Here is a 261,923-nt window from a genome sequence, read left to right on the forward strand (position 1 = left end):
CCACAGAGTTTACACCAAGAGGAGTGTCGCTGCTCATTTGGCAGCCCATAAAGAGTGACCAATCAGCTTAAATTCAATATTTTTTTTCATACTGCAAATACATATTGCACCATGCACAAATATGTGTACGTTGTGTCTCCATAAAAGGAGTGTCCATTTGACTACGTCCAATATGAATGGGCTAATTAACAATGGGATTGAAAGGGTTTTCTAAAGTTGATTATTATAATTATAATGTTATTTATAATATTGTTATTACTGTTTTATTAATAGTATAATTCAAAATCATGTTTTATTTGTATTACTGTTGTTACCTTGATAACTATCTAGTAATCATCACTTTTAATGCTGTTAAAATATTGTCAATAGTATAATATTATTGGTGTTATAAAGGCGATTCACTTTATTCCTGTTTTCATATTGTTAAACTGCTAATATTTCCTCATACATTTGTACGAATTCCTACTCTTTGTATTCTTCTTTGCATGACTTTTACTTTGAAGGAAAATCGCTGAGTTCATGGCCTTATTCTTGCTCGGTCTTGTTAATTCCTGCCTGCGGAACAGAGGTCTTCACAGACGTATTTTTTGTTATCTGTGACGTTATCCTGATCAATTTCCAGGCAGGCTTTTTAGTGCAAAAGTAAGTATTCTATCATCCTTTCTATTTTAAAATATGAGTTGCTATTCAGTGTCGCATCATATTCGGTGAAGAAACCCCACTCGTTACACCCATGCTATTGAAATTGCCTACGCATAATAATATTATTGCCAGGTCTCTTGCCATAACTCAAATGAATGTACATTTTAAAGCTAGATTATGGTTCCATTTTATTTTATACAACGATATCACGATGTTTTGATGCACTCTTGCGTAATAGCCGCCTATTTGTCTATTCTTGAATGGTTTAAATGGTTGTGGAATGTGCACATAAATAGCACACCAGCTCCCAAGATCAGGGCCATAATCTGTTAAATCCCCCCCAAAATCAATTCAAAAAGGTACTTTAATAAAGGTCAACGAGCCTGATACAACCTACCAGCCCATCCTATTTTTGTCTCAGTAGCTTGGTTTCCATCAATGATTTGTATATACACTAGATGACTGATAGGGGGCGCTGTGTTGAAGCCACCACGCCTCCATCTTGGCACTCTTTGGAAGCAATAAAAATGCATTTACATTTACATTTAAGTCATTTAGCAGACGCTCTTATCCAGAGCGACTTACAAATTTATTAATGTCTTCATTCGTTTTTGCCACATGTATTATATTACAGACACCTTAATGCATACTTCTAAATTATGTTATGTGTTGCTAAACATACACAACAATATATAAAGATATTTTCCTTAAAGTCTATATATTTGAGATGACTAATGGTATATGTCATTTTGTCCTTAAAACATTTAATTTAAATAATGTAGAATTCTGTTAATTCCTATGGAGGACTTTTCCTACTGGGGAGTGCCAATATGGCTGACTAACTGGTGGCTTCAAAGCCTCAGTAGTCCTTTGTAGCTCAGTTGGTAGAGAATGGCACCTGTAAAGCCAGGGTAAGGGGTTTAATTCCCAGCACCACCCATACATAAAATGTATGGACGCATGACTGCAAGTTGCTTTTGATAAAAGCGTCTGCTAAATGGCATATATTATTATTATTATATTAATGTCCAATACATAGCACAGTATCCATCTGATTGGAGATACAATTTCATACAAATATTCTAAAATCTGCATAGAGAAAATAGTCTTGACACAACTGTGGGAAGCATTAGAGTCAACATGGGTCAGCATCCCTGTGGAATGCTTTTGACACCTTGTAGAGTTTATGCGCCAATGAATTGAGGTTGTTCTGAGGAAAAAGAGTGCAACTCAATATTAGGAAGTTTTTCCTCATTTTTTGTATGGAGGTTGGAATAATACTGTCAAATTGTGAAAATGGATAATGTCCTTTAAGTGTAAGAGACATTTATTTTACGGCCTGCCTGGTGACATCAGCAGGTGATAAATTTAGTTAATAGACGAATAAGAAAGAGTTCCAAATCTCTCTGCCAATAACAGCTAGTTTTCTGTTTTCCCTTCCCCACTCAGACCACTCTCAGACATTCCTAGCAAAATTCATAATTGAGAAAATCCTCTTTGCAAAGAATAATTTTTTAAAATATATTTTTTTTTACCATTTTAATTTAAAAGAATCACAGTAAGGTACTTAATTGTTACTCGGAAGTGACTGGATATTCTTTAAAAAAGGCTGCATTGGACCTTGTCGGGAAGAGTGAGGTGTGCCCAACTACAGAAGTGGGAGTGCACGCTCTGGCAGTCTCCCTAACTGCTCCACTTGAGCGAGGTCCAGCCTGCAGTCTTGTGTCAGTCAGTTGATTAGGGAATGCCTTGCAGGTGTGCTGATTTAGTGATCCAGCACAGGTGTGTTGGGTGAGCATAGCTGTGGCGCAGTCTTTGGCTGGCCTGGTGCTGAAGATAGTTTAGCAATGTGGAAGGCTGCACTGAATGACACTGTTCACTGTGCTGCAGCCAGTGCCGCTGTCCATAGTGATGCACTGGGAGTCCTTCAGCCACGCCCATGCCCATGTATTTCACAGTGCCACAGACCTTTGAAGAAAAATGAAGGATTTCAGCACACAAAGAAAATAATGCAGTTAAACAGGACAGACTTAGGTACAAGGTACGCATTAAAAAAGTATCAACTGATACGAAAGTGAACTCCATTGAGATTTATGAAGTGGAGTTTACTCAGCTACTCTGGACACTGACAGTTTTTTAGAGCTGAGTTTGAAACGGGCCTCACTGACAGCTTGACCTTACGGAATCCATCGTTCAGACTGGAAATAACGGAACCGAGAAAAGTAACGGAGGAGACATTAGTGACCTTATTTTGTGGAATATGAACACCTTATTTTTTATGTGAAGGCAAAAAACACGACAGGACAGGGCGATTTTTATTAACAGAACACTTTAGGGCTGTAATGAATTTCGGACCACAGAATGATGCGCAACTAGGATCCCATACTATACACAGGATCCTAGTTGCGGTCCCAAAGCTACTGTAGCACTGTCTGTATTGCCCATCAAATGTATCATTTGTAATATGTAGGTACTTTACTGTCCTAATAACATATTGTAATTTTAATAGCCTATCTAATAGCCTAGTACATAATTACATAAATATTAAAAAGATAGTGGACCCCAAAATCAAAAATGTTCAGATAATTTTAGACCATTTGTTTTGTATGAAAATGTCAGGCAACCTTTGATTTTGGAGGGTACTATACCTTTAACGCTAGACTAATTAAATGATTATGTGTTAGTGTTGAACTTAACTTGCTGAGGACACTTTGCTTAAAACATGTATATTTTGTTTCCATTGCGAGCTGAGAAAAGCGGAGGAAGAACCATGACGTCCAGACTCCTCCCCCTCCTGGCGTGCATCCCACTCCTCGCCATGCCACTTTTGGCACAGGAGCCCAGCGCTGGGGAAATCCAGGACCTGAGCGCCAGAAATGCTGACTTTGCCGCCCGGCTGTACCGTGCCATTGCTAGCACCACTGATGACAACGTCCTTCTCTCCCCATTCACCGTATCTCTGGGTTTAGCTGCATTGATGAGTGGCGCCAACGGCTCTACACGCGAGCAACTCCTTCAGGGCCTGAGTCTGAATGCTCTCGACCACCTAAGGATCCCAGGTATTTAGCCCTAGAGAATAGAGATGCAGACCAGTAAGTGGGAGGGTGGTGGTGGGTTCAAATCCCAGGCTAGAGGAGGAAACAAACCAGTAACCGAAGAGTTCCTGGTATCAGATTATTTTGCCGTTGTGCCCTTGAGCAAGGCACTTCACCTCAAAAAAGTTACATTGCTCTGCGGCTGACCCTGTATTGTTTCCATAATTGTTCTGTTTGTTTGTGTTTGTCTGAAATAAAAAAATAAAAAAATACAAATGTACATTTTCAATTGTTTTCTATACCAGAACTGTTCCAGAGTGTCCGGGATAGCATGGCCCAGAGTGGGTTTGTGAACCAGGGTATCGGTATCCTTCCCCGCCAGCAGTTCAAAGTGGACTCGACCTACCGAGACGTTGTGCAGACCAAGTATGGAGGAAATGTCCAGGGGCTGGACTATAGCGACGGGGCTGTCAAGGACACCATCAACCAGTTTTTCTACACCTACACCAGGGAGCAGGTGAAGGAGGTGGTCAGCGCCATCGACCCTCAGACCCAGATGATGCTAATCACTGCCATTTTCTTTCAAGGTGAGGAGTAGGCACAGGGGTTCAGTAGAATGGTGCTTGCAACTCCAGGGTAATGTGTTCAATTACCTGGAACACCCATACGCAAAAAAGTTGTTTTGGATAAAAGCGTCTGCTAAATGGCAAATGTTATTATTGTTGTTATTATTATATTATACAGTATTTTACACCTGTATTTTATGACCTTTTGTAAACATAACCATGCCCCCAGGCTGAAGTGTCTGAGAATGAGATTATTGTAAGCACAGTCTGTTTATAAACATATCTTTCCAGGTGACATTTACTGCCATGGTGCATATAACAAGGCACCTCGCATCTACAAATGCTCTGTTTGCACTGCTTTTTGTGGGTGATGCTGTGCTGCTCCCAGCCTTGTTCGTGTGTAAGTGAGGTTGGATATTGTGACATCAACACGTATATCAGTTGTGACAGCAACATGATGTTTGATTCCCTTTTCTGTTTCTCTCACCAGGCCAGTTTGCCCTCACCTTCAATACCAGCTTCACCCAGGACGAGCGCTTCTACGTGAACAAGTACAAAATTGCCATGGTTCCCATGATGTTCCGCTCCGACAAGTACCACCTGGCGTACGACCGCTCTCTCAAGCTGGGTGTCCTGAAGCTGCCCATGACGGGCGGCGCCGCCATGCTGGTGCTTCTGCCCGACGAGGACGTGGACTACACGTCCATCGACGAGGAGATCACGGGAGAACGCTTCCAAGGCTGGCTCAAACAACTCAAGAGGACGTAGGTTGAATTGGACTACAACATTGGAATGGGTTGCTTATATGAGGTTCATGGGTCGTTCAACCTAACAATGCATCAGATTGTGCTGACACCGTTTCTGTAGTTAAAAATAAGATTAGTATTCCTGAAACATTATTTTGTTGAAATTTAATTTGATCTGAGAAATTAAGCTAATTGATTGCACCCAATTTTGCCATTTTCATTTCTAGGATTCAAATAATTTGGACCAAAATTCTTCCTAACAATGGTAGAATTCTATTTTCGTCTGGTGTTAAGTCAGCGCAATTTTCAAAGGCACGCTAGTTTGTGATTTTGACCTGATAAAGCCAGCGCTCTGCAATTTTCAAACCCTAGTGCCAGGATTGGTAATTTACCTGTCTTATACAAGCGCGCTGATGTGGAGGGGTGGCAATATCTGTGGTGTATCCTTAAAAACGTGCTCCAAAGTACCAATTTCAGTATGCGCTGGTGGGGATGTTTAAGTCCAACCGAAAGCAGGTCTTAGCGGCAACGTGGTTAGTTATGCCATGGATTTTGACTACAGAAGCTCCACCTATCCAGCTGTGATACACAGTGCCCATATGCACATGGAACAAGAAAGATGTGCTTTTTGTGTCCGTAAACCTCGTATTTAGAAACAGAAAACACAAACAATGTTTTTTGTTGTTATGCCCAATGCATTCACCAAGTAGTCACTATCAATATGTGAGACCGCTTTAAAATTCCTCTTAATCACCAAAGCTTTAATAAAATACATAGATTGTCAGCAGAAAAAGTGTGATTAGACATCCTCCTTTCTATCTATGGAGGTTATTTAGCCAGGTCTTGTTATTATTTTGGATGTGCGTAAAAACCCCTCCATGTAGGCTATACAGTGCATTCGGAAAGTATTTAGACTTTTTCCACATTTTGTTGCGTTACAGCCTTATTCTAAAATGGATGATATTTTTTTTTGTCCTCAATCTACACACAATACCCCATAATGATGAAGCAAAACAGATTATAAAACCCCCCTGAAATATCACATTTACATACGTATTCAGACCCTTTACTCAGTACTTTGTTGAAGCACCTTTGGCAGAGATTACAGCCTCAAGTCTACTTCGTTATGAAGCTTGGCACACTGGTATTTGGGGAGTTTCTCCAATTCTTCACGGCAGATCCTCAAGCTCTGTCAGGTTGGATGGGGAGCGTCGCTAGCACAGGTATTTTTCAATCGGGTTCAAATCCGGGCACTGGCTGGGCCAGTCAAGGACATTCAGAGACATGTTCTGAAGCCACTTCTACGTTATCTTGGCTGTGTGCTTAGGGTCATTGTCCTGTTGGAAGGTGAACCTTCACCCCAGTCGGAGGTCCTGAGCGCTCTAGAGCAGGTTTTGCTTTGGATTTTTGTTTTAGATTTCGTCTCTCACAGTTGAAATGTACCTATGATAAAAATTACAGACATCTACATGCTTTGTAAGTAGGAAAACCTGCAAAATCAGCAGTGTATCAAATTCTTGTTCTCCCCACTGTAGACAGGTATGTATCTTTACAAATCAATGTCCAATCAATTGAATTTGCCACAGGGGGACTCCAATCAAGTTGTTGAAACATCTCAAGGGTGATCAATGGAAACAGGATGCACCTGAGCTCAATTTCGAGTCTCGCAGCAAAGGGTCTGAATTATTATGTAAATAAGGTATTTTTTAAAAGTATTTTTATACATTTGCAAACATTTCGAAAAACCTATTTTCGCCATTATGGGATATTGTGTGTAGATTAGACATTTTTATTTAATGAAATTTAGAATAAGGCTGTAACGTAACAAAATGTGGAAAAAACAAGCCGTAGTAGGCCATCCTTACCCTACGATAACGAAAGTGGTTCAACACTAAAGCACCTGGTGTCTTTCTTATCCTGGCGATGCATTAGCTAAGTGGCCTATCCATAAAAGGTTTCTAAATGGTCTACTCATGCATACTCCATTTGGCTTGTATCCGTCACCATTTCCAGAGTGCCACTTGTCCGGTTACCAGAGGAATGCTCCTTCAAGCACAGGCTATTCAGATAATTTCAGTCCTATAACGCCTTATCAACGGTAGGCCTAGGCTATATTTTGCTTATTGAGAACGTGCCTCACACATACAATACAATTTACGGGAGCTTATAGTATTTTTCTATTTGAGAAGTGCAATGCGTAAAGGCCTATACTCGTTGAAGCCAAATGGGTTTTGTTACTGTAGTTTATGCTATTTAGTAAACTGTAGTATGAATCAACAATGGACTCGGATGAGAATATTCTGTGCCGCCAGCTGAATTGGAGTTGATGAAAAAGTTAGGCATAAATATCACCCCAACAAAAATGCTAACCTCCCGTTATTGGTAATGGTGCGAGGTTAGCATGTTTTGGGGGCATGAAAATACCCTCAAATAAAAGGTGTCAGTCGCCTCCATATGAAACATTTGATCTCAAATCCAAAATGCTGGAGAATAGAGCCAATGGTGATACAGCAAATGCTGGAGTATATATTATATAACTTCAAACACTCAACCATTGGCCATATGACCCATTCCTAATGATTATGATGTCACTTCCTGTGCTTTGCAGAAGGCTGGAGGTGCAGCTGCCTAGATTTATACTGGAGCAGTCATACTCCCTGCAGAAGGTCCTGCCAGGCCTCGGGATCAGCGAGGTCTTCCAGGACAGCACTGACTTCTCTGGCATCGGTGGGGAAACGGGCCTGAAGCTCTCTGAGGTCAGTGTGTGTGTGTGTGAGCTAGTGTTTCTCCATTAGTGTGTGTGTGCATCTGTCATTGAGTGTGCATATCTGTGTGTTGTTCATCAGTCTGTATGTGTTTCTCCCTCATGTACGTGTCTGTCAGTGTGTCTCCATAAGTGCGTGCACCACTGTGTGTTTGTATGTCACTTGACGGCCTCTTGCTCAAGTGTTAGACTGAGATAATGGAGGAGTGATCGATACCCACTGTGTGGTGGGTGGGGGACTAAAAATAATTTGAGATGCATCCCACTTCCTGCGGTGTTTTGAATGTCTACCTGTGGTTACTTTACACTGCTTGGGTTAATTGTCTCTGTGAAAGGGAAGACAGGAATAGGCATCTTGCTGAAGGCCTGCATTTCGTGGTGTCCTTATTGTCTAAGCAAGGTCTCTTGGTAACTTGTGACCACTGAGAACGACTTTTTGCTAACAGAAAATTAAAATCTTCATAATATTCCCAAAGCAATATGTCTCATCAGAGCCCCAAGTGAATACAAGTGAGTTGCTACAAAATCATCATAAAGTAATTAAAATACAAATATATTATGTGATAATGTATATCAGTGCTTTCCCAAAGTTAAATTGGCAAACCGATTTCTTTGGTAACATTATTCTCAGAATGTCATGCATTCATTCACAGAAAAGACGAAGCCTTCCAGAGTAAGTCAGGTCAAGATTAGTACATTTAAAAAGGTTAGTATGTTTTAAAAAGGTTAGTACATTTTTAAAAGAACATTTAAAAAGGTTTAAAAAGGTTAGTACATTTCAAAAGGTTAGTGCATTCACATCCGGTAAGCGTTTGAACATCCGGTATGACACGAGGGAGAGCTCGGTTTGTTGTATTGAACATTTTGAAAGTCTAAAAAAGATGTGATTACTAGCTACCTTTTTGAATTTGAATCCTGTGATGCGGTTAGCCGTAGTTAAAGTATTTACTCCTCTAGACTTTTTCCACATTTTGTGGGGTTAAAATTGATTTAATTGTCTTTTTTTGTCAACAATCTACACAAAATAGTCTATAGTCAAAGTGAAAGTAAAAATATCATTGATTTTACAAACTATAGAAACACCTTTGGCAGCAATTATTTTCTTTTTGAGTGAGTCTCACCTGGATTGTGCAATATTTGCCCATTATTATTCTTACAATCCTTCAAGTTCTATCAAGTTGGTTGTTGATCATCGCTAGACAGCCATTTAAATCTTGCCATAGATGTTCAAATAGATTTAAGTAAAAACTTTAATGAGGCCACTCAAGAACATTCAATGTCTTCTTGGTAAGCAACTCTAGTGTAGATTTGGCTGTGTGTTTTAGGGTTATTGTCCTACTGAAAGGTGAAATAGTCTCTGTGTCTGTTGGAAATCTGACTAAACCAGGTTTTCCTCTAGGATTTTGCCTGTGCTTAGCTACATTCCGTTTCTTGTCATCCTGAAAAACTCCCCAGTTCTTGCCGATGGCAAGCTTACCCATAACATGATGCAGCCACCACCATGCTTTAAATTATGGAGAGTGGTACACAGTGATGTGTTGTGCTGGATTTGCTCCAAATATAACACTTTGTATTTAGGACAAAAAGTACATTCCTTTGCCACATTTTTTACAGTATTACTTTAGTGCCCTGTTGCCAACAGGATGTGTCTTTTGTGATATTTAAGTTTGTCATTAAGGTTAGTGTTTTGTAGTAACTATAATATTGTTGTCCCATCCTCAGTTTTCTCCTATCACAAACATTAACTATTTAAAAATCACCATTGGCCTCATGGTGAAATCCCTGAGTGGTTGTCTTTTTCTCCGGCCTCTCAGTTCGGAAGGAGGTCTGTATCTTTGTAGTGACTGTTGAATATCCACTTGTATTGATCATATCTTCACTAATGCTGAAGAGCTTTGCTCCAAAGCAATATCAGTTTCCATTCCCGGCTGTAGTGACCATAAAATTGTGGATTTAATAAGGAAATCCAAAGTGCCAAATGTTGGGCCTAAAGTCATTTATAAGAGATAATACAAAATGTTTCCTCAGGATTTGTTTGTGGAAGACAATGTATGTTGGTTTGATGTGTATGAGGAAGTGAATCCAGATGCAGCACTGCAAGTATTTGTAAAAGTATTAATGCCAATTGTTTATAAGCATGCACCTGTTAAGTAACTAACTTTGAGAAATGTTATAGCCCCCGGGATTGATGATGAATTGCAAAATTGTATGGTTCAAAGAAATTATGCAAAAGAAGTGGCGAACACGTCGGGCTGCTCAGCTGATTGGTTGACATACTTTAAATTGAGAAATGTGACTAAACTTAACAAAAAGAAGAATACATTATATTACTAAACACAGATAAATGACATAAAACACAATGGAAAAAACTTTGATATACCTTAAATAATATCATGGGTGGAAAACCCAATTCATCTTCATTGAAGTTGATGGTTCATTTATAACAAAACCTTTCGATATTGCCAGTAATTTCAATGACTATTTACAGACTCCACACTGACTGAGGAGTAGTATTAAGGATCTTCCTTCTCTCAAGCGACACGCATCTTTTTATTGCTGAATTACTGAATTACTATTTCACTAGTGAAACTCAGTAGTGAAATGACAACATTGAGCCATCCATCATACAGTATTTATGTACAAAATATCTAATGAAAGAGAAAGATTGCTGTTTTGAATTTGGTCAAGATAGTGTGGGAGAGGTGGAAAAACTATTGTTATCAATAATGATAAGCCACCATGTATAGATAACCTTGATGGGAAACTATTGTTATCAATAATGATAAGCCACCAGGTATAGATAACCTTGATGGGAAACTATTGTTATCAATAATGATAAGCCACCAGGTATAGACAACCTTGATGGGAAACTATTGTTATCAATAGTTATCAATGGGGTGGCAGGGTAGCCTAGTGGTTAGAGCATTGGACTAGTAACCGAAAGGTTGCAAGTTCAAATCCCCGGCTGACAAGGTACAAATCTGTCGTTAAGCCCCTGAACAGGCATAAAGGTGTGTGTTTAACTATACTTGTGGGGACCAGAAGACCCCACAAGTATAGTAAACCAAATTCAAATTGACCAACGGGACATTTTTGTTAGTCCCCTCAAGGTCATATGCTATTTCTAGGAGGTTAAGGTTCGAATTACTGTTAGGTATAGAATTAGGTTTTGGGGTTAACGTTAGGGTAAGGGAAAATAGGATTTTGAATGGGACTGAATTGTGTGTCCCCACAAGGTTAGTTATACAAGACTGTGTATGTGTCCACAGGTGTGGAAGGAAGCTAAAGTAATTCCACTGCCTAAAAAATAGTAAAGCACCCTTTGCTGGTTCTAACAGCCCCCCAATCAGTTTTCTATCTGTTCTTAGTAAAATGATGGCAAGGATTGTGTTTTGCCAAATACAATGCTATTTTTACATCAACACATAGCCTTCAATTCATTACAGTTTCATCTCTTAACAAAAGGAAAAGAAACCAATGAATACATTTACTCAATAAATGTATGTCAAATGCAGTTTCCCCGACCCTGACTTTGAATACCAGTGCTTGAAGACCTAAACCAACTGGAGTTGTACCTAAAGGGTGGGACCATTGAGCAAGTTGAGGAAGCTGAACTCCTAGGTATAACATTGGATGGTCAAGTCATACTGACAAAGTTGTTGTGAAGATTGGGAGGGGTATGTCTGTTAGAAAAAGATGTCATGCATTTTTTTACACAAACCAACTGTAGTAGTTGTTCTGGTCTTGTCCCATCTTGATTACTGTCCTGTAATATGGTCAAGTACAGCGAAGAAAGACCTAGCAAAGCTGCAGCTGGCTTAAAACAGAGCTTTAGGTGCCTTTTGGCAAACTCCAAGAGGGCTGTCATGCGCCTTTTTACTGAGGAGTGCCTTCTTAACTCATGGCTTGGTTTTTTGCTCTGACATGCACTGTCAACTGTGGGACCTTATATAGACAGGTGTGTGCTTTCTAAATCATGTCCAATCAATTGAATGTACCACAGGTGGACTCTAATCAAGTTGTATAAACATCATGGATGATCAATGGAAACAGGATGCACCTGAGCTCAATTTTGAGTCTCATAGCAAAGGGTCTGAATACTTATGTAAATAAGGTATTTCTAATACATTTGCCAACATTTCTAAAAACCTGTTTTCGCTTTGTCATTATGGAGTATTGTGTGTAGATTGACGAAAAAAACAAAAACTTTGTTGTAAATTGTCAATTTTAAAATAAGGCTGTAACGTAACAAAATGTGGAAAAAGTCAAGGGGTCTGAATACTTTCCAAATGCACTGTATGTTGTTGTGTTTTACATTTGTGTGACTTTCCTTGTCTATCAGTGTTTTGTTACTTGTTATGTTTTTTGTGGACCCAAAAGCTAATGGGGGGGGGTCTAAATAAACAAGGGAGCTGCATTTTCTAAAGGCCATCATTAGGCTTCCATCAGCCAGTTGTCTATTAGCGCTATCATGCCAACTCCTTGCCAATGTCATGACAATGGCAATTGGCTTGACCAGGATACTGGACAGCAATGGAGTAGGCAAGAGCACAAACAGATCTGGGGCCAGTTAGCAGCATTATTCACTTTCCTGACATCTTAACCATACAATCCTTTCTTAGCTTTATTCTGTGGTTTCAGGTTGTGCACAAGGCGGCCATCACCGTGGACGAGACCAGCAGCACCGGGAATGTTCATGCCCCGAACATCTTCGCTAGTCTACCTCCTCGGCTCACCGTCAACCGGCCTTTCCTCTTCCTCATTTACCACCAGGCCACCAGCAGCATTCTCTTCATGGGCAGGGTGATCGACCCCACCAAGAAGTAACTGCAACCATAACCATTGTGTCATAGGTGTTTGTGGTTGAGTAATAACACTGTAACTAATGGTCTTGTCTGCCTGTATTGTCCTCTAATAAACACTCAAGTTGCAGGACACCATAGGAGTCTGTGTAGATAATATTAATGCATCCATTTGGTGAACTATAGGTCATATTCAGATATAGTGACACTTGAGGTCAGATTGCAATTGGACAAAATGTCTAGTTTTCAGTATTTGCATACCAATATGCTGAGCAGTTATGTAATTGCCTTCATCTTAAGTACTACTCTCCTTCTCTGTTTTGCTCCCTCCCTTTATGAGGCTTAATTTGTCATTTTAAAAGGCGCTGAACATGTTTTGCCTGCTGTACTCTAAAATTATAACATTTGCACTATGTAACCTAAAGGGACCAATTGTGTTTAAAACAGAACAAAGGACTAACAAACACTGTGGTGTTTTCCGGGACACAGATTAAGCCTAGTCCTGCCTGGACTGAAAATTACTTTAGGAGATTCACCATTGAACATGCTTTTTAGTCCAGGACTAGGTTTAATCTGTGTCAGAGAGAATCTGCCCCAAAAAGTCATTCACTGACTTATACTTTATATTAGAATAAGAAAGTAAGTAAATTGAGCTCATTATCATGTCACATATTCAACACAGGTTTATTGATTGGGTGGTGAGGGTTGGCATGGGTGGATCACTCAGGCGCTTCAGAGGCACCAGGCACAATCTCATTGGTGGGATGGAGAAATTCCGGTACCAATCACAAGTGTTGGATCATATATTCATAAAAACTGCTTTGTTTTCTTCAATAGCCATTTGGGAAAATATAAAACATAAGAGAAGAGACTTTTCAAAGCATGCTATAATACAGAAAAAAATTGCCAATAAATAAAGGTACAAATAAAATGCATACTGTTACATATTTTGTTTGTAATTACTAATTGTTTATGAAATGGAACGAGTTACGAGTATTTGTGGAATAAGGCAGAGATGGGTTCGATGTCAGTTCTGTTTCCCATTGGTGTAATTAAGACTCCGGACGTCTTTCCCCCGCAAGCCAATGTTGAAGTGTTTATTAGGGTTTGTTTGTCATTTGGAACCTGAAGCAGGGGGAGGGCAGATGCACACTTTTGACAACTTGAGATAGATGAAGGAGGATGACCATCAGAGCAGGGGTGTAGTGATCGTGGCCACCCGGTTCTTCACAATGCCTTGACCTCAAGGTCATCGCCGGGGACTAAGGGGTCTGTTATCGCCCCCATATAGCCAGCTTCACTCCCTCCCCGACTGCATACCGAAAGAGTTGGACTTCCTTTGTCTGGAAAACAGAGAACAGAATACAGGAGGTGCAGGTAAGCATTGGGTAAACAAGTTAATGTGTAGTAAACAAGGAGTGACCTATGCCAAATCGACACCTAGCTCCCGCCCCTACATATGAGTTGGGCAATTTCTCCTGGCAAAGGCTGGTATGAGTGCAGGTTCTGATTATTTGAATCGGGGGTGTTAAAGCTGAGAGGATGAGGTGTATGCAATATGGTACAAATTCCACCTGGCTAATCTCATCCCAAAATCATGGGCATTGTTATGGAGTTGGTCCACCCTTTGCTATAACAGACTCCACACTTCTGGGAAGGCTTTCCACTAGAATTTGGAACATTGCTATGGGGACTTGCTTCCATTCAGCCACAAGCACTAGTAACGTTGGGCACTGATGTTGAGTGATTAAGCCTGGCTCACGGTCGGCGCTCCAATTCATTCCAACAGTGTTTGATGCGGTTGAGGTCAGGGCTCTGTGCATAACACTCAAGTTCTTCCACACCATATACAGTCGTGGCCAAAAGTTTTGAGAATGACACACATAAATTTTTGTCAGATGTTACTATGGAATACTGAAGTATAATTACAAGTATTTCATAAGTGTCAAAGGCTTTTATTGACAATTACATGAAGTTGACAGAAATAGTCAATATTTGCAGTGTTGACACTTCTTTTTCAAGACCTCTGCAATCCGCCCTGGCATGCTATCAATTAACTTCTGGCCCACATCCTGACTGATGGCAGCCCATTCTTGCATAATCAATGCTTGAAGTTTGTCAGAATTTGTTGCTTTTTGTTTGTCCACCCGCCTCTTGAGGATTGACCACAATTTCTCAATGGGATTACGGTCTGGGGAGTTTCCTGGCCATGGACCGAAAATATTGATGTTTTGTTCCCCGAACCAATTAGTTATCACTTTTGCCTTATGGCAACGTGCTCCATCATGCTGGAAAAGGCATTGTTCATCACCAAACTGTTCCTGGATGGTTGGGAGAAGTTGCTCTCGGAGGATGTGTTGGTACCATTCTTTATTCATGGCTGAGTTCTTAGGCAAAATTGTGAGTGAGCCCACTCCCTTGGCTGAAAAGCAACCCCACACATGAATGGTCTCTGGATGCTTTACTGTTGGCATGACACAGTACTGATGGTAGCGCTCACCTTGTCTTCTCTGAAACAAGCTTTTTTCAAGATGCCCCAAACAATTGGAAAGGGGATTCATCAGAGAAAATGACTTTACCCCAGTACTCAGCAGTCAAATCCCTGTACCTTTTGCAGACTATCAGTCTGTCCCTGATGTTTTTCCTGGAGAGAAGTGGTTCTTTGCTGCCCTTCTTGACACCAGGCCATCCTCCAAAGGTCTTCGCTTAACTATGCGTGCAGATGCACTCACACCTGCCTGCTGCCATTCCTGAGCAAGCTCTGTACTGGTGGTGCCCCGATCCCGCAGCTGAATCAACTTTAGGTGACGGTCCTGGCGCTTGCTGGACTTTCTTGGGCGCCACGAACCTTCTTCATAACAACTGAACCACTCTCCTTGAAGTCCTTGATGATCCGATAAATGGTTGATTTAGGTGCAATCTTACTGGCAGCAATATCTTTGCCTGTGAAGCCCTTTTTGTGCAAAGCAATGATGACAGCACGTGTGTCCTTGCATGTAACCATGGTTGACAGATGAAGAACAATGATTCCAAGCACCACCCTCCTTTTGAAGCTTCCAGTCTGTTATTCAAACTCAATCAGCATGACGGAGTGATCTCCAGCCTTGTCCTCGTCAATACTCACACCTGTGTTAACAAGCGAATCACTGACATGATGTCAGCTGGTCCTTTTGTGGCAGGGCTGAAATGCAGTGGAAATGTTTTTTGGGGATTCAGTTAATTTGCATGGCAAAGAGGGACTTTGAAATTAATTGCAATTCATCATCTTCATAACATTCTGGAGTATATGCAAATTGCCATACAAACTGAGGCAGCAGACTTTGTGAAAATGTATATCTGTGTCATTCTCACGACTGTAGATTGCAAAATAGTTGGGAAGAGATTTTTAATGATTCCATGGCACATGTTTTATGAACTTATACACAAAATGCTGCCGGATTCAAAACTTAAGAATTTCTCAATTTAAATTATACCAAATTCTTGCAACCAATTGTTTTGGTACTGTCCATATGTAGCTTGTTTTTGGTCACAGGTTCAGGAATGGCTGACGAATTTCAACATTTACCTGGAGCTAACTCTGGAAATAACACTGCTCTGTGATTTGAAAAACACTTTTAGCAAAAAATGTCTCTTTAATTTACAATCTGTAGGAACTATGAGAATAGAAAGGTTCAGAATTGTTGTGAAATATCAGCAACATTGAAAAATATATGGCAACTAGAAATCTAAACTGGATGGTGTTCAGAGATAGATGGGTGGGGTTGAGTGGAGAATGTGTTTTCACTGCACCAGAATTCAATGGCGGTGAGCTTTACACCCCTCCAACTGATGCTTGGCATTGTGGTGATTTTAGGCTTGTGTGTGCGGCTGTTTGGCTATGGAAACTCATTTAATGAAGCTGCTCGACAAACAGTTTTTGTGCTGATGTTGCTTCCAGAGGCACTTTAGTACTCACTAGTGAGTGTTGCAACTGAGGACAGATGATTCTTACGTGCTTCAGCACTTGCCGGTTCCGTTCTGTGAGCTTGTGTGGCCTACCACATCGCGGCTGAGCTGTTGTTGCTCCTAGATATTTCCACTTCACAATGACAGCACTTACAGTTGACCAAGGTAGCTCTAGTAGGGCAGAAATTTGACGAACTGACTTCTTGGAAAGGTGGCATCCTATGACGCTGCTACTTTGAAAGTCACTGAGCTCTTCATTTTAAGGCCATTCTACTGACAATGTTTGTCTATGGAGATTGCATGTCTGTGTGCTCGATTTTATACACCTGTCAGCAACGGATGTGGCTGAAATAGCCGAATTCACTAATTTGAAGGGCTGTCCACATATATTATAAACTCAGCAAAAAAGGAAACACCCCTTTATCAGGATCCTGTCTTTCAAAGATAATTCGTAAAAATCCAAATAACTTCACAGATCTTCATTGTAAACAGTTTTGTGTATAATATAACACTGTTTCCCATGCTTGTTCAATGAACCATAAACAATTAATGAACATGCACCCGTGGAACGTTCGTTAAGACACTAACAGCTTAAAAACGGTAGGCAATTAAGGTCACAGTTATAAAAACTTAGGACACTAAAGAGGCCTTTCTACTGACTCTGAAAAACACCAAAAGAAAGATGCCCAGGGTCCCTGGTCATCTGCGGAAACGTGCCTTAGGCAATCTGCAAGGAGACAGATGTGGCCAGGGCAATAAATTGCAATGTACGTACTGTGAGACGCCTAAGACAGCACTACAGGGAGACAGGACGGACAGCTGATCGTCCTCGCAGTGGCAGACCACGTGTAACAACACCTGCACAGGATCGGTACATCTGAACATCACACCTACAGGACAGGTACAGGATCGAAACAACAACTGCCCGAGTTACACCAGGGACGCACAATCCCTTCATCAGTGCTCAGACTGTCCACAATAGGCTGAGAGAGGCTAGACTGAGGGAGGTCCTCACCAGACATCACCGGCAACAACGTCGTCTATGGGCACAAACCCACCGTCGCTGGACCGGACGGGACTGGCAAAAATTGCTCAGCACTGACGAGTCATGGTTTTGTCTTACCAGGGGTGAAGGTCAGATTCGCGTTTATCGACGAAGTAATGAGCGTTACACAGAGGCGTGTACTCTGGAGCGGGATCGATTTGGAGGTGGAGGGTCCGTCATGTCCACCGAAAAGCCAAGATCTCAATCCCATTGAGCACGTCTGGGACCTGTTGGATCGGAGGGTGAGGGCTAGGGCCATTCCCCCCAGAAATGTCCAGGAACTCGCAGGTGCCTTGGTGGAAGAGTGGGGTAACATCTCACAGCAAGAAATGGCAAATCTGGTGCAGTCCATGAAGAGGAGATGCACTGCAGTACTTAATGCAGCTGGTGGCCACACCAGATACTGACTGTTACTTTTGATTTTGACCCCGCCTTTGTTCAGGGACACATTATTCAATTTCTGTTAGTCACATGTCTGTGGAACTTGTTCAGTTGTTAAATCTGGTTATGTTCATACAAATATTTACACATGTTAAGTTTGCTGAAAATACACGCAGTTGACCGTGAGAGGACATTTCTTTTTTTGCTGAGTTTATATACAAAAGTATCTACACAAGTACTGATGGTACTGGGCATGGGTCGATTTGGGATTGGAAAGTTCGCTTCACTGGAGTTCCTAAAAGTCAATAAGACTGATATCAAAGGTCACGTTGAAAGATGTGCCGTTGAAGATTGTTTGGATAGTTTAAATGCATTTCCAAAAAGTCACTGACAATTTGTGTACTCATCATAAGTTAAATAATGCATGTGTCAGATGGAGTCTATTGCAATTTCCAAAATGCATTTACCATTTTGGTTTAGATTTGGTATTTGTGTGGATAGACTCACAAAGTGTATTATAAAGTGTATAACATAAAGAAGCCAACAAACTATAGGTGCGAGTGCAGATATCTGATATATTGACAGAATCGTGGGGATTGTGTAATTATCCAAAAAGACAACAGTTCAACAGAGTCATGTTCATTAGGGCACGCATGGGAAATCTTTCAAAAATGTTTTTCAACATAAACAAAAAGTCCAAATAAACCATCCCTGTTTCAGTCTGATTTTCCCCCAATTTGGTGCCTAATGAACACAACCCTGGTAATAACTGACTAACTGCAATAAGGCAGGACATTCTTTTTGGCCACACTTTACATGACATAGGCTTTAGACCAGAGGAACTACAGTACAAGTGGAATAACCCATATATTTATCCTGCCTTCTAAGAACATGCTGATGTGCAGTACTTACCACATTTGCCCTCACTTGTTTGTCTTTGCGCTCACATTTTGCCTTGTAAAACAGAATTGGGGGTGGTAAGTGCTGTTACCTGCCTGTACTTCTAATCACATAAGTTAAAGTTATTCCTAATAAACTTATACTACTAAACCTGAAATAATGCCCATGTAATGTAATGGTTTGTGTTGCCTTGTTTTATGATGCATCTGTATAGTGGACTTGGTGGAAGATGATCGTCAATGCTTAGCCCCCTCCCTACCCTTTCATGTATATCTAAATTGATAAATTGGGTGTTAGCATTAGCAATATGAAAACAGATTAATCTTGCCCTGTGACTGACTAGGTTGAAATGATCGCCATATTTCTTACACCTATCCCATCCTTTCAGATCTACACAAGCGCCAAGGGGCAGTGGTCACCAACCATGGTCCTGGAGCGTTAAAGGGTCCAGCACAGCACTGGCATACCTGATTCTACTAACCAACTGCTTATCCAAGGTAAATCAGGCGTATCAGTGCCGGAACAAAAGCCTGTCCACCTTGTTGCTCTCTAGGGCAGTGCTCTCCTATGCTGGTCCTGGGGACCAACAGTGTACTTCGTAGGCTTTTTCTCCAGCACCTACATACCTGCTTTTACTTATCTCCAAAATCAAATCAAATGTATTTATATAGCCCTTCGTACATCAGCTGATATCTCAAAGTGCTGTACAGAAACCCAGCCTAAAACCCCAACCAGCAAGCAATGCAGGTGTAGAAGCACCACTTGATTAGGCAAATCAGGTTTGTTAGTGTTGGGCGAGAACAAAAGCCTCTAATCCATATGGGTCTCTCCTTGGACCAGGCTTAGTGACCACTGGCCTAGAGGGTTGACTAGACCAGAGGCTGTAGGGGGTGGACTTTGAGTAACCCTATTTCACTGTTACATCACTATGTAAACAACGACTGTATAAGCGGGGGGGTAAACAGTTGCAAGTTACATTTTTAGCATCATAAAATACTAAAAGTGAACTGGTTTGCCCCAACTCTGTTGCTCTAAAATGCATTCATTTAATGTTTTATCTCTTTCCTCAGAGTTAAGTTAAGTTCACAGGAATGTCTCGCTTGCTAAATAGTAACAACTCGCTACTGGGGCGGCAGCGTAGCCTAGTGGTTAGAGTGTTGGACTAGTAACCGGAAGGTTGTGAGTTCAAACCCCCGAGCTGACAAGGTACAAATCTGTCGTTCTGCCCCTGAACAGGCAGTTAACTGTTCCCAGGCCGTCATTGAAAATAAGAATATGTTCTTAACTGACTTGCCTGGTTAAATAAAGTTAAAATAAATAAAATAAAAACTCTTTGGAACTTGGGGTGTATTTGCTTCACTGCAGTTCCAAAAAGTCACATAAGACTAATATCAAAGAAGTCACGCTGAAAGATATGCCGTTCAAGTTGGTTTTGATTGTGTCAATGCAAAAAAAATCACTGACATAATTTGTGTACTCAGAGGTAAAATAATGCATTGGTTTGGGATGGTGTCTATTGCAATTTCCAAAATCCATTTACTTTGGTTTGGATTTGGTATTGTTGTGGATTCACTCATAGTGTAAATCATGAAGGAGCCAACAAGCTATAGGTGTGAGTGCAGATATCTAAACTTGATGAACTAATGTCTCCTATTGAATCTGGGGTGTATGCATTAGTTCACACCGTAGAAAAACGTTTTTCAACGAAAACCAGAGTTTCATATTGGACAAGTTCAGGTAGCACCCTCCCCGTTCCGGTCTGTTTGGTTCCTAGTGAACACATCCCTGGCGAGCACACGGTTTTTCAAACGGTGATGCCATAGTAAAATAGGGTTATTGGAATTGGACGGAGGACGATGAGTGCTGAGAGAGGACCTACATGGAGAGTTTTCTGGACTGGGTGTCCTTGCTCCCGTTGGTGGAGCGGTGGTCCAGGGTGCTGCTGCGGTGCTGGTGTTGGTGCGGGTGGTCCACCAAGGTGTTGGTGGTGTTGCTGCGGATCAGGACGGGCATGGAGGAAGCAGAGGGAGTTGGAGACAGCACCGACGACGCTGCTGCCACGCTGAAGTGGTGCGACCGCAGAGCCTCGTCCGCTGCAACACACACAGGAAGTGATGAGGTGACTGATGATGTGACAGACTAAGTGATGAGGTGACCACAGGAAGTGACACAGTGGAAATTTGGATTTAAAATAATTGTTTATTTATTCATGCTAATTTAGTTGACAGGGAGAGAGCACATGCTCCAGGGCTCTCCAAATCAGGGGTTTGGAAGGTCACCTGAGTCTGTATGTATTTAGGGAATAGTTCACTCCAAAAATTAGATAGGGCTGATCTTTTCTATAATTTGGCATTGACATCTGTACATTTCTCCTCATGTTTATAATCTGATGGGCTGGAATGTAGACACCATACCGATTGAGGTTTACAAATGGTTATCAAGAAATTGTGTTCATATTTCTGTATTTATTTATTTAATATCGGCACTAAAATCAGATGAGTTGCACTTACAAGAATGACCCAGCTTTTTGGGGTGTTGCATTACTTTAAAGAAGGATCGCACATGGTTACATTTAATTTAATTTGTTGTAATATTCTAGGAAGGTTCTCCGAATGATTTGACATTGGGAATGTTCTCAAAAAGTTCAAAGAACTTTAAGAAACAATGTTCTTCTGAGGGAATGTTTCAGTACATTCAGGATAACGTTTCCAACATGGTTCTTTTTGAAGTCATGTTCTCAAATTGTTCAGAGAACTTTAAGAAACAACATTCTTCTGTGGGAATTTCAGTACTACCACAGAACATTTCACTAAAAGTTCCCATGTTTAATGTAATATTTTTTACTACATTCGGGGAACATTCCAAAAAATTGTGTGACTTAAGCGATGTTCTCAGAACGTTCAGAGAATGTATATTTCATGTCAGTTCTTACCAATATTCTGGGAATGTTCTAAAATATGATATTCTACACATTGACGTCAAACTTTAAAGGTCCAATGCAGCTGTTTTTATCTGAATATAAAATAGTTTTGGGGTAAACTTACTGTGATTGTTTTCAATTGAAATGGTAAAAAATAACATTTTGCTAGGACTGTCTGGGAGTGGTCTTAGATGGGAGGGGAAAACTGAAAACTAAGTGTTATTGGAAGAGGTTTGGAATTCTCTCTTCCTGGTGATATCACTAGGCAGGCCAAAACACCATCCCACCAAAACAGCCTGAAATATCAGGCAGTCTTTTCAAACAGCTCTTACACTAAAAGGGCATTATTAATTTAAACAATTTCACAGTACTATTCTAACCTCATATTGTAGAAATATATATAAAAACACAGGAAATCACATTATTGACTGCATTGGGCCTTTAGATTTTGTTCTCACAACATCAAAACTTTCCATAAAAACCACAAGAAAACGTTTGTAACTTTCACAGTGTTAATAGAATGTTATTTAAAAACAATACCATTCCCTTTCTCAGCTTCAACAAAACTCTCTCCTACAGTATATCTTGTTAAGTGTGTTCAGGTGCTTTGGTCGTGCCCACTAATTGGCCACACCTGAACTTAATGAGTGAATAAACAAAACTGAACAGCTTTGTATGCGTAACACAACATGGCACGCTGGTGCCAACCTGGTGGCGAAGGGGACTAATTCCATGGATAGAGAAGATAAGATCATAGAATCAAATCTCACTGATGCTGTGCAGTGGTGTAAAGTACTTAAGTAAAAATAATATAAACTACTACTTAAATAGTTTTTTTTAGGGTATCTGTACTTTACTATTTATATTTTCACTTCACTACATTCCTAAAGAAAATTATGTACTTTTTACTCCTTACATTTTCCCCGACACCCAAAAGTAATCGTTACATTTTGAAGAGAACATCCCTGATCATCTCTACTACCTCTGACCTGGCGGACTCACTAAACACAAATGCTTTGTTTCTGAATGATGTCTGAGGGTTGGAGTGTGCCCCTGGCAATCTACAAATGAGAAAAACACGAACAATTGTGCCATCTTGTTTTCTTAATATATGGAATTTGAAATTATTTATACTTTTACTTTTGATACTAAAGTACATTTTTGCAATTACATTTACTTTTGATACTGTAGTATATTTAAAACCAAATACTTTTAGAACTAAAACTAAATACTTTTACTCAAGTAGTATTTTACTGGGTGACTTTTACTTGAGTCATTTCCTATTAAGGTATCTTTACTTTGACTCAAGTATAATTATTGGGTACTTTTCCCACCACTGATGAAAAATGTATGTGTTTGAATGATTAATGCCAAAGAAAATAAATGTATGTGTGTTTAGAGTTTAAAAACGTTGACACAAAATAAATATTTTTTAGTGAAAGTTTAATTAAAGTTAAAAAAAAAAAAAAACTTTAAATTTCGTTCTTAGTGTTAAGAAAATGTTCAATAATAACCATACAACTTTTATAACATGTAGAGAACGTTCTCAGAATGTTATTTCAAATAACCTACAATTTCCATTCTCAGAGCCTCAATAAAACCTCCCAGGAAAAACTTTCAAGTAACTAGAGTAAAACATTCTCAGAACCTCCCTGCAAACTAAAAACAAACTGTTGTTTTTAGGTCGCTTTTGTTGTCAGAATGTACTTTTTTGTGTTTTGTTTTACCGGTTAAGAAATTTAGTGCTTTGTTCCCGGAACCAATCTGAAACCAACAACAAAGGTTGGTTCCCACAACTTCCAAGGAACTAGCTGGGAAAAATAGGATGATTTGCACTAAAATAGGATGAGCAATGCACTAAAATAGGAATACTTGATTACCATTCATAGGAAGCAAGTTCTTCCCTTTTCCAGGACAGCTTCCTGAATCCTTGACCTTTCTGGGGAGGAAAACCAAGAAGGAAGAACGTGTCAAGACAATAACAAGTGGCTAAAACATATACGTGGTTCCATAAATATAAATGTTACTGGAATGTGTGTGTGCGTGCGAGATTTATTTTCTTAAAATAACAATCAAAAAGCATAGCTGTTCCTATAAAGAGTATTTCTTTAAAATATATCCATAAATTTATGTTTGATTAAATATATTATATCCAAATATATTTCAGCAAAATTATATAGTGACGTTTTGGGTTAGTGATATGGTTGGACAGGGTACTACTTACAGAGTTTTGTCTGGATTAGCCATCTTGGGTGTAGTAGGGTGGCTGCTAAGCGACCGACTCCGTGCCAGTTTGGCCTTCCTCAACTCTTTACCTGTAGATTCATCATCACCATGATCAAACACTATCTCCACCAAGTTGAACAGGATAGCTTATTGGCTCATATGTTTTTTGTCTTGATTCACTGAGTTGAAAGCGCTTTGTCGTGTGCAACAATCTGCTACTGTTGCTGTGGGAACAGAGTTATCAAAACCCTTACAGTTATGCTAGAATGGCATACATTTCTATCCATGGTCAAGGAAGTGCTTTGGTAACACTTTACAATAAATTAAATCTTCAAAAATGTGTGTTTACAAATAATAAAATACAAATGTATTAATTGTTCATAGAGTTAATGAATGCTTATAAGGTGTTGCCAGTCTTTCTCTCTCCCACGTTGACAAATTTCCCAATTGGAAAAATAAAGATATTGATTGATTCCCAGTCTTACCGGAGGAGGTGGACAAAGTGGCCCCGGACGTGGATCCAGACAGGCCCTTGGTCCCTGACAACCCTGTCTTACTGTCCCTCCCTGCCAACACAGCCACCCACACAGTCACAACATGTCACAGGGCACCATGTCTCAATGAATTTGAGATCTGTGTATTATCTATAATACAGTTGAAATCAGAAGTTAAAATACACCTTAGCCAAATACATTTAAACTCAAGTTTCGAAATTCCTGATATTTAATCATGTCTTAGGTCAGTTAGGATCACCACTTTATTTTAAGAATGTGAAATGTCAAAATAATAGTAGAGAATGATTTATTTCAGTTTTTATTTATTTCATCACATTCCCAGTGGGTCAGAAGTTTACATACATTCAGTTAGTATTTGGTAGCATTGCCTTGCAATTGTTAAACTTGGGTCAAACGTTTCGGTAGCCTTCCATAAGCTTCCCACAATAAGTTGGGTGAATTTTGGCCCGTTCCTCCTGACAGAGCTGGTGTAACTGAGTCAGGTTTGTAGGTCTCCTTGCTCGCACACACTTTTTCAGTTCTGCCCACACATTTTCTATAGGATTTAGAGCTTTGTGATGGCCACTCCAATACATTGGCTCTGATGTCCTTAAACCATTTTGCCACAACTTTGGAAGTATGCTTGGGGTCATTATCCATTTGGAAGACCCATTTGCGACCAAGCTTTAACTTCCTGACTGATGTCTTGAGATGTTGCTTCAATATATCCACATCATTTTTCAGACTCATGATGCCATCTATTTTGTGAAGTGCACCAGTCCCTCCTTCAGCAAAGCACCCCCACAACATGATGCTGCCACCTGCGTGCTTCACGGTTGGGATGGTGTTCTTCGGCTTGCAAGCCTCCCCCTTTTTCCTCCAAACATAACAATGGTTATTATGGATAAACAGTTCTATTTTTGTTTCATCAGACCAGAGGACATTTCTCCAAAAAGTACGATCTTTGTCCCCATGTGTAGTTACAAACCGTAGTCTGGCTTTTTTATGTCGGTTTTGGAGTAGTTGCTTCTTCCTTGCTGAGCGGCCTTTCAGGTCATGTCGATATAGGACTAGTTTTACTGTGGATATAGATACTTTTGTACCTGTTTCCTCCAGCATCTTCACAACGTCCTTTGCCGTTGTTCTGGGATTGATTTGCACCTTTCACACCAAAGTACATATTTCTAGGAGACAGAACGCGTCTCCTTCCTGAGCAGTATGGCGGCTGAGTGGTCCCATGTTGTTTATACTTGCGTACTATTGCGTACTACAGATGAACGTGGAACCTTCAGGCGTTTGGAAATTGTTCCCAAGGATGAACCAGACTTGTGGAGGTCTACAATTTTATTTCTGAGGTCTTGGCTGATTACTTTTGATTTTCCCATGATGTCAAGCAAAAGCACTGAGTTTGAAGGTAGGCCTTGAAATACATCCACAGGTACACCTTCAATTGACTCAAATTATGTCAATTAGCCTATTAGAAGCTTCTAATGCCATCATTTTATGGAATTTTCCAAGCTGTTTAAAGGCACAGTCAACTTAGTGTATGTAAACTTCTTGACACACTGGATTTGTGATACAGTGAATTATAAGTGAAATAATCTGTCTGTAAACAATTGTTGGAAAAATGTACGTGTGTCATGCACAAAATAGATGTCCTAACTGACTTGCCAAAACTATAGTTTGTTAACAAGAAATTTGTGGAGTGTTTGAAAAAAACTAGTTTTAATGACTCCAACCTAAGTGTATGTAAACTTCCGACTTCAACTGTATATTAGTAAGAATCTCAAAGCAGATGTGTGATGTGTGTGGGAACGTACGTTTCTTTTCTGTGTGTTTTTCACTGGTGAGCTTGGCTTCGCTCTGCTGTCGCTCTAGCTGTTCCTGTGGTGGACGAGAGTACACACACACACACACACACACACACACACACACACACACACACACACACACACACACACACACACACACACACACACACACACACACACACACACACACACACACACACACACACACACACACACACACACACACACACACACACACACACACACACACACACACACACACACACACACACACACACACACACCTCTGTGAGAGGGTCACCTCTGAAAATGTTTGAATACCACTGGACTAGAGCAGGGTGCTAGAGGAATTGAATAATAGGACATCAATCCATCTCTTTATAAATAAAGAGAGTCAAAAAAGCTTTCTGAAGAAAGGAATGAAAATAGAATCTTTGAAAAGGTTAATTCATGCACGGGTATGGATGTTAAAAATACCAATATTGTTCTGATCAAAGACGAATGTTTGCTTGTTTTATATTCCACTAATAATAAACTGACAGTGCTGTACGCATAAAAGGGGGCTTATAAAATATTAGTTCTACAAATAACAAGAACAAGGCGATGTTTGGTGACATAGTGCTACATATTGACAGGATGGTGTAAAATCCCTCACCATCTTTAGAAGAGGGTTAATAGTACATACACTAACAAGCTTAACTTGTGTGTGTGTGTGGTGCTATGAGTTACTGCCTCAAAATCTACATTGTATAAAAATAAGTTGTTTTTATACAAGTCCCTCACCATCTCCAGCAGTAGAGTCTCTTCCTTCTCCTTCTTCTGGTCTAGTAGATCTCTCTCGTGTCTCTTATGGTACTAACATGGAAAAGTACATATTATACTGTATTCAAATCAGACCTGTGGTAGCACTTCCATGTTGTAACAATAGAAAGCAACCTTTCGGGATAATAGAGCTGTACTCGAACCCCTCGACTTTTTTCACATTACAGCCTTATTTTAAAATAGAGTAAAAAAATGTTTTATCTTCAGCAATCTACAGACAATACCTCATAATGACAAAGTGAAAACAGGTTTTCTGCAGCATTGAAAGTCCCCAAGAGCACAGTGGACTCCATCATTCAGGCCAAAGAGTTCAATCTTGGTTTCATCAGACCAGAGAATCTTATTTCTCATGGTCTGAAGGAGTCTTTTTGTGCCTTTTGGCAAACAGTCATGTGCATTTTACTGAGGAGTGGCTTCAGTCTGGCCACTCTACAATAAAGGCCTGATTGGTAGAGTGCTGGGGTTGTCCTTCTGGAGGATAGACTTATGGTCATATTTGCCAAATGGAGGGCGAGGGAGCGCGTTGTATGCATCTCTGTGTGTGGAGTAAACGTGGTCTAGAGTTGTTTTCCTCTGGTTGCTTCAAGTGACATGCTGGTTGAAATTAGGTAAAACAGGATTTAAGTTTGCCTGCATTAACTAGGAGCGCCGCTGCTGATCACTAGGAGCGGCGCTTCTGGATGAGCATTTTCTTGTTTTCTTATGGCCATATCCAGCTGGTTGAGTGCGGTCTTAGTCCTAGCATCGGTTTGTGGTGGTAAATAGATGGCCTTGAATAATTTAGATGAACTTTCTTGGTAGCTAGTGTGGTCTACAGCTTATCATAAGCTACTCTACCTCAGGCGAGCAATACCAGACGTAGCTTCCCTTCTCTGTCCTGTCGATGCATGGAAAATCCCGCCAGCTCTATATTATCCGTGTCGTCGTTCAGCCACAACTCGGTGAAACATAAGATATTTAGTTTTTAATGTTCCGTTGGTAGAATAGTCTTGATTGTATAGCATCCCTTTTGTTTTCCAGTGATTGCAAGTTGGCCAATAGAAAGGATGGTAGTGGAGGATTATGCACTTGCCTATGAAATTCTCAGAAGGCAGCCACGACCCCCGCCCCCTCTTTCTCCGTCTTTTCTTCACTCAAATGACAGGGATACTCGTTAAAGAAAAAGTCTTCGTCCAGTTGAAGGTGAGTAATCGCTGTTCTGATGTCCAGAAACACATTTCTGTCATATGAGACAGTAGCAGCAACATTATGTACAAAATAAGTTTTTAAAAATAAGTTACAAACAACATGAAAAAAACTAACAAATAGCCATAAAACGGCAGCCATCCCCTCCGGTGTCAATCATGTCAAATCAATTGAATTTACCACCCGTGGACTCCAATCAAGTTGAAGAAACATCTGAAGGATGATCAATGGAAACAGAATTCACCCGAGGTAAATTTCTCATAGCAAAGGTTTTGAATACTGGTTTTGAATTTTTATTACATTTGCAAACATTTCTAAAAACCTGTTTTCGCTTTGTCATTGTGTATTGTGTGTTGACTTTAGATTTTATTTATTTAATCAATTTTAGAATAAGTCTGTAAAATAACAAAATGTGGATAAAGGGAAGGTGTCTGAATACTTTCCAAATGAGCCTGGAGTAAATAAGGGTTAAATGCCTTGCTCAAAGGCATGTTGACAGATTTTTCACCGTGTGGGCTTGGGTATTCGAACCAGCAACCTTTCAGTTACTGCCCAATGCGCTAACTGGTAGGGTCTAACCGCCAGTCTACCTGCTGCCCACCATATCAATACAATAAATTTAAATGTAAATACAACTAGCGACACCTCGTCATTTTTGGAGAGAGGTTTTTGAAACGACAGAATTATGGTAGCTTGCAAAAGAGTGTAGAAACGGTTGCTAACTAACTGTAAGCAACTTTAGCTGACATGCTTATAGGACATTGCTATCTGCTACATAACCATTCTTCCAAGTATTCTAAAAAGAGTGAAGAAAGTAAGGGATTACTTACAGGTTCTGTGATGTCCATTTTGTCCAATTCCAGCACTGTCTAAAAAAAAATTATAATAATAATGTTTACATATATATATATATATATATATATACATATGTGTGTGTGTATATATATATATATATATATATACAGTGGGGCAAAAAAGTATTTAGTCAGCCACCAATTGTGCAAGTTCTCCCACTTAAAAAGATGAGAGAGGCCTGTAATTTTCATCATAGGTATACTTCAACTATGACAGATAAAATGAGAATCCAGAAAATCACATTGTAGGATTTTTTATGAATTTATTTGCAAATTATGGTGGAAAATAAGTATTTGGTCAATAACAAAAGTTTATCTCAATACTTTGTTAAATACCCTTTGTTGGCAATGACAGAGGTCAAACGTTTTCTGTAAGTCTTCACAAGGTTTTCACACACTGTTGCTGGTATTTTGGCCCATTCCTCCATGCAGATCTCCTCTAGAGCAATGATGTTTTGGGGCTATTGCTGGGCAACACAGACTTTCAACCCCCTCCAAAGATTTTCTATGGGGTTGAGATCTGGAGACTGGTTAGGCCACTCCAGGACCTTGAAATGCTTCATACGAAGCCACTCCTTCGTTGCTCGGGCGGTGTGTTTGGGATCATTGTCATGCTGAAAGACCCAGCCAAGTTTAATCTTCAATGCCCTTGCAAATGGAAGGAGGTTTTCACTCAAAATCTGACGATACATGGCCCCATTCATTCTTTCCTTTATATGGATCAGTCGTCCTGGTCCCTTTGCAGAAAAACAGCCCCAAAGCATGATGTTTCCACCCCCATGCTTCACAGTAGGTATGGTGTTCTTTGGATTCAACTCAGCATTCTCTGTCCTCCAAACACGTCGAGTTGAGTTTTTACAAAAAGTTCTATTTTGGTTTAATCTGACCATATGACATTCTCCCAATCTTCTTCTGGATCATCCAAATGCTCTCTAGCAAACTTCAGACGGGCCTGGACATATACTGGCTTAAGCAGGGGGACACGTCTGGCACTGCAGGATTTGAGTCCCTGGTGGCATAGTGTGTTACTGATGGTAGGCTTTGTTACTTTGGTCCCAGCTCTCTGCAGGTCATACACTAGGTCACCCCGTGTGGTTCTGGGATTTTTGCTCACCGTTCTTGTGATCATTTTGACCCCACAGGGTGAGATCTTGTGTGGAGCCCCAGATCGAGGGAGATTATCAGTGGTCTTGTATGTCTTCCATTTCCTAATAATTGCTCCCACAGTTGATTTATTCAAACCAAGCTGCTTACCTATTGCAGATTCAGTCTTCCCAGCCTGGTACAGGTCTACAATTTTGTTTCTGGTGTCCTTTGACAGCTATTTGGTCTTGGCCATAGTGGAGTTTGGAGTGTGACTGTTTGAGGTTGTGGACAGGTGTCTTTTATACTGATAACAAGTTAAAACAGGTGCCATTAATACAGGTAACAAGTGGAGGACAGAGGAGCCTCTTAAAGAGGAAGTTACAGGTCTGTGAGAGCGAGAAATCTTGCTTGTTTGTAGGTGACCAAATACTTATTTTCCACCATAATTTGCAAATAAATTCATGAACAATCCTACAATGTGATTTTCTGGATTTTTTTTTCTCCATTTTGTCTGTCAGAGTTGAAGTGTACCTATGATGAAAATTACAGGCCTCTCTCATATTTGTAAAGGGAAGAACTTGCACAATTGGTGGCTGACTAAATACTTTTTTGCCCCACTGTATTCCATAAATAAATCTGCCGTTTCCAGCTACAATGGTAATTTACAACATTAACAATGTCTACACTGTATTTCTGATCAATTTGATGTTATTTTAATGGACAAAAAATGTGTTTCTCTTTAAAAAACAAGGACATTTCTAAGTGACCCAAATTGAAATAGTACTATAGTAATATCATCCACCCCTCCCTCCCTCACCTTGCGGACGGTGGCCACCACATCCTTGTCCTTCTCCCGACAGAGTAGCTTGCGGACGCAGAACTCCAGCTGTTGCAGGAGGTGTTTGTCTGCAGGCAGCCTGATGGTGGACCTCAGCTGGGGCAGCATGTGGCACAGCTTATACCTGGGTCATGTTTATTCGGCACAAAACAGTAAAAACAATTCTAACAGGGAGGGCACAACCTGAGTGTGTCCAATAAGAATGTAGATTTTCATTTTCTGTTGCAAAACATTTGGCAAGGGAGTGCTTACTGAACATGACCATGGCCAATATACATGGCATACTCAGAGGATGGATTTCTCTAAAGCTCCATAGTACTAAGATCATCTTTCAACCATTGCCTACAACAGCACGCAACGTTAGATGTCCCACCACGAGAGCAAATGTACAAGCGGATGTGTGGTGAGCTTGTACAAGAGATGGCTGCCAATAAATGGATGCCATTGATTATGGATGAGGTGTCTCCGTATGAAGTAAAGCATCTAGAAAAGCACTCAAAAAATCAAATTAAGGAATTAAAGGAACAATCTGGGATTGGTTTAGACTTTTAAATGAATTATATGTAGCCATTTACTCTTGAAGAATATACAGTAACTTATAAATTACTCATGGGCTTAGTTCAACTGTCGTACCCCAACGGAACCCAAAATATAAGCATGTTTCACTCCATTATTTGTGAACAATTTAATTCTAAACAAATCCGGTATAGCCTCAAAACATGGTTAAATGGATGACGTACATGAATCCATAACTCCGTACAGGAATTTGAGATTATTACATTTCTCCATGCCCATTCTTCAGATGTTCACCAAAAAAAGTGGTGGGAACATACGTTTGTCGTTTGAATCCCTGCTTGTCCTTTTAAGTAACTTATTAATTACTGAATCCAGTACCTGACGTTGGCTACAGGGTCATTGACCAGCTCCAGAGCCTGGATGAGGAAGTGTTTGCAGAAGTAGGCCTTTGAGAAGAGCTCCATGGCAATCTCACACAGGTCCAGGTAGCGAAGCCTGTTCCAGTAACTTCTGCCCTGAGCAAGCTCTGCAAACGAGGGGGAGGGAAGGGGGAGAAGGCAGGATATACATTACATTACAAAAGTCACACAAACTAACACGTTTGCGCAAAACATTAGGAGTCATTTCTTTTGTTCTAGGTAACACCGTTGGGGAATTGGGAGCCATTTGCTTAGAAAATCTATCATGGCACAGGTTGTACCTGTGTCAACACTTTTTCCGTATAGACGTCTGCATTGTATTGTTTATTTTTGTCAACCTTGTCGGCAAACAAAATAGATAGCTGTATAGACAGACAGACTTATTGAAAGACAGACAGACACAGACCTTGCAGCACTTTGCCGATGATCTCTTGCCGCTGCTCCTGCTTGCGGTTGTAGCGTAGGAACATACACAGCGTCCTGGCCGCCTCTCTCTGGACTGGGAGAACGTTCTGGCAACAACACGGAGTAGACACACTTAGTGAGCAGAGACAAAGTGTTTGTCCCAAATTGCAGCCGATTCCTTTGATAGTGCAGTGCACTATGAAGGGAATAGGGTGCCACTTGAGATATATCCTCAGCCTGCTGTTAACACAATGTAGGATTTCCATTTTATAGTTTCTATCTTTTCTATCTCTTGTGGAATAGTTGAATAATAAAGTTCCATCCTACACCAACTCATCTAATACCAGAGATGAACACATCGTTTAACAATGAAACAGTGTGTTTTTCATTGGGAATTGATGTCAGAATAGAATGTACCCGGGTCGTACACTGTACAATGCAAGAATGTGTAAGGTCGTTGAGCTGAAGATTAGGCATTGGCTCAGGGAGCTAACACAAGTCTTAGGCAAGGTTACTCAGGTCTCAGGCTAGTTCATCAATGTATGTGTGTAGCTACAATATGTATAAAATATGTGACTGGCATGGCAGCCATAACTCTAACCCTAACCCTGAGCTTAAACCAAACCCTAACTATAATCAATTACGTAATTCAAAGTGAGTTTGTCCATTTAGATTCTCCCTATGTATACTAGTCTCACGTTGGTGGTGACGATGGCGAACATCCTCTGTAGGAAGCGGAAGTAGATCTGGTCGGCGGAAACAACACGGGGCAGGCAGGCATAGCGTTGCAGCAGTCTCTCATGCACCCGCCAGCGGAGCGACAAGGCAGCCTTCTGCTCGGCCGCTGCCAGCGCCGGGACCAGCTCGGGGACAATCAGCTGCTGGACCCACCATCGGGAGGGAGGGGAGACCGGTGGGAGAGGGAAATGAAGAAGGGCATGGAGGAAGGGGGAGGCACAAAGTGTACAAGAAAGAGGGGTGAGGTTGAGAGGGGAAAGAGAGAAAAAAGGCATAGAGGAGGTGGGGTAGATAAAGAGAGAAGGAGGGAGAGAAAGAGATGGAAGTGTGTAGATAAGAGTTAAAAAATAATATGGTGAGAGAGGTACAGACAGAGACAGAGGGTGGAGAAATACAATAATGAGTAGAGAGAGGGCGGGGGAAGAGAGGGGGGAAGGGGCAGGGGGAGAGAGAGGGAGCACAGAGATAAGAAAAAACGAAGATGACAAAGAGAGGAAAGATGACAAAGAGAGGAAAGGGGGAGAGAGAGGGAGCACAGAGATAAGAAAAAACGAAGATGACAAAGAGAGGAAAGATGACAAAGAGAGGAAAGATAAAACGAACGAAACAACACAGAGTGAAACATTAGAGAGAGTATGAGAGGTGGGACATAGGTTATTATTATTTTATGAGATAAACAGTTGTGTACGCACAACTAGTAGGTTCAGGGTTTTAAAAAGTCTGAAACATAGATACCCACACACATGTTGAATAAGACTGGGAGCATTCAATCGTGTGCATGTATATATCTTTATATATGATAGCTGCACCACACAGAATCAACCAGCAGAGGGGGTTAGCTCATTCACAAAGACTACTAGACCTGGGTAAGTATCCACAAAGCTGCTCAGAGTAGGAGAGCTGATCTAGGATCAGTTTAAATCATGATAAGATTATATGGACAGATCCAAGATCACCATTCCTACTCTGAGATATTTTGTGGATACAGGCCCAGAGCAGTAGACCATAGACGGGGGTACGTACCTTGCTCTCAGGTCCTGGCCCTTCTCCTCTCGATGTGGCCAACTCCAGAGTCTCCTGAAGGTGGCTTAGCAATGCATCTAATACCTGCACAGAATAAAAACATCATCATCACTATCATGATTGTTGTTGTCATCTTCATAATCAACGTCATCGTTATCAGCATCATCATCATTAACATCATGGTCTTCATAATTGTCTTAATCAAATACCGACCTTATTACCTTCCAAGATAATTATCTTCGGTTATAGTCACAGCCATGTATATTCCCCCTCAAGCCAATTCCATGACTGAACTACACTGGACTTTGTGGTGCAAACTGGAAACCATACACCCTGAGGCGGCATTTATTGTAGCTGGGGGTTTAAACGAAGCAAATGCTACCGAAGTTCTTTCAACCCATTGACTGTAGTACCCGCGCTGCAAAAACACTGGACCACTGTTACTCCCCCTTTGAGAGGCTAGTTAAGGATCATATCACCTTTACTTTACTTGACACCCTAGACCCAATTAAATTTGCATATTGCACCAATAGATCCACTGCCATCCTGAAGGCGTGATCAGTACAGGTGCATCAAAGCTGAGACCGAGAGACTGAAAAACAGCTTCTTCTCAAGGCCATCAGACTGTTAAACGGCCATCACTAGCTGGCTACCACCCTGTTATTCAACCCTGCACCTCAAAGGCTGCTGCCCTATGTACAGTTGAAGTTGGAAGTTTACATACACTTAGGTTGGAGTCATTAAAGCTCGTTTTTCAACCACTCCACAAATTTCTTGTTAACAAACGGCAGTTTTGGCAAGTCGGTTAGGACATCTACTTTGTGCATGACTTGTAATTTTTCCAACAATTGTTTACAGACAGATTATTTCACTTATAATTCACTGTATCACAATTCCAGTGTGTCAGAAGTTTACATCCACTAAGTTGACTGTGCCTTGAAACAGATTAGAAAATTCCAGAAAATTATGTCATGGCTTTAGAAGCTTCTGATAGGCTAATTGACATCATTAGAGTCAATTGGAGGTGTACCTGTGGATGTATTTCAAGGCCTACCTTCAAACTCAGTGCCTCTTTGCTTGACATCATGGGAAAATCAAAAGAAATCAGCCAAGACCTCAGAATTTCTTTTAGACCTCCACAACTTTGGTTCATCCTTGGGAGAAATTTCCAAATGCCTGAAAGTACCATGATCTGTACAAACAATAGTACGCAAGTATAAACACTACGCAGCCATCATACCACTCAGGAAGGAGACGCGTTGTGTCTCCTAGAGATGAACGACCTTTGGTGCAAAAAGTGCGAATCAATCCCAGAACAACGACAAAGGACCCTGTGAAGATGGAGGAAACAGGTACAAAAGTATCCATATCCACAGTAAAACGAGTCCTATATCGACGTAACCTGAAAGGATGTTCAGCAAGGAAGAAGCCACTGCTCCAAAAGTGACATAAAAAGCCAGACTACGGTTTGCAACTGCACATGGGGACAAAGATCATACTTTTTTGAAAAATGTCCTCTGGAACTGTTTGGCCATAATGACCATCGTTATATTTGGAGGAAAAAGAGGTAGGCTTGAAATCTGAAGAACACCATCCCAACCGTGAAGTATTGGGGTGGCAGCATCATGTTGTGGGGGTGCTTTGCTGCTGGAGGGACTTGTGCATTTCACAAAATAGTCGGCATCATGAGGAAGGTCAATTATGTGGATATATTGATGCAACATCTCAAGACGTCAGTCAGGAAGTTAAAGTTTGGCAGCAAATGGGTCTTCCAAATGGACAATGACCCCAAGCATACTTCCAAAGTTGTGGAAAAATGACTTACGGACAACAAAGTCAAGGTGTTGGAGTGGCCACCACAAAGCCCTGACCTCAATCCTATTGAAAATTTGTGGGCAGAACTGGAGGCCTACAAACCTGACCCAGTTACACCAGCTCTGTCAGGAGGAATGGGCCAAAATTCACCCAACTTATTGTGGGAAGCTTGTGGAAGGCTACCCAAAACGTTTGACCCAAGTTAAACAATTGAAAGGCAATTTTACCAAATACTAATTGAGTGTAGGTGAACTTCTGACCTACTAGAAATGTGATGAAAGAAATAAAAGCTTTAATAAATCATTCTCTACTATTATTCTGACATTTCACATTTTTTAAATAAAGTGGTGATCCTAACTGACCTAAGACAGGGAATTTTTACTAGGATTAAATGTTAGGAATTGTGAAAAACTGAGTTTAAATGTATTTGGCTAAGGTGTATGAAACTTCTGACTTCAACTGTACATAGACATGGGATCACTAGTCAGTTTAATTATGAAACACTAGTCACTTTAATAATGTTTACATACTGCGTTACTAATTTCATATTTATATGCTGTATTCTATTCTACTGTATTTTAGTCAATGCCAGTCCGACATTGCTTGTCTTAATAGTTATATATTTCTTTATTCCATTATTTTACTTTCAGATTTGTGTGTATTGTTGTGAATTGTTAGATACTACTGCACTGTTGGAGCTAGGAACATAAGAATTTTGCTACGCCCGCAATAAGATCTGCTAAATATGTGTTTGTGACCAATAAAATTAGATTTGATTTGATATGGGTTTTAAATGTGCATAATTAACATCGGTTCAATTAACATGTTCAAAATACTGCTTTCTAACCATTTAAGATAGAAACACCAAACTAACTTCAGGATGATATAAACACTTTAAAGATTCATAACTATTAACTTAAAGTGATATTTAGGTTTGCATATATTTGCATAAATTAACTTGGGTTCCAATTACTTTCAATGGGGTTCTAGACACTTTGAGCTACAAACATGGAACCGACTTCAAATCCACTCTAGTGTAGCCTCCATAGCTTTATTTTTTTTATTTCACCTTTATTTGACCAGATAGGCCAGTTGAGAACAAGTTCTCATTTCCAACTGCAACCTGGCCAAGATAAAGCAAAAGCAGTGCCACATAAACAACCCAGAGTTACACATGGGATAAAAAAACGTACAGTCAATAACACAATAGAAAAATCTGTATATAGTTTGTGCAAATGAAGTAAGGAGGCAATAAATAGGCCATAGTGGCAAAGTAATTACAATTTAGAAATTAACACTGGAGACGTGCAGATGAGGATGTGCAAGTAGAAATACTGGTGTGCCAAACAAAAACAAATATGGAATGAGGTAGGTAGTAGGTTGGACGGGCTATTTACAGATGGGTTGTGTGCAGCTGCAGCGATCGGTAAGCTGCTTTGATAGCTGATGCTTAAAGTTAGTGAGGGAGATTTAAGTCTCCAACTTCAGTGATTTTTGAAATTCGGCCCAGTTATTGGCAGCAGAGAACTGGAAGGAAAGGCGGCCAAAGGGGGTGTTGTGAAATATACCTGCTGGAGCACGTGCTACGGGTGGGTGTTGCTATGGTGACCAGTGAGCTGAGATAAGCCGGAGCTTTACCTAGCAAATACTTATAGATGACCTGGAGCCAGTGGGTTTGGCGACAAATATGAAGCGAGGACCAGCCAACAAGAGCATACAGGTCGCAGTGGTGGGTAGTATATGGGGCTTTGGTGACAAAACGGATGGCACTGTGATAGACTGCATCCAATTTGTTGGGTAGAGTGTTGGAGGATATTTTGTAAATGACATCGCCGAAGTCAAGGATCGGTAGGATAGTCAGTTTTACGAGGCTGCACAGTACTGTCTTTATCGATGGCGGTTACGATAGGACCTTGAGTGTGGCTGAAGTGCACCCATGACCAGCTAGGAAACCGGATTGCATAGCGAGAAGGTACAGTGAGATTCGAAATGGTTGGTGATCGGTTTGTTAACTTGGTTTTCCAAGACTTTAGAAAGGCAGGGCAGGATGGATATAGGTCTGTAACAGTTTGGGTATAGAGTGTCTCCCCCTTTGAAGAGGGAGATGACCGCGGCCGCTTTCCAATCTTTAGCAATCTCAAACGATACGAAAGAGAGGTTGAACAGACTAGTAATAAGGGTTGCAACAAGGCGGAGGATAATTTAAGAAGAGAGGGTCCAGATTGTATAGCCCAACTGATTTGTAGGGATCCAGATTTTGCAGCTCTATCAGAACATCAGCTGTCTGGATTTGGGTGAAGGAGAAGCGGGGGGAGCTTGGGCGAGTTGCTCCCGGGGTTGGGGTAGCCAGGTGGAAAGCATAGCTGGCCTTAGAGAAATGCTTATTGAAATTCTCGATTATCGTGGATTTATCGGTGGTGACAGTGTTTCCTAGCCTCAGTACAGTGGGCAGCTGGGAGGAGGTGCTCTTATTCTCCATGGACTTTACAGTGTCTCAAAACTTTTGGGATTTAGAGCTACAGGATGAAAATTTCTGTTTGAAAAAGCTATCCTTTGCTTTCCTAACTGCCTGTGTATATTGGTTCCTGACTTCCCTAAGAATGTGCATATCGCGGGGACTATTCGATGCTAGTGCAGTAATGCGCAGTTGTCTAAGGCACGGCATCACAGTGCTAGCTGTGCCACTAGAGATCCTGGATCGAGTCCAGGCTCTGTCGCAGCCGGCCCCGACCGGGAGACCTATTGGGCGGCGCACAATTGGCCCAGCGTCGTCCGGGTTAGGGGAGGGTTTGGCCGGCAGGGATGTTCTTGTTCCATCACGCACTAGCAAATCCTGTGGCAGGCCTGACGCAATGCACGCTGACACGGTCGCCAGATGTACTGTGTTTCCTCTGACAATGCTTCCGGGTTAAACGGCATTGTCTCAACAAGCAGCGCGGCTTGGCTGGGTTGTGTTTCGGGGGATGCATGGCTCTCAACCTTTGCCTCTCCCGAGTCCGTACGGGTGTTGCAGCAATGGGACAAGACTGTAAACTACCAATTGGATACCACGAAATTGGGGAGAAAAAGGGGTAAACATTTTTTATACAAAATAATATTAAATAACACATTTTAAAAATGCATATATATATAAAAACCCCTCTAGTGTAAATGAGATAGCTCCGTTCAGATTATTTGTTTGATCATAAATGAACATATAATAACCCACCAACAATAACAAGTATCTCTTGAACCGTTCAATCTAGACAGAAAATCAAATTTCACATGTCCTTGTTATCCTATCCATCGTTCTATCAATCAATCTGTCCATGTACCTACTTTTTACACTATAACCAGTCACTACCATTACTACTGAAGTCCCTACCAATACCATAACCTATTTCACAACCATAAATACCTTAAGACAAGCTAGCCAGCACTTTTCTAGTTTACTACATATTTCAAACATACTTTAAACAAAATGAGATTCTGCGTGTCTCACCTCAAGTGAGTCGTCCTGCAGTAACACAACCAGCTCCTTGTGAATGAAGTGGACATTGGGGCCCAACAGCTTGACAATCTGAGCGATCATAGGGAAGAAGAGGGGAGAAGAGAAATTGTGACGTTATGTGTTGGCATACACAACCAGATTTTGAGGTCAAATCCATTTCTATTTCAGGGAATTAGACTAATCGATTCAGACTACATCAAATTGGAATTCAGGCTGTCAAACTCCATCGGGTTCTGTCAGTGTGATCTATCACATTTAGGACTTACATAATATTTGTAGCTAATATAACTCAAGAAACATGCTATCAAATTTGGTATGTTTGTTCAGCCGCAAGGCATTGGGGGGTCTTTTTGTCCTTGCCATGGATTGGCTAAGACACAAAGGCTTAAAAAAAAAAAAATTCACTGCATTGACCATCTTATAGTCAAATCATGCAGGTGAGCTGGTCCTACTCTTTTTGTCCATTTTCAGGTATTTTATGTTGAAAAACTGAGAACATTGAGCGTAACACGTCAACCCTGTTACCCATTGACACAGTGGGGCAAAAAAGTATTTAGTGAGCCGCCAATTGTGCAAGTTCTCCCACTTAAAAAGATGAGAGGCCTGTAATTTTCATCATAGGTACACTTCAACTATGACAGACAAAATGAGGAAAACAAATCCAGAAAATCACATTGTAGGAATTTTTATGAATTTATTTGCAAATTATGGTGGAAAATAAGTATTTGGTCAATAACAAAAGTTTCTCAATACTTTGTTATATACCCTTTGTTGGCAATGACAGAGGTCAAACGTTTTCTGTAAGTCTTCACAAGGTTTTCACACACTGTTGCTGGTATTTTGGCCCATTCCTCCATGCAGATCTCCTCTAGAGCAGTGATGTTTTGGGGCTGTTGCTGGGCAACACGGACTTTCAACTCCCTCCAAAGATTTTCTATGGGGTTGAGATCTGGAGACTGGCTAGGCCACTCCAGGACCTTGAAATGCTTCTTACGAAGCCACTCCTTCGTTGCCCGGGTGGTGTGTTTGGGATCATTGTCATGCTGAAAAACCCAGGCACGTTTAAACTTAAATGCCCTTGCTGATGGAAGGAGGTTTTCACTCAAAATCTCACGATACATGGCCCCATTCATTCTTTCCTTTACACGGATCAGTCATCCTGGTCCCTTTGCAGAAAAACAGCCCCAAAGCATGATGTTTCCACCCCCATGCTTCACAGTAGGTATGGTGTTCTTTGGATGCAACTCAGCATTCTTTGTCCTCCAAACACGACGAGTTGAGTTTTTACCAAAAGGTTCCATTTTGGTTTCATCTGACCATATGACATTCTCCCAATCTTCTTCTGGATCATCCAAATGCTCTCTAGCAAACTTCAGACGGGCCTGGACATGTACTGGCTTAAGCAGGGGGACACGTCTGGCACTGAAGGATTTGAGTCCCTGGCGGCGTAGTGTGTTACTGATGGTAGGCTTTGTTACTTTGGTCCCAGCTCTCTGCAGGTCATTCACTAGGTCCCCCCGTGTGATTCTGGGATTTTTGCTCACCGTTCTTGTGATCATTTTGACCCCACGGGGTGAGATCTTGCGTGGAGCCCCAGATCGAGGGAGATTATCAGTGGTCTTGTATGTCTTCCATTTCCTAATAATTGCTCCCACAGTTGATTTCTTCAAACCAAGCTGCTTACCTATTGCAGATTCAGTCTTACAGGTAACGAGTGGAGGACAGAGGAGCCTCTTAAAGAAGAAGTTACAGGTGTGTGAGAGACAGAAATCTTGCTTTTTTGTAGGTGACCAAATACTTATTGTCCACCATAATTTGCAAATAAATACATTAAAAATCCTACAATGTGATTTTCTGGATTTTTTTTCTCTCATTTTGTCTGTCATAGTTGAAGTGTACATATGATGAAAATTACAGGCCTCTCATCTTTTTAAGTGGGAGAACTTGCACAATTGGTGGCTGACTAAATACTTTTTTTGCCCCACTGTATATAGGGTAGAAGTTATTTAATTTTTTTAAGCTTACAGTGGGCATTATACGTATTCATCCCCCTTGGATTTTTTCACATTTTATTGTGTTACAAAGTGGTATTAAAATTGATTAAAACATTTTTTTTTCAGCAATCTACAGACAATATTTTGTAATGTCAAAGTGAAAGAAAGATATTTTTTTTACAGACTAATATTAAAGAAAACACTGCTATACAGTACCTTGTTTAGATAAGTATTCACCACGCTGAGTCAATACATGTTAGAAACACCTTTTGCAGCGATTACAGCTGTGAGTCTTATTAGGTAAGAGCTTTGCACACATGGATTGTGCCCACATTTACCTATTAGTCTTTTGAGAATTCTTCAAGCTTTGTCAAGTTGTTGGGGATCATCGATAGACAGCAATTTTCAAGTCATGCCATAGATTTTCAATCTGATTTAAGTCAAAACTGTAACTTAGCCACTCTTGTCTCTGTCTTCTTGGTAAGCAACTCCAGCATAGATTTGGCCTTGTTTTGTAGGTTATTGTCCTGCTGAAAGGTGAATTCCTCTCCCAGTGTCTGGTATAAAGCATACTGAAGCTGTTTTTCTTCTTTTATTTTGCCTGTGCTTAGCTCCATCCTGTTCATTTTTATCCAATGTCAAGCATATCCATACTATGATGCAGCCACCACCATGCTTGAGAATAAGGAGGCAGTTAACTCAGTGATGTGTTATGTTGGATTTGCCCCAAACATAGAGTAAAGTTTGGACAGACCTAAAAAAAAGTTTGGACAGACCTAAATTGTAGAAAACTTTTAACAAGGAACACCTGTTAATTGAAATGCATTCCAGGTGACTACCTGATGAAGCTGGTTGAGAGAATGCCAAGAGTACGCAAAGCTGGGCAAAGGGTGGAAGAAGAATCTTACATATAAAATATATTTAGATTTGTTTTAACACTTTTTTGGTTACAACATGATTCCATATGAGTTATGTCATAGTTTTGATGTTTTCACTATTATTCTACAATGTAGAAAATAGTAAAAATAAAGAAAAACCCTGGAATTAGTAGGTGTGTCCAAACTTTTGACTGGTACTACAAGGCTTTGACTTCAGGCCAAAAAGTTTATTGCTTTGATGTTGTCAGACCCTGATCTGTTTCACCTGTCTTGTGGTTGTCTCCAACCCCCACCAGGTGTTTCCCATTATCTCATGTGTATTTATACCTGCCTTTTCTGTTTGTCTGTTCGTCTTGTTGCCAGTCCTACCAGCGTGTTCCCGTGCTCTAGTTTTTGCTTTTTCTAGTCTTCCCAGTTCTGACCGTTCTGCCTGTCCTGACCCTGATCCGGCCTGCCGTCCTATACTAAGGTGGCGCCGGAGGAGATGGCTGTCGTTTTACGGTCTCCTAACCAATTGTGCTATTATGTGTTTTTTTCCCCGCGATATTTGTAAATTATTTTGTACATAATGTTTCTGCAACCGTATCTTACAGCAGAAAAGAGCTTCTGGATATCAAGACAGCGATCACTCACCTCGGATTAGACTAAGATTTTTTCAACAATAAACAGGATTCACACGATATTCTCTAAACACCCCACAGGGCAGACGCAACCAGCCTACAGACCCGTAGCACTCACATCCATAGCCATGAAGTGCTTTGAAAGGCTGGTCATGCCTCACATCAACACCATTATCCCAGAAACCCTAGACCCACTCCAATTTGCATACCGCCTAAACAGATCCACAGATGATGAAATCTCAATCCCACTCCACACTACCCTTTCCCACCTGGACAAAAGGTACACCTATGTGAGGATGCTATTCATTGACTACAGCTCAGCGTTCAACACCATTTTACCCTCAATGCTGATCACCAAGCTAAGAATCCTGTGACTAAACACCTCCCTCTGCAACTGGATCCTGGACTTCCTGACGGACCATCCCCAGGTGGTGAGGGTAGGTAGCAACACATGCTCAGTCCCCTCCTGAACTCCCTGTTCACCCACGACTGCATGGTCAGGCACGACTCAAACACCATAATTAAGATTGTAGACGACACAACAGTGGTAGGCCTGATCACCGACAACGACGAGAGAGCCTATAGGGAGGAGGTCACAGACATGGCCGGGTGGTGCCAGAATAACAACCTATCCCTCAACGTAACCAAGACTAAGGAGATGGTTGTGGACTACAGGAAAAGGAGCACCGAGCACGCCCCCATTCTCATCGACGGGGCTGTAGTGGAGCAGGTTGAGAGCTTCAAGTTCCTTTGTGTCCACATCAACAACAAACTAGAATGGTCCAAACATACCAAGACAGTCGTGAAGAGGGCACGACAAAGCCTATTCCCTCTCAGGAAACTAAAAGGATTTGGCATGGGTCCTGAGATCCTCAAAAGGTTCTACAGCGGCAACAGCGAGAGCATCCTGACCAGTTGCATCACTGCCTGGTACGGCAATTGCTCGGCCTCCGACCGCAAGTCACTTCAGAGGGTAGTGCGTACGGCCCAGTACATCACTGGGGCAAAGCTGTCTGCCATCCAGGACCTCTACACCAGGCGGTGCCAGAGGAAGGCCCTAAAAATTGTCAATGACCCAAGCCACCCCAGTCATAGACTGTTCTCTCTACTACTGCATGGCAAGCGGTACCGGAGTGCCAAGTCTAGGACAAAAAGGCTTCTCAATAGTTTTTACCCCCAAGCCATAAGACTCCTGAACAGGTAACCAAATGGTTACCCGGACTATTTGCATTGTGTGCTCTCCCAACCCCTCTTTTACACTGCTGCTACTCTCTGTTTATCTTATATGCATACTCACTTTAATTATACTTACATACTACCTCAATTGCCCCGACCAACCAGTGCTCCCGCACATTGGCTAACCGGTCTATCTGCATTGTGTCCCACCACCTGCCAACCCATCTTTTTATGCTACTGCTACTCTCTGTTCATCATATATGCAGTCACTTTAACCATACCTACATGTACATACTACCTCAATAAGCCTGACTAACCGGTGTCTGTATATAGCCTTGCTACTCTTATTTTCAAATGTCTTTTTACTGTTTTATTTCTTTACACACACACACACACACACACACACACACACACACACACACACACACACACACACACACACACACACACACACACACACACACACGCACCTTTTTTTCGCACTATTGGTTAGAGCCTGTAAGTAAGCATTTCACTGTAAGGTCCACACCTGTACTATTCGGCGCACGTGACAAATAAACTTTGATTTGATATACCTGCCTGACTCTGATTTGGATAACGACTCTTTGCCTGTCATGACCTACCGATTGCCTGCCCCTTGTACTGAAATACACTCAGAGACTCGTACTATCCATCTCCTGTGTCTGCATCTGGGTCTTAGCCTGAGCCGTGATAATACGAACTGGCCGTTAGACTGGGGATGAAAACCAGAAGACAGGCTGGCCGACGACCCAATGAGGATGCAGAACACCTTCCAGAACCGAGATGAGAACTGAGGACAGCGATCGGAGACCATGACAACCGGAAGTCAATGGATCCGGAAGACGTGCTGCACCATGAGCTGGACCGTCTCCTTAGCTGAGGGCAATTTAGGAAGGGGGATAAAATGGCAGGCTTTGGAAAACCTACCCATCACCGTAAGGATGGTGGTGTTGCCCTCTGATACAGGGAGACCCAGTCCAAGGATATATGGGACCAGGTTCCGGTGAGGAACAAGGAGTGGTTGAAGGAGGCCAGCAGGAGCTTGCCGCGGAGTCTTGTTCTGGGCGCACACAGTGCAGGCGGTAATGAAAGCGGAGACGTCAGGAACCATGGTGGGCCACCAAAAACGTTGTTGGAGCGAGCCAATCAGGACCTGAAGACGACTCTTCGTTGCCTCATCTCCCCCAATCCCAACACCTGGAGCCAGGAATTTATGTGGATGGATTATGCCCGCAACACCCTTTCCTGTTCTGCTACTGGTCTCTCACCTTTTGAGTGTTCCCTGGGATATCAGCCCCTGGTTTTCCCGGAGGAAGAGGTCAGCATACCTTCTGCCAAGATGTTTGTCCGTCTCTGTCGCCGTACCTGAAAGAGAGCCCAGGCCGCCTTTCTCAAGATCACCTCCAGGTATCGATGACAGGCGGACCGCAATCAGAACCCTGCTCCCCGCTACTGTCTTGGGCAGAAGGTATGGCTTTCCAATCGGGATCTGCCCCTCCGGATGGAGTACCACAAACTTTCCCCCCTGTTCTATCGGCCCTTTCCCCATCTAAGGTCCTTAGCCCCTCTACTGTTCGCCTTCTGTTGCCCCGCACCCTCCGAATACATCCCACTTTCCATGTATCTAGAATTAAACCCCTATCTCACAGTCCTTTGTCTCCTGTTTCCAAACCCGTCTCACAGCCCTTTGTCTCCTGTTTGTTTGTTGCTAGTTTGTCTTGTCCCGTCAAGTCCTACCAGCGTACTCCTGTGTTTCCCGAGCTCTAGTTTTTGCTTTTTTTAGTCTTCCCGGTTCTGACCTTTTCTGCCTGTCCTTACCCTGAACCTGCCTGCTGTCCTATACCTGCCTGACTCTTTTTTGGATTATAACTCTTTGCCTGCCTTGGCATCCGATTGCCTGCCCTCTTTACTGAAATAAATTCTGAGACTCGTACTATTCACCTCCTGTGTCTGCATCTGGATCTGAGCAGTGCTGTGTTTTTTTTTGCACTATTACTTTAGTGCTTTGTTGCATGTTTTAGAATATTTTATCCCATATATTTGTATTCTTTTCACGGTCATTTAGGTAATTCCGGTGCATTCGGGAAAGTATTCAGACCGTTGAGATTTTACACATTTTGTTACATTACAGCCTTATTTAATACCCAATAATGACAAAGCAAAAACAGGTTTGCTAATTTAATTAAACTAAAATATTACATTTACCTAAGTATTCAGACCCTTTACTAAGTAATTTGTTGCGATTCTTCTTGGGTATGACGCTACAAGCTTTGCATACCTGTACTGGAGGAGTGTCTCCCATTATTCTCTGTAGATACTCTCAAGCTCTGTCAAGTTGGATGGTAGCGTCACTTCACAGCTATTTTCAGGTCTCTTCAGAGATGTTCGGGCTCAAGTCCGGACTCTGGCTGGGCCACTCAAGGACATTCAGAAACCTGTCCCGAAGCCACTCCTGCGTTGTCTTGGCTGTGTACTTAGGGTCGTTGTCCTGTTGGAAAGGGGAACCTTCGTCACAGTCTGAGGTCCTGAGCACTCTGGAGCCTGTTTTCATCAAGGATCTCTCTGTACTTTAATCCGTTCATCTTTCCCTCGATCCTGACTAGTCTTCCAGTCTCTGGCTCTAAAATAACATCCACACAGCATGATGCTGCCACCACTGCTTCACCGTAGAGATAGTGCCAGGTTTCCTCCAGACGTGGCGCTTGGCATTCAGTCAAGGTGTTCAATCTGGGTTTCATCAGACCAGAGAATCTTGTTTCTTAAGGTCTGAGAGTCCTTTAGTTGCCTTTTGGCAAACTCCAAGCGCGCTGTCATTTGCCTTTTACTGAGGTGTGGCCATAGAGTAGCCAGATTGGTGGAGTGTTGCAGAGACGGTTGTCTTTCTTGAAGGTTCTCCACAGAATAATTCTAGAGCTCTGTCGGTTCTTGGTCACCTCCCTGGCCAAGGCCTTTCTCCCCACGATTGTTCAGTTTGGCCGGGCGGCCAGCTGTGTTCTTGGGGACCTTCAATGGTGCAGAATTGTTTTTGGTACCCTTCCCCAGATCTGTGCCTCGACACAATCCTGTCTTGGAGCTCAACGGACAATTCCTTCAACCTCATGGCTTAGTTTTTGCTCTGAGATGCACTGTCAACCATGGGACCCTGAGCAGTTTCCTTCCTATCCAGCAGCTCAGTTTAGAAGGTCAACTGTATCTTTGTGTCTTAACTTAACCATGCTTAAAGAGATATTCAATGTCTGATTTGTTATGGTTCCCAATCTACTAATCACTGCACTTCTTAATTAGGGTTTTGATAAGCTACCTGGTCTTTGTAGTTGAAACGGTGCTTGAAATTCAATACTTGACTGAGGGACCTTACTGATGGTGTAAGTATGGTGGGGGGGGGGGGGGGGGCAGAGGAAGAGTTAGTCATTCAAAAATAATGTCAATCCCTATTATTTCACACAGAGTGAGTCCATGTAACTTACTGTGCGATTTGTTAAACCTAAAGAAAAGGGTTGGATACTTAATTGACATCTATATTTTAGTTATTAAATTGTTAGTAATTAGATTATTTTGTGTAGATCAATGACAAAAAAAAATCACAATTCAATCTATTTCAATCCCACTTTGTAACAAGAAATTCTGAAAAAAATCCAAGGGGGGGGGGACACTTATGATACCCACTGTACATTCAATAGCCACTCTCTGTCCATCTCTGTTGCACACAACACACACACTTCCATTCCCCCTGTCACAAGGGGAGTTTTTTTTACACTAAGTTAAACTAAGTAATGACACAAATCACATTGGCAGTCTATCAGAGTTATGGACATTCTTTATGTATTTTATTGACAGAACAGAATAAGCCAGTGTCCAAACAGCAGCCACCTTACCTCGTGGAAGCCCTCGGCCATTGTGCGTCGCACCGTGATCTCAGGGTCATGACACAGACTGGAGAAGGTGGGGTAAAGCTCCGTCAGGAAGTGGTTGGGGTCAGCGAATAACACCATGGCCTGAAGAAAAAGTGATGTCACAGGTAGTGATAACACAATGAATCCCTATGCCCTATGCACTTGTGGAAATCTGAGATACATTTTTTGCCATAATCAAAATGGAATCTTCTACTCCCCAAGGCTAGTATAACCACATAATGCAAGCATCCTTTTATTTACTAAGATTCAGTAGAAACTTTGTAGAACATACACAATAATGCAATTGGCTGGAGTTTCTATTTTGAATATAAAGTTCTTATCTACAAGTACTAGGAGCAGTAAGTCTTGTATAGTGTGTGTGAACAACACTCTTTTGAATTAAAACAATTCCATACAAAAATGGTGAACAGACACAAATGCAATTAACTTTGTGACAGTTTCCCTGATGCTTGCCTTCTCTTTTGAGACAGTTGGCAAGGTTCAACTCTGCAGACAGCTGGGTCGAGTTCATTGGCCACCAAACGGAAGGAAACGGGAAGGTATTTACACATTTTTACCCCCTTTTTCTCCCCAGTTTCGTGATAACGATCTTGTCTCATCGCTGCAACTCCCCAACAGACGAGGTGGAGAGGAGAGGTGATGGTCGAGTCATGCGTCCTCCAAAACATGACCCGCCAAACCACGCTTCTTAACATCCGCTCGCTTAACTAATGTGTCGGAGGAAACACTGTTCAACTGACGACCGAACTCAGGCTGCAAGCACCCGGCCCACCAAAATGAGTCGCTAGAGCGCGATGAGCCCCCGGTCACGACCAGTAATGATACTGCCTGGGATCGAAACCCAGACTGTAGTGATGCAGTGCCTTAGACCGCTGCGCCACTCGGGAGGCCTTCGTTTTCATATTCTGTTGCAAAACGTTTTGCTGCAGTGTGCCCGAATCACCACGACCTTGAATTGCCACCACAGTTAGTCCCAAATGATACATTATTGAGGGCTTGAGCGAAGCGGGCACACCTAGGCTGCATACCAATTGGCACCCTATGCCCTACATAGTGCACTACTTTTGACCAGAGCTATAGGCCCTGGTCAATAGAGTGCTATTTGTGATGCACAGACAACTAGCTGGACCAGGGGAGGAGAACCTCCCTGCCTGTGGGAACAAAAGAGCTGTGGACAAGGCCTCTCATCAGGCCTATTGTTACAGGCGTCTCCTCTACCCTCCTGACCCCATTACATGGGCTGTGCGTGTGTGTATGAGTGTATGATGATATGCGTGTGTGTGTGTAACTCTAAAGTCCCATGACTATGGGACAACAATTTTTACTTCCACGTGCTGACAGAATATGACAGACACACACTATATTCAGCAGGTCAGGAGGGGGATCCATGTGCTAAAAATACACACGTGCCTGACTCGTGAAAACACATGCAGGTATAGTGCATTCGGAAAATATTCAGGCCCCTTGACTTTTTCCACATATTGTTATGTTGCAGCCTTATTGTAAAATGGGTTAAATAAAAAATCCTCATTAATCTACACACCCCATAATGACAAAGCGAAACAGGTTTTTAGAAATGTTTGCTATGAGATTTGAAATTGAGCTCCACTGCATCCTGTTTCCATTGAACATCTTTCAGATGTTTCTACAACTTGATTGGAGTCCACCTGTGTTAAATTCAATTGATTGGACATGATTTGGAAAGGCATACACTTTTTCTTTATAAGGTCGCATAGTTGGCAGTGCATGTCAGAGCAAAAACCAAGCCATGAGGTCGAAGGAATTGCCTGTAGAGCTTCGAGACAGGATTGTGTCGAGACACAGCTCTGGGGAAGGGTACCAAAACATTTCTGCACCATTGAAGGTCCCTAAGAACAAAGTGGCCTCCATCATTCTTACAATGGAAGTTTGGAACCGCCCAGCCAAACTGAGCAATCGGGGGAGAAGGGCCTTGGTCAGGGAGGTGCCCAAGAACCTGATGGTCACTCTGTCAGAGCTACAGAGTTCTCCTGTGGAGGTGAGAGAAACTTCCAGAAAAACAACCATCTCTGCAGCACTCTACCAATCAGGCCTTTATGGTAGAGTGGTAGAGTGGCCAAACAGAAGCCTCTCCTTAGTAAAAGGCACATGTCTCCCAGTCCCTGCAGCTTGGAGTTTGCCAAAAGGCACCTAAAGACTCTCAGACCACGACAAACAAGATTCTCTGGTCTGAGGAAACCAAGATTGCCAAGCATCATGTCTGGAGGAAACCTGGCACCATCCCTACAGTGAAGCATGGTGGTGGCAGGATCCTGCTGTGGGGATGTTTTTCAGCGGCAAGGACTGGGAGACTAGTCAGGATCAAGGGAAAGATGACCGGAGCAAAGTTTTTCTAAATTTATTTTACTAGGCAAGTCAGTTAAGAACAAATTCTTATTTTCAATGACGGCCTAGGAACAGTGGGTTAACTGTCTGTTCAGGGGCAGAACGACAGATTTGTACCATGTCAGCTCAGGGATTCGAACTTGCTACCTTTCGGTTACTAGTCCAACGCTCTAACCACTAGGCTAGAGATCCTTGATGAAAACCTGCTCCAGAGTGCTCAGCACCTCAGACTGGGGCGAAGGTTCACCTTCCAACAGGCCAATGATCCTAAGCACACAGCCAAGACAATGCAGGAGTGGCTTTGGAATGTCTGAATACTTAAGTAAATGTGATATTTCAGTTTTTATTTTTTCATACATTTGCAAAAATGTTAACCTGTTTTTGATTCGTAATTATGGGGTATTGTGTGTAGATTGATGGGGGAAAAAGATTGAAACCATTTCAGAATAAGGCTGTAACGTAACAAAATGAGGAAAAAGTTGTGGGTTCTGAATACTTTCCGAATGCACTGTATACAGTACTGTACACTAGGGCTGTGACGATACCAGTTTCGCTATATTTTTTTCATGGCAAAAATGAAAACACGAAGCGGACCAAACTCTTTGGTCCTGTAAAAACCTGCTATTTGTAAAATGTTGTGTGCTTTAACTTGGGAAATAAATACATTTGACTCTGGATGACAACATAATGATGTTTGTTTCCAACATTAGGGCTGTTTTTCTAAAGAAGTTAATTATGCTTCATGTTTTCTTTCCTTGCCACGATACAAACGAGTATTGCGATACTGTTTTGTTTTCCGACCCTACTATACACTCTTTACAAAGTCCACAACACACACACACTATTGGCAAGACTATTTCAGCTCTACAATAGCGTATGGTGAGTTAAATAACTGGCTATAAGGCACACTATTCCCCTCTATAGACTCAAAAAGTTCATGCTTTATAAAGCTTTTCAAACTTGTAAGGTGTTTGCAACATGTAGCCGCACCACTTAAGACATTTTTATAAAAAACTAAGCCACCAATATGGCAACAATCACCAAGAGTTGACCAGAAGCATTTTCAAACAGAGGCAGAAAGACAGATGGTACAGTTACAGACTTGATTCCTTCAAACCTACTGCTAGACTTCAGAGACTGTTCAAGAGTGGGAGGGAGGGTTGGTAGGAAACTCGTGTGTGTGTTTGCATGCGTATATGTGTGTGTGTGTGTTGGTCAGCAGTCACTCACGGGGAAGTTGTAGGCGCAATTGCGTCGCACCAGGGCGTACTTGCTCTCCAGCTCCAGCGGATAGACCTGGTTGTCCGAGTGTCCGTTTTCATGCTGCAGGCCCAGTACACACAGCTTCTTATAGAACTCCAGGAACCACAGGTGCTGCTCCTCTGTGAAAGACGCTGCAGGAGAGAAGAATTAGGACCATATAGGAACAACTCTAGCAGACAAGAATCAGAATCACACAAAGGGACCTGTGTGTGTTTATGTAGCCTGACCTCCCGGTCATGGGTCTCCCGGTTGCGGTCGACTGCGACACAGCCTGGGATCAAACCCGGGTCTGTAGTGAAGCCTCTAGCACTGCGATGAAGTGCCTTAGACAGCTGCATCACTACTATTTATATTGTTGACAACTTTTACTTTTACTTCACTACATTCAGAAAGAAAATAATGTACTTTTTACTCCATACATTTTCCATGACACCCAATAGGACTTATTACATTTTGAAAGCTTAGCAAGACAGGAAAATGATTCAATTCACACACTTAAGAGAACATTCCTGGTCATTCCTACTGCCTCTTATCTGGCGGACTCACTGAACACAAATTCTTCATTTGTAAATGATGTCTGAGTATTGGACTGTGCCCCAAGGTATCCATAAACAAAAAATGAAAAATACAATTGTGCTGTCTGGTTTGATTAATATAAGGAATTTTAAATTATTTATGTTTGTACTTTGACTTTTGATACTTAAGAATGTTTAAAACCAAATACGTTATACTTTTACTCAAGTAGTATTTTACTGGGTGACTTTCACTTTAACTTGAGTAATTTTCTATTAAGGTATCTTTACTTTTAATCAAGTAAAACGGACTTGATGGAAAGGTTGCGGCCTATGACGGTGCCAGGTTGAAAGTCACTGAGCTCTTCAGTAAAGCCATTCTACTGCCAATGTTTGTCTATAGAGATTGCATGGCTGTGTGCTTGATTTTACACACCTGTCAGCAACGGGTGTGGCTGAAATAGCCAAATCCACTAATTTGAAGGGTGTCCATATACTTTTGTATTACCCATTTGCAAAATTTAGTACAAAAAGGACTGTATTTAATTTTTGAAAGTATTGTATTTATGTCTATATTCAAGTGGTTCAAAATTCAAAAGGCACTCGAACATCTGAGCTATCTTTTTTTCTCTGCGCATGGTAACAGTTGAATAACATGGGAAAAAATAAGAAGCCCGCACACTGCTCTTGATAGTTTCACCGCTCTTTAAAAAGATTTATCGGCCTCAAGGCCTTGGTCAGAGCTTTGTGATTATTATTATTTATTTTTTATGTAGACATAGCTCCACCCACATCCATTCCAAATCAAATCAAACTTTATTGGTCACATACACATGGTTAGCAGATGTTAATGCGAGTGTAGCGAAATTCTTGTGCTTCTAGTTTGCAGTAATATCTAACAAGTAAACTAACAATTTCACAACAACTACCGCATACACACAATTGTAAAGGAATGAATAAGAATATGTACATACACATATATGGATGAGCGATGGCCGTGCGGTATAGGCAAGATGCAGTAGATGGTATAGAGTACAGTATATACAGTTGAAGTCGGAAATTTACATACACTTAGGTTGGAGTCATTAAAACTTGTTTTTCAACCACTCCACAAATTTCTTGTTAACAAACTAAAGTTTTGGCAAGTTGGTTAGGACATCTACTTTGTGCATGACACAAGTATTTTTTCCAACAATTGTTTACAGACAGATTATTTAACTTATATTGCTGTATCACAACTCCAGTGGGTCAGAAGTTTACATACACTAAGTTGACTATGCCTTTAAACAGCTTGGAAAATTCCAGAGAATGATGTCATGGCTTTAGAAGTTTCTGATAGGCTAATTGACATAATTGGAGTCAATTGGAGGTGTACCTGTGGATGTATTTCAAGGCCTACCTTCAAACTCAGTGTCTCTATGCTTGACATCATGGGAAAATCAAAAGAAATCAGCAAAGACAAGTCTGGTTCATCCTTGGGAGCAATTTCCAAACGCCTGAAGGTACCATGTTCATCTGTACAAACAATAGCACGCAAGTATAAACACCATGGGACCATGCAGTTGTCATACCGTTCAGGAAGGAGATGCGATCTGTCTCCTAGAGATGAATGTACTTTGGTGCGATAAGTGCAAATCAATCCCAGAACAACAGCAAAGGACCTTGTGAAGATGCTGGAGGAAACAGGTACAAAATAATCTATATCCACAGTAAAACGAGTCATATATCGACATGACCTGAAAGGCCGCTCAGCAAGAAAGAAGCCACTGCTCCAAAACCGCCATAAAAAAGCCAGACTACTGCTTGCAACTGCACATGGGGACAAAGATCGTACTTTTTGTAGAAATGTCCTCTGGTCTGATGAAACAATAATAGAACTGTTTGGCCATAATAACCATCATTATGTTTGGAGGAAAAAGGGGGCTACTTGCAATCCGAAGAACACCATCCCAACAATGAAGCACGGGGGTGGCAGCATCATGTTCAAGATTTCAGTCAGGAAGTTAAAGCTTGGTCATAAATGGGTCTTCCAAATGGACAATGACCCCAAGCATACTTCCAAAGTTGTGGCAAAATGGCTTAAGGACAACAAAGTCAAGGTATTGGAGTGGCCATCACAAAGCCCTGACCTCAATAACATAGAAAAATGGATGGCAGAATTGAAAAGGCGTGTGCGAGCAAGGAGGCCTACAAACCTGACTCACTTACACCAGCTCTGTCAAGAGGAATGGGCCAAAATTCACCCAACTTATTATGGAAAGCTTGTGGAAGGCCTCCCAAAACTTCAACTGTACATATGAGATGAGTAATGTAGGGTATGTAAACATTATATAACGTGGCATTGTTTAAAGTGACTAGTGATACACTTGTTACATCCAATTTTGAATTGCTAAAGTGGCTAGAGATTGAGTCAGTATGTTGGCAGCAGCCACTCAATGTTAGTGATGACTGTTTAACAGTCTGATGTCCTTGAGAGAAGCTTTTTTTCAGCCTCTCGTTCCCAGCTTTGATGCACCTGTACTGACCACGCCTTCTGGATGAGAGCGGGGTGAACAGGCAGTGGCTCGGGGGTTGTTGTCCTTGATGATCTTTTTGGCCTTCCTGTGACATCGGGTGGTGTTGGGGGGCAGGTAGTTTGCCCCTGGTGATGCGTTGTGCAGACATCACTACCCTCTGGAGAGACTTATGGTTCTGGGCGGAGCAGTTGCCGTACCAGGCGTTGATACAGCCTGACAGGATGCTCTCGATTGTGCACCTGTAAAAGTGTGTCAGTGTTTTCGGTGACAAGCCAAATTTCTTCAGCCTCCTGAAGTTGAAGAGGCACTGTTGCGGAACTTAAAACTATGCCGAGGAACTTACAACTTTTCACCTTCTCCACTACTGTCCCGTCGATGTGGATAGGGGGGGGTGCTCCCTCTGCTATTTCCTGAAGTCCACGATCATCTCCGAGTTATGTTGAGGATGAGTGTGAGGTTATTTTCTTGACACCACACTCCGAGGGCCCTCACCTCCTCTCTGTAGGCCGTCTCGTCGTTGTTGGTAATCAAGCCTACCACCGTAGTGTCGTCTGCAAACTTGATGATTGAGTTGTAGGCGTGCATAGCCACTGAGTCAAGGGTGAACAGGGAGTACAGGAGAGGGCTGAGAACGCACCCTTGTGCGGCCCGAGTGTTGAGGATCAGCAAGGCGGAGATGTTGTTTCCTACCCTCACCACCTGGGGGCGGCTCGTCAGAAAGTTCAGGACCCAGTTGCACAGGGCGGGGTCGAGACCCTGGGTCACAAGCTTAATGACGAGTTTGGAGAGTACTATGGTGTTAAATGCTGAGCTGTAATCGATGAACAGCTTTCTTACATAGGTATTCCTCTTGTCCAGATGGGTTAGGGCAGTGTGCAGTGTGATTGCGATTGGACCTATTGGGGCGGTAAGCAAATTGGAGTGGGTCAGGGGTGTCGGGTATGGTGGAGGTGAGATGATCCTTAACTAGTCTCTCAAAGCACTTCATGATGACAGAAGTGAGTGTTAGCTCAGTTACCTTAGCTTTCTTGGGAACAGGAACAATGGTGGCCATCTTGAAGCATGTGGGAACAGAAGACTGGAATAGGGATTGATTGAATATGTCCGTAAACACACCAGCCAGCTGGTCTGTTCATGCTCTGAGGATGCGGCTAGGGATGCCGAGTAAATGTTTTACTCACGTTGGCCGCAGTGAACGAGAGACTGCAGGTTCTGGTAGTGGGCTGTGTCAGTGGAGCTGAATTGTCCTCAAAGCGAACAAAGAAGTTGTTTAATTTGTCTGGGAGCAAGACTCTTTTTGTAATCCATGATTGACTGTAGACCCTGCCACATACAGTGGGGAGAACAAGTATTTGATACACTGCCGATTTTGCAGGTTTCCCTACTTACAAAGCATGTAGAGGTCTGTAATTTTTATCATAGGTACACTTCAACTGTGAGAGACAGAATCTAAAACAAAAATCCAGAAAATCACATTGTATGATTTTGAAGTAATTCATTTGCATTTTATTGTATGACATAAGTATTTGATACATCAGAAAAGCAGAACTTCATATTTGGTACAGAACCTTTGTTTGCAATTACAGAGATCATGCGTTTTCCTGTAGTTCTTGACCAGGTTTGCACACACTGCAGCAGGGATTTTGGCCCACTCCTCCATATAGACCTTCTCCAGATCCTTCAGGTTTCGGGGCTGTTGTTGGGCAATACAGACTTTCAGCTCCCTCCAAAGATGTTCTATTGGGTTCAGGTATGGACACTGGCTAGGCCACCCCAGGGCCTTGAGATGCTTCTTACGGAGCCACTCCTTACTTGCCCTGGCTGTGTTTCGGGTCGTTGTCATGCTGGAAGACCCAGCCACGACCCATCTTCAATGCTCTTACTGAGGGAAGGAGGTTGTTGGCCAAGATCTCGCGATACATGGCCCCATCCATCCTCCTATCAATACGGTGCAGTCGTCCTGTCCCCTATGCAGAAAAGCATCCTCAAAGAATTATGTTTCCACCTCCATGCTTCACGGTTGGGATGGTGTTCTTGTGGTTGTACTCCTTCTTCTTCCTCCAAACACGGCGAGTGGTGTTTAGACCAAAAAATTAGACCACATGAAGTTCTTCCATTCTTCCTCTGGATCATCCAGATGGTCATGGGCAAACTTCAGACAGGCCTGGACATGCGCTGGCTTGAGCAGGGGGACCTTGCGTGCGCTGCAGGATTTTAATGCATGACGGCGTAGTGTGTTACTAATGGTTTTCTTTGAGACTGTGGTTCCAGCTCTCTTCAGGTCAATGACCAGGTCCTGCCGTGTAGTTCTGGGCTGATCCCTCACCTTCCTCATGATCATTGATGCCCCACGAGGTGAGATATTGCATGGAGCCCCAGACCGAGGGTGATTGACTGTTATCTTGAACTTCTTCCATTTTCTAATAATTGCGTTGTTGCCTTTTCACTAAGCTGCTTGCCTATTGTTCTGTAGTCCATCCCAGCCTTGTGCAGGTTTACATTTTATCCCTGATATCCTTACACAGTTCTCTCTTCTTGGCCATTGTGGGGAGGTTGGAGTCTGTTTGTTTGAGTGTGTGGAAAGGTGTCTTTTATACAGGTAACGAGTTCAAACAGGTGCAGTTAATACAGGTCTGTGAGAGCCGGAAATCTTTATTTTTTATTTTTTATTTTACCCCTTTTTCTCCCCAATTTCGTGGTATCCAATTGTTGTAGTAGCTACTATCTTGTCTCATCGCTACAACTCCCGTACGGGCTCGGGAGAGACGAAGGTTGAAAGTCATGCGTCCTCCGATACACAACCCAGCCAGCCGTACTGCTTCTTAACACAGCGCGCATCCAACCCGGAAGCCAGCCACACCAATGTGTCGGAGGCTACACCGCACACCTGGCAACCGCCTCAGGAGTCGGGCCGGGCGCAGAGAATCTTGAAGTGTGGAATCCGATTGGTCGGACCAGTATTGAACAGACCTGAAAATGGGCGTTTCCTGTTTTAGTTTCTGTCTATAGGCTGGGAGCAACAAAATGGAGTCGTGGTCAGATTTGCCGAAAGTAGGGCGAGGGAGGGCTTTGTATGTGTGCGGAAGTTAGAGAAGCAATGATCCAGAATGCTGCCAGCCCGGGTCGCGCATTCAATATGCTGATCAAATTTAGGGAGCCTCGTTTTCAAATTAGCTTTGAAGTTCTTTCAGGGCCGTCGAGGTGTCTCTGGGGGGGATATACACGGCTGTGATTATAATCTAAGAGAATTCTCTTGGTAGATAATGCGGTCGGCATTTGATTGTAAGGAATTCTAGGTCAGGTGAACAAAAGGACTTGAGTTTCTGTATGTTGTTATGATCACACCACTACTCATTAATCATAAGGCATACACGCGCGCCCCTCTTCTTACCAGAGCGATGTTTGTTTCTGTTGGCGCGATGCATGAAGAAACCGGTTGGCTGTACCGACTCTGATAACATACCCTAAGTGAGCCATGTTTCCGTGAAACAGAGAATGTTACAATCTCTGATGTCTCTCTGGAAGGCAACCTTTGCTCAAATTTCATCTACCTTGTTGTCAAGAGACTGGACATTGGCGAGTAGTATACTCGGGAGCGGTGAGCGACGTGCCCGTCTACGGAGCATGACCAGAAGACCGCTCAGTCTACCCCTCCTGCGGTGCCGTTGTTTAGGGTCGCCTACTGGGATCCGATCCATTGTCCTGGGTGGTGGTCCAAACAGAGGATCCGCTTTGGGAAAGTCATATTTCTGGTCGTAATGTTGGTAAGTTGACATTGCTCTTATATCCAATAGTTATTCCAGGCTGTATGTAATAAGACTTAAGATTTCCTGGGGTAACAATGTAAGAAATAATACATAAAAATTGTTTAAAAAAATACTGCATAGTTTCCTAAGAACGCGAAGCGAGGCGACCATCTCTGTCGGCAACATCATACGTAGCGTCCATGCATCGAATGGGGTTGGAGTTGAGGGAAAAGAAAAGTGTTACCAAATATAACAATGTGCATTTCATAAATATTCAAAAAAAGTGTGTACATAAAACGTAATGAACACGTCTATAAAACCACATTGATGACATCGACCCATTCAAGTGGTAAAAGTTAATTGTGACATGAATATGGAGAAAAGATACCCTACTAGGGTGTGGTGCCTGGCCTTAAGAGGTCTGAAACCCACCTGAGAGTCCGTGACAGAGCTTGCCATACTGAAATGACAGCGAAGCCAGCACCGCCTCATCAGCTTTAAAGCACTTTTCACAGAACGTCTTCACCAGCGGAAAGATAACACGCGTCCTGTCGTCTAAAAAGTGAGGGGGAGAGAAGAGAGAAAGACAGTTTGACATGACGGGGCTGCCTCCCAATGCAACGGGCATCTGGCAGAGCGAGGACAATCGGAATTGTCAGCCCTCGTACACACAGTGCCCGCATTCCATTCCAAAACAAAGCAATTATTTTCAACTCAATATGACGTTATCACTCATCATGCGGCCATGGAGTGTTTTCTCTGCCCTGTCAACTTGCCTGGGCAGATCTGAAAGGATCTAGAAAGATGAACATAATAGGTCCGGGACTCCACGTAGCAAATTGAATGGTTAGGTGGAAACGAATCTGATTGATTATACACTAATCAGTCCATTTTGGATCTGCAATGGTGAGTCGTCTAGTATTAAGGGGAAGGTAGCAAGTTTTCAAAATGGAATACGGCCCATGTCCTTGATGGCCCGACACGCGTGCAAAAGCCTTGTGAAGAGATAGAAGACTGACAGCTTAGTTGGAGCCAGTTTGCCAACTACTGTAACGAGTATAGTATTTGCATATCAAAGAAACTCTGCGGGTGCAGGGGTGTCTTGGAAGAGTGTCGCTAAGCCAGACAAGTAAGTGTTTTCGCACAGACAATGTAGAGACAAGGTTGTGAAGTGCATTGGTTTTAATGAGCCAGGTTCATGTCTGTAATAGACTCTGGTTCTTGGGAATCCCAAGGGTTGCATATTGTTTTTGCAGAGCACAAGCACAACATATACAGCTAATCAAGGGTTTGAGTATTAGTTGAGTAGTGAAATCAGATGTGCTTGTGCAGAGCTAGAACAAAAAATATGCAACCCTAAGATAGATGTTAGGTAAAACAAATTGGATCAATAGGAATATCAAAACCATTGAATAGGAACATTATAACCATATTTTCTGTAAATGCTTTTATAAAGCTTTTCCAGTCAAAATACTGCTTTGGCTTAAAGACTTTTCCGGAACAATATGAACGTGTGGGCGTCTGTCCTCTCTTGGAACATCAATGAGTAGAAAATTGCCAGCGAACAAGAGCCGCCAGATCGGGAGTAGTGTGGGCTGCTTGCGAGGCACGCTATAGTAAGAAGACAGAAGTGTAAGTTGAATGTGAGAGCAACATGGCCACAGAGATGGCTATGTAGGCTGTACGAGGGTGTAGCACGGCCTGCCACGCAGACAGAAGTATGTGGGCTGAATGACGTTACCGTACCAGCAGTGTAAAAGCCATGTGGGCCGGCTGTGTGAGGGAGCAGGGTAATCACATAGAGTTTGTATGACGTTTGTATGAGGTGGTGAGATTGTAGAAGGTTTTTTTGTGTGAGAGGTGAGAATGATTGAGGTGATAAGATTGTAAGAGTTTTATATGAGGCGATGAGGGTGCATGACATAGGTGATGTCGTGTCATTGTATGAGGTTTCTCACCACTGTCGAACATTTCCAGCAGGTTAATGATGGTGTCGAAGGCGGCCAGGCGCACCGTGCTCCCCTCGTCCCGGGCCAACTCTACGAGCTCAGGCAGCACTGCCGCCTTGGTGTGGTCCAGTCTGAGACACCAGAGGAGAAAGAGGAGACACAATTATATAACAAACACACATTCCCATTAAAGGGATCGTTTGAGTTTCCCCCAAATCAAAGTTCAATCATTTCATTCCTCAGAATGCATGGAAAATGGACTTGTGTGGCAAGAAAAAAAATGGAGGTATGAGTAAGATGGCAACAGAGTTCTGTTCACCAACCTCCCTTTGTTTGACCAAACTTTAGGCAAACTTCCGCTTCTACAAGCTAGAAACTTGGAACATGGCTTCTAAAATAACACTATCAAAAATAGACAACAGACTGCTGAGAAACAACCAGGAAGTCACAGCCGGTGATTGTCAAGCAAATAACTGTCGGTCTCACAGTAATTGACCGCTAATTAACATAAACACATTTTGCATTTCCTGGCTTCCACACATAGCCTCAGTCTAATAAAAGTCTAATAAATCCATGTAATATAGCCTACACCTTCCCAATAAATCCATAATTTATTTTAGACAGTTCTAAAGAAGCATATTTCAGAAGAACAGAATAGCATACGCTGAGTTGTCCTTATGTTAGGCCCTGATCTGGCTATGCCAAATGGCTGTGGGCTACACTAGTTCATTTAGCAGACAAGGTTTGCTTATAAATCCATGCCATTATTTTATAGTATGAAGAATACAATTGAACAAAGCTGAATAAAATATAAATATTTTCTCCAAATGATTTGAGGGAGTGCGCACACGGCTATTATGTGTTGAGCGGTTAACAAAGAAATAGGTATTCCTATATGCTTAATTTAGAGTTAATAACATAACTTGAGTTGTTCTACGAACAATACATTGTAAGGCTGCATGATGAGACTCTAATGAAGATTGAGCTTTGCTACATTTTTTTGCGCAGGCGGTACACACTCTGTACACACTCACACAGCTCTCCATCACGTGATCGGGTCTTCCTCACAGAATACAAGTTAAGACAGACACATCCAAGGTGAATATTGAAGATATTGGAAGAACTGTCCACATTCACTTTTCGTCAGCCAACAAGATGAGTAGGTTTAACAAACAGGAAAAGCACTAGCCTATGTCAATCTACTATGCACCTATTATATTCTGTGAGAGAAATAAATATTCCAAACAGTTGTGGGATGCGCTAGATCCCAAATAAATTTTAAAAAATAGCATCATAAAAAATGTTCCTCTGTCCAGTGTCTGTGTTATTTTGCCCATCTTAATATTGTCTTTTTATTGGCCAGTCTGAGATTTGACTTTTTCTTTGCAACTCGGGGTCGGCTCTTCACTGTTGATGTTGAGACTGGTGTTTTGTGGGTAACATTTAATGAAGCTGCCAGTTGAGGACTTGTGAGGCATCTGTTTCTCAAACTAGACACTCTAATGTACTTGTCCTTGCTCAGTTGTGCACCGGGGCCTCCCACTCCACTTTCTAATCTAGTTAAGAGTCAGTTTGCACAGTTCTGTGAAGGGAGTAGTACACACTGTTGTATGAGATCTTCAGTTTCTTGCCAATTTCTCGCATGGACTAGCCTTCATTTTTCAGAACAAGAATAGACAGACAAGTTTCAGAAGAAAGTTATTTGTTCCTGGCCATTTTGAGTCTGTAGTCGAACCCATAAATGCTGATGCTCCAGATACTCAACTAGTCTAAAGAAGGCTAGTTTTATTGCTTCTTTAATCAGAACAAATGTTTTCAGCTGTGCTAACATAATTGCAAAAGGGTTTTCTAATGATCAATTAGCCTTTTAAAATTATAAACTTGGATTAGCTAACACAACGTGCCATTGGAACACAGGAGTGATGGTTGCTTATAATGGGCCTCTGTATGCCTATGTAGATATTCCATTAAAAACCAGCCGCTTCCAGCTACAATGGTCATTTACAACATTAACAATGTCTAACACTGTATTTCTGATCAATGTGATGTTATTTTAATGGACAGAATTAGCTTTTCTTTCTAAAACAAGGATATTTCTAAGTGACCCCAAACTTTTGAACGGTAGTGTATATAGGGAAGCAGCCTCTAATGTGCTAGTGATGGCTATATAACAGTCTGATGGCCTTGAGATAGAAGCTGTTTTTCAGCCTCTCGGTCCCAGCTTTGATGCACCTGTACTGACCACGCCTTCTGGATGATAACGGGGTGAACAGACAGTGGCTCGGGTGGTTGTTGTCTTTGATAATCTTTTTGGTCTTCCTGTGACATCTGGTGCTGTAAGTGTCCTGGAGGGCAGGTAGTTGCCATTGATGATACGTTGGGCACACCGCACCACCCTCTGGAGAGCCCTGCAGTTGCAGGTGGTGCAGTTGCCGTACCAGGCGGTGATACAACCTGACAGGACGCTCTCAATTGTGCATCTGTAAAAGTTTGAGTGTTTTAGGAGACACACCAAATTACTTCAGCCTCCTGAGGTTGAAGAGGCACTGTTGCGCCTTATTCACCACACTGTCTGTGTGGGTGGACCATTTCAGTTTGTCAGTGATGTGTACGCTGGGGAAGATTTTCCACCTTCTCTACTGCAGTCCAGTCGATGTGGATAGGGGGGCGCTCCCTCTGCTGTTTCCTGAAGTCCACAATCAGCTCCTTTGTTTTGTTGACATTGGGTGAGAGGTTACTTTCCTGGCACCACACTCCCAGGTCCCTCACCTCCTCCCTGTAGTCTGTCTCATCATTGTTGGTAATCAATGACGAGACATTGATTACCAATGTAATCAAAGGGCGCGCCCGTCAGGGAGTCCAGGACCCAGTTGCACAGAGTGGGGTTCAGACCCAGGGCCTCGAACTTAATGATGAGCTTGGAGGGTACTGTGGTGTTGAATGCTGAATTCTATAGTCAATGAACAGCATTCTTACATAGTTATTCCTCTTGTCCAGATGGGATAGGGCAGTGTTCAGTGCGATGTGGATCATCGTCTGTGGATCATATATCAGACTATTCTTGATTTAAACTTGTCTTTACATATACTAAATAATATATATACATATATACGTGACATTTGTTTTGATTTAGAATGGACCATTATCATGCACCTGTATCGAAATAGGGGCAGAGGGAAAAAATACATGTCATCTATGCACTTAAATAGAGAATGGAGGACGCTTTTCCCCGTGGTTTATTTTTATGCCAGCCAGGTAGGCTATACTCCTGTTGTAAAAATAAACAATGTGTTTAATATTAGGAAAGCTGAGAAATAAATATAGTAGGCCTAGACTATAGAAAGCTGATGGGCTCCTCCTCTCTTTATTAGTGGCCATCACTCTGTTTTCTCCTGCAATTGCATAGAAATGTTGAGCAACAAGAGCTTATGGGCTCTCATGAAGCGCTCGATTAGATTTCAAATACATTTGCAATGTCAGAGTGATTAGAGGGACAATAGAGTGCTGAGTACCAGGAAAGATAGCAAGTTTGGTAGGCTACTAATGACCAGCAGCAGCATGAGAGCTTGGAGAAGCCTAATTACCGTGACTAAACGGTCATGTGGAATTTGACTGCCTTCATGAGGCGGTAATACGGTCGCCGCAACAGCCCTAGTCATGGCTGATCCACATGAGATCTCTCAACCAAAAGGGGTATCCATCGAAGCAAGCTATATCTACTCAGGGTTTTCTAAATCTAAACGGTTTCAAATTCCAGCTCAGGCTTAATCGTACTTCAACGGTGGATATCGGTCGACCGCCTGCGCTTAACTGCATAATGGCTAGTCAAACGCCAAACTCTTCATTGAGACAATGGTGAAAAATAAATCCATAGGCGAGTCAGTGTCACATTTTCATTTCAGCTGAAACCAAAAGGATTTTTTTTTAATGATCTAGCCAATTCAACAGGATATTGTGTGAAACAGGCTTTTAATTCACTAGGGTAGGGGGCAGCATTCGGAATTTTGGATGAAAAGCGTGCCCAAATTAAACTGCCTGCTACTTAGGCCGAGAAGCTAGGATATGCATAGAATTATTAGATTTGGATAGAAAGCACTCTAAAGTTTCCAAAACTGTTAAAATAATGTCTGTGAGTATAACAGAACTGATATGGCATGCAAGAACCTGAGGAAAATCCAACCAGGAAGTACTATTATTTTGAAAGGCTGTTTATCTATTGAAAGCCTATCCACCATACAAATACTTCGGACCCAGTTCATGATATCTATGGCTTCCTCTACACGTGGCCAGTCTTTACGCATGGTTTCAGGCGTTTACTCTGAAAAATTAGGGAGATACAGCACTTTCAATGAGAGGCCAGTGGAAATGTCCAGCCATGAGTCCTGTTTCTCCTTTTCTATTGACGAAGCTTTTGTCCGGTTGAAATATTATTTATTATTTATAACAAAAACAACCTGAGGATTGATTTTAAACATCGTTTGACATGTTTCTACTAACTTTTATTGTACTTTTGACTTTTCGTCTTGATGTTGAGAGCGCGCATTGTGCCTTTGGATTTCTTAACTAAATGCACGAACAAACAAAGTGGGACATAAATAGGGACATTATCGGAAAAAAACGAACATTTATTGTCTAACATGGAGACCTGGGGGTGCCACCAGATGAAGATCATCAAAGGTAAGTGATTCATTTTAATGCTATGTTTGACTTTTGTGAGCCCTCTCCTTGGTTGTAAAATGGCTGTATGGTTTTTGTGGCAAGGCGCAGACCTAACATAATCGCGTCGTGTGCTTTCGCCGTAAAGCCTTTTTGAAATCTGACACAGCGGTTGCATTAAGGAGAAGTTTATCTTTAAATGTATGTTAACTTGTATCTGTAGATCAATGTTTATGATGAGTAATTCTGTAATTTGATGTGGCTCTCTGCACTTTCACCGGATATTTGTTTGAGACAATGCATTTCTGAACATAACGCACCAATGTAAACTAAGATTTTTGGATATAAATATGAACTTTATCGAACAAAACATACATATTTACATTTACATTTAAGTCATTTAGCAGACGCTCTTATCCAGAGCGACTTACAAATTGGTGCATTCACCTTATGACATCCAGTGGAACAGCCACTTTACAATAGTGCATCAAAATATTTTAAGGGGGGTGAGAAGGATTACTTTATCCTATCCTAAGTATTCCTTAAAGAGGTGGGGTTTCAGGTGTCTCCGGAAGGTGGTGATTGACTCCGCTGTCCTGGCGTCGTGAGGGAGTTTGTTCCACCATTGGGGAGCCAGAGCAGCGAACAGTTTTGACTGGGCTGAGCGGGAACTGTACTTCCTCAGTGGTAGGGAGGCGAGCAGGCCAGAGGTGGATGAACGCAGTGCCCTTATTTGGGTGTAGGGCCTGATCAGAGCCTGGAGGTACTGAGGTGCCGTTCCCCTCACAGCTCCGTAGGCAAGCACCATGGTCTTGTAGCGGATGCGAGCTTCAACTGGAAGCCAGTGGAGAGAGCGGAGGAGCGGGGTGACGTGAGAGAACTTGGGAAGGTTGAACACTAGACGGGCTGCGGCGTTCTGGATGAGTTGTAGGGGTTTAATGGCACAGGCAGGGAGCCCAGCCAACAGAGAGTTGCAGTAATCCAGACGGGAGATGACAAGTGCCTGGATTAGGACCTGCGCCGCTTCCTGTGTGAGGCAGTATACATTACATGTATTGTGTAACATGAAGTCCTATGAGTGACATCTGATGAAGATCATCAAAGGTTAGTGATGAATTTAATCGCTATTTCTGACTTTTGTGAGCCCTCTCTTTGGCTGGAAAATGGCTGTATGGTTTTCTGTGACTAGGCTCTGACCTAACATAATCGCATGGTGTGCTTTCTCCGTAAAGCCTTTTTGAAATCGGACACTGGTTGGATTTACAAGAAGCTTATCTTTAAAATGGTGTATAATACTTGTATGTTTGAAGAATTTTAATTATGGGATATCTGTTGTTTTGAATTTGGTGCCTTGCAATTTCACTGGCTGTTGTCGAGGTGGGACGCTTGTGCATCAAGTTTAAAATGCATTCAGTCATTCTTACTAGAGTTGAAGTCGGAAGTTTACATACACTTAGGTTGGAGTCATTAAAACTCATTTTTCAACCACTCCACAAATTTCTTGTCAATAAACTATAGTTTTGGCAAGTCTGTTAGGACATCTACTTTGTCCATGGACACCAGTCATTTTTCCAACAATTGTTTACAGACGGATAATGTCACTTGTAATTCACTGGATCACAATTCCAGTGGGTCAGAAGTTTACATACACTAAGTTGACTGTGCCTTTAAACAGCTTGGAAAATTACAGAAAATGATGTCATGGCTTTAGAAGCTTCTGATATCTGACATAATTTGAGTCAATTGGAAGTGTACCTGTGGATGTATTTCAAGGCCTACCTTCAAACTCAGTGCCTCTTTGCTTGACATCATTGGAAAATCAAAAGAATTCAGCCAAGACCTCAGAGAAAAAAATTGTAGACCCCCACAAGTCTGGTTCATCCTTGGGAGCAATTTCCAAACAGCTGAAGGTACCACGTTCATCTGTAGAAACAATAGTACGCAAGTATAAACACCATGGGACCACGCAGCCGTCATACCGCTCTGGAAGGAGACGCGTTCTGTCTCCTAGAGATGAACGTACTTTGGTGTGAAAACTACAAACCAATCCCAGAACTACAGCAAAGAACCATGTGAAGATGCTGAGGAAACCGGTACAAAAGTATCTATATCCACAGTAAAACGAGTCATATATCGACATAACCTGAATGACCACTCAGCAACGAAGAAGCCACTGCTCAAAAACCGCCATAAAAAAGCTAGAATACGGTTTGCAACTGCACATGGGGACAAAGATCGTACTTATTGGAGAAATGTTCTCTGGACCGAAGAAACAAAAATATAACTGTTTGGGCATAATGACCATCGTTATGTTTGGAGGAAAAAGGGGGAGGCTTGTAAGCCGAAGAACAACATCCCAACCGTGAAGCACGGGGGTGGCAGCATCATGTTGTGGGTGGGCTTTGCTGCAGGAGGGACTGGGTCACTTCAGAAAATAGATGACATCATGATGAAGGACAATTATGTGGATATATTGAAGCAACATCTCAACACATCAGTCAGGAAGCTTGGTTGCAAACGGGTCTTCCATATGGACAATGACTCCAAGCATTCTTTCAAAGTTGTGACAAAATGGCTTAAGGACAACAAAGTCAAGGTATTGGAGCGGCCATCACAAAACCCTGACCTCAATCCCATAAAACATTTGTGGGCAGAACTGAAAAAGCGTGTGCGAGCAAAGAGGCCTACAAATCTGACTCAGTTACACCAGCTTTGTCAGGAGGAATGGGCCAAAATTGACCCAACTTATTGTGGGAAGCTTGTGGAAGGCTACCTGAAACGTTTGACCCAAGCTAAACAATTGCAAGGCAATGCTAACAAATACTAATTGAGTGTATGTAAACTTCTGACCCACTGGGCATGTGATGAAAGAAATAAAAGCTGAAATAAATCATTCTCTCTACTATTATTCTAAAATTTCACATTCTTAAAATAAAGTGGTGATCCTAACTGACCTAAGACAGGGTATTCTTACAAGAATTACATGTCAGGAATTGTGAAAAACAGAGTTTTTAAATGTATTTAGCTAAGGTGTATGTAAACTTCCGACTTCAACTGTATATGTCATATATTTTAACATTATAATTTTCTAAAATAAAAAAACATTTGATCAATTGTCTTCGTCAAATGAAGGGGATGATGACGCAATCTTTGCAAGAGGGAGGGAATATTATTTCATTGGTCCTCAACATATTGGCTCAGTCATTTCAGTGGAGTTACCTGTGAGTTAGCCTCCCCCAGAGCAGGTTAGTTCTGAATAATTCATTGCCATAGAAAGTTACCTGGCTAAAAGGTGAGCCACTTTCGTATGACCGGTTATGCCGAGTTGAACTCAGAGTTGACCAAAGTTACCTCGCCAACTCCTCACACCTGCTTTGTAGTATACCCCTCTGAGTAATCCAACAAGCCTGGGGCAGGTTACACCATTTTGTCATGAAAAAAAGTACAATGCTCCTTGTAGCACCACCTGATGGGCACTGGAAGAAAATGCACTCCCTAATCTCAAAACGTATCTGGACGAACAATGAAACAAGAATTAAACTCTCCATATTACAGAGACAAAAGCCTCCCGAACTTCCAATGGTACTCTTGGTCATTTTCTCTGCATTCTCGCTACTTGGCTAAATCCAGAAACTTGCTTGTCATGGCATCCAATAGAATAAAGATGTGTTCACCAACACAGATAACAAAACCTTATCTATTCCAACATAGCTCTGAAACAATCTAAATTAAGAATCGGCTCTATTATTTCTCACTTCATTTCTGTTTGGCGTACATTCTCTGTGCATTCCAAGATATACAAAAGTACAACCTGCCTGGCACCTCATTACTTTTCTACTTACAATTACATTTTGCTATGCACGCTCATGGGGTATCTTGGAAAACAAAGCCTCACCTTCATCCCTTTCATAAAATACTGCTTGGAAAAGGAGGTCTCGTCTCTGCAATGAATTCCCGTCTAGTAAAGTCCTCATCCAAGCCGCTTTCAATTGACAAATTGTGGAAAAAAGATCTAAAAACATCCAACAATGTTCTTAATTGGCAAACAATATGGCACAATATATCTCTATCTTCCAGAAATCCAAATCACCAAATGATTCACTTTAATTTTGTTCCCAGAATGTACTTTACTCCCCGGAAATTCTATGACCTTAAAGCCAAACCATCACCCAATTGTACTCTATGCTCTAATGACACCCAAGATACCTTAATCCATATGATGTGGGAAAGCCCGGGGGTAAAATCATTCTGGAAGATGATCTTCCCTGTGCTCTCAATTTAATGTAACCTCATTCTTGAATTATTATTTTTCTCCCCCTTTTTTCATATTAATATACTTGACTGTCAATGGATAATAAATGTATATAAAAAATAAGGTTGACACAAATACAACTACAAATACAAGCATGCTGATGCCATTCACATCGAGATGCCGAGTCAGAGCTGCCAATTTCATTTATTTTAGGGTGCAAAGCTGATGTCATTTTTTGCTGTATCTCTTTTGTAAAAACAATACTGTCATTATGAATTCCCTCGAACATGAGTCACTGCCTATTTGCTGTGTTTATTTTGCCTGTTATCCAACAAGTGTCAAGAAAAGGAAATGGACTTGACTTTAGTTTAAGACCACTGCTGATGTATGGAAACATGATACTATTTTATTGTGAACTAGGCTATCCCTAAGTGTATGAGCTAAGAAGAATAGAATCTCCCTCCCCCAACATTGGCAATGTAAAACAGCACATTTCATTAACTGCATCCAAAAGATCAATGAAGGATGACAAGAGAATCAAGTTACAGAACATGTCATGTCAAGGTTACAGGGTTGTGTTGGTGACTGACACATAATACACCTTCTCCTTATTAGTCAATCACCCTCAGACAAAATACATATTCTGATAACTCACTGTTGCAGTTGGTGGCCTGCGATACTCCAATACCAATATTCACCGGTGGGTTTGACAGTAACTAACGCTAGCACATACTGTATTAATGTAGCACTGTTAAAGGGATAGTTCACAAAATAAAACTATTTTAGTATTGTTTTAAAGTTTGATGGACTAATGAACAAAACACGAAAAGATCCATTCAAAGAATCAGGTAATTTGTTTCTGTGCACCAATTAGTGTTGGTGTTTCAATTCATTGCACCTGTCAGTAGCGCAAATATTTTCTATTCAACTAATGGATCAATATCTATATATGTTATCGAAGGAGAACATCTCTATGAGGATGGGGATAAGAAATAAGACATAATAAAATATCAGGAAAGGGGAGACTATAGGACAAATGATAATGAGATGCACTCTAGGGGCTGGTTTCCTGGACATCAGATTAAGCATAGTCCTGGACTTAAAAGTATGCTCAATGAAGATTCTCCATTGAAATTGTTTTTTGTCCAGGACTGGGCTTAATCTGTGTCTGAGAAACTAGCCCAAAGAATATACTGCACACTTAGGATGCCCAGTAGTGTGCCGTCCTGTGAGTTTCTCTATTTGGTCAATATGTATCCATTAGTTGTAGTGCCACTAAGCATTAATACCAAAGTAAGCACTACCTTCCCCCTGCCACTTTCCTGATTGCAAAATAAAGCATTTGCTACACAGGTAACTGGGCAGCATTTTATAAATCGTTTTTCTTGACTGGGCCGGTTGTTCCCAGGGGGCTGCTGCAGTCTATCAGGGTTGATAGTGTGTGGTTGTCAAATGACACCCTATTCCCTATAGTGGGGGCCCATAGTGCTCTGCTCAAAAGTAGTGCGCTATATAGGGAATAGGGTGCCATTTGGGACACAGTGTTTCTGCTGCGTTCCATGGAGAGAGGCAAACTGAATCTGCGGGAGCTCTGGGAAACTGGACCATGTTTATTAAGCACCAAACAGAAGAAAACTGAATGAAACATGGAGGGACAATCTGGTTTTGTCCAATAAGAAACGTTCATATTTGTTTTCTGTTGAGTGCCCTAATTAACACGACCCTGACTGATCCTCTACCACAGAGAGAAATGGATTGCAGACCCTCTGCAGTGTGCCTGCTATCGGGGGAGGGGGGGGGGGGGAGTCTGTTGGAGGCTCATGATAGGAAAAAAGAACCCCCCCACCCAACACATAAGCTTCAACTGAAAGCAAAGCTTCTAAGAATTGTTTTCGTATTCAAACAAAAGTTCAGGAGTATTTAGTCTCACATCCTCAGGTCAACAAGGTGTGTTTAGCCTTTTCAAAGACACTGTTCAATTTAACCGTTATGCCTTTCGGTTTGAATAATGTGACTGTTTCTACCAGTGGAGTCTTGTGGGTGGAAAAATCAGAGGAGGGGCTCAATGTAATGGCTGGAATGGAATAAATGGAAAGGTATCAAACACATAAAACACATGGAAACCATTCCATTTATTTCATTCCAGCCATTACAATGAGCCCCTCCTCTGATTTTAATGTGACACCATACAAAGCTGTTTTCTAGATTATTTGAAAGGATTATTCTCCTCTTTTTATCTTCTCTGTTCGTTTCTTTTACCCGATTCCTCTGGCGATGTTCTCCAGCTGGCGACACATGCAGGAGCGCACCTCGTACTCCACGTCCTGGCACAGGGACCTCACCAGGGGCAGGAGGTCCTTCTTCACTCTGCCAAAAGGGGTTCATACAATTTTGGGGCATATCAAGAGAAATCAAATTATTATTGATTATTGGAAAGCTGTCCCAAAGGGCACAATATAGATTTTTTTTAAAGGCTAATTTAATTGAAACTAATTTAGATGAGCTGTGAAATTATTGTAACTAATTTAGCCTAGAAGCTATGGGTCCTACATCTATTGTCTGGGCCAGGGGTGGGCTCGCCAGCCAATTAAATGCGGCCTATGGGGATATTTTTATTGTTGTTTGGAGAAATTATTATTTTGGGTTGGAAAAACAACACTCCAGGCCACACTTGAAAGTCTAAAAGTAGATAGAAAGTATGTAGACATATATTTTCAAATAATGGCCCCTTTTCTGGCCAGCAAATTGATTTTGACAAACAAATGTGTCGCCCATGGTTGAATTTTTAAATCCTGATGTGGCCCTAGAGCCAAAAAGTTTGCCCACCCCTGGTCTAGACTTTCTATCATTAAATAATTAATCCTACCGTAGCATCTATGGTCCCTACATCTATTTAACTAATTGAATCAAGACATTTTCTTACAGAAAAATAAGCATTTAATCATGACATTCCCTTGTAGAAAAACAAGCATCAGACCTTCTGTTTGGCGATTGAGCAAGATACAAACTCACATGGGAGACTCAAACTTGCAGGCCACCTTCCCCAGGATACGACAGCTGGCTAAACGGGCCTGCAGGGACTGAGACAGCTGAGCTTTGGACACAAGCGGGCTGAGGATCTGCAAGATCAACCAATGGGTACAGGCTATTAGGGTGTTACGGAAGGAACAGCCTGTTTAAGGACACCATGGGTTGTATCCCAAATTACATCCTATTCCATTTATAGTGCACTTTTTTACCAGGGCTCCATAGGGACCATGCTAAATTATGTTGTCAAGTTTAGTTTCCTAACTAACCACAGTTCTTGGCTGACTTGAGTTGTCAGGCACAGTATTGTCATACTGAGAAATGATAGCCAACTTAGTTTCTTCCAATGGCACTGAAGCCATCTTAATTCCCCATATAAGATATACTAATGGTTATACAAACAATTGCCTCAAACTGGATGTATCTGCATCGTCAGGGGCTTATTTCAGAAATGTATTTCATAATATGGGTTATTGTTAAATGACTGCTAATGAACATGGTGCTTGGCATCTCCCTGTGAGAGAGTTTGTCATATTTACAAATGGACCTTGGCACAGCAAGGCATTTTAAAAAAGTACGGTTTTAATGCCCAGAAATATGCCCAGAAATTCCTTAGAAGCCTGGCATAATTCTCAGGTAAGATACTATGGGACGGTTTCCCAGACACTGAGTAAGCCTTGTTTTGGACTAAAAAGCAAGCTGAATGGAGAATTACAGTAACACATACAAGAAACACATTTAAATTAATCAAATGAGATGCAACAAAATACAAAATAATCTAAATGACAGGGAGTTGAGGAAAAATGGAGGTGGTCAGTTGACCAACTGAATGCAAATTGGCCCTATATGTGCCATATAAGAGTCTTTCTATAAATAATGGGTCCAATGTGTGACATTAGGATCAAAATGGGAAAATGGTTTGAAAGTACAAAAAATAATTGCACAGTAATAAAAGCAAATATATTACAAATTGACCCATAAGTCCCCCTAACAATAACATATACCTAGGACTATTCAGCCAGGTCCAAAATGATTGGTACCCTTGATAACGATGAGCAAAAAATACTGCATAAAATAAATAATACGAATACAATATTTTTAGGGGGGGGGGGGTTTAAAAGGTAATATATATTTTCTCAAAAACATAAATTATTGGCATCCCTGTTTTCAAAACCTCAACTTGGGATGATAACGGCACTTTTTCTAATGTGTTTTATGAGACTGGGAGGGATCTTGGATCATTCCTCCATACAGAATCTTTCCAGATCATTGACATCCTTTGTCTGCGCTTATGGACTACCCTGTTCAATTCATAACAATAAGGTTTTCAATTGGGTTCAAGTCCAGAGACTGAGATGGCCATTCCAAAATTGTGATTTTCTGGTCAATTAACATCTTTATGGATTTTGATGTATGCTTGGGGTTATTAATATATTTTATATAAGATACTTTTAGCATTCAAAAGTAAGTGTGACAATTAACCACCATTACAAACCTGAGTGTTATAATGTTTGGGGTTGGGCAATAATCTATCCTACACAAATGCGCATAGTCTGATTTTGGCTACGCTACTTTGAAGCAAGGTAAGACATACCTCATAATATGAAGTAAAACATACAGGTTTCAAACAATTAAGTATATGTTTTCAAAATGCATACGGTCTCCAGCTCAGATTGCAAGGTAGCGTGCCTACCGTGTTGCCTATGCACATAAATGGTGAATGGAACACACAGTTCAAATTAAAAACTGTATCTCTTTTTAATCGCTGTCATCAAAACACTGTTTTTAACACGCGATTGCATTTAGAACTTTTGCACAATGATTGGGCTTATAAGAACACGTTTCACTCCATTAGCAACCAGCTGTTTGAGAAGATGCAGCTCTCGCTGTCCGACAGGTGACATTCCGCTCAAACTAGGCCCTGTGCACGACTGATAAATAGATACACGACGAACTAACAAAAATACACACGTGACAATTTAATTCCATAAATTATGCTAATTAACGGTAAGCAAGACTGGTCAAATTTATTTTAGATGGCGAACTGATTTATTGTTAACTGTTGCAGTGCGACAAAAACAACAACACAGAGTTACACATAAACAAACGTACGGTCAATAACACAACAGAAAAATCTATATACAGTGTGTGCAAATGTAGAAGAGTAGGGAGGAAAGGCAATAAATAGGCCATAGAGGCAAAATAATGACAAATTAGCATTAACACTGGAGTGATAGATAATGTGCAAGTAGAGATACTGGGGTGCAAAAGAGCAAGAGGATAAATAACAATATGGGGATGAGGTAGTTGGGTGTGTTATTTACAGATTGGCTGTGTACAGGTACTAAACTGATCTGACAGCTGATGCTTAAAGTTAGAGAGGGAGATATAAGACTCCAGCTTCAGTGATTTTTGCAATTCGTTCCAGTCATTGGCTGCAGAGAACTGGAAGGAAAGGCAGCCAAATAAAGTGTTGGCTTTGGGGATGACCAGGGAAATATACCTGCTGGAGCGTTCTATGGTGACCAGTGAGCTGAGATAAGGCGGGGCTTTACCTAGCAAAGACTTATAGATGACCTGGAGCCAGTGGGTTTGGCGACGAATATGTAGTGAGGGCCAGCCAACGAGAGCATACAGGTCGCAGTGGTGGGTAGTATATGGGGCTTTGTTGGCAAAATGGATGCCACTGTGATAGACTACATCCAGTTTGCTGAGTAGAGTGTTGGAGAATATTTTGTAAATGACATCGCCAAAGTCAAGGATCGGTAGGATAGTCAGTTTTACAAGGGTATGTTTGGCAGAATGAGTGAAGGAGACTTTGTTGCAAAATAGGAAGCTGATTCTAGATTTAATTTTGAATTGAAGATGCTTAATGTGAATCTGGAAAAAAAGTTTACAGTCTAACCAGACACCTAGCTATTTGTAGTTGTCCACATATTCTAAGTCAGAAGCTTTCAGAGTAGTGATGCTAGTCATGCATTTTGTTTTACTAGCATTTAAAAGCAGTTGGAGGCCACGGAAGGAGACAGGAGCTTGTATGTGTTACGTTAATGTGTTAGCTAGTGTACATTTCAGGTTGTTGTTACCTCCTGTCTGATGGTTTCCTTTGGTAAAGCATCGATTGCAGACAGCAAAGTTTCCAGCCATGCGTTGCTCACCACTGTCGAAGAGAAACAGAGAAAACGTGACATTTTAAAAACACTGAAAACTGCTACCAATGTTTAATAATGATTCCAGGGCCTTTGAAGTTTCGAAATGGAACATCCCTGTGCCAAAGAGTATGATGCCCTGCCAACCTACAGCCCACCAGTGACGGTAAGTCACAACGGTTAAGCTCTGTCACGAAATCAAACTGCTGCATTCACTCCCTCGCTCACACTGTGGGCAAAATGCCAGGCAGACACTAGCTACATTCAACAGATCTGTGAGAAGAAGCTTTCATCGACTGTAATCCTGGAACAGTAGGATGCTGAAATGAAAACCTGAGTGAGCAACAGGCTTGTTCCTCTCGTGCCAACAATGGCTAAAGATTGATTCCTGCCAAGTAAGGTGCCACATGAATTGTACACAAGCTTAAAGCATGCTATTTGAGACTTTTGAAGGGATGTTACTTAATGTTCAACCTAAAGTTACATTTGAGCTAGGACAGGAATACTGCAAAGCTGAAAGCGGGGCTGTGTAAGTCTGGCTGTATCCAACTCGCCCGGTTGTTACTATACAACCCACAAGTCTCTGCAATGTCTTGTTTTGAACAGGCTTAATTTGCCACTGGAAGATATTACACACAAAAAAATACCCAACTTTATGTCCTGCCAAAACATGACATTGTTTACATTCAGGGTCCAACACTAACTTTTTTCTTACTGGCCCAATTGAGCCAGTTGGCCAAAAATCTACTGTCCCGAACAGAATTTCATTGGGCCTGGACATGGTGTAGTTTTAAATGAATTGGTGTTATGCAGGACCTATAGATTGGCATGCTTCTTTCTATATTCAGCAATTAATAGGCTACATTTGGTTATTATGATTCCGCTTAGATGTTAAGTCCCCTATTTAGGGGGCTTTGAGTGGTTCTGGACTGGTTTGGATGTACAAAGCGCTCTGTGAACATCGTAGGGTCATGTGTCTTATAGTGCAAGAAAGCCCCATCTCTCTGCTCCCACTCTCCCAGTGGGGATGACTTGAAGAGTCAGGTATCAGACCCCACATTTGCATAGGGACGTGTCACATTTCCGGGCCTATCCAGATAAAGGAACGATTCCCTGTGTCTGTGAAACTTACAGCTTCGCTTGTAGTGCATAATAAACGGGAGAATCTAGTAGATGCAACAATACTAGTTGAATCTCGCCGTGATATTCTCAGCAGCAATTAGATCTCTCAACCTAAGTAAATAAAGTAATAGAATTGAACAAGACCACTTTCTCTTGGTCACAGATGGAAAAAACCACTTTGTGCTTAAAGCTGAATTAACGAGTATGCACGCATTTAAACGGTGTCTCTGTGCTGCTCAGTGGACGTTTAGGAGAAAATTCTCTGTCTGCAGTTATATTAAATAGTGCCAATATTGTACTAAATATGACCATATTTATTTTACACATAGTATAAGATATCACATTTCGTATAAGTCATTTATCATTTCGTTGTTACTACATTTAGAAAGGATCTCAGTAATTTCAAGACTTTTGTTGAATAGGAAAAAAATACATGACTCTTCATATTTTCCTACTATTTGTACTACATTAAGTTCTTGAGCTTCAGCAATTTATATACATATATTTTTACCAGAAAGGTGAGCTCCAGACCTTTCAAAAACTATGCAAATGTAACAGTTAGTGTTTATGGCCACCTCATGAAAAATGTTTACGTTTGGGTATGTCTATTTAGGTGGAAATCCATGCATCGTCTGATATTTTTTGTAGTTATATTTATTCTGTTTTAAATTATTATTATTTATTTTTGTACCCCAATTTCCAGGTACCCCAATTGGTAGTTACAGTCTTGTCCCATCGCTGCAACTCCAATACGGACTCGGGAGAGGCAAAGGTCGAGAGCCTTGCGTCCTCCGAAACATGACCCCACCAAGCAGCACTGCTTCTTGACACAATGCCCGCGGAAGCCAGCTGCACCAATGTGTCAGAAGAAACACCGTACACCTGGTGACCATGTCAGCGTGCATGAGCCCGGCCCGCCACAGAAGTCATTAGAGCGCGATGAGACAAGTACATCCCGGGCAATCAAACCCTCACCTAAACCCCGACGGCGCTGGGCAAATTGTGCACCACCTCATGGGTCTGCAGGTCCCGGCCGGCTGCGACACAGCCTGGAATTGAACCAGGATCTGTATTGACACAGCTAGCACTGTGATGCAGTGCCTTAGACTGCTGTGCCACTCGGGAGGCTTGTACATCGTGTTATTTTAACCAATTATGCATACAGTTGAAGTCGGAAGTTTACATACACCTTAACCAAATACATTTAAACTCAGATTCTCACAGTTCCTGACATTTAATCGCAGTAAAAATTCCCTGTCTTAGGTCAGTTAGGACCACCACTTTATTTTAAGAATGTGAAATGTAAGAATAATAGAAGAGACAATTATTTATTTCACTCAATTAGTATTTGGTAGCATTGCCTTTAAATAGTTTAACTTGGGTCAAATGTTTCGGGTAGCCTACCACAGGCTTCCCACAATAAATTGGGTAAATTTTGGCCCATTCCTCCTGACAGAGCTGGTGTAACTGAGTCAGGTATGTAGGCCTCCTTGCTCATACACACACTTCTTCAGTTCTGCCCACAAATTGTCTATAAGATTGAGGTCAGGGCTTTGTGATGGCCACTCCAATACCTTGACTTTGTTCTCCTTAAGCCATTTTGCCACAACTTTGAAAGTATGCTTGGGGTCATTGTCCATTTGGAAGACCCATTTACGACCAAGCTTTTATCATCCTCAAATCAAATCAAATTTTATTTGTCACATACACATGGTTAGCAGATGTTAATTCTAGTGTAGCGAAATGCTTGTGCTTCTAGTTCCGACAATGCAGTAATAACCAACAAGTAATCTAACTAACAATTCCAAAACTACTGTCTTATACACAGTGTAAGGGGATAAAGAATATGTACATAAAGATATATGAATGAGTGATGGTACAGAGCAGCATAGGCAAGATACAGTAGATGGTATCGAGTACAGTATATACATATGAGATGAGTATGTAAACAAAGTGGCATAGTTAGTGGCTAGTGATACATGTATTACATAAGGATGCAGTAGATGATATAGAGTACAGTATATACGTATGCATATGAGATGAATAATGTAGGGTATGTAACATTATTACATTTACATTTACATTTAAGTCATTTAGCAGACACTCTTATCCAGAGCAACTTACAAATTGGTGCATTCACCTTATGACATCCAGTGGGACAGTCACTTAACAATAGTGCATCTAAAACTTAGGGGGGGTGAGAGGGATTACTTATCCTATCCTAGGTATTCCTTAAAGAGGTGGGGTTTCAGGTGTCTCCGGAAGGTGGTGATTGACTCCGCTGTCCTGGCGTCGTGAGGGAGTTTGTTCCACCATTGGGGGGCCAGGGCAGCGAACAGTTTTGACTGGGCTGAGCGGGAGCTGTACTTCCTCAGTGGTAGGGAGGCGAGCAGGCCAGAGGTGGATGAACGCAGTGCCCTTGTTTGGGTGTAGGGCCTGATCAGAGCCTGGAGGTACTGAGGTGCCGTTCCCCTCACAGCTCCGTAGGCAAGCACCATGGTCTTGTAGCGGATGCGAGCTTCAACTGGAAGCCAGTGGAGAGAACGGAGGAGCGGGGTGACGTGAGAGAACTTGGGAAGGTTGAACACCAGACGGGCTGCGGCGTTCTGGATGAGTTGAAGGGGTTTAATGGCACAGGCAGGGAGCCCAGCCAACAGCGAGTTGCAGTAATCCAGACGGGAGATAACAAGTGCCTGGATTAGGACCTGCGCCGCTTCCTGTGTGAGGCAGGGTCGTATATATTATATTAGGTAGCATTGTTTAAAGTGGCTAGTGATATATTTTACATCATTTCCCATCAATTCCCATTATTAAAGTGGCTGGAGTTGAGTCAGTGTCAGTGTGTTGGCAGCAGCCACTCAATGTTAGTGGTGGCTGTTTAACAGTCTGATGGCCTTGAGATAGAAGCTGTTTTTCAGTCTCTCTGTCCCAGGTTTGATGCACCTGTACTGACCTCGCCTTCTGGATGATAGCGGGGTGAACAGACAGTGGCTCGGGTGGTTGTTGTCCTTGATGATCTTTATGGCCTTCCTGTAACATCGGGTGGTGTAGGTGTCCTGGAGGGCAGGTAGTTTGCCCCCGGTGATGCGTTGTGCAGACCTCACTACCCTCTGGAGAGCCTTACGGTTGTGGGCGGAGCAGTTGCCGTACCAGGCGGTGATACAGCCCGCCAGGATGCTATCGATTGTGCATCTGCAGAAGTTTGTGAGTGCTTTTGGTGACAAGCCAAATTTCTTCAGCCTCCTGAGGTTGAAGAGGCGCTGCTGCGCCTTCTTCATGATGCTGTCTGTGTGAGTGGACCAATTCAGTTTGTCTGTGATGTGTATGCCGAGGAACTTAAAACTTACTACCCTCTCCACTACTGTTCCATCGATGTGGATAGGGGGGGTGTTCCCTCTGCTGTTTCCTGAAGTCCACAATCATCTCCTTAGTTTTGTTGACTGATGTCTTGATGTTCCTTCAATATATCCACATAATTGTCCTGCCTCATGATGCCGACTATTTTGTGAAGTGCACCAGTTCCTCCTGCAGTAAAGCACCCCAACAACATGATGCTGCCACCCCCGTGCTTCACGGTTGGGAAGGTTTTCTTCGGCATGCAAGCCTCCCCCCTTTTTCCTCCAAACATAACGATGGTCATTATGGCCAAACAGTTATATTTTTGTTTCATCAGACCAGAGGACATTTCTCCAAAAAGTACCAACTTTTTCATAAACACAGTCCAGTTCAAAGTGAATGGCACAGATCCATATATGGCAATGGCTATTTGCATATAGGCCTACTGCAGCTCTGATTGGTTATGGCGCACCAGTCAGGTCTGAGCGTGCCTGTCAATGCAATAGAATCCCACTCCAATGCCCTCTGCCTACAAATCTCTTGCACAGTTAGTTTTGCATTCCAAGTTTTGCATAGTTAATTCTGTTTCAGAATGTTACATTGAAAGTGGCTAATATTGCGTTGATTAGATCACAATTCCCACAGTAGAACAAAACGTTGATAGTGTTAACTAAAGCGGAAAACTCTAGAAAGTTGAGGGTAAATCTCATGCTTCTCTGCGCGGGCTGACATTTCCTCTGTGTGGCAGTCAGATGGGAGAGGGACCATTGGTTGTATCATTCGACTTCTCGCCATAGTGGATTTTTTGTTGTTGTTGCGGTTTGTCTTTTTTGGGGGGAGGGGGGTGGCCAATAGGGGCGATACCATTTTATGTTTTATGGGTACATAATCACGATAGGACAAAGGCTGACATCGCCAAACCTTACTGCCTTGGTTTTTGTCAAATCAGTCTGGTTTGGCATAAGTTATTTGCTTACTAATGCCATGCTAATGACACGTTGAAGACAACTTTAACTTCCTGCCATGATCTTGTCGAATCAGTTGTGGTAGCCTGTCATAAGTTATTATCATCACGACTTCTTATGACATCTCTTATGTTATGCTTATAAGAACCATGCTGACCTGTGTCCCGGTGGTCCAGGTTAAGTAAAACAATCTGTAGGATGGAGTGGGTGTGCGTCTGGATGAGGACAATGTCATCCTGGAGCAAGGTCAGAAAGGAGCCTGCCGCCGCTAGCTGCATGTCTGCCCCGGCTACGTGCAGTACTTCCTGTGTCAGAGGGCGAGAGGGTTTAGAAGTGGGGAAGGGTTAGGAGTGAGGAGGTTAATTGACCATTTGTTACTATGGACATGTAGTCACAAGACACACCAAAAAGGAATAATTATAATTTCATGGACATTTGTTATTAGTTAATTTACATTTACATTTAAGTCATTTAGCAGACGCTCTTATCCAGAGCGACTTACAAATTGGTGCATTCACCTTATGACATCCAGTGGAACAACCACTTTACAATAGTGCATCTAAATATTTTAAGGGGGGAGGGGGTGAGAAGGATTACTTTATCCTATCCTAGGTATTCCTTAAAGAGGTGGGGTTTCAGGTGTCTCCGGAAGGTGGTGTGACTCCGCTGTCCTGGCGTCGTGAGGGAGTTTGTTCCACCATTGGGGAGCCAGAGCAGCGAACAGTTTTGACTGAGCTGAGCAGGAACTGTACTTCCTCAGTGGTAGGGAGGCGAGCAGGCCAGAGGTGGATGAACGCAGTGCCCTTATTTGGGTGTAGGGCCTGATCAGAGCCTGGAGGTACTGAGGTGCCGTTCCCCTCACAGCTCCGTAGGCAAGCACCATGGTCTTGTAGCGGATGCGAGCTTCAACTGGAAGCCAGTGGAGAGAGCGGAGGAGCGGGGTGACGTGAGAGAACTTGGGAAGGTTGAACACTAGACAGGCTGCGGCGTTCTGGATGAGTTGTAGGGGTTTAATGGCACAGGCAGGGAGCCCAAGTTGCAGTAATCCAGACGGGAGATGACAAGTGCCTGGATTAGGACCTGCGCCGCTTCCTGTGTGAGGCAGGGTCGTATTGACAGGAACGGGCCACCGCCTTGATGTTAGTTGAGAACGACAGTTTGTTGTCCAGGATCACGCCAAGGTTCTTAGCGCTCTGGGAGGAGGACACAATGGAGTTGTCAACCGTGATGGCGAGATCATGGAACGGGCAGTCCTTCCCCGGGAGGAAGAGCAGCTCCGTCTTGCCGAAGTTCAGCTTGAGGTGGTGATCCGTCATCCACACTGATATGTCTGCGACATGCAGAGATGCGATTCGCCACCTGGTCATCAGAAGGGGGAAAGGAGAAGATTAATTGTGTGTCGTCTGCATAGCAATGATAGGAGAGACCATGTGAGGTTATGACAGAGCCAAGTGACTTGGTGTATAGTTAGGGCCTAGAACAGAGCCCTGGGGGACACCAGTGGTGAGAGCGCGTGGTGAGGAGACAGATTCTTGCCACGCCACCTGGTAGGAGCGACCTGTCAGGTAGGACGCAATTGGGCCGCGCCGGAGATGCCCAACTCGGAGAGGGTGGAGAGGAGGATCTGATGGTTCACAGTATCGAAGGCAGCCGATAGGTCTAGAAGGATGAGAGCAGAGGAGAGAGAGTTAGCTTTAGCGGTGCGGAGCGCTCCGTGATACAGAGAAGAGCAGTCTCAGTTGAATGACTAGTCTTGAAACCTGACTGATTTGGATCAAGAAGGTCATTCTGAGAGAGATAGCGGGAGAGCTGACCAAGGACGGCACGTTCAAGAGTTTTGGAGAGAAAAGAAAGAAGATACTGGTCTGTAGTTGTTGACATCGGAGGGATCGAGTGTAGGTTTTTTCACTCTCGCTCTCTTGAAGACGGAAGGGAAGCCAGCGGTCAGGGATAAGTTGATGAGCGAGGTGAGGTAAGGGAGAAGGTCTCCGGAAATATCACAAGACGCGAGATTTCATCTGGAGAGAGAGGGAGAAAGAGGTCAGAGCACAGGGTAGGGCAGTGTGAGCAGAACCAGCGGTGTTGTTTGACTTAGCAAACGAGGATCGGATGTCGTCGATCTTCTTTTCAAAATGGTTGACGAAGTCATCTGCAGAGAGGGAGGAGGGGGGGGGAGGTTTCTATTTCTATATTTAATGTTTCTATTCAGTCATAAAATGTCGATTTTACAACAGTACAGTGGTTAATATGAATATTGGCCCACCCGAACTTTTGGCACTACCCGTCGGAAGGTCTCTGCTGGATTTTGACGCACCAGGTTTGGCAGGTTGATGATTACACTGGCTCTCTGGACATCCTGACCTGAGCTGGAGAAAGACAACCAAAGAACAGAGCACAGCTATAGCAAGCATGTTACATTTCTTGTAAGAATTGGGGGTGAATGCAACCATACAGTACACAAACAGTGTTCATCAATTAATACTTTGCTAACATACACACACACACACTGACACATACATACACCCACCATATACGATGCTGCTACTTTTTACTCTTATTATTATCTATCCTGATGCCAGCAGCATACAACTTTACAGCTAGCAGCATACCACCCTGCAGCTCACTGCTGGTTTAGCAGCATACCACCCTGCTGCACACTACTGGCGTAGCTCTGAAGCTAAGTAGGGTTGGTCCCTGGATGGGAGACCAGATGCTGCTGGAAGTGGTGTTGGAGAGCCAGTAGGAGGCACTCTTTCCTCTGGTCAAAGAAAAAAATATCCCAGGGCAGTAGGATGGGATGTCCTGACTCTCTGTGCTCACTAAAGATCCCATGGTACCAATCTTAAGAGTAGGGGTGTTAACCCTGCAGTCCTGGTTAAATTCTTGATCTGGCCCTCATGGCCACCCAATCATCCAATTGTCTCATTAATCTCCCCTGTAACTATTCCCTCGGTTGTTGCTTTAAATGAGAATTTGTTCTCAGTCAAATTAGCAGGTAAAATAAGAATTAAATAAACAAGTTCATTCCTACGTATATGGTATTGGTAATCATTGTATATAGCTTCATTCTTGTGTTTTATTTCTCGTGTTCTTTTTCTTATCTAACGCTGCATCGTTGGGAAAGAGCTTGTAAGTAAGCATTTCACTGTAAGCTCTACACCTGTTGTATTGGGCACGTGATGAATACAATTTGATTTGATTGGCAGTCAATTCATTTCATGTCCAGTCAATACAGGAAGTGAACTGAAATTCAAATAGTAATCAATAAAAAAGCTTAAATTAGGGTTGCAACATTCCATCCACTTTCCCCAAATTCCGGTCACTTTTTGGGAAACCTGGGAACTTTCTGGATTTGCAACCCTAGCTTTGATACTGTCCACCTAGAAAACAATTGTATTGATAAGGTATTAGTTTATGTTAGTATTATTTTATTATATATTATTAGCTTTGTTTATTTGTCTCAATCAGAGCTAAACTTGGGACTCTTTTGTTAGGTGTGGAAGATGGCACGACCAAAGCGACACGCTGCTGACCATTTATATCATACGTAGAGTTTTATTTTTCAACGGGACAATGACACAAATGCTAATGCCAAAGACACGCCAAGGTGTTTAGTGTTCCTGTGTGGTCCAGTCCCTGTCCTGACTTAAATGTGCTTTATGATTAGACACAAGCTTTGAATATTGTTGTTCACCAATGATTCCCAACCGCATTTACTGAGCTTGAGCAATTTTGACAAAAACAATGTCTTCAGTAAGTATTCATACCCCTTGATTTATTCCACACTGTGTTGTTACAGCCTGAATTCAAAATGGAGTTTAAAAATATATATTCTCATCCATCTACACACAATACCTCATAATAACATAGTGAATACTTGATTTTAGAAATTTGTGCAAATTTATTGAAAATGACATAGAATCACCTTCGGCTGCGATTACAGCTGTGAGTCTTTCTGAGTAAGTCTCGAAGAGCTTTGAACACCTGAAATGTACAATATTCGCACATTGTTATTTATTTTTTTCAATTCTTCAAGCTCTGTCAAGTTGGTTGTTGATCATTGCTAGAAAGCAATTTTCAAGTCTTGCCATAAATTTGCAAGCTGATTTAAGTCAAAACTGTAACTAGGCCACTCAGGAATATTCAATGTCGTCTTGGTAAGCAATTCCAGTGTAGATTTGGCCTTTGTTTTAGGTTATTGTCCTGCTGAAAGGTGAATGTCTCCCAGCGTCTGTTGGAAAGCCGACTGAACCAGGTTTTCCTCTGGTATTTGCCTGCGCTTAGCTCTATATAGTTTATTTTTTTTTATCCTAAAACACTCCATAGTCTTTGCCAATGACAAACATATCCATAACAAGATGCACTTGTGATACATTTAGATGTGATACATTGAGGATGTGGGGTTGGTTGTGTAGATCTGCAGAAAGAAAATCTAATTTAATCTTGTTTTAGATTTACTTTTAAGGCAGCAAAAATGTGAAGAACAGTGCAAGGGGTGTGTAGACTCACTAGGCACCGTATATTTGCTTTAAATGTTCAAATGTTGTTCAAAGTCAATAGGTGAAGTTGCAGAGTTGCTTTGATGTGATAGCATTGTTGTTTAGATGTTTTCTTCCCACTAATTAGGCTATTTTCTGATTAACCATATTGTCTATCCACTAGAAATATAGATCTTGGATCAGGCTAATGAGACCATGAGGCTACAAGAGATTGGATTCATCTCACACACCACCAGTGAGCTGATCGATTTCAAGCTCATTGATCCTGTTAGCTCGGGGAGAACCGGGACGAAAGTAACACGGGGCAAAAGTAACTAGCCAATTGTCTCAGATAACACAGAAGCTAACATGTTGTAGTGAAGCCAGCACGTTCCTAATGCGGAGGACAACCTTCCTGCAAAAAAACCAGCAGAGTCTGACTATGTTTCGCCGAGTTCTGTGAGCGAAACAGGAGGAAAGCAGCATCTAAAATTCCTAATTTAACATTGGAGGGGGAAGTTTTTACAACTATGTCTCCAGAAGATTGCTTACAAGCATGAGCGAGCAGTTTAAAAAAAAAGAAGGATATATTGCCTGGGCTACTGGGGGAGGTTGAGGCCTTAAAAACAGGAATTTATTACAGTAATAAAATGATGGAAGAAATACGAGCGTAAAATAAGATATTGAAAACTACCATGAACTCCCTTAAAGACACCACAGAGAGGCTACAGTATTATAATAAAACAATGAAATCCTAATTACTTGATCTAAAGTGCAGAAGTATGAAAAATAATATTGTTATAATGGGAATAAAGGAGTACGAAAACTATCAGTCAACAGAGGGGAAAAAATCAGTGTTCATGAAACGTAATCTCAAGATGATGGACGAACAGGTGGAAACAATTGATTTTCAAAGAGCTCACCGTTTCAGTGGCAGAGGAGAGGGAAGGCCCCGCCCGATCGTAGCTATGCTAACCCACTACAAAATGAAAATTGCCTTGTTCCAACAGGGTAGGGATTTGAAGAACACCCCATTCTCTATTAATGAACAATTTACTCATGAAATAGTGGAGAGACGACGTGCCCTGTACCCCACTTTCAAAGGGCTCTGAGCAGAGAAGAATAATGTTTGTCTAGTGGTGGATAAATTATAGGTAAACAACCAAATGTTCAAGGACTAGTAGATTACAACTTGGCTATGAGTGATAGCTACCTCCTGTTGAAGTAGTCCCCGATACATATTTGCACCGCATTACACTGTACAAATATGGATTCATTTGTTTTTTACAAAAACATTTTATTTGTATTTTTTTGGCATGAACAATAAAAAAAATATTTACAACTATTATTATTTTTTAAATATTCATGCCGTATGGAACCGTGGACTATGTGGACTTAAAACAAGGTTGGACTTATTTTAGTTTAATTGAACTTGGGTATCATTATGGTAAGTGGGAAAATTAGTAAAGCAAGTTATAATTGTAATGGCTTTGCAGATCAAAAAAAGACTATACATTTTTACATGGCTAAAAGATAAATAATATATCTATTGTTTACAGGAAACTCATTCTACAAATATAGATGAGGTTGGGAGGAAAAAGGACAAAGGGAAAAATATATTTTTGTCATGGGCAAAGAAACTCAAAACGGGTGATTATACTAATTAATACAAAATTTGATCCGATAGTGCAAACTGATCAGCAAGGAAGGTGAATTATTTTAAATATGCTATTGAACCAAAAACAGATTTGGATAATTAATCTATATTGGCCAAATAAGGATGATCCACACTTGTTCGAAACTATATATAATAATCTATTGAGCTCACAAGCAATGGAAGAATCTATTATTATGGTGGGAGATTATAATACGATTTTAAGTACCTCAATGGACCGTAAATTAAATCACTCTACAAACTATCACCCTCAAGCACTTAAGGAGATCACAAAGATCATGGATACATTAAAACTAGTGGATATATGGAGGTTGAAAAACCCTGACCTAGTGAGATATACATGGAGGAGTTAAAAAGTTAAAAGTTAAACAAGTATTAATAGGAGATCGAATGCAATCGCACCACCATCTAATTGGCCTCCATATAACTCTTACAGAATTTCCACGTGGACGGGGATATTGGACATTTAATCAAAGCCTATTGGATGACAATTTGTTCTTAACTAAAGACAAAGAAATTCATAATTACTTTTTTTGTACAACATAGGTACAGCAGATCCCTTATTGTATGGGACACTTTCAAATGTACTTTTAGAGGCCATTCAATACAATACTCATCATTATAACAAAAGCAGTTTAGGTCAAGAGAGATTAGAATAATAAAGGAAATAGAGGAAGCTACAGCGCAGGCAGATGGTGATAGAAACTGTACTATAGAGGCACAAAATAGGTTAGAGGAAAAACTAATTGGAGGTACTTATTCAAAAATGATCAAGTGTAATGTATTACAAAAATAAAGAGAATTGGATGGAAAATTGTGAAAATTGAATCTTCAACATAGAAATTCTGCCAAAAATAATTTATAGAAACTCATTACACATGGAGTTACCCAGGAAGCAAAATATTTTAAGCATGTTTTCTTTCCAGTCTCCTCCATTTCCACTGAATGATGTTAACGGTAAGGATTTCCTTCCATGTAATAATGTAAATTTAACAAATTTACAGAAAGACCTGTGTGAACGCCAATTTACAGGAAAGGGAATTTTGAGGGAATAAAATATTTTCAGTCTGGAAAAACACCAGGGCTTGATGGCATACCAGTAGAAGTATATCAGACCTTTTTTGATGTACTCAAAGATTCATTATTAGCATGTTTTAATTACTCTTATACAAATGGTAGACTTTCAAGTACTCAACAAGGTCTGATTTCATTACTACTAAAACAGGACACAGGTGGTAAGAATAAAGATCCAGTCCATTTAAAAAAACAACTGGAGGCCTCTAACACTTCAATGTTGCGACGTGAAAATTCTGGCGAAATGCATTGCACTTAGAAGCAAAGAGGCACTGAGTTTGTAGTTAGGCCTTGAAATACATCCACAGGTACACCTCCAATTGACTCAAATTATGTCAATTAGCCTATCAGAAGCTTCTAAAGCCATGCCATCATTTTCTGGCACAGTCAACTTCGTGTATGTAAACTTCTGACCCACTGGATTTGTGATACAGTGAATTATAAGTGAAATAATCTGTCTGTAAACAATTGTTGGAAAAATCACTTGTGTCACGCACAAAGTAGATGTCCTAAACGACGAACTGAAAAAAAACTACTGTTCTTGCTGACAAGCAAACTAAATAACCAACAATGGGTACCATAAGTATTTACCCACCTTGGATTTCACATTTTACAAAGTGGTATTGAATGAATTTAACATATATTTTTGTCATTGATCTACACAAATTACTCTGTAATGACAAAGTGGAAGAAAAATGATATATTTTTTAAATATATTAAAAATAAAACACAAATATACCTCGATTAGATTAGTATTCTCCCCCGAGTCAATATATGTTAGAAACACCTCTGGCAACGATTGCAGCTTAAAATTTTATTAGGCAAGTCTCTGCACACCTGAATTGTGCAATATTTGCCAATTATTCTTTTCAAAATTATTCAAGCTCTGTCAAGGTGTTGGGGATCATGTCTAGACAGTCTTGCCATAGATTTTCAAGAAGATTTGTATCAAAACTGTAACTTGGCCACTCATTAAAACTGTAACTTGGCCACTCATTAACTGTCTTTTTTATAACCAACTAGTGTAGATTTGGCCTTGTGTTACAGGTTATGCTGAAAGGTAAATTCCTCTCCCAGTGTTATGTGTAAAGCAGACTGAAGCAGGTTTTCCTCTAGTCTAGGATGAACTCCAAAAGTATTGGGATTGTGACCATTTTCTATTATTTTTTTTGTCTCTGTACTCTAGCACTTTGGATTTGAAATTATACAATGACTATGGTGTTAACGTGCAGACTGTCACCTTTAATTTGAAGTTATTACCATTCATATCGGGTGAACCGTTTAGAAATTACAGCACTTTCTGTACATAGGCCCCCCCATTTTAGGTGACCAAAAGTATTGGAATAAATTCACTTATATTTGTATTAAAGTAATCAAAAGGTTTAGTATTTTGTCCCATATTCCGAGCATGCAATCATTACATCAAGCTTGTGACTCTACAAACTTGTTGGATGCATTTGCTGTTTGTTTTGGTTGTATTTCAGATGATTTTGTACCCAATAGAAATTAACGGTAAATAATGTATTATGTCATTTTGGAGTCACCTTTATTGTAAATAAGAATATAATATGTTTCTAAACACATCTACATTAATGTGGATGCTACCATGATTACAGATAGTCCTGAATTAATCATGAATAATGATGAGTGAGAAAATTACAGATGCAAAAATATCATACCCCCAAAACATGCTAACCTCTCACCATTACAATAACAGAGGTTAGCATTTTTGTGCTCGGTTAATAATCTATGACACTCAGGCTGCACCAATATTTAAAAAGAGTGAATTTTGAAAAACTCTTGGAGAGAATTAGTCTGTATGTGGCAATTTGACCGACGCTTAGGGAAAACACTGCATGCACATATACACGCATACACACACACACACACCCCAATTCATGTTTGTTTATGCCAGCAGGTTCCTAAAGAGACGACTGAGCCAATAAGTCTGCAAAGCTACGTGGTTAGTTGACCATGGCCCTAACCGTCTCTATACCTTGCAAAGAATGCAACTTGTAAGTCATTGAAGCCTTACAGGGGATATTGGTTACTTTCCCCAACACTACTTTTGCCCAAACCCCATCTGTCTGTTTCCCCCCTGGGGAGCCGAAATATCTTTTCACCAGCTAACCCCAGGAGATTTCCTCTCTCTGTGCGTCAGCCTCTCTCCTTTGCTGTGTCGCTCTAAATAATATACTCTAGACAAGTATTCATTACCTTCAAGAATAGACTTTCGTCGAGTGGCCTTGTTGGCAGAGGGGTAGTTAATAACGAGGCGGGAACAGGGAACAGCCTTGCCGGCTGTCCCGGCTCCGAGCTACACTAGCAATATGAAATAGTGGATGCGTCCTGGATTGGCACGCTTATGCGCACTGGTAAAAAGTAGTGCACTATATAGGGAATAGGGTGACATTTGGGACAGAGAGAAATGTGGTAGAGGCTGTTGAGGTTGTTGATTGTGGGGACTGTATTGTCCAGTATTGTCTAGTGCTGTTTATGTAGTGTTTCAAAAGGTGGAGGCAGGATAGCACTTTGCGGTACCATACGCGATCTGCGGTGGGGTGTCGGCATGAGAATGACTTAATCAATTAAAGGGCAGGAGCTGAGCGCATGGGGTAACAGGAGCTGACGCCCGTAGGGCAGCGCTTTGATCTCTTCGGTGTGCTCTGGGGCCCTATAACGATACACCTGGAAGCCCTTCAGAAAGTAAAAAGACACACGCACATTTGTAATTAGGCTTGACTGCTGAATGAGCAATGCAAGGCGGACTTGGGTCATTTGACAAATGGAGGTAGGCTTCGGGCCCTGCCCCGGGTGAATATTATTGCAGCTATTTTAACAGAAGGGGGAAAGACTGTAAAATGGAAGACCCATTTTGAGTTGTGTTAACCATATGAGCCTACAGTAAGTGGCATATCACCGCTAAAACAAAGACACCTCTTTTCGGACTAGTAGGCATAAGGATGCACCAACACAAAAATTCTGGTCAATTTTTTTTGGGCCATGATGATCATGATCGCAGCTACAATTTTTACTGTAATATTTTGACACTTTGTAAAAGTTACACAATGGGGGCAGAACATTTGTGGGATGTTTTTATTTTGGGACATGAGTGGACATCACATTTGGTTTAGGCAACAATATAGGCCTAAAAATTATTGTCCCACAATATCAGCATAGAAATATAGCAATATGAAGGCTGATATATTGTGTGTCGCTAATATCGGTCACACCTTTTTTGCCAGCCCCCCATGAAATTCCTCAGTCCAGCTATAGGGATCAATAGAGTGTGGCTTGGTTTTTCTAGTGGCTTGTAAATTAGAGTGTCCGCCTTGAGATCCTACAATACTTATAATACAATACTAATACTGGCCCTGCATGTAGAAAACAAATGGGGGAGGAAGAGAGAGAGATTTATTTTCCCTTTCGTACTTAAACTATTTGCATATTGTTACAAAACTATACATAATACATTTGAAAAATTTTTTTTTTTTACATTTGTGAGTGTAATGTTTACTGTTAGTTTATTTCACTTTTGTTTAGTATCATTTCCACTTGCATTGGCAATATAAACATGTTTCCCATGCCAATAAATCCCTTGAATTGAATTGAATTGAAAGCGAGAGAGAGCATGAGAGAGAATTCACGGAGCTTCTTAGTCATTGTCTCCCCACAGGTTACTATGACACAGTCCACAGGCCATGAAAACATAAAATTGGAAAAACAAAGGGAAAGCTTTGCCAACACCCAACATCCATCTACATGAAGAGTCAACATAAGCACTGCAATAAACATGCTAACAAGCCAAACACTTTGTTTGAATAACTTGATCTACTAAATCAACTAATGATCCACAGATACAGTCAATGTGATTAATGCATGTAAATTCAAATGTAGTCTAATGTCAACGAGGGGTTAGTAGGTAAACTTATTCATGTATTTTTATTTAACTAGGCAAGTCAGTTAAGAACAGATTCTCATTTACAATGACAGCCTACACCGGCCAAACCCGGACGACGCTAGGCCAATTGTGCGCCGCCCTATGGTACTCCCAATCACAGCCGGTTGTGATACAGTCTGGAATCGAACCAGGGTGTCAACTTGCGCCTAGTTTTTGTAGTATTTTAATAGAGACAAATCAATGCATGACCCTTGGTAAATTAGTAGTTTGATAGCTTTGAAGGGAACAATCTACCCGACATAAAGTATTGCACAAACCAGTCATTTACTGACATGATGGACCCATACAAACATAGAGGAATATACGCAAACACAGACATGCACAACAAAACAAAAAGACTGCCTAAATAGGCTAGTGTCTCAAGTCATTTGGCTACAGCATCGAGCCTATGGTTAAAAGGCACGTAGCCTATTAGCAACAGCATAGGCACCCATATGACATTATCATACACACCTAATTCTTAAAATCATCAACAATACTGACATGTCTCCATATGACAAAACCATGTAATCAAACTGACAACTGACTTCCAGCGGACTTGTCACTTTCTCCGGAGTGAGCAGTGCTTAAGCGCCACTTGATCAAGTGTACTCGGCGTGAGCCGCGTGCATTGAATTCTTGAAAATTAAACCTGAGCAAAATGTTACACTGAGCAGCGCGAGCCTCTCACAGAGCCATGCTGCTTACGCCCAAGCTTAATAGAAATGAATGGGATCGTCTCACACTCTGTACAAGTTACACTTGCAGTGTAGCAGTCCTGTTACAGTCAACACACCAAAGTTCACTTTTTGGGAATCGATAAACAGTTGCTTTCTCGCAGGATCTGTTAGAACTATGGCACTTTGATGTACTTTACTGACCTATCGTTAACCCCCACTTCCCAAGGCTTCATATTAAGGAACTGTGACTGATAGTTGGAGTTAAACAGTTGGAAACAACTCCTGGCCATTAGTTCAAATAAAATCAAGGTTTATTTTGTCACGTGTGCTGAATACAACAGGTGTAGACCTTATAGTGAAATGCTTACTTACAGGCTCTAACCAATAGTGCGAAAGAAAAAGGTGTGTGTGTGTGTGTGTGTGTGTGTGTGTGTGTGTGTGTGTGTGTGTGTGTGTGTGTGTGTGTGTGTGTGTGTGTGTGTGTGTGTGTGTGTGTGTGTGTGTGTGTGTGTGTGTGTGTGTGTGTGTGTGTGTGTGTGTGTGTGTGTGTGTGTGTGTGTGTGTGTGTGTGTGTGTGTGTAAGTAAAGAAATAAAACAACAGCAAAAAGACATTTGAAAATAACAGTAGCAAGGCTATATACAGACACCGGTTAGTCAGGCTTATTGAGGTAGTCTGTACATGTGGGTATGGTTAAAGTGACTATGCATATATGATGAACAGAGAGTAGCAGTAGCGTAAAAGAGGGGTTTGCAGGTGGAGGGTGGTGGGTGGTGGGACACGATGCAGGTAGCCCGGTTAGCCAATGTGCGGGAGCACTGGATGGTCGGGCCAATTGAGGTAGTATGTACATGAATGTATAGTTAAAGTGATTATGCATATATGATAAACGGAGAGTAGCAGCAGCGTAAAAGAGGGGTTGGGAAGGGGGAACCCAATGCAAATAGTCCGGGTAACCATTTGGTTACCTGTTCAGGAGTCTTATGGCTTGGGGGTAAACACTGTTGAGAAGCCTTTTTGTCCTAGACTTGGCACTCCGGTACTGCTTGCTATGCAGTAGTAGAGAGAACAGTCTATGACTGGGGTGGCTGGGGTCTTTGACGATTTCCAGGGCCTTCCTCTGACACCTCCTGGTGTAGGGGTCCTGGATGGCAGGCAGCTTTGCCCCAGTGATGTACTGGGCCGTACGCACTACCCTCTGAAGTGCCTTGCGGTCGGAGGCTGAGCAATTTCCGTACCAGGCAGTGATGAAACAGGTCAGGATGCTCTCGATGGTGCAGCTGTAGAACCTTTTGAGGATCTCAGGACCCCTGCCAAATCTTTTTAGTTTTCTGAGGGGGAATAGGCGTGCCCTCTTCACGACTGTCTTAGTGTGTTTGGACCATTCTAGTTTGTTGGTGATGTGGACACCAAGGAACTTGAAGCTCTCAACCTGCTCCACGATAGCCCCGTCGATGAGAATGGGAACGTGCTCGGTGCTCCATTTCCTGTAGTCCACAACCATCTCCTTAGTCTTGGTTACGTTGAGGGATAGGTTGTTATTCTGGCACCACCCGGCCAGGTCTCTGACCTCCTCCTTATAAGCTGTCTCGTCATTGTCGGTGATCAGGCCTACCACTGTTGTGTCGTCAGCAAACGTAATGATGGTGTTGGGGGTTGTGCCTGTCCATGCAATCGTGGGTGAACAGGGAGTACAGGAGGGAGTACACTGAGCATGCACCCCTGGGGAGCTCCAGTGTCGAGGATCAGCGTGGCAGATGTGTTGCTGCTACCTTCCCTCACCACCTGGGGGTGGCCCGTCAGGAAGTCCAGGATCCAGTTGTAGAGGGAGGTGTTTAGTCCCAGGTTCCTTAGCTTAGTGATGAGCTTTGAGGGTACAATGGTGTTGAACGCTGAGCTGTCGTCAATGAATAGCATTCTCACGTAGGTGTTCCTTTTGTCGAGGTGGGAAAGGGCAGTATGGAGTGCAATAGAGATTGCATCATCTGTGGATCTGTTTGGGCGGTATGCAAATTGGAGTGGGTCTAGGGTTTCTGGGATAATGGTGTTGATGTGAGCCACGACCAGCCTTTCAAAGCACTTCATGGCTATGGACGTGAGTGCTACGGGTCTGTAGTCATTTAGGCAGGTTGCATTTGTGTTCTTGGGCACAGAGACTATGGTGGTCTGCTTGAAGCATGTTGGTATTACAGACTCAATCAGGGACATGTTGAAAATGTCAGTGAAGACACCTGCCAGATGGCCAGCACATGCCCGGAGCACACATCCTGGTAATCCGTCTGGCCCCGCAGCCTTGTGAATGCTGACCTGTTTAAAGGTCTTACTCACGTTGGCTACGGAGAGTGTGATCACAGTCGTCCGGAACAGCTGATGCTCTTATGCATGCCTCAACGTTGCTTGCCTCGAAGCGAGCATAGAATTGATTTAGCTCATCTGGTAGGCTCGTGTCACTGGGTAGCTCGTGGCTGTGCTTCCCTTTGTAGTCTGTAATAGTTTGCAAGCCCTGCCACATCCGACGAGCGTCGGAGCCGGTGTAGTATGATTCAATCTTAGCCCTGTATTGAGGCTATGACTGTTTGATGGTTCGTCGCAGGGCATAGCCGGATTTCTTGTAAGCTTCTGGGTTAGAGTCCCGCACCTTGAAAGCGGCAGCTCTACCCTTTAGCTCAGTGCGAATGTTGCCTGTAATCCATGGCTTCTGGTTGGGGTATGTACGTACAGTCACTGTGGGGAAGATGTCCTCAATGCACTTGAGTGAAAAGCCAGTGACTGATGTGGTGTATTCCTCAATGTCATCGGAAGAATCACGGAACATGTTTCCAGTCTGTGATAGCAAAGCAAACCTGTAGTTTAGCATCTGCTTCATCTGACCATTTTTTTTATAGACTGAGACACTGGTGCTCCCTGCTTTAATTTTTGCTTGTAAGCCGGAATCAGGAGGATAGAGTTGTGGTCGGATTTACCAAATTGAGGGCGAGGGAGAGCTTTGTACGCGTCTGTGTGTGGAGTACAGGTGATCTAGAATTTATTCCGCTCTGGTTGCACATTTAACATGTTGATAGAGATTTGGTAGAACTGATTTAAGTTTCCCTGGATTAAAGTCTCTGGCCACTAGGAGCGCCGCCTCTGGGTGAGTAGTTTCCTGTTTGCTTATTTCCTTATGCAGCTGGCTGAGTGCGGTCTTAGTGCCCGTATCTGTTTTTGGTGGTAAATAAACAGCCACGAAGAGTATAGCTGAAAACTCTCTAGGCAAGTAGTGTGGCCTGCAATTTATCATAATATACTCGACTTCAGGCGAGCAAAATCTAGAGACTTCCTTAGATTTCGTGCACCAGCTGTTGTTTACAAATATGCACAGATCGACCACCCCCCCCGTCTTACCGGAGTGTGCTGTTCTATCCTGCCGGTGCAGCGTGTATCCCGCTAGCTGAATATCCATGTCATCCTTCAGCCACGATTCGGTGAAGCATAGGATATTACAGTTTTTGATGTCCCGTTGGTAGGATATTTGTGATCGTACCTCGTCTAGTTTATTGTCCAATGATTGCACGTTGGCGAGTAATATTTACGGTAACGGCAGCTTTCCTAGTTGCCTTCTGCGGGTCCAGATAAGGCATCTGGCTCTTCTTCCTCTGCGTCGCTTCCTTTTGCGAATAATTTGGAGGTCTGCCCTGTGGGGTGTTTGGAGAATATCGTGTGAGTCCTGCTTGCTGTTGTTGTTGAAAAAATCTCTGTCTAATCCGAGGTGAGTGATCACTGTCCTGATATCTAGAAGCTCTTTTCTGCCGTAAGATATGGTTGCAGAAACATTATGTACAAAATAATGTACAAATATTGCGAAAAAAACACATTGCACAATTGGTTAGGAGACCATAAAACGGCAGCCATCTCCTCCGGCGCCATTTTCCAATAGCTGTGCATATTGAGCATAAGTGCTAAAAGCTGATTGGAATGCGAAAGACACGGAGAGGGGAGGTTGAACGGCTAGGCCCTTTTATGACATGCCGTGTGTGTGTGTTGTGAGATTGACACCTCAGGTCTGGCTGAGGTTAGCGTGAGATTGCGCACTCTCTTTGCGTCAGTCTATTGCTGCCTCACAGGCTCGCGCTAACTCTTGTGGGCTATCACTTTTCAAAGCGCTGTCTGAATGTGATGAAGAGGAAGCTGTGCACTAAAAGGCAACAATGCGCTCACTGTGCCATCCTTGATGTCAACCATACACGTTTATTGACGCAGTTCTAGTGACCAGGCAAATCCATTCTTCTCAAAACTCTTGGGCAGGGATAAAAAGCATGACTATTCCTTTCATGCCTAGGCATCGCCTAATCCTCCAGCAGGGAAAAAAGCGCAGAGAGAGAGAGGGAGAAAGCGCGTGTGTGTGTGTGTGAGAGAGAGAGGGAGAAAGCGCGTGAGAGAGAGAGAGAGAGAGAGAGAGAGAGAGAGAGAGAGAGAGAGAGAGAGAGAGAGAGAGAGAGAGAGAGAGAGAGAGAGAGAGAGAGAATGAGGCAGATAAGAGGCACAAAGCTCATCTGCAGAGGTTGCGAGGGTCAAAATGTTATTACCCCAGTGGAGTAAATTGCATTCCATCTATTGTTAATGTTACATTCCCCAGTTTCTATGTTTTGGGTATGTATGTGTGCATTTCAGGAAATGGCTTCCTGGATTCTAAGCAGCTGATTGGTCGGCCCCATCGATGGTTGGAGCTCTGAACCCTCCCTCTCGTCAGGAGAAACAGCTGTTTTCAATTACCAATTCCTTCTCCAGCTGGATAAAAGCCAGTGTTCCTTTGTCAAAAAGAGGGAGAGCTTCGTTGTATCGGCTGTGTTGGTTTGGTAAAGTTGTTGTGGTATGCGTTTGCGGACACCCCCTGTATTTTGGTTAGCGCGCCAGGTGGCGTTAAGAATAGGTAAGTAGTGGGTAGGTAGGAGAGGGGACTCTTAACTTTTACTTTCTTTGCTTTGGTTCTGTCCAGCCCCTTTTCCCCACATTTACTGTGTTAAGGAAATAAAATCCCTGTTAATGGTGAAATTCTCTGCCTCGGTCAGCCTTACCCGCACCTACAATCACATACCTCTTTCACTCCACGGGAGTTGAGTGTAGCAGGAGATTGCGTTCTGTCCAAGTGTTGTACGTAACAGTTAACAAACCAAGGTAAATTAGCAATGAAGCAGAAGTACAAGGGCCATATGCAATAAATCATTGTAAAGTGACAAACGCTATTGTAGACAGATTATCTACTAGTTTTGTGTTTATTAGTGTAGCTGGGACTAAGGTTGACCAACTCTAAGGTTGTTTTTTGCATATAGGGAGGATATACCACTCAGGGCTTGAAATTAACTTTTTAGCTACTTGAATAAGAATGATGCACTGTTCCATTATGGCCCACCTGGAGGATGGTTGGCCACCCTTTTAAGCTTATAAAATATTTCATAATTTACAATTACAACCAAATGCATAATTTCCTCATTCAAGAATGAATCCTCATTATAAACTTGTAAGGCTAAAATATGCAGGTTTCAGGGAAGATCCGTTGACAGCATGGGAGTTATTTGCCAATTAGGCTACTCTAAGAATATGTTTTTACATTGACATTCAAAATTGTTCATGTCATTTTGACAGACTTATTTCTCAACTCCCAATATTGAGCACTTGAGAGGCGGTTTTACAATAGGAGTATGTGCAATTGGTTTATTAACACTATAAAACTTTTCCCTGTAAATGTACAGCATTATACTGCCAGCAGAGTTGCCAGGTAAATACTGTAATGTTGCTTTACAATAAGAAATTACACAAATACAGTAATTGGCTGGCAACTCTGCTGCCAGTTTAATGCTGTTTGCTAAGAGCTGGCAGCAAGCTGATAGATCTGCTGTTAGATCCAGTAAAGGCTGCTTTAACACTCTTGGGTAGCGGAATTATTTTGGCTTCCCTCCAGACTTCAGGACAAAGACTTTCCTCTAGGCTCAGATTAAATATATGACAGATAGGAGTGGCTATAGAGTCAGCTAACACCCTCAGTAGCTTTCCATCCAAGTTGTCAATGCCAGGAGGTTCGTCATTATTAAACAATAATTTTTCCACCTCTCCCACACTGACTTTACACAATTCTAACTTGCAATGCTTTTCTTTCATTATTTTTTGTTCTGCATGAATACGATGGCTCACTGTTCATTGTTGGCATTTCCTGGATAAGTTTGCCAACTATGTCAATGAAGCAATCATTCAAGTAATTGGCAACATCAAATAGTTTTGTGATGAATAAGCCATCTGATTCAATGAAAGAGATTTTAATGTGTCTTTCTTCCCATAATTTAAAGTACTCAAGTGTTTTTGTTCATCAATTCTTTATATCATTGATCTTGGGTTCATAATGTAGTTTATTTTTTTCTGTTGAGTTTAGTCACATCATTTCTCAAATTTGCAGCAGGTCAGCCAGTCAGATGTGTAGCCAACACTTATTAGCCACTCCTTTTGCCCCATCTCTTTCAACCAAACAGTTTTTCAATTCCTCATCAATCCATGGAGCCTTAACAGTTCTAACAGTCAGTTTCTTAACAGGTGCATGTTTATCAATAATTGGAAGAAGCAATTTCATAAATTCATCAAGGGCAGCGTCTGGATGCTCCTTATTAACAATAGCTGACCAACACATTTTTTACATCCTCCACATAAGAGACACAGCAAAATATTTTGTATGATCTCATACACTATTTTAGGCCCAACATTTGGAACTTAGGCGTTCCTGGATATAGACACTATATTTTGATCACTGCATCCAATGAGTACGGATACAGTATTAGTAAAAATGTGATTGATACATGTGGATGATCTTGTTCCTGTAGTGTTTGATTAATAACCTGAACCAGATTACAGGCACTGGTTACAGTGAGAAGTTTCCTCTGAGTGGACAGCTTGATGAAAAAGAGTCAATATTCAGGTCCCCAAGAAAGTAGACCTCTGTTTACATCACATACACTATCAAGCATTTCACACATATTATTTAGATACTGACTGTTAGCACTTGGTGGTCTATAGCAACACCCCAAAAGAAAAGGCTTTAGATGTGTCAAGTGAACCTGCAACCACAACACTTCAATAACACTTGACATAAGACCTTCTCTAAGCATTACAGGGATATGGCTCTGAATATACAGTGCCTTGCGAAAGTATTCAGCCCCCTTGAACTTTGCGACCTTTTGCCACATTTCAGGCTTCAAACATAGATATAAAACTGTATTTTTTTTGTGAAGAATCAACAACAACTGGGACACAATCATGAAGTGGAACGACATTTATTGGATATTTCAAACTTTTTTAGAAAATCAAAAACTGAAAAATTGGGCGTGCAAAATTATTCAGCCCCCTTAAGTTAATACTTTGTAGCGCCACCTTTTGCTGCGATTACAGCTGTAAGTCGCTTGGGGTATGTCTCTATCAGTTTTGCACATCGAGAGACTGAAATATTTTCCCATTCCTCCTTGCAAAACAGCTCGAGCTCAGTGAGGTTGGATGGAGAGCATGTGAACAGCAGTTTTCAGTTCTTTCCACAGATTCTCGATTGGATTCAGGTCTGGACTTTGACTTGGCCATTCTAACACCTGGATATGTTCATTTTTGAACCATTCCATTGTAGATTTTGCTTTATGTTTTGGATCACTGTCTTGTTGGAAGACAAATCTCCGTCCCAGTCTCAGGTCTTTTGCAGACTCCATCAGGTTTTCTTCCAGAATGGTCCTGTATTTGGCTCCATCCATCTTCCCATCAATTTTAACCATCTTCCCTGTCCCTGCTGAAGAAAAGCAGGCCCAAACCATGATGCTGCCACCACCATGTTTGACAGTGGGGATGGTGTGTTCAAGGTGATGAGCTGTGTTGCTTTTACGCCAAACATAACGTTTTGCATTGTTGCCAAAAAGTTCAATTTTGGTTTCATCTGACCAGAGCACCTTCTTACACATGTTTGGTGTGTATCCCATGTGGCTTGTGGCAAACTTTAAACGCCACTTTTTATGGATATCTTTAAGAAATGGCTTTCTTCTTGCCACTCTTCCATAAAGGCCCGATTTGTGCAATATACGAATGATTGTTGTCCTATGGACAGAGTGTCCCACCTCAGCTGTAGATCTCTGCAGTTCATCCAGAGTGATCATGGGCCTCTTGGCTGCATCTCTGATCAGTCTTCTCCTTGTATGAGCTGAAAGTTTAGAGGGACGGCCAGGTCTTGGTAGATTTGCAGTGGTCTGATACTCCTTCCATTTCAATATTATCGCTTGCACAGTGCTCCTTGGGATGTTTAAAGCTTGGGAAATCTTTTTGTATCCAAATCCGGCTTTAAACTTCTTCACAACAGTATCTCGGACCTGCCTGGTGTGTTCCTTGTTCTTCATGATGCTCTCTGCGCTTTTAACGGACCTCTGAGACTATCACAGTGCAGGTGCATTTATACGGAGACTTGATTACACACAGGTGGATTGTATTCATCATCATTAGTCATTTAGGTCAACATTGGATCATTCGGAGATCCTCACTGAACTTCTGGAGAGAGTTTGCTGCACTGAAAGAAAAGGGGCTGAATAATTTTGCACGCCCAATTTTTCAGTTTTTAATTTGTTTAAAAAGTTTGAAATATCCAATAAATGTCGTTCCACTTCATGATTGTGTCCCACTTGTTGTTGATTCTTCACAAAAAAATACAGTTTTAAATCTTTATGTTTGAAGCCTGAAATGTGGCAAAAGGTCGCAAAGTTCAAGGGGGCCGAATACTTTCGCAAGGCACTGTATACTGCAACACCTCCCCATAATAATGTATGTCTCTTCCATAGATGTTATACACTTGTATTGCTACTGCTGTATAATCAAATTAATTATCTAAGTGAGTCTCAAAATTGCTAATATACGAATGTTCTGATGTTAGCAAGTTGTTGATTTCATTAACCTTATTTCTAAGGCTACTCATTAATATGAGCTATTTTCAGCCCTTTCATGGGGAGATTATCAAAGATAGACATAATATGGAAAAGAGCAAACAAAGCAAGAGAAAAAAAAAATCAGCAGTCCATTAATCAATAGGTGTGTGTGTGTGTGCTGTGGGGTTGAAGCTACAAACACATAGGCTTGGTTCTCTCATCCCTTCCAGGCTTCTGGGAGGCAGGGTGGATAATAGGCCTGTCCCCATGAGCTCTGGCAGTTTTCATGGCTGGGAGAAGTTCTTTCCTCTTCTGGCGAACAGCTTCAGGATAATTCTTGCTGAGGAAGATAAGTTCCTCTCAAGTCCTTGGCTCTTTCCAGAACAGCTACCTTGTCCTTGAAACTCAGGAACTTGAGTTTGGTTTTCCAGTCCTGTGGGTGCGCTCCACCTCAATCTTCCTGTGGTCCATCTTCAATTTCTTCAAGATCCTTTCCCTCACTTTGTCCTCAGACTCCATCCAGGTCTCATGTGGAGATTTTTCAATTCCGTCCACAACCATGTGCCTTGATTGTCCCTCGAGATTTCTCCATCATTTTTATCATGGATTCACAAACAGAACTGATGTCCTCTCTCAATGATCTACATATTGCTGTCATCTTGACGCTCTGGGAGAACTACAAACTGTTCTTCAGGTCCCGGACCTCTCTGGTCAGATCATCCATTCTTTTATTAGTTGAATCCACCAGTATTTGTACAAACACTTGAAGTTATTTTCTTGTTGATGTAACAACTGCTTGTAGAACTCTTTCTGTTCGTTTAATAGATCTTTCACCTGTGATAAAAAGACACCACTGTCCTCAACGGTACTCCCGCTGGATTTGGTCTTTGCCATGGTAGCTAGCAATGTAGGTTACACTGTTACTCCTCGCAGTTCCAGAAAAAAGGAGGTCACAGGGAAGATTAAAAACAACAATGAACAACAGGGACAGCCACAAACCCGAGACAATCCGCAGTCCCAGCCACAAATGGCTAACTGCGTCGCGGGCTGCGTTCAAGCCCTCAAGAAAACCCTGCAAGCTTGATAGGCAGCTAGCTAGCAGCTAGGCTAGCTGCTACGCCAAATAGCTCCTCAGACTCGGCCTTGGTCGGCAGGATCACTGGACATAGAGTAGCAGTCTCAGCAACTGATGCCAACTGCATTGCGGGATCCAAACTCAAAAGTTAGCTAGCTACTAAAAACCTTCCAATAAACTTTCAAAACAACAAACTTATCTCTAGATTATACGTGACAGATTTAAGGATTTTAATATAACTTGCACTTTTAAAGGCCTTAAAAAGTCATCCAGAGACTACAGGGACATTGCAATTACTTAGCCATTAAACATTTGAGGCTTGCTTCCACTCCAATATGTCCTTTATACAAATGTAATTGGTTGGACATTACTACCACATATCAGTTCAATTGGAAGAGCACTCTCTCTCACAGGTGCAACAAATGTAGCCTCTACAAGGCACGTCTCAAAATATGTTAATGAGACAGAAACAACAATACTATGCACCCACTAGTTGTCACAAGGTTTTGGCACTCCAAAAATATTGTTGGGTACTGTATTCTGTGGAGTGGAATTACAGTACCATTTGAAATACAGTACTTGTATATTGTTAAACCAACATTTCTTTGGAATTTATGGTATAATTTACCAGGTACGCTTAAAATCACCCAGAATGATTGTCTGAGCTTCATGCGTCTCACCTGACAGCATGAGGTTGGCCCCTGAAACTGAAAATGTGAATCTACAGTAGGCATAAGCTATTACTGTAAATAAATCCAGTATGTTAAAATAAATTTAAGGGAGGCTTCCAATTACAGTTAATAACAGTATTTTTCTGCATTTTACCCATAATGCAATACAATCCACAGCATTAATTCTGTAAAACACATGACTGGTATTTTACTGTGCAATCTACAGTTTTACAGTGAAAGGACCCGTTCATCAACTGCATGTCGGCAATTTGGGGATATTCAAGAGTGCCGGCGGAAGGTTTTTAGGACATCGGACATGACAATGATATTAATACATGCATAGCTAAATACCGAGATAACTAGCCAGGCTACACAATATGTGTTCAATTGGCTATCTAGTTAGGTTTATGTTTCTCTCTCTCCCCTTGGGCTCACTCGCATACACTCTCTATATATATTTGTCACATGTGCTGAATACAACTCGTGGAAACTTTACTGCCCTTCCCAACAATACAGATTTAAAACATAAAACAGTAACACAAGAGGAATAAAATACACAAGAATGGAGCTATATACAGTTGAAGTCGGAAGTTTACATAACCTTAGCCAAATACATTTAAACTCAGTTTTTCGCAATTCCTGACATTTAACCCTAGTAAAAATTCCCTGTCTTTGGTCAGTTAGGATCACCACTTTATTTTAAGAATGTGAAATGTGTCACGATCGTCATAATAACTGGACCAAAGCGCAGCATGATCTGGGTTCCACATCTTTTTATTTCTAAGTGAAACTCACAGCAAAACCAAAACAATAGACCTCAAAAAGAAACGTGAAGCTAACAATAGTGCTAACAAGCAACTATCCATAGTCAAGATCCCACAAAACACAATGTGGAATGGCTGTCTAAATATGATCCCCAATCAGAGACAACGATAAACAGCTGCCTCTGATTGGGAACCATACCAGGCCAACATAGAAAAATAAATCACCAAGATGACCCACCCTAGTCCCAGCCCGACCTAACCAACATAGAGAATAAAAAGCTCTCTATGGTCAGGGCGTGACAACATGTCAGCATAATAGTAGAGAGAATGATTTATTTCAGCTTTTATTTCTTTCATCACATTCCCAGTGGGTCAGAAGTTTACATACACTCAATTAGTACTTGGTAGCATTGCTTTTAAACTGTTTAACTTGGGTCAAACGTTTTGGGTAGCCTTCCACAATAAGTTGGGTGAAGTCTACAATTTTTTTCTGAGGTCTTAGCTGATTACTTTTGATTTTCCAATGATGTCAAGCAAGGAGGCACTGAGTTTAAAGGTAGGCCTTGAAATACATCCACAGGTACACCTCCAATTGTCTCAAATTATGTCAATTAGCTTCTAAAGCCATGATATAATTGGCTGTTTAAAAGGCACAGTCAACTTAGTGTATGTGAACTTCTGACCCACTGGAATTGTGACATAGTGAATTATAAGTGAAATAATCTGTCTGTAAACAATTGTTGGAAAAATTATTTGTGTCATTCACAAAGTAGATGTCTTAACCGACTTGCCAAAACTGTAGTTTGTTAACAAGAAATTTGTGGAGTGGTTGAAAAACGAGTTAATGACTCAACCTAAGTGTATGTAAACTTCCGACTTCAACTACAAAGAGTCCCAGTACCAGATCAATGTGCAGAAGTACAAGGTATTTGAGGTAGATATGTACATGAGTAAAGTGACTGGGCATCAGGATAGATAATACACACAGGTGATGCACACATGAGAGCTGGGACGATGAAACAAAAATTATTGACACCGACCATAAAGGACACTGATTGTTCATTATGGTAAGCAGCCTATACTGGATAATTTGAAGAAAAATTAAATTATAGGACAATTAATGGCTACAACGATCAAACTAGTAGTTTATAGGATAATTTTCAAAAAACTGGTGCACATTAATTATAGAAACGTATCATTATATTTATCGTTATCGCATCAATTCAGGCAATTTATCGCATTGTGGATATATATATATATATATATATATATATATTTTTTTTTGCATACATCATGCCTTTTGATGGATTTTCATGACCGTACGAACCCTGGTTTGCTGAGAAGAAATCAGCTATAACTTTGCAAATAACTCACTAATTTGCAAGGAATATCAACAACATAAATGCAGCTCTGTGATTTGATCTCCAAAGCATATCTCGCAACTGCGAATGATTTGAAAGACCGCTCCTGCCTATCAGTGCCATACAATTATACTATGATGCGCTCTACAGAAATTGGGAGAACAGCAATACAGCTTCCAGAGGACACTCTGATCCCAATTCGGAGTAATTATTTGATATTCTGCTTGTCAGACTTTTTTACTTGGCTAGGGACGTGGACAAGGGTTAATGCCGAGCCCTGCCCATTATTCTGTTCTAAACTACTGTTATGATACTGTGATATAATTTAGGCCTATGGTAAAGGCAGACCTATGAATGGGGTGAGCTGGGGAGGGCGGAGGGCTAAATAAAAGTACTATTGTTTTATAAGAAGCATTCGACTTCCAATGTTCTCCAATATAGCTGCATTTTTCATGCACTGCACAGCCTTTACTATCAGTGATAAAGTAAATCTAATTCTCCACTGCTTTAGTTAGGTCAATTCCTGACAGTACAGAGGGCCAGTTGGGGAGAGATGCCAAGCACTGCAGCGAATCTGACTTGTGACCCTGCTGAAGCTTCACTCTCTCCAGGCAGCAGTCTGTTGTTACGCATTACTGGCCACAGCTTTGTATCTGGCAGGCTCCAGAGCTGTGCTCCAAATGGCACACTACTCCTTATATAGTGCACTATTTTTGACAAGAGCCCTGTGGACCCTGGTAAAAAAAAAATAGTGCACTATGTAGGGAATAGGGTGCCATTTGGGACCCAGACCAGCGCTCTTATAGCCTTTCCCATAGGACGCCCATGGACAGGTGGTGTCTCAGGCAGCCATAGCTATAGCTGGGAGAATCTCCCACTTCTCTCTTACACCAGAGACTTCATGGAATTTCTCTAATTAGGCTAATAAGTCTAAGGGCTCCATTCAATCAAACCTTCTGTGAAGTATTATTGAGTAGTAGCATACAGTCAAAATATATATTTTTCCCTGTGGTCATAAATTGTATAATGGTTTTGGGGTAAACAGACATCAATTAAGTAGATGCTTCCAGTTTTCCTTACCGAAAATAACAGCGTAAAAGCTTCACACATCTTGCCGCAAATAGGCTCCATTTAGACGGGCAGCCCAATTTGGATCTTTTTTTCACTAATTTGTATTTTGTCCAATCAGATGAAAAAGATCTGAAAAGATCTGATGTGATTGGTCAAAAGACCAATTCATGGAAAAGAATATCAGAATTGGGCTGCCTGTGTAAATAAAGCAATAGTGTGTCTTAGTCTCTGTGCATAATCCCTGGAGCAATAGTGGACACACTGGTGTGTGACAATTCCTGCATGGAGTGGATGGTCAGGGGGCCAGAACATAATTACAAATAATTTGTAGATTGGAAATTGACCGCAAGAAACCCAAACAGATATAACATTTGACTAAAACAATTTCAAACCTTGCTTATTTGCTGCCGTCTTTTATGACCCCCTCAATGCACAGGGGGACAAATAAAATCAACTGCGGGTCACCAGTTGGGGAACCCTGTGCTAAGGTATAAAAACCGAACCCACTCTATGCACACACCAATGCGTGCAGATAGTCTCATGATTTGCACGTATAAGCAAACTTTTTTTAAATCACGTATCGTAATTGTGCTTGTTTATTCACAAACTCATATGAGAATCAAGCTGGTCCCATTTTTCATGAACTGAAATAAAAGATCCCAGAATTTTTCCATACGCACAAAAACGAGCTAGTGAACATTTCTCCTTTGCCAAGATAATACATCCACCTGACAGGTGTGGCATATAAAGAAGCTGATTAAACAGCGTGATCGTTACACAGGTCCACCTTGTGCTGGGTACAATAAAAGGCCACTCTAAAATGTGTAGTTTTGTCACACAACGCCACAGATATCTCAAGTTTTTAGGGAGCATGCAATTGGCATGCTTACTGCAGGAATGTCCACCAGAGCTGTTGCCAGAGAATTTAATGTGAATTTCTCTACCATAAGCTGCCTCCAAGGTCCTTTAAGAGAATTTGGCAGTACATCCAACCGGCCTCACAACCGCAAACGACGTCTAACCATGCCAGCCCAGGACATCCACATTCGACTTTTTCACCTGTGGGATTGTCTGAGACCAGCGACTTGGACGGTTGATGAAACTGAGGAGTATTTCTGTCTGTAATAAATCACTTGTGTGTGGAAAAACTCTGATTGTCAGGGCCTGACTCCCCAGTGGGTGGGCCTGGCTGCCAAGTGGGTGGACCTATGCTCTCCCAGGCCCACCCATTGCTGCACCCCTGCCCAGTCATGTGAAATCCACAGATTAGGGCCTAATGACTTTATTTCAAGTGACTGATTTCCTTATATGAACTGTAATTTAGTAAAATCATTGTTGCATGTTGCGTTTATATTTTTGTTCACTATAGTAGGCTCAAATTGTGATGTATATATTTTTAAGCATTTTACTGAATAAGGCCTACTGGAATTAAAAAGTAGGCTAGATGTGATCTATTCAAAATGACAAAACTATGCTACAGACCAGGCCTGGGCAATTATTTTCCATGGAGGGCCACATTAGAATATATTGTTGCCATTGTGGGCCAGAATTATATTACAGGATTATACATAATGTGTAGGACTGTGTTGACAGAAATAAACCACATCCATGTTCTCCTTTTGGTAGGTAGTTTAAGTATTAAACATGCAATGAACTACAAGGACAGAAAAGTACCCTGTACATTCAGCCCCACTCTTGTTAATAACGGGTATGCACAAAAACACAAGAAAGAGAGCTCAACATTAAATTTAAACTTCTCAATCAGTGTGAGGAGTGAAGTCTCTGATGGGCATTGACTAGAGCAGTGAAGTCAGGTATAGTTTCTGAAGTCACTATGCGCAGGATTGCTAAGAGGTGAGAGTCAGTGAGAGATGATCTGACTTGTTATATTCATCACTGAAAATGTCTGTTCTCATACATAGGTTGACCCAAACAGTATAAACATCTTCTAAACATGACTCCTGTTCATCGAGAGATGCATAGAACCTCATCAGTGACATTGTTTTGAGTAGTTCTCCAATCACTGCATCAGACTGAAGATAAACTCAAGTTACAGGTCAGTGGGAGCGTTATCCACATTGATGGTGAAAGGAAAGGAAACCAACAGCATGTCATTTTCCTCAAAACGATGAGAAAACTCAACGTTCAAAGCACGCCGCAGCGATATATACTTCTCCCACTGGTCATCTGATAGGGAGGTGTCAGAAGGTGGGTGAGATTGTTGGCCTCTACTTGGCGGGTCAGGACGACTGATTTTCCCTTGAAGGCTTTGACAAGGCTGTACATCTGATGTGCAAAAAGGCACTTCCTTTGTAGTTTGGAATTCAGTTCATTCATGAGGGCCATGATGTCCACGGTGAAGGCAAAATTTGAACCATTCTTTATCTTGCAGTTGAGGGAAATCCACATATTTTCCTTTCATTTGCAAAAACTCAGCAATCTCCGACTTCAGGTCCCACACCCTTTTAATAACACCTTCCCCAAACTCAGCCATCTTACGTTTGTGTGGTAGGGGAGAACTGCATGACCCAACTCTGTCACTTCCAACAGTAAGACAAACTTCCTGTGGTTTAAAGCTTTTGCTCTTATGAAGTTTACCACTTTAGTGACTGTATCATTCAGCTCAGCTCCTTGATCTTGTGTCCTTTTCAAAAGGTGTTTTTTCCTGTCAAATTTGGGCACCAGTCAGTGGTCACACTAGATCACTTTTCAAAACTCAGTCCCAGATTTGCCACACATTTATTAACCTCCTCCAATAAATATTTCCCTGTTGTTGTGCTCTTCATTGGCTGCACTGAAGCAAGCTCCTTTGTAATTTCAGAGTCTGGGGTTATGCCTCATAAGAATATCAACAACTGCGCCGTGTCATGTGCATCACTGCTATCATCGAGGACCAAGGAGAAATAGGTGAAATCCTTTACCTTGTGTTTCAACTGTTATTCCATATTCTCTGCGATGTCCTCAACATGCCGTGTCACGGTTCGTCTTGACAAGGAAACATGTTCAAACAGCTCTTTCTTGTCAGGGCAAAGTATTGCTGCAGAGTCAATAAAAAATAAATGAATTCGCCCTCTGCGAATGGATTGCGATGTTTAGCAATTTTGCGGGACCGTACATACAGTTGAAGTTGGAAGTTCACATACACTTAGGTTGGAGTCATTAAAACTCATTTTTCAACCACTCCACAAATTTCTTGTTAACAAACTAGAGTTTTGACAAGTCAGTTAGGACATCTACTTTGTGCATGACACAAGTAATTTTTCCGACTGATTATTTCACTGTATCACAATTCCAATGGGTCAGAAGTTTACATACACTAAATTGACTGTGCCTTTAAACAGCTTGGAAAATTCCAGAAAATTATATCATGGCCTTAGAAGCTTCTGATTGACTCAAATGATGTCAATTAGCCTATTGGAGGTGCACCTGTGGATGTATTTCAAGGCCTACCTTCAAACTCAGTGATCGTACTTTCCTCTGGTCTGATGAAACAAAAATAGAACTGTTGCCATAATGACCATCGTTATGTTTGGAGGAAAAAGGGGGAGGCTTGCAAACCTAAGAACAACATCCCAACCATGAAGCACGGGGGTGGCAGCATCATGCTGTGGGGGTGCTTTACTGCAGGAGGGACTTGTGCACTTCACAAAATAAATGGCTTCATGAGGAAGGAAATTATGTGGATATATTGAAGCAACATCTGGAGACATCAGTCAGGAAGTTAAAGCTTGGTTGCAAATGGGTCTTCCAATTGGACAATGACCCCAAGCATACTTCCAAAGTTGTGGCAAAATGGCTTAAGGACAACAAAGTATTATCAATATCAAAGGTATTGCAGTGGCCATCACAAAGCCCTGACCTCAATCCTATAGAACATTAGTGGGCAGAACTGAAAAAGTGTGTGCGCTCAAGGAGGCAAACCTGACTCAGTTACACCAGCTCTGTCAGGAGGAATAGGCCAAAATTCACCCAGCTTATTGTGGGAAGCTTGTGGAAGGCTACCCGAAACGTTTGAAAAGTTAAACAATTCAAAGGCAATGCTACCAAATACTAATTGAGTGTATGTAAACTTCTGACCCACTGGGAATGTGATGAAATAAATAAAAGCTGAAATAATGATTTCTCTCTACTATTATTCTGACATTTCACATTCTTAAAATAAAGTGGTGTTCCTAACTGACCTAAAACGGGATTTTTTTTACTAGGATTAAATGTCAGGAATTTGAAAAAACTGAGTTTAAATGTATTTGGCTAAGGTGTATGTAAACTTACGACTTCAACTGTATATGCGGGAGACAATCTTCCCAGCTCTGCAGATTTTGCTGCGAGGAGGCAGAGTCATTAGATCATTTATTTTGGTACTGTCCATATGTAGCTCTTTTTTGGTCACAGGTCCAGGAATGACTGAAGAATTGCAACATTTACCTAGAACTAACACAGCAGATAGCAATACCGGGTGATTTGAAAAGTCATAGTTAATCGATCAATAATATAATTATTTTAGCAAAAATGTTGATCTTTAATTTACAATCTATAGATGCTATGAGAATAGAAAGGTTCAGTACTTTTTGAAGCATCAAAGCCGAGTTGAAAAATATATGGCAAATAGAAATCCAAAATGGATAGCGTTCAGAGAGATATATATATCTATTTTTGTTCACCTTTATTTAGCCAGGTAGACAAGTTTAGAACAAGTTCTCATTTACAACTGTGACCTGGCCAAGAATAAAGCAAAGCAGTTCGACACATACAGTGGGGCAAAAAAGTATTTAGTCAGCCACCAATTATGCAAGTTCTCCCACTTAAAAAGATGAGGCCTGTAATTTTCATCATAGGTACACTTCAACTATGACAGACAAAATGAGAAGAAAAAAATCCAGAAAATCACATTGTAGGATTTGTAATGAATTTATTTGCAAATTAAGTATTTGGTCAATAACAAAAGTTTCTCAATACTTTGTTATATACCCTTTGTTGGCAATGACAGAGGTCAAACGTTTTCTGTAAGTCTTCACAAGGTTTCCACACACTGTTGCTGGTAATTTGGCCCATTCCTCCATGCAGATCTCCTCTAGAGCAATGATGTTTTGGGGCTGTTGCTGGGCAACACAGACTTTCAACCCCCTCCAAAGATGTTCTATGGGGTTGAGATCTGAAGCCTGGCTAGGCCACTCCCGGACCTTGAAATGCTTCTTACGAAGCCACTCCTTCGTTGCCCGGGTGGTGTGTTTGGGATCATTGTCATGCTGAAAGACCCAGCCACGTTTCATCTTCAATGCCCTTGCTGATGGAAGGAGGTTTTCACTCAAAATCTCACGATACATGGCCCCATTCATTCTTTCCTTTACACGGATGAGTCGTCCTGGTCCTTTTGCAGAAAAACAGCCCCAAAGCATGATGTTTCCACCCCCAATAGGTATGGTGTTCTTTGGATGCAACTCAGCATTCTTTGTCCTCCAAACTCGACGAGTTGAGTTTTTACCAAAACATTATACTTTGGTTTCATCTGACCATGTGACATTCTCCCAATCTTCTTCTGGAAGACGGGCCTGGACATGTACTGGCTTAAGCAGGGGGACGCATCTAGCACTGCAGGATTTGAGTCCCCAGTGGCGTAGTGTGTTACTGATGGTAGGCTTTGTTACTTTGGTCCCAGCTCTCTGCAGGTCATTCACTAGGTCCCCCCGTGTGGTTCTGGGATGTTTGCTCACCGTTCTTGTGATCATTTTGACCCGACGGGGTGAGATCTTGCGTGGAGCCCCAGATCAAGGGAGATTATCAGTGGTCTTGTATGTCTTACATTTCCTAATAATTGCTCCCACAGTTGATTTCTTCAAACCAAGCTGCTTACCTATTGCAGATTCAGTCCTCCCAGCCTGGTGCAGGTCTACAATTTTGTTTCTGGTGTCCTTTGACAGCTCTTTCGTCTTGGCCATAGTGGAATTTGGAGTGTGACTGTTTGAGGTTGTGGACAGGTGTCTTTTATACTGATAACAAGTTCAAACAGGTGCCATTAATACAGGTAACGAGTGGAGGACAGAGAAGCCTCTTAAAGAAGAAGTTACAGGTCTGTGCAAACCAGAAATCTTGCTTGTTTGTATGTGACCAAATACTTATTGTCCACCATAATTTGCAAATAAATTCATTAAATGTGACTTTCTGAATTTTTCTGTCATAGTTGAAGTGTACCTATGATGAAAATTAGAGCCCTCTCTCGTCTTTTTAAGTGGAAGAACTTGCACAATTGGTGGCTGACTAAATACTTTTTTGCCCCACTGTATACACACAGTTGAAGTCGTAAGTTTACATACACCTTAGCCAAATACATTTAAACTCAGTTTTTCACAATTCCTGACATTTAATCCTAGTAAAAATTCCCTGCCTTAGGTCAGTTAGGATCACCACTTTATTTTAAGAATGTGAAATGTCAGAATAATAGTACAGATAATGATCTATTTCAGCTTTTATTTCTTTCATCCCAGTGGGTCAGAAGTTTACATATACTCAATTAGTATTTGGTAGCATTGCCTTTAAATTGTTTCACTTGGGTCAAACATTTCAGGTAGCCTTCCACAAGCTTCCCACAATAGGTTGGGTGAATTTTGGCCCATTCCTCCTGACAGAGCTGGTGTAACGGAGTCAGGTTTCCTTGCTCGCATACGCTTTTTCAGTTCTGACCACAAATTTTCTATGGGATTGAGATCAGGGCTTTGTGATGGCCACTCCAACACCTTGACTTTGTTGTCCTTAAGTCATTTTGCCACAACTTTGGAAGTACGCTTGGGGTCCATTTGGGGGTTCATTGTTCATTTGGAAGACCAAGCTTTAACTTCCTGCCTGATGTCTCCAGATGTTGCTTCAATATATCCACATAATTTTCCTTTGTCATGATGCCATCTATTTTGTGAAGTGCACCAGCAAAGCACCCCCACAACATGATGCTGCCACCCCCGTGCAAGCCTCCCCCTTTTTCCTGCAAACATAACAATGGTCATTATGGCCAAACAGTTCCATTTTTGTTTCATCAGACCAGAGGGCATTTCTCCCAAAAGTGTGATCTTCGTCGCCATGTGCAGTTGCAAACCATAGTCTGGCTTTTTTATGGTGGTTTTGGAGCAGTGGTTTCTTCCGTGCTGAGGGTCCTTTCAGGTTATGTCGATTTAGGACTCTTTTACTGTGGATATGGATACTTTTGTACCCGTTTCCTCCAGCATCTTCACAAGGTCCTTTGCTGTTGTTCTGGGATTGATTTGCACTTTTCGCACCAAAGTACGTTCATCTCTAGGAGACAGAACGAGTCTCCTTCCTGAGCGGTTTGACGGCTGCGTTGTCCCATGGTGTTTATACTTATAATAATAATATATGCCATTTAGCAGACGCTTTTATCCAAAGCGACTTACAGTCATGTGTGCATACATTCTACGTATGGGTGCTTGCGTACTATTGTTTGTACAGATGAACGTGGTACCTTCAGTCGTTTGGAAATTTCTCCCAAGGATGAACCAGACTTGTGGAAGTCTACATTTTTTTTCCTGAGGTCTTGGCTGACTTCGTTTGATTTTCCCATGTCAAGCAAAGAGGCACTGAGTTTGAAGGTAGGCCTTGAAATACATCCACCGGTACACCTCCAATTGACTCAAATGATGTCAATTAGCCTAATCAGAAGCTTCTAAAGCCATGACATTATTTTCTGGAATTTTCCAAGCTGTTTAAAGGCACAGTCAACTTAGTGTATGTAAACTTCTGACCAACTGGAATTGTGATAGTGAATAAGTGAAATAATCTGTCTGTAAACAATTGTTGGAAAAATGACTTGCGTCATGCACAAAGTAGATGTCCTAACCGACTTGCCAAAAATATAGTTTGTAAAACAATACATTTGTGGAGTGGTTGAAAAACTAGTTTTAATGACTCAAACCTAAGTGTATGCAAACTTCCGACTTCAACTGTACATAAACAAATTAAACCAAACAATGATTTTTGCGATAACATATGACATTTATTTGTAACAATGTCATGAAGACACGTCATTGGCTTAGGTACGGGGGTATCAAGGCCCGACATTTTAAGTGTTAAATAACTACAACGGCTAAATTTAGCCACGACTAGCGAACAATCAATTAATATTTGTTGTCGTTGTTTAAATCCTGACCTTCCCCTTTAAACCCTCTGCCCACACCAAAACAAGGACACACACACAACCCTGTCTGTCGACATACAAATCTCTAGTCAGGTATACTGGTCTGCTTCAACTTCTGAAGTGTAACGAGCCAACAGGAGCAATTAAATTGTTCTGAAAGAACTAGTTTGCTTCCCATGGGAGTGGAGGGTGCCTCACCAATCTGCTCCCTTAATTAGCTCAGAGATGGAAGAACCCTTCGTTTTGCAGATTAAAGAGAGGGAGGGGAGGAGATAACGAGAGGGTCAGCTCTACACCACATCTTTGGCATAGGCCAAATTGGGACATGTTTCGTATTGCGTCAGATAAAAATATTGACGAATACGCTGATTCGTTGTGCGAGTTCATTAGAACGTGCGTTGAAGATGTCGTTCCCATAGCAACGATAAAAACATTCCCTAACCAGAAACCGTGGATTGATGGCAGCATTCGCGTGAAATTGAAAGCGCGAACCACTGCTTTTAATCAGGGCAAGGTGTCTGGCAACATGACCGAATACAAACAGCGCAGCTATTCCCTCCGCAAGGCTACTAAACAAGCTAAGCGTCAGTACAGAGACAAAGTAGAATCTCAATTCAACGGCTCAGACACAAGAGGCATGTGGCAGGGTCTACAGTCAATCACGGACTACAAGAAGAAACCCAGCCCAGTCACGGACCAGGATGTCTTGCTCCCAGGCAGACTAAATAACTTTATTGCCCGCTTTGAGGACAATACAGTGCCACTGACACGGCCTGCAACGAAAACATGCGGTCTCTCCTTCACTGCAGCCGAGGTGAGTAAGACATTTAAACGTGTTAACCCTCGCAAGGCTGCAGGCCCAGATGGCATCCCCAGCCGCGCCCTCAGAGCATGCGCAGACCAGCTGGCCGGTGTGTTTACGGACATATTCAATCAATCCCTATACCAGTCTGCTGTTCCCACATGCTTCAAGAGGGCCACCATTGTTCCTGTTCCCAAGAAAGCTAAGGTAACTGAGCTAAACGACTACCGCCCCGTAGCACTCACTTCCGTCATCATGAAGTGCTTTGAGAGACTAGTCAAGGACCATATCACCTCCACACTACCTGACACCCTAGACCCACTCCAATTTGCTTACCGCCCAAATAGGTCCACAGACGATGCAATCTCAACCACACTGCACACTGCCCTAACCCACCTGGACAAGAGGAATACCTATGTGAGAATGCTGTTCATCGACTACAGCTCGGCATTCAACACCATAGTACCCTCCAAGCTCGTCATCAAGCTCGAGACCCTGGGTCTCGACCCCGCCCTGTGCAACTGGGTACTGGACTTCCTGACGGGCCGCCCCAGGTGGTGAGGGTAGGCAACAACATCTCCTCCCCGCTGATCCTCAACACGGGGGCCCCACAAGGGTGCGTTCTGAGCCCTCTCCTGTACTCCCTGTTCACCCACGACTGCGTGGCCACGCACGCCTCCAACTCAATCATCAAGTTTGCGGACGACACAACAGTGGTAGGCTTGATTACCAACTACGATGAGACGGCCTACAGGGAGGAGGTGAGGGCCCTCGGAGTGTGGTGTCAGAAAAATAACCTCACACTCAACGTCAACAAAACTAAGGAGATGATTGTGGACTTCAGGAAACAGCAGAGGGAACACCCCCCTATCCACATCGATGGAACAGTAGTGGAGAGGGTAGCAAGTTTTAAGTTCATCGGCATACACATCACAGACAAACTGAATTGGTCCACTCACACTGACAGCGTCGTGAAGAAGGCGCAGCAGCGCCTCTTCAACCTCAGGAGGCTGAAGAAATTTGGCTTGTCACCAAAAGCACTCAAACTTCTACAGATGCACAATCGAGGGCATCCTGGCGGGCTGTATCACCGCCTGGTACGGCAACTGCTCCGCCCTCAACCGTAAGGCTCTCCAGAGGGTAGTGAGGTCTGCACAACGCATCACCGGGGGCAAACTACCTGCCCTCCAGGACACCTACACCACCCGATGTTACAGGAAGGCCATAAAGATCATCAAGGACATCAACCACCCGAGCCACTGCCTGTTCACCCCGCTATCATCCAGAAGGCGAGGTCAGTACAGGTGCATCAAAGCTGGGACCAAGAGACTGAAAAACAGCTTCTATCTCAAGGCCATCAGACTGTTAAACAGCCACCACTAACATTGAGTGGCTGCTGCCAACACACTGTCATTGACACTGACCCAACTCCAGCCACTCTAATAATGGGAATTGATGGGAAATGATGTAAATATATCACTAGCCATTTTAAACAATGCTACCTTATATAATGTTACTTACCCTACATTATTAATCTCATATGCATACGTATATACTGTACTCTACATCATCGACTGCATCCTTATGTAATACATGTATCACTAGCCACTTTAACTTTGCCACTTTGTTTACTTTGTCTACATACTCATCTCATATGTATATACTGTACTCGATACCATCTACTGTATGCTGCTCTGTACCATCACTCATTCATATATCATTATGTACATATTCTTTATCCCCTTACACTGTGTATAAGACAGTAGTTTTGGAATTGTTAGTTAGATTACTTGTTGGTTATCACTGCATTGTCGGAACTAGAAGCACAAGCATTTCGCTACACTCGCATTAACATCTGCTAACCATGTGTATGTGACAAATAAAATTGGATTTGATTTGATTTAGGCAGTGCAATAGATAGATCAGTGTTTCCCCTATACCATTGATTGTATGGCATGATGAGTTCCCCCAATGACCAAAGCGTGGCTGTTGCCATTAGCCTTGTGCCCAGTCAGATTCTTTTTTTTTTTTTTACAAACACTGACTATCACTGCAATTCTATACAGTGCGCATACAAATGCAACCCAAACGGACCATTATTATATACATCCAGTGGCCAGTTTATTAGGTACCCAATGCTGTTCACTAAAATGGTTCGCTCATGCAGACAGTGAGACACGTGGCTGTGGTTTGCTATATAAAGCAGACATGCATCCAGTAACTGTTTAATTGAACGTTAGAATGGGCTAAACGAGTGACCTAAGCAACGTTGAGCGTGGTATGATTGCCAGGCACGCCGGTTCCAGTATCTCAGAATAGGGCTTATCACGCACGACAGTGTCTAGGGTTTACCGAGAATGGTGCGACAAAACAAAGAACATCCAGTCAGCGGAAGTCCTGTGGGCAAAAACAGCTCGTTGATGAGAGGTTGAAGGAGAATGGCAAGAATCGGGCCACAAACAGGCAAATAACGGCACAGTACAACAGCGGTGTCCAGAACAGCGTCTCGGAAAGTACAATTCGTCGGTCCTTGTCATGGTTGAGCTATTGCCACAGATGACAACACCGGGTTCCACTTCTATCAGCTAAAAACAAGAAGAAGCGGCTCCAGTGGGCGCGCGATGACCAACACTGGACAATTGAGGAGTGGAAAAACATTGCCTGGTTCCTGTTGCCACATTCCTGTTGCATCATGCTGATGGCAGTCAGGATTTGGCGTAAGCAGCATGAGTCTATGGCCCCATCCAAATCAAATCAAATGTTATTTGTCACATACACATGGTTAGCAGATGTTAATACAAGTGTAGCGAAATGTTTGCTTCTAGTTCCGACCATGCAGTAGTATCTAACAAGTAATATAACCTAACAACTACCGTATACACACACAAGTGTAGAGGAATGAAATATACGAATGAGTGATGTCCGAACAGCATAGATGTAGTAGATGGTATAGAGTACAGTATATACATATGAGATGAGTAATGTAGGGTATGAAAACATTATATAAAGTGGCATTGTTTAAAGTGGCTAGTGATACATTTAATTACATCAAGATGGCAAGATGCAGTACATGGTATAGTATATACATATGAGATGAGTAATATAGGGAATGTAAGCATCATATAAAGTGTCTAGTGATAAATTGATTACATACATTTTTCCATTATTAAAGTGGCTAGAGTTGAGTCAGTATGTTGGCAGCAGCCACTCAATGTTAGTGATGGCTGTTTAACAGTCTGATGGCCTTGAGATAGAAGCTGTTTTTCAGTCTCTCGGTCCCCGCTTTGATGCACCTGTACTGACCTCTCCTTATGGATGATAGCGGGTTGAACAGGCAGTGGCTTGGGGTTTGTTGTCCTTGATGATCTTTTTTGTTCTTCCTGTGACATCGGGTGGTGTAGGTGTCCTGGAGGACAGGTAGTTTGCACCTGGTGATGTGTTGTGCAGACCTCACTAACCTCTCGAGAGCCTTACGGTTATGGCCGGAGCAGCTGCTGTACCAGGCAGTGATACAGCCCGACAGGATGCTCTCGATTGTGCACATGTAAAAGTTTGTCAGTGTTTTAGGTGACAAGCCGAATTTCTTCAGCCTCCTGAGGTTGTGCCTCAGTTTGTCCGTGATGTGTACGCCGAGGAACTTAAAACTTTCCACCCTCTCCACTACTGTCCCGTCAATATAGATAGGGGGCTGCTCCCTCTGCTGTTTCCTGAAGTCTACGATCATCTCCTTTGTTTTGTTGACGTTGAGTGGGAGGTTATTTTCCTGACACCACACTCCGAGGGCCCTCTTCTCCTCCCTGTTGGCCGTCTCGTTGTTGTTTGTAATCAAGCCTACCACTGTAGTGTCGTCTGCAAACTTGATGATTGAGTTGGAGGCGTGCATGGCCACGCAGTCGTGGGTGAACAGAGAGTACAGGAGAGGGCTGAGAACGCACCCTTGTGGGGACCCAGTGTTGAGGATCAGCGGGGTGATGTTATCTACCCTCACCCCCTTGGGGCGGCCCGTCAGGAAGTCCAGGACCCAGTTACCCTGGAGACCCAGGGTTTCGAGCTTAATGACGAGTTTGGAGGGTACTATGGTGTTAAATGCTGAGCTGTAATCGATGAACAGCATTCTTACATAGGAATTCCTCTTGTCCAGATGGATTAGGGCAGTGTGCAGTGTGATGGCGATTGTGTCGTCTGTGGACCTATTGGGGTGGTAAGCAAATTGGAGTGGGTCTAGGGTGTCAGGTAGGGTGGAGGTGATATGTCCTTGACTAGTCTCTCAAAGCACTTCATGATGACGGAAGTGAGTGCTACAAGGCGGTAGTCATTTAGCTCAGTTACCTTAGCTTTCTTGGGAACAGGAACAATGGTGGCCCTCTTGAAGCATGTAAGGGACAGCAGACTGGAATAAGGATGGTCCTGCCTGATGTAAACGGTACAGGCTGGTGGAGTAATGGTGTGGGGAATGTTTTCCTGGCACATGTTAGGTCCCTTGATACCAACTGAACAATGCCTGGAAATAATTCAGGCTGGGGGTACGACCCAATACTAGAAAAAAATTGGCCAGTGTTTTTATGCCTCTTTATAATCCTATGTATAACCGCACATTAGGATGCTGTATATAGCATTTTCACATATATAAAACAAAAGACTCCAGAGATAAATAATATTTGTCAATCTGTTGCTGCTGTTTGCATAATTCACAGTCACCTAATAATCCCCAGTTTACAATTGGCTCATTAATCCCCCTCCTCTCCCCTGTAACTATTCCCCAGGTCGTTGCTGTAAATGAGAACGTGTTCTCAGTCAATTTACCTGGTAAAATAATGGATAAATAAATAAAGAATATGCCGGTAACTTAATCCAAGATAATAATTTGAAAAACTCTAAATAACAAAAACATAAGTAGGTTGTAACATTTAAACTTAAAACATGTTTAAAAATGGTAGAATTCTGCATGGATCACTGGTGCAATTGAAAGCAGCATTGCTGCATCATGGTGCGCTCAAAATGTCTTGCAGCCCAGTAGGCTAGCCAGTCCACTGGTTAAAGTGAATACACCGAACATCAGGTTGTTATTTCATAAAGTAGATGACTCAACTGTTGACTAATTTATACTTGCGTGTGTGTCCTACTGTCGTTCAATAGGCAAGACAAACTCATTTCCACGATTTCACCAGTATCAAAATCATAGCACGTTTTCGGACTCATTTAGTAGTTCCTACTTGATGAAGTAGAATCCTGTTGAAAAATGTATATTACTAAAACATAAGTTGAAAATTATAAAATGATGATACAAAAAAATACAATGCTATGACTGCAAAGAAATTGACAGACTTTCAGCATGCTTACAGAAAAGGGCACTCAACATGCACTGCACTGACACAAATGACTAATGATTGGTTTAAATAAATGTATAATAAGAAGATTGTGGGAGATGTACTGTTAGATTTCAGTGCAACCTTTGATATTATTGACCATAACCTATTGTTGAGAAAACACATTTATGGCTTTCCAACCTCTGCCATATAGTGGATTCAGAGCCATCTATCTACTCAGCTGAATCTGGTAGTGAATGGTGTTGCTATTGAAAAAGTTGAGGAGACTAAATTACTTGGAGTTACCTTAGATTGTAAACGGTCATGGTCAAAAAAATATAGATTCAATGGTTGTAAAGATGGGAGAGGTCTGTCCACAATTAAGAGATGCTCTGCTTTTTTGACACCACACTCCAAAAAGCAAGTCCTGCAGACTCTAGTTTGATCTTATCTTGATTATTGTTCAGTCAGGTGGTCAATTGATGCAAAGAAAGACCTAGTTAAGTTGCAGCTGACTCAGAACAGAGCGGCACATCTTGCTCTTCATTGTAATCAGAGGACTAATATAAATACTATGATTACCAGTTTCTCTTGGCTAAAAGTTGAGGAGACACTGACTGCATCACTTATTATTTATAAGAGACATTAATGCATTGAAAATGACTAATTGTTTGCATAGTTATCTTACACACAGCTGACACACACCAGACATGCCAACAGTGGTCTTTTCACAGTCCCCAAATCCAGAACAAATTCAAGAAAATGTACAGTATTAAATAGAGCCATTATTGTATGGAATCCCTTCCATCTCATAAATGAAGAGCAAACCTAGTTTAAAAGAACAGATAAAGCTACACCGGCACAACGCCTCTCCCTATTTGACCTAGATATTTGTGCGATTGTATTGATATGCAGGATATGTATGCTGGATATAAATGGGTGTAGTTCTGTACTTCCAACTGTTCTTGTCTATTCATGTTTTGTATTATGTCATGTTTCATGTTTTGTGTGAATCCCAGAAAGAGTAGCTTCTGCTTTCGCAACAGCTAATGGGGACCCTAATAAAATGCCTCCCAAAAAAATACAAAATATTGCTGCTGCTTACTGTTGTCATGTTTTTTTAAATTATAGCCGAATGTCAAAACACAGATTTTAAAATGTCCAAATTCATAGTCAATATGCTGAAATAAGTAATGATATGTTGAAGACCAAGACATAAAAACTACTCTCCACACACACACACGTGTCACACTTGTGTTCAGATTACTTGTATTTTGCTAAATTAGTACCTTAACTGCTCATGCACCAAAATTTACCAAGCAGTCAACTCCAGACTGTAATAGATGGTGCAAATTAATCACTCACATCGATATAGTACTGAAATCAATGGAACTGGGACAATAACTGCGGCGACAAGTACCATTTGTGCTCTTCTAAAAGACAAACCCCAACCAACTTGGGTATGCTACATTTAACTGTCGTTAGACGAGAACCTGTGGTAGGCTTTTATCAACTCGTCTCGATATGGGCAAATGTTTACAGTAGATGGCCAATATGAAATAGGAAACGCAACACTTTTTTAATTGGATAATTTAAATGAATAATCCCTTTAAATATTTACAGGAGTTGCCTTTCATTTGAGTAATAGCTTGACAGTAAAATGTGTGCATTAGCTTGTGGCCAGCAATTTCTATACAGAGAAAGTTGCAAATTGTCTGTGCCATTTGAGTTTGAAAATGAGTACCAAATGAAATATATAAATCTGATTTAAGCAATCGATTTAGTGTCAGCGTGATGACAACACACTTTTCTAATAATATACCCATATATTCCACAAAATGTTATGTGGTGAAATTGTAAGCTTGTGTTATTTAGTAACACATTGTCCACTATAGGGAGATTAGAGTAATATAAAAATGTCATATGTCAAAGTCATTCAATATTTTATTACACGGAGTACATAAAACATTAAGAACACCTGCTCTTTCCATGACAGACTGACCAGGTGAAAGTTATGATCCCTGTTACTCCCTGTTAAATCCACTTCAATCAGTGTAGATTAGGGATGTGCAACTTTGATGGGTGTGGGGGCCACAGCATCAAAAATAACTTATCATTAGGAGCCTCAGGTGAACGTCACCTGCCCAATGCATAGTGGAAACTGTAAAGTTTGGTGGATGAGGAATAATGGTCCTTTGGCTGTTTCTCATGGTTCAGGCTAGACCCCTTAGATCTAGTGAAGGGAAATCTTAGCTATATAGCATAAAATTCCATTCTAGACGATTCTGTGCTTCCAACTTTGTGGCAACAGTTTGGGGAAGGGCCTTTCCTGTTTTAGCATGACAATGCCCCTGTGCAAAAAGCGAGGTCGATACAGAAATGGTTTGTCGAGATCAGTGTGGAAGAACTTGACTGGCCTGTACAGAGCCCTGACCTCAACCCCATCAAACACCTTTAGGATGAATTGGAACGCCAACTGCGAGCCAGGCCCAATTGCCCAACATCAGTGCCGACCTCACGAATGCTCGTGGCTGAATGGAAGCAAGTCCCCGCAGAAATGTTCCAACATCTAGTGGAAAGCTTTCCCAGAAGAGTGGAGGTTGTTATATCAGCAAAGGGGGGACCAACTCCATATTAATGGCTATGATTTTGGAATGAGATGTTCAACAAGTCATGTAGTGTACCTTGAAATAAACAATGACATTAACCCGATTGGTATTTTACCATTTATTTCTAGAAAACTTGCAGTATTTTGTTGATGGAGTTGTTGTAACTTGCTTGCTAGCTAGCGAGATTATTCCATTCACAAACACCACGCATGATCTATGTGAGTGGGCCAATTCGCTTGCACTTAGATTGCTGACAATCTGCCAGATAGTGAAGCATGATTCATCACTCCAGAGAACACGTTTCCACTGTACCAGTCCAATGGCGGTGAGCTTTACACCCCTCCAGCCGACGCTTGGCATTGTGCATGATGATCTTAGGCTTGTGTGTGGCTGCTCGGCCATGGAAACCCATGTCATGAAGCTCCCGACTTAACAGTTTTTTGTGCTGATGTTGCTTTCAGAGGCAGTATGGAACTCGGTAGTGAGTGTTACAAATGGTTTCCACTTCACAATAACAGCACTTACAGTTGACTGGGGAATTTCTAGCAGGACAGAAACTTGACGAACTGACATGTTGGAACGCTGGCATCCTTTGACGGTGCCACGTTTCATATGAGCCCTTGGGCTTCCATCCACACCTGCACAACGGTTTTAGATAAAATGATCTGTATTGTTGCCTATCAGTTGTTTTCTTTGGTGCAAATAAATAAAACGTATCATGCAAGTATTTTTATATTCCGCAAATATTATTAGATTAACTGTTTTGTACAGAACATTATCAGACTCAAGTTACAAATGCTGGTAAACACTCAAATACATTTCGTTTAAATATTTTCACAAAAGTAGTGCACCGAGTCTTTATTAGCAGTTTGGGACCTTTCTACTTGAAAAATCTATGGCATTACCTAGCAATGATTTTTTTTTATTTTTATAATGGGCAAATGTTGAAACAATCCAGGTGTGGAAAGCTCTTAGAGACTTACCAAGACAGACTCACATCTGTAATTGCTGCCAAATGTGATTGATTCTAATATGTATTGACTCAGGGGGTTGAATACTTAGCAAATAAGATATTGGTGTTTTTTCCCTCATATATTTTTACAATTTTACTTCCACTTTGACAGGAGAGTATTTTGTGAAAATCGTTGACAAGAAATTACAATTAAATCCATTTTAATCTCACTTTGTAACACAACCTTATGTGGAAAAAGTCGAGGTGTGAATACTCTTTGAAGGCACTGTATATCTTAAAATGACTGCGTTTTAATTCATTTGACGATGCAAATTTGAAGCCCATTCGGAGCAAACAAAACTGGGATACTTACCCTAGGTGCTTTCTAGCCACAGTTTAACTTTGTTTAGACAATGTCCAATCCAGGTAGAGTCAATAGACACTCATAAATACCGTAGTAAGCTTAAGGTCAGGCTTCCAGTTTCATAACTCGTAGTTAACATGTCAACCCACTCTTGTCCTCATGAAACATAGATGAGAGATACAACACGATCGGTTTCTTTCTCACCGCATATAATCTCTCTTGAACAGGAAATATCAACTAAATTATTAATAAATGTCCAATGCAGGCTCCAGAAACCACACCTAACACTTCATGGATATCTGAAATAACTGGACAAGTATAAACATTTTGGTTGTAGCTGCAACTTAGACTAGGTCGAATTTTCCCCATATTGCTTATACTCATTCAATCCTCAGATCTACACTTGTGCCGAGGAGCAGCACGTGGTTTTGGGGACAGGGACTTTGCTCCTTTGCTTATATGTACAGTAAACTAGCCACCTAATAGCCTTAAATTACCCTGCTCACAAACTGATGAAAAAAAGCACAGTATCTCCCTCCCTTTAACTGTGAATGGTATGGGGTGTTAATTGTTAGACAAATGGACTGGAGGATAGGATGTTGGGATGACTCGTTGGGGAATATGATCAAACCTGAACTCTATCGCTCCTGTAATTAGAGCCCAGCCCATAAAACTTTGATGGACCTAAAAACATCCATTACATACTAGCAACAGTGTGGCCACAGCTTGACCAGGATCTTGTTCTTTTGAGTGATGGGTCTAGACAGGAAGAAGACAAGTCAAGGCGAGGAACAGGTGACTCCTCACACTCTGACGTCCCCAAAGCGGGACACGGCCGGCTAACTCTGTCGGGGAAATTTGGGATCAATCAAACGCCATCACTCCCAGAATACAATATGAATGGCCCCGCGGGACATTGCCGAGGTGGCGAAGAGAAGAGTGAAAGAGACGGCGATACACTGAGATTAACGATCTTATCAGCAGATAAAAATTAAGGAGGGTCAGTACGAGTTCTTGATATGCTTCACAGGGCCAGTTATAACCTACCTGCATCTGGCGCTGATACAGTGCATTCGGAAAGTATTTAGAATCCTTGACTTTTTCCACATTTTGTTATGTTACAGCCTTATTCTAAAATTGATTAAATTGTTTTTTTTAATGCCCCATAACAAAAGCAAAAACTGAATTTTTTTTGTGCAAATGTATTCAAAATAAAACACTGAAATATCAAATTTAAATAAATATTCAGAACTTTTACTCAGTATTTTGTTGAGGCACCTTTGGCTGCGATTGCAAGCCTCGAATCTTCTTGGATATGACGTGACAAGCTTGGCACACCTGTATTTGGAGAGTTTCTCCCATTCTTCTCTGCAGATACTCTCAAACTCTAACGGGTTGGATGGGAAGCTTTGCTGCACAGCTATTTTCAGGTATCTCCAGAGATGTTTGATCGGGTTCAAGTCCGGGCTCTGACTGGGCCACTCAAAGACATTGAGGCTTGTCCCGAAGCCACTCCTGCATTGTCTTGGCTGTGTCCTGAGGGTCGTTGTCCTGTTGGAAGGTGAGCCTTTGCCCTAGTCGGAGGTCGTAAGCGCTCTTGAGCAGGTTTTCATCAAGGATCTCTCTGGACTTTGCTCCATTCATCTTTACCTCGATTCTGACTAGTCACACAGTCCCTGCCTCTGAAAAACATCCCCACACAGCATGATGCTGTCACCACCATGCTTCACTGTAGGGATGGTGCCAGGTTTCCTCCAGATGTGACGCTTGGCATTCAGGACAGAGTTGAAAGAGTTCAATCTTGGTTTCATCAGACCAGAGAATATTGTTTCTTATGGTCTGACAGTCCTTTAGGTGCCTTTTGGCAAACTACAAGCAGGCTGTCATGTGACTTTTACTCTACCATAAAGGCCTGATTGGTGGAGTATTGCTGAGATGGGAGAACCTTCTAAAAGGACAACCATCTCCACAGAGGAACTCTGGAGCTCTCTCAGAGAGACCATCGCGTTCTTGGTCACCTCCCTGACCAAGGCCCTTCTCCCCCGATTGCTCAGTTTGGCCGGGCAGCCAGCTCTCAGAAAAGTCTTGAAGGTTCCAAACTTCTTCCATTTAAGAATGATGGAGGCCACTGTGTTCTTGGGGACCTTCAATGCTGCAGAAATCTTTTAGTACCCCAGATCTGTGCATTCGACAAAATTCTGTCTCGGAGCTCTAAGGACAATTCCTTCGACCTCATGGCTTGGTTTTTGCTCTGACACGCACTGTGAACTGTGGGACCTTATATAGACAGGTGTGTGCCTTTCCAAATCATGTCCAATCAATTGAATTTACCACAGGTGGACTCCAATCAAGTTGTAGAAACATCTCAAGGATGATCAATGGAAACAGGATGCACCTGAGTTAAATTTCGAGTCTCATAGCAAATGGTCTGAATACTTACGTAAATAAGTAATTTCTGTTTCGTTTTTCACTTTGTGGGGTATTGTGTGTAGATAGATTAAATGTTTTTCCTCATCAATTTTAGAATAAGGCTGTAAAAGTAACAAAAAATGTGGAAAAAGGGAAGGGGTCTGAATACTTTCCGAATGCACTATTATACTAGCAATGCTAGCATTGTAAATTAGCTTACTTTTGATATTTTGCGCTTCTGAAGAGGAAGGAGTGGTTGTTTAAAAATAAAAATCATGTCTACTCACAGCCAATCAGCCAGCGGCTGCTGGCAATCAGCACTCCACTCATACTTACTTTTCCAATATGACCCAGGCTCTCGTTAACAATGTGAGCGAGGCCTGGAAGCCAAGGCTACAATACAAATAACCGTGTCTGATTTTACTTGTCAAACCAGGCCCATGTGAATGTTCGTTTGTCAATAGGGGCCATGCTGTTTTACATACTAGCCTGTACAATTTTGAGTAGAGACCTTGGTCCATAGATGTTATATATCAAGTTTTGTGTAGATTAGTCATTTGGAGCCAGAGGAGTAGCGTTTTATGTGTTGTGTGTCCATTATGGCAGCCCTTATGGGTCTTTGAGGAAATGTTGTTCCTTGTGAGGAGAGGGACCTACAGTATGTACTGAATTCCTTGACTCTACGTTTTAAGGGGAAAGGGGTGTGAGCTTTCCAAGCTTAATCATATGTTATAGCGCCACCATGTAGCCAATTGGCATGCCATTGTATAAGGAGGTGTGGCCCATGGCCCTTTAACATCATGCAAGGTTGCATACTGCTACGCCTTACAATCTCATGGGTATTTTATTTATTTAACCTTTATTTTGACAGGGAGTCATGTTGAGACTAAAGTTTATTTTACAAATTAGCCCTGTAACAAAGATACACACAATAAATACAAAACTATACAAAATGCAACAGAATTACAAGAAAAAAAGATGAAGAAAAAAAACACATTCTTTTGTAAAAAGGTATTGAATCAGCAGTCTGAATTGTCCTAGAGGCACTAATACAGGGATCTCCAACCATTTCTAGCATGAGAGCTAAGTAATTTAACAGTGAACCAGGAGTACTAATGTGATTCCTGAAATGCAGAGCGTATTGATAGAGTATTTGTTCTAAACTGAAATTATATTTTTGTTACATTGTTTGCTAGCTCAGCTGGTTAGTGGTTATAGCTAACCCTAACCCTTTACTACATATTGACAGTGAATTCAGAGTCATTCAGTGATTAGTTACAATAAAAACAATTTTACCAGGTTCCCGTGAAGCAATTGTAATGACAGTCCACCACAACATACCCAAAGAGTTTCCTGATTAGCAAAGGTTAGTCTGTGTTAAATGTAATTGTCTATTAGAAACAGTTTGAGATCATTGTGAGGGTTTTAGCCAGTAGTTGAATAGGGGAATTGGGCTTCCCGGGAAAACATTGAACGATGTTGCAACACTAATCGTGGGGGGCGGAGCTTAGTGAAGGGACATTTATACAGAATTTGTGATCATTCCACAAATAAGATGCAAAAAAACTAAAGGCTGTTTTACCCAACTCTGCAGAGCCCGAAGGAATTCCTAGAGTTAGCCATCCCTGGCGACCAGGTATGGTAGCTCGCACATCTAAAGGGGATGTTAGGCACAGCAAGTTTTTGTTAAATAGCTTTCTAAATTAAAAGAGAGTAATGTATCGACCTACGTGACATCAAAGAGGGTTAACCAACTTACTGTTAGAGAATGCAGTGACGTGTAGTAAACCTGTCATCCGTAATAAAGCACAGTGCGCTATGATAAACTGCATCCAACAGCTTTAATGAAGTGGCAGCTGTATTCATATTGACGATGTTGCCATAGTTTAAGAACGGTAGGAACGTCGACTAAATGATCTACTTTCTACTATTTAGTGAGAGGTGTGACCTATTGATATAGAAGTAGCATTTTTTTCTCAGCTTCTTAACTAACTCATATCTAGATGCCAAGATATTTGTAAACAGGGAGAAGATCAAAGTAAGCAACATCCAAAGTATATACAGTGGGGCAAAAAAGTATTTAGTCAGCCACCAATTGTGCAAGTTCTCCCACTTAAAAAGATGAGAGGCCTGTCATTTTCTTCATAGGTACACTTCAACTATGACAGACAAAATGAGAAGAACAAAAATCCAGAAAATCACATTGTAGGATTTGTAATGAATTTATTTGCAAATTATGGTGGAAAATAAGTATTTGGTCAATAACAAAAGTTTATCTCAATACTTTGTTATATACCCTTTGTTGGCAATGACAGAGGTCAAACGTTTTCTGTAAGTCTTCACAAGGTTTTCACACACTGTTGCTGGTATTTTGGCCCATTTCTCCATGTAGATCTCCTCTAGAGCAGTGATGTTTTGGGGCTGTTGCTGGGCAACACGGACTTTCAACTCCCTCCAAAGATTTTCTATGGGGTTGAGATCTGGAGACTGGCTAGGCCACTCCAGGACCTTGAAATGCTTCTTACGAAGCCACTCCTTCGTTGCCCGGGCGGTGTGTTTGGGATCATTGTCATGCTGAAAGACCCAGCCACGTTTCATCTTCAATGCCCTTGCTGATGGTAGGCTTTGTTACTTTGGTCCCAGCTCTCTGCAGGTCATTCACTAGTTCCCCCCGTGTGGTTCTAGGATTTTTGCTCACCGTTCTTGTGATCATTTTGACCCGACGGGGTGAGATCTTGCGTGGAGCCCCAGATCGAGGGAGATTATCAGTGGTCTTGTATGTCTTCCATTTCCTAATAATTGCTCCCACAGTTGATTTCTTCAAACCAAGCTGCTTACCTATTGCAGATTCAGTCTTCCCAGCCTGGTGCAGGTCTACAATTTTGTTTCTGGTGTCCTTTGATAGCTCTTTCGTCTTGGCCAAAGTGGAATTTGGAGTGTGACTGTTTGAGGTTGTGGACAGGTGTCTTTTATACTGATAAGTTCAAACAGGTGCTTTGTGGGTACTATTTAATGAAGCTGCCAGTTGAGGACTTGTGAGGAATCTGTTTCTCAAACTAGATACTATAATGTCCTCTTGCTCAGTTGTGCACCGGGGCCTCCCACTCTTTCTATTCTGGTTAGGGCCAGTTTGCGCTGTTCTGTGAAGGGAGTAGTACACAGCGTTGTAGGAGCTATTCAGTTTCTTGGCAATTTCTCGCATGGAATAGCCTTCATTTCTCAGAACAAGCATAGACTGACAAGTTTCAGAAGAAAGGTCTTTGTTTCTGGCCATTATGAGCCTGTAAACTACCCCTCAAATGCTGATGCTCCAGATACTCAACTAGTCTAAAGAAGGCCAGTTTTATTGCTTCTTTAAATCAGAACAAATGTGTTCAGCTGTGTTAACATAATTGCAAAAGGGTTTCCTAATGATCAATTAGCCTTTTAAATGCTAAACTTGGATTAGCTAACACAACATGCCATTGGAACACAGGAGTGATGGTTGCTGATAATGGGTCTCTGTAGGCCTATGTAGATATCCCATAAAAATTCAGCCATTTCCAGCTACAATAGTCATTTAACACATTAACAATGTCTCCACTGTATTTCTCATCAATTTGGTGTTATTTTAAATCGATAAAATATGGACAAAAAACAAGGACATTTCTAAGTGACCCCAAACTTTTGAACAGTAGTGTACATGGTTGCGAAGGGTATCAGTGTCTTAACAGCATGATTTGCCAAGGAAATAAACTCTGAGAGCAGCCCTATCCAGAAATCTGATTAAATTCAATTTTCACAGAACCACTTGTTGCAATTTCGATGAGGCTCTCTTGTTCAGATATCGGTAAGTGGACTGGAGGCAGGGCATGAAAGGGATCACAAATCCAGTTTTTTGTGTCATCCGTTTCAGGAAAGTACCTGAGTAATTGTGCACCCAGCTCACTCAGGTGCTTCGCTATATCACATTTGACATTGTCCGAGTTCATTTGCACACAAAAAATAATAATATAATGATGGAAAGACCTGTGTGTTGTCTTTGTTATTGCAGTCAGAAAAAAGCTCCAACTTCTTAATCATAGCCTCAATTTTGTCCCGCACATTGAATATAGTTGCGGAGATTCCCTGTAATCCTAGATTCAGATCATTCAGGCGAGGAAAAACATCACCCAGATAGGCAGTCGTGTGAGAAAATCATCATCATGCAAGCGGTCAGACAAGTGAAAATGATGGTCAGTAAAGAAAACTTTAAGCTGGTCTCTCAATTAAAAAAAATGTGTCAATACTTTGCCCCTTGATAACCAGCGCATTTCTGTATGTTATAAAAGCATTACATGGTCGCTGCCCATATCATTAGATAGTGCAGAAAATACACAAGAGTTCATGGGCCTTGCTTTAACAAATTTAATCATATTCACTATTGTGTCCAAAACGTCTTTCAAGCTGTCAGGCATTCCCTTGGCAGCAAGAGCCTCTCGGTGGATGCTGCAGTGTACCAAAGTGACATCGGGAGAAACTGCTTGCACGCACGTTACCACTCTAGTATGTCTCCCTGTCATGGCTTTGCACCATCAGTGCAGATACCAACACATCTTGACCACCAAAGTCCATTTGATGTCACAAGCTGTCCGGTACTTTACAAATATCCTCATGTTGTCCTGGTTTCCAGTGTTTTGCAGAAGAGGATGTTTTCCTTAACTGACCCCCCATAAACATAACGGACATATACCAGGTGCTGTGCCAGGCCTGCCACGTCTGTTGACTCATCCAGCTGTAACGCATATAATTCACTGGCTTGTATGCAAAGGAGTAATTGCTTCAAAACATCTCCTGCCATGTCACTGATGAGTCGTGAAACAGTCTTGTTTGATGAAGGCATTGTCTGTATATATATTCTTTTGCCTTTTCCCCCAGCATTTTCCCAGCCATATACATTTACATTTACATTTACATTTAAGTCATTTAGCAGACGCTCTTACATATCCGCGGCGCAGGAAGAATTAAGTCCTCCACAATAGTATGGGGCTTGCATGTGCCCTCGCCACTCGGGAGCTCACCATATAAGACGCTTCTAGCCCCTTCTCATTAATGGTATCTGTTGCTTTTATACATGTCTTACTACTCAAAAACTGTCTTTATTCTCACTCAAAAAACACCAGTGGCTTATTTTTCTAAATGGTCATGTTTCGTTTTTAAATGTCTGCGCAAGAGGGAAGGTTTCATTGAGTTGAAGGCACTACTCCCAATATAAGTGAACCCCAAATCAAAGTAGTTCGGTGCTTTCCCGGGTAAGGGGGCAGTAGCTCTTCGGCTGCATCAGATTCACAACTGTCAGTGTCCATGTAGGCTAGGATAACAACAAATGTAGAATTACTGATGCTAGCAGTGGATGAGCTCGTGGAAGCAGAACAACCCGTGTCATCAACAGGTGCATGTGTAGTACCTCTGGTAGTAGCAGTACTACCAGTAAAGCTGTTATGTGTCTCTATGGATGCGGGCCTTACTTTTAAACATTTATCCATTTTCGAGCAGACGGAGTGAGCAGCAGCTACGTTTGGGGACCGTTAGTGGAATGTTCCAGAAGGCATTTCTGCCAAAAAACATGCGACATACACCTAGTTTCCTGAAACAAGTCACAAATATATACAAGCATGTGCCTTTCCAAATCATGTCCAATCAATTTAATTTACCACTGGTGGACTCCAATCAACATGTCAAGGATGATCAATAGAAACAGGATGCACCGGAGCTCAATATCGAGTCTCATGACAAAAGGTTTTGAAAACTTATGTAAATAAGGCATCTGTTGTTTTTTTTATTATACATTTGCAAACATTTCTAAAAACCTGTTTTGCTTTGTCATTATGGAGTATTGTGTGTAGATTGATGAGGATGTATTCTTGTTTTAATCTATTTTAGAGTAAGGTTGGAACGTAACAAAATGTGGAAAGAGGGAAGGGGTCTGAATACTTTCCGAATGCACGGTACAGTATATACTCCACAGGAGTCAAATTGATCAAATTGATACTTACATTTTTTTAAATACTTTAATTTCCATATTTGAGCTAGCTGCACGTATTCCTCATTCATCTCTACTATATCTTGACATACTTCATTATGTTAATGTATTTCCTATGAAGGGTTAAACTATTTTTCACTGTAATTATGTGAAAGGGTAAAAAAAAGTTTTAGAACCTACCAATGGCACAGGGTTCGCACTTTCGTCAATTTCTTGTCAGATCGAAAATCACCTCAGGCTTGACAGCTGCATTTCTCAAGTGCCACACAGATACTGAACAATATTGTCACTGGGGGGTACCCGTGCTTACTCAGGAAGTAAACAAACTCAGCATGACCGGTGAAAGTTTTTAAGACCTTAATTATGTTTATGAATTTAAGACCTTTATTATGCCATGTGATGTGATCACATGTAATTCTCTGGTTAGCAGAACAACGCATCATTGCAGTTCATAAGATCATAAGAGAACGTGCGTACACCTGTAACGGATCACTCACACAGATAGATTAAGATAGCCAGCTAGCTTACGAACATAAACACACTTCGGAAACAGTAGGAAGTGCATGAACATGTTATTATGATCGCGTTATGCAGTGATGCTGACTAGTGAGTCCATAATCATTTTATGAAGCGTATGTAACAGTCACATCCGTTACACTTAGAAGGAGTACTGACAAAGATAGAAAGGCAACTAATTACACATCCCCTCAGCCCTTGATGAAAGTTATCTTTGCATAGAAAATGGGAATACATTCATACTCTAAATGCATCTACAATAACCTTTTTCAAAAATGTTAAGGATGTGACACCGCCTGTCCAAATGAGCGTTCTATCTTTACTAGATTGTAAAATTCTATACTAGCACTCAATGGACTAAAATGTGTTTGATATTGTTTCATTAACCTTCTGAATTCGTCAGAAACACAGGAGGACAGGTTAAGTACCAAAACAAGTTCTGTGAGCCATTGCCAAAAGCTATTAAATATAGTTGACTGAAAAACCTTACTTTGAGACTTTGTATCCTACCTTGTATTAACAATAACACAACATTTGGAAAATATAAAGGCCAACTATAGTCTGTACTTCAAAATACACACATTCAATTAAATATGAAAGTAGTTTAATTAGGAAATTAGCTATTTCGTTTTTTCATGCTCAGATTGACCTTACCATTGAATTTCCCCTTACGGAAGAACAATAATAACCAACGCCAACAAATACAATAGGATTTCTCACAGCTATGCTGCTTGATCCCCTATAAATCCAATGTCTTACTCAGAGCTCCAAATAAATCAAGGTCATTAGAAGGGGACACATGCAGGCCTAGCAGACAGCTAACTTAGCATCGCACAGTGATCTCCACACATTCCCTGAAAACTCAAAAAGCGCCAAGCTAGCTTCTTGCTCCAGAACTTTCCACAGTTGACTCAAGTGTGTTGTTATGTTAGGAGAATGCAGATTCGAATGTTTGGTCTGCAGTGGCAGAGATGGACCCCTCGACACACAATCAATATGGAATGACAGACAATGTTCAATGGTTTGTAAACTCCCACATTTTCCAAACAAATAAGACTTCTCCATGCGACTCATTTGGCAACTAAGTTCTGGCCAAGATGTCCAGTCAGGCATTTTGATTTGGCAACTTGAAGCTTAGATGTCCAGACAGGGATTTTCCTATGTTCATTAGCTACAGCAGCGTTTCCCTTACAGTTGAAGTCGGAAGTTTACATACTCTTAGGTTGGAGTCATTAAAACTTGTTTTTCAACCACTCCACAAATTTCTTGTTAACAAACTATAGTTTTGGCAAGTTGTTTAGGACATCTACTTTGGGCATGACACAAGTCATTTTTCCAACAATTGTTTACAGACAGATTATTTCACTTATAATTCACTGTCACAATTCCAGTGGGTCAGAAGTTTACATACACTAAATTGACTGTGCCTTTAAACAGCTTGGAAAATTCCAGAAAATTATGTCATGGAGTTAGAAGCTACTGATAGGCTAATTGACATCATTTGAGTCAATTGAAGGTGTACCTGTGGATGTATTTCAAGTCCTACCTTCAAACTCAGTGCCTCTTTGCTTGACATCATGGGAAAATCAAAAGAAATCAGCCAAGACCTCAGAACAGAAAAAAATGTGAAGACCTCCACATCATCTTTGGGGGCAATTTCCAAACGCCTGAAGGTACCACGTTCATCTGTACAAACAATAGTACGCAAGTGTGTAGCTCAGTTGGTAGAGCATGGCGCTTGTAACGCCAGGGTAGTGTGTTCGATCCCCGGGACCACCCATACGTAGAATGTATGCACGCATGACTGTAAGTCGCTTTGGATAAAAGCGTCTGCTAAATGGCATATATTATTATTATTAAACACCATGGGACCACGCATCCGACATACTGCTCAGGAAGGAGACGTGTTCTGTCTCCTAGAGATGAACGTACTTTGGTGCGGAAAGTGCAAATCAATCCCAGAACAACAGCAAAGGACCTTGTGAAGATGCTGGAGGAAACAGGTACAAAAGTATCTATATCCACAGTAATGCAAGTCCTATATCAACATAACCTGAAAGGCCGGTCAGCAAGGAAGAAGTCACTGCTCCAAAACCACCATAAAAAAAGCCAGACTACGGATTGCAACTGCACATGGGGACAAAGATCATACTTTTTGGAGAAATGTCCTCTGGTCTGATGAAACAAAATTAGAACTGTTTGGCCATAATGACCATTGTTATGTATGGAGGAAAAGGGGAGGCTTGCAAGCCGAAGAACACCATTCCAACCGCAAAGCACGGGTGCGGCAACATCGTGTTGTGGAGGTGCTTCGCTGCAGGAGGGACTGGTGCACTTCACAAAATAGATAGCATCATGAGGAGAGAAAATTATGTGGCTATATTGAAGCAACATCTCAAGACATCAGTCAGGAAGTTAAAGCTTGGTCGCAAATGGGTCTTCCAAATGGACAATGACCCCAAGCATACTTCCAAAGTTGTGACAAAATGACTTAAGTAAAACAAAGTCATGGTGTTGGAGTGGCCATCACAAAGCCCTGACTTCAAACCAATAGAACATTTGTGGGCAGAACTGAAAAAGCGTGTGCGAGCAAGGAGGCCTACAAACCTGACTCAGTTACACCAGCTCAACAGGAGGAATGGGCCTAAATTCACCAAACTTATTGTGGGAAGCTTGTGGAAGGCTACCCAAAATGTTTGACCAAAGTTAAACAATTGAAAGGCAATGGTACCAAATACTAATTGAGTGTATGTAAACTTCTGATCCACTGGGAATGTGATGAAAGAAATAAACGCTTAAATAAATCATTCTCTCTACTATTATTCCGACATTTCACATTCTTAAAATAAAGTGGTGATCCTAACTGAGCTAAATTCAGGGAATTTTTCCTTTGATTAAATGTCAGGAATTGTGAAAAACTGAGTTTAAATGTATTTGGTTAAGGTGTATGTAAACTTCTGAATTCAACTGTAGGTGTTGAGACCTGATTAGAAAATGGGGTCGCGGGAGATATAAAAATGTGGTCATGGTAGGAATGTTAACGGTTAACCGTTAATTGGTTAGTTGGCAAAAATAAATTTGACCGGTCCTGTTATCGGTCTATAGAATAATTTGCATAATTTAGAGGAAGTAAATTGGCATGTGTGTATTTTTGTTAGTCGTCATGTATCTTATCACATTGGCACAGCATACAGAGCCTAGTTTGAGGAGTGGAATGGCCCATCACTTGTCAGACAGCAGCACCTCAAAAAGCTGGTACTAGAGTGAAATGTGCTTTTATAAACCCAGTCATTGAGCGGAAATAACAATTCCAAATGTAATCGCGTGTTAAAAAACGTTTTGATGACCACGATTAAAAAGAGATAGTATTTGTATTTCTCAAGCAATCTCAACTCGTAATTAAAGTGCTACTCCCATTCACCATTTGAGTGCATAGGCTATATAGTCAACGGTAGGCATGCTATCAGCGAGTCACCCACCACTTCGCAATGTGAGCTTGAGGCAGTATAATTGTTTGAAACCTGAACGTTTTACTTTACTTCAAATAATGATGAATGTCTTCCCTTGCTTCAAAGTAGCCTAGCCAAAATCCAACCATAGAAACGTGGAGGCAATTATTTTACAGAGACTTCCTCTTGCCATTAACCAGCATTTCTCTCCTGTTCTATTGGTTTTCATATGAACTTTCTTTCATTGTCCAGAAGCCAAAGGCACAATCCTAGTCAAATTAACAACCCATCATAGTTGTTGCTTTTAGAATCCCCCTCTTTCTAAGAGTCTCTGTCACTTATGGAAATGCATGCTTAAGGTGTGCTGTTTAGTAGGCTTGGGCGGTGTACCCTATATACCGTATACTGTGGTATTTGGCAATAGCCACGGGATCGTATTTCAATACCATTGAAACTATTTATTTGAATTTCTTCAATAAATGTTCATATTTGTGGCTACTATTACAGTAAATACCTGCAGTCAAGTTGTGCAATACGTTAGGAGATAAAGCTGATAGGTGAAATGAAGAACACTGTCACATTATGAAGCAACAAATTCAGCAAAAAATAGCTTCAATTTCATCAGATGACAACAGAAGTGCAACGCTAGAAATCTTACAATGAAAAAGCAAGGTATGTTTTGCAAAGACGATGCATGGCTATCATATTTCTAATATTTATCATAGAAAGAATGTAGCCAGCTACATTTCCTAATGTTTCGCTTGAAGTTAATTTAGCATTTTACCGGAGAAAAGTAGACTGGCTACACCAAGAAAAGTACAGGAGAAAAGTCAAGAGTGGTGTTGATAGAATGCCCAGTAAATTCTCATCTGAGTGGAGAAGTGCAACTGAAGCACAACATTTCTCTGATGCTGAGCAGAAATTACAATAAGAAGCATTTTAGATCTGCGTTAACAAAAAGCAGCAAGATATTTCTTAGGCGTTTTATATTTTTTCCCTGCGTCAAAATCGAAGAATTCTGCGTTAACACGACCTCTAATTTAAGCTTGCTAGTTATCTAAGTAAGTGGCTGAATTAATAAAGTGAAGTGGCATCCTAATGTGTTAACTTTCTGCAGCATTTGAAAAGTCAAGGCCCTTTGGATGAGTTCTTTTGATTTCCTTGTATTTTTTAAATAATCTGTTCTTGCCCTGTCCATGGAAATTCACTATTACTTGTGCTAATTTTGTTAGCATTCTGGTAATAGACGACCAATGGGCTCCCCCTTGTGTACTAAGCCAGTAATACTGTAAATCCTGGGATGAGACAAGGACTGTATGACATATGAAAATCTGGATACCCCCCCAACCCTACTGTTTACAACTGTGATTTCACGCAAATTGCATTTTGGCAAATGTTTACAGCAGTTGCATGTTCATATATAGGTTATAGCCTTTTGACTAAGGCAATAGGCTTGCTGTAGTTGCTTGTTTTGATGAAACTCTTAATGAAAAATGTCCTTTCTTTGTACACCTGCAGAGTATTTTCTGTTGGTATTGTCATTTTACTGCTTGGTAAACATTTAACCATTTGTTGACCGGTTCATGAGGGTCGGTTAGTCAGAAGCTAAATTGAACGAAACCCCTGAGCTAATGTTTATTGCAGACATCAGATAATAGCTCCACCTTGCCCTCTGACCACATTACTTCGGCTACACCTATTCAATCATTTCAAAACATTTTCATAAGGGTCTAGAGACTGTGATTAAAAATAGCCCTCCATTCCCCTTTACCTGAGGAGGTAGACCGCCCGCTCAATGTCATTCAAATCCTCGTCCACGGTCAGCTTCTCTATCTCTTCAGCAGTCTGAAAGTAGAACAGTAGACAGAAGATAATGAGAGATTAATCAGCTCAAGCCAAATAAAAACAGACATTGGACAACTTTATAAAGGACACGTCGCCATCTACAAAACCACTGTGCTGCCGCTCAAATCGATAACTAAGTAACTTATGAGGATGCTCACCCACTAGGCACGAACGTCAATTCAACCTTTATTCCACATTGGTTCAATGTCATTTCATTGAAATGATGTGGAAACAATGTTGATTCAACCATTGTGTGCAAAGGGACTCCATTATGTGAATGTGTGTGTGTGTGTGGGAGGGAAGGTTAACTACATTCTGTCTGCATCTGTCGCTTCACTGGCTCTACCACTGTGACTGGGCATCCTATTGTACTAGTAATGACCTGTTTACCCAGACTTGAGTGGGGGAGGAGGGGGGGGAATTCTGGGTTGATGTGGTGAGGGCTGGACAGGATTCTGATCACGGTTCTAAATTGACTCAGCGAGTCATAAGTAAGGGGGTTGCAGTGAGGCACGACATTTCTCTCTGTCCCTGTTTGCTTGCGTGGGAGAGTGTGCGTGGGGGACCAGGGGGAGTGTGGGTGTGTGTGTGCGTAGTCTCTTACGTTGAAGCTTCTCTCATTATCTGAGCCGCCTCACTCTGGATCCTCCTCGACACAGAAAAAAAGAAAGCGAAGCACAGAAAACACACGCCCACCTCTGAAGCAGCAGCCATGCATACAGAATAAGATAGTTAAAGTCGACTAACCCTTTCCTCAGTACCTCACTGTCAGCCTAACAAGTATTTAAAGAGAGGAAGAGGAGAAAGATGGGACTCTAACCCTTTATACATTCCCTAAGGTTGTCCATGTTTTAATATCACATTTGCACCAAGAGGATCCACAAACTACAGCAGGGAGAATTTAAAATAAAATAAAAATGCTTGCGGGCAGCCTCTTGCCAACCCCTGAACTACAGCATAGAGGAGGGTGACTATTTTTGATGGAGAGGAAATCCTCGACTGTTCTGCAGATACTGTCCGCAGTGGAGGAGCGGGCAAGTGAGGGGGAGAAAGAGAGCCAGTGATGCAAACAGCTGACAGAAGCTGCGTCACAGGAGAAAGCAAACGTGTGGGCAACCCCATTACATAGTCGGTTCTTGTAGTGTTTTCTGCTGCATTCAAAGCAACTGGGAATTCGGAAAGCACCATTCAAGACAACTGGGACCTTGTGAAAAAAAACTAGGTCAAATCATAAAGTCAGTGATCTTCAGGTCAGAAAGTCGGACCTCTAGAAAGCGGCCAGAGTTCCTGACTTGAAATTCCAAGTAGGATGACCGTTCAAAACGATTTTCCCAGTCGGAGCTTTTTTCCCCCCCGAGTTCCCAATTGTCTTGAACGCATTGACGTCGACAGTCTGCGATTTCCGAATTCCCAGTTGTTTTGAACGCGGCTTTGGTTCGTGCAAGTAGCGATTTCACAGGGGTAGCCTACACTGATGCTGAAATGATAACTGTCGCTGCCGTGTCCGCCAGGCTACAGTGCGATAGCATGTTCCATTGACTATTTATGCGAGGAACTAAAAGTTATGATATAGGAAAAGTCATGATAATGGCTAAGTGTAGGCAGGTGCCTATGTTCTGCTGTAATAAAGCAGAAACCATAACTAAAAAGAAAAGGAAAATACAAATGACAGATGTAGCTATGTTGACAATGCTTATTGTCACCTTCATATACATTTTCATATACATATAGGCTATTCGTAACATTAACAAACCTAGGCTTTGATATCAGAATATCAAATCAGCCTATAATCCTGTTTTTAGTGATGTATAAAATTATTTCAATTACATTTCTACAAAGACAATTTTCTGAGAAAAAGGCATACAAAACATCACGCGGAATATAGTGAACAAATAGTAGAAGATCAATATTTCAAACATAACGTTAGCTATGCACTTTCTTGTCAAATACCTTTAGACTCCTGCGTATAGGTCTTTCGATGAATGTTAAGTCTTGTAGATCGTCTACCTGACCAAACAGGCTGGACTGGTTCAAAGTCATTTTGCTGACGAACATCTGTGTTTTTAGTCTCCTTTTTGGAACAGCTGTCGCAAGTGTTAAAGCCTTGTCATGGTCATGGCTCCAAACTGTGAATGTGTAAGATGAATTCTTTGATTTGGGGAAAGCTGATCCACCCACGAGAAAGCGTATTTGATGTTAGCTAACGTTACTGCCTTGGAACTTGATGGGTAGCAGTGGTGATAGATGATGCTGAGTAACGTTAGTTCCAAGCACATCCGAAAAGCATGATCACCTCCCTCTCTGATTTGATAGCTTTCTATCTATGTTTAAATAATGAAAAAATGCTGTAGTTATGCTTAAATCTCACAAGGTGAGATGTCACCTAATATCCCACCTTGTCACCTACTATCGCAAACAGTGATGCACTCAATTCCCACGAAAAGCTCTCATCATCAACTGGTTTGGTTTGGCTACCTAGCTAGCTTTTTAGAATAACACGACCTACGAGCTTGCTAATGTTCCCTGGTGCACTTAGAGACGTCGTTTATTATCTTGAAATAACTAGCTAGCTACAGTACTTCATAGCAGAAGTAATGTTTCAAAGTTCACTTCCTATATTAGAGTAGTTTCGACCTGTTCCAAGTGACAGAATGATGAAGTCCTTTTCGATGGATGAAAGTGATTCATTGCTGCTGACTAATAAACAGCTGAGACAGACTTAGCCAAAGCAAAACTCTACATGTAAACCGAAAAATAGTTTGCCAAAAAAGCTAACGTTAGCTAGCTATCTCACAACAACATAACTACCAAAGCTAAGCTTTGAAATCCATCTACCCACAGTTGCTACCTATCAAGATTCAAGTTAGCCTACAAACGTAACGTTAGCTAGCGGAAAACGTTAATAATGTAGCTAGCCAGGTTGGAGTTTAACTGAAGTGAAGTGAGTAGCAGATTATGCCCTTTCGCTGTGCTAAAAACATTACTATCAACAACAGAAAAATATAGCTCTACTCCAAGCTAACAACAACACGATGTTATAGTTTACGTGTTCATTTGCCAGACACCTTGAAAATCTCTCTCTCGGCCCTGTAATGTTCAACATAATCCACGCACACGCACATACTGTTTACACCACGGAAACGCACTGCAGCGACTAAAGAGGTTTCCATGGCGACGACATGCCACAGTGCCTGGCTGAAATAACGTATTACACCTCTCATCAAATTCTAGTCCAGTACCAGCTATAAAAGATTGAAAATAGTTCGTATAGAAGCGTGACAATTGCCACACTTGTATACTTTTTTGCGCTGAAAAAACCCTGATATAATACAATTTCAGCAAAGCCTCTGGTCGGCCTTTAGCGTCATCTGTACGTCAATGTGAAAATGCAGTTACCCGCTTTTACGTTTTGGGTCTAGATCAGCATTTCTTAAAGTAATGGGTCACGATCCAAAATGGGTCGCATACCTGTTAATGGTGGGTCGCCACGTGTCAGAGTAAATGTATGATTATCTAATTGATTACTGGAATTGATTTGACCATGTGCAACTGCACTCATTGTTCAGTGCGCTCTATGTTTAGCAGCGGTCTCTGCTAAATTTGGCAGCTGCGCCAGTGGGAGATGTCCGTATGCTTCGCGGTTTACCAGATCTTCTTTTTTTGCAGTTTTCTTGAAGATCCCTCCGCGACATACATGCTGCAGCGCTGTCGTTCAGCAGCAGATGAATCGCTGTCAGCCACTGATTTATCATTCCCATTCGCCATCACTCATACACACTTTGAGAAATAACGAGGAGCACCCACAATGTGTTTTGTGGGGGAAGTGCTTAGTAATGAGCAGTGGCAAAAATTCTGTCGCTGTACATTTCAAAAGTGCTGAACACATAGTTATATTGACTACGTATGTCTTACTGTAGTATGTCTTAATCTAAATTATGGAATGCCTCTTATCCGCTCATCGTTTCCTTATGCCATAGTTTGTAAAGCTCAATTGTCAGTAGAAACCACATTTGTTTAAACAAGTCAGCCATATCAGCTATGTTTTTTTAAAGACACTAAACAAGGCTGAATGAATTGTTTCCCTGCCAGACAAGGCTCCGCTGATAGTCAGGTGTAGCGGTGGTAAGGATTCACTCCACTGTGCTGGAAAGCTCTGCTGTTGGTACAACTTTATGCAGGCCATAACAGTTTGTGGGCACCACTTTTTGCCATTATAGTGCAGTTAATGTATTGTTTAGTGTTGTGTAGTGTCTTTGCTGGCATGGAGCAAACTTTTATTATTTTGCCCCATCATGATTTGCATGCTAAAATCGCCACTGGTAATGAGTCTCTCAAAACAAACAAACAAATAAAACGACACGTCCTGTCCAAACATCCACAGCATGACGGTAAACCCAGGGAGTTATTTTAGAACAGGGCAGAATGCTTCGGGAAACAGTACTTCCGACAGTGGAAAAGAAAGTCAGTTAGCAAGGTATTGTTGTCATAGATTGGAACTGTTGCTGTTGAAATACAAGTAATCATTTTTATTCTGAACTGGAATAAAACTGATTGAAGCAAGATGCTTTTTGAGGCAAACACACTCACACAGTTCTGAGTTGCTCATCTCCAGCAGGAAGTGGTCTCCTGCCTGACTGCGAAAACAGTAGATGTTCTGATCCAGTTTGGCACCACATACCTATGCGAGCCAGGGTTCTCAACTCTGGCATACTTCAAAAACAATTACAGAAACAGACTCAGTGCTGAGCATGACCTCCAACACTGTCAAAACCCAGAATAGACGTGTTTGTTGAAATCTTCAACCTGTGTGATTTTATCGATCAGTTTATTCCAGTTCAGAATAAACAAATAGTTATATTTTAACAGCAACAGTTCCAACCTAGACTTTTTTTTCAACAATACTTTCTACAGTAAGATGTACAGTAGGCCTGATCATTTTTCATGTGTACTGTTACTGAGCCTGTGTGTGTGTGTGTGTGTGTTCTGTTATACTGTGTGTGTTCTGTTATACAGTACATCTGTACATCTGTGTGATGTAATCAAGCAGTTTATTCCAGTTCAGAATCACATGTATTTATTGTATTTTAACAGCAACAGTTCCAACCTAGACAGATATATACGAGTGTTTTTAATGGGGAAAAATAAACATGAATAGCTATTTATGAGAATTTAATTGTTATTTGTTTTGTCTATATTGCATTTGTTTAAGGCATAAGGGTAATGAAATGTACCAATATTTACGCATTGTTGCATATTTTCAAAAGCGGGTGTAACGGTCGTCGTATGAAGGAGAAGAGGACCAAGGTGCAGCGTGGTATGTGTCCATATCTTTTAATAAATAACTTGAACACTGAACAAAAACAATATACCGACAACCGAAAACAGTTCTGGCTGGTGCAGACACACAACAGAAAACAGAAAATAATCACCCACGAAACACAATAGAAAACAGGCTACCTAAATATGGTTCTCAATCAGGGACAACGATTGACAGCTGCCTCTGATTGAGAACCATACCAGGCCAAACAAAGAAATACCAAATCATAGAAAAACTAACATAGACAACCCACCAAACTCACGCCCTGACCATACTAAAACAAAGACATAATAAAAGAACTAAGGGTCAGAACGTGACAGCATGTCCCAGGAAAACACAATATCTAATTTGTGTCCCAGGCTGAAAAAGTTTAAGGAACCCCTGGTTTAGATGGCCCCAAAATAGTTTAAAATGTTTGTATAGGACTTTGTTCCTACCATGATGAATGCAACAATTATGAAAAACCATCCAAAATTGCAGTACAATTGTGATATTCACTCTTTCAAAGTGGTGTATTAAACACAAAGTTACCATATCCTCCCTGAAGTCTACTGGTTACAATGACACATACTATGATATTATATACTGTGTCACTTTTAGGAAATGTGACAGGAAACACGTCCTGTACACGTCACTCTAAGCAAAATCATAGGAATGCATTATGTCCAGCAGGTTGATAGGTAACCCATTTGAACAAAATGCTTTTATGATGAAACAACAACACTTATAAAAAAGGCCAGGATGTGTCTAACTAAAGATGTTTACTTATATTGTCATTGCACATTTAACCTATTACACTGTAAGGCAGCTGTTTCAAATATGGCCGCCAACCAGCTCCAAATAGAGCAGGTTTCACAAAGCTGTATTTACATAAATAATGCCCAATGATGTCCTAAAATGTTGAGATGTGGAGAACACAATGAAATGGCTTAAATATGCCATATATACATTCATACAGTGCATTCAGAAAGTATTCATACCCCTTGACTTATCCCACATTTTGTTATGTTACAGCCTGACTTAAAAATGTAAAAAAATCTCACCCATCTACATACAATACCCCATAATTTCAATGTTTTTAAAAATGCTAGAAAATGTATTGAAAATGAATTACAGAAATATATAATTTACATAAGTATTCACACCCATTTGCTATGAGACTCCAAATTGAGCTCAGGTGCATCCAATTTCCTTTGATCATCCTTGTGATGTCACTACAACTTGATTGGGGTCCACCTGTGGCCAATTAAATTGTTTGGACATGCTTTAGAAAGAAACATACTTCTCTATATAAGGTCCCACTGTTGACAGTGCATGTCAGGGCGAGGCAGGAAGATGGCGGACAAGACAGAAAAAAAACAAAAAAGGATGAAAGTGGAACATATTATGAGTAAATATGGAGTGGGGGTGTGCACAAGCCTGATGAAGGAGAAGATGGCAGACAATAAAAAAGTGGAATATGTTTTGAGTGAATAAGGAATGGAGGATCACACAACATTTTCGGAAGAGCTAGAGAAGGAAATTGAATGTGATGAGAGTGAGGATTAATTAAATGCGGTGTAGGTTCAGTGATGACCGCTTAGAAGGTGATGAGTGTAGAGAGAAGCGGTGTGGTGAGGAATGTTGGCATCAAGTGCAAAAGAGGGATATGTGCTCTAGTAGTTCAGAGATGGAACATGACGAGAGAGGATGAGATACCTACAGTAAGGACCGCCGAGTTCTAGCCTTGTCCTGATGATGACAAGGATGATTCTGGCCCAGTGGGATTGAGATTTGTGGAAAGAATGGATCCCTGTATTCTAACATCTATACGTGGTGTCAGGCTGGGTGGAGAAAAGGTTGGGGACTTTTGAGTTGGTGTAAGTAACACGAAGTGTATGGTTTATTGTGTTTCTTCTGCCTTGAGGGAGCGGGCGCCCCGGACCACCTGACTAGTGACAAGAACTGTGACTTGCTTTGCTCTCTGGAACATTGAAAGGCATGATAACTGGAGTGTAATTAAGTGTTGAGGAGGATCAGCTGAAATGGAAGATTCCCGGTGTCTGTGACTCCCGACATTTGGTGCGACACAGACCCAGTGGAAAGAGTGGTGAAACGCAGAAGACATTGTCTGTCCTACTGAGTTTTGATGCAGAGTCTTTGCCTGACAAGGTCAAGTTAGGATGTATCAGTTATCCAGTGAGAGCTTTTGTTCCGAAAATACTATGGTGTTTTAAGTGCCAAGCTTATGGTCATTCCTAGATGCGAAAAGTGTACAGGAGGGCATGAGATGAAGGAATGTGTAGTACCGGTGGAGAAAGTTGCTTGTTAGCTGTGGGGGTCCCATTGGGCTGTAAATCAGAGATGTCCGGTGAGAGAAAGGCAGGTTGAGGTTGCCAGGGTCAGAGTAGTACAGAAAGTGTCGTATGCTGAAGCAGTTTAGAGAGTGGTAGAGTAAGATGGGTACAGGGTGAGGGATCCTGAGCAGAGTAGGCAGAGACCAATAGAGACGGATGGGCATAATATGTGCTTCAGTAAGCTGGGTTTCTTAGCATTCATAGCCATGGTTGTCAAGCCATGGTTGTCCTGCATAAATGGAAAGTAAGTCACAGAAAATAGAGGCTGTGCTGGCAGCTGCAGAGAGGTCCTTGGGATTGCAAAGTTTACTGCAGTGTTGCAGGGCGTGTTGAGTGGTAGTGCTCTGTCCTCTCAGACTGTTGGCCTGGAGTAGGATTAGATAGGGTTGAAGGGCGAATTGGGGAGGTGTATTCTTTAGTGAAGACTAATAGTTGGCAGGGGAATTTTCCTTTTCCCCAATATTGATTTACCGGAATATAATGTATTTAGGCCTCACACTCTAGTACAGTAGGTAGCAGTGTATGCACCTAAAAGTTGGACGAGATCCGCCAACCCGATTCTAAAGAAGAAGAAGTGCATGTTAGAGCAGAAACTATACCAAGTAACTGTCAGTAGATCGCAGAGATATAATTGTGAGGAGGCATATCTGGGGAAGGGTATAAAACTATTTCTAGTATTGAAGGTTTCCAAGAGCTCAGTGGTCTCCATCATTGGGAAATTGAAAAAATATGGAACAACCCAGACTCTGCCTAGAGCTGGCCGTCCGACCAAACTGAGCAGCTGGGCTAGAAGGACCTTGGTCAGGGATGTGACCAAGAATGCAATGACCCCTCTGACAGAACTACAGAGTTCCTTGGCTGAGATTGGAGAACCTGCCAGAGGGATAACAGTCTCTACAGCACTTCACCAATATGGGAGAGTGGCCAAAGGGAAGCCACTCCTGAGAAAAAAGCACATGATAGCACACCTGGATTTTGCAAAAAGGCACATGAAAAACTCTGAGAGCATAAGGCAAAAGATTATGTGGTCTGATGAGACAAAAATGTAAATATTTGACCTGAATGCAAAGCGCTATGTCTGGAGAGAGAAAAAGCATAGTGGTGGCAGAATCTGCTATGGGGATACTTTTCAGCGGCAGGGACTGAGAGACTGATAAGGATAGAGGGAACAACGAATGGAGCCAAATACAGGCAAAGCCTTGATGAGAACCTACTTCAGAGTGTAAACAAGCTAAGACTGGGTCGAAGATTTAAGTTCTAACAGGACAATGACCCCAAGCATACAGCCAAATCAATGCTTGAGTGGCCCAGCCAAAGCCCAGACTTGAATACCATTGAAAATCTGTAAAAAGATTAACCGCCGCTACACATCTAACTTAACAGCTTGAGAAAATCTGCAAGGAAGAATGGGAGAAAATCCACAAATACAGATGTGCAAAACTGATATACCCAAGACTCAAAGCTGTATTCGCCACCAAAGGTGCTTCTACAAAGTATTGACCCAGGGTTGTGAATACTTAGGCAAATTATTCCATTTGCACTGTTCCAGACATTATTATGAGCCGTCCTCCCATCAGCAGCAGATTTTTATTTATTTTGACCCCTCACATTTCAGCCCCATCTAAAAGCCTTGTTCACACTGCAGGCCTTAATGCTGAAATCAGTTTTGTTTTTCAAATCCGTTTTGGACTACTGACTGTCCAAACAGCAAGTCACAAGTGACCAAATCGGATGTGTGTGTGTGTTCAGACAGCAGTAATTTGCTGACAAGGCTAAGCTAGTTGTCATAGTAACAACAGGCATGTGTGCAGTGATGTAGGCTGATTGGTGGTGGCGCTGGTGTTTCTTATCACTCAGAAGTTATGCCGCAAGCTAAGGTGGCAACAATGCCTGCCATAGACATTTCCCAATTGCATTGAATGTTCAAAATCATAGGGTAAGAACACTTTTAAAGCCTCAAAGGATAAGATGATGCAACTTTCAAAACAAATGGTTTTTGGCTAGCCACAGCAGTCAACTAACTAGCTACAGTAGTTAGGTAGCTGTTTGGTTTTCCCAGCGCATTCACTAGTTTGTTTGTAAACAATTTACAAGCTAGTTATCTACCACATGTTCTTTTCAAACTGTCAACAGAGCAGCTAGCAAGTGACAAGATATGCCTAATAAGTCTATAAACCACTAGAGAGTAAATCAATCAGATTTTACCATTCAGACACAAGATTTGTATCTTACTTCAAACCACCTACAAAGGTGGCTTGAAATATCAAATTCTATGTGGTTGTTACAATTTGTATTTTAGTCATTTAGCAGACTCTCTTATCCAGAGAATAAATAAAAAATCATACTGGTAGACCATGGGAATTGAACCCACAACCCTGGTGTTGCAAGTGCCATGCTCTACCATCTGAGCCACACGGGACCAAAGACTTTTCTAACTGCAGGAAAAAAATATAGATTTGAATCGGATATGCATATAAATGGGATTTGAGTCACTTCAAACTGCCAATAGGAACATGGCTATAGTGATCTCAAAATGTTGAATTAGATCTGTGGATGAGAATGATATGTAATGCGTCCCAAAATAGGGCTTTCATATTAAGCAATATTTTAATCGTTGTCTTAATTTAAATCAAGAAGGATACATCTATGATAAACCATTCTTAGCATATTGCTTAATATGAAAAACAGTTTTGGAACATGTTATCTACAAGTATCACTGAACATTTTATAATTCCAGTGATGTCTTAAAGGGGTCATCTGCCATTGGTACATCCATTTTTGGACATTTAAATTAACGTTATGCATTCGGAAAGTATTCAGAACCCTTGACTTTTTTCACGTTTTGTTACGTTACAGAATTATTCTAAAATTGCTAAAATTGTTTTTTTCCCCTCATAAATCTACACACGATACCCCATAATGACAAAGCAAAAACAGGTTTTTAGAAATGTTTGCAAATTTATAATCATAAAAAACAGGTGAAAATGCTCTAATTTGGCCCCGGGGAGCTGGATGGCAGCCATATTGGGAAATTGCTGCATATGGTGTAATAGGCTAAATCTACAATGGCACTATACAGTGCATTCAGAAAGTATTCAGACACATGAACTTTTTCAACATTTTGTTACATTACAGCATTGTCCTAAAATTGATTAAATCATGTTTTTCCTCATCAATCTACACATAATACCCCATAATGCCAAATCGAAAACATGTTTTTAGAAATGTTTTCAAATTTATAATAAAACATAAACAGAAATACCTTATTTACATAAGTTTTAAGACCCTTAGCACTGAGACTCGAAATTGATTATCCTTGAGATGTTTTAACAACTTGATGACAGCCTGCTTGGAGTTTTCCAAAAGGCACCTATAAAGGTCTCTCAGACCATGAGAAACAAGATTCTCTGGTCTGGTGAAGCCAAGATTGAACTCTTTGGCCTGAATGCAAGCATCATGTCTGGAGGAAACCTGGCACCATCCCTATGGTGAAGCATGGTGGTGGCAGCATCATGCTGTGGGGATGTTTTTCAGCGGCAGGGACTGGGAGACTAGTCAGGATAGAGGGAAAGATGAATGAAGCAAAATACAGAGGGATCCTTGGTGAAAATCTGCTCCAGAGCACTTAGAACCTCAGACTGGGGTGAAGGTTCACCTTCCAACAGGACAACGACCCTAAGCACACAGCCAAGACAACGCAGGAGTGGCTTCAGGACAAGTCTCTGAATGTCCTTGAATGACCCAGTCAGAGCCTGGACTTGGACCTGACAAAGATTGAGAGGATATGCAGAGAAGAATGGGAGAAACTCCCCAAATACAGGTGTGCCAAGCTTGTAGCGTTATACCCAAGAAGACTCAAAGCTGTAATCGCTGCCAAAGGTGCTTCAACAAAGTACTGAATACTTATGTAAATGTAATATTTCCTTTAAAAAATATATAAATTAGGAGAAAAATTCTGAAAACCTGTTTTTGCTTTGTGATTGTGGGGTATTGTGTGTAGATTGCTGAGGAAAAAATACAATTAAATACAATTTAGAATAAGGCTGTAACCTAACAAAGTATGTAAAAAGTCGGGTCTGAATACTTTCCGAAGGGACTGTATATATTCTGAATCAGGGTAGGATGGAGAAAAATCCATACATTTTTGTTATTGTTGAAATTTAGAATGGTTCATTTTGGGGGGGGATTTCAATATTCAATAGGTACTGGACCAAGCAACAACAAAAAAACAACACCAATTTTTGTTGTTGAAATGTCATTTTTTTTCAATCATCAATAGCTCTGAAACAAAGTGTGCCATCTATATGAAATTATATACTCTGAATTAGGAGAGGATCGAGAAAAATCCATACCTTTTTGTTGTTGTTGAAAATTTGGTTTTGATTTATTTTGGGTGGGGGGGAGGGATTTCTATCTTCAATAGGTAACCATGTTTGCCATGACTATGAAAATGGTATATTCTTGTTACGTCTGTCGTTAGATGAATTAGACCAAGGTGCGGCGTGGTAGGTGAACATCTTACTTTTATTATTGTATTTGTTAAGCACTTTAAAATGCATCCCTTGTAAGAAATGTGCTCCATATATAAAGTTTGATTTGATTTATAAGTTTTCAACAAATAATTGTAGAGCAAAGGTGCACTAGAAATGTATAATGGAAATGTGGGGTGAGCGTCCCAAATGGCACCCTCATTCCTACATAGTGCACATTGACCCTAGCAATACTTGGTGCACTATGTAGGGAATAGTGGTCAAAAGTAGTGCACTATGGTGGGAATAGGGTGCAATTTGAGACACACCCACATCCTCTTTTACTAACAACTTACATGAGCATGGCCCATAGCCCCATTTCACAGCTGTCAGTACTCCTTCCTGCACACTCACCAAGTCAACACTTTACTGATACATTTCCACATCTGTAGTGCCTTCAGCAAGTATACATACCCCTTGACTTATTCCACATGTTATTTTGGTACATCCTGAATTACAAGTGTATTAGAACATATATATCTCACCTACTTGCACAAAATACCCCATAATGACAAAGTGAAAACATGTTTTTAGACATTTTTGCTAATTTACAAAAAAATACAGAAATATCTAATTTACATAACATTATTCAAGCTCTGTCAAATTGGTTGGTGATCATTGATATACAGCCATTTTCAAGTCTTGCCATAGATTTTGAATCTAGAAACCTACCAATGTTGTCTTGGTAAGTCGCTCTGGATAAGAGCGTCTGCTAAATGACTTAAATGTAAATGTAAATGTAAGCAACCAAAAAAAGACTGAACCAGGTTTTCCTCTTGGATTTTGCATGTGCTTACTGTAGCTCTATTCCGTTTCTTTTTATCCTAAAAGCCGATGACAAGCATACCCATAACCAATGTTCTCTCTAAGCTGCAGTCGTGCGCGGGCGCGCAGTAGCCCCGAGACTGCCAAGCAGCTCCCACAGGACTGCCACGCAGAACAAATATTAGTCCACAGAGAGAAGCACGAGATTGAACTGCACTAAACTTTCTAGAGCTGTGGTCACCAACCGGTCGATTCTGATTGACTGGTTGATCTCCAAGGCCTCCCTAGTCCATTGCCAAACATTTATGTAATAAAAAATCAACAATAAAGACTCTTTTTTTATTAGTCTCATGCTGTTGGTGGTAGGTGAACACGATTCAGCTGCCCTGGGCCGGGTAGAGAACTGTTGCCATTTTTAACCATTTCATGTGTCTAAAGGTACAAACTCTGCCTTCCTGGTGGCCCAGAGAGCAAATGGCTCAGATGATTGTGTCTGCAATAATGTAGCAGGCGTAAAAGAAAGCTACAGCAAAGTTGATATGTTTGAAACCACAACTAGAGAGAGACTGTCAACTAATACAGAAAAAAGCTCTTGGTTTTATGAGTGAGTTCATGTTTAAGTTATTTCCCACTCTCAGCACTTTGTATTCAATATTTTTATAAGCCATAAAATGCACTTTCTTCCTATTTCCTCCCAGCACTACAACAAGCACTACAGCAGTAATGAATGAGTAGGAAAATGTATCTATAGTCTTGTGTTGTTATTATTAGCAGCTTTGGTCTTTTTTAATATCAAGGAATATTTCACTTTTTCTGTTCATAAGAGCAACAACATGAATTTGTGCATGAGGCAGAAATAATGTGGTGCGACTCAACTTTACCCATCAGCTGGAAGACAGTGTCCCTTTTTGGTCAGTGTCAGTGGAGGAAAGAGAGAGCGGATGGATGTTGAGAGGCGGACCCTCAGTCTGCTGCTCTCTCCCTCCGCTGAGACTGTCCATCAGATTCAGGCACCGTCAGCCCAGTAAAACACAAATAAAAAGTGAATTATTTAAATGTAGGATTCTATTGCATTGACACGCACCACAGCCTTTACTCTACACAGACCAGTGCGGCGTAAACAATCAGAGCTGCAGTAGGCCTATATGCAAATAGACCATTGCCATATATGGATCTGTACTATTTACTTTGAACTGGACTGTGTTTACAGCATGAGTGGTTGTGAGTAGATGTGCTTGTTTTGAGATCAAAGCGAGAGCTGCATGTAGCCACGTGTGCACATTTTGTAATAATGCATTTATTTTGTAAAGGTTTCTTGCATCAATCAACACAACAACATTTTCAGTCCCCTCCTTGTCTGAAAGACAAGTGGATAAACAGGTAAATGTCAAGCCCTGCATGTTTTTTTTTCAAAATTTTCATGGAATGTAGACCTACATTGAACACTGTAGGCTGAATGATAGAACAGCTATTTCTATGTTAAAATGTTATGGATTTTCTCATTTTCTCCATTGTGATTGATGGTAGGCCATTCTGGTAGGCCTACATTATGATCAAATAGTCACTGTGTCCTACTTGGCCACTGTTAACATTTTAATTTAAAGCGGGTACAGCCTCAGTGTTCACAACATTCAAGTTGCTCAGCAGACCTGAAATTTGTCAATAACAATTACAGGGAACATTGTTCATCACATAATGCAGCCCCCACCAAACTTGAAAATATGGAGAGTGGTACTAAGTAATGTGTTGTATTGGATTTGGCCCAAACATAACATTTTGTATTCAGGACAAAAAACGAATTGCTTTGCCAATTTTTTTGATGTGTTACTTTAGTACCTTGTAAACAGGATGAATGTTACTCTGTACAGGCTTCCTTCTTTTCAGTATTGTGGAGTAACTACAATGTTGTTGATCCATATTCAGTTTTTTCCTATCACAGCCATTCAACTCTGTAACTGTTTTAAAGTCACCCTTTGCCTCATGGTGAAATCCTTAAGCTATTTCCTTTCTCTCCTGCAAATTAGTTAGGAAGGACGCCTGTATCTTTGTACTGACTTGGTGTATTCATACAGCAGCCAAAGTGTAATTAATAACTTCATCATGCTCAAAGGGATATTCAGTGTCTGCCCTTTTCTATTTGACCCATCTACCAATAGGTGCCCTTCTTTGCGAGACATTGGAAAAACTCACTGGTCTTTTTGGTTGATTCCGTGTTTGGAATTCACTGCTCGACTGAGGGTACAGATGTACATGTGTATGTGTATGTGTGGGGTACAGAGATGAGATAGTCATTCAAAAATCATTTTAATCACTATTATTGCGCTCAGAGTGAGTCCATGAATCTTACTATGTGACTTGTTAAGCACATTTTTACTCCTGAACTTTTTATTAATTTGTAAAAATGTATCAAAACATAATTCCACTTTGACCTTATGGGGTATTGTGTGTAAGCCAGTGGCACAACATCTCAATGTAATACCTTTTAAATTCAGGCTGTAACACAACAAAATGTGTAAAAGGTCAAGGGGAGTGAATACTTTCTGAATGCACTGTACATTCTCTTGAAGGTTTTTCTTTGACTATACTGCCACCTGGTGTATGAATAGATTACTGTACTCAGTACATGGATAAAAAGGTAAAGAGAAGCTTCATAGGTCTACATTTCCAATAAGAATTTGGTAGTTGGCTTGCTTTGATGATAGTGATTTGCAGCTTGTGCTTTATAATTCATTCTTATTACTCAGGACAATGTTTTAAATAAAAATCTTACTACTTGAAACCCATCGTCATCTTGGCGTCAGTAGCGTTCTAAACTAAGATAATCCAACCAACCTACTGGGTGCCATGCGTTGGTTGTTTTGGTTGTGTTATCACTCAGTAAGATGGAGGATTGCTATATAGCCTATTCTGGGATTTGTTCATAACTGCCTGAAAGCATCAGATTAAATAATAACATTAAAACAACTAGGAATTACAGTGCATAGTGAAAGTCTACACACCCCTTGCACAGTCTTCACATTTTGCTGCCTTAAAATTAAACAACTTTTCCCCCTAATGATTTACACGACCTACTTTCATATTGTCAGTTCCAAATTAATTCAAAATGGAAAACTAGGATGTCTTGATTGCCTATGTCTTCACACCACAGAGTTAATACTTAGTGGAAGCAACTTTGCCAGCCATTACAGCTGTGAATCATTTTGAATAAGATTCTACTAACTTTGCACAATGCTTAGGGCAACATATATCCATGTTGTCCACACACACACATTGATGGACAGCAATTTTCAAGCAGATTTAAGTCAGGACTGAGACTGGACGACTCAGGAACACTAAACACCTTTTGGAAAGCCATTCTGGTGTGTCTTTGGCATTACAATTACCAGGGTTAGGTATTCAGAAGACTGAGGCAGATTTTCCTCTAACTTTTATCTGGGCTTTGCACCTTTCAAATGTCTTTTGATCCTGACAAACTCCCCAGTCCCTGCCGGTGACAAGCATACCCATAACATGATACTGCCAACACAGTACGTATAAGAGCAGAATGTGTAGATTGGAAGGTTAAAACATCCAATTGATTTACTTTTTAGATTAAACTTTAAGGCATAAAAAAATCAGTGCTTCCTCAAATACATAAGTCATCAAACAGGCGTCGTAACACAATTTAAGAGATATGTGATCATGAGATAAACATGCTATCCAAACAGAAATGCATGGGATGTGTGCAGGGCCAGATTACCGAAAGGTAAAAAAAATATATAATTGAGTTAATAAACTCGCATACAAACATGGTCTCTTTTTTGTTTTCTTGAGTAAGGCAGCTCCAAATTGTAGGTGTTTCAATCGAACACAGTGCGAGAAAATACGGAGCGTTGCGTCGTGATTGGCTCAGTGTTCTGTCACTCATGGAGACACTACGTCACCACAAAGTTTAAGGGTAGACCTCGAAAATTCTAGCCCATTGGGTGCTGCCATAGAGTTACATTAGACGTGACCATCCAAGAAGGCGCAAGATAAAATTACGTCAAATCACGCTATATCTACAGTAGCGTTGTTTGGACTGATCATGTCAACATTATACTTTCAAAATCTTAGCTAGCAGTCGTCATCATGAATCAAGTCAACAATCTACTGGCAAATCCTTTTTAATCCTTGTCATATGAAGATAAATAATTAAGAGAAATTAGAGATAAAATGTGTCGGTGCTCATCGGCCATTGGACATTACACAACAAGTTGGAAATCGCAAATTCAACAATGAGTGGTTTGGAAGGAATCAGTGGCTAACTGCAAGCATTGCAAAGCAATAATTAGCCAGCTATTCAGTGGAATGGCTGTGGCTGTGTGGTCCCAAGTCTAAGATTAAGGGTATTTTTTCAGAGTTTAAAATCATAAACATTCAACATTGGCCATGCTGTCATTGAAGCATGATTTGTGCCGTGCTCAAAACAACTTTTAACTCGAACTGCAAAATCTTTAGTGAGTTCCAGGAATCTGTTATCTCGGGAAAAACGAGCTATGACTGGGAAAATAGATTTTGAACTTTCATCCAACTCGAAATTGTAAATCAGGAACTCATGCCTCTTTCTAGAGCTACGACCTGAATATCACTGACGTCATCATGATTCAACTTTTTTTCTGGAGTTCCCAGTTGTCTGGGACCATAAAGCACCATAAATGCTAGACTTTGAACAGTTGATGACATTTTCCCATGCAGGATCTGTTCAAGTGAGCACAACACAACAAAGTGAGTCTAAAAATGTCTTGTATGCTGCTGCATAAATGATGTAATATGCCAGGGAGATATGTATACTGTAGCTAAGAAAGTAACACTAAGTGTATGTTGTGCAGTAAGTTGTTAGTAGCCCATGTGCCTCACCCTAATAATTTGATCCCTTTTCACCTCTAATTTTGCTTTCATTGTCTGCTTGTCTGCTTATATTCCCCAATTATTTATCGGTTCTGACTTGGTGTACAGGGAGAACGGCCCATGTTCTGAATTCTGTCGCTGTACATTTAAAAAGTGCTTAACAAATAGTTATATTGACTACGTCCCTCCTAGCTCGCTCATTAATGTCTTAATCGAAATTACGGATAGCCTCTTATCCGCTTGTCGTCCCCTCATGCCATAGTTTGTACATCTCAATTGTCAGTCGAGACCACGTATTTAAGCAAGTCAGCCATATCAGCATTTTTCTTTTAAAGGCAGTAAATGAGGCTGAATGAACTGTTTCGCAGCCAGACAAGGCTCCGCTGATAATCAGGTGTAGCAGTGGTATAGTACAATTAATATTGTTTAGTGGTGTGTTGTGTAGTGGATTTGCTGGCATGCATCCCAGATTCTTTTTTTTGCCCCACCAAGATTTACATGCTAAAATCGCCACTGTGTGACGACCTAATGAGTTGAATATTGGAGATCATTACAGCCAAAATGATTTTCTTTTCATCCCGCTATGTAAAAGAAAAGCTGATTTAAACTAGTTTTGTTCAGCTAATAAGATGAAAACATTACTTCAAACTACTTTTGGGTACCTTGTTAACATTTCAGCAATATGAACGTTGCTACGTTTCGGAAATAGCAAAGAAAACATGTAATCTGTTTGACACATTAATGTGACTTACAGATCAAAGTAATTGAATTTCCACTCCGTTCGTATGCAAATCAATTTGATTCATACTCTGGCTTGTCTTGTTGACAACCTGCCCGCTCGACCCTATCCCCTCCTCTCTTCTCCAGACCATTTCCGGAGACCTTCTCCCTTACCTCACCTCGCTCATCAACTTATCCCTGACCGCTGGCTACGTCCCTTCCGTCTTCAAGAGAGCGAGAGTTGCACCCCTTCTGAAAAAACCTACACTCGATCCCTCCGATGTCAACAACTACAGACCAGTATCCCTTCTTTCTTTTCTCTCCAAAACTCTTGAACGTGCCGTCCTTGGTCAGCTCTCCCGCTATCTCTCTCAGAATGACCTTCTTGATCCAAATCAGTCAGGTTTCAAGACTAGTCATTCAACTGAGACTGCTCTTCTCTGTATCACGGAGGCGCTCCGCACCGCTAAAGCTAACTCTCTCTCCTCTGCTCTCATCCTTCTAGACCTATCGGCTGCCTTCGATACTGTGAACCATCAGATCCTCCTCTCCACCCTCTCCGAGTTGGGCATCTCCGGCGCGGCCCACGCTTGGATTGCGTCCTACCTGACAGGTCGCTCCTACTACCAGGTGGCGTGGCGAGAATCTGTCTCCTCACCACGCGCTCTCACCACTGGTGTCCCCCAGGGCTCTGTTCTAGGCCCTCTCCTATTCTCGCTATACACCAAGTCACTTGGCTCTGTCATAACCTCACATGGTCTCACCTATCATTGCTATGCAGACGACACACAATTAATCTTCTCCTTTCCCCCTTCTGATGACCAGGTGGCGAATCGCATCTCTGCATGTCTGGCAGACATATCAGTGTGGATGACGGATCACCACCTCAAGCTGAACTTCGGCAAGACGGAGCTGCTCTTCCTCCCGGGGAAGGACTGCCCGTTCCATGATCTCGCCATCACGGTTGACAACTCCATTGTGTCCTCCTCCCAGAGCGCTAAGAACCTTGGCGTGATCCTGGACAACAAACTGTCGTTCTCAACTAACATCAAGGCGGTGGCCCGTTCCTGTAGGTTCATGCTCTACAACATCCGCAGAGTACGACCCTGCCTCACACAGGAAGCGGCGCAGGTCCTAATCCAGGCACTTGTCATCTCCCGTCTGGATTACTGCAACTCGCTGTTGGCTGGGCTCCCTGCCTGTGCCATTAAACCCCTACAACTCATCCAGAACGCCGCAGCCCGTCTAGTGTTCAACCTTCCCAAGTTCTCTCACGTCACCCCGCTCCTCCGCTCTCTCCACTGGCTTCCAGTTGAAGCTCGCATCCGCTACAAGACCATGGTGCTTGCCTACGGAGCTGTGAGGGGAACGGCACCTCAGTAGCTCCAGGCTCTGATCAGGCCCTACACCCAAATAAGGGCACTGCGTTCATCCACCTCTGGCCTGCTCGCCTCCCTACCACTGAGGAAGTACAGTTCCCGCTCAGCTCAGTCAAAACTGTTCGCTGCTCTGGCTCCCCAATGGTGGAACAAACTCTCTCACGACGCCAGGACAGCGGAGTCAATCACCACCTTCCGGAGACACCTGAAACCCCACCTCTTTAAGGAATACCTAGGATAGGATAAAGTAATCCTTCTCACCCCCCTTAAAATATTTAGATGCACTATTGTAAAGTGGTTGTTCCACTGGATGTCATAAGGTGAATGCACCAATTTGTAAGTCGCTCTGGATAAGAGCGTCTGCTAAATGACTTAAATGTAAATGTAATGTTTCTTTTTTTTTAGCTCCCCTCGCCTTGTCTTGTCTATCCTCCATTATGATACAGTTTTTCCTATCTTGCATAGCTTATTAGTGCACCCTCGTGGTTGAATATACTGTATATGTACCTACTGTAGGTCCTAGGAAATACAACAATGAATAATGTTGAACTAACAAAAAACATCAAGGGATATGTTACAATTTACAACAATGAACACCTTGTGAAACAGATGAAAACCAACCTGGCAATATTTAAGATTTAAATATATACATTTTAATCTTTTAGTGGTACAGGTGTGTCACTCATTTTCACAGATTTTGTAATCACTCACATGGCAATCACAGACTGAAATACTCCATTCTGATGTGTGAAATAGAGAGGAGATGGATGCTGTGTGGGTGGGTAGTTCTGCCTGTCACTTGTTGTCAACAGACAGCCAGTCTCAAAAGGGGGACTTGAAGAGGGAGACTGCGAAGTCCAGGCACTGCTGCTCTCTTTGTGTGTTTGCACTGCTAGTGTTTTTAGTCCATCTGTGTATCTCACGTTATGTGCCCAGTATGTTACATCAAGCAAACTGTTTTGAATTCAGCTTGAAATAGACCAAACATTGAAACCCTTTCCGTGATTATAGTGACTGTGTTATGTATGGGTTATGAATGTTTTATGAAGTCCTTGTGTAGCTAGCCTCCAAATAAAGTGTTACCCTGTATATAATATTCAGTATATTATTATTATTATATTGTATTACACATGAATACAAATAAGTATAATTATAATACGTATAGTTGATATTAGTGACTCATTAATTCCTCCCACAGTTACATCATGGCCACTGGCAGTTTGTACATGCCAGAGTCAGCAGGGTACAGGAGTCTGGGCATTGACGATTACAGCTTTTACAGTAGCTTGTTGGATGAGGAGCTGCTACAGCTGGCTGTGGAGAGGAGCTTGGCTGATGCCCAGAGAACTGGGGGCCTGATGAGATCCTCCACATCAGCTGTATCTGGCAGGAATCCACTCTCCCCCAACCCATCTGGGCATTCCCTAACAATGTGCCCCCTCTTGCCAACCCCGGCCCTCCTAATTCACACAGGTAAGCCTGCATGACATTTCAACTGCAGGTAAATTGATTACTTTTCTATAACCTTTTAGAAACATAACATTTCAAAAAATTTTGTGGTTAAGGTAATTGTGCAGTTACTTCTGATAAGTAGTAACAATAACAAATACAGTAATATTCAATATTCGAATCTGTGTTTAATGGAAACTTTCCTGGTTGAGCAAGGGTTAAAAATTGACAGAAAAATACTTATTAAAGAGGTATTACTAAAAACATCTCTCAGAGGGCCTATGAGTTCAAACGTATTCTTAGTTATGAAGTGACATGAATTTGGCATACGTAAACTAATATCAGTTGACCATATTTATTGCTTACAAATGGAAAGCTTGCCCTAGATGCCAGTGCATACTTGCTGGCATGGAAACATGGACCACTATGTACACCGCATGAGATTTTCCCTTGGCATGCTGTACACAAGGCCATACCCCCTGTGACAACTGCTATTACACAGTCCATGTTTAAGGGCTGAGTCCAAGTGGCATCAGTCCAAGTGGGTGGCCCTGGCTCTGAATATCACATGCCAGTAAGGGGAAAACAAAATATTTCATTAGACTAGGTCAGATTCCTACTGTAGGTCAGACACAATTCAGAGATTCGTGCTCAGCAAAAACATTTGAAGCAACAGTGGTGGCGAAGTTTTACAGATGAAATAGTTTATGATATGTTATTAATGTTTGAGGAGGAGAGGGGCCAATAAAGCGCAAGTATTGCTAAAGTACTCCAAATTATTAGCACCCAGGAGGTGGGGTTGTATCGACATGGTCACCCTATTGGTGTAGCACCTGGACAACATTACTATGTTCCCTGCCACTGTTATGATCTGTATAAGATGTCTGTCTCTGCTGGAAAACCTCATGGACAATGGCTGTGATGCCGCTTCCTGTTTTCAGTGCAAGTATGGCTGCAGACCACACCCGTTGGTTGAGGAGAGTTTGTACCTGGGCGCATGTTTGCAGGTAGATTCAATTATGTGGCCATAGACCATAAAATTAAGGGTTGTGGGTGATGTTTCCCAATGTTTTATTCAAATAGGCCAAGAAAGATAACACTACTTCAACTATTTTAACATAAATAATAGTTTATTTTAACTGGCTCAATATACATACTGTCTTTATACAGTACTTTAGAAATAATTCATACCCCATGACTTATTATACATTTTGTTGTGTTACAGGCTGAATTAAAAATGGATTTAAAAAACCAAGAGTTTTGAAAATGACACAAATGTTCATTTCTAGAAGGTTTGCAGCTTCAGTGTCTTTAGATATTTTTGTCAGATGTTACTATGGAATACTGAAGTATAATTACAAGAATTTAATATTTGTCAAAGGCTTTTATTGACAATTACATGAAGTTGATGCAACAAGTCAATATTTGCTGTGTTGACCCTTCTTTTTCAAGACCTCTGCAATCCCCCCTGGCATGCTGTCAATTAACTTCTGGGCCACATCCTGACTGATGGCAGCCCATTCTTGCATAATCAATGCTTGGAGTTTGTCAGAATTTGTGGGGTTTTGTTTGTCCACCCACTTCTTGAGGATGACCACAAGTTCTCAATGGGATTAAGGTCTGAGAAGTTGCCTGGTCATGGACCCAAAATATCAATGTTTTGTTCCCCGAGCCACTTAGTTATCACTTTTGCCTCTTGGCAAGGTGCCCTATCATGCTGGAAAAGGCATTGTTCATCACCAAACTGTTCCTGGATGGTTGGGAGAAGTTGCTCTCGGAGGATGTGTTGGTACCATTCTTTATTCATGGCTGTGTTCTTAGGCAAAATTGTGAGTGAGCTCACTCCCTTGGCTGAGAAGCAACCCCACACATGAATGGTCTCAGGATGCTGTGACAGTACCCCCCCCCAAGGTGCGGACTACGGCCGCAAAACCTGAACCTATTGGGGAGGGTCTGGGTGGGCATCTGTCCGCGGTGGCGGCTCTGGTGCTGGACGTGGCCCCCACTTCACCGTAGTCTTAGTCCCCCACCTTGTCCGCTTCCATGGCCTCCTAGCCTCGGCGACCCTGGAGAGGAGGAAGGCTCCGGTAGCGCTGGACACGCGGGAGCCCCTGTAAGGATGAGCCGAAGAGACAGCCTGGTGTGGGGGGCTGGTGCGTGGAGGTGGTGACGGATAGACCGGACCGTGCAGGCGCACTGGAGCTCTTGAGCACCGAGCCTGCCCAACCTTACCCGGTTGAATGGTCCCGGTCGCCCTGCCAGTGCGGCGAGGTGGAATAGCCCGCACTGGGCTATGCAGGCGAACCGGGGACACCGTGCGCAAGGCTGCTGCCATATAAGCCGGCCCAAGGAGACGCACTGGAGACCAGATGCGTAGAGCCGGCTTCATGGCACTTGGCTCGATGCCCACTCTAGCCCGGCCGATACGCGGAACTGGAATGTACCTCACCGGGTTATGCACCCGCACTGGGGACACCGTGCGCTTCACAGCATAACACGGTGCCTGCCCGGTCTCTCCAGCCCCCTGGTAAGCACAGGAAGTTGGCGCAGGTCTCCTACCTGGCTTCGCCACACTTCCTGTGTGCCACCCCCCAAGAAATTTTTGGGGCTGACTCTCAGGCTTCCATCCATGCCGCCGTGCTGCCTCCTCATACCAGCGCCTCTCCGCTTTCTTTGCCTCCAGTTCTTCTTTGGGGCGGCGATATTCTCCAGGCTGAGCCCAGGGTCCTTCTCCGTCCAATTCGTCCTCCCATGTCCATTCCTCTCGCTACTTCTGCTGCCATTTCTCCTGCTGCACCTTGGGGCGGCGACACTCCCCTGGATTTGCCCAGGGTCCTCTCCCGTCGAGGATTTCTTCCCAAGTCCAGAAGTCCTTATTACGCTGCTCCTGCTGCTGCCCGTTACCACGCCGCTTGGTCCTGTTGTGGTGGGTGATTCTGTTACGGTTCTCTTGGGGTGAAGTAGAGGCGGACCAAAATGCAGCGTGGTAGTTATTCATGTTCTTTAATTTATAAAGAAACTACACATGAGATAACTAACAAAAACAACAAACGTGAGAAAACCTAAAACAGTCCCATCTGGTGCAAACACAAAGACAGGAACAATCACCCACAAACACACAGTGAAACCCGCAAAACCTGAACCTATTGGGGAGGGTCTGGGTGGGCATCTGTCCATGGTGGCGGCTCTGGTGCTGGACGTGGCACCCACTTCACCGTAGTCTTAGTCCCTCACCTTGTCCGCTTCCGTGGCCTCCTAGCCACGGCGACCCTACTTAATGACTCCACTGGACTGAGGGGCGGCAGCTCGGGACAGAGGGGCGGAAGTTCGGGACAGAGGGGCGGAAGCTCGGGACAGAGGGGCGGAAGCTCTGGCGCCTCTGAGCTGAGGGGCTTTGGCGCCTCTGGGCGGAGGGGCTCTGGCGCCTCTGGGCTGAGGGGCTCTGGCGCCTCTGGGATAAGGGGCTCTGGCACCTCTGGGCTGAGGGGCTCTGGCACAATATCAGGCCAGACATAGAAATAGACAAACAAGACATCCAACATAGAATGCCCACTCAGATCACACCCTGACCAACCAAAACATAGAAACATACAAAGCAAACTATGGTCAGGGTGTGACAAAAATACTAATCCTCGTTTAATTTGCATGACATTTAGCCACTGTCACCTGTATTCCTGACCTTGGCTCTAGAAAATGACTCCTCCATATTTATTTCTCTGGCAGATAAACATGCCTCTTTCAAACAATTCAGAGTGAAAGATAGTTCAGAAGAAAACCAAGGGTTTGATCTATCGGAGCTCTTTCAGGGGAAAAATCAAAGGACATCTGACTCTGTAGTAGGCTGTCAATTTTTCTTACAATTGAAAACATGTACAATCTAGATTAAGAAAGCTAAATCAAGCTACTTTTAAGCTCTATCTCTGACTGGTAATCCTTCTAAAGTTTCGAATGGTAGATGCACTAAAGCGTACAAATTCCTCTTTTTACCTGCCTAAGCAAGTTCTGTCTGAACTTGCTCAATGTATATCAACTAGAACTCAATTTGCATCTACTGATGGTGTTAAATTAGGTTTCCTGGATATTACGAAAGTTGTCACGCAGGGGTCGATTTTGGGTCCTGTACTTTTTTTTTTACTGTTTACATTAACAATATCGACTTGTCTGTAAACAAATTGTAACCTGTACTTGTATGCCGATGATACTGTGGTGTTTTTGCTTTTGCCCCCACAGTTGACCAGGCTCTACCTGAACTACGGTCTGCCTTCATTGTATTAAATAAAAACTTTATTGACCTGAAATTAGTATTTAGTGCAGGCAAAACTAAATATATATGTTGTTCTCTAGAGCGCATAAAAATAACTCTGATGATTTAAACATATGTACTTTGGATGGTGTCCATATTGATCGTATCCCTGCATACAAGTATTTGGGTATCTGGATAGATGAAAATCTGTCTTTTAAAAAGCATATCGACAAGTTAGTTAAGAAGCTGAGAATAAAACTTGGCTTCTTTTATAGAAATAGGTCCTGCCTCTCGATAAATGATAGAAAGCAGATTATTCAGTCAACGTTCCTATTGGTCCTTGACTATGGAGAAATCTACTGTATATGAACACAGCTACTACTTCATTAAAGCCGTTTGATGCAATTTATCATAGCGCACTGCACTTTATTACAGGTGACAATTTTAGCACTCATCACTGCATTCTCTACCAGGAAGTTGGTTGGCCCTCTTTGATATAATGTAGGTTGATACTTTGCTATGTTTTCAATTGTAAAGCCCTTTTTAGCAAAAGTCCCACTGTACCTAACATGATGACTAAACTTTAGATGTAAGAGTTACCACATCCGGTCTCAGGGATGGGTAACTCTGGAAATTCCCTTGGTCTCTACTGAGTTAGGTAAATCAGTTTTGACTTTGTTTGCACCTTATTTGTGGAACAATCTTCAAAATGTTCAGAAATTTGAAGTTTTGGTGCCTGTAGGGCAATTCAGAATGCTAAAAGAGAACCTTTTTACCAATTAATGTGTTTGTTTTTTATGACCGTGTTTTTCTTTCTGTTTGCATTTTGTATTGATATTAATGTATGTATTTTCTGTAATTCTGGGCTCATCTGTAAAAGAGACCTTGGTCTTAGTAAAATAAAAGGTCAAATAAATAAATATTGAAAACGGGTGCCAATCATTTTGACTGCTTTCTATTCGATTACTTGCTAAACAAAATCTCTTTCTCTTAGCAATTGCATTAGTATAAAATAATATAAATTCCTCATTTTTTTGAGCATACAACATAGTTCAGTATTTGTTTGATTAATTTTATACAGTCATTTTTGCTAATCTTTATCAAGGATGCCAATAATTATGGACCTGATTGTACATGTTGGCCTCCACCCTTCCACCCTTTAATCCAGCATCATGTTTCCATTTTTGTGTTCATCTTCTAGCCAACAACAACAATAACAAAACAACAATAACACATCAAACTAATAAATGTGAAAAACTTTTCATCACTTGTGCAGTGGTCTTCCTTAATTATTATGTCTACTGTATACATATTTCTTGCAGTCCACCAATCCACCTCAACTTTGCAGTTATATTGATTCTAATATACAGTACCAGTCAAACGTTTGGATACACCAACTCATTCAAGGGGTTTTCTTTATTTGTACTATTTTCTACATTATAGAATAATAATGAAGACATAAAAACTATGAAATAACACATATGGATTGATGTCGTGACCAAAAAAGTGTTAAACAAATCCAAATCTATTTTACATTTGAGATTCTTCAAAGTAACCACCCTTTGTCTTGATGACAGCGTTGCACACTCTTGGCATTCTCTCAACCAGCTTCACCTGGAATGCTTTTCCAACTATCTTGAAGGAGTTCCCACATATGCTGAGCACTTGTTTGCTGCTTTGTCTTCACTATGCGGTCCAACTCATCCCAAACCATCTCAATTGGGTTGAGGTCGGGTGATTGTGGAGCCCAGGTCATCTGATGCAGCACTCCATCACTCTCCATCTTGGTCAATAGCCATTACACAGCCTGGAGGTGTGTTGGGTCATTGTCCTTTTGAAAAAATAAATGATAGTCTCAGTAATCCCAAACAAGATGGGATGGCGTATCGCATCAGAATTGTGTGGTAGCCATGCTGGTTAAGTGTGCCTTGAATTCTAAATAAATCACAGACAGTGTCACCAGCAAAGCACCCCCACACTATCACACCTCCTCCTCCATGCTTCATGGTGGGAACCACACATGCAGAGATCATCCATTCACCTACTCTTTGTCTCACAAAGCCTCGGCGGTTGAAGCCGAAAATCTCAAATTTGGGCTCATCAGACCAAAGGACAGATTTCCACCGGTCTAATGTCCATTTCTCATGTTTATTGGCCCAAGCAAGTCTCTTCTTCTTTTTGGTGTCCTTAAGAAACGGTTTCTTTGCAGCAATTCAACCATGAAGGTCTCCTCAGAACAGTTGATGTTGAGATGTGTCTGTTACTTGAACTCTGTGAATCATTTATTTGGGCTGCAATTTCTGAGGCTGGTAACTAAAATGTATTTATCCTATGCAACTGGTCTGCATCCCCACCAGGTAACTCCCATTTCCCCCATTATCAACTGTGCATTTACCTGTGTTTTCTGTGTGTGTTGCCAGTTCGTCTTGTCTCGTTAAGTCTACCAACATGTTTTTTTCTGGTTCTCCTGTTCTCTTTAGTCCATGTTTTCTAGTTCTTCCAGTTTTGTCCTTTCTGCCTGGCCTGACCCTGAGCCTACCTGCAGTTCTGTACCATACTGACTCTGCCCTGGATGACTGACCACTCCCTTCCCTGGACCTGCCTTTGGCCTACCCCTGTGTACTCAATAAATCTCTGAGACTTGAACCATCTGCCTCACGTGTCTGCATCTGGGTCTCACCCTGAGTCATGATAAATATAAAATATATTTGGATTTGTTAAAAATAAATTTGGCTACTACATGATTCCATATGTGTTATTTCATAGTTTTGAGGTCTTCACTATTATTCTACAATGTAGAAAATAGTTTAAAAAAAACCTGGAATGAATAGATGTGTCCAAACTTTTGATTGGTACTGTATTTCAGAGCAGTTGATAGTAAAGTTGCATTAAATACAATACACTATCACCTTGTGTTATTTTGATACTGTATTTTAACATTTAATTAACAAAAAATAAAACATTAAGATGTATTGATGGCATAGCCTATGTCTTCACACCCCAGAGCTAATACTTGGTGGAACACCTTTGTTAGCTGTTACTGCTGTGAATCATTTTGGATAAGATTCTACCAAACTTGCACAAATCTAAGGGCAACATGTATCCATTATTTTTGTCAAAATTGCTCAAGCTCACTAAATTTAAACATATTATTTGGTTGGAAATCGTTGATGGATGGCAATATTCAAACCATGTCTCTGATTTTCAAGCAGGACAAAATATTATAGCATATAGTGGTATTGTACAACTGAGGTAAGTGTCTAGTCACAGTGAAACTTAATTTCCATTTAAGTGGGGCAACAGAATGGGAAGAAAAGTTTCAGCACACCTGTTCCCACGAACTGATGCGTTTTTAATCCAAATAGACAACATTTCAACAGCTATTGATTAGTGTTCGTGTGTGGAAGACAAACAGGTCGACATTTCATAGTGCCGTTAAGCTGAGACATTGTAACATTGGCAAATCTGCTGGTACTCAAGATGTACAGTACAATACAGCAGCATCTATCTTCAGAGCTTGTGCTGTTAGGTGACCAAAACTGGGACATACTTAACACCCCGGCCATCCTACAATCTAAGCTTGATGCCCTCAATCTCACACAAACTATCAATCATCCTAACCAACCTGCCAAATACACCTCTGCTGTCTTCAACCAGGATCTCAGCAATCAGTGCCTCATTGCCTGTGACCGTAATGGGTCTGCAGTAAAACGACCACCCCTCATCACAGTCAAACGCTCCCTAAAACACTTCAGCGAGCAGGCCTTTCTAATCGACCTGACCCGGGTATCCTGGAAGGATATTGACCTCATTCCGTCAGTAGAGGATGCCTGGTTATTCTTTAAAAGTGCCTTCTTCACCATCTTAAATAAGCACACCACATTCGAAAAATGTAGAACCAGGAACAGATATAGCGCTTGGTTCACTCCAGACCTGACTGCCCTTGACCAGCACAAAAACATCCTGTGGCGATCTGCATTACCATCGAATAGTCCCCGCGATATACAACTTTTCAGGGAAGTTAGGAACCAATATACACAGGCAGTTAGGAGAGCTAAGGCTAGCTTTTTCAAACAGAAATTTGCATCCTGTAGCACAAACTCCAAAAAGATCTGGAACACTGTAAATTCCATGGAGAATAAGAGCACCTCCTCCCAGCTGCCCACTGCACTGAGGCTAGGAAACACTGTCACCACCGATAAATCCGCGAAAATTGAGAATTTCAATAAGCATTTTTCTACAGCTGGCCATGCTTTTCACTTGGCTACCCCTACCCCTGTCAACAGCCCTGCGCCCACCAGAGCAACTTGCCCAAGCATCCCCCATGTCTCCTTCACCCAAATCCAGATAGCTGATGTTCTGAAATGTTCTGAGTTGCAAAATCTGGACCCCTATAAATCAGCCGGCCTAGACAATCTGGACCCTCTCTTTCTAAAATGATCCACTGAAATTGATGCAATTTCTAGCCTGTTCATCCTCTCTTTCGTGTCGTCTGAGATCCCCAAAGTTTGGAAATATGCCGCGGTCATATCCCTCTTCAAAGGGGGAGACATTCTAGACCCAAACTGCAACAGACCTATATCTATCCTACCCTGCCTTTCTAAGGTCTTCGAAGGCCAAGTTAACAAACAGATCACCGACCATTTTGAATCCCACCTTACCTTCTCCGCTATGCAATTTGGTTTCCGAGCTGGTCATGGGTGCACCTCAGCCACGCTCAAGGTCCTAAACGATATATCATAACCGCCATCGATAAGAGACTATACTGTGCAGCTGTATTCATCGACCTGGCCAAGGCTTTTAACTCTGTCAATCATCACATTCTTATCGGCAGACTCAACAGCCTTGGCTTCTCAATTGATTGCCTCGCCTGGTTCACCAACTACTTCTCAGACAGAGTTCAGTGTGTAAAATCGGAGGGCCTGTTGTCCGGACGTCATGCAGTCTCTATGGGGGTGCCACAGGGTTCAATCCTCGGGCCAACTCTTTTCTCTGTATACATCAATGATGTCACTCCTGCTGCTGGTGATTCTCTAATCCACCTCTACGTAGACGACACCATTCTGTATACTTCTGGCCCTTCTTTGGACACTGTGTTAACTAACCTCCAGGCGAGCTTCAATGCCATTACAACTCTCCTTCCGTGGCCTCCAACTGCTCTTAAATGCAAGTTAAACTAAATGCATGCTCTTCAACCGATCGCTGCCCACGCCTGCCCGCCTGACTTAGAATATGTGGATAACTACAAATACCTAGGTGTCTGGTTAGCCTGTAAACTCTCCTTCCAGACTCACATTAAGCATCTCCAATCCAAAATTAAATCTAGAATCGGTCACCTTCACTCATGCTGTCAAACATACCCTCGTAACCTGACTATCCTACCGATCCTTGACTTCGGCGATGTCATTTACAAAATAGCCTCCACCACTCCACTCAGCAAATTGGAAGCAGTCTATCACATTGCCATCCGTTTTGTCACCAAAGCCCCATATACTACCCACCATTGCGACCTGTATGCTCTCGTTGGCTGGCCCTCGCTTCCAATTCATTGCCAAACCCACTGGCTCCAGGTCATATATAAGTCTTTGCTAGGTAAATCCCCGCCTTATCTCAGCTCACTGGTCACCATAGAAGAACCCACCCGTAGCACGCGCTCCAGCAGGTATACTTCACTGGTCACCCCCAAAGCCAATTCCTCCTTCGGCCGCCTTTCCTTCCAATTCTCTGCTGCCAAAGACTGGAACGGACTGCAAAAATCACTGAAGCTGGAGACTCATATCCCCCTCACTAGCTTTAAGCACCAGCTGTCCTGGTCCCCATACTGTTATTTTCTTTTATTTTTGCTCCTTTGCATCCAGTATCTCTACTTGCACACTCATCTTCTGCAAATCTACAGTGGGGCAAGCCACCAATTGTACAAGTTCTCCCACTTGAAAAGATGAGAGAGGCCTGTAATTCAACTATGACCGACAAAATGAGGAGAAATTGTCAGGACCCGGTTACGAACCCGGGTCTCCGGAGTAAGAAACAGTCACTAAACCAACTGAGCCACGAATAGTCAGCAGAACCCAGAAGATGAGGCAGACACAGCAGTACTTGAGACGGTGTATTTAATGAAGTAAAAAGTGAAGTTCTTCAGAAAAACATGTAACTCCACAACCTCAAAAGGAATTCCACAAGAACAAAGGTAATCCTCCAAGACAAAACGGTAAATCCACAAGATGGAAGGTATAGCACAAAAAGCCTCAAAAGATACTCAAAAACAAAAAACAAGAACAAAAAACAGAATTCCACAAGAGAGTCCACTGGGATCAACAAGAGTTTCACAGAGTACTAGGGCTGGGTGCTAACATACAAACACAGAGCAAAGAACTGAGTAAAACAAAGGGTTTAAATACAATCAGGGGAAACGAGGCACAGGTGCAAATAATAATGGGGGTCAAGGGAAAACAAAAGGTCAAAAGGCACAATGGGGGCATCTAGTGACCAAAAACCGGAACATGAATGAATTTATTAGCAAATTATGGTGGAAAATAAGTATTTGGTCACCTACAAACAAGAAAGATTTCTGGCTCTCACAGACCTGTAACTTCTTCTTTAAGAGGCTCCTGTGTCCTCAACTCGTTACCTGTATTAATGGCACCTGTTTGAACTTTTTATCAGTATAAATCCTCTTAAGACTCTAGGGGCAGTATTTCATTTTTGGATAAAAAGACGTGCCCGTTTTAAGCGCAATATTTTGTCACGAAAAGATGCTCGACTATGCATGGAATTGATAGCTTTGGAAAGAAAACACCCTGTCGTTTCCAGAACTGCAAAGATTTTCACTGTGAGTGCCCTAGAACAAAAGCTTCAGGCAAAACCAATATGTTTCTGCAACCAGGAAATGAACAGGATTTCTGAGGCTACGTTTTTCATTATCTCCTTATATGGCTGTGAATGCGACAGGAATGAGCCTACCCTTTCTATCGTTTCCCCAAGGGGTCTGGAGCATTGTGATGTATTTGCAGGCATATCATTGGAAGATTGACCATAAGAGACTACATTTGCCAAGTGTCCGCACGGTGTCCTGCGTGGAAATTGGTGCGCAAAACTCAGCTGCTGGTATTTTTCCATGGGATTCTGAGAAAAACCATGCTTCCACGAACAGCATATCAATGAAGAGATATTTGACAAACACCTTGAGGATTGATTCAAACAACGTTTGCCATGTTTCGGTCGATATTATGGATTTAATTCGGAAAAAAGTTTGACGTTTAGGTGACTGAATTTTTGGTTAGTTTCGGTAGCCAAATGCGTAGTAACAAAACGGAGCGATTTGTCCTACACAAAGAATCTTTCAGGAAAAACTGGACATCTGCTATGTAACTGAGAGTCTCCTCATTGAAACATCTGAAGTTCTTCAAAGGTAAATTATTTTATTTGATTCCTTTGCTGGTTTTTGTGAATATGTTGCGTGCTAAATGCTACGCTAAATGCTAAGCTAGCCATCAACACTCTTACACAAATGATTGATTTTCTATGGTTCAAAAGCATATTTTGAAAATCTGAGATGACAGTGTTGTTAAGAAAAGGCTAAGCTTGAGAGCAGGCATATTTATTTCATTTCATTTGCGATTTTTAGAAATCGTTAACGTTGCGTTATGGTAATGAGCTTGAGGCTGTAGTCACGATACCGGATCCGGGATGGCTCGGCGCAAGAGGATAAAAGACATCTGTCCACAACCTCAAACAGTCACACTCCAAACTCCACTATGGCCAAGACCAAAGAGCTGTCAAAGGACACCAGAAGCAAAATTGTAGACCTGCACCAGGCTGGGAAGACTGAATTTGGAATAGGTAAGCAGCTTGGTTTGAAGAAATCAACTGTGGGAGCAATTATTAGGAAATACAAGAAGACATACAAGATCACTGATAATCTCCCTCGATCTGGGGCTCCACGCAAGATCTCACCCCGTGGGGTCAAAATGATCACAAGTACGGTGAGCCAAAATCCCAGAACCACACGGAGGGACCTAGTGAATGACCTGCAGAGAGCTGGGACCAAAGTAACAAAGCCTACCATCAGTAACACACTACGCCGCCAGGGACTCAAATCCAACAGTGCCAGACGTGTCCCCCTCCTTAAGCCAGTACATGTCAAGGCCCGTCTGAAGTTTGCTAGAGAGCATTTGGATGATCCAGAAGAAGATTGGGAGAATGTCATATGGTCAGATGAAACCAAAATATAACTTTTTGGTAAAAACTCAACTCGTCGTGTTTGGAGGACAAAGAATGCTGAGTTGCATCCAAAGAACACCATACCTACTGTGAAGTATGGGGATGGAAACATAATGCTTTGGGGCTGTTTTTCTGCAAAGGGACCAGGGCGACTGATCCGTGCAAAGGAAAGAATGAATGGGGCCATGTATCGTGAGATTTTGAGTGAAAACCTCCTTCCATCAGCAAGGGCATTGAAGATAAAACGTGGCTGGGTCTTTCAGCATGACAATGATCCCAAACACACCGCCCGGGCAACGAAGGAGTGGCTTCGTAAGAAGCATTTCAAGGTCCTGGAGTGGCCAAGCCAGTCTCCAGATCTCAACCCCATAGAAAATCTTTGGAGGGAGTTGAAAGTCCGTGTTGGCCAGCAACAGTCCCAAAACATCACTGCTCTAGAGGAGATCTGCATGGAGGAATGGGCCAAAATACCAGCAACAGTGTGTGAAAATCTTGTGAAGATTTACAGAAAACGTTTGACCTCTGTCATTGCCAACAAAGGGTATATAACAAAGTATTGAGATAAACTTTTGTTATTGACCAAATACTTATTTTCCACCATAATTTGCAAAGAAATTCATTAAAAATACTACAATGTGATTTTCTGGATTTTTTTTCTCATTTTGTCTGTCATAGTTGAAGTGTACCTATGATAAAAATTACAGGCCTCTCTCATCTTTGTAAGTGGGAGAACTTGCACTATTGGTGGCTGACTAAATACTTGTTTGCCCCACTGTACCATTCCAGTGTTTAATTGCTATATTGTAATTATCTCGCCACTATGGCCTATTTATTGCCTTACCTTCCTTATCCTACCTCATTTGCACCCAATGTATATATAATTTTACTATTGTATTATGGACTGTATTATTCCATGTGTAACTCTGTTGTTGTTTGTGTCGCACTGCTTTGCTTGATCTTGGCCAGCTCGCAGCTGTAAATGAGAACTTGTTCTCAACTAGCCTACCTGGTTAAATAAAGGTGAAATAAAAATATATTAAAAATTAAAAATTGACAGCCTTGGGAGAAACCTGGGCCTTTCTCCACAATAGTGTGTGTTTTGCACAAGTTTATGTTTGGTTTCCCCCGTTCTCTAGGCACTTTAAGTGTCAGCATCAACCGTGCCATATCTGAAGTAGGGCATTCCTATTCTGAGCGACACATGGAAGCAAAGTTTGCCATCAAGGGTCAGCTTTTCAAAGAATGAAATCAAGACCCCCTTTGGAATATGTCAATAACATTGAGCTGCTGCTTTTTCTTCATTCGCCTGGAGGACAACACAGAGTGCAAGACATTTTCAAATCCTCATCCCCTCACGAGGACTGCAATCTGATAACTGCTGGTCTACTGTTAAAGTGTTTTGACTGCACACTGCAGGCACTACAAAGTAGGTATAGCATGCCAGTAAGGTTTGTATTCCTTTAACCTTACTCAAGTTGCCTTCAGTCACATTACTTTATGCTTATGTTAACAGCCATGTTATTACTCAACTGTATAGGGACAGCATGCATGCTTTCATCAATTGCACTTTACACTAAGTTGCCTTTAACCACATGATTTTGTTTATTTGGTTACCAGCTACAATGTTATTATTAAGCTGTAACCGCAGATCCAAAGAACAATGGGACACAAAACAATGACTTTGCGGAAATGAATGGTTAAATTACTGTTTATAATTGTATACTAGCATAGTTACTGTAGAGAAATCACATCAAGACAAGCCATGAATCAACCTAAGCATGTGGTATACAGTTTATTATTCTCTCATTTCAATTTATGAAATGATTAACTCATTTGGATGAAATATGATGTAATGCGATTGGTACCGCTGTCTTACTCTATCATAACCAAAAACTAAGGACATTCTTCTCCATTAGTTTTGTTTTTGTTGTCATAGGTTAGCTTTTGGCTAAAGTACCCTCCCGTCGGTTTGATATAGGATTACTATTGTATGATGTGCTGATTTTTGGTAAATCCCAGCACTAACACTTATCAAGAGCTTGGTTTCTAAGTTAAATGTACGAAAGAATATTAGGGCCAAGTGAAGCGATAAATATGCAGTGATGTGATTTTATTTGTTGCATGGATAGTACTTTAAAAACTCAAAATGCTTGAAATAGTTGAAATTGAGAATAAAGTTTACATTTTTTAATTCAGTCAAAATTAAATTTTGTGAATAAAGTTATTTTTTCTCTTCACCTGGCCCTAATACTCTTCTGTAAAATTGTGTTAGTGCTAGGTAAAAAAAATAAAAGTGAAATAACATTTTATTTGTCACATGCGCCGAATTCGTTTTGTGTAGACTGTGAAATTCTTAGATTTAAAAAATAAAAGTTACTTTTACAAATAAAAGTAACAAGTAATTAAAGAGCAGCAGTAAAATAACATAGCGAGACTATATACAGGGGGCTACCAATACAGAGTCAATGTGCGGGGGCACCGGTTCGTTGAGGTAATATGCACATGTAGGTAGAGTTATTAAGTTGACTATGCATAGATGATAACAACAGAGAGTAGCAGCGGTGTAAAAGAGAGGGGGGGGGGGATTCTACCAACCTGTAGAATGTAAATAGTCTGGGAAGCCATTTGACTAGATGTTCAGGATTCTTATGGCTTGGGGGTAGAAGCTGTTTAGAAGCCTCTTGGACTTAGACTTGGCGCTCTGCTACCGCTTGCAGTGTGGTAGCAGAGAGAACAGTTTGACTAGGGTGGCTGGAGACTTTGACAATTTCTAGGGCCTTCCTCTGACACCGCCTGGTATAGAGGTCCTGGATGACAGGAAGCTTGGCCCCAGTGATGTACTGGGCCATACGCACTCCCCTCTGTAGGGTAGTTGCCATACCAAGCAGTGATGCAACCAGTGCCCTCAATGGTGATGCAACCAGTGCCCTAACAGGATGCCCTCAATGGTGCAGCTGTAAAACCTTCTGAGGATCTGAGGACCATGCCAAATATTTTCAGTCTCCTGAGGGGAATAGGTTTGGTCGTGACATCTTCGCAACTGTCTTGGTGTGCTTGTTAGTCTGTTGGTGATGTGGACACCAAGGAATTTGAAACTCTCAACCTGCTCCATTACAGCCCCGTTGATAAGAATGGGGGTGTGCTCGGTCCTCTTTTTCCTGTAGTCCACAATCATCTCCTTTGTCTTGATCACATTGAGGGAGAGGATGTTGTCCTGGCACCAAACGGCCAGGTCTCTGACATCCTCCCAAAAGGCTGTCTCGTCATTGTCATTGATCAGGCCTACCACTGTTGTGTCATCAGCAAACTTAAAAATGGTGTTGGAGTCGTGCGTGACCGTGCAGTCATGAGTGAACAGGGAGTACAGGAGGGGACTAAGCATGCACCCCTGAGCGGCCCCTGTGTTGAGGATCAGCGTGGCAGATGTGTTGTTACCTACCCTTACCACCTGGGGGCGGCCCGTCAGGATGTCCAGGATCCAGTTGCAGAGGGAGGTGTTTATTCCCAGGGTTCTTAGCTTTGCGGGCACTATAGTGTTGAACGCTGAGCTGTAGTCAATGAAAATAATTCTCACATAGGTGTTCCTTTTGTCCAGGTGGGAAAGGGCAGTGTGGAGTGGGATTGAGATTGCATCATATGTGGATCTGTTACGATGGTATGCAAATTGGAGTGGGTATAGGGTTTCTGGGATAATGGTGTTGATGTGAGCCATGACCAGCCTTTCAAAGCACTTCATGGCTACAGACGTGAGTGCTACGGGCAGTAGTCATTTAGGCAGGTTACCTTCACTTTCTTGGGCCCAGGGACTATGAGGCTGAGCATCCAGACTATGTTCACAACACTGACTTTGCAAAAGGTTTTATCCTCAATCTTTAAACTCAAAAATGTTTTGAATTCCCTCTTTGGCAATAGCACATGCAGTACGCAATATGTCTCACAGTCTTGACATTCATATATAAATATAAAAAAATAGTTTTAGCAGTTTTACTTTGACATGCACGTACTGTTAGTGGTATTGGTTGCATACTGAATCGTGTTTTAAAAGTGTAGTTCAGTTTTAGTGAATTTCATTGTCATGACTTTTGTATCCTTGCAAATAGATCAACCATGGCTGTGGCAAGCATGTCCATGCCTGGAAGGATGGGAACCCCTAGAGGTCTTGATGACTACAGTCTTTACAGCGCCCTGTCAGATGAGGAGCTGATGCAGCTGGCGATTGAACGCAGCCTCACTGAGGAACACAACTCCATTAACGCCATTCAGTCATCCCCACCTGTGTATTGGCAACCCAATTACCAGCCAAACCAATTTACCACCAACGAATTTATGACTAATGTCAGGCACCCCTCTGCAACAAGGCACATGTATGACTTTCCCAGAGCCAACCCGAACCCAGCCAACCCACCTCCAAACCCCTCACCTGCAAACCCACCTTTAGCAGACCAGATTATGTGAGTCTGTCAACCCTTTATCTTATTTTAACAATATGTATGCCAGATAGGATGAGTATAAATACAGCAGGTTTATTATAATTCCAAAATGCCAAACATACAGTACAAATCAGTTGGTGGGTGACAGCTCTCTCTAACAGGGACAGCAGTAACACAGGGGTTCCACAATAGTCTCCTGATGAGGATAATGTTTACATGACATGAGATACACTGAGTGTACAAAACATTAGAAACATCTGCTCTTTCCATGACATAGCCTGACCAGGAAAATCCAGGGGAAAGCTATGATCCCTCATTGATGTCACCTTTTAACCCCCTAGAGTCGATTGACACACCGGTGTGTCATTCTAAGTTACATAACAAAAACATCCCAGCAGTTTTTCTTGCATTGGATGCGTCTCAATCCACCGCACCCGCCAGTGTTGCACTTCCGCATCTGCGGCGAAAGGTGGGAGAGCTAGAGCTATGAGACATTCACGAAAATTTGTCTTCTCACATAAACGCCTGTAGCATCTGAACGGTTTGACCTACAAACTATGGAAAGGGGAGACTCTCACGAACACGATGGTGTTCTCTGTTTTTTTTTTTTGAGAGAGATGGATTGTGAATGTTGGGCCATTCAGAGGGGGAATGGGAAAGATAAAATATTTAAGTGCCTTTGAACAGTGTATGGTAGTAGGTGCCAAGCGCACCGGTTTGAGTGTAGAGTCCATGTCTCAAAGAATTGAGGCTGTTCTGATAAAAGAGGGTGCAACTCAATATTGGGAAGGTGTTCCTAATATTTTGTACACTCAGTGTGCACTGACTATACCAAACATTAGGAACACCTTTCTCATATTGAGTTGCATCCCCCCTTTCGCCCGCAGAACAGCCTCAATTCGTCATGGACTCTACACGATGTCGAAAGCTTTCCACAGGGATGCTAGCCCATGTTGACTCCAATGCTTTGCACAAAAGTTGTCTGGATGTCCTATGGGTGGTGGACCATTCAAGATACACACAGGAAACTGTTGAGTATAAAAACCCAGCAGCGTTGCACTTCTTGACACAAACCGGTGCACCTGGCACCTACTACCATACCCCATTCAAAGGCACTTACATTTTTTAACTTGCCAACATTTTATGACCATTTTCCCCTTAATCTTTGTCTATGCCTTAGAGATGTGAGTCCCCTGGTGCCTGTGATTGAGAATGGTGATTTAAAGGCCTTAAAAGAAATAGTGAAATGCAATCCAAAGAGTCTCTTTGTACCAAATGAGGATGGATGGATTTCTCTACACGAAGCTGCATATTACGGTCAAGAAGAATGCCTCAAGATTATATTAAGAGGTGAGGGTGAAACAAAGAAAAGTGTAATTGAGAATGGTTTCTAGTTTTAAACCATTTTATCTTCCTGAATCTCAGGAAGACCCTTTATCAGTACATGCTGATTGTTTTTAACGTGCTTGGGTCTGTTATATTTCCCACAGCCCATCCTGGGATAGTGAACACATGTGGTACATGCAATCAGACCCCACTTCTTTTGGCTGCCATCTTTCACCATGTGAATTGTGTGGAGTGCCTTCTAGACAGAGGTGCAAATCCCAACATTGCCAATAACGATGGAGAAACACCACTCTTGAAAGGTAAATAACTGATTTCAAAGCTGTTCTGTCAAGAGGTTCAATAGTCAACAGTGTGATATGAAACACAGCCAGGTTGTCTGTATGACTCAACTCTGTGTTAGCTCTGGGGCGAACACAAGTTTTGAGGTCTCAAGCTAGGTTACTGGTTATACCGGTGAAGTCTACCACTGTTTATGTTTTACAACAGAAAATCCAACCAAAGTTATCTGTGTTGTTTCTCACATTCCGTTTTCAGCTTGTGGGAAGCCCAATGCAGAGATTGTAGACCGCCTCCTAAAGTATGGAGCCTCAGTGCACAAGGCTTGCGTTCAGGGTGTGACACCTCTCCATGAAGCAGCCGGGCATGATAACGTGGAAATTTGCCAGATGTTGTTGGATGCCGGTGCCAAGCTTAATGCAGCCAATATCTACGGGATAGACCCTTTCTTTACGGCAGCACAGAACGGGGGAGTGGAGGTGTTGTCTTTCCTGATTAGCAAAGGTAACGTTTTCACATTTTGACAACCAACTTAAAGATTATTTGAATTGATTATATTAAATAAGCAATATCACTTTATCCATCCTCAAATCATGCCAATAATGTCCAAAGTCATGCAACAGGTCATGACAAGCCCTTATTGAATACACTTTTGGGAATGCATGACCCTTTATGACTTTGAACGGCACAGTGTCTGTGTGCAAACACATACAATTGTTGATCCATTAAATAGTCCCAATGGCATGACAATGAAATCCTACAACCCAAACTGAACCTGAAAATGACTTCTATGTTCAAAACCTATTGGGTTTCCTAGTATCGGATGCCTATATCTTGAAGAAAGTATTCCATTCCTTACAACGCCATGAATAGATTAAAAAATAACCAACGAATTGAGGCTGAGCATCCAGACGATCTGTTGCTGGGGGTGTTAGTGTTGCCACTTTTCCAGTATTTCAACATTGTATTCATTTGGACTATTTTCCTGTGTATTGTAGGGGTTGATATGAACTGCCAGGCATGTGATGGGGCAACACCCTTGTACGAGTCAAGTAAGAATGGTCACAAGGAAGTTGTGGAACTGCTTCTATCTCAGAAAGCAGATGCAAACCGAACAACCAAGTCTGGCCTCCTGCCTCTTCATGTTGCTGTCCAGAAAGGACATTTTGAGTGAGTGCAGTGAATTAATTGATTGGTAATTCAAACCATTGATTTCTCTTTGAAAAAAATAATAATTTAAGTGTGAAAAGTGATCTCTTTGCTTCCCTTTTGTAGCATTGTATCCATGCTGATCCCTGCCACAAGTAAGGCCAAAGTTCAATGCAGTGGCATCAGTCCCCTCCACCTGGCTGCTGAGCACAACAGGGACTGGATTCTAGAAGTGCTTATCAAGGGAGGATATGACGTCAATCTCCAGCTGGAAGAAGACCGATCCAAAATGTATGAGGACCGTCGCAGCACAGCGCTCTACTTCGCTGTCGCCAACAACAACCTAGAGGCCGCAGAAATGCTTCTGGAGGCCGGCGCTAACCCCAACCTTGACATGTTCAACCCTCTTCTTATCGCAGTGAGGCGGGGTTGCATGGAAATGATCACAGTGCTGGTGGAGCATGGAGCTAACATGAACGCATCCATCCTCACACACCCCTGCTCCTTCCCGGCAGTAGTCATGCTCGGTATGAAGTATTCACAAATCCTGAAGTATCTGATGGACAATGGCTGCGATGCCCTTTCCTGTTTCGACTGCACATATGGCAGCAAGCCACACCCACCCCTGAAAACTTTAAGTAGAGGCAGAGGCTTCACCGAAACTTTGCGCTATGCTACCGATGAGGACGAAGCTCCAATCAACATGTACATCCAGGTAGGTTGGGTTAATATGCAATACAGACAGTTTGCTGGTCTATTAGTTTCCAATTCCATCTCAGCTCAATACACCTATTATTGGCTGTTCTTTGAATCAAATTTGAACCCTTTATTTTCAGTTCTGTGAGACGATCAACGATCCGACGATAAGTTGCTGGGCTGGACCCATCATAGACACGCTCCTAGATTATGTTGGCCATGTGAAACTCTGCTCCCGGCTGATTGAGCACCTGGATAGCAACCATGACTGGGCAGGGATCAAAGTGAAAGCAAGTAAGTGAGCTTATGACAGCGATCTCCACTAATAACAGAGCTTGGAGTATTTCATTTACCATGATATAATCATTAGGGTCTGGGTTCACTTAGGGTCAATTACCTTGAGAAATTAGCATGTATCGCAACGTTTCGTTGCAAATTACGCATGGGTGTCAATGGGATATGTCTGCATAATGTCAGGTTGCTCATGAGTATTTATTTAGGTTATGGTTATGCCCTTATTTTTGTACTGTTGCATACTTGTTACCTTGACTATTCTCATGTGTCTTAACCAGATAAATATGTTGCTCTCCAATCGCACAGTCCCTTTAATAAGCAACGTCTTTGCACTTTCTTTCAGTGCCACCATATTCATTGATGAAGCTGTGTAGGCTGAAGATCCGTCAGCAGGTTGGAATCCCCAGACTGAGGCACATTGACACCCTGCCCCTCCCACCAATACTAATCAAGTTCCTTAACTATAAAAAGGGAGATTGACTGAATGTCTAAAATCTATTTTTCATTTGTCGATTCTATGATTCGTCTCCAATAAAACAAAATGTATATTGTATAAGCCAAATGAGATGAAGAGGGAATGTATCTTTGCCCAGTTGCATGCTATTTAATAGGCTTGATTTGATATTAGAATGGCAAGAGTAACATTTTAATGAACCTATTGTACATTGTATGTATACATTTAATATTTTAGAGGTACACTCTTAGCATTTTTTTCTATCTAGAACCTTAAAGGTTTCCCCGGCTGTCCCCATAGCAGAACCCTTTAAAGAACCCTTTTTGGTTGCAGGAAGAACCCTTTTGGTTCCATGTAGAACCCTTTCTACAGAGGGTTTTACCTGTAACCCAAAAGGGTTCTACCTGGAACCAAAAGAGATTATCCTATGGGGACATCCAAATAACCATTTTGGAACCCTTTTTTCTAAGAGTGTAGAATCCTTGGGTTTGGTTAGCAACAGCCACACTGACTCTTATGGCCTACTAAATTAATGTTTACCCTGCGCAGTGAGATTTTTTTTTTACACTAACAGAAAGTGAAATTGCTTCGTAGATGTGACGGCATCGGAGAATGAAGCACAGCTTGGAACGCTTTTTGGGCAATCAGATCAAATTATCAATACGGAACCATCTGTTTTATAATTGAAGTGATATAGTTATTTGTATTGTGTAGTTTGGTTGGTTGCCATAGGTGGGTGGAGCTATTTCAGTGTTTTATTTAAACTTAAAAAAAAGAAAAAATAGACTGAAGTAAAATTATTGATGGATACTGCAGATTGACAGATGTATTATGACTCATGCAATGCTAAATGCTATCACCAGTGCTTGCTTAAAGCATTAAAGCACAGCCATACAATGTCTAAAAACAAAAACAAACACTGTAAACAAAGTCTTAAAATTGTTTAAAAAGTAAATTATTTTATTTGATCTACTACAGTAGTTGAGGTCAGAGTTGACGTGCATCAGGCTGTATATATCTGGTGTTCAAACAATGTAATATGAAATTAAATTATAGTTTTGATGTTGATTGGGAACTTGTAGAAAATGTACAGTCTGTATTTTGTATTTGGACAAAATAAAAAAAATAAACAAGGTTGAGTATCTGAAAATGAGTTTGTTTTATGTGTCTGTGTGTAACGGTTTTCTAGGTGTGAAGGAGAGTCGGACCAAAATGCAGCGTGTAGATTGCGATCCATGTTTTATACACACCACATACAAAAACCCATGCCACACCCTGGCCTGACCCAATACATGAAGATAAAGACAAAATACTTCGACCAGGGCGTGACACTGTGTGTGCTTAGGACATAATGTAAAAGAGGGGCGGAACAAGAATAAGGGGAATCCTTCAGACCAAGTTGACCTTTGACCAACTCAGGTAAACAACTTACATAGCATCATCTTGTACATCATATTGACCTTTTCTTTGAAGTAAACTTTCAAACATTATCCCTTATTATAATTCAGATGAAGTCTTAGAAATGCATAGTTCTACTAAACACTATTCGAAATTGTAAGGATCGACGCTGGAGAATAGAAGCAAGTTCAGGGAGTGAACATTTACTGGAAAATGGACATCAAACCAAAACAAGAACAGTGTATGGACAGGGGGTACGAAATGACATAAAGACAATAATGCTGACATGGGGAACCAACTGGAGAACAGACAGATATAGAAGGGCAATCAATAAAGTAATGGTGTCCAGGTGAGTCCAATATTGCGCAGCTGCACGTAATGATGGTATCAGGTGTGCGTAATGAAGGGCAGCCTGGCACCCTCGAGTGCCAGAGGGGAGAGCTGGAGCAGGCGTGACAGAAATACCATCGTGAAGTATTTCAGGAATGTCTCGTGTCAGCTTGGGAGACACAAACAAGTTTGATAACACTTCTTAAGTTACCTGTTATGTAATGCATTATAAATACATTATTAATATTTATGCATGTATAAAGGTGAGTTTGTTTTAAGGAACTATTAGTGCAATATAGGACTTGCTATGAACCTGTTTCACAATAACTTGATCTGTTGAGCCAGTCCTTGCAATCAGTTTCATCTCGAATAATGGTTTTATTCTCCAGACTCCAAGCAGCAAACCAAGTGGCAGGGTGGCCAATAATATATTGGCCACCCGGCCACCCTGTGACTTTTAGCTTCAGTTATGTTGCCTGTAGAATCATTTCCTGTTTTTCATATCATCATTCTAATAAATGTGTTCATTGTTACAGGTGGAGGTTCAGTTTTTAAGAACCGGGTTACACCTTGCCTGACTTGATTCTGGGAAATGCTTCTCTATGCAAGCTTCAAACATCCTACCCAATTAACAATAGTTGGTCCCACAGTCACCACCTCTTTTTCAGGCTCATTGTCTGCTGTTCATTGGTTTACATCACGGCTAATTGGTTTGTAGGTAGCCAGTGGTGTAAAGTACTTCATTAAAAACACTTGAAAGTACTATTTAAGTAGTTTTACAGCATGCGTGTGTAACATAACTTTAGACCGTCCCCTCGCCCATACCCGGGCGCGAACCAGGGACCCTCTGCACACATCAACAACAGTCACCCACGAAGCATCGTTCCCGATCGCTCCACAAAAGCCACGGCCCTTGCAGAGCAAGGGGAACTAATACTTCAAGGTCTCAGAGCAAGTGACGTCACCGATTGAAACGCTATTTAGCACACACCGCTAACTAAGCTAGCCATTTCACATCCGTTACACGTGCTTGAGTTCTACGTACAAGCATAGATATTATTTCATCTAAACACATCAGCAAATGTTTGTATCTGGCACTCAGCGCACCATGCTTGATTGAGGAATGTCCCATTATCAAATTACACTCATGCTTATAGAAGTGGCGGTCATTCATCAACACACCTTCTCATATTGTAACAATGTGAGGCACTCAGCATATCAGCATTGGGCCGGGACTTTTAGCAGGTGCCCATATCTTCCCGCATTTTGGCATGCACTATTTGGTTTTGGTATTTCATTAGGATCCCAATTAGCTGTTGCAAAAGCAGCAGCTACTCTTCCTGGGGGTCCACACAAAACATGAAACATTACATAATACAGAACTATAATAGACATGAACAGCTCAACGACAGAACGTCATAATTATTTTAAAGGCACACTTAGATTACATATCAATAAATACACAAAAACTATCTAGGTCAAATAGGGGTGAGGCGTTGTTTCATCTATTTATTTTATATCAGGTTTGCTGTTTATTTGAGCAATATAAGATGGAAATAATGACTATATAATACTGTACACTTTCTTGAATTTGTTCTGGAATTGGGGACTGTGAAAAGACCCCCGGTGGCATGTCTGGTGGGGTAAGCATGTGTGTCAGAGCTGTGTGTAAGTTAACTATGCAAACAATTGTGACCGACTGGCTCAAATTGGTCATACGTAGAAACATTTAAAATGGTATTCAGAGATACAGAGATACACCATGCCATATTATACACAACAGTTAAGGAACAATGGGAAAGTAATTTTGCTTTGAAAGTTGATAAACTTGTGAACTCACTTCTGAGCAAATGGCCTTTGAATCTTTTGGTACTATTACTGGGAGAGAGGAGAGGAGGCGATAGATTCATATGAGGAGTTCATGGCTCTGTTCAAATGCAACTTTGATCATAAACCGGAGGGCAGAGAGGGGGTGAGTGCCTACTCCAATTAAGGCAGGGGGACCAGACGGCTGCCAAGTATGCTCTCACCTTCCAGACATTGGCAGCATCCAGAGGATGGAACGAGCTGGCACTTCGTACACTATTCAGAAGAGGTAGGTGCGAGGAGGTCCAGACGGAACTGGCCTTGTTGAGACGACAATCTCTCCTTGGACTCACTCATTGCGATGGCCATCCGTCTGTACTCTCCTTCCTTCCTTCCTTCCTTCCTTCCTTCCTTCCTTCCTTCCTTCCTTCCTTCCTTCCCTCCCTCCCTCAATGAACACTCTGGATCAGAGCCTAAACCCATGTAGGTAGGGGTCACGCGCATCCCCGCGGTGGAGCAATGCAGACAGAGACAGCTGGGGCTCTGTCTGTATTGTGGTCAAGGAGGGCACCAGTTCCAGTGGTGTCCGGCGCTTCCTGATCTGGGATCCACAAGAGCAGAGGGACGGTCACATGATCTTCCACCTCTTGGGGCAGGAGTGAGCATTCCATCTTCATCACTTTCTGCTAAACTCTTTTTGGTGTCCATCACACTAGTTGACTGTCCCTCATGTACAGTGTCTACAGCATTAGTGGATTCCGGTGCCATTGACCAGACCCTTGCCTCCTCTCTTAACATCATCTCATACCCGCTCTCCTCTCCTTTCCTGGTTCAAGCCCTCAATAATCGGCCACTAAGATCCAGAACCATCATACACATTACCCAACCACTCACCCTCACCGTGGAGTCATCAGGAGAACATCCCTTTCTTCATCACCAGTGCACCCGTTCACAAGATCCTTGGCCTTAACGCCATAACCCCACCATCTCATGGTCGAGGATGAAAATCAGACTGGTCACCCGAATGCCAGAGGAGCTGCATCCCCATCCCATCTGGTTCCATGTTGGTTGAGAGTCCTGTGGTTGCCCTTTAGCCCAACATCCCGGAGGTATACCAGGAGCTGCGGGAGTTATTCTCCAAGACCACCGCCACCGGTCTTCCTCTTTGTCGCCGCTGGGACTGTGCCATCGACCCATAGCTTTCCATCTAAGTTGTCAATGGCAGGAGGTTTGTCATTATTGATTGATAACAATAATTTATCCACCTCTCCCACACTAACTTTACAAAATCTAAACTCGCTATGTTTCTCTTTCATTATTAGTTTTTTATGCTTAAATACAATGGCTTACTATTAGTTGTTTTCCCACTTTGCCAATGAAGTAATCATTAAAATAACTGGCAACATCAAATGGTTTTCTGATGAATAAGCATTCTGATTCAATGTCTTTGTGATCATAATTTAATTTAACTTCTTCAGAATTGGTGCGTCCTCGGCGGGACGGTTGAACTAATCTTGGCTAATGCGATTAGCATGAGGTTGAAAGTTACAAGAACATTTACCAGGACATAGACATGTCTGATAATGGCAGAAAGCTTATATTCTTGTTAATCTAAATGCACTGTCCAATTTACAGTAGCTATTACAGTGAAATAATACCATGCTATTGTTTGAGGAGAGTGCACAGTTTTGAACATGAAAAGTTATTTATGAACAAATTAGGCACATTTGGGCAGTCTTGATACAAAATTTGGAACATAAATGCAATGGTTCATTGGATCAGTCCAACACTTTGCACATTCACTGCTGCCATCTTAGTGGCCAAAATCTAAATTGCACCTTGGCTGGAATAATACATTATGGCCTTTCTCTTGCATTTCAAAGATGGTACATTTAAAAAAAAAAAAATCTTTGTATTATTATTTTGCCGAATCTAATGTGTTATATTCTCCTACATTCCTTTCACATTTCCACAAAAGTGTTTCCTTGCTTTTTTTAAAAAGGGGCTGATCCAAAGTTTTTTTCCATCATTCTTTATATTGTTGATCTTCAAATCAAATAACATTTTATTTGTCACATGGTACAACTCAATAAAAATAATGAGACTACACACAGGGGGTAACGGTCGGTACCAAGTCAATGTGTAGGTAGGGGTAAAGTGACTATGCATTGATAATAAACAGCAGCAGTGTAAAAACATAGTCCGGGTGGCCATTTGATTAACTGTTCAGCAGCCTTATGACTTGGGGGTAGAATCTGTTAAGGAGCCTTTTGGTCCTAGACTTATATATATGTATATGTATATATATGCCATTTAGCAGACAGTTTTATCCAAAGCGACTTACAGTCATGTGTGCATACATTCTACGTATGGGTGGTCCCGGGGATTGAACCCACTACCCTGGCGTTACAAGCGCCATGCTCTACCAACTGAGCTACAGTGCGCTCCAGTGCCACTTGCCATGTGGTAGCAGAGAGAACAGTCTATTACTTGGGTGACTGGAGTCTTTGACAATTTTTTGTGCCTTCCTCTGACACCGCCTGGTATATAGGTCCTGGATGGTCGGAAGCTTGGCCCCAGTGATGTACTGGGCCAAACGCACTATCCTCTGTAGTGCCTTATGGTCAGATGCCTAGCAGTTGCCATACCAGGCGGTGACGCAACTGGTCACGATGCTCTCAAAGGTGGAGCTATAGAACGTTTTGAGGATCCTGGCATGCCAAATCTTTTCAGTCTCCCGAGGGGGAAAGGGTGTTGTTGTGCCATCTTCACAACTGTCTTGGTGTGTTTGGACCATGATAGTTTGTTGGTGATGTGGACACCAAGGAGCTTGAAACTCACAGCCCTGTCAATGTTAATGGGGGCCTGTTCTGCCCACCTTTTCCTGTAGTCCACGATCAGCTCCTTTGTCTTGCTCACAATGAGGGAGAGTTTGTTGTCCTGGCACCACACTGCCAGGTCTATGACCTCCTGGCTATAGGCTGACTCATCGTTGTCGGTGATCAGGCCTACCACTGTTGTGTTGTCATAATACAGTTTCTTATTTTTGTTGAGTTTAGTCACATCATTTCTCAATTTGCAGTAAGTCAGCCAGTCAGATTTGCAGCCAGACTTATTAGCCACTCCTTTTGCCCCATCTCTTTCAACCAAACAGTTTTTCAATTCCTCATCAATCCATGGAGCTTTAACAGTTCGAACAGCCAGTATCTTACCCAAGATGGCATAGCAGTCAGACGTCCTTTGTCCTCGTCAGAAGCTAGCCAGAAGCTAGCCAGAAGCACAAACCACGGTTTGTTGTCATCAGCTATCCTTTAGCTCGAAAAGCTATCGGCAGTTTTGTACAACGCGACTTAGACCAGAACATACCAGATCTATATTTCTCTCCATATCCCCAGATTTCAACCACAAGGTGTGGACATTTACACCTGGATCTTGCAGCTAGCTAGCTGCTATCCGTGTGACTATTGGCTTACATCGATCCCGGAGCAAACATCACTTATTCCGGTGCTAGCCAGCGGAAGAGTTCCATCAGCCACTCCTGGATTACAATCACCTATCTGGACCCGTTATACCTCCGACGCGGAGCCCCACCGGGCCTTCACGACTGGACTACCGACGTTATCTGCCTGAGGGAGTTATCCAACTGGCCCCTCCGTCACGACGTTACCTGAACGCCCATCTGCTACCCGCTAATCGTTAGCTGTCTTATTGGCTGCTATCTGAATAGGTCTATCGGACAATTTTTCTAGGGTCACTATAACTATATCTATATTGCTAATTGGATTGATCCCCTCTACCACACGGAACCCCACTAATCTACCGACAGAAACGCACGAGGTGGCTAAAAACAGACCTCCATCCTATGCTAGCTTGCTACCGATGGCCCGGCTAGCTGTCTGAATCGCCGTGACCCCAACCAACCTCACTACTCACAGGACCCTTATGACCACTCGACTAAACATGCCTTTCCTTAATGTCAATATGTCTTGTCCATTGCTGTTCTCGTTAGTGTTTATTGGCTTATTTCACTTTAGAGCCTCTAGCCCTGCTCACTATACCTTATCCAACCTTTCAGTTCCATCACCCACACATGCGATGACATCACCTGGTTTCAATGATGTTTCTAGAGACAATATCTCTCTCATCATCACTCAATACCTAGGTTTACCTCCACTGTCTTCACATCCTATCATACCTTTGTCTGTACATTATACCTTGAAGCTATTTTATCGACCATATAAACCTCCTTTTACTCTCTGTTTGTTTTATTTACTGCTTTAGCACACTCTGCCAACCCAGATGTTCTAGCCGTGTCTGAATCCTGGCTTAGGAAAACCACCCAAAATTCTGAAATCTTCATCCCTAACTACAACATTTTCAGACAAGATAGAACGGCCAAAGGGGGCGGTGTTGCAATCTACTGCAAAGGTAGCCTGCAGAGTTCTGTCCTACTATCCAGGTCTGTACCCAAACAATTTGAACTTCTACTTTTAAAAATCCACCTCTCTAAATACAAGTCTCTCACCGTTGCCGCCTGCTATAGACCACCCTCTGCCCCCAGCTGTGCTCTCAACACCACATGTGAACTGATTGCCCCCCATCTATCTTCAGAGCTCGTGCTGCTAGGCGACCTAAACTGGAACATGCTTAGCACCCCAGCCATCCTCCAATCTAAGCTTGATGCCCTCAATCTCACACAAATTATCAATGAACCTACCAGGTACCACCCCAAAACCATAAACACGGGCACCCTCATAGATATCATCCTAACCAACTTGTCCTCTAAATACACTGTTTACAATGCTGTTTACAACCAAGATCTCAGCGATCACTGCCTCATGGCCTACATCCGTATTGGGTCAGCGGTCAAACGACCTCCACTCATCACTGTCAAACGCTCCCTGAAACACTTCAGCGAGCAGGCTTTTCTAATCGACCTGGCCGGGGTATCCTGGAAGGATATTGATCTCATCCCGTCAGTAGAGGATGCCTGGTTATTTTTTTAAATGCCTTCCTCACCAACTTAAATAAGCATGCCCCATTCAAGAAATCTAGAACCAGGAACAGATATAGCCCTTGGTTCTCTCCAGACCTGACTGCTCTTAACCAACACAAAAACATCCAATGGCGTTCTGCATTAGCATCGAACAGCCCCCGTGATATGCAACTTTTCAGGGAAGCTAGAAACCAATATACACAAGCATTTAGAAAAGCCAAGGCTAGCTTTTTCAAGCATAAATTTGCTTCCTGCAACACAAACTCAAAAAAGGTTTCTCAAATGATTGCCTCGCCTGGTTCACCAACTACTTCTCTGATAGAGTTCAGTGTGTCAAATCGGAGGGCCTGTTGTCCGGGCCTCTGGCAGTCTCTATGGGGGTGCCACAGGGTTCAATTCTTGGACCGACTCTCTTCTCTGTATACATCACTGATGTCGCTCTTGCTGCTGGTGAGTCTCTGATCCATCTCTACGCAGATGACACCATTCTGTATACTTCTGGACCTTCTTTGGACACTGTGTTAACAACCCTCCTGGCGAGCTTCAATGCCATACAACTCCTTCCGTGGCCTCCAATTGCTCTTAAATACAAGTAAAACTAAATGCATGCTCTTCAACTGATCGCTACCTGCCCGCCTGTCCAACATCACTACTCTGGACGGTTCTGACTATGTGGACGGTTCTGAATATGTGGACAACTACAAATACCTAGGTGTCTGGTTAGACTCTCCTTCCAGTCTCAAACATCTCCAATCCAAAGTTAAATCTAGAATTGGCTTCCTATTTCGGAACAAAGCATCCTTTACTCATGCTGCCAAACATACCCTTGTAAAACTGACCATCCTACCCATCCTCAATGTAATTTACAAAATAGCCTCCAATACCCTACTCAATCAATTGGATGCAGTCTATCACAGTGCCATCCGTTTTGTCACCAAAGCCCCATATACTACCCACCACTGCGACCTGTACGCTCTCGTTGGATGGCCCTCGCTTAATATTTGTCGCCAAACCCACTGGCTCCAGGTCATCTACAAGACCCTGCTAGGTAAAGTCCCCCCTTATCTCAGTTCGCTGGTCAGTTCGCTGTTCGCTGGTCACCATAGCAGCACCCACCTGTAGCACGCGCTCAAGCAGTCTCTGGTCACCCCCAAAACCAATTCTTCCTTTGGCCGCCTCTCCTTCCAGTTCTCTGCTGCCAATGACTGGAACGAACTACAAAAAACTCTGAAACTGGAAACACTTATCTCCCTCACTAGCTTTAAGCACCAGCTGTCAGAGCAGCTCACAGATTACTGCACCTGTACATAGCCCATCTATAATTTAGCCCAAACAACTACCTCTTTACCTACTGTATTTATTTATTTAGCTCCTTTGCATCCCATTATTTCTATCTCTACTTTGCACATTCTTCCACTGCAAATCAACCATTCCAGTGTTTTACTTGCTATGTTGTATTTACTTCGCCACCATGGCCTTTTTTTGCCTTTACCTCCCTTATCTCATCTCACTTGCTCCCATTGTATATAGACATATTTTTCTACTGTATTATTGACTGTATGTTCGTTTTACTCCATGTGTAACTCTGTATTGTTGTATGTGTCGAACTGCTTTGCTTTATCTTGGCCAGGTCGCAGTTGTAAATGAGAACTTGTTCTCACCTTGCCTACCTGGTTAAATAAAGGTGAAATAAAATAAAAAATAAACTCAATAAAAATCTTGCTCAGCTAGCGTTTCACGTGGATTTCTGTCATACCTTGTCCCATAGACTCCTTTCAGGGTAAGGAAACCAATGTAATTTTCACACTTATATTTCCACTTTGATACTGTAGGCAAAACCGGGCAACTGGTAGCCTACTGGCTAAGGATGTTGGGCTAGTAACCGAAAGGACACTGGTTCAAATCCCAGAGTTGACTAGATCTGTCAATGTGCCCTTGAGAAGGGCACTGAACTCTAATTGCTTCTGGATTAGCCTGGATTTAGTGGCTGCTAAAAGAAAAAAATTATATAATTTGTGTTTTCTGTCAACGCCAGGCTTTCTGCAACAGTATTTAACTTCTTGTTCTGCACCACAACAAACAATTAAGCAAGTACTTTACTAACCCATAACCATAGTACTGAGGTTAGTGCTAAACTAACCCCCAAGCTCTACACTCAACAGGGTATTAAAAGACTTACTGATGATACAACTGTAACTCTAGTGGCTGGTATTCTGGAATCCAGCCTGTGGGGTATCTGTGACCTTTCCCTCATACGAGAATACATGTAAAGTGTACAAGGGTCAGAATTAAACTAACACATGATGCAGATTGGCCTGCCAACACAATGGGAAGGTTACCTTGTCAATAAACGTGACAATTTTTTTGTTGTCGCCTAAAAATAAGGAACAGGCATCCGCAATGAATTTTAACACCTCTTTGCAGTGATTGTAACACGACAATACCAGACTACTCAACATAAGGAACAAGTCGCAACAACAAAACCGGACCCAGATTCAGCAGATGATTGACCTAGCACAGGAGGACTTACAATCCAAAACACTGTACTTGGGACTACTCACACCAGTTGGTTTACATTGAACACAGACAATATCACTCAATTCTAATATGTACGAATTTGGATGAGTCACATTACCTGATGAAGATACTCACCACATTATTATTAGACAAGATGGGATGCTGGCCGTTTTGCTAGCTCCTCCTCAACCTTGCTATTTTTTGTGTGTAAGGATTTCACTGTACCATTTACACTCACTGTGTCCTGTGCACGTGACAAATAAACGTGTTTAATTTATTATGCCAAGACTTCCAGCTATTTGTTTTGTTGTTCAGTACTATCCGTCCCTCTTCAAAAAAACTGGGCCAGCTCCCCCCCAGGAGCATTCTGAGCTATGAAGGAGGTGGATGAAAATTTGACCCTCCCCTCCGCCCTATCAGATGCCTCAAGAAATATCCCAGACTGCTCGATCAGAATCCCAGTTTCAGAAACCTCCACTGACAGAGAAGTGGAGAAGTCTTCGTAGGGGAGACTAACCAAAGAGGAAAACTTGGACACTTTTTTTTAGGAAAACAGTAAAAGTTTGGGAGAAAGGTAAGACATAGTTTTATGTAAAATTGTTATTTGACAACGTTGGTGCACTCTTATTTTTTTGTTAGCTATTGACATTTTTTCTACATGGACCCAATGGTAATGAGCATTTTAGAAATATTATTAGAAGTAGTACACTCCATTAGTTATTTCAGAAATCCTTTAATTATTAGAAGGGGGGCATATCCTCATTTCATTGTCCAATCCTAACATAATTCCAGCATTAGCCAACCTAAATACAACCTTCAATTTTGTTCTTCTTCAAATCTATCGATTTGAATGACATGCTTGTGTTCAAAGGGAGTTCGCCTTAATTGACAAGCCCACCTGTACATATGTTCCTTTACTTTGCTCTTGCAGTTTCTGCCTGCCAGCCAATGTTCAGAAGTGAGTACATTAATACATATGTACTTGAGAGCCTAAAACAGTCCTGTGCAATGGACCAATGGGATTTTGGTTTTCAGGTCTATTTATAAACTGTATCTACATTGCATGCAGGGCGATATTTGCGAATGGGCTAATGGGATACTGTAGCTGTCTTATGACTTGCAAAACACATCTTATATGGAGCAAATGATACGCCGCCCTTCAACTGGGCTCTTGTAAGTATGTAGGGCAACTTATTTGGCAATAAGGTGTGTTGAAGACTATGCCTGATTGTTTGAATGAATTAATGAATGAACAGTACGTGACAAAACAATTTATAGAACAGAGTATTTATTTTCTATTTTTCTAAGTATTTTTCACTTCAAATGCTGAGTGTGCTTGTTCTAATTCCTTACTTGAGAAATAGTGGTGTCTAAAATGACTGACATCATTGATAAAGATGAGCAATAATGACTGTATAAATACTTCAAATACTGAGCTACAGTATATTGTATGCTCAAAAAAATTGGGGAACTTATATTATTTTATTCACTTGCTCAGAGAAAGAGATTGTTAAACAAGTTGTATTTCTTCCCTAAAATGTAGGGTTCAAAATGATTCACACCCCTAAAGAGTCTTGTGAATAAGGTAGTAAAAGTTTGCCATCTGGTCCCATATTCCTAGCACGCAATGACCATATCAAGATTCTGACTCTACTAACTTGTTGGATGCATTTGCAGTTCATTTTAGTTGTTTCAGATTATTTTCTGCCCAATAGAAATGAATGATAAATATTGTATTATATTATTCTGGAGTCACTTTTATTATAAATAAGAATAAAATATGTTTCTAAACACTTTTACATTAATCTGAATGCTACCATGATTACGGACAATCCCAACTGAATCGTGAATAATGATGAGTGAGAAAGTTAGAGGGTCAAAGAGGAGGCAGGGTAGCCTAGTGGTTAGAGCGTTGGACTAGTAACCGGAAGGTTTCAAGTTCAAGCTGACAAGGTACAAATCTGTTGTTCTGCCCCTGAACAGGCAGTTAACCCACTGTTCTCAGGCTGTCATTGAAAATAAGAATTTGTTCTTAACTGACTTTCCTAGTGAAATAAAGGTAAAATATTTAAAAAATCATATCCCCAAGACATACTAACCTCCCCTGTTATTGGTAAGGATGAGAGTTTAGCATGTCCATGACCCTTTGTAACTTTCTTACTCATTATTATTCATGATTCATTCAGGATTACATTAATGGAGAAGTGTTTATATACATATTATTTATAATGAAAGTGACTCCAGAATGATACAATAGATTATTTATCATTCATTTCTATTGGGCACAAAATAATCTGTAACAACTAAAACGAACTGGAAATGCATCCAACAAGTTCGTAGAGTCACAAGCTTAATGTACAGTAGTCATTGCGTGCTAGGAATATGGGACCAAATACTAAGCTTTTGAATCTTTAGAGGTGTCAATTTTTACCCCTACATTTTGAGAAACAATGTTTAACAAGTAATATCAATCTCTTTTTCTGAGCAATAGTAAAAGTGTAAAAACACATTTCCCATTTTATTGGGGAGCATACAATATTTGCAAAGGACTGTAAATGTTTGAAAATGATGATTCTACAGTATATTCGGAAAGTATTCAGACCCTTTGCTATGAGACTCAAAATTGAGCCCAGGTGCATCTTGTTTCCATTGATCATCCTCGAGATGTTTCTACAACTTGATTGGAGTCCACCTGTGATAAAATAAATTGATTGGACATGATTTGGAAGGGCATAGACCTTTTCTTTATAAAGTCCCACAGTTAACAGTGCATGTCAGAGCAAAAACCAAGCCATGAGGTCGAAGGAATTGTCCGTAGAGCTCCGAGACACGATCGTGTCGAGGCACAGATCTGGGGAAGGGTACTAAAAATGTTTTGAAGCATTGAAGGTCCCCAAGAACACAGTGGCCTCCATCATTCTTAAATGGGAGAAGTTTGGTACTACCAAGACTCTTCCTAAAGCTGGCCACCCGGTCAGTCTCAGCAATCGGGGGAGAAGGGCCTTGGTTAGGGAGGTGACCAAGATACCGATGGTCACTCTGACAGAGCTCTAGAGTTAGTCTGTGGAGATGGGAGAACCTTCCAGAAGGACAACCATCTCTGTAGCACTCCACCAATCAGGTCTTTATGGTAGAGTGGCCAGATGGAAGCAATGCCTCAGTAAAAGGCACATGACCGCCCGCTTGGAGTTTTCCAAAAGGCACCTAAAATAACTCTCAGACCATAAGAAACAAGATTATCTGGTCTGACGAAACCAAGATTGAACTCTTTGGCCTGAATGCCAAGAAAGTGCAGGAGTGGCTTCGGGAAAAGTCTCTGAACGCCTTTGAGTGACCCAGCCAGAGCCTTGAACCCGATCAAACATCTCTGGAGAGACCCTAAAATAGCTGTGCAGCGACACTCCCCAACCAAACTCCCCAAATACAGGTGTGCCAAGCATGTAGCGCCATACCCACAAAGAATTGAGGCTTTAATCACTGCCAAAGGTGCTTCAACAAAGTACTGAGGAATGGGTCTGAATACTTATGTACATGTGATATCAGTTCTTTTTTTGCATTGTCATTATATCGTATTGTGCTTCTTTTGCATGTTATTTTGGCATTAATACTTGTCACATATCAGTTTGCAAACAATGTAAAAATAAATAAATATATAATTGAGTTAATAAAGCCGCATACAAACAGACAGCTCCAAAATGCAGGTGTTTCAGCCTAGCTAGGTGCTTTCTGTGGTGGTGGGGCAGGCCAGCAGAAAACAGGAGCATTGCACCGTGATTGGCTCAGCATTGCACCGTGATTGGCTCAGTGCTCTGTCACTCATGGGGACACCGTCCCCTGCATTTAGTAAGGGTATAGATCAATAATGTGAGCCCTTTGTGTGCTGCCATAGAGTTACATTAGTAGTGCCCTTCCAAGAAGGCTCAAGGTCATTCGCCACAGAAATGATGTCAATTCACGTTATATGCACAGTAGTTTTGATTGATCATGTCAACATCTTACTTTCACAATCCTAGCTAGCAGTCATCATCATGAATCAAGTCTACTGGCAAATCCTTTTTAATCCTTGTCATATGAAGAGAAATAATGAAGAGAAAATATAGTTAAAACGTATCAGTGCTCATCGGCCATTGGACATAAACATTACACAACAATTTGGAGATTTCAAATTCAACAATGAGTGGTTTGTAAGGAATCAGTGACAATGGCTAACTGCAAGCTTTGCAACTGGGAAGTCGGGAATAATACCTTTTGAACAGTCATTCAACTCGGAATTGTAAATCCGGCATCTTTCTCTTTGGTGACAAAATTTACCCATGAAGGACAGCCGTGACACTTTTCTGTTCAAGCACATCACAACATGAGTCCAATAAAGACTTATGTTGCTTCATAAATTATGTAGGATGCCAGTGAGATATGTATACTGTAGCTAAGAAAGTAATACTAAGTTTATGTTGTGTAGTAAGCTGTTAGTAGCCCATGTGCCTCACCCTAATAAATAAATTGGTCCATTTTCACCAACACGGTATTGTAAACACATTGTTCGTGGCTGGTGTGTGCTTGTTTGCAGATGTTTTGTGTATTTATTTATTTTTATTTTTTCACCTTTATTTAACCAGGTAGGCTAGTTGAGAACAAGTTCTCATTTGCAACTGCGACCTGGCCAAGATAAAGCATAGCAGTGTGAACAGACAACACAGAGTTACACATGGAGTAAACAATTAACAAGTCAATAACACAGTAGGGGAAAAAAAGGGGGAAGTCTATATACATTGTGTGCAAAAGGCATGAGGTAGGCGAATAATTACAATTTTGCAGATTAACACTGGAGTGATAAATGATCAGATGGTCATGTACAGGTAGAGATATTGGTGTGCAAAAGAGCAGAAAAGTAAATGAATAAAAACAGTATGGGGATGAGGTAGGTAAAAATGGGTGGGCTATTTACCGATAGACTATGTGCAGCCGCAGTGATCGGTTAGCTGCTCAGATAACAGATGTTTGAAGTTGGTGAGGGAGATAAGTCTCCAACTTCAGCGATTTTTGCAATTCGTTCCAGTCACAGGCAGCAGTATAGCTTTGACAGTGCTAGTCAAATCAAATCAAATTTATTTATATAGCCCTTCGTACATCAGCTGATATCTCAAAGTGCTGTACAGAAACCCAGCCTAAAACCCCAAACAGCAAGCAATGCAGGTGTAGAAGCACGGTGGCTAGGAAAAACTCCCTAGAAAGGCCAAAACCTAGGAAGAAACCTAGAGAGGAATCAGGCTATGTGGGGTGGCCAGTCCTCTTCTGGCTGTGCCGGGTGGAGATTATAACAGAACATGGCCAAGATGTTCAAATGTTCATAAATGACCAGCATGGTCGAATAATAATAAGGCAGAACAGTTGAAACTGGAGCAGCAGCACAGTCAGGTGGACTGGGGACAGCAAGGAGTCATCATGTCAGGTAGTCCTGTGGCATGGTCCTAGGGCTCAGGTCCTCTGAGAGAGAGAAAGAAAGAAAGAAGGAGAGAATTAGAGAACGCACACTTAGATTCACACAGGACACCGAATAGGACAGGAGAAGTACTCCAGATATAACAAACTGACCCTAGCCCCCCGACACAAACTACTGCAGCATAAATACTGGAGGCTGAGACAGAGTGATAGTAGTACACTGTAAGAACGGTCCATGTTCTGAATTCTGTCGCTGTACATTTCAAAAGTGCTGAACATATAGTTATTGACTACGTCTCTTGTCGCTCGCTCATGAATGTCTTAATCAAAATTACGGATTGCCTCTTATCTGCTTGTCGTCCCCATATGCCATAGTTTGTACATCTCAATTGTCAGTAGAAACCATATTTGTTCATGCAAGTCAGCCATGCCAGCTTCTTTAAAAGGCAATAAATAAGGCTGAATGAACTGTTTCGCTGCCAGACAAGACTCCGCTGAAGCCAGGTGTAGCAGTGGTAAGGTGTTGGGACTGCTTTATGTAGGCCTTAACAGTTTATGGGCAGTTTGTCACCGTTATAGTGCAATTAATGTATTATTTAGTGTTTTTATTGTTTGTCCCACCAAGATTTAAATTCAAAAATTGCCACTGAACCCAGGACAAAATGATATATTGATATCCCTACCCTGTAAGCAGTATGGACAGGTTAGACAGCAATCTATGCTTTAGTTTTATTTACCTGGCCAAGTTTTTTTGTAATATCCCTGATATTAGCATTTTCACACTTCATGTCCAAGTCATCTTAAATTAACATAATTTAACTACACAATTAAAACCAATATGTAATTTTGTAATTTGGGTAAAATAATATTTTTGCTTGGTGTGCTTAGGAATGGGTCTCGCAAGATCCAACTTGGTGGACATAATGCATAATACGTAACTGCATGCTCTCTTTTTCTCTCAAGATTTAACATGGCAGTTGCCAGCATGGCCATGCCTGGCTCCACAGCGGGCCCCACGCTGGGTTTTGATGACTACAGTCTCTACAGCAATCTGTCAGATGATGAGCTGATGCAGCTGGCTATCGAACGCAGCCTCAGTGAGACCCATGATGCCTCTGCACCGGGTGAAGCCAGCAACACCACCACAGCTCTAGGAAGAAGAACAGGCCAGTATAGGGCAAATCCACCCCCAACCAGACTGAACCCACCAAATCCACCAAGGCAGGAATCAAGCCATAGGCCGCCTACTGCCAAACCAACTGACGCGTATGTACCAGCTGAAAAGATCCTTCATTGTTTTTCATTAACCACATTATCCACTGGGTCATTGGGACAGCCTTTACATTAAGATGTAGGCTACAGATAGTTACATGCTATACACATTTCTTGACACAATTACATGTTATTTGCAGATGTATGCACGACTGACTGTTTTCTTAAATGAATGACTTGGTTAACGTGACTAAACTATCTACCTCCTAATACTGCTAGCCGGCAAACCAAGAGGCCCCGAGTATGGGTTGTTGACATACGACACCTCGATAACATGCTGTCCTCATTGCTTCCCGTTGGGCCACGTGAAAAACACCTGTCCTATCATATCTCATGGCACCGTGTTCTTACTCAACGGGAATTTTAGGAATAGATCCAAGTAGCAGTCTGAAGTTCATATGCCACCATGGAGCAACTAATGAAAACAAGTCTTGGTGTAGAGTTGGACGTACTGTTGCAGGCTCTAATACGGTAGCTATGTCACGTTACAGTATTGGCAGGACAATTTTTGGATGGTGTGTGTAAATTGGCGTTCTAGCATCTAGGGAAATTGTTAAAAAATGTATAATAATTGTGCCCTCCAACTGTACATGTTGGATATTAACATACTATGCATATGTTTAAAGTCTACCCCTTAGAAAAGCATTCAGAGAAACACTTGAAGGGAGATATGAACTAAAATTGTGATAGTGGACAGGTATTTTAGAAGTAATAAGAGCAATGAGAATTGATTAAGGAATCAAACAATTCACTTTTCAAGAAACACGCATTATCTATTGAGTTTACGATCCCTCCATATTAGTTTAGTTAATTTTAAAGTACACATTTGCAGCAGTCAGCTGTATTACTGAGTATTCACCCCTCTTGGATTTTTGCACATTTTTGCACATTTTGTTACAAAGTAGGTTGAAATGGATTTAATTGTGATTTCTTTTTGGGTCATTGATCTACCCAATACTCTAATATCAAATCATTTTTATATACACTGAACAAAAACATGAACACAACATGTCGAAACAGTCCTGAAATGTGAAACAAACATTACAACAGGAAACAATCACCTATAACTCAAAAGTGAAACCAGGCTACCTAAGTATGGTTCTCAATCAGGGACAACGATTGACAGCTGCCTCTGATTGAGAACCATACCAGGCCAAACATAGAAATCCCAAAACATCGAAAAAGGAACATAGACAACCCACCCAACTCACGCCCTGACCATACTAAAACAAAGACAAAACAGAACTAAGGTCAGAACGTGACAGATTGGCCATGTACAGGTACAGTGATCGGTAAGCTGCTCTGACAGCTGATGCTTAAAGTTACAGAGGGAGATATGACTCCAGCTTCAGTGATTTTTGCAATTCATTCCAGTCATTGGCAGAAGAGAACTGGAAGGAAAGGCAGAGAAGGATGGGTATGACCAGTGAAATATACCTGCTGGAGCGGGTGCTATGGGTGGGTGTTGCTATGGTGACCACTGAGCTGAGACAAGGTGGGGCTTTACCTAGCAAAGACTTATAGATGACCTGGAGCCAATGGATTTGAAGACGAATATGTAGTGAGGGCCAGCCAACGAACACATACAGGTTGCAGTGTTGGGTAGTATATGGGACTTTGGTGACAAAATGGATGGCGCTGTGATAGACTACATCCAGTTTGCTATGTGTTGTATGCTGGAGGCTATTTTGTAAATGACATCGCCAAAGTCAGGGATCGGTAGGATAGTCAGTTTTACAAGTGTATGTTTGGCAGAATGAGTGAAGGAGGCTTTGTTGCGAAATAGGAAGCCGATTCTAGATTTAATTTTGGATTGGAGATGCTTAATGTGAGTCTGGAAAGAGAGTTTGCAGTCTAACCAGACACCTAGGTATTTGTAGTTGTCCACATATTCTAAGTCAGAACCGTCGGCAGTAGTGATGCTAGTCGGGTGGGAGGGTGCAGACAGCAATCGGTTGAAGAGCATGCACTTAGTTGTACTTGCATTTAAGAGCTGTTGGAGGCCACGGAAGGAGTGTTGTATGGCAATTGAAGCTCGTTTGGAGGTTTGTTAGCACAGTGTCCAAAGAAGGGCCAGATATATACAGAATGGTGTCATCTGCGTAGAGGTGGATTAGATAATCACCAGCAGCAAGAGCGACATCATTGATATATACAGAGAAAAGAGTCGGCCCGAGAATTGAACCCTGTGGCACCAACATAGAGACTGCCAGAGGTCCGGACAACAGGCCCTCTGATTTGTCACACTGAACTCTATCTGAGAAGTAGTTGGTGAACCAGGCGAGGCAGTCAATTGAGAAGCCAAGGCTATTGAGTCATAAGAATGTGGTAATTGACAGAGTCAAAAGCCTTGGCCAGGTCGATGAATACAGCTGCACAGTACTATCTTTTATCAATGCCGGTTATGATATCATTTAGGAACTTGAGCGTGGCTGAGGTGCACCCATGACCAGCTCGGAAACCAGATTGCATAGTGGAGAAGGTATGGTGGGATACAAAATGGGAATGTATGGGAATTAATGGGAATATATGGGAATTAATATTAGTACCCTTTAAATGTAGATGTTTTTTGCATTGGATATATTTACCATATCATATGGAGACAGAAACATAAACATTTTATCTTGTCATAAGTAGACATAATTGCAAATGATTACATCCTTCCAATATAAATTTTAAAAACTATTTCGTTACGAATTGAACTTTAATTTAATGAGTTGACTCTTCACATGGGAGGATTTCACTGAACAAGAATAGATACGTAATATTATATCAGGCTCAAAAAGCCTAAAATTTGCCCGGGTGGCCACCAATTTTTTAAACCTTGTATTGGTCAGCCTGTTGCGTGCGTGTTCCCAAACAAGGACCAGTTGCGCTCTGAAGAGACTGATGTTGGTGGGATTTGGAGAATGATGGAGGCAACAGGGGAAAGAGCCTCAGATCCACAAAGCCCCTTCCACCAGGTAGCTGAGGAGATATGCGAGCATGACTGCCATATTGCATCTTCATCAGAAAGCTCTTGCTTGGAAGTGTACTTCGCCAGACTGCCAAGAACCTTGCCCTCTTCCAGGCCGAGGTGGCGAGACACAGTAGGGATGAAACCATAGGCCTTGCTGATCTCTACACAAGACAGGATGCTCCTGCCAGGATACTTGGGGTCCAACATGTGTGCTGCGGCATGTATGGGCCTCAGGCAGAAGTCTTCACGCTTTTTTATGTATTTCAGAACTGCAATTTCCTTGCTTGGAGCAACAGTGAAGTGGGCAGGGCAGTATGGATTTCTTCTCTTACATCTGCAAGCAGAGTCTGAACATCAGACAGGATAGCATTGTCTCCCTCAATCCGTGCAATGGCTACTGCTATAGGTTTCAGGAGATTCAGGCTGCTTACCAATCTCTCCAAAAAATACATGATCCAGGAGGATCCTCTTGATGGGGCTGTCCATATCGGCAGACTGTGAAATGGCCATTTCTTGGAGAGACTCCTTCCCCTCCCGGAGAATGTCAAACATGATGACAACACCACCCCAAAGAGTGTTGCTGGGCAGCTTCAATGTGGTGCTCTTATTCTTCTTACTTTGCTTAGTGAGGAAGATTACTGCTATAACTTGATGACCCTTCACATACCTAACAATTTCTTTGGCTCTCTTGTAGTGTATCCATTGTTTTCAGTGCCTTGATGTCCTTGAGGAGCAGATTAAATTCATGAGCAGCACAGCCACTGGGTGTGATGTGAGGGTAGGACGCCTCAACCGTAGACCAAGCAGCCTTCATGTTCACAGCATTATCTGTCACCAGTGCAAATACCTTCTGTGGTCCAAGGTCATTGATGATTGCCTTCAGCTCATCTGCAATATAGAGATTGGTGTGTCTGTTTTCCCTTGTGTCTGGGCTCTTGTAGAATACTGGTTGAGGGGTGGAGATGATGTAGTTAATTATTCCTTGCCCACAAACATTCGACCACCCATCAGAGATGATTGCAATACAGTCTGCTTTCTCTATGATTTGCTTGACCTTCACTTGAACTCTGTTGAACTCTGCATCCAGCAAATTAGTAGATAAAGGATGTCTGGTTTGAGGGGTGTATGCTGGGCGACGAACATTTACAAATCTCTTCCAATACACATTGCCTGTGAGCATCAGAGGTGAAACAGTTGCAAACACAGCTCGAGCAAGACATTTATCAGCATTTCTCTGACTTCATTCCTCCATTGAGTCAAAAAACATATGATTCCAGGAGGACTATGAGCTGTTGCTATCGATAAGGTGTCTGATTCATCATTTTCACCTCGAATAGAAGTAGAGGGACTTTTGTCAGAGGTTGCTTGTTGTGAGCGCTGAGGGAACTTTATGCACTTGGCCAGATGATTCTGCATCTTTGTTGCATTCTTCACATATGATTTGGCACAGTATTTGCAAATGCACACAGCTTTTCCTTCTACATTAGCTGCAGTGAAATGTCTCCACACATCAGATAGTGCCCGTGGCATTTTCCTGTAAAGATAAGAAAAGAATGAGTAAAAAAAGTTACCAGTTTAAATTATTTCTAACTTGGCTCTTCTAAAGGCAACAAATGTCCAACTTTAGGGGGTCCCTAAATATACCGAATTTGACAGAGACCCGTGCCGACAGCAAGATGCATCAATCTCACATCATACTCTTTTTGGCCAAATGGCATCAGATACATGGGCTGCATATACTGAGAGAGAGGCGCTGTTTCACTCGCTCAGATGCTTTCAGCCACTTTGCAAATTGAAGGAAAATTAAGAAACATGATATGATAGTTTTGTATTTATTTTTATTGTTCACATTTCGGGGGAGCATGGCTTGCCTTGGCATCCATCAATACACATCTCTGTAGTAGGCCATATGACCATCGCCATATGACCATCGCTGAAGGACATCTGTTTACATTCATCAAATGGAGCATGCACAGTTGGATGCTGGAATTATTTTGATGCCGCAGGTATCCTACTTTTTTAAGTGATTTGTTTAACAATCAGATGAAAACATCATGACTGGTTGTGTTCATGCCACAAATGTAATACATTTTTACCCTTACTTTACGTCTTTGCGATAAGGCCCCTTTTAGAGGCTCCCTCGGATTTCATGGTATCATTCACACTGGACGCATTTCTACATTCTGTAGTTAAAAGGCTAAGGCTATGTGATCAAACCACCAGTTCCTCCCCTGGAGGCCTACTTTACGAACACATATTTTTTCCTTAGCTGCTGCTTACCCTCCCTCTCCCTTTAGTACTTCTCAATCGTGAATTATAATTATTCACGCTCTTCACATGCCTGCTAACCATTTGATCTCAATCAGTTTCATGGGAATATGAATTAATATTTTCTTGAATTATGTAGTGTTGCATCGTGAGTGAATTTTAGAGCAGGCCTGGTGGCATGCGCTGAGAGAGAAATGAGAACATTCCAACTATCATCCTAAATGTGATAAGACATTTGGTGGTGCTTTTGTGTTAACAGTAATGTCATACTATGCTATTAAAGTTGGTTATGTTATGCAGAACACAAATGAATCATTATGTGATCATGACATTGATTTAGCTTTGATGTAACTTCATTAAAAGAGCACCCTGTAGGCTCTGATATGTTAGTGATGGGAAGGAAGACAAGGAAAAGAATACCCCCAAAAATATAGTAAAAAAAACATCTCCTTGCAAAAAAATGTATACTTTAAATATTTGGAATAATAAAGATTTTTTTTTATATTTTATTTTTATAAAAACAAAAGTATATATATATATATATATATATATATATATATATATATATATATATATATAGTTTAGTTCCCCATATGTGTGAAGTGGGTTCAAAATAATAACGATGATGATGATAATAATAATTAATAACAAATGGCACTATTTTTTGTTGTATTATTTAAACAACAACACTATTTTCACATACTTTATATAGACACTATGGTGCTGGAGATAATGAACATAAGTTTGAAAAGTAGTGGAATTCCCCTTTAAATTAACCAATACATTTACAATTGTTAAAGGAATTAAATTTACATTTACATTTAAGTCATTTAGCAGACGCTCTTATCCAGAGCGACTTACAAATTGGTGCATTCACCTTATGACATCCAGTGGAACAGTCACTTTACAATAGTGCATCTAAATCTTAAAGGGGGGGGGGGGTGAGAGAGAATACTTATCCTATCCTAGGTATTCCTTAAAGAGGTGGGGTTTCAGGTGTCTCCGGAAGGTGGTGATTGACTCCGCTGTCCTGGCGTCGTGAGGGAGTTTGTTCCACCATTGGGGGGCCAGAGCAGCGAACAGTTTTGACTGGGCTGAGCGGGAGCTGTACTTCCTCAGTGGTAGGGAGGCGAGCAGGCCAGAGGTGGATGAACGCAGTGCCCTTGTTTGGGTGTAGGGCCTGATCAGAGCCTGGAGGTACTGAGGTGCCGTTCCCCTCACAGCTCCGTAGGCAAGCACCATGGTCTTGTAGCGGATGCGAGCTTCAACTGGAAGCCAGTGGAGAGAACGGAGGAGCGGGGTGACGTGAGAGAACTTGGGAAGGTTGAACACCAGACGGGTTGCGGCGTTCTGGATGAGTTGAAGGGGTTTAATGGCACAGGCAGGGAGCCCAGCCAACAGCGAGTTGCAGTAATCCAGACGGGAGATGACAAGTGCCTGGATTAGGACCTGCGCCGCTTCCTGTGTGAGGCAGGGTCGTACTCTGCGGATGTTGTAGAGCATGAACCTACAGGAACGGGCCACCGCCTTGATGTTGGTTGAGAACGACAGGGTGTTGTCCAGGATCACACCAAGGTTCTTAGCGCTCTGGGAGGAGGACACAATGGAGTTGTCAACCGTGATGGCGAGATCATGGAACGGGCAGTCCTTCCCCGGGAGGAAGAGCAGCTCCGTCTTGCCGAGGTTCAGCTTGAGGTGGTGATCCGTCATCCACACTGATATGTCTGCCAGACATGCAGAGATGCGATTCGCCACCTGGTCATCAGAAGGGGGAAAGAAGAAGATTAGTTGTGTGTCGTCTGCATAGCAATGATAGGAGAGACCATGTGAGGTTATGACAGAGCCAAGTGACTTGGTGTATAGCGAGAATAGGAAAGGGCCTAGAACAGAGCCCTGGGGGACACCAGTGGTGAGAGCACGTGGTGAGGAGACAGATTCTCGCCACGCCACCTGGTAGGAGCGACCTGTCAGGTAGGACGCAATCCAAGCGTGGGCCGCGCCGGAGATGCCCAACTCGGAGAGGGTGGAGAGGAAGATCTGATGGTTCACAGTATCGAAGGCAGCCGATAGATCTAGAAGGATGAGAGCAGAGGAGAGAGAGTTAGCTTTAGCAGTGCGGAGCGCCTCCGTGATACAGAGGAGAGCAGTCTCAGTTGAATGACTAGTCTTGAAACCTGACTGATTTGGATCAAGAAGGTCATTCAGAGAGAGATAGCGGGAGAGCTGGCCAAGGACGGCACGTTCAAGAGTTTTGGAGAGAAAAGAAAGAAGGGATACTGGTCTGTAATTGTTGACATCGGAGGGATCGAGTGTAGGTTTTTTCAGAAGGGGTGCAACTCTCGCTCTCTTGAAGACGGAAGGGACGTAGCCAGCGGTCAGGGATGAGTTGATGAGCGAGGTGAGGTGAGAAGGTCTCCGGAAATGGTCTGGAGACCCAACTAAAATTAAACACTCTTGTCAATTCATAAGGATTTGTAATTCCCTTATTCTATAATGATAGACAGAGCCCAGTCTTAAAATCAGACAGCAGAGTTTATTCTCGAAAGTACTGAGTACATACACATTTTACCACAGGTTATAAACTGAAAATGACGTCAGCGTTTTCTAAATTTTCAGTCTCTACTTGACACTGGTAGAAAGGCTCTATAGCTCTCAAGCCTTCCCTCCTCGCCTAGAGCCAAGGTCAGCCAGTGTAGATAAGCATTCTAGTCAGTCTGGAGATATAGTTCATTCATTTATACCAAGGAACAGACCGTCATTGTTCTAAACTCTTGACCACATTCACACACACATTATTTTCAGTACTGGGATCAAGAAAGAAAACTCATACATATACAGAATAGTGTTCTGATTAGTACATATACAGTAACATAATAGTATTCGGGTTAGTACATATACAGTAACACACTAGTATTCTGATTAATCAGTTCTGATTGAAATGTATACATAATTAGTCATCATTGATAAAAATTCCCTTAACAACAATGTATTAAATTGAGATTTTGTGGAACTGGCCTACACATAATAACCCATTATGTCAATGTAGGATTATGGTTTTAGAAATGTTTACTAATTAATAAAAAATGAAAAGCTGAAATGTTTTGAACCAATAAGTATTCAACCATTTCGTTATGGCAAGTAAAAATAAGTTATAAAAATATTAATATATTATAAAAATGTGATTAACAAGACACATACGAAGTCGCATGGACTCGGTGCTTAACAAGTAATACATTGCATGGACTCACTCTGTGTGCAATAATAGTGTTTAACATTGTTTTGTTATGACAACCTCATCTCTGTTCCCAACATATACAATTACAGTATCTGTAAGGTCCCTCAGTCGAGCACTGAATTTCAAACACAGATTCAACCACTAAGACCAATGGAGCTTTTCCAATGCCTCACAAAGGGCACCTATTGGTAGATGGGTATAAAAAAAGACATTGAAAATCTCTTTTAGCATGGTGAAGTTATTCATTACAATTTGCATGGTGTATCAATACACTCAGTTACTGCAAAGATAAAAGCGTCCTTCCTAACTTAGTTGCCAGAGAGGATGTAAACCAGGGATTGGCGACTTTAAAACATTTACAGAGTTTAAATGGCCGTGATAGGAGAAAACTACAATGTTGTTGATCCATCCTCAGTTAATACACAATGCTAACCTAAATGATAGAGTGAAAAGAAGGAAGCTTCTATAGAATAAAAAATATTCCAAAACGTGCATCCTGTTTGCAATAAAAGTTAAACTGCAAAAAAATGTGGCAAAGAAAGGAATTTCAAGTCCTGAATACAAACCGCTTATTTTGGCAAATCCAAAACAACACTTCACTGAGTACCACTCTTCAAATTTTGGTGGCCGCATCATGTACCATGGGTATGCTTGTCATCAGCAAGGACTAGGGAGTTGATTCGGATAAAAATAAACTTAATAGAGCTTAGGCAAAATCTTAGAGGGAAAACCTGCTTGTGTCTGCTTTCCAACAGACACTGGGAGACAAATTCAACTTTCAGCAGGACAATAACCTAAACCACAAGGCCAAATATACACTGGAGTTGCTTACCCAGACAACATTGAATGTTCCTGAGTTGCCTAGTTACAGTTTCGACTTAAATTGGTTTGACAATCTATCGGAAGACTTGAAAATGGATGTCTAGCACAGGAGGTTGGTGGCACCTTAATTGGGAATGGGCTCGTGGTAATGACTGGAGCGGAATCAGTAGAATGGTATCAAATACATCAAACACATGGTTTCCAAGTGTTTGATGGCATTCCATTTACTCCATTCCAACCATTATTATGAGCTGTTCTCCCCTCAGCATCCTCCACTGCTGTCTATCAATGACCAACAACCAACTTGACAGAGCTTGAGTTTTTAAAATAACAATGTGAAAATATTTTACAATCCAGGTGTGCAAAGCTCTTAGAGACTTACCAAGAAAAATGCACAGCTTTAATCGCTGCCAAAGGTGATTCTAGCATGTTTTGACTCAGGGGTGTGAATACTTATGTAAATTAGATTTCTGTATTTCATTTTTTATAAATAAAACATATTTTCACTTTATCATTATGGGGTATTGTGTAGATGGGTAAAAAAGTGAATCTATTTTGAATTCAGACTGTAACACAACAAAATGTGGCATAAGTCAAGGGAAGGGGTATGAATACTTTCTGAAGGCATTGTATGTGGACTAGGTGAAAAAGGGTAAATGGATGATGGTGGGTATGTTTGCCTATTAGAGAAGAGGACACTATTGTGAAAGCCATCCTGAACGGTGATGTGACTACGTTACGAGCTATGGCTAAAGACACCGGGAATAACATACTGCGTCCTGACAAGTATGGATGGATCCCGCTGCACGAGGCTGCATATTATGGCCAAGACCAGTGTGTCAGGGTTCTTCTTGGAGGTAAGTGCAATTCAAAACTCCATAGATGTACATAGTGATGCAAAGTCATTCATTGGATTATTGTTGTCCTTTATGGTTTAACAATGGATATTTTCTGGGCTCACGCCAATTTTCTATTTATTTTTCACATTTGAATGCAATAGTAGTCCATACCAAATAGAACACCAATTTTAACCTTAAAAACACCAACATGTTTTTTGCTCAAAAGCACTAATGTAGTCCATTTTATTTTACCCCAAATTGGTATTCATTGCAAAAAAACACTGTCTGTCAAGCATTAACACTTTTCATTCATTAACCTTTTGTAATACATGTAAATAGATATATATTTTCAGGGTACATACATTTACAACTGTGCCAAATGTTGTGCATTTACCATAAAGTTCACTATTGAGCCCATATTTTCAGTTTAGTCATGCACCATTAATAATACTGAACTAGCAACCTTTCTGTTACTGGCCCAATGCTCCAACCACTACGCAGCGTGCCACCCCTCACTAGTATACAAAATAAATATAATTTTTCATTCCTCCATATTGACACAGAACTCATGATACGTATATTATATTTTTTTTGTCTGTAAGTAGTTGGTTGACAAAGTAAAAAAACATTCAAAAGGATTTAAAAAAGCCTTTCGAAATGATGTTATTCTAAATTTACCCCTGTGGGCGCTTTTATGGTTAATATTTAATTACAAAGTATTTCACAGTTTTCCATGTAAATGCCAGCTAAATAGCGGACTTTAAAAAAACTGTATAAAATAAAGAAAAAACCTAGTCTCATGTTTGTCTCCTGTGTTGTTCTTTCCACTTTTCAAGCTCAACCTGGAATGATTAACAAATGCGACCTGAAAGGCCAGACTGCTCTTATCTTGGCGGTGGGCAGGGAAAGGGTGGCCTGTGTAGAGGCGCTTCTGGAGAAAGGGGCAGACCCAGAACTCGCCACAAAGGAGAGAGAGACCCCCCTCTACAAAGGTAACACATTTGCCTACTAGACCTACTAAGACCTATATCTTCCAACCTCTTTGTCATTATCCTTTTGTTCTATACGTAGTCATAGACTACTTGACTGATAGTAAAATAACTTGTTGGGCAGCAACACTGAGAAAACCTTGGCTGAAAAACTTGCCTTTGGGTTGGCTGGGCTGTAGATTTGAAAGAAAATCACTGGTATAAGAAACATGGTGGTGGAATATCCCTCCAGACCATGCCTACAGCGATTGAATGCTTTTACATTTGTGGGGAGTACTAGTGAACAAGTGCACACTTCCGGAGAAAGGAGAGGTGATTGGAAGACCAATAAAACTACACCCAAAATCTGCCATTACAGATTCGCTCTCCCAGTACCTGCAAGCTGTACCCTGGGAATAACCTCAAACCCTTGTTTAGGAAACACTGCCTACCATGACTAACAAAGGCTGGGAAATCTTCCATTTCTCCCCTGTCTGTCAATCTTTGACCGTATTCCACAGCTTGTGAAAAGGAGAATGCTGAGATTGTGGCCATGCTTCTGAATCACGGTGCTGTGGTGAACAAACACTGCATCCAGGGCTGGACGGCTCTCCAGGAGGCTGTGAGCCGCAACAGTGTGGAGATATGTGAGATGTTGCTCAAGGCCGGGGCTAAGCTCAGCCCAACCAACATGTACGGTATCACGCCCCTGTTTACTGCAGCCCAGAGTGGATGCGTGGAAACACTTCGATTTCTCATTAAACACGGTACGATTTTCCCCTCGAAAAGCGGGTGAATTCTGTAGGCCAAATGACATTACACCGAATTGAGACAGTCCACACACCACATAGAGCTGTTATGGAACTCTAACCATGGATCTTTGGTTGATGTTTCTTACTGTATGTCACACTGAATATATGTTGTAGGTGCTGATATCAACAGCGAGGCCAGCGATGGGGCCACAGCTCTGTATGAGGCGGCTAAGAATGGCCATGAAGACATTGTGAAGCTTCTTCTTTCTCAGAATGCTGATGCCAACAAAGCGGGCAAGAAAGGACTTCTGCCACTACATATCGCTGCCCAACGAGGAACTGATGGGTAGGCGCAATTAGCTTCAATAACCTTGAAATATGGGAAGACATCCCCGCACAGTACACTTAAAGGGATAGTTTGCCCGAATTACAAAATTACATTTTGGTTTACCCTTTACCCTGTGAGCAGTCTGTGGACAAGGTATGACAGCAATCCATGTTTTGTTTACCTGGCCACCGTTTCCAAGTGCTGTGGCACATATCCAAGGCAATGCTACCGATATTAGCATTTTTCGCACTTCAAGTCCAAATCAGCTGAATTAAGTTACTTACAGATTATTTTTGATGCTGTATGTCTCATTATATGAGAGGCACAGTGCCTTCAGAAAGTATTCATACCCTTTCCTTTGTCTTATTCCACATTTTGTGTGTTAAAGCCTGAATTCAAAATAGATTAAATCGTTTTTTTTCTCTCACCCATCTACACACAAAACCCCATGACAACAAAGCGAAACCATGTTTTAAGAATTTGTCAAATGTATTGAAAATTAAACACAGAAATATCTCATTTACATAACTATTCACACCTCTGAGTCAATACTATGTAGAAACATAAGCAATCTAAACAGCGGACGTTACCATTGGCGACGAGTGAAACGCGCAAGAGAAGAATGCAATATACAAGACAAACTACGTACCTATGTGAGTAAACACAGACAGCAACAACAGCCTAGCTAGCATCATATTCAGCTAACATCGTACATTACGGTACAACACCACGATAGCTAGAGCACAACTCAATCGGCTCGAGGTGGAAAAAATGGATCAACAGATTCAATAATTTTCTAGTTGCATTAGACATTGCGGATAACACACAGAAAATGGCATTACTGTTACACTATGCAGGGTCGGATGTGTACGGTATACTTTTAAATTGTATTTATTTATTTCACCTTTATTTAACCAGGTAGGCTAGTTGAGAACAAGTTCTCATTTGCAACTGTGACCTGGCCAAGATAAAGCATAGCAGTGTGAACAGACAACACAGAGTTACACATGGAGTAAACAATTAACAAGTCAATAACACAGTAGAAAAAAAGGGGGAGTCTATATACAATGTGTGCAAAGGCATGAGGGGGTAGGCGAATAATTACAATTTTGCAGATTAACACTGGAGTGATAAATGATCAGATGGTCATGTACAGGTAGAGATATTGGTATGCAAAAGAGCAGAAAAGTAAATAAATAAAAACAGTATGGGGATGAGGTAGGTAAAAATGGCTGGACTATTTACCATTAGACTATGTACAGCTGCAGCTATCGGTTAGCTGCTCAGATAGCTGATGTTTGAAGTTGGTGAGGGAGATAAAAGTCTCCAACTTCAGCGATTTTTGCAATTCGTTCCAGTCACAGGCAGCAGAGTACTGGAACGAAAGGTGGCCAAATGAGGTGTTGGCTTTATGGATGATCAGTGAGATACACCTGCTGGAGCGTGTGCTACGGATGGGTGTTGCCATCGTGATCAGTGAACTGAGATAAGGCGGAGCTTTACCTAGCATGGACTTGTAGATGACCTGGAGCCAGTGGGTCTGGTGACGAATATGTAGCGAGGGCCAGCCGACTAGAGCATACAAGTCACAGTGGTGGGTGGTATAAGGTGCTTTAGTGACAAAACGGATGGCACTGTGATAAACTGTATCCAGTTTGCTGAGTAGAGTGTTGGAAGCCATTTTGTAGATGACATCGCCGAAGTCGAGGATCGGTAGGATAGTCAGTTTTACTAGGGTAAGCTTGGCGGCATGAGTGAAGGCTTTGTTGCGGAATAGAAAGCCGACTCTTGATTTGATTTTCGATTGGAGATGTTTGATATGAGTCTGGAAGGAGAGTTTGCAGTCTAGCCAGACACCTAGGTACTTATAGATGTCCACATATTCAAGGTCGGAACCATCCAGGGTAGTGATGCTAGTCGGGCATGCGGGTGCAGGCAGCGATCGGTTGAAAAGCATGCATTTGGTTTTACTGCAAGAGCAGATGATGACTATGTTACAGCTGTAGCCAAGCTCAATGCAAATTTCTGTCCAAAAGTCAAGACAGAAAATGGAACCTACGTTTTCAGACAAGCAAGACAAAATGAAAACGAAACCTTGGATGCTTACCACACACGATTGAAGCAATTAGCATCCACCGGATGGGGCTAAAAGATGTTTCAATGGCTCTCCAACAACTACTTGATACAGGCAGCACACAAGAGATGTCAGATAAACAAGCTGCAGGCATGGAGAATGCTCATTCAAAATCACAAAAATAACTTTCAGTGTGCACTGTGCAAAATAAAAAATATAACAAAAGCCAGGGCTACAAAAATGAAAGCGACAAAAGTCGAAACAGAATACGCAATAACTGTGGAGAAAAATTCCCACAACGAAGGAGGACAAACAAATTGCCCTGCAAGTGGGAAAAAACGGAAGTGTGGAAAGTTGAATCACTTTTAAAAAATGCTGTAGATCAAACCACCAAGTCCACTCCTCCAGTTGCTGAAAAACGAACCCAACAGCGTCCGAAACACGAAATGCATAAAGTGCAGTCACAAGACGACAAAAAGACACAAAAACAAGACACCTCACCAAGCTCTGATGATGATTATTTGTATGTTGTGTGTACACTACAGAAACCATCCCAACCACACATCCAAGTTACCATTTTGAACACAACTGTGGATGTTATTTTTGATTCCGCTGCAAGCGTTAAAATTGATGTCACATGTGACAAGTTAAAGCCCAGCTGTGAATTAAAACAGGCTAAAACAAACATCTTTGCTTATGGCTCCGAACCACTTCCACTGAGAGGAAAATTCACAGTACCAGTCTGCTCCAAGACTAACATGGTGGATACCACTTTCTATGCAGTCAAAGGTGAATCTGGCTCACTACTTCGCTGTCAGACAGCAACAGACCTTGGACTTCTGAAAATAATAAACTCTCGGTCCACTCCAAGCGAACCAGCTGATGGTTAATTCATAAGCCAGTTTACAAACGAATACCAGGACCTCTTCCAAGGCATTGGAAAACTCAAAGACTTTCAAGTGAAGCTGCACATTGATGACACAGTTCAAACAGCAGTACAACCACACAGGAGTATTCCTTTCCACGTGAAAGAAAAAGTTCAACAGGAGCTTAACACACTACAAAGCCAAGACACCATTGAAAAAAATCAGCGGGCCAACGCCATGGGTATCCCAGACCAAAACCAAAGACCCCTGGTAAATCCTGATCCTCAAAATGTCCCGGAAGTTTGCAGTCTACTTTGTATGATACAATACTGCTCACGGTTCATCCCAGACTTCGCAACAACCACACAGCCTCTTTGTGAGCTCACAAGAAAAGATCACACCTGGTGCAGCACACGACGACATCCTACTTTGACCCAGCCAAGAGGTCGACACTGTTAGTTGACGCCGGCCAAGATGATTTAGGTGCCATACTAAGTCAGCACAACCCTACAAGTGACAAAGACGTTCAGATCATCGCATATGCCAGCGGAGCGCTTTCAGAGATTGAATAGCGCTACTCACAAACCGAGAGAGAAGCTCTGGCGATCATCTGGGCATGTGAACCCTTTCACTTGTATCTCTACGGAGCTCACTTCACGGTCCTCACAGACCATAAACGAGTAGAGCTTATCTTCAACAACCCAAAAGCCACACCCCCAGCATGACTTGAGCGATGGAGACTGAGACTACAACCCTACAGCTACACTGTGAAGTACAAAGCCAGTAAAAATAACCCCGCCGAATACATGTCAAGACATCCCATCGCAAGCGAAACAGCACAAAGAACCTCTTGCATGGCAGCCAAATATGTGAACTTTATCATTGACAACACAGTTCCCAAAGCTGATTCTAAAAGAGGTGCAAGAAGAAACAAAGACTCAGCTCTACAGAAGGTGATGTGCCTATTGTCCACAGGAACTTGGCAAGATTCACTACATGACACGCAAGATGTTGATTTCCAAACATTAAAAGCACTCTTTCGCATGAGACATGAACTAACAATCAATGCACAAGAAAACATCCTTTCTGAGAGGAACACGGCTCGTTCTTCCAGCCTTTCTCCATAACAAAGCAATCAACCTAGCTCACACAGGACATCTAGGTATTGTGAAAACAAAACAGCTACTGAGAGAGAATGTTTGGTTTCCAGGCGTGGATGACATGGTAGAAAAAAAGCAATTCAGCACTGCATTCCATGTCAAGCTGCCACTGCAGGAAATCATATGGAACCACTGTCTATTTTCGAAACATTGACAAAGTACCTGAGATTGTAAAAATGGACAATGGACCTCCCTTCAATGGACAGTCCTTCACAGATTTCAGCCACTACCTTGGATTTAAACACAGAAAGATAACACCTTACTGACTGAGAGCTAATGCTGAAGCAGAACGCCTAATGAGAACACTCAAGAAGTCTGTCACAGTCACAAACTCTGAAGGAAAGCCTTGGAAACAAAATCATGACAGTTTTCTGAGAAACTACAGCAACCTCTCACGGAACTAATCAACAAGAAAGAAAACTTTGCACTACACTTCCCACAATGCCTCACTTCGCACCAAACATCAAGCTACGTGACATGCAAAGCAACGTATGAAAGAGACTGCTGACTACAAGAACCGAGCACAAACCTTGACACTCAAACCAGGAGACACGGTACTCTGCTGTCAGCATGTCAAAGGAAAACTCACGATTCCCTACAATCCTAAACCTTACAAAGTCATGAGAATCAAAGGATCGATGATAACGGTGGCACGTTCTGGATGTCTGGAAACAAGAAACTCATCCTTCTTCAAAACGCTCCCACCGTCTCAATGATGAAGACCACTGTGCTCTTGGAAACTTTCAACACTAGAAATGGTTTTATACTCTTCCCCAGATATATGCATCATCACAATAAAATCTCGGAGATCTACGGACAGTTCCTTGGACTGTCAACTGTGGGATCTTATATAGATGTGTGTTTCTTTCTAAATCATGTACAAACAATTGAATTGACCACAGGTGGACTCCTATTAAGTTGTGAAATCTCGAGCATGATCAAAGGAAATTGGATGACCCTGAGCTCAATTTGGAGTATCATAGCAACGTGTGTGAATATTTAAGTAAATTAGATATTTCTGTACTTTATTTTCAATACATTTGCAACATTTCTAAAAACATGTTTTCACTTTGTTATTATGGGGTATTGTGTGTAGCTGGGTGAGAGAAAAAAAACGATTTAATCCATTTTGAATTCAGGATGTAACGGAATAAGTCAAGGGGTATGAATACTTTCTGAAAGCACTGTATGTTTATTCTCAATTTCCATTTTACAAATAGCCTACACCAGGGATTGCCAAATTATTACAATTATGTTGCGTACCCCTGGCCTACATATTATATATATTATTATTATTATATATATTATTATCATACATTGTTGTATTGTTTCCAGAAAAACCCTGCTGACTTATGACTTCTAGAATTATGACAAGTCAGTTAAGTAAGTGCCTATGTCTGAATGGAGTTGCCAATGAAGTTGTGGTAGATAAGCGCTCCTTTAACATGTGACTTTAACCCAAGCTTTGCTCAGTAGAATATTTATTTATGAGTTATTAAAATGTTTTTTGGTCCTCTGTAATATTGTTGCATATGAATATTTTCATGTTTTCTGTAACCATTGCTTTGTTTATGGAGGTTTACTTTGTGTTAGCTTTTTAATGTGTTTTTTGTTGTTGTCATCAATGTCAGTAAATGTAATCATTCACACTCAATCCATTGAGTGGCATGATATCCATGATGTTCATCCCCATGTGGTCGATGTGTGTGGTATGACAACAGAATTATCTAAGCTTTTATTTAGCGTTATAGCAAGCTGTCAGTTTACAGTATCAGAGGAGACCTGCTCACACAAAGTGAGTTGGATGTTGGAAAACAGCTCCAAAGCTGATAAATCGATTCACCATCTGGTCCCAAAAATGTTTTGGGCCATGAATGGCTACCTCAACATGCAATCTTTCATAGGGGTCAAAGGTCATACGTGTATGCATTTTGGGGTATATTGAGCCAAATTGGGCAGCATTAGGATGGGCTCTATTATCACAGGGTAACCCGACGATAACTACACCGAACAAGATCAGTCCCAGCAGCCTATTTTCAAGATGGCCACCACCATAACTGAATAAATAATTGGTGTAATAAGATCATAATGAGTGCACCAAACTTTACATGAAGCTAGGAAAAGCCTAAACATTGATGGCTTGCTATTGTACACATTTTCCAATATGGCCATTGATTTTAATTGGATTGGTCTAACATTGACACAACTCTTTCAATAATACTGTCGGTAGAATCTGCCCAATAATAATTATTCCTTCATTAATTATTCCTTTAACATTCCTTTATCAGCCTGTGAACATTCTATTGCATAGACTCACTACAACAAAATATATAAAGGTTTTGGAAAACATAGAAAGCACATTTCTTGGAGAGGATATCATATATAAATCTGATCAGGGGCTTGTAGGGAACAATTTACCATCAAACCTTTGCCTCACTAAAGTGGACAAATTGTTCCACTGACACATGTATTTTAACTTCCAAACCAACAAGATGGAAAGATGTTACATTCCATATATTTAGCAAAAGATAATGTTTTAAAAGTGCAAACAACTTCAGTTTGTTGCTATGCAAGATGCCATCTTGACTATAGAAATATAATGAATCATTCTACATTATGTGAGCTTGCCACAGATAACCATTCTGATTGGTTACTGATGACGCAATTCAAGTTCAGGAGGATACGTTCAGGTAACCTCGGTCCAACGCTGTGATTTCAAAAATGCATGAAAATGCAAAAATGCATGAAAATGCAAAATGTTTGTTGAATGCATTAAATTAATATAAATATATAATATATAAATGAACAAAAATATAAACTCAACATACAACAATTTCAAAGATTTTACTAAGTTACAGTTCATATGAGGAAATCAGGCAATTGAAATAAATAAATTAGGCATTAATCTGTAGATTTCACATAACTGGAAATACAGACATGCATATGTTGGTCACAGATACCTTAAAAAATGGGCCTCACAGTCTCGTCACGGTATTTCTGTGTATTCAAATTGTCATTAATAAAATGCAATCATGTTCGTTATCCGTATGCCTGCCCATACCATAAGGCCGGTTGGACGTACTGCGAAATTCTCTAAAATGAGATTGGAGGCTGGTTATGGTAGAGAAATTAACATTAAATGATCTGGCAACAGCTCTGGTGGACAGTCCCACAGTCAGCATGCTAGTTGTACACTTCCTCAAAACTTGAGACATCTGTGGCATTGTGTTGTGTGACAAAACTGCACATTTTAGAGTGGCCTTTTATTGTCCTTTTATTTTATTTATTTGTGCACAACATTTTATAGAAATAAGCTTTTGTGCGTATGGAACATTTATGGGATCTTTTATTTCAGCTCGTGAAACATATGACCAACACTTTACATGTTGCATTTATATTTTTGTTCAGTGTAATTAGGTGTGCTTGCTGAAGGCAAAGCACAACTCTAGATTTCTCTGTCGTCTTCTTCTTATTGTATTTCTTCCACCCGCTCTAGAGTTTCAACAATGTAAGCTATTAAATAGTCCAGACTGCCCCAACTTAGATTGCTTGAGAAAATATTTTTGACAGCATTTATACTTTTTGAACTACAACCATATTTAAATAAGCTCCCAATGCATTTCAATGTCAAAGGTCGCTAAACTCTTTCACCATTTATCAACTCCAACTCAACGTTAAAGGGATATTTCGGTAATTTCGCCCTTTATCTACTTCCCTAGAGTCAGAAGAACTTGTGGACACCAATCTCCGATTGCAGTTTGAAGGAAGTTGCTAACTAGAGCTAGCGTAATTGCAAACTAGAGTTGGCACAAAGACTATGGGTATGTATCTGTGTCAGAGTCTATGTGATGTGGGTAAGTCGGAGTCAGGCGCAGGACACAGAGATGAGTAATAATAGTGACTTTACTCAAATATAATCTTCCAACAAGGAGAACAAAAATCCAGAAACACATAATGGGAAGCAGGTGTGTACAATACGGACAACATAAATGTAGATTGGCGGGGGCTAGAAAGCTGGTGACGTCGACCGCCGAATGCCGCCCGAACAAAGAGAGGCACCAACTTCGGCGGAAGTCGTGACAATCTGCTAGCATGCTAGAACTATACCCATTTAAAATGTACTTAGCTATTTCAGTCTGTTTTCAGCCTATTTTGGTAGGATGGAGTTTTGGCATGCCTGGTGACATCTCCAGATGCTAAATTAGTTAATAAAATAGTTTCAAATCTCTATGCCAATTACAGCTACTTTTCAGTTTCCCCATCCCCACACAGACCACTCCCAAGACAGAACAAGCAAAATTCTTGATTGAGAAATTGCTATTTGCTAAGAAGCTATTTTTGTTTCTTTTTTACCATTTTAAGGTACTTAAAGTGATAGCTCACCCAAATCATCTATAAGTGACTTTGTTAAGCATTGTAATACATTTTTCGATACTTTCAGATGATTTGTACATGATGCATGAAAATATTGTAATATCGGTCCCATGATTTCAATTTGGGTTTTTGCCACAAATGCGAATACATTTCATACCTTGTCCATAGACTGCTTACAAGATAAGGAAACTAATATGTAATTTTGTAAACTTGAACTATCCCTTTAAAGCAGCAATGTGTAACCTTTTGGGCGACCTGACAAAATCCACATAGAATGTGAGTTATAGATCTGTCATTCTCATTGAAAGCAAGTCTATGAAGCAGTAGATCTGTTCTGTGTGTGCTATTGCTATGCCTCCCCTTATTAAGTACATTTTTTGTACACCAGCTTCACAGCTGAAAATACAATATTTTTTGGTTACGGAAAGATTAACTATACTATACTTGCTTTTTTGTCACATGAACTGAAATTACGCAACTTATTCAAATTTGAGCAAAAAGGAAATGTTTGCGTGATTTCTGCATAGTGCATCATTAATTGTTGCCTATATAACGCTAGTGCTTAAAAAATCATTAAACATCTTCTTGTGGACTAAAAATCAGATTCACTCCAAATGTGGTCTTTGGACTCATCACAATAGTCCCTAAAGAGTTTCAGAACGTAAAATTGATATGCTACAATACGCTAAAAACACTCTTATTGTCATGAACATTAGGACCAAATTAACCATTTAGAATGTATGCCCATGGTACATTTCTTAACTTAGTTTGAGAAAATCTAAGGGATTGGTAAAAAGATGACTGAGTTATTGACAAATCAAAAATCAGATTTTAGGTGTACATTTAAACCCCTGTAAAATGGCTCCACAGTGGCTTTTCAACATGAAACGTGTCGCTCTCCTCACTTTCATCTGGAGGCAAATACCCCGCTGAGCTCATGCTGCCCCTTCAACACGCAGCAGTCCAGCCTTTCGAAACCCGTTGATGATAGTGGATTTTTTTGACAATGCTCCACGCTGTCAGGACCCACTGGCAGACTTGACCATAAGTTGCTCTTCGCCTGCGGCCCGTTTTAGTGAAGGATTTCTCCCCACTTGTCATCCAAGCCTCCCACTGAACAAGGAGTGCCACCTTAAATGCACGATTTACACTGATGTCGAGTGGCTGCAAATACTTTGGGCCATATGCTTTTCTTCCCTCTGAAAGCTTTTGTTGTCTTTTTGCACTGAGTCAGTTCCTCACGCTGCTTTCCAACGTCTTATCATCGACTCATTAAGGCCAAGCTCCCGTGCAGCAGCTCTATTTCCTTTTCCAACAGCCAGATCGATCGCCTTCAACTTGAAAGCTGCATCATATGTATTTCTCCGTGTCTTTGCCATGATGAGGGTGACAAAATTACTACCGTAATCAGAATGATGGGAAGTTTGAGCGTGCGCGATTTCCGTCACATTATTATTGCTCAGTTTTTTGGCGGCATGAATCTTGTGAAAGCGGGTAAAATCCATAAATTAGCCGTGTCATTGTATAAACCGCGAGGTTCAATGTGTGGGAATAAAGTAGCGGCTTATAGTCCGGAAATTACGGTAACACTAATGCTGAAAATCATCTGCAATCATCTTTCCTCATGAACCATACTTCAGATTCACTCCAGATTTTGTATTTAGAATCATTACATCAGTCTTTAATAGTTTTGAGAAAAAATAGTTGCTACATTCTAATGTGGAAGTATTGTACCTATAGATTCAATGAAGTAGCCTCTAATGAATTTGAGAAATATAACCAACCTACAGCACTAGACTAAACTTAACTTGCTTCATCCTTGTGGCATTGCGAGATAAACATGGTAATGCCTTCACTGATTCCACATAAAGGAAGATAGTTTCTACATGATAGAGTGCTTGCTTTGTTATTCAAATGATCTTTTGACCTTTCTGTGATCCAGTGAACCCTGTTCATTGCTGCTTTCAACCACATGTTATATATTTTTTAAATAATGATTGTGCTCTACCCCTTGCCTCTATCCTTTACACTACCCTACCCCCTAGTTTATATTTCCGACTCTACTGACTTGCCTCTCACTTGCACGTTCCTCCAGGAGTCCGCACATCAACTGGAAGAAACAGAAGTTAGAAAGGGATTCTCAACTAATGATAATGCTACAGTAATCATTCAGTTCATAGAGCACACAATTCCGGTTGGAGGATACCCACAATCAGGAGGGTAAAAACCAGGGATGGAATTCTCCATCTGGGAATACTCCAACTGGGATTTCTGAAAAACGTGGATGTTTTGGGGGAATTTTGCAACCCTACCCCTTGATCCTCAACTCTGGGCACCCTCTAATTTCCCCTGTGTGGTTTTCTATTTCAGTATCGTGTCATTGCTGATCAAAGCCACCAGCAAGTCCAGAGTGAATCGCAGTGGCATCAGTCCCCTCCATCTTGCCGCCGAGTGCAACAGGGATGAAGTCCTGGAGGTCCTAATCGAGGCCGGCTACGATGTCAATGCCATGCTGTCAGCGGACCGCTCCAAGATGTACGAGGATCATCGCAGCACAATTCTATACTTTGCCGTCGCCAATGGCAATGTGGAAGCGACCACCATGCTTCTAGAAGCCGGTGCCAAACCCAACCTAGACACCTTCAACACGCTACTGGTGGCCGTGAGGCAGGGTAGTATCGAATTGGTCACTTTGCTGGTGGAGCATGGGGCCAACGTTAACGCCTACGTCCTGACTCACCCCACCTCATTCCCGGCCACTGTCATGTTCAGTATGAAGTACCTGTCCATGCTGAAGTATTTGATGGACAATGGCTGTGATGCCCACTCCTGTTTTAGCTGCACTTACGGCAGTGGTCCACATCCACCCATTCAAGAGACATCTGAGAGGGATGACTTGCGCTACAATAACGATACACGCAGGAATACTGGGAAAGCTGTTCAGGTAAACAAAATGTACATGGGAGTTAAATAGGTTGGTATAGTTATTATACGACATAGTAGTACTAATTATACCACAGCCAGGTATAACAGCTATCAGTACTATGTAACAATGTTTACCTACACTGTAATCTCCTATGTAGCTGTCATGTTAGCACAGGTATTTGGAACACTTTCTTGTGGGGACTTAAAAATACAATATACCATAGCCTACCATCGCTTTTTGTCTTTCCATCAATAGTTCTGTGAGATAATCTCAACTCAGGCAATAAACCGCTGGGCAGGACCCATCATAGACGTACTCCTGGATTATGTTGGCCATGTGAAACTCTGCTCCAGACTTACTGAACACCTAAATAGCTTTGGGGACTGGGAAGCCATCAAGGAGAAAGCAAGTGAGTGTCCCCAGACTTGCAAACAAGCACAGACACACACACACACACACACACACACACACACACACACACACACACACACACACACACACACACACACACACACACACACACACACACACACACACACACACACACACACACACACACACACACACACACACACACACACACACACACACACACACACACACACACACACACACACAGACACTCTTAGAAAAGTGCTGTCTAGAACCTTTAAGGATTCTTCGGCTGTAGGAGAACCCTTAGAATAACAATTTTTGGTTCCAGGTAGAATCCTTTTGGGTTCCATGTAGAAACCTTTCTACAGCGTGTTTTACATGGAATTTAAAAGGGTTATACAGTTGAAGTCTGAAGATTACATACACTTAGGTTGGAGTCATTAAAACTAATTTTTCAATCACTCCACTAATTTCTTGTTAACAAATTATAGTTTTGGCAAGTCGGTTAGGACATCTACTTTTATGCATGACACAAGTAATTTTTCCAACAATTGTTTACAGACAGACTATTTCACTTATAATCCACTGTATCACAATTCCAGTAGGTCAGAAGTTTACATATGCTAAGTTGACTGTGCCTTTAAACAGCTTGGAAAATTACAGAAAATTATGTCATGGCTTTAGAAGCTACCGATAGGCTAATTGACATAATATGAGTGAATTGGAGGTGTACAATTTTAAAGGCAAGGCTACCAAATACTAATTGAGTGAATGTAAACTTCTGACCCACTGGGAATGTGATGAAAGAAATAAAAGCTGAAATAAATCACTTTCTACTATTATTCTGACATTTCACATTCTTAAAATAAGTGGTGATCCTAACTGACCTAAGACAGGGAATTTTTACTAGGATTAAATGGCAGGAATTGTGAAAAACTGAGTTTAAATGTGTTTGGCTAAGGTGTATGTAAACTTCCGACTTCAAATGTATCTGGAACCAGAAATGTTTCTACATGGAACCAAAAAGGGTTATTCTAAGGGTTCTCCTACAGCCAAAGAACCCTTAAGGGTTCCCCTACAGCCAAATAATCCTTTTTTCTTAGTCTATTACACAACAGAAGGTAGAATTTTGGTGTAGCGGTATGCGTGGTATGCGTGGTTGATAACCAGGGTTCAATACCAGCCTGTTACAGTGGTGCCGTGACCTGGATCCCAGAGCTCATGTCTATCAGCTGCTGGGGTTACTTCTGTGATGAGGGGGATGTCATGCACACGTGCACACCCAGCCACACACACCAATGCCCAAACAGGCACTTATTTTGAGTGACTTGTGCACATCTTATATGTATACTGTTTATATAATGTACAAGCGTCACATATTATCGTATCTGTTGCCATTGTCTTACAGCTCCCCCGCGTCCACTGATGCAGCTGTGTAGGCTGAAGATCCGGCAGCAGGTTGGACTCCACAGACTGAGGTGCATCAACAAACTGCCCCTCCCACCAAGAGTAATCAAGTACCTTAACCACGAAGAGCGCAAACAAGAAGAGTTTTGTGCATTCTAGAGAGTGACATCATAGTCAAAACAAGAGATGACACAGGGAATGCCGCACAAAATTGATTGACATAATCAGTGTTTATGGTGTGAATATTTTTACTGATATTTGAGCAGTAATGTAGAGTACAGTTACATTTCACAATTAAACTTTAAGATCAGACTTATATAGTAATTTAATAAGCTCACCCGACAGGTAGACTTACCAAAGTTGGTAGCATTTTATTTGACTGTTGTAGACATTTCTAGGTACTTTCTAGTAATTACTTTTATTTAAATTACTAGGTATTCACAAGTACATGGTAAAATGGTAATTATAGTAATATCATATTAATTACTTGTTTGTTTCAGTGAGACCAACTTAAGCAACATTTTTAAACAAATATTGAAATGGGTTTGTGTCAAGTTTAGAAAATGTACATGTTTAAGTGTACAGTAATTTTGGGGCGTTATAGGACCCTGTAAGGCAAGCTTTTATGAATTTGTGATATTTTTTTTGCATAAGTTCAACCTTAGTTGAGACTTCATGATATTGTTATTGAGAATAGTCTATTCAATTTCTCAATGAAATATAAAAATGAAATAAATACACAAATGGATTTTTGTCAAGGTTTGGAAAGCTGCCTATTTGATTGCACAGTATTTTTGGGGAAACATTTTACTCTTTTAGGCTACCTTCTATGTACAGCTGAAGTCAGAAGTATACATACACCTTAGCCAAATACATTTAAACTCAGTTTTTCACAATTACGGAAATTTAATCCTAATTAACATTCCCTGTCTTAGGTCAGTTAGGATCACCACTTTATTTTAAGAATGTGAAATGTCAGAATAATAGTAGAGAGAATGATTTATTTATGCTTTTATTTCTTTCATCACATTCCCAGTGGGTCAGAAGTTTACATACACCCAAGTAGTATATGGTAGTGTTGCCTTTAAATTGTTTAACTTGGGTCAAACCTTTCGGGTAGCCTTCCACAAGCTTCCCACAATAAGTTGGGTTAATTTTTGCCCATTCCTCCTGACAGAGCTGGTGTAACTGGGTCAGGTTTGTAGGCCTCCTTGCTCGCACACGCTTTTTCAGTTCTGCCCACACATTTTCTATGGGATTGAGGTCAGGGCTTTGTGATTGCCACTCCAATACCTTGACTTTGTTGTCCTTAAGCCATTTTGCCACAACTTTGGAAGTATGCTTGGGGTCAATGTCTTTTTGGAAGACACATTTGTGACCAAGCTTTAACTTCCTGACTGATGTCTTGAGATGTTGCTTCAATATATCCACATAAATTTCTCTCCTCGTGATTAAATCTATATTGTGAAGTGCACCAGTCCCTCCTGCAGCAAAGCACCCCCACAACATGATCCTGCCACCCCCGTGCTTCATGGTTGGGATGGTGTTTTTTGGCTCGCAAACCTCCCCCTTTTTCCTCCAAATATAACGATGGTCATTATGGCCATGGCCAAACAGTTCTATTTTGTTTCATCAGACCAGAGGACATTTCTCCAAAAAGTACGATCTTTGTCCCCACGTGCAGTTGCAAACCGTAGTCAGGTACACCTCCAATTGACTCAAATTATGTCAATTAGCCAATCAGAAGCTTCTAAAGCCATGACATCCTTTTATGGAATTTTCCAAGCTGTTTTAAGACAGTCAATTTAGTGTATGTAAACTTCTGACCCACTGGAATTGTGATACAGTGAATTATAAGTGAATTACTTGTGTCATGCACAAAATAGATGTTCTAACTGACTTCCCAAAACTATAGTTTGTTAACAAGAATTATGTGGAGTGGTTGAAAAACAAGACTTTATGACTCCAACCTAAGTGTATGTAAAATTCCGACTTCAACGATTTCAGTATATACTGTAGGTTGTGTTTTTGTAAATATTAAATTTTTACAGTTTAACTAATGCCAAATATAGGAGTTGAACATTAAGGTTTACAGCATTTTCTGAGAGTAAATTTCACAGGAGATATTGAGAATATGAGAACAAAGCACTATATTTAATTTGATATGTGTAAATAGATTCCAATTTGTGTATTTGCAGTATTCTGTATGACATCTAAGGTATGGGTCACCTTTTTCCAATATTTGGGTATATTTCTCTTGAAGTTGACCTCCATGTACTTGCATTTCCGATCATGGAAACAATTCAATCTTGTGTCTGTTGAAAGAAATAAACATAATTTGAATATCAATTTCTATGGGTTGATCATTAGTCATCAAATAATCCATTAGTCCAGTAATGAACCATTTAGAAAATGATTGTATTCATTGGGATATGCAATAATTACATGTTTGCGTTTCCAGTTTTAAGGTCTAGCATTCCTGAATAAAAAATAATTGTTGATTAGAATGTGTGTGTGTGCATGCTTGCACTTCACTTCAGACAAACTCCTCATGATGGAGCCAAATGACTTCACAGATTGCTCTATGGATAAAGTTGTGTTTATACCTTCCTCCCTCTTGCCCTCTAGCGTTGGACAGAACTACTGCTGTAGATCACAGGAGGTTGGTGGCACCTTAATTCGGGAGGACGGGCTCGTGGCAATGGCTGGAGAGGAATTGGTGGAATGGTATCAAAGACACTACAAGAACAAAAGTATATGGACACCTGGTCGTTGAATATCTCATTCCAAAATCATGGACATTAATATGGAGTTGGTCCCCCCCTTTGCTGCTATAACAACCTCCACTCTTCTGGGAGGCTTTCCACCAGATGTTAGGACATTGCTGCAGGGACAGCTACAAGCATTAGTGAAGTCAGGCACTGATGATGTGCAATTAGGCCTGACTCGCAGTCAGCGTTCCAATTCATCCCAAAGGTGTTCAATAGGGTTGAGGTCAGGGCTCTGCAGCCAGTCAAGTTCTTCCACACCGATCTCGACAAGCCATTTCTGTATGGACCTCGCTTTGTGCATGGGATCATTTTCATGCTGAAACAGAAAAGGGCCTTCCCCAAACTTTTGCCACAAAGTTGCAAGCACAGAATGGTCTAGAATGTTATTGTATGCTGTAGCGTTAAGATTCCCCTTCAATGAAACTAAGGAGCCTTAACCATGAAAAACAGCCCCTTCACAATAACAGTTGTGAATAAGAGTTCAAAGTTCATACCAAGTTGCTATACTTTAAGCTCATGCTATACTCTGGCTGGTATGGTCAAAATTCATCCTTTTGGCGTGTCGATCGTCATCTTCACGTTGAAATTCTATGCTAATTTCGTTAGGTTCTTATCTAAGCCCTTTCAACATATGGACCGTCGTCCTCTCGTCCTTGGAACACAAAGGTAGATTTTTGTCAACGGGCTTATATCGTAGTAAATAGAAGGGCATGTTTCATAGTTTACAACCAATGTCTGTTCACTCAGAAGCCCCCTCTGAGTGAGCAGAGTTTATTTTATGACAAACCATTCTCTCATTAAGAAGCTTAAATTACATTTAATCTTTTCACAAATAATTTCCTATTTAAACATTTACATTTCACAACAATTCTATGTGAATCTGATAGTGTAGACTTGTGTAGAATGTGTTGACTTTCCAAGATACAGTTTATGACATACTATCATTAGTAGTAATGTCTCAGACAACAACTGACCTGACATCATATTCATTAAGTACCAACTCATATTTTCAACTGGTTGGATTATGGTTCCGTTTCCCACCTTTTGATGTTACCAGACTCTATGTTAACAAAGGCTTTCCAAGAGTCATTTCTTTAAAGTAGAGAGAGAGAAAAGGGGAAAGGTAAACCTCCCCCAACAGGCCAACGTCATGACATATATCTTTCCAAAAATCCATGGTAGCAAAGATTATCTACACTGACAAGTGGCGTATTTAGCATGTACATCTTGGGGGGGCAAACAACAACAAAAAATTGGGGGGATGCATGCCAGCAAAGCCACAACACAACACATGCCGCATTTATTGTAGTCGGGGATTTTAACAAAGCTAATCTGAGGAAAACTCTACCGAAGTTCTACCAACACATTGGCTGTAGTACAATTCAAACAGTGTAGTTATTCCATCTGCAAGGCAATCAAACAGGAAAAACGTCTGTACAGAGAAAAAGTGGAGTCACAATTCAACGGCTCAGAAACGCAATGTATGTGACATGGCCTACAGACAATCACGGACAACAAAGGGAAAAAAATCGGCCACGTCATGGACACTGACCTCTTGCTTCCGGATAAGCTAAACACCTTTTTCGCCCTCTTTGAGGATAACACAGTGCCATCGACGCAGCCAGCTACCAAGAACTGTGGGCTCTCATTCTCCGTGGCCGATGTGAGTAAGACGTTTAAGTGTGTTAACCCTCGCAAGGCTGACGGCCCAGACGGCACCCCTAGCTGCGTCCTCAGAGCATGCACAGACCAGCTGGCTGGAGTGTTTACGGACATATTCAATCTCCCTATCCCAGTCTGCTGTTCCGACATGCTTCAAGATGTCCACCATTGTTCCTATACTCAAGAACTCAAAGTTAACTGAACTAAATGACTATCGCCCCGTAGCACTCACTTCTGTCGTCATGAAGAGCTTTGATAGACTAGTCAAGGATCATATCACCTCTACCTTACATGACACCCTAGACCCACTTCAATTTGCTTACCGCCACAATAGATCCACAGACGATGCAATCGCCATCGCACTTCACACTGCCCTATCCCATCTGGACAAGAGGAATACCTATGTATGAATGCTGTTCATTGACTATAGCTCAGCATTCAACACCAGGCCCTGGGTCTGAACCTCGCCCTGTGCAACTGGGTCCTGGACTTCCTGATGGGCCGCCATACTACAACAGAAGTAGGCCTGATTACCAACAATGACGAGACAGTCTACAGGGAGGAGGTGAGGACCCTGAAAGTGTGGTGCCAGGAAAATAACCTCCCAATCAACATCAACAAAAAAAGGAGCTGATCGTGGACTTCAGGAAACAGCAGAGGGATCACCCCCCTATCCACATCGACAGGACTGCAGAGGAGGAGGTGGAAAGCTTCAAGTTCATTCAGCGTACACATCACTGACAAACTGAAAAGGTACACCCACACAGACAGGGTGGTGAAGTAGGCGCCTCTTCAACCTCAGGATGTTGAGAAAATGTGGCTTGGCACCTAAACCCTCAAACTTTTCCAGATGCACAATTGAGTGCATCCTGTTGGGCTGTGTCACCACCTGCTATGACGACGGCACCGCCCACAACCGCAGGGCTCTCCAGATGCGTGGTGCGGTCTGCCCTACGCATCACCAGGGGCAAACTACCTGCCCACCAGGACACCTACAGCACCCGATGTCACAGGATGGCCAAAAAGATAATCAAGGACAACAACCACCTGAGCCACTGCCTGTTCATCCCGCTATCATCCAGAAGACGAGGTCAGTAAAGCTGCATAAAAACTGGGACGGAGAGATTGAAAAACAGATTCTGCATAGGGCTGCTGCCCTATACAGTGGCTTGCGAAAGTATTCACCCCCTTGGCATTTTCCCTATTTTGTTGCCTTACAATCTGGAATTAAAATTTAGTTTTGGGGGGTTTGTATCATTTGATTAACACAACATGCCTACAACTTTGAAGACGTTAAATATTTATTTATTGTGAAACAAGAAAAAAATACAAAAAAACCCAGAAAACTTGAGCATGCATAACTATTCACCCCCTAAGGTCAACACTTTGTAGAGCCAGCTTTTGCAGCAATTACAGCTGCAATTCTCTTGGGGTATGTCTCTATAAGCTTGGCACATCTAACCACCCATTCTTCAAGGCAAAATTGCTCCAGCTCCTTCAAGTTGGATGGGTTCCGCTGGTGTACAGCAATCTTACCACAGATTCTCAGTTGGATTTAGGTCTAGGCTGTGATTAGGCAATTCCAAGACATTTAAATGTTTCCGCTTAAACCACTCAAGTGTTACTTTAGCAGTATGCTTAGAGTCATTGTCCTGCTGGAAGGTGAACCTCTGGAAAGACTGAAACAGGTTTCCCTCCAGAATTTCTCTGTATTTAAAACAAATCAAATCATAAAATCAAATGTATTTATATAGCCCTTCTTACATCAGCAGATATCTCAAAGTGCTGTACAGAAACCCAGCCCAAAACCCCAAACAGCAAGCAATGCAGGTGTAGAAGCTAAAACTCCCTAGAAAGGCCAAAACCTAGGAAGAAACCTAGAGAGGAACCAGGCTATGAGGGGTGGCCAGTCCTCTTCTGGCTGTGCTGGATGGAGATTATAACAGAACATGGCCAAGATGTTCAAATGTTCATAAATGACCAACATGATCAAATAATAATAATCACAGTAGTTGTCAAGGGTGCAGCAAGTCAGCACCTCAGGAGTAAATGTCAGTTGGCTTTTCATAGCCGATCATTAAGAGTATCTTTACCGCTCCTGCTGTCTCTAGAGAGTTAAAAACAGCAGGTCTGGGACAGGTAGCACGTCCGGTGAACAGGTCAGGGTTCTATAGCCGCAGGCAGAACAGTTGAAACTGGAGCAGCAGCACGGCCAGGTGGACTGGGGACAGCAAGGAGTCATCATGCTAGGAAGTCCTGAGGCATGGTCCTAGGGCTCAGGTCCTCCGAGAGAGAGAATGAAAGAGAAAAAGAGAGAATTAGAGAGAGCATACTTAAATTCACACAGGACACCGCACAAGAAAGGAGAAGTACTCCAGATAACAAACTGACCCTAGCCCCCCGACACGTAAACTACTGTAGCATAAATACTGGAGGCTGAGACAGGAGGGGTCAAGAGACACTGTGGCCCCATTCGATGATACCCCCGAACAGGAAGGATATAACCCCACCCACTTTGCCAAAGCTCAGTCCCCACACCACTAGAGGGATATCTTCAACCATCAACTTACCATCCTGAGACAAGGCCGAGTATAGCCCACAAAGATCTCCGCCACGGCACAACCCAAGGGGGGGCCCAACCCAGACAGGAAGACCACGTCAGTGACTCAACCCACTCAAGTGACGCACCATCCACCATTCCTTCAATTCTGACCAGTTTCACAGTCCCTGACGATGAAAAACATCCCCACAGCATGATGCTGTCTCCACCATGTTTCACTGTGGGGATGGTATTCTCGGGGTGATGAGAGGTGTTGGGTTTTTGCCAGACTTAGTGTTTTCCTTGATGGCCAAAAAGCTAAATGTTTGTTTCATCTGACCAGAGTACCTTCTTCCATGTGCTTGGGGAGACCCCACATGCCTATTGGTGAACACCAAACATTTTTGCTTATTTTTTTTCTTTAATTAAATTCTTATGGCTATAGGGGCAGTATTGAGTAGCTTGGATGAAAGGTGCCCAGAGTAAACGGCCTGCTCCTCAGTCCCAGTTGCTAATATATGCATATTATTAGTAGTATTGGATAGAAAACACTCTGAAGTTTCTAAAACTGTTTGAATGATTTCTGTGAGTATAACAGAACTCATATGGTGGGCAAAAACATGAGAAGAAACCCAAACAGGAAGTGGGAAATCTGAGGTTGGTCGATTTTCAACCCAGCCCCTATTGAATACACAGTGGGATATTGGTTAATTTGCACTTCCTAAGGCTTCCACTAGATTTCAACCGTCTTTAGAAACTTGTTTGAGGATTCTACTGTAAAGTGGGACCGAATGAGAGAGGAATGAGTCCTGGGATTCCTGAGAGTGCATTCTGATGAAGATCATCAAAGGTGAGTGAATATTTATAATGCTATTTATGACTAATGTTGACTACCCAATATGGCGGATATATTTTTGGCTGCTTTGTTGTCTGAAAGCTGTACTCAGATTATTGCATGTTTTGCTTTTTCTGTAAAGCTTTTTAAAAATCTGACACAGCGGTTGCATTAAGGAGAAGTGTATCGATATTTCCATGTCTAACAATTGTATTTTCATCAACATTTATAATGAGTATTTCTGGAAAATGATGTGGCTCTCTACAATATCACCAGATGTTTTTGGAACTAGTGAACATAACGCGCCAATGTATACTGAGATTTTTTTATATAAATATGCACTTTATCGAAGAAAACATACATGTATTGTGTAACATGAAGTCCTATGAGTGTCATTTGATGAAGATCATCAAAGGTTAGTGATTAATTTTATCTCTATTTGTGTTTTTTGTGACTCCTCTCTTTGGCTGTAAAAATGGCTGTGTTTTTCTGTGGCTTGGCTCTGACCAAACATAATCGTTTGTGGTGCTTTCGCTATAAAGCCTATTTGAAATCAGACACTTTGGTGGGATTAACAACAAGATTACCTTTAAGATGGTATAAGATACATGTCTGTTTGAGGAATTTTAATTATGAGATTTCTGTTGTTTGAATTTGGCGCTCTGCACTTTCACTGGCTGTTGTCATATCAATGCCGTTAACGGGATTGCAGCTCTAAGAAGTTTTTAAGCAATCGCTTTTTTCTGCCCACTCTTCCGTAAAGCCTTGCTTTGTGGGTTGTATGGCTTTAAAGTGGTCCTATTGACAAATACTCCAAGCTCCACTGTGGAGCTTTGCAGCTCCATCAGGGGTATCTTTGGTCTCTTTGTTGCCTCTCTGATTAATGCCCTCCTTGCCTGGACTGTGAGTTTTGGTGGGCGGCCCTCACTTGGTAGTTTTTTTGTGATACCATATTCTTTCCATTTTTTAATAATGGATTTAATGGTGCTCCGTGGGATGTTCAAAGTTTTGGATATTTTTTTATAACCCAACCTTGAACTGTACTTGATCTGTACTCCACAACTTTATCCCTGACCTGTTTGAAGAGCTCCTTGGTCTTCATGGTGCCTCTTGCTTGGTGGTGCCTCTTGCTTGGTGGTGCCTCTTGCTTGGTGGTGCCTCTTGCTTGGTGGTGCCTCTTGCTTGGTGGTGCCTCTTGCTTGGTGGTGCCCCTTGCTTGGTGGTGCCCCTTGCTTAGTGGTGCTGCAGACTCTGGGGCCTTTCAGAACAGGTCTATATACACTGAGATCATGTGACAGAGCATGTGACACTTAGATTGAACACAGGTGGACTTTATTTAAATCATTATATGACTTCTGAAGGTTTGGTTGCACCAGATCTTATTTAGGGGCTTCATAGCAAAGGGGGTGAATATATATGCACGCACAACTTTTCCATTTTTTTTTTTTTGAATTTATTGAAACAAGTAATTTTTAAAATTTCACTTCACAAATTTAGACTATTTTGTGTATGTCCATTACATGAAAAATCCATTCAAATTACAGGTTGTAATGCAAGAAAATGGGGGATGAAAACTTTTGCAAGGCACTGTATACATAGACTTGAAATCACTGATCACTTTATTAATGGAACACTAGTCACTTGAATAATGTTTACATATTTTGCATTACTCATCTCATATATATATACATTATATTTACATTTAAGTCATTTAGCAGACGCTCTTATCCAGAGCGACTTACAAATTGGTGCATTCACCTTATGACATCCAGTGGAACAGTCACTTTACAATAGTGCATCTAAATCTTAAAGGGGGGGTGAGAGGGATTACTTATCCTATCCTAGGTATTCCTTAAAGAGGTGGGGTTTCAGGTGTCTCCGGAAGGTGGTGATTGACTCCGCTGTCCTGGCGTCGTGAGAGAGTTTGTTCCACCATTGGGGGGCCAGCGCAGCGAACAGTTTTGACTGGGCTGAGCGGGAGCTGTACTTCCTCAGTGGTAGGGAGGCGAGCAGGCCAGAGGTGGATGAACGCAGTGCCCTTGTTTGGGTGTAGGGCCTGATCAGAGCCTGGAGGTACTGAGGTGCCGTTCCCCTCACAGCTCCGTAGGCAAGCACCATGGTCTTGTAGCGGATGCGAGCTTCAACTGGAAGCCAGTGGAGAGAACGGAGGAGCGGGGTGACGTGAGAGAACTTGGGAAGGTTGAACACCAGACGGGCTGCGGCGTTCTGGATGAGTTGAAGGGGTTTAATGGCACAGGCAGGGAGCCCAGCCAACAGCGAGTTGCAGTAATCCAGACGGGAGATGACAAGTGCCTGGATTAGGACCTGCGCCGCTTCCTGTGTGAGGCAGGGGTCGTACTCTGCGGATGTTGTAGAGCATGAACCTACAGGAACGGGCCACCGCCTTGATGTTGGTTGAGAACGACAGGGTGTTGTCCAGGATCACGCCAAGGTTCTTGGCGCTCTGGGAGGAGGACACAATGGAGTTGTCAACCGTGATGGCGAGATCATGGAACGGGCAGTCCTTCCCCGGGAGGAAGAGCAGCTCCGTCTTGCCGAGGTTCAGCTTGAGGTGGTGATCCGTCATCCACACTGATATGTCTGCCAGACATGCAGAGATGCGATTCGCCACCTGGTCGTCAGAAGGGGGAAAGGAGAAGATTAATTGTGTGTCGTCTGCATAGCAATGATAGGAGAGACCATGTGAGGTTATGACAGAGCCAAGTGACTTGGTGTATAGCGAGAATAGGAGAGGGCCAAGAACAGAGCCCTGGGGGACACCAGTGGTGAGAGCGCGTGGTGAGGAGACAGATTCTCGCCACGCCACCTGGTAGGAGCGGCCTGTCAGGTAGTACGCAATCCAAGCGTGGGCCGCGCCGGAGATGCCCAACTCGGAGAGGGTGGAGAGGAGGATCTGATGGTTCACAGTATCGAAGGCAGCCGATAGATCTAGAAGGATGAGAGCAGAGGAGAGAGAGTTAGCTTTAGCAGTGCGGAGCGCCTCCGTGATACAGAGGAGAGCAGTCTCAGTTCAATGACTAGTCTTGAAACCTGACTGATTTGGATCAAGAAGGTCATTCAGAGAGAGATAGCGGGAGAGCTGGCCAAGGACGGCACGTTCAAGAGTTTTGAAGAGAAAAGAAAGAAGGGATACTGGTCTGTAATTGTTGACATCGGAGGGATCGAGTGTAGGTTTTTTCAGAAGGGGTGCAACTCTCGCTCTCTTGAAGACGGAAGGGACGTAGCCAGCGGTCAGGGATGAGTTGATGAGCGAGGTGAGGTAAGGGAGAAGGTCTCCGGAAATGGTCTGGAGAAGAGAGGAGGGGATAGGGTCAAGCGGGCAGGTTGTTGGGCGGCCGGCCGTCACAAGACGCGAGATTTCATCTGGAGAGAGGGGAGAAAGAGGTCAGAGCACAGGGTAGGGCAGTGTGAGCAGAACCAGCGGTATCGTTTGACTTAGCAAACGAGGATCGGATGTCGTCGACCTTCTTTTCAAAATGGTTGACGAAGTCATCTGCAGAGAGGGAGGAGGGGGAGGGGGAGGAGGATTCAGGAGGGAGGAGAAGGTGGCAAAGAGCTTCCTAGGGTTAGAGGCAGATGCTTGGAATTTAGCGTGGTAGAAAGTGGCTTTAGCAGCAGAGACAGAGGAGGAAAATGTAGAGAGGAGGGAGTGAAAGGATGCCAGGTCCGCAGGGAGGCGAGTTTTCCTCCATTTCCGCTCGGCTGCCCGGAGCCCTGTTCTGTGAGCTCGCAATGAGTCATCGAGCCACGGAGCGGGAGGGGAGGACCGAGCCGGCCTGGAGGATAAGGGACATAGAGAGTCAAAGGATGCAGAGAGGGAGGAGAGGAGGGTTGAGGAGGCAGAATCAGGAGATAGGTTGGAGAAGGTTTGAGCGGAGGGAAGAGATGATAGGATGGAAGAGGAGAGAGTAGCGGGGGGAGAGAGAGCGAAGGTTGGGACGGCGCGATACCATCCGAGTAGGGGCAGTGTGGGAGGTGTTGGATGAGAGCGAGAGGGAAAAGGATACAAGGTAGTGGTCGGAGACTTGGAGGGGAGTTGCAATGAGGTTAGTGGAAGAACAGCATCTAGTAAAGATGAGGTCGAGCGTATTGCCTGCCTTGTGAGTAGGGGGGAAGGTGAGAGGGTGAGGTCAAAAGAGGAGAGGAGTGGAAAGAAGGAGGCAGAGAGGAAAGAGTCAAAGGTAGACGTGGGGAGGTTAAAGTCGCCCAGAACTGTGAGAGGTGAGCCGTCCTCAGGAAAGGAGCTTATCAAGGCATCAAGCTCATTGATGAACTCTCCGAGGGAACCTGGAGGGCGATAAATGATAAGGATGTTAAGCTTGAAAGGGCTGGTAACTGTGACAGCATGGAATTCAAAGGAGGCGATAGACAGATGGGTAAGGGGAGAAAGAGAGAATGACCACTTGGGAGAGATGAGGATCCTGGTGCCACCACCCCGCTGACCAGAAGCTCTCGGGGTGTGCGAGAACACGTGGGCGGACGAAGAGAGAGCAGTAGGAGTAGCAGTGTTGTCTGTGGTGATCCATGTTTCCGTCAGTGCCAAGAAGTCGAGGGACTGGAGGGAGGCATAGGCTGAGATGAACTCTGCCTTGTTGACCGCAGATTGGCAGTTCCAGAGGCTACCGGAGACCTGGAACTCCACGTGGGTCGTGCGCGCTGGGACCACCAGAGTAGGGTGGCCGCGGCCATGCGGTGTGGAGCGTTTGTATGGTCTGTGCAGAGAGGAGAGAACAGGGATAAACAGACACATAGTTGACAGGCTACAGAAGAAGCTACGCTAATGCAAAGGAGATTGGAATGACAAGTGGACTACACGTCTCGAATGTTCAGAAAGTTAAGCTACGTAGCAAGAATCTTATTGACTAAAATGATTAAAATGATACAGTACTGCTGAAGTAGGCTAGCTGGCAGTGGGTGCGTTGTTGACACTACACTAATCAAGTCGTTCCGTTGAGTGTAATAGTTTCTGCAGTGTTGCTATTCGGGGCTAGCTGGCTAGCTAGCAGTGTTGTTTACGTTACGTTGCGTTAAAAGAACGACAATAGCTGGCTAGCTAACCTAGAAAATCGCTCTAGACTACACAATTATCTTTGATACAAAGACGGCTATGTAGCTAGCTATGTAGCTAGCTACGATCAAACAAATCAAACCGTTGTACTGTAATGAAATGAAGTGAAAATGTGATACTACCTGTGAATGCGACCGGGTTGTTGAGTTCTATTCAGAAGACGTTGGCTAGCGTTGGCTAGCTAGCAGAGTCTCCTACGTTAAGGACGACAAATAGCTGGCTAGCTAACCTCGGTAAATTAAGATAATCACTCTAAGACTACACACTCTAAACCTAAACAACACAATTATCTTGGATACGAAGATACGAAGACAGCAAAGACAGCTATGTAGCTAGCTAACACTACACTAATCAAGTCGTTCAGTTGAGTGTAATAGTTTTCCCAGTGCAGCTAATCAGTGGACGTTAGCTAGCTGGCTAGTGAAGACTACGTTAGGACGGCGAAATACGATAATTACGCAATTATCTTTGATACAAAGACGGCTATGTAGCTAGCTGAGAAGAAATTGCTAAGATTAGACAAATCAAACCGTTGTGCTATAATGAAATATAATGAAATGAAATGAAAAAGTTATACTACCCGCGGGAGTGAAGTGCCGATGCGACCACTCGCTCCAACCTGCATGTCTATATACTGTCTATATACTGTATTCTATTTTACTCTACTGTATTTTAGTCAATGCATCTCCAACATTGCTCATCCAATATTTATATATTCTTAATTCCATTCCTTTACTTTACTTTAGATTTGTGTGTATTGTTTTGTTGTGAAATTGTTAGATATTACTTATTAGATATTACTGCACTACAGTTGAAGTCGTAAGTTTACATACACCTTAGCCAAATACATTTATACTCAAGTTTTTCACAATTCCTGACATTTCATCCTAGTAAACATTCCCTGTCTTAGGTCAGTTAGGATCACCACTTTATTTTAAGAATGTGAAATGTCAGAATAATAGTTGAGGGAATTAATTATTTCAGCTTTTATTACTTTCATCACATTCCCTGTGGGTCAGAAGTTAAAATGCGTATGTGGAGTGTCCATAAGGCTAGGGAAAGCTAAACATTCCCTAAAGTAAATTGAATTAAATAGCCAAAATGATATAGCCGAATTGACCTAATTAGCCTATACAGAAATAGATCAAATCATTCAAAATAGGTACTACACCGGAAAGAATGATTTGGCCACAGAGGATCATTAGCTTCTTTAAAAAAAATGTGTGTGAGCACTTGGGTGTCCCGTACCGGTAAGAAATCCAATCTACTTTCACCCCTGCCTTCACCCATCTGGCACATCAATCTGCAGGTTGAATATGGTGAGATTGTAGACTCCTAAATTGATTTTACTGTTAACTAGCGACTTCACATGCTGATAATGACTTTGGTATTATTGTGTGTGGCTAGAAAGGGTCAGTTTCCTCAAGACAAATTGTGTGACTTGTTTCAGCTGGTCAAAAGCATTTTTTATTGTTGTCGGAGAAGAAATTCTGAGACCGTCTTTCTAAATAGTACTTTAGCAAATGTTGGTAACAGACAGAACAATGTTGAAATAACATTTATGTAAGATTGATTTTGTTACTTCACACGAAGTTAACTTTTAATCCAAGATCTACTTGGAGAAGTGGTAAACAGCAATGGACAAGTTGTTTCCTATTTTGAAGTTACGAATAGGCATACACATTAACACTTATATTTTCACTTTTTGGAAATACAACTATACATTGTGTTTTCTGTCAACGGCAGGCTTTCTGCAAAAGCCTTTCATTTCTTGTTCTGCACCAAAACAAACAATTAAACAAGTACTTTACTTACCACTAACCTTAGTACTGAGGTTATTACTGAGTTAACCCTTAAGCTCTACAAAAGACTCATTGATGACGCGACTGTAACTATATTGGCTGATATTTTGTAATCCAGCCTGTGGGGTATCTGTATCCTTGCCCTCATACGAAAATAAATGTAAAGTATGCTGGGTTCAGAATTAAACTAACACAAGATGCAGATTGTCCTGCCAACACAACAGGGAGAAGGTTACCTTGTCAATAAACTTGACCCCTTTCCCATGCATTTGTTTGTCTAAAAATAAGGAACAGGCATCCGCAATAAACACTTTTTTGCATTGCTGTGATTGAAACCCAACACAATACCAGACCACTCAACATAAGGAACAAGACAAGTCAACTCGCCACAACAGACCCTGATCCAGACACAGAAAGAGCCTGACCGAGCACAGGAGAACTACAAGCCTGAACACTGTACTTGGGATGACTCACAGTTTCCAACAGTCAGTAAATAAAGTAACATGTACAAATGGACCCATTTTGACCCATTTCCTGATTCATAAGATACTGCACTCCAGTGGAGGCTGGTGAATTGAAGAATTGAGGAGGATGGGAGAACCACTGTATAGATGCGGAATGCACGAGAGACCACAAAGTGTGTTTCAAAAATCATCAAAGACTAATTATTTTAACCTAAAGCATTTTAATAAAGACATGTATAGTACAATATTATGGGGAAGGGGAATGAGAGGGCTACTTACACAGTGTTGGAAAAGGATCACAGCAGTGATTGAATGAGGTTATGTGGCATGAGTTGAGGTGTTCAGAGGCTTGACCAGTGCAGGACAACATTTTACTGGGAAGACAAAAAACAATAACACAAGACACTACACACTACTACAAAAGAGCTAAGAATTAGTTAGTCCAAGCAAGGAGTAAAATCTTTGATGTGTAATAATGTGATTGAGTCTACATACAGTAATGAGAGAAAATTGATAGGGGTACCCACAGTGCTTGGAAGGGAAACATTCAATGTGCAGTGGATGAGCGGGCACATGAGACGTTGTGGCTTCAGTTCATGTCAGGAGAAAGTTGACAATGGTAGTGGAGTGGAGTAGTCATCACCTCTTAATCATGGAACATGAGGGGACTTAGCAGTAAATACAAATAGCAGATACATTCCATTACAGCTGCATCATCGTAGGTCTCTATGATGTTAAACTCAGACATCTCAAAATTCATCAAGTCAAACACAGACTGCACATCTCGCCCACTTGACACATCAAAGTGGCCCAAGAAACGTTCCTTAATAAAGCCTGATCATCCACATACCTGACGAGAACTGACAACTGCAAGCGACTGGTGGCACCATAGGCCCCAGAGCGGTGGGGCAATTTTTAACCCCTGTGGCCTGGAGTTTTTCCTTATATGTTAACCTAACTAGGAAATCTCTGGACCCTATAAGGTATGACAGTGATTCATCTGTTCTAAAAAGGTGTTATATGGGCTATGATGGGACCAGTTTTTCCTAATCATATTTTTTAAAACTCTGGACTTGGGGGGGATGAAAACTCTGGCTTTGGGGGGGGGGGATGTCAAACTGCAGCTACCTTATATTTGTTCATATAAATTATATTTAGACTAGATTAGGAGAGGGATTTCCTCTACCCAGATACATAGACAACAACTGATAGACAATAGAACTCACAGAGTTGAGCTTGCTTTATGCATGTTTGCATATGCAACTGTAGGTCTTATTTTTAAAAAAATACTCATTATGTTGATTGATTAATTCCAGGTAATCATTTTGGATTAAAAACATATAGGCAGTCTAGCCAGCCCATTTTTGAATATAATCTCAATTTGATCACATTCACATTTTCTCCTGACACACAAATGAACTATATGTTCAGATGTTCAGCATCGTAACATGCAATTACAGGTGGCTTGATGATAAGCTCCCTGTTATCCAGCTATACATTTGATTTTAATTTTTAATTTTTAACCTTCATTTAACTAGGCAAGTCAGTTAAGAATAAATTCTTATTTTCAATGACAGCCTAGGAACAGTGGGTTAACTGCCTGTTCAGGGGCAGAATGACAGATTTGTACCTTGTCAACTCAGGGGTTTGAACTTGCAACCTTCCGGTTAATAGTCCAACGCTCTAACCACTAGGCTACCCTACCATTGAATGCTCTCACCTTTTCATCCTTCTTCACTGAAGGATGATCTCAGGCAGAGGTCAACCCTCGCTTTTAATTCGCACCGTGTACCCCAGAGAATGAAAGGGGTTCTTCAACAAAAACTCCCCCATATTTTTGGCAGCTTTGGCCATTCTACCATTCTGGAGGAGAAAACTGCACACTGGCGCTGGTAGCTAGCTAGCTACTGAAGTTAGCAAGCCAAATTTTAATAAATTGCACTAACTGAACACAAAAATTAAGTTATAAACCCATAAAACTATTTATAATATACATCTCCTGTAATTTGAAAAAACTCATTTGAATTGAATAATGTCCCAAAATGCTCAACTATCACTCTTCACTCTTAATCTCTATCCAACAATGTCACCAACCTTCCCAACATAGAACCCCCATAATGCTCTGTGGCACAATCCCAATACAGCACACTAGGATGATCCTACATCTATGATTGGATGGACAACATGTCAGTTCATACTGCAAAAGCTTTGATTGGTTGGAGGATGTCCTCCGGAAGTGGTCCTAATTACCATGTCTGTGGAAGGGGGTGAGGCCTGCTAGCCTCCTAGGTTTTGTATTGAAGTCAATGTAGCCAGAGGAGGACGGAAGCTAGCTGTCCTCCGACTACACCTTGGTGCTAGTCCAGACAGTGCTGTTGAAGTTACAGTAGACCTCCATTGTAAAACAGTGTATTTTAACCAATTATTTGGTGACATATGAATATATTTAGTATAGTTTTAAAAAGGATAACTTTTTTACATTTTCACTATAAAAACAAACATGAAATTTCACTGAGGACGATAGTTCTCCCCTTCTTCCTCTGAGGAGCCTCCACTGCTGTACTCACACGTTTTGGGATACCTCACTATTACTCCCAAGAGCTCCAGCTATTTATTTTGTTGTTCAGTGCCCTCTGTCCCTCTTTAAAAAACTAGGCCATCTCCCCCTCAGGAGCAATCTGAGCTACGAGGGGGGAAGAGAAAAAGTTGGCCCACGACCCTGGGAATATCATGTGAAGCATCCAGAAATATCCTAGATGGCTAGAGCAGAAGCCCAGGCTCAGAAACCTCCACTGGCAGAGGAGGGGAGAAGACTTAGTGGAGGAGAGCGAGACTAACCAGAGAGGAAAACTTTTGCCTTTGGATAACTAAGAACTACAGGGAAAGGTAAGACATATTTTCATTTACGTTGTTATTTGGAAATAGCATGAGGAAAAATTAGGGAATGTGTGCTTTTAAAGTAAGCATAATTAAAAAAAAGACTTTTTGTAATTAGGGTGAAATACCGCTTTAATCATGGTCTCTAGACAAAAGATACTGTGTCCCCCACCAGGACCAGGCTTGGCCACCCCTGGTGTACTGTAGGTGCTTAGGAATGGCCCAACATGGTGGACATAATGCATAAAACATACTGCGTAACTGATACACTGTATGCTCTCTTTTTCTCTCCAGATCCAATATGGCAGTTGCCAGCATGTCCATGCCTGGCTCCACAACCAACCTAGACTCAGATGTTACATAGTAAATGTAAATCTGTCTCTCTCCATTTAGTCATTACAACGTAGCTATAGCCAATATGACATATGGGCAACAATTGCCAGTCACGGTATCTTCAAGAAAATATTATTACAGGGCTTGAGGAAGAACATGTGCCACTATACAGACATCTCCATCAATTTAAATATACAGTTGCGTTGAAAATGATTGGCACCCTCGATAAAGATGAGCAGAAAAGACTGTATAAAATAAATAATAAGAATACTGAGCTATATTGTATGCTACATTTTTGGGAGGAAATTATCTTCTTTTTTACTCATACAATTGCTTAGAAATAGAGATTTTGTTTAACAAGTAATACTTTTTTCAGAAAATTATTGGCACCCCTGTTTTCAGTACATTACATTGCGACGATAACAGCAGTGTCTTTTTCGAAAATGTTGTATGAGATTGGAGAACACATTGGGAAGGATCTTAGACCATTCCTCCATACAGAAACTTTCCAGGTCCTTCATATCATTTGTCTGCGCTTATGGACTGCCCTCTTCAATTCAAACCGCAGGTTTTCAGTGGGGTTAAAGTCCACTGATCCTGAGTCGAGGGCATCGTGAACTTTATCCTGTACCAGGACATTGTAGCCCAAAACCTGGTTGCCTCTGTGAAGAGGCTGAAACTTGGGCGCAAGTGGATATTCCAGAAAGACAATAACCCAAAGCACGTATAACAATCAAAATAAATTGTTCATTGACCACAAACTCTACATTTTCCACTGTCCATCTCAGTCTCTGGACTTGAACCCCATTGAAAACCTATGGTTTGAATTATTACCTATTACCTTTATTCTGCATTGTTGGGAAAGAGCTCACAAGTTAAGCATTTCATTGTACTGTTTTAAACCTGATGTATCCAGTGCACATAACAATACTACTTTGAAACGTGAATGACTCATGTCTCATGTGCAAACTAATGACTTTACTTGTGCAGAGTTTACACCTGCTTAGCTAACATGACTAATCAATGTACTCGCTAATACTGCTAGCTGGCAAACCGAGACGCCCAGAGTATTGGTTTTGATATACAGCACTTGGTTAACAGGCTGGCCACGTGCGAAACACATGTCCCATAGCATCTCACAGCACTGGCCTTTTACCCAACGGGCATTTTGGCAATAGATCCAAGTAACACATTACATTACATTACATTTAAGTCATTTAGCAGACGCTTTTATCCAGAGCGACTTACAAATTGGACACGGTCTGAAGTTCACATGTCACCAAGGGGGAAAACAACACCACTGACGAAAACAAGTCTCCGTGCTGAGTTGGATGTACGGTTGGAGGCTCAAAAAGGTTAGCTCGGTCAGGTTGCAGTATTGGCAGAACAATTGCTACAAGTGTACAACACGGCGCTCTAGCATCTCCTAGCGATAGTTTGTGTCATTGTGCCCTGGAGGTTTTTTTGTCTTGTTCCCGGTTTGTTAGGGGGACGGCTCCAAGGGCATTTAAAGGACGTTCTTTCAGCGTTCTGTGCTGGTCTCCTCTGAGTTTTTGTCTAATTCCTGGCATTGAGGACAGGGACAGGAGATTATTAGGCAGGACATTCAGTGTATAAGTCGTCAGGACGTCGTCTTGTTGTCAACGCCAGCTTTCACCTGTATTGTTACACTTTGCACTTCAAAGTAAATCTCAGATCTGTTAAGAATTCACGGAAGAAAAACAAGTTTATTTTTACAGTGATTCAGGAGTAACATTAAAAAACATTGGATAGCTAACTATACAGTACATTGCAAAGCCTCAAATGGCTGAAATAAGTCAATCAAATCACTGATGAGAGGATTAGTCTGATTAAAACTTCTTCGGGATTGGTGTCCCTTCCACGGGACGGTTGAGCTAGCTTGGGCTAATGCAATTAGCATGAGTTTGTAAGTAACAAGAACATTTCCCAGGACATAGACATATCTGATATTGGCAGAAAGCTTACATTCTTGTTCATCTAACTGCACTGTCCAATTTACAGTAGCTATTACAGTTAAATAATAGTATGCTATTGTTTGAGCTATTGTTTGAGGTTTGTACATTAAAAGTTATTAATAAACAAATTAGGCACATTTGGGCAACATTTTGAACAGAAATGCAATGGTCATTGGATCAGTCGAAAACGTTGCACATACATTGCTGCCATCTAGTGGCTAAAATCGAAATTGCACCGGGGCTGGAATAATACATTATGTCCTTTCTCTTGCAAAATAAAGATGATAATACAAAAAAAATATACAAAAGTGCGGTTCGTTTTTTCTTTTTATTATCGTTCAACAGAACTGGTGTGTTATACTCTCCTACATTCATGTCACATTTCCACACATTTCAAAGTGTTTCCTTTCAAATGGTACCAAGAATATGTGTATCCTTGCTTCAGTGCCTGAGCTACAGGCAGTCAGATTTGGGTATGTGAATTTAGGTGAATATTTAAAAAAGGGGGCGTATCCTTAAGAGATTTTAACTGATTTTAACTGATGACTGAAATAGCAGTGCACTCTTTTGCTAAGTGCAGAGATGTGTTATAGTTAATGAATGTGTAGGGGACTTATGAAGAATACAATACACTTACAATGTAGAAAGATCAGTATACTCCAAATCCATAGGTTGTGAATTCAAAGTCTAGCTGGAGTCATATCAAAGTCTGTACTATAAAAGTGAAAATGTCAAATGTAATCATATTGTCATTAATTAAAGTTTTACACTATTTTAGCTGAGCAGCATCCTACTTACCTTGAAAACACCCATCCCATTTGATGACTTTACTTATAAAACAAATGTCCTGAGAACGTCTTGAAGATGTCCTCACATGGTCCTCAACGACGTCCTAGTAACTTTCAGGGAACTAGACAAAGTTTCCCTGTCCTCAGTGACGTCCTGGTAACTTACAGGGACATACAAAAAGGTCCCCCATTCCCTCGGGACCATCACGCAACGTCCTAATGACTAGTAAAATAAAAAGTCCTGAACATCCTAAAAAAAGTATTGACATGGTCCTCAGTGATATCCTGGTAACTTACAGGGAACTACAAGAAGGTCCCTCAGGGGACGTTTCCTTGGGACCGTCATGAAACGTCCCCTTGTGGTCATTGAATGTCACATGGATAACTTCCTATCAGAACCAATTAGGAACCTATTCCTAATGTTCCCTAATGGACATCAAAATACCTTATTATAAGATTATACTGCAACTTAACCGGGACCTGTACTGAACGTCCTCTTGTGGCCCTGAGGTTAACCTCATGTTTTAATGTTCCTAGAACGTTCTCAGAACATCCGTGTGATAATGTCTCACCAAAACCCTAAAAGGGACCTAATGGGAACGTTGCCTAAAGTTCTTAGGATGGACCCTGTTTGCTGGGAACTTACTATGCATGTCTCAAGCCTACCCCTTAGAAAATGCTTTCAGAGGAACACGAGATTTGAACTAGGATTGTGGTAGTGGACAGATACTTTACTCTAGTGACTGATACAGAGCTTTCCATAGTACGCATGTCAGTAATGAAAATTGATGAAGAAATCCAATAGTCAATAGTATATCTCACTGCTCCTGTAGCAGGAGACGGAAATGTGATGAAAGGAAGAAATGTGACAAGGCTGTGGTGAATCATTTTGTCACAGGCAATGGAAAGCACATGCTGGCATATAAGAGGGGCGATGGCTCCTTTCAGTACATGCCGGAGACAGAGGATCTCCTTTCACAAAGGGACTTTTAACAACACATCTGTCCATAAACATCAAACCTAACGGATATGTGTATTTCGTTTAATCAATTATCCATAACTCAATGACACTAAACTTAAACAAGGCAATAGTAAACATGTCTTCCCGCACAAATGATGCAGAGCCTCACCTCGGACCAATCAGTGACAATTATTCAAACGTATGATGTGTGGATTAATGAGAGAGAAAAACTTGATAGCTCACAATGGACACGATGTCAGAGAACCAACTCCACTGCTTGATAGGGAGATGCATTACAGGAGAAAAGCAAAGACAACAAACTTCATGGCGTGTGGGGAAATGTATTTATTTCACAGGCAGAAATGTAATCAGAGCGAAATAGTGTATATACTTTTTGGGTCCAAATCTCAATATCTGTTATCAAAAAATGTAGCTGCAACCAACAATTCCAGGGGCCAAGCACGCTATAGACATATTGAAGCCACCATGTGGTCAATCGGAGTGACCTATCATTGTTCAAAGTTTTGTGACAGAAGTTCAGGCAGCTTTTAAAATAATATTTTTGTAATATACACTACTTTTCAAAAGTTTGGGGTCACTTGTATTATACAATGTCCTTGTATTAGAAAGAAAATCACATTTTTTTGTCCATTAAAATAACATAAAATTGATCAGAAATACAGTGTTTCGTGACTATTGTAGCTGGAAACGGCTGATTTGTTATGGAATATCACTCCTGTGTTCCAATGGCATGTTGTGTTAGCTAATCCAAGTTTATAATTTTAAAAGGCTAATTGATCATTAGAAAAGCCTTTTACAATTATGTTAGCACAACTAAAAACTGTTGTCGTGATCAAAGAAGCAATAAAACTGGCCTTCTTTAGACTTGTTGAGTATCTGGAGCATCAGCATTTGTGTGTTCGATTACAGGCTCAAAACAATCAGAAATAAATAACTTTCTTCTAAAACTTGTCGGTCTATTATTGTTCTGAGAAATGAAGGAGATTCCTGCTAGAAATGTCCTAGAAACAGAAGATCTCATACAACGCTATGTACTACTCCCTTCACAGAACAGCGCAAACTGGCACTAACCAGAATAGAAAGAGGAGTGGGAGGCCTCGGTGCACAACTGAGCAAGAGTATTAGGACAAGCACATTAGAGTGTCTAGTTTGAGAAACAGATGTCTCATAAGTCCTCAACTGGCAGCTTCATTAAATATTACCTGCAAAACACGTCTCAACGTCAACAGTGAAGAGGCGACTCCGGGATGCTGGCCTTCTAGGCAGAGTTGCAAAGAAAAGCCATATCTCAGACTGGCCAATAAAAAGAAAAGATTAAGATGGGAAAAAAACACAGACACTGGACAGAGGAACTCTGCCTAGTAGGCCGGCATCCGGGAGTCGCTTCTTCACTGTAATAAAATGAATAGAAAATGGCTGAAATATTTTGAGTCTGTAAGTATTCAACCCCTTTGTTATAGCAAGCCTACTGTAAATAAGTTGTATGGACTTTTTCTGTGTGCAATAATAGTGGTTAACATGATTTTTGAATGATTATCCCATCTCTGAACCGCACGCATACAATTATCGGTAAGGTCCCTCAGTCAACTTGTGAATGGCAAGCACAGATTCAACCACAAGGATCAGAGAGGTTTTCCAATGCTTCGCAACGAGGGACACCGATTGGTAGATGTGTGTAAAAAAAGAGAAAGAAAAAGAAGACACTGAATATCCCTTTGAGAATGGTGACGTTATTAGGCTTTGGACAGTCCCAGTCACTACAAAAAGGCACCCTTCCTTACTGTTGGAAGGAAAACACTCAGGGATGTCACCATGAGGCTAAAGGTGACGTAATTATTCATGACTTTAATGAAGGAATTGCGGTACATGAAATAACTGAAATACGAAAACAACAAACGGAACGTGAAACCTATACAGCCTATCTGGTGAACACTACACAGAGACAGAAACAAACACCCACAAAATACACAGCGAAAGTCAGGCTGTCTAAATACGGTTCTCAATCAGAGACAACGACAAGCACCTGCCTCTGATTGAGAATCGCCTCAGGCAGCCAAGCCTAACTAGACACACCCCTAATCAGCCGCAATCCCAAATAATACAAACCCCAATACGAAACAACATATAAACCCATGTCACACCCTGGCCTACCCAAACATATAACAAAAACACAAAATACAATCACCAAGGCGTGACAGAACCCCCCCCCCTAAGGTGCGGACTCCCGGACGCACCTCAAGAGCATAGGGAGGGTCCGGGTGGGCGTCTGTCCATGGTGGCGGTTCTGGCTCGGGACGTGGACCCCACTCCATAAATGTCCTATTTCCTCCCCTTCGCGTCCTGGGATAATCCACTTTCTCCGCCGACCATGGCCTAATAGTCCTCACCCAGATCCCCACATAACTGAGGAACAGCTCGTAACAGAGGGGCAGCTCGGGACAGAGGGGCAGCTCGGGACAGAGGGGCAGCTCGGGACAGAGGGGCATCTCAGGACAGAGGGGCATCTCGGGAGAGAGGGGCATCTCAGGACAGAGGGGCATCTCAGGACTGAGGGGCATCTCAGGACAGAGGGGCATCTCAGGACAGAGGGGCAGCCCGGGACAGAGGGGCAGCCCGGGACTGAGGGGCAGCTCGGGACAGAGGGGCATCTCAGGACAGAGGGGCTGCCCGGGACAGAGGGGAAACCCGGTACTGAGAGGAAGCCCAGTACTGAGAGGAAGCTCAGTACTGAGAGGAAGCTCAGGCAGGTAATAGGCTCCGGTAAATCCTGGCTGGCTGGTGGAACTGGATGATTCAGGTTGTCTGGCCGATCTAGAAGATCTTGGCAGACTGGCACTTCTGGCGGATCCAGGCAGACTGGCGACGCTGGACCGACTGGCGGTGCTGGGCAGACTGGCGGCGCTGGGCAGACTGGTGGCACTGGGCAGACTGGCGGCGTTGGGCAGACTGGGAGCACTGGGCAGACTGGGAGCACTGGCGGCGCTGGGCAGACTGGGAGTACTGGCGGAGCTGGGCAGACTGGGAGCCCTGGCCGCGCTGGGCAGACTGGGAGCCCCGGCCGCGCTGGGCAGACTGGGAGCACTGGCCGGGCTGGGCAGACTGGGAGCACTGGTCGCGCTGGGCAGACTGGGAGCACTGGCCGCGCTGGGCAGACTGGGAGCACTGGCCGCGCTGGGCCGACTGGGAGCACTGGCGGCGCTGGACAGACAGGAGACTCTGGCAGGGCAGGAGAGGAGAAAGGCTCTGGCTGCGCTAAACAGGCGGGAGACTCCAACAGCGCAGGAGAGGAGAAAAGCGCTGGCTGCGCTAAACAGGCGGGAGACTCCGGCAGCGCAGGAGAGGAGAAAAGCTCTGGCTGCGCTAAACAGGCGGGAGACTCCAACAGCGCAGGAGAGGAGAAAAGCGCTGGCTGCGCTGAACAGGCGAGGCGCACTGGAGGCCTGGTGCGTGGTGCTGGAACTGGTGGTACTGGCGCGAGGACACGCACAGGAAGCCTGGTGCGGGGAGCTGCTAGCGGAGGACTGGTGTGTAGAGGTGGCTCTGGATAGACCGGACCGTGCAGGCGCACTGGAGCTCTTGAGCACCGAGCCTGCCCAAGCTTACCTGGCTCGATGCCCACTCTAGCCCGGCCAATAGGAAGGGCTGGTATGTGCCGCAGCTGGCTCTGCACCCGCACTGGAAACACCGTGCGCTCCATAGCATAACACGGTGCCTGCCCGGTCTCTCTAGCCCAACGGTGAGCACAGGGAGTATGCGCAGGTCTTCTACCTGGCATAACTATTCTCCCTTCTAGCCCCCCCCAATAATTTTTTGGGGCTTTTTTTCCGGTTTCCAACCGCGTCGCCATGCTGCCTCCTCATACCTGCGCCTCTCCGCTTTAGCTGCTTCTATTTCCTCCTTGGGACGGCGATATTCTCCCGGCTGCGCCCAGGGTCCTTTTCCGTCTAATATCATCTCCCAAGACCAGAAGTCCTCATATTGCTGCTCCTCACAATGAACAGGGAGAGTAGGCTCAGGTCTGTCTCCTGACTCAGCCACTCTCTCTCTGCGCTCTCCCCCGTTACTTTCGGTTTTCGCTCTGCGTCGCCGTGCTTTCCTTTTCGACTCCATTCGTCTATAGCCCTCTTCGCATTGCTGTAGGGAATCCCAGGCGGGCTCCTGCACTCTCTCCGGGTCGGCCGCCCACCTGTCGATTTCTTCCCACGACATATACTCCATGCTTCTGCTGTCCATAACGTCCTCCTTTAGCTCCTGCCAGTTTACACACTGCTCGGTCTGTGAGTGGTGGGTGTTTCTGTAACTTCGTTTGTCTGTTGAATGAAGAGAGTCAGACCGAAATGCAGCGTGTAGGTTATTCATGACTTTAATGAAGGAATTGCGGTACATGAAATAACTGAAATACGAAAACAACAAACGAACGTGAAACCTATACAGCCTATCTGGTGAACACTACACAGAGACAGGAACAAACACCCACAAAATACACAGCGTAAGTCAGGCTGTCTAAATACGGTTCTCAATCAGAGACAACGACAAGCACCTGCCTCTGATTGAGAATCGCCTCAGGCAGCCAAGTCTAACTAGACACACCCCTAATCAGCCGCAATCCCAAATAATACAAACCCCAATACGAAACAACATATAAACCCATGTCACACCCTGGCCTACCCAAACATATAACAAAAACACAAAATACAATGACCAAGGTGTGACAACTTCAGTGAACCTAACTGAAAAGAAGGAACTCTGTACAGAATAAAAATATTCCAAAACATGCATCCAGTTTGCAATAAAGTCATACTGAATTTTTTGGGGCAGATAAATTATATTTTTGATCATGAACACAAAGTTAAACGTTTGGGGCAAATCCAATACTGAGTACCACTCTTCGTATTTTCAAGCATGGTGGTGGCTGCATCAGTTTTGACTTAAATCGGCTGGAAAATCTATGGCAACACTAGAAACAATGGCTGTCTAGCTATGATCAACGACCAACTTGAAAGAGCTTGAAGAATAATGCGCAAATATTGTACAATGCAGGTGTGCAAAGCTCTTAGAGGCTCACAGCAAAAGACTAACAGCTGTAATCCCTGCCAAAGGGGTCTCTAACATGTATTGACTCAGGGAGGTGAATACTAATCTAATCAAGATATATTAGTGTTTATTTTTCCTAAGTTTTTAACAAATGTTAGAATTTGTCTTCAACTTTGATATTAGAGTATTTTGTGTAGTTCGTTGACAAAACAATGACAAATCCATTTTAATCCCACATTGAAACACAAAAAATGTGAAAAAAGTAAAGGGGTGTAAATACTTTCTGAAGGCACTGTATGTACGAAAGAGCATGACTGTAGCTCAAACGGGGCAGGAGATAAACTTCTTCAAAGTTTGGTTGGGGACAAAGTCCAATTTTCAGAAAGTATAATGGGCAGTTTATAGGTCCTTATGGGAAACTTGTTTCTCATTAGGAGATGTGTTTATAACATGTTTTAAATAACTGCAGCTAAAAAAAGGAAAAGGAGATACAAAGTGTGGAATTTCAGATTATTACTATAACGCCCTCCTTGGGCCAATCATTGTAATATTGTAAATGCCGGATCTCTATGGCAAGACGCATCATTCAGCCAAGCCAAGTCAAAATCGGGCCAGTGGTAACGTTTGTACTCACGTACAGTGCATTCGGAAAGTATTCAGACCCCTTGACTTTGTTGAAGCACCTTTGGCAGTGATTACATCCTCGAGTCTTCTTGGGTATGACGCTACAAGCTTGGCATACCTGTATTTGTGAAGTTTCTCCCATTCTTCTCTGCAGATCCTCTCAAGCTCTGTCAGGTTGGGTGGGGTGTGGCTGGGCCACTCAAGGATATTGTCCCGAAGTCACACCTGTGTTGTCTTGGCTGTGTGCTTAGGGTCGTTGTCCTTTTGGAAGGTGAACCTTCTCCCCAGTCTGAAGTCCTGAGCGCTCTGGAGCAGGTTTTCATCAAGGATCTCTCTGTACTTTGCTCCGTTCATCTTTCCCTCGATCCTGACTTGTCTCCCAGTCCCTGCCTCAGAAAAACATCCCCACAGCATGATGCTGCCACAATCATGCTTCACAGTAGGGATGGTGCCAGGTTTCCTCCAGACATGACCCTTGGCATTCAGGCTAAATATTTAAATCTTGTTTTCATCAGACCAGAGAATCTTGTTTGTCATGGTCTGAGAGTCTTTAGGTGCCTTTTGTCAAACTCCAAGCGGGCTGTCAAGTGCTTTTTACTTAGGACCAAAGATGGTTGTCCGTCTGAAAGGTGCTCACAGAGGAACTCTGGAGATCTGTCAGATCTGAGATCTGTTCCCCTCCCTGACCAAGGCCCTTCTCCCCTGATTGCTTAGTTTGGCCGGGCGGCCAGCTCTAGGAAGAGTTTTGGTGATTCCAAACTTCTTCCATTCAAGAATGATATGAAATATGTGACTCGTTTCAGGAAACTAGGCATATGCCGAGCATCACTACTTCAAGGGAGAGCCATTTGAGCATAAACTTTTTTTAAATCAAAATTAGTTTTCTGGCAGAAATGCCTTCTGGAAAATGTGAACTTTCATGTACCTTAATAACAAATTTGTATGACATCTATAAATATTAATAAAATTGTTAAGTTACGAACCTAGTTGGTTTAGCCACAGAAAAAAGGAAGCAACCTTCCCGCTAGCCATGATTGGTTGAGATAATGAGTGGGCTAGACATGCTGAGAGATGACATGAGCTGGTCATTATATGTAGGTAATCCTTTCTAACGGGTCTTTTTTTGAAAGATATCACGTAGTATATGCAAAAGTGATGCTCTCCACTTTCTGGAGGACTGAGTTTTGAAATCAGTGGCATTATGGCAGAATTATGTGGGATACAGCGATGGGGTAGTTATTCAATCTAGCTAGCTACATTTTTAGATATTACACGTTTCTAATTTTGTCAGAAAGTCGTTTTCATTTCCAGTTACTGTACTGTTAGCTAGCTGGCTGACGTTAGCTGGCTGGCTTGCTAGCTAACGTTACGTGCATGATCTGTGTAGTTATATTATTCGTATCTCAGAACCATTTGCATTGCTAGTTATAGCCTGGTTTTGTTAGCTACCTGCAGATTCATGCAGGGTAGAAAAGTTATGAGTTGGGATTAAGGATCATTGTTTAGCTAGCTAGCTACATGTCTATACAAAAGACTCCCTTATGCAAGTAACCATTTCCATAGAATGTTCATTATGTCACTGCGACAACTGTCGATAGACGTACAGTAGCTGGTAAAATCGCTCTGGCTATCTGCTCCGATTTCAGAGCACTCTAACTGATGAATTTACGAACGCTCAACACCCATTGAATATGGCCAGTATCAGTAAACATTGACAAAAAAAATGTAATTACATTGTTGCCAGCAGCACAGTTGCAGTCACCAACACTCTGGGTAACATAAAAACAGCCTAACCAGCTCTGCTAGGGCGAGTAAAAAGGTCAGATTTAGCTGTTCTCTATAAGCTAGCCAATGTTAGCCAGTTAGCTTGGGTACTTGACTGCTGTTGTTAGGTCAGAACTCTCGGATCAACCCTACTCGGATCAACCCTACTATGCTCTGAGTTTATGGATGCCCAGAGTGCACTCTGAGCACACTGGCACTCCAGATTAAATTTACGTACCCTCCCATAGCATAAACCAGCCTTAAGTCTTGAAATCTTTGGTTGTTTAGTACATGGCCTCACACGTGAATCCTTAAAGAGATGAGTGGGGCTAAGGCTTTAGAGGGTGTGACAAAGAAGAGCACTCCATTAGGTGTACCAGAACATTCAAGGGTCATTTTCTCAGAAGTGAGTTTGTCAACTTTCAAAGCAGAATTACTTTCCCATATACTATTTTCTATCCCTGACTCTCTACTTTTCTCCAATGTAAAAAAGGACAACGTAAGACTACTATGGTCTTGCTACATAAAACCGAACGAGCCGGTCAGTGACATATGGTACTCAGTGATGTATTGTGTTGGATTTGCACCAAACACAATGCTTTGTATTCAGGACAAAAAAGTTAATTTCTTTGCCACATGTTTTTGCAGTATTACTTAAGTACCTGGTTGCAAACAAGATGCATTTTTAGAATATTTGTAATCTGTACAGCCTTCCTTTGTTTAACTCTGTCTTTTAGGTTAGTATTCTGGAGTAACTACAATATTGTTAATCCATCGTCAGTTCTCATATAACCACCATTAAACTTTGTAAGTATTTTAAAATCACCATGGGCCTCATGGTGAAATTCCTGAGCAGTTTCCTTCCTCTCTGGCAACTGAGTTAGGAAGGATGCCTTTGTCCTTGTAGTGGCTGGGTGTATTGATAATTTATCATTAGTAACTTCACCATGCTCAAAAATATATTTTTGCCAGTGAAAATGCAGAGCACCAAATTCAAATAAATTACTATAAAAATAAAACTTTCATGAAACCACACATGCAATATAGCAGATTAAAGCTACACATGTTGTGAATCCAGCCAACATGTCAGATTTCAAAAAGGCTTTTCGGCGAAAGAAAATGATGCTCTTATCTGAGAGTAGCACCTCTGTAAACAAAGAGAGAAATTGGGAGAGGGTGTGGTGATTGCCATCTAAGAGCTAACGTCTTTTTTTGCGGCATTGCTGATTGATTGAGAGATTCAAGGAGTAACATCATTAAGTAACATAATAGATGCAAAGCATTGCATATTTACATTCATGTACTTCAAAATTACTTTTTTGCTTTGCCCCTGAAGCATTTAAATGCATGGCACTCTTACATCATATGAAGGAATTGTCAGGATCCGGTTACGAACCCGGGTCTCCGGAGTGAGAAGCAGTCACTTAACCAACTGAGCCACGAATTGTCGGCAGAACCCAGAACATGAGGCAGACACAGCAGTACTTGAGACGGTGTATTTAATGAAGTAAAAAGTGAAGTTCTTCAGGAAAACATGTAACTCCACAACCTCAAAAGGAATCCTACAAGAACAAAGGTAATCCTCCAAGACAAAAAAGGTAAATCCTCAACGTGGAAGGTAAAGCACAAAAAGCCTCAAAAGATACTCAAAAAAAAAAACAAGAACAAAAAAAACAGAATTCCACAAGAGAGTCCACCGGGATCAACAAGAGTTCTCAGAGTACTAGGGCTGGGTGCTAACATACAAACACAGAGCAAAGAACAGAGGAAAACAAAGGGTTTAAATATAATCAGGGGAAACGAGGCACAGGTGCAAATAATAATGGGGATCAAGGGAAAACAAAAGGTCAAAAGGCACAATGGGGGCATCTAGTGACCAAAAACCAGAACAACCCTGGCCAAATCCTGACAGGAATGTGCCTAGCCTACCTGATTTAGGGGACACAGTTGAGAGTTGCGATCAATTTAATTGGAAAACGTTTTCTTGGTGTTAAATACAGTCTGTGAACAAACTTAAAATGTATACATTTATGGTTCGGATTATGGGATGCCATGGTCATATTTTAGAAATAGAAATTGTGTGAGCAATAATAGGACCAAAGAGTAGTTTACATTATTTAAGGGGTATATGACTGTGTCACGGACCCCTCTTGAACTTTCATCACGCACACCTGTCCCCTATTACTACTCGGTTATTGTTACAATCCGTTACGGGTCTCGTCCCGTGCGTTAATCATTGTGCGCATGTGTATTTATTCGAGGAACTCCTCGCTCTTTAGTTTGGGTTTCAACCCTGTGTTTTTTGTACGTGTTTGTTTGGTTTTTGTCCCCTGTGTCTTTACATGGTACGCTGTAATTTGGGCTGAATAAAAAAAACTATTACGCATTCCTTTGCCTGTCTCCTGAATCTCTTCATGCCAACATGTCAGACTGAAGACCACCTCTAGGAGGCACCATTCTCTCTTTACTCAGCCAGGGGGCAGAAGAATCATGTCTAAACCAATTTTGGATGGGGAGAAATGCTAGTGAAATGCTGGAAATGTCTGGAAATACAATTTAAAGTTTGGTGCAGATAGTCCTTCTAAGTCTTTCTCTATGTGAGTTTGTACATTTTATCAGGAAACGTTTACTTTGCCATATACATTTTAAAACCGCACTATGAATTTTAGCCCAATAGCCAGAATTGGGAGCCATGGAAAGCATTGAGCTACAAAACTTCACCTGTGGCAATATATTAGTATTGACAGTAGATATTCTGCTGGTTAAAGCAACTGGTATATTATTTCATCTACTGAGGTCAGATTCAATTGATTTGAGCATTCTGTTAAAGTCTCTTGCAATGGCTTTATCCAAGGACGGAAATATATCTACTCCCAAATGTATTATATTCATAATTTTGACAAAAACGAGACTAAATCATTAATCAAATGACACAAATTTGACTAACATGCTAACCACACTGCTCATGTCACGTGTGCGAGCGTTGCAAAATAAATGTACACATACATGTTATTCAATCATTACACCCACACTGCTAGCGAGCGTCTGCGTGGCCAGGAGCTAAAATAGAAATTGGTTCTATTTGTGACGCTCAACGCAATGCAAGTCCGGCCTCTCCCATCTCCTCATTGGTTTTAAAGAACCATATACCCACGTGGGTGATTGAAAGATGAACTTAGGTCCACACTCCGGTTGGTTGTAGTAATGCTGTAAAGTTGGGTGCCAACAACCATATAAAGTCCAAAGAAGAAAAAGAAGCCCGAAGGAAGGAGAGATGATGAGAAACAAATTCAGTTTACCGTTTTATCTATGGATTAATTGTCAGAGTAGAGGACCTTGTGCATTTCAGGTAAAATAACAACCCAATATTTATATACCAGGACAAATTAGCTAGCAACAGCAAGCTAGCTCGCTACATTTCCATAAATGTTTAATGCTTTTTGACCTGTCCCCAAATTAATCTAATTGGTTCAGAGTTTGTTTTGATATTTCAACCTGCGTGTCCTGATCGCTTCTGGTGTGGGTGAACAAAATCAATGTGCGGGCGGACGCACACATCAGGTTTGGTCAGCATGTTAGACTTAATGATATTTTAGTAAAAATGACTAATATTAGAATCATAAAACACGGGACGAGATGTTAAAACTGTCCATTGTGCCTATAGATGGAATGCACTCACATGAGATTTGCCGTGATGTTGACAGAGTGGCATGGGCGGTTTATTTCTTAGACTGGGTTAAAATTAACACTGTGCTACGGTTAGGTTAAAATTATAAAGTCAATCTCAATGTGGCTTTTAAAGGAATAGACTGGGGCAAAACAATATGGTGGAAGAAAACTCTTGCCCATGTTTACACCAATTCAATGCTTTTTTACTTTGGGAGTAAATACAAGAAGAATCAAGTTAGCTACTTAGCCGTCTTTGTTCACAAATATTGGGGTAAAACAAGCTCATATTATCACGAATCAAGGTAAGACCCAGATGCAGACTGTCGAAGTAACAATGTTTAATGTTCCAACAGAGGGCAAGCAGAAGACAGGCCAAGGCAGGCAGAGGTCGGTAATCCAGAGGGAGGCAGAGGTACAAGTCGGCGGGCAGGCTCAGGGTCGGGGGCAGGCAGAGTGGTCAGGCAGGCGGGCTCAGAGACAGGACAGGCAAGGGTCAAGACCGGGAGGAATAGCAAAAACAGAATAGAAGCAGGAATACTGGAAAACACGCTGCTTGACTTTAAAAACATACAAGACAAACTGGCACCAGACAGACAGAGAACACAGGTATAAATACACAGGGGATAATGGGGAAGAAGGGCAACACCAGGTGGGGGGTGGAGACAAGCAGAAGGACAACACCAGGTGGGGGGTGGAGACAAGCAGAAGGACAGGTGAAACAGATCAGGGCGTGACACATATTTTGGGTTCTAATGGGGTACAACAGTTGAACTAAGCTCATGAGTCATTTATACGTTTATAAGTTATATTCATTAATGGGCACATATCATTAATGTATAAGTCCAAAAATGTATTTAGCAACACATTTAAATAGACCACACAGGCTGATATAGGAAATATGGCAACTAGACACAAACTGGCACCCAAGTCCTATTTTCCAGTCCACAAAAACAATACAAAAATCACTACAAACATTCTCAAATTCAAATAGGTTCAAACTCCACAGAAAACAGTATATATCAGCCTTTGGTATAGAGTTTACAGTAAAACTCGGAAATGCTTAACATTAAATTATCATGCAATAAATAGAAGCCCTTCAATTGTCATGCAGTCAATAAAAGCTTCAATAATTATGCAATAAATAATCGAGTTATATGTGCTCTATGGAGTGGGCAAAGAAACAATAACCACGAGATACCGGACTGTACTGTATGACCTGGGCCAGTTTTCTACGAGCAGCACCACTCGCTAATCTACAAGCAACACCAAAGAAGAAAACAAAAACAATGTAAAGCTAAAGCATTTACAAAAAAATCTTTGATCCATATATCCCGGCCTAGAAGCCTACTTGTCTGCCAGCAGGCTGGACCGAAGTTTCCAATATTCCACGGCCTTCAGCAGTCCATTGTTCTCGGATGCGCATGACCCCGTCTCTCTCCTGAGAGAGGACGAGGTGAGAGAGAGACCACACTGCTGCAACTAGACACTAGGAGAAGCGGAAAAGATCACAGGATGAGTGCCATTGTCTGGATGAATACTAGTAACTCACTCACTCCAAAATTGTAGGTAATCTGAAGATCGTCCCTTAATAGTACGGCTATAGAGCGTTGTCTGGAAGGCTGTAGTCACGGGTAGTATTGGTATCGAAGATTTGAGGTGAAGATGCTCTACATGGGTGGCGGGTGGAGCTTCCTCGCTACTTTTTTATGCAGGTAACCAGGCAATGTAGAAACGCCAGGTGGAGGTCTGCTAACAATACTTCTGTGTCGAAACCTGCAGAGGGGAAAAGTTCTCCAAACAATAGCACAAGCACTATACCTCAATCATTCAAACGAGTCTATGCTCAGTTCATAGTAGGTGATTTTTTGTTAATCAGTTCATGTCAGATCAATCAGGCCTGGGTACGGTTAGAGCGTTGGGCCAGTAACTGAAAGGTCGCTCGTTCAAATCCCGGAGCCGACACGATATAACAATCTGTCAATCTGCTCTTGGGCAAGGCAAGTGTAATTGCTCCAGGGTCACTGTTGATAATGGTTGACATTGGCTGTGACCCCACTCTCCAAGGGTGTATAAGGGGGAGTTGGGACATGCAATAAACACACACCAAATGATTATCAGTTCCATTCATTCTCAGTCTATGCACATTACCCACTGAGCAAAAGCTGTTTGAATCAACATTGTTTCCACATCATTTCAACACAAAAATGTAATGTGATGACATAGGGGGATTTCGTCTTTTTTTTCACCCAACCTTTAAACCTACATCCAATGACATGGTAAAATGTTTAGTTGATTTCACGTTGAATTCACGTTGGTTGACAACTCAACCAAATGTAAATTAAAACTAAACGTTGAACTGAGGTCTGTGCCAATGTAACAGGGCTGGTTATGTTTCCACTTGTCTCTAAAGAAATGTGTATTTCATGTTCAAACATTCTTATTGGTTAGTTCAACTCTGATGACAATAAGGTGTGTTGTGATTGGCCCCGCTTGCAGATAGGGGGAGATCGCGAACGTCTTCCCAGTATGAAAATGTGATGCAAGGGGTCGGTCACGTTCTGAATACTGTTTTCTATTTTCTATTTTACAATGTGTACAAGTTTGCTGTACGTTACTGATTTATACATGTGCGGGCATATGGTACCTGTTAGGAATTGAGGGGTTTTCTGGGATGTGCTTTGGCATATGATTGCTGTAAATAAGTGTGTTAGCTAGCCTACACCGATGTAATGGTCACATAAACCACTGCTAACACAGTTGTCTTCATGCAAGGGATTTTGCCATCAACAGCCATCAATACCGTTAAGCACTGCACAACTAACGTGCTGTTTCCCATTTAACAACAGCATAAATAAATTATGCTCAACTGGGACCACTAGCCGAAGTGATTTATTTTGAGAAAACACAACGCATGGAGAGTACATATACATCTGTTACACCCAGTGGGTAGTTCATCACATTAGTTGATCTTTCATGTCTAAAGCATAACGGCGCATACAAAAGTAGCACCAGAGCTTGGACCTCCTGATCCTCTTCAAACTCTGGGGTGTGACTCAACTCAGACCACTGACACTTCTGACACAGACCCCACCTGTGGAACTCAACCTCCCAGGCCTATGTGGCTTAGCTACGGGATGTGTGCAGGCTGGCTCAGGAGAGGCAGAGGTTACAGAGGGCCCTACAGGAGGCACTATGGAAGGCCCTACAAAGGAACCTCCAGGGGGCGCTATAGCTAGTGCTACAGGCGAGATTGCTACAGATGGCCCTACACAGGGTGCTAAAGGGGGCCTTACAGGGGGCTCTACAGTCGATAGTACAGGTGCCCCTACAGGGGATGCAAGAAAAGGAAGTGTGGCAAGTGGCAGCTCCCTAACAGGTCCTGGTGGAGGCAGTACTAGGAAAGGAAGTGCAGTGGTACAGGTAACTGGCAAAATAATGGGAACAATCGAGTAACTGAGATATCCAAAGTATATTGAAAGCAGGTTTTTCCACACAGGTGTGGTTCCTGAGTGAATTAATCAATTAACATCCCATCATGCTTATGTATAGAAATGCTGGGCAAGCCATTATTTTGGCTACGCCCCATAGGAAGGCAATGCCCCTATCCACAAGGCACGAGTGGTCACTGAATGGTTTGATGAGCAGGAAAATGATGTAAACTATATGCCATGGCCATCTGAGTCACCGGAAGTCAACCCAATTGAACATTTATGGGATATTCTTGAGCGGCGCCTGAGACATTGCATTTTCCATCACCATCAACAAAACACCAAATTATGGAATTTCTTGTGGAAGAAAGGTGTCCATCCCTCCAATAGAGCTCCAGACACTTGTAGTTAAGCCAAGGTGCATTGAAGCTGTTCTGGATTGTGGTGGCTCAATGCCTTATTAGGACACTTTATGCTGGCGTTTCCTTTATTTTGGCAGTTACCTGTACCTGTTCCTGAAGGACAGTGATGCTGTCTCATTGCAACCTGATGGGGCTCCACTGGTTCAGCTGGCGGATGTTCTATTTCAGCATGACATGGGCGGAGATTGTTGCGATGGATGGTACCGGTCCGACCCTCCCTCCCTTCAGGGCGAAGTGTATAGCAAGCACTATACCTCAATCATTC

At 41.8% G+C, this 261,923-nt stretch overlaps 4 protein-coding genes across 11 annotated transcripts; 3 read left to right on the forward strand and 1 right to left on the reverse strand.

Moving 5' to 3' along the window:
• Positions 1-502: 502 nt before the first annotated feature.
• Positions 503-13,498, forward strand: serpina10a (serpin peptidase inhibitor, clade A (alpha-1 antiproteinase, antitrypsin), member 10a). Its single transcript, XM_046291819.1, has 6 exons — positions 503-642; positions 3,390-3,701; positions 3,983-4,264; positions 4,734-5,007; positions 7,598-7,745; positions 12,395-13,498. The coding sequence occupies exons 2-6, from the start codon at positions 3,413-3,415 to the stop codon at positions 12,578-12,580; spliced, it is 1,179 nt and encodes a 392-aa protein (XP_046147775.1). The 5' UTR covers positions 503-642; positions 3,390-3,412; the 3' UTR covers positions 12,581-13,498.
• ppp4r4 (protein phosphatase 4, regulatory subunit 4) lies at positions 13,221-142,285 on the reverse strand. Of its 7 annotated transcripts, none has more exons than XM_046291811.1 (25): positions 140,966-142,263; positions 138,942-139,015; positions 83,192-83,294; positions 81,086-81,233; positions 75,443-75,516; positions 72,342-72,448; positions 71,589-71,696; positions 60,431-60,552; positions 58,905-59,027; positions 51,666-51,829; positions 48,033-48,152; positions 39,460-39,537; positions 34,164-34,247; positions 33,101-33,283; positions 32,404-32,509; positions 31,957-32,104; positions 31,042-31,186; positions 29,115-29,153; positions 27,061-27,132; positions 26,287-26,350; positions 24,458-24,538; positions 23,971-24,061; positions 23,627-23,685; positions 20,706-20,919; positions 13,221-13,898 (listed from the first exon to the last, which is right to left on the reverse strand). In XM_046291811.1, the coding sequence occupies exons 1-25, from the start codon at positions 141,068-141,070 to the stop codon at positions 13,853-13,855; spliced, it is 2,658 nt and encodes an 885-aa protein (XP_046147767.1). In that variant the 5' UTR covers positions 141,071-142,263; the 3' UTR covers positions 13,221-13,852. The 7 variants fall into 7 exon arrangements, with proteins under 7 accessions (XP_046147767.1, XP_046147769.1, XP_046147772.1 ...); XM_046291813.1 differs by having other exon boundaries at positions 33,101-33,280; positions 140,966-142,258; XM_046291816.1 differs by lacking the exon at positions 140,966-142,263 and adding an exon at positions 139,620-139,665.
• A 31,772-nt stretch (positions 142,286-174,057) lies between these two features.
• On the forward strand, positions 174,058-182,638 carry asb2a.2 (ankyrin repeat and SOCS box containing 2a, tandem duplicate 2). The gene is made up of 9 exons (XM_046293298.1): positions 174,058-174,268; positions 176,943-177,293; positions 178,453-178,622; positions 178,763-178,918; positions 179,154-179,399; positions 179,894-180,065; positions 180,171-180,759; positions 180,881-181,034; positions 181,378-182,638. Exons 2-9 carry the CDS (start codon positions 176,950-176,952, stop codon positions 181,512-181,514), a joined length of 1,968 nt encoding a protein of 655 aa, XP_046149254.1. The 5' UTR covers positions 174,058-174,268; positions 176,943-176,949; the 3' UTR covers positions 181,515-182,638.
• A 10,315-nt stretch (positions 182,639-192,953) lies between these two features.
• asb2a.1 (ankyrin repeat and SOCS box containing 2a, tandem duplicate 1) lies at positions 192,954-225,554 on the forward strand. Of its 2 annotated transcripts, none has more exons than XM_046291821.1 (9): positions 192,954-193,109; positions 198,938-199,240; positions 209,218-209,387; positions 210,206-210,361; positions 210,859-211,104; positions 211,264-211,435; positions 222,262-222,835; positions 223,073-223,226; positions 224,601-225,554. In XM_046291821.1, the coding sequence occupies exons 2-9, from the start codon at positions 198,945-198,947 to the stop codon at positions 224,756-224,758; spliced, it is 1,926 nt and encodes a 641-aa protein (XP_046147777.1). In that variant the 5' UTR covers positions 192,954-193,109; positions 198,938-198,944; the 3' UTR covers positions 224,759-225,554. The 2 variants fall into 2 exon arrangements, with proteins under 2 accessions (XP_046147777.1, XP_046147776.1); XM_046291820.1 differs by lacking the exon at positions 192,954-193,109 and adding an exon at positions 193,611-193,708.
• Positions 225,555-261,923: the final 36,369 nt, after the last annotated feature.

The sequence above is a fragment of the Oncorhynchus gorbuscha genome, linkage group LG12, assembly GCF_021184085.1.
Source record: "Oncorhynchus gorbuscha isolate QuinsamMale2020 ecotype Even-year linkage group LG12, OgorEven_v1.0, whole genome shotgun sequence".
Classification (NCBI taxonomy): Eukaryota; Metazoa; Chordata; class Actinopteri; order Salmoniformes; family Salmonidae; genus Oncorhynchus; species Oncorhynchus gorbuscha.

Excerpts from the sequence above, each read along its gene's own strand:
- serpina10a (XM_046291819.1), top strand. The coding sequence starts at position 3,413 with ATGACGTCCAGACTCCTCCCCCTCCTGGCGTGCATCCCACTCCTCGCC. Across the intron at positions 4,265-4,733 it reads CACTGCCATTTTCTTTCAAG|GCCAGTTTGCCCTCACCTTC; the intron begins GTGAGGAGTAGG and ends TTCTCTCACCAG. Across the intron at positions 5,008-7,597 it reads CTCAAACAACTCAAGAGGAC|AAGGCTGGAGGTGCAGCTGC; the intron begins GTAGGTTGAATT and ends TGTGCTTTGCAG.
- ppp4r4 (XM_046291811.1), bottom strand. The coding sequence starts at position 141,070 with ATGTTCGTCAGCAAAATGACTTTGAACCAGTCCAGCCTGTTTGGTCAG. Across the intron at positions 51,830-58,904 it reads GCTCTGTCACGGACTCTCAG|CGTCTTTCACAGAGGAGCAG; the intron begins GTGGGTTTCAGA and ends TCTCTCCTGCAG. Across the intron at positions 24,062-24,457 it reads CACTTTGTCCACCTCCTCCG|GTAAAGAGTTGAGGAAGGCC; the intron begins GTAAGACTGGGA and ends ATGAATCTACAG.
- asb2a.2 (XM_046293298.1), top strand. The coding sequence starts at position 176,950 with ATGGCTGTGGCAAGCATGTCCATGCCTGGAAGGATGGGAACCCCTAGA. Across the intron at positions 177,294-178,452 it reads CCTTTAGCAGACCAGATTAT|AGATGTGAGTCCCCTGGTGC; the intron begins GTGAGTCTGTCA and ends TCTATGCCTTAG. Across the intron at positions 178,623-178,762 it reads CCTCAAGATTATATTAAGAG|CCCATCCTGGGATAGTGAAC; the intron begins GTGAGGGTGAAA and ends TATTTCCCACAG.
- asb2a.1 (XM_046291820.1), top strand. The coding sequence starts at position 193,671 with ATGGAGCAAATGATACGCCGCCCTTCAACTGGGCTCTT. Across the intron at positions 209,388-210,205 it reads TGTCAGGGTTCTTCTTGGAG|CTCAACCTGGAATGATTAAC; the intron begins GTAAGTGCAATT and ends CCACTTTTCAAG. Across the intron at positions 222,836-223,072 it reads ATACTGGGAAAGCTGTTCAG|TTCTGTGAGATAATCTCAAC; the intron begins GTAAACAAAATG and ends TTCCATCAATAG.